Source organism: Melospiza georgiana, chromosome 5, assembly GCF_028018845.1.
Source record: "Melospiza georgiana isolate bMelGeo1 chromosome 5, bMelGeo1.pri, whole genome shotgun sequence".
In the NCBI taxonomy this organism is placed as follows: domain Eukaryota; kingdom Metazoa; phylum Chordata; class Aves; order Passeriformes; family Passerellidae; genus Melospiza; species Melospiza georgiana.
This window is the reverse complement of record NC_080434.1, coordinates 43,405,453-43,693,810: the sequence shown is the minus strand read 5'-3', so window position 1 is coordinate 43,693,810 and position 288,358 is coordinate 43,405,453. Positions and strand designations below refer to the sequence as shown.

At 42.2% G+C, this 288,358-nt stretch overlaps 1 protein-coding gene across 8 annotated transcripts; it reads left to right on the top strand.

Moving 5' to 3' along the window:
- Positions 1-69,378: 69,378 nt before the first annotated feature.
- LOC131083953 (bifunctional heparan sulfate N-deacetylase/N-sulfotransferase 4-like) lies at positions 69,379-209,239 on the top strand. 8 transcript variants are annotated; one of them, XM_058024968.1, is made up of 5 exons: positions 69,379-70,019; positions 83,175-84,412; positions 110,992-111,079; positions 133,499-133,610; positions 155,293-155,547. In XM_058024968.1, the coding sequence occupies exons 2-5, from the start codon at positions 83,432-83,434 to the stop codon at positions 155,345-155,347; spliced, it is 1,236 nt and encodes a 411-aa protein (XP_057880951.1). In that variant the 5' UTR covers positions 69,379-70,019; positions 83,175-83,431; the 3' UTR covers positions 155,348-155,547. The 8 variants fall into 8 exon arrangements, with proteins under 8 accessions (XP_057880951.1, XP_057880952.1, XP_057880953.1 ...); XM_058024969.1 differs by lacking the exon at positions 155,293-155,547 and adding an exon at positions 155,637-155,688 and having other exon boundaries at positions 69,380-70,019; XM_058024970.1 differs by lacking the exon at positions 155,293-155,547 and adding an exon at positions 166,088-166,998 and having other exon boundaries at positions 69,381-70,019.
- The last annotated feature ends 79,119 nt before the right edge of the window (positions 209,240-288,358 follow it).

Here is a 288,358-nt window from a genome sequence, read left to right as displayed (position 1 = left end):
CACAGGACCAGCAGGGGACGCCCCAGAGCGGGATCCCTGGGTGGCCTTGGCCATGAGAATAGGGAAGGAGCCCCTGATGGTGTGGGGGACATGCCGCCTTTACGGCAGTCAGGATCCCCACGTCATAGGGTTTCAGTTCTGGGCAGACACGGGATCAGACTGCATGATTTTTCCCCAAGCACATTGGCCCAGGCATTTGCAATTCAAAGAAGTCCCTCCAGTGAACGGAGTGGGAGGGCAGTCCCGGGCGTGGAAAAGCACCCAGTTGGTGGCTTTAACACTTCACACAAAAAAGGGACCAGAGAGTGTCAACATCAGCAGCAGCCCTAATGCTGGAAGAAGCACTCTCCTCGCGACAGGGCACCGTGTCAGTCATTCGCATCAACAGCCACGACCCAGTCAAAGGCTGCTTCCAGATCGACAACGACAAAGCGGACGCCACAGCGAAAGGCATCTGGACATTGCAGGAAGCCCTGAAAAAGGCCCAGATCGAGGAGCAGAGAAAGGCAGAGCTGGAGGACGAGAGGGACCGCGGGAGAGACGTGGATGAGGAGCTGCAGCAGGGGAAGCAGAAGCTGCCACAGCGAGCGACAAGGATGAAGCTGGAGGAGGAGGAAGATGTGCGGGAACTGAACGCGCTGTTCCTCAGTGCCAAGTGCAACATGATCTGGGACAAGCAAGTCCTGGAGAAGCAGATGACCCTCGAGGAACTGACGGAGGAAGAGAAGCGCCTGAACAAGATGATGGAAATGGAGCGAGAGAAGGACATGGAGGTCCAGGAAGAGCTGGAGCGTCAGAAGAAGCCGGAGCTGATGAGAGCTCGGCAGGGCATTGTGAAACAGTTGGAGCAGAATGTAGAGGAGCGGGCATTGAGGGCTGAGGAGCTGCACCAGGAGGGCCAGAGGCAGCTGGAGCGACTGGAGCAGATGAAAAAGGGAGGATCAGAAGGCCTGGGAGCAGAAACAGGAGCAGGGGGCCCACAGGTGGTAATTAGAAACGAGCTAGGTGAATGGGAACGGGGCTGGAGGTTGACGCTCACGGGGAGAGGGTACGCAGCTGTCAAAAGGGACGGCAAATTAGGTGGTGTCTACTTAAGTCAATTAAGCCAGACCTCCATAGCGAGCAGAATGAGATTGATGAGAGTTGTGAGTTTCTGTTTACAGGACATGCTCGTGGGACGTCCTCGTGACGCGTACATCCCCGTTCCAGAGGAAAGTGACAGACCACCAAGCCGTCAGGCAGCGCCCAAGAGACCCGCACGGGTGAGACCCAAGCATCAATGGTGTTTCTGTGTGATCTTGCTGTTGGGGCTTGTCGCCAGAGGGCAAGCCAGCCCAGACCACAACCCCCATCGGCCATTCAGGTGGGTCATGCAGGGCCTTGGTGGTGACGGGGTGCTCGGAGAAATCACCGCACCGAGCGCCCTATCCTTCGTGCTCCGCATCACCGACCTGTTTCCAGGACAGCCAAAGGTAGACCTCTATTCCCCACACGCCACACACGTGTCCTTTCAGGTAGACCATTTAGCCGAGTCAGATTTAGATCCAATCCTTCGTATGTTAGAAGCTACCTTCCTATCCCTGAACGAATCTAACCCTAACCTAACCGAATCCTGCTGGCTCTGTTACAACGTCGAACCTCCCTTTTACAAAGGAGTCACTTTAAACACTCCCTTCAGTTACCCCACAGCAGATGCGCCCAACCAATGTAGATGGGACACCCCCCGCAAAGGAATCACCCTGAGTCAAGTCATGGGCCGAGACAGATGCTTTGGCAATGCAACCCTAGCTAGGCAGAAAGGCAACGTCTGCACCGAAGTTGTCAAACCCAACGGGAAAAACAATAAGTGGGCATTCCCATCCGCATCTGGGATGTGGGTTTGCCAGCGACCCAGAGTGAGTCCCCGTGTGTTCCTTGCCAAATTCAGTGACTCTAACGACTTTTGTGTCCAAGTCCATTGTTCCTAGGGCCCTGTGCTGCGCAGATGAAGAAGTGTATCGCCATTTCGAGGAGCCCAGCCGGCTCCACAAAAGATAAATAGTAACAGGTGTAGCTGTCGCAATGCTGCTGGGCCTAGGAGCAGAAGGAATGGCCACAGGAGTCTCAGCCCTAGCGACCCAACACCAAGGACTGTCACAGCTGCAGACAACAATTGACGAGGACCCGCAGAGGATCAAGAAACCCATCTCCCTTTTAGAGAAGTTGGTCTCCTCACTCTCAGAAGTGGTCTTGCAGAACAGGCGAGGACTGGACCTCCTGTTCATGCAGCAAGGGTGCCGCCTTGAAAGAGGAGTGTTGCTTCTATGCAGACCACATGGGAGTCGTGAGAGACTCCATGGCAGAACTCCGAAACAGACTGGCTCAGAGACAGAAAGACAGGGAAGCCCAACAGGGTTGGTTTGAGTCCTGGTTCAATTGATCAACATGGCTAACCACCCTAATTTCTACCCTAATAGGTCCATTGGCAATGCTACTTTTAGCTGTCACCTTCGGACCATGCCTGCTGAACAAGCTAGTCTCATTCATTCAGACCCGCCTAGAACGGGCCAACATCCTGTTCATAGGCCAGCAATTCACTGCTGTGAATTCGACCAGGGAACACTGCCAGTCACAACATTTTCTACCCAGGTTCACCAAACCCCTTTCTCTGTCGACAACCCCATGCCTCAGCTCAGTACCTATGTATATGACTACTTCGTTCATTTGTAAAAAAGGGGGGGAATGTGTAGTAGAATAGGGTCAGGCTCTTGGAAAATCTCGCGATGTTACGGAAAGCAGTAGAGCTCCTCTCCCCCTAACTCCTAGTGATAAAGGATCACCCAAGAATGTAGTCCCCCCTAACATTAGTAACTTTCTACTCCTTACTAACCAATTACAGTAAAGTAAGACCCCCTGACGTAGGGAAAAAACTTGCCCGGTATAAACCCCGACGAGACGGGACAATAAAGGTCTTGAACCGTCCACCATACTGGTGTCTGTGTGTGTTCTTGGCCCGAGTGACCCTGGAGAGTTTGGGTCGCCGTGCCGTTTCCTCGGAACCAGGTCGCCTCGCCTTGCATCAGAAGGCGACACTCCTCTGAGCCCCGGTGCCAGGAGCTGATTCAACTACACAGGGAAGGATAAAACACAAAGCAGAAAAAGGCAAATGAAATGACTGTGCAGGAGATGACTTTATGGAGCTGGAGCTGCTCTAGCTACTGCACAGGGGGTTTTGGAAACACAGAAGTGAAACAGATATTTTGGTGAGTACAACACAAAGGTTTGCAGTTTGATACAGAACAAGTATTCATTCTAATCACTGCAGGTGCAGGGACAACATTGCAGGTACCTATTCTGATGACTTAGCAGTTAAGACATGTTCTTTTGATTGCTTAATACATGTTTCCTTAAGAAAAAAAACCCAATAAGGTCACTCTTAATAGCCCTGGTCCATTCCATGATCAAAAGGCAGTTTGGTCCCAAGGCCCATTTGCTATTAGTAATTATATTTTTGTCATTTAATTAACACTTCATTAGTAAAATGAACAAACAATTATAATCTTGGACAGCGCATAATCCTAGATATAGATGGAGTGAAATAAGATGCAACTGATGCATTATTTGTCACTAAATATTCTTTGCTATGCTGGTACTCAATGCTCCTGCTGTGGTGATGAAGTTTCTTCCATTCCCTTCTAAAGACAGGGTACCCACAGCATAACAACAAAGAAACAGAGAGAAGAAAATGAAAAGGTCAAAAAAAAAAAAAAAAAGAGAAAAAAATTACTTGGTCTTGGTCACTCTGTCCCAAATGGAAAGCTTAATTAAGCAGCAGACTGATTCATACAGGAAAAACAAAAACAAACACACAAACCCCACAGGTTTTAACTGGATGTGTTCTTCCCTCCTTTTCCAGGCAGGCTGCACTTCAGCCAGGGCCAGCACCATGACCAGGGATGATCCAGAAGGAAGTGCCCAGGTGTGGTGGCCAAGGCTGCCTTGGGCAATGGCTGAACCCTGAGGTGCCCCCCTGGCCAGGGAGGGGCCTGGGGGCAGCCAAGGGCTGAGAGCTCTGCCGGCTGAGGGGTGAGGATGCCAATTTTGGGCAGTGCTTATAACCATGACCTCCTTGAATAAACCCAGAGGTATTTTCCAGCCCACACACTGCAGCACACCTTATCCTGTGCCCCCAAAGACAACCAGCTGCACTTGGTTTGCAGTGACAGCTGCCACTGAAACAGAGGCTTGAGAATGGATCTGGCAGCTTTTCCACCTAGGAAAGGTGAGGGATGGAAAGGGGATGGATGGAAAGTGGATGGACTGCTGCTTCAAACAGGTTCAGTTTATGTCAGACACAAACATACATACATAGATACGTACACACACATTTTAACATGACCTATGAAATGGTAACCTGCTGTTTTATCACCTCTACCAGCTGGGTGAGTCTGCCACAGGCATCCTCTGTGTTGGACCAAAAGGAAAGAAAGATGCTGGAATTCTTTATATTAATTGTGACCTCAGCAGCCTGACTGCCACTGATGTACTAAAGGAGAGAAGAGCTGGAGCAGCAATCAGAGGTAAACAAGAGGCAAAATGAAAATCTCTAAGATGTGAACACAGATGAAAAAGCTTTCAACGTGCATTTCTCAAAGTGATTGGTATCAAAATGTGCACAAAGAGAATCCTGCCTGCTGACATAAATCCAAGTGTAATATTCACCTGTGTTCCTGGAGCACATCTCTCTCTGGGTACCCCACATAGCAGGCTGGAAGCAGTTCCAATGCTATTTCTCAATATATTTCACAGCAATTTTTTTGTCTGTTGTTAATTACTTAAGTACCTCCAAGTTCTGTGAGTTTATAACATATTAATATTCTGATTTTGAAGATATATAAATTAGCTTCCCATGCCTAGGCCCCATATGATAAGAGCACCCAGGTACATTTTTTAAAAAACACTAACTCTCCAGCTCCAAGTAAGTTTGAAGAGTTTTGCTTCAGGCAACTCAAGGATTCTCAGACCTCAGGCACACGAGCCCCAGCCTCCAATCCATCAGTGTTTATGTTATATTCCAAACTGCCTTGTATTAAGCCACTTGACAGGTAGCCCTGATATAATAACTGTCTAATATTCTACCATTCAGCACTTTTTAAAAAATAGTTATTTTTATTTTAGATAGTGCTTGTCTGTGATCAAAAGGGAAATGTTCCTGCCCATGGCAGCACAACACCCTCAGCAAGGGCCAGCAGCAGCAGCAGAGCTCAGCAGCTGGCCCTGAACTTCAAGTGGCATCTGTGGAGCTCCCAATCAGTGGCACAGGCAATTGCTGTCCCTGCTCCAGGACAGATGTTTCCAAGTGGCCAGCTGCCAGTGGCACAGCACAGCTGAGGATCCTCTGCTCCCACTCCTGCCATAGGACAATCAGCACTCACTTGAAAGGGGGTGAAGCGTGGATGACAGTGGCTGGGCTGCCACACACACCTGGGAGCCCCTGGAATCACCTTTGGGATCTGAGGGTGGGCTTTCCTGCCAGAGAGGGCAGATATTGTCTTGGATAAAGTGATTTATCCCTAATCACCACCAAAGTCTCCATGGAAAAAAGGCTGATGGAAGCTGTAAGTGCATGTGGAAATTGTCAGCTAAGGCTGGGGAGTCTCAGTACAGAAAGGCAGCAGGAAGCAAAGCTCTGACAGGCACAGCCACTTCCCTCTTTTGTCCCTTTGCTGGGGAGCTGAAAAATGTTTCTGTTAGGGTGAGATTACCTTGTCCAAGTGATATATTTATTACCCAAGAGTTCATCCATAAGGACGGTACATAGATAAGGCCCCAGGATCAGTGGCAGCAGGGAAATAATGATTGGTTTCTATTTTTCTACAAGCTGTGGTGGCAGGTAGAGCTGTTGCATGCCTCTAACCTCTCACCAGCCTACATACACCTACTTCAAAAGGGCCCCATATTTCTTGTTTGTTTAAAAATAAGTGATAGAGTAGGCAAATTATTAGAATATTTAGCAGAAAATGTTGCTGACTCATTTACATGGAAGCAGAGAGGGAAAAGGGAGAGCTTTGGGGAGGACATAACGAATATGGAGACATAAAAGCATAAGGAGGGAAAGAAGGCTGGACTATAAAGCACCTCATGTACATTGGAGGAGAGCAAAGAACCCTTCATTTGGTGTTTGACTGTCAGTGAAACCATAAAAACTCAGAGAGCTATATAATCTAAAATAAGGTGGTTCATCTCTTGTTTTATGGCTTTGCTGACAGGTAGAGCAGATTCAAATCTTTCCTTACAACAAACTGGGGATAATTTTACAGCCACGCTCTTCTTCCTTCCTCCCTTTTCCCCGACACCCTTGGTTCAGTTGGTACTGACACTGAAACTAAAAATTACTCCCTTGTCTGATCAGCATCTCCTCAGCCATGGAAAAGGAGGGGCCAGAATCACTTCTCCCTTTGGAACTCCAGCCCTCCCACGTCACCCCCAGCCTTCCTCTGCCAAGGGACACCAGGCTTGAACTTCCCATCACCTTTTATTACTGCCTAGCCATGCGTGTCTCTAACACAGAGAACATTTCCTCCATGCTTTTCCTGCATGTCCAAATAACATAAAACAGTCACAACCAGAAATAACAGGCTGGTGACCTGTTATTTTCTTTGGTACCTCTATCCACATCCCTCCCAGCAGTCACTCAGCAATCTGTCAGAAATCCAGGTGCAGTGAGTGCCTGGATGCCAAAGGCTTCCTTGTGCAGGCTCAGGTTGCTCTGTCCCCCTCTCTTTCCAGACCAAGGCAGCCAGAATAAGGCAAGGCACGCTCTGGGCTGAACTGACCCAGTACCATGACTCCAGCCCATTCTCTAGGATTTCAGGCTTTGTCATGATGCTGGAAAGAGAATTGCTTTGCACTCCAAGGAGGGCTGCAGTGCAGGGAGTGCAGGAACAGGAACTGCCACACGTGAGCCACACCAGGACACACTTTTATCAGACTTTGTACCTTCAGCAGGACAGGGCACAAGAGTGCTTTTGGGAAAGATGACTGCAGGGAATCTGATACTGGAACAAGGAATGATGGCATTTACTATAAAACTTCTTAGCACTGCTAAACACCTACCTCATGAACACACACAGCCAGGAAAACAGGGATTCAGATTTACATTTTCTCAGGCTGTACCCATGGCCACAACTGGCCAGCAGCAGAGACAAACTCTCTCCAACATTTCAATAATGTTAAACCAAACTGAGAACCATATTACAAACCACACACACAGAGCAGGAGGTTTTCAATTATTTAGCAGTATGGTCATTATGTTTTGGTGTCAATCCCTGCACAAGTGGAAGTTAGGTTGAGGGCAGTTTAACCATCAAAGAGAAAGGCAGAATGTCATTTGTTACTTTTAAGTTCTGTCTTACTGTAAACTGTCAGAAACCGAAGGAAAGGAACAGAAAGATTTTTTTTCAAAAAATCCATTCTACACTGCTACTTCCTATGTTAGAGAGTGGCATGTACTTTATTATGGCTGACACATACAGGGATTACACATTTGTTCCTGACAAATAACAACTGGTGATCTAAGTTAGGGTGCAGTTAGTGAAAGCAGCTGGGAATGGTGACAGGGAAAGGGAGAGAAAGAAAAGGGGAGTGGAACACTTCCATCCAAATCCTACTCAGATCAACTTCAACAAAGTGTGTGTAGGGCTGCCTAGGTGACCAACATCATGCCTTTTCTTCCCAAGAGAGTCAGGAGAGGTGATTTTGAAATATAAAAGCCTGGAAACAGTTAATCTATGAAAGTGCTTCAGACAGGAGCAACACCACTGAAGAAAGCTGGAAAGGTACATATGGGACAAGGGGGCAGAGTGAATAGAAAAAAAATGCTGGAATTTCAAGAGGGAACAGTCAATACATGCCTCTACAGGTGAAAACTCCCTAAATATTTTTATGTTGAAACCTTACATTAAATACCTTAGAAAACAGTATCTAATATACAGAGCTGAAAGATTCCCAGTCAGCTTTATCTTTACTACATCAGTCATTATTCACTTTTTGATATTGTTTTAGACAAGCAAAGCCATTGTCGATAAATTCTAAAATTATAAAACATCAGTTACTTCAAAAAAGAAGTATCTGTAACTGCATATGTAAAAACTGACAACTACAAACACAAGATATGCAAGATGGGGCATGCATTAAAATGGGATCATTGACAAAAATTAAGAGTTCTCCACACCTGCAGCAATACTTTTTCTATTTGTTAGGTGGTGTTGTGCCCTTCACACAGGTGTAAACAAGGCAGTAGCTAATTACCACCTGTGCTCAATTCTCTTAGAACAAACACAGACTGTGGAGAGCACTGCTTGCAAGATTATTGTCACACCTCCAGAGCCCAGACTGAAGGAAACCCTAATTAATCTCACCATCACTTGGAGAACAAGTGCAAGAGTTGCAGAACAACCATGAAGGCATCAAAAAAAGCCACAGAAAAGTTAAAGCATAACCTCTCCCTAGAGAAGAGATTTAAGGTAACAGGCAGGCTGAATACACCTTTTCCTCTCCTTTTTATTTCCAGGAGTAAATAGTTTCTCCCTAGATGTCCACGTGGTAACACTTGGGAGGAGGGAATAAATCCTGTGTCTTCAGGCAAGTTGACAGGTTAGGGATTAGATTTCTGTGGGACTCTGCAGTTTGGGTGCTTTATCTATGATGGCAATTTCTAGGTTAAAGCCCAACTCCTTCCACACAACTGAAAGATGTTCTACAAGTAACAGATTGCCAGGTTTGTGTTGCAGCAAATACTGCAGTTGGGACAACCAGGACACACAGAGAAACATCACACAATTTCAGAAGGCTTTAAGCACTCCCCATACACAGTAACCCCACACCTCATCAGAAAGCTCCATGTTGGAGTCATATCAGGGTCACTGTTATGTCAGGATGACAGCAGAGGCACAACCAACACCAAAGAAGGCTTCAGGCCTCTCCCCACACAGAGGGACATCAGGTCACCTCAGAAGGCTGCAAGGATCTGCCCCTCTTGTTCCTCAGCCCAGCCTTTTATGCCCTCCTGTTGATGCACGGCACCTGTGTGCCCTCTGCTCCCCTGGGTGATTGGTCAGTGCCCCGGGTACTCCATGGCTCCTTACCCTCAGTGCTGCTCACCTGCCTGGCACAGCTGCAGCCCATTGGGGAAGAGGCTCCAGCCCCACTCCCAGTTACCACAAGCTGTGCTCCTACACAGCTATGGATGCGCTAGTAAAGGAAATTAAAGGAATACTTTTGGAAACATTTGAGACAATACTCAGCAAATGCACAAACTGACATGACCACACTCAGTGTAAGAGGGAAACAGTAATTGGAAGCAAAGAGCTCAGTCAGAGTGACTGACTTGGAGATACCCAGCAGAGAAGTGACCCAAGGAGCTGCACACGGGCACAGCTTCCCTGTTCCCCAGAACATGGTGCTGGAAGCTGTAAAGCTATTGCTGAGAGCAGCCTGGGCTCCATGAGCAGCAATCCCAGTGGCAAAATGACTTCTGACTTCAGCCAAGGGTTCTTCAGACATGAGCACAACCAGCAATTGAAAACCTGGTTTAACACCCCTAAATCAGGCACAGGCCGGTGCATGAGCAGTGCATTGCTATGACTGACACATGCCAAAGGTTGGCATTTACCAGCACCACAGGTCAGGGCATTCACAGCTTTTTACAGTCTGTGTTTGTTATCAGAGAAGCCCAATCACCCAAGCATGATTTTAACTCCTGTGTAAAGTACAAGCAATGTTCCTACCTGACAAAGACATGTCATCAATAAAATACTAGCCTGCCCTAAGTGGCACACCTAGGAGCAAAGACCTCATCACAGCAAACACCAAGACCTTCCCCCCGCCAGCTGAAAGAACACAAGATGGCCCTGAGGAGAGCTGATGCCACAGAAGGCTGGTGGAGCTGCCCAGTGAAGCAACCTGACCACAGCAGCACCTCTGCCTGCTGCAGAGGCGCCGGAGCACAGAGCCAGCAGACACAGCCCCAGGCAGGATGGGCACTCACAGACTGCCAGAGGGGCCTCTGGACCCGACCTCCTCTCACCAGAACGGCCAGGACAGGAACACTCTGCTAACCAACACTGCCTGTGCCAGTGGAAAGCTTGGCACCTTTATTCTGAGCTGCCTGCAGGGTTACCAGAAACCACTGTGCCATTATTCAGCTCCAAACCAGACTTCCTCACTGCTCTGACATTTGATGACAGCACTTCCCTTCTGCGAGGGCTTTATGGAGGTGCAATAGAAGCCACTTATCCAACCAAAGAATTCCTCTTCTGTTACTCAAATGTGATGTTGTTACAAGTTGTTGCAATGCCAGTTCACCTAGCAATAATAACTATGTAAAATTGCAATGCAATTGAATTAAATCAATCACTGGAGGGTTGCTTTGGGGCTTTTTATTGGTTTGAAGGAACATGGGGGGCATAAAGGCCCAGATGCTAAACAAAATAACTCAGAGAAAGAAATTATAAAGGCCATTACACAGTGATGTAGACTGTGAATCTGATTTTAAATTGTTAGAAGACTTATTCAATTATCAAACTGTTCAAAGTGAAGCTAAGAATAGCTGTAGAAAGATAATTACATTCTCATGGTTTAGTGCTGCCATTTGATTATTTGAAATGTCCTTTAGACTTTCCAAACTGATGCAATATAAGAACAAAAACACTTATCTCGTGCTCAAGTCAAAAGTGCTTTTCAAATATTACATGCTGTATAGTTTAGCATTTATGGAACAGTTAAAGATCTTATTGAGCTGGAAAATAAAGAGACTTTCCTTTTCCAATTTGTTCTTCAGTTATTTTCCAGTCGAGTAACATAATCCTACTTTAAAACTTACAGTCAGTAAAAAGCAGTTGACTGTTCACAAGTTTTCAGCAGGACAAATTGACAGTCACATTTGATAAAGTATGCGGCCCTCTGAAAAAAAGTTGTTTTGACAATTTTTAAAATATAAATTATGTAACTTCATGCATTTTATTGTATTATTTTCCTGTAACTGCCTTTTATGTCACAAACTAGTATGTTTATATATTTACATGTGTTTGTGTACCAGTAAAAATGGTACTGCTTTAAGTGGAGAAAGAAATAGCATGCACACAAAAATAAAAAAAGTTCACATGTTAAAAGAAATCTACACATAAAAGAAATTTGTGGCATAATTTTCATTTGCTTAATTGTAAATAAGCACGAAGCCTACACTGTGTATCGCTGATGCAGTCAGCACTTCTGTGGTAAATGGATTAATATATCATAAATAGTTTTAAATGTTATCCATTGTGTACATTATGGATAAACAGACACAGCAAATCACCTCCAAGCAGTGCAAGATCCACCTTTGCTGAAAGGTTTTGTTTCAAAAGCAGAACCCTCAGAAATGCATCAGTTTTGACAAAGCTCTGAACATGAAGCTGTCCAGGGTGAACATTCCCTGGTTACTCGTCACTCAGAGACTCCAGCTGAAAACTTGACCTTTCAGACTGGTAAGAGACATTTCAACAGTTCCATTTCACAAAAATAGATAAATTCCTCTGCTTCATTCTCACCAAGAGTGCTTGCCAAGGACAGCTGATGCTCTCTAAACATCAGCAGCCAGTCATTTTAACAAGGACCATGTCATATTCTTTACTTGTAACTTTCCAAAAAACTATCAAATGCTAAGATGATGGTATTTGAGTTTTGGGGTTTTTTTTGGGCAAGGGAGGGTTTTGGTGTGGGTTATCAGGTTAATTTTAAATGATTCCTGTCCTTTACCTTGTGGAGACATGCAGTCCTATAAACAGAAGAAACATCATCTCTCACCAGCTATCCAGGCAATTACAAAGGTGGGGAGACATAAATGAAATTTAAAATGTGAGCTGTTCCTCTCATTTGCAGTAGGAGTTTAAGCTAACCACATCACCTTCCCAGAGACCCAAATGCAGATTGCTGCAATGTGAGAACTCATGACAGCCTGGCACCAGGAAAACACCATGTAAAGTACTCTGGCTTTGACGGCTCCCCCAATTCCTCAGCCATTCCAGCTGCAATGTGCATTGTCCATTAGGTCCATGCAATACATTTTGGTGTCCATCCCTGGGCCCACCCACAGCCAGTCAGATGGATGTGGTCAGGGGTGCTGCACTCCTCCTGCACAGGCAGGGAGCAGCTGGCAGATATCCTCCATGGCATTTCCATCACTGCAGCCAGAACAGGCACAGCCCTCACACCCCCAGCCAGAACAAAGCACAAGCCAGCCTTTCATGTCAGAAAAACAAACACTTCTTTCCAACACCAGTAAGAAGTTTCTGGAACAGTAAGGGCCTGTTAAGTAACCCAGACCTGAGCTGTGCTGTGAGGCTTCCATGGAACAGCTACTCAACAAAGATGAGCCTGAACTTTGAAAACGGCAAAGCCTTCACCAGTGTTCAAAGGAGCTTCCAGGCAGAAGAAAACATTAATACCCTTTTCTTGAATACTACAAAGATCAGGCATATATATATGAGGTATATCATCATAAGCAATCTAGAAATTCTAGTATAGCTTCTTTTCTTCAGCAGAAAGGAAAATGTAAAGTCCTAAGGCAAAAGCCTCAGAACACATGATTCAGGCAAGATGTGCAAATATTTCTGGAGAAGAGCAGGCTGCTAGTAGAGATTAACCAAATGCACCAAATGTTCACGTAGAATGGCTAAAAGAGTTTGCAATTGCTGTCATGTCACATTCCTTGTTTTTGTCATGGGCCTCCATTGTCTTCTTTTAGGCCAACCAAACTTCAGTAGGAGTCTGTCACCACACTTGAACTCAGCTTCGATCTGTTAGATACATCCTTGCACAAGTGTAAGGTGAGACAGTTTTGAAAGCAGATATTTAATTGCAAATGGGATCCAAGCTACAGACCGCCCCCTAGCCATGACAGAAATATATACATGTGTATATCTATATATTACATATGCACAAATGCACATATATATTTGCACATATGCATATTTTTAATATTTTAATATATTATTACACATGCACACATGACTATAGCTGTTATGAAGTTCTAAGCAGAGAGATTTCACTGGATCAATAGTTATTATCAATTATTATCACAAGAACTGAGAAGAGAGAGTGGGACATGAGAAAACACCATTAACAGCCAGCCCCTGAATAATTCCCACAATTCAGGGGACATTCTTTGAAAGCAAACTCAAAGTGCCCTGCACTGAATTCACCTGAAATGAACACAAACCCCTTCAGACCACCCCAAGGGAAAGTCTGAGCAGAGAGGCCACAGCTGGTCAGGAACCCACCCCAGGCTCTGCTGCTGTTGCTTAAATGTCACCCTGTGACTGAGCCCAGACTCACCACAAGCCTGTTCTCCCCCTCTACAGAACAATAAATATGATCCCATTAGCAGCATCAATTAAGGCAGATCAAGTAATAGCCCAATTGAATGCTCCAGGAGGCCAATGGCTCTGCTCTCACTGATAATGGATTGCACTCCCTGCTCTGTACTATAGAGCCAGACATGGGATCAATACTTCCTTCTGCTTAGGAAGCCTGCTTGCCTGGAGCATAATAGATATCTAATTTAAGAGTCTTTGCTCAGGCTTTCTTCTCTTAATCAAGGAATAATATATCATTTCTTAAAAAGTACTTTTTTTTAGGGGTGTAATTTCCCCATCATTGCATTTTAAGGGAGTTTTAAGTAACATCTCCAGCTTTAATTCCATGGAAGCAAAAGGTCCATTTATCTTAGGACACATTCCAATGCTCCCTTGGTAAAGGAGATGCTGCTGACCAGCTCAGCTGCAGGAATGCATCCCTGTCTGCAGCCTCACTCTCCCAGAAGGGCTCTTGAGGGACTGCAGAATGCAGAGTTTGCATTTTTACAGTTAAATTGTGGGGGAAATCAGTTTGGATAATTCCATTGTTTTTCTTGTTCAAGGAAGCATATGGGGTTTTTCTTCCTCAAGGAAGGCTAAAGTGAAAAATTTTGTAGCATTCCAACCCTGAATCAATGCAAAGGAGAACTCTCAGCACCAAAATGCATCAGGAGACTGAATGCATCCCAGAAAAATGCAGCTACATCAATATAATTGAGAGCTCACATTTTCAAGGACAATAAATATATACTTGCTATTGATTGCTGGAGAAGTTTGTCATGAGCAACATGGAAAAACCTCTCAGGTTATTGTAGGATAGTGACCTTTGCTGCCTTTAACTGAAAAGATGCTTCTACTAACAGAGAGTAACCAAACAGACTAAATGGCTGTAAACGAGGTTTCAAAATACTAAACAAATAATGGCATAATAAGATTTGAATTTAGTACTGAAATCAGTGAGTAGCTTTAGCAAAGAACAGCTTTTTTAGGCTGCTGATTCTGCATTTACCCCAAAAATCAGAGCAATCATGCTCACAGGAGCCAAGGTGTGAAATTTGTTAAGGATAAGACAAATCCAAGGGGCTTTAGGACTCTGTCGATTCCTCAGGGTGACAATACTGTGGGTCTCTGGTGCCAGTGGCTGGTGGTGCCCAGCAGGGGATGATCACACTCAGTGAGAGCTGGAAGCAGAAGGAGGAACAGGCAAGAGCTGCTGCTGGTGCCAGGTGCAGGCTCCAAGATGTGCTAAGGAGGGCTCTCAGAGAAGCCCTGGATAAAACAGGAATCCCAGAGCACACCCCTCTGAGCAGAGACAAGCAACACCTCCAAGGAGCCACTGCCAAGGAGGGAGGCTGAGCTATTTGGGGACTGAGAGCAGTCACTGACTTCAGGCAGTGGTTACAGATACCCTAAATGGGTCACACAATGTCATTTACCCACTGCCACCATGGCAAAGGGGGACTGGAAACTGCCTCTGAGACTGACATGACCTGATCCAGAGACAGCTGGAAGCAGCACTGAATGAAGCAGATCAGGTACCTGGTCCCAGAGGGATTCCTAAAGACTCTTCAACCATGTGCCTTTTACAGGTGTGCCATGCAATAAACATTTCCAATCTCCATTATTTAAAGCAGCCCCTCCAAATGACTCCCTTTGCTACTCTGAACTGACCAGTCTGCATTATCAGTCATTCTCCTGAGGAATTCCCAAGCCCCTTCCACCACTGACTTGGGTCTGAAAAAGCTCCACCTCAGTGCTATCTGTATTAAATCAAGAGATTTAGCTCACAACTTCAATTACAGGAAATGCATATAAATAACTTCTAACACAGTAAGAAGTCAATTAATCCAGAAACTTCACTGTGAAGGCTTCCCCATATATAAAATTCTGCTTTTATTGCAGTACCTAGACAATTTTCTGAACAATGGTTAAGAAAAAGGTTTTAAGTGTCAATACAGAGGAGGTGGGCAACACTTTCTGAAATATAAAGAAGTATATATATATCTTTCTAATACAAACACAGTAATCCCAGGAAATGCACACTGCTTCTACTGCTGCTTTTTACTCATGGACAACCCAAGAACTCTTTAAAAGCCCTCTTAAACTGGAAAACAAGGTGCCTGTTCTTGGAAGGAAACTGCAGACAAAGCAGTCAGATATAGAACCTGGCCTCATGAGCTCAGACATCCCATTTCTGGTCTGCACATGCTGAGAATGGACACTTGCAGAGCTATATTCCATTCCTAAGGATGCTACAAATGCTCTCATGTCAGTACAGAGACCTCTGAGAATTAGAATGAGAGACAAGAGGTGTGAACAGAACTATTTTATTGCCATTTAGCTCTTCCCAGATGTGCCCAAGGCTTCGAGGCTTGTCTCCCCACAGCCAGTCTCTTGAAGTTCTTCAGCACATCAGGGTTTTTCAGTGAGCTCCCAAGGTTTACTTTACAAAGGACCTCTCTGATTTCTGCAGTCTTGCTCTAAATCCAGGATTATTTTGCTTTCACAGTTCCTCTCTGCTCATCCATGGCCCCCAGACACTTTGTGTTAAGCCCTTATAAATCAGAAGGGAGGGAGGTTTTGTTTTTCCTCTGCCACCATTCCACCATTCCTATCTGCACCCAGTCCAACAGCCCACAGGAAAACCACTCATCCTATCCAAGTGTGCATTTGTACTGCTCCTCCCTGAGGGAATTTCAGCTCCCTGCTCACTCTCTGCACACACATCATGAGAGGAGGCTGGGCTTGCTTCTGCACTCAGGCTGCCCTTCCAAACTGGAACCAGTTTCTAGGGACTGTCAGAGAGCAGCAAGGCACTCAGGACTGCCCAGGTGAGAAGGGAGGATGCTCAGTAGGAAGGAGGTAGAGCCAAATTCCTGACGTGCCCAAATGAGGTGTACAAGTGACAAATTGAGGTCAAATGAGAACAACATCACTATCAGAGCTTACCCCCTGAATATTTCTTCATAAAGACATATTGCAGAAAGCCTGGCTAAACACATCCTTTGCCTACTTTGAACTTAGCATTCTCAAGACACCAGCTGTATGTCATCCATGAAGCATCTTGTAATTCTAAAATTTAATTTGATAATCATTTCTGTCTCCTCTATTAACTCTAATGAAGCAGGCACATTAATTTTCCAACAGGTACTGCTTATTTCATCAAGATGATCTGTCAAAGCACAGCAGTGTGAGGAGGGCATTCCCTCCTTCTCCAGGCCTGCAGAAATTGCTCTGACAGGCAAAGTGCACACCCGGGGTTCAGTCTGGGGTCCCAGAACAGTCACACTTTGTAAAGCCTTGCACAGTTATTGCTGCTGGACTGGAGACAGCAGCACTTTGTGACACATGCAAGGACACCAAGGCAGTGCTGTTTTCCGTCCTACCCCTGACAGATGAGGAGCACTCAACAGAAAAAACCGAGTCCCTTCTGATGTCTTAGCACAAGGCACATTTAAATGCTTAGGAGAACACACCAGCTAGCTCTTTATCTCTGGGGAGTTAAAAACACACACATCAATTCTGTCACTTCATCTCAGGTAATAAAACTGCCGTGCACGAGTCACCCAAATCACAGCAATGGGGAGCAGCCAAAAAGCTGAAGGCCCCAAAATCTCAACTACTGGCAACACCTCTGACAAGGGAGGCTGAATTTCCAGGAGAGAGCAAACCATGGACTGTGGCTGCATGCTGAAACAAGACACATCTGTAAACCCCTGTAAATCAGAGCCTGCCAACAGCTTCAGAGGTTTTTATAGCAAGAAAAACCCCATGCTAAGTGGAGTTTTAAGCATCCAAAAAGGAGACTCAGAGAGCAGCATTCTGGAATTGGAAAGGCAAAAAAATCATCGTGTTTCGTATAACTAGTTCTGATTTCTCATTATACAAATGTGCCTTGAGGAGTCACATTACTGCAGGGTTATTACACCCAGTCACTGCTGACCCTAGGTCACAAATTAAAATCAACCAGATCTACAGCTCTATTTAAATTATAATACACCTCTCATTTCATGGAGAAAACTCATCATGAAGATCATAATTGCAAATTGCCCACCACACACATTAGGCAGAAACTGGATTTATTTTAAATTAAAAAGTAGCATTTCTTGTACCCCACCAGCATACTATAAGGGTCATTAAAACATTTTGGAAAACTCCAGTTTTAGCTTGCCTTCAGCTTTTCTGCAGTACAAAAATAAGTTCCTTATTTGAATTTACATTCTTGATCCATGATGTTAACTCTTTTCTGGCTTATCTTGTCTTGGGTTATCAGAAACAGTTAAACTCATCCTTCTACCATAGAACATCAGAAGAGTTTAGGACCCAACTGTCAAACATGGATTTAAAAAAAATATTTTGATCAGGTTAGGCTTTGTTCAAGTTTATGCTGCAAGGAAAGGAACATCTGCATCCAAACAGGCCATAAAAGATATTGATGGTACTGACCAAATGTAAACTGTTTGATAATCTGAAGTGTGTCAAGACAGGTAGAACTTTTCCACAAGACTTGGCAATAATACAAAATATTTCAGAGAAGAAAATATTTCAGTTGGAAGGGAACCATAACAATCCTCTGGTCCAACTGCAATGTGTATCACCTGTAACTTTTATCCCAAAGGAGCTTAAAATATTTGTCTGACTTTGTGCATAAGAATCACTTAATCCACTGAAATACAGCAGCTAAATTAATTAGGGCTGGGATTGAAGAATAGGGATAAAAATTTGAGAGAACATTGTCACTGTTTGGAGTCTATAATATTTGTTAAAGGACAAAAAATCCAACTATGGAAGAGCACTTTAAAAAAACAAGCAGGAAAATAAGCACTAAAATTAGATATGAAACTGAAGCTATGTACTCTGGAATTCAGTTTCAAAGCATTAGAAGTGAATCAGTGCTTAACATCTTCTGTGGATTATATGTTTAATTTTTAGCAACCCAATGAGACATTTTTCTAAGAATGCACATGAAATGAGCGGGGCAAAATCTTATTAACATTTAAATTTCCAGGAAATTTTTTTTCCATCTCTGTTTGGCCAAAACTGAAAAACATCTATGTGACACACAGTTTGACCCATCAGAGTGTGCAGGGTATGATCAATTTGTCTAAAAATTTTTCTTTTACATTATTGCTAAAAGTGTCAAGGAAACATCATATCCTTGTCTAAGCTCTCATGGTGTAAAATGAAATAAAGCACAAAAAATTGAACAGAAATCACAAATACCAAAACATCAGCCAAGTTTAACTCTAAAGGCAAAATTCTGTTCTCCAAGCACCAATTAATTCCAAACAAAGGCTAACGGAAAATGAACCACCATGAGCTGTCAGCTCAATCCCTTTCTGGACAGGGATTGTTTGTGAATTGTCTCTGTGCTGCCCTGGACAAAGGTAGGGCACAGATTTCTCACTTTGAGCAGTCAGCCTTTAAAGGGAAGGGCTCCCAACAGGAACAGAAACCAAACCCCTCTGCACAGAGCAAACAGCGCTGCCCAGAATGTCCCTGCAGTAGCCCTTGGGCAGCCAAGGCCAGGTTCCAGACTCACTGCACAAGAGGCAGCAGGGAAAGGCAGAGCCAGGCAGAGCTGATGAACAGGGACAAGCTGCAGTGGCACTGGGAAATGGAGGGACACGGATCATCACGATGGACAGCTGACATGTACACGGGAGAGTCACTGTCAGGATCAGTAGCGTTCAAAAAAGGTGTTGGAGATGATGAAGTACAGATGTTTCTAGAAACTTTGTCACATGCAATGTGGGGCCAATACACTGAAAAAGCACACAGAGGTGTATTTGAGGAAATGGACCCAGGCAGAATCCAACCTCTGGGTAAACACCAGTGCAAAAAGGGGAAAGGGAAGCAAGATCCTCTGAAGGCTGAGGTAGAATATTTGATGTGAAAGAAAATTGGGAGGCTGCAGAGGAATAAAAAGCAAAGTTAAAAATGATCAGAAGCATCAGCAGTACACAATCTTTTGGCAGCACTCTCCAATCATACACAAATTTGTTACAAAAATTGGGACATTAAGCTTTCAAAGTCTGTTCAGGGAGCAATAGAGCAAAGCAACATCTTCAAGATGCTTTGGAGAAAGAATCTGTAATGGTTAGAGGCTGAAAAGACTGAACTAAAGCAACCCAAGAACCTGATAATGGAGCCACAGAGCAGCAGAAAGGAAATCAGTACCAGTGTCCCTCAGAGCAAAGGGCAGAGGCACAGCAACCTGTCCTGCTCATCCTGAGCTGGATCTAATGGCAAAGGGACGGGCAGTGGGGTAGACAGATTGAGATGTGAGCTCAGAGAGAAAACAATTCTGAAAGGGAGCTGTATCCAAGGGGTGCTCACATGAAGGAAATTATGTGCACATGCTCACAGCAAGGCACGCCACTACACAGGCACAAACCACCCAAGTCACAGGAATAAAATTCCCTTTGAGACTTTCCTGGTGCCAAAGTTTAAAAACATCACAAAGCACACCACAATATTTAGCCTGTTTTGTCCCTAAGAACACCCATAAATCCTTTCTCACCAGATTTTGTTCCCATCTCAGCTGGAAGCATCCTTTTCCCTTTTTATTCTCCGCCAGTTTTATCACTGGATGACAACAGGATTACAGAAGGCTCTGATCTCTGCTCAAGTACCAGGCAGACAAACACTCAAAGTCTGCAGGTGAAATATAATTCTTACAGTGCTTGGGCTAGGGTTTATGTTTCTTTTTTACCCTTTTGGGGGGTTGCTGGGTTTTGGCATGAGTTTTAAAAAATTGTTTCATTTCTGCTTTTCTTTTTAAACCAAATTCTTCACATTCACGTGTTTGAGGCAGTGATTTTTAGGTAATTTCAGAGAGTTGTCTGAATTTTTCCAAAGTTAGTTAGCTAGGTAAGTCAGCACTCAAATGCAGGTTGCAGCAAGGGAAATGCTTTAGCTGAACACACAGACAAGATTTCCCAAGCATGTTTCCTGTGCAAACACCCAGCACAAGGAAGCTCACACAGACCGAGCTGGTTTCTCTGCCAGGCTTTATCCACACTCAGTGACTGAACTGTGGATAACTGAGTTGACCTTCAGGAGTACAAGATAATGCCCAGAATTATTCTTTTTTGCTGCATATTTGCTTTTCATCATTTCCATTGTGGAACCAGCTAGACTGCTAACCTAGAGACAGTCCTTGTTTGGCTGGATAGACCCAAATATTTGGGTTTTTGTTTTTATGCAGCAATGGTTTCCAGTTTACAACCAACACAGCAGGCAGGGGACTGGAGAGGCTCAATTAGTACAAATGTTCTGGCCAAAGATTATCCATAAAGCCAATGCTGCAAAGTGCTGCAGGTTTCTCTTGTTTGTGTCAATATTCTCTGTGCAACACAAAGTTCACAACAAGAACAAGTAAGAAAACTCGGCTATGAGGTATTCCACTGTTTATAACCCAGTCTAATGATTTAAATGAAACTTTAACTGTTTTCACGATGAAATGCCTTGTCAGTAACAACCAGGGCATCAAATTCAGTTTTATTTTCTCTAGAGGAGTGGCAGTGAGCTGTTTCAATTACAGTGAAATTGTTTTGTCAGCACACTGTTTAAAAGAGCAATAGGGCTGTGCTCTACAAAAATAGAGATGCTGCTTACTGTGACTTACTAAACAAGAGAAATGGCATAACCTACTCATCTCTTCAGAGGGCTCAGTACTAGAAATATGTAAAAACTCCTGAAATCTCCATATTCAAGTATTTGAGAAGGTAGAATGTGAGTAGAAGACATTCACTCAAAGACATTACCACAAAGAGCCTTTGGAGCTACTTTTTACAATGTCATTCAATGAAAAGCTAATAGAGATTTTTATCTTTCCTTGATTACTAGATCATTACATTTAATAAATGTAATGATGTTTAACCCTGTTGCAAATGAAATGTACTCTTCCAATGGCCTGAGTCATCTTGTGCCTTCAGCCTCCTCTTCAAAGCACCGCTTGCTTTGGACTGACCATTAAGTTCTGATTTCATCTATAAATAATTGAGAGGGAAAAAGCTCTGTTGCCACTCAAAAAGTAACCAAATTTTTTACACTGAAAAATGCAAACCTGTCCTGTAATGCTCCCATATCTATAAATAATTAGAATCTCAAGTGCTTTCTAAAGGTCAGTGATATTATCTTTTCCCTCCTGAGAGGCAAACCAAGGATGCAGCAGAGCAATGTGGCTTCTCCAGACCCACCCAGTGGCAGACAAAAACAAAACCAGGTCTCCAGAGGTCCAATAGGCTGCTCCGCTTTCAATCCTTGTCATACACAGATGCACCTCAGGTATGTCTGTGGCTTTAGAGATCGAAGGAGTCAGCTCTGACTCATGTAACTTGCAGATTAAATGGAGCGTGTGAATTAAATGGAATACCTAAAACATTTTCAACATGTAATATGAAGCAGTGACTTTAACCTCCTAGAGGTGGAAAAATGGCAGGTGAATTTTTGTGCTCACAGTTAGGCACGGATTTAGCTGAAGAAATTAAGTCTGTAATTGAACAAGGCACAAGGATGCATATTCTTAAACATCTCTTGAAAACATTTGATTTCATTTAAACCAACACTCTTTATTCCCCCAGTTTTTTGCCTGTTTTGATTATTCAGAAGCACACACCACCTTTCCAGTTCCTGGGCTTACCTTGATCCTCTCAAATCTGACTGGAAATGCCACTTCAGGCATCAGCAGGCCAGGTCCTCAGAGCATGCAGTTTCCACTCCCTGCTTGAATTTAACACCAGCCTTCTCACTTGCACATGTTAAATTAGATTAGCACTTTTTTTACCTTTGGACACAAAACTCTTAATTAATTAGCCTGGTTACAGCCTCCTCTACCAATTTAACCATTGCATCAGGGTGGGTGGAACTGGATGATCTTCATGGTTCCAAGACTCATCAAGTCCATTTCCCATCACCTTGTACCTTCTCTCCTCCAATCGCCACCTCAAGTGACACAAGGGGTCAAAAACAGATCTATGGCTCAGAGATCTTGGAACTCCTGAGAGAGTTTGAAAGAGAGCAAGCCTCAGAGAAAATAGGGATCAAAGGAAAACAAGGTCTGAAATCCACTGTCAAACAACAGGACAGAATTAAAAAAATTCCCAGCAGGTCATCTGCAGAAAATGTTGTATTGGTACCAGAATACCAGAATGTGCTGATTGAAATAAATTCTTTTTTTTAAACCAGGAAAATTCAAAATGCAGAACTCAGACTGTTTTTATCTCATCTTAAGCTTTCCTTTTTCTCATTTCAAATTCCCTTGTCCCATTTATCTTTAATCCTCCTGTATGCATTGATATGAATTATTCAATTGCAGTGAAAAATAATGTTTTCCAAAGTTCATTTGATTATTTTAGCCTTTCCTTGAAATATTTTGAGACTTTGATTTTTTGCTATACTTCAGAGTGAAACCACTAAATTGCTTGAAAATTTCCCTGTTATTTTTCCAGCTCATGAAGTAATAAAGTTATCATGGGGGAAAAAGCAAGAATATCCCCTCAACATGCTAAAAATCAAAGAAACAGTCTCCAACTAAAACCAACATGGTTTTCTAGCATGATGAAAACACCAGACTAGGAAGGTACAGCCCTCTGTGAGGTCATGGTACCTGAAGTTCAAATAAAAGCCAATAACATTTTGTGTTCATGCGTGATCTGCAGTACCCAATGGCCCCTCATGTTGTGTCAGGTTAGGAGGTTCACCCAAAAAGAATTGCTTGATAAAATACTGTGAGGAATTCTACTGTAGGGCAGAGCTGACCTCACACAGTCTAAGGGCAGGTGCCAGGGAAGCACTGTCACCACCTGAGGTGAAAATTCACCTCATTTCCTTAACAAACCAACCTGATTTACATCCTTTTTTTTTTCCTGGAGCTGTGTAAGAATGTCAGGACCTGACCTACTCTGAGGGACAGAGTGCCATTTTTTCTTACTGCAACTTTCATCTCTGAGATGAGGAACAAACCAGTAGGGATGTCAGTTTTATGGTGTGTCCTGGAATGATTTGAGACAGGAAGCTCCTTTTCTGACATGAAAAGGCAGTTTTCTACTGAGTGTCTGAGACCAGCAACAGGAAAAGGGTTATTAGCACAATAAAAACCATGAATGGTTCACAACCATATTCCAAAGCCAGAAACAGCATTTGGATTTATGAGTTATAATTGTTCTCAGAGTCAAAGGGAACCCAGCATCCTTTGGCTCTGTCCCTATCACTCCACCTTTTCTTCTGAGAAAATATGTAATAAAAATAAAATGCATAAATGGGTATGGAAAGGCTGGAGCTGCCCTTTCTTTTCCTGTACGGTATGCAGCTGGGTATCATGGACAAGCTTCCTCTTTAATTGTTATTATAAGCCAGTACAAGTGCCACCATATTCTGGCAATTCCTCACACCCCAAAGTCCATCTGTTCACCCCGAGCAAAGCTCCTGACAGAAAGCCCCAGTCCATGCTAACAGAATTGGCATTGCAGGCTCCGTTCCCTGGAATTCAGCTCAGGCTGCTTTAGGGCCACCTGGGCATCCTCTCAGACCCCTCCTGATGAGAATTGCCAAATGAAGCTCTTCCTATCAATTGTCACGAGTGCCTGATTCCAGCTGCAGCCTTGATTGCCCCTTCAAGTGCACCAGGGAAGCACTTGCTGTGCACATCAAGCAGGAAGATAGGAGAGTGCAAAACACAGATCTAGGGTGATTATCCAAAAACCACACTGCTGAGAGATGAAACATGGTATCAGTTCAAGTGTCACTGAAACAGAGTGATGAGCATAGTCAGGTAAAACACTTGATAATTGCTTGTGATTTTCAGTTTTTGGAAAACAATTTCCTGGCCAGGTGTTTTCACATTGTATCAGACGTTTCCCTCCCTGTCAAGTGTTGTGCATTTCTCTTAGTTTATGATTCAAGGTGTTAATCACATCCACTCTTTCAAGATGATTACCTGGTAGTATTAACATACAAATGTACAGTGATTCTCTCTGCTTTTCAAAATTCTTTGCATTTCGCAAAAGGAAAACAAATAATAAAAGAAATAAATCAGTCTCCTTCAAGTTGCATGATGCCTATTACAAAATGAAATTACTATGAATTCACAGTCTATGAAAATTAGGTATTCATCAACTTCAAAGTACAGAAAACTTTCACCTGAGCTTGAAGCAGCAACACAAAGTTAGAGTCTTTCAACAGGCTGGAGCTGACAGGCATTACTGCCTCATAAAACAAGCACATTCCTTACCTCCAGGAATCATCCAGTGCTTTCACATCCTGTTGATCACACTTACCTAGGGCTGAGTATCTGCAGCCATTCCTGAGAAATATACACCAATTTACAGTATAAATCATATAAAATCAGGACACTATTTTAGAATGTAAAATACTGTTGAATCTCCAGGCTTCTATCATGAAACAGTAAAAATTAATGTAGTTAAATTGGGTCATGTTCAACACAACCTGAATCTAAAAAAAAATAGAGGTTATGTACAAAGGAATTTGATGAAGGCAGTATGATGGGAATGCATCTCCAGTTTCCAGTGGTTTCACATGAAGTATCTAAATTTGTTCCTAGTGCATTAATACAGTCATTTTTCGGTGTCTGAATTCATTATGTGTTGCTGCTGAAAGCAAACAGGACAATCACAGCAACAGCTCTGTGTAGAGTCATTACCAGACACATTTATGCAAGATTTGCATTTTGAACCCTTGTCTTGTTAGATTTCTGAATGAGTTCATAAAATAAACTTTCATGTCCATAGCACAGTGTCCTGTAACTGTGAAATCACAGAATAACAGAATTTCTAGGTTGGAAGAGACCTTTAAGATCATCCAGTCCAACCCATGTTCTACTACCTCAACTAGATCATGGCACCAAGTGCCACATCCAGTCTTTTTTTAAACACATCGAGGGATGGTGACTCCACCACCTCCCTGCGTAGATGATTCCAGTATTTGACCACTCTTTCTGTAAAAAACTTCCTCCTTAATTCTAGCCTGTATCTCCCTTGGCGCAACTTGAGACTGTGTCCTCTTGTTCTATCCGTTGTTGCCCGGAGAAAGAGACCAACCCCCAGCTCACCACAGCCACCCTTCAGGAAGCTGAAGAGGGTGATAAGGTCACCTCTGAGTCTCCTTTTCTCCAGGCTGAACAACCCCAGCTCCCTCAGTCGTTCTTCACACAGCTTGTGTTCCAAGCCCTCACCAGCCTCGTTGCTCTCTTTTGGACTCGCTCAAGCATCTCAACGTCCCTCCTAAACTGAGGGGCCCAGAACTGGATGCAATACTCCAGGTGAGGCCTCACCAGTGCTGAGTACAGGGGAAGAATGACCTCCCTGCTCCTGCTGGCCACACCATTCCTGATACTGGCCAGGATGCCATTGGCCTTCTTGGCCACCTGGGCACACTGCTGGCTCATATTCAGCCGACTGTCAACCAGCACCTCCAGGTCCCTTTCCACCTGAGCACTGTCCAGCCACACCGTCCCCAGCTTATTATGTTGCAGGGGGTTATTGTGGCCAAAGTGCAGGACTCGGCACTTGGACTTCTTGAACTTCATCCCATTCGATTCTGCCCATCCATCCAACAGTTCCAAGTCCCTCTGCAAAGCCCTCTGTCCCTCTAACAGATCAACACACGTTCCCAGCTTAGTGTCATCTGCAAATTTGCTAATGAAAGACTCTAAACCCTCATCCATGTCATCAATAAAAACATTAAACAGAACTGGCCCCAGCACAGAGCCCTGAGGGACACCACTGGTGACTGGCCGCCAGCTGGATGCAGCACCATTCACCATCACTCTCTGAGCCCGGCCATCCAGCCAGTTCTTAACCCAGCAAAGAGTGCTCCTGTCCAAGCCATGGCCTGCCAGCTTGTCTAGGAGTATCCTGTGGGAGACAGTGTCAAAGGCCTTGCTGAAATCCAAATAAACAACATCTACAGCCTTCCCTGCATCCACTAGGCGGGTTACCTGGTCATAAAAGGTGACCAGGTTGGTTAAACATGACCTACCCCTCCTAAATCCATGCTGGCTGGGTCTGATACCCTATCCATCCTGTAAATTCTGTGTGATGGCACTTAATATAAACTGTTCCATTATTATGCCAGGTACTGGGGTCAGGCTGACTGGTCTATAATTACCAGGATCCTCCTTTGCACCCTTTTTTGTGAATGGGTATCACATTGGCCAGCTTCCAGTCATCCGGAACCTCACCAGCGAGCCAGGATTGTTGGTAAATGATGGAGAGTGGCTTTGCAAGCTCATTTGCCAGCTCTCTCATTACCCTGGGGTGGATCCCGTCTGGTCCCATAGATTTATGAACATCCAGGCATTTCAGGAGTTCTATGACAGCCTCCTCTTGGATAATGTGGGGACCATTCTGCTCCCTGACACCACCAACCAGCCCAGGAGGGCAGATGTCTTGAGGGCAAGTCATCTTTCCACTAAAAACTGAGGCAAAGTAGGCATTAAGCACTTCTGCCTTCTCCTCATCTGCAGATACTAAGTTCCCTCCCTTGTCCAATAAAGAACAAAGGCTGGTCTTACCCTTCCTTCTAGCATTAATGTGTTTATAAAAACATTTTTTATTATCCATTACAGAAGTTGCCATTCTAAGTTCAAACTGAGCTTTGACCTCCCTAATTTTTTTTCTGCATGCTCTAGCAGCCTTCTTGAATATTTCCTTAGAGACCTGACCCTCCTTCCAGCGCTGATACATCCTCTTTTCATTCCTGAGTTCCTCCAAAACCTCCCTGCCCAGCCAGGCTGGACGTTTACCCCGTTGACTGATCTTTCGGCACACAGGGATAGTCTGTTCCTGTGCCCTCAAGATCTCTGTTTTGAGGCATGCCCACCCTTCCTGAACTCCTTTGTTTTTAAGGGCTGCTTCCCAAGGGATGCTCTGAATAAGTCTCCTAAACAGGCCAAAGTCTGCCCTCCGGAAGTCCAGTGCAAGAGTTTTACTGGCGCTCTTCCTGAGATATCCAATGGCTCATGACAGGTGTTCAGAGGGACAGAGCACAAGTCTCCTTCACTCCCAGCAGCAATCAGGGCTGAGTCCAAGGGACCACAGCCCAGGCAGGAGCACTAAACCCAGATTTACACACACCCCCCACTAACATGGCCCAATGCCTTGGCTAACTCCTGCTGCTGTGCTCTGCCCACTGCTCTTGCTTCTGTTTTTCTGTTGGGCCTTTCATGCTACAGCATCAGGGCTGAGTGATTTAAAATGAAATAAATCCGATTAATCTTTCAGTCCCTTCAGTTCATTTTTATTCCTTTGCTCTCATGCTTGATACTCCCCCAGTCCTTTCGACCCCTCCACAGTTCACAGTTCTGGTACTGAAAGATATTATTTTCAAAGAATATGAGAGAAAAAGCCAGTGGGAAACATCAATGCATTCACATTTCCCTTTGTTTTTCCTCACTAAATTCATACATATTGGCACTGCAGATTAACAACCAGCTCCTCTTATCAGGCAGGAGCCAGGATCACCTATTCCAGAGTTTTTCACTATTATCTAAACACCTGGACTCAAAACCAGAACTGATAAATCATCAAAAGCAGCAAATTAAGGGAAATGCTTCCCTAGGTTCAGAGAAAAAACATAAATGGGAAAGTTTGGATCAAATCGATCACAAATGAGTTGCAGCATTTTGCCAATAATTGATTAGTCCTGATTTCACTATGATGAGAGTGCACCTGCTCCTGCTCATGTCTAGTGCTGGTAGACATTTGCTCCTTCACACTGAGTGCTCTCTTTCTTTGCAAGCAAAGCCAACTCACTGCCAAGCCAGACTCTGAGCTCCAGTGGCACTGATGGCTCCAGGATTTTTGGGGTGAGGTGCCACCAATGTTATCCACAAGTCCCAGAAAACCAAACCTGTGCCTAAACCACTCTCCTGATCTCTGTTCCAGGCTGGTTCTCAGAAGTTAAGGTAAATTCCTGGTACTTTTGGCCATTTGCTAGTAACTTGCATGAAAACAGGATGTCACTTTAAATTTTGCACCTCAGAGCCTCATTAAACATAGAATCTGCTACTGAAAGAAATGCCATAAAGACAGTAAGAGCCAGAAGAATGAATCCTGGCTTTTATTCAAGCCACAGGCAAAAGGATTACAAACTTCATGATGTGAAATGATGTCTGCACAGCATAGGAATGACAATTAAGAGCTGGGCAAGGGATTTATTTCCAACAGGCACGGTGATGATGTGCTCTGTCTAATGTGCTCAAGCCCACATTCTCAATACATCTCTGCATTTAATATTAATTTAACTTTTCTCTGTATCAATTCCATCATTTATCTATACACATCTGATTTTATTTTTCTTCAATTTTTAAAGTCTAGCTAAAAAATAAAGCCTATGCAGAAATTGCACCAAGCTTTGCCCCCAGTGACTCACCAAAATCCCTGAAGCATTTAAGAAAACCTGCTCAAATCTTATCAGCCCACAGCATGTTCTCTTCTTGACATTGGGCTTTTAAACTTCTTCTGGTGCACACCAGTGTGGTCTGCTGAGTTATTACCTTAGAGACTGCATTTCCAAATAGAGACTGCATTTCCAAAGAAGGAGACTGACTTTTGCTTGGCTATAAGGCTTGCTGATTGACAAGGGGAAAAAAATCCCCACAGTGCTTTAAGGGCACAAGCCCCCATCACCACCTTTCCTAAACCTTGTTTACTCTTCCTGTGAGAGTTCCTAGAGGTAAACCAGCATCCAAGGAAAAGATGGAAGGAGTTTTTTTTAAAAAGGTACTTCAAAAGAGGAACTATTGGCCCAGCAGATAGTCTTCATTCTCCACCTCATGTTCTGAATTATGCATCTTTTATTCCATATGATTGCTTTAGCTCTAAAAGCAGTAACATGTAATAAAACTGGAGGCAAACAACATTTACCTAGCTCCATTTTAAAAGAATAATTATTGTAACACAGAATATGACTTAGAATTTCAAGCACATTAATCTATATTGACACATGTTGGTACTCAAGATATTTTTCTGTTAAAACTTTATTGATTATTTAGAAACAAGGAGGCAAAGTGAGTGTTATTCCTGGAAAATGAGTCATCTTCCAACACTAGCTAAGAGAAAGTCCCAACAAATCTAACTGTTTGAGGAGTAATTAATGCACTTGATGTCTATTTCTATTGCAGGACTACATGATTAATGAGCTGTCATGTTCCTAAGGCATTCCCTGGCATGTTTCTGTGAGCCTGTTCAGATAATGAGCCTTAAGAGATGAATGAAGCATGTCCTGCCATCCTGCTGGGATGATTTCCTTGTACCATAACCAGGGGACATGAACTATCTCAGCTATTCCTAAAACAAATCTGTCTGCTCATTAATCACATCCTGTCTCACACTGTGAGAGCCACGATGAAGAGCAGAAGCACATGACAATAATGCACACACAGCATCCAACAACCTGGACTCCTCACTCAGCTGTGTGGCCTTCCCCAGCTGGAGGAAAGGTGCACATGAGGTGTTGTCAGTGTGCAGTGACCATCACCACAGATGACCTCAGACACAACCAACAAAACTTACCTCAACCTGATCAGCCATTTTCCAGCATCTTGGGAGCAGGACTTCAGTCAGGACACAGCACAGCCCTCCAGCCATTGTCCTTTCCTGTGGGCTTACCTCAGAGAGAGCAGGTGCACACAGGACACTGGGGCATCCCTGCTCCAGGAATGAGTTCTGCTCTGGAAAGCAGGATCAGGGTGGTCAGCTGGGTACTCCTGGCAGGTTCTTTTGCAGACACTAAGTCAAGAGGTCATTAGAAAGCATTTTTAAACAGAGGAATTCTACAGCAAACACAGGGTACTTTTAAAGCCTCTTTGTCTCATTTCTGGGTGGTGGTGCAGTGTTTTGGCTGCTTTTCTTGTTTGTCTTTCTTAAAAACATAATCTGAACTGTGACTTCCCTGACTCAAATATTGCACCTAAAGTCATGTGGACAGAAGGCATTGCCCAATAATCTTTGCTCACTCAAGTTATTTGGCAAACTCCTGAAATGCACCTGCTGATACCAGGAAATTATTTGGATGGCTTTAAACAAGCGTGGAGCTAGACACAGTGAGAGCTAAAACTTGTGCCCTGATGGTCCCTCTGTACCTACCAAGTGAAGGAGAGAGTGCAGCAGAAAAGCCACCCCTGCATCTACAATAGCAGCTCTGCCTATTCATCACTAACACGAGCTACAAATGCAAAATGACCAATTAGAAGTGAAGCCCTATCACCTCCTGCATTTCGTTTCCCTGCTGCCATGAGCAGAGCTTTAGACTGCCTGAACAAAAAGGAAAGCTTGTGAAACAAGCTGTAAAATTTCACATCACTGTCACATCCAATGAATTTAGAGAGAAGCATCTCGGCACTGCAGTGTGCTGTGAGAAAGTTGCCAGGAAACAAAGTATTCCTCCTGTTCTCTCTTATGTTTCTCTAACCTGCTTTTCCTTTCCCTGTTCCCATTCATCAGATGCAAGGATTGTCCACCTCATTTTGTACCATAATATTTTGACAGACTACAGGTTTTTGACAGTCAGATGGTAACTAGTTTTACTAGTTTTCAATTGCAAAAGAAAATAAATCCCAGAACAGCTGGCATTTCTTATAACTTGTGTCTTTTCCTTCTATTTCTTTTATTTGCCAAGCATAAAACAAGGACTGAAACTAGAGTAAGTAATTTTCACAGTTTGTTCCAGCAGAGCAACAGCAACTTATGATGCTTTCTCTCACTTCCTAAAGACCCAGGAGACAGGATTTGGGTTTTATGATTTGTTTGTTTTGTTTAGGGCTTTTTTTAAAGAAGAATTAAAATCTGAAGGATTAGTTTGAACAAAGAGGTTTTCAAAACAGAAACACTTATTGTAAGGTTAGCTGCAGAGAATCCTGATAAAGATCAGGGAAACTGGATGCAATGATTACAGCTCATCTCTTGACTGAAGTCTAGGCCAGAAACAGAAAACTGCAATCTTCTAACTAGACTGCTACTTTTGCGACACAATCATCCCATGCTGGTGCTCATTAAACAGCAAAATCTGTCCACACCAACTGAATGAAATAAATTTCTAATGCCTGAGGAAACAAATAGAGGACAGGGGAAATCTCTTCCTATTCTTTTCTCAGCTAATTGGGGGGATCAGCTTTACTAGCAGCATTTTTGCAGTAACAGGTATGGTTTAGTAAATGATTGATTGCGATGCAAGGGAATGCACATCTAAGTTTACACCAAGAATTAAGTCCAATATTATTGGATAATTAGTGTGACATTGACAGAGCAGCTTGATGTATGCACACATTACTTAGCAAGTCTCAAATACATTTGTCCTTTTCTGATAAGCAGCTGTGCAATAAATCACAGAAGCTTTTCTGTCTAATTCTGCAAACTACAACTTAAGGACTGACAGCATTAAATCAGGTCACTTCCAGCTCCATGCAGGATCCAAGCAGTTTCCTGAACTGGGCATGGCCCCTATTGGAATTTAACCATGGCAGGCACTCAGGCCTAAACTCAGCAAAACATGGAACCACACAGGATATCACAAGGGAAATTAAATTCCCTGTGTCCAGCCCAAAGCAGCACAACCCCACACACACAATGGCAATACCTGTCAAACTGGGGCTGTCTCAATTCTGAAACCTCAATAGCTGAGACCTCCCACAGCAAGAGAGACAGGCTCAAGAAAACCAACCTCTCCTGTACTCAAATGACAAACTCTGGGTGATTTTGTGTGTGTGTGTGGGAGAGAAACAATGCTCCGTAGTCTGAAAAAGAAAAATGAAAGCAAATACATAGAAACATTGCTTTCTTTTTGGAATTTACAGGTGACTTTTCAGTAGGCTGCCTTTCAGCATCAAATGCTTCATTAGACTGAAAAAGTATTGAGGTGCTGGAGACTTAGGAAGCTTTTAAAAGAATAAAAACCAACAAAACAAACTAAAACATTTGCTAGTAAATAAAACAAGCTGCATCAGTTCTAGAGGGTAAAATAAGACACACCTGTCTGGGGTGGACACTGTGAGAACACTGTTTCTGTCAGTCCTCAGAGCAGGGTTACTCAGGACCTGTCACCAGAATCACTTCTCAATCAGTACTAATGTGCCACGTGCAACACAGACCATGTGGAGGAGAAGGAACAAATGCTGGAGAACATCAGAGAGCTGCTGTGTCGAGCTGCCTGGAAGGCTCAGATCTTGTTTTGCTCTGAGCAAGACCACACAAAGTCTGTTCCTAAGCAAGCACAGGTTTTGGTGTGCTTGTGGTTGCTGTGCTCTGACCTACACAAACACACAGAGCAGAAGGTAAAGCTGAGTTTATCACACCTTGTACCTCCCCGAACTCCCCCAAAAAACCACTGCCAGTGCAGGCTGTGTTCCTGGTGCCGTCTGCCCGGGCGCAGGGGGCGCAGGGAGCGCAGGGGGCGCAGGGAGCGCAGGGGGCGCAGGGGGCGCAGGGCCGGGGCCCAGAGGAAGCAGGGCCCTGCCGCAGGCTCGGAGCCCCGCCGAGCCCCCGCCGAGCCGCGGGGGACTCAGGAGCCGGCAGGAATCGGGAACAGCCCCGCCGCTCCCGCTCTAAGTACCCGGCACTGCCCCCGATGAGCTGCAGCTGCTGACAGGTGACAGAATCATTTGTCTTTTATTCAGCTCCAGCGTTGAGTTACTGCGGGCTGGAGCTGTCTGGGGCCTAGAGGGAGGCATCGTGCTGGAGTTTCATTTGCTGCTATCGAAGGCAAGAGGTTTATAAAAGTTAATGAAATACAGCCAGCAAAGAGGCTGCAGAGGGTCTCTATCTCAGCAGCAGCAGCAGCACACAGATGCCTCTGGCTGTTACACAGGGCAGCAAAAAGGCACCAGCCTTTCCAGGCTCTGATGCCATAGAAAACATTTAACATTTTCACTGGAACTGCTGGTTTTCCATCATTTGACTAACTGCTAGAGCTGTTAATTTTCCTGATATTTTTTTATATTTTAAGTCAAGCACAGCAAGCTTATAGAACAGACACTGAAATGAAGACAAAATAGCCCAATGCTATTGAATATTTTCATGCCTTAAGAGAATCTCTCAAGCAGTCCATGGCTACAACTGGCACACTTCAAAATCTGCAGTTAAAGATGTGTCCTGCACCAGCCTGTTGTTAGGGAGATGCTCTTTACCTAAGGAACGAGTCTCATGTGGACTCTGACTACAAAAAGTGCAAATCATTTCCAAAAAACTTTCTGACAGTTCGAAATATAATCCTATATGAGGCACAGAAAGTCACATAATCCCAGTGTAAGATGAAAAGCAATTTGACAGAAAAAAAAATTAACATTGCTTTAGAGTCATCACCAAAGGACTTAACACCTGTTTACAAGGCTTGGTTGTGTGGGTTTAAAATAAATCTCACTAATACTTTGGGAGAAATCATGATGCTATTTGCTTTCTGGGATATAAAAAGAGATTAAAGTGTCAGGAAAAGCATCACGTTTTCTAAGATGCACTGTTTACTGATAATGGCTAAATAACCTTCTCTCATTACAAAGGAAAATGATTCTGTAGCAAAATATCCATGGATATCCAGTGTGAGGAACTCCATCTTTAAAGCAGCAATGCTCTTCCACTAGAATAACTTGGGCAGAAGAATTGCTCCCACTTTTCTCTTTCAAACGAAACAAGGGCAGAAAGGTTGACCTTGAGTGTCATTTTTACTACAGCAGCTCCTCCAGCTCTGTCACAAAGCCCCAAGGTCAGCAGGGCTCTGGAACCCAATTTCCCTGCACAGCAGCACCGGCGCTGCTCTGGCTGCTGAGCACGTCCTGAGCTGGGCAGGGGAACACCAGGAGGCTCCACAGGAGTTTCCCAGTGCCTCGCCTATCACAACTCCAAGCCTGTCTTCTGTGCCATCAGAGCTGCTGCCTGCACACCCGAGCAGTGTCCCAGGGAAGGTCCTGCCCCAAAGCGCACAACACTGAACTCCTTGTTCTTCACCCGAACTCTCTCTCCATAAATCTTCACACTCTGCCCCTTCCACAAGCACCACAGCAGAGCTCCTGCTGGAACACCACCCAACCCCTTCCCATCCCCTGCAGCTGATTTTCTGGGGAAGCTGAATGTTGCAGTAATTCCTGTTCTGTTTTTGACCGTCTCAGTCAGAGAGGCAAATTAACAAACAGAACAAAACAGTGAGAACACAGGGGCAGGTGTACAGGAGGCCAAAGGGGAGCACAGAAGACAAATTGCTCCAAAGAACCAAGAGAGGGGAGAGGAAGGGAGAGAGGGAAGGAAGTGGCTGAGCAGCACCTCAGGTGAGACTTTCCTGTTGCTTCTGATTTCTGCTATGAGCAAAGCTCCTCTCCAGTTAAAAATGAGCTTTTTCAAACTGCTGCAGAATAAAGCTGTACCCACACAACCCCCTGAACTTCTCATTTGTCCCTGGGTGAGCTCTTAATTCACTGCAGCCAAGCACTGCTGTACAGCACCCTCCAGCCAGAACCCCTTATTCATACACAGATACAAAAACACACCAACAGTCCCACACTTTCACATTTATTTACAGCTCCCTTCAGTTTTCCTTCAGCATTAACAGCAGCGAGATATCAAGCATTGTGGGTTTTACCTTGAAGGCTTCTGCATGTCTGAGCAGGCACACTCTTACCTGTAAAAACCTGGAGGCTGCTCCTCACCTGATAACATTCAGTGTTAGGCCAGGATGAAAACTTCCTTTGCAAAGAAGTCCTGAGGCAAACAAGCTTTATTTACTCACAGGAAGGTAACAGTGCATTCAGAGCTGAGAGAAGTGAAAGTTTTTCTACTGAAAACTGATGTAGGAACAAGTAAAACTTGAACAATGACTTCAAGGTTCTTTGATGCTCTATGAACTATTTTCTTTCACTATTATGCTGTGTTGCAGATTCATTTAGTACACACCAGCTACTCTTGGCTCTGTGGAAATGTAATCCTATTCCCTCCAAGTAAAACAGATTTTTTTTTTCCCAAGAATAAGCAGGATTGCACCCTTGCAATTACATCCCCCAGAGTTACCAATGTACATTAAGCACTCTTGCCAGAAGTACTTTTATCAGTCTGTCATTTCATAAAAGACCAAATGCTGTATAAATCCCTGGAAATGATTGTGCTGAACATTTTAATACCCTCTATACTCCATTTTCACTGCACTGAAGAATGCTGCCTGCATATTGGCCCACAGGGTTCTGCCTGAAGATACTCACTAGTTCTGCACTGGTGGAGAAACACACTCAGGTTTCTGAAAAAAATGCTTCTCCTTAAAGTTTAAAGCATTTTCTTCTTCATTCTTGTTCATTCTTTGATATATCATTTCTATAAAATACCTGCTTTTATGCTGCTCTCTAATCTTGTTCAAGCACTTGAACAAGTTGATTTTGGAGGAAGTTGAGGGGTTTTGTTTGGTTTCTTTCCTTGATCAGTTTGTTTATTTTTTTAGAAAATTTGTTTCGTTGGTTTGGGGGTTTTTTTGGTGTGTTTTTTTTTTAATTTGTTTTTCCTTCTATTATCCCAGATTCGGATTTTTTTATGCCAAACTATCTAGGTTCTCGTGTCTCACATTTTCCCCCTTTTTCCATCCATGGAACCAGACTGTCTTCAGGTTTTCCAAATGCCCCAGTAGAAGCTCTGAAATCACAGGAGACTCCTGTGGAAGCTTTTGTACATTTGTGCAGAATTGTGTTTGCCCTGAAGAATACATTGTTAAAAATTCTGAGGGTTAGAAAGTGCTCAAAGCTGATATGATGTTCAATTTTTTTTCTGCTAAGCCAAGCACAGAAACATTGAAATGCTTTTCAGATTATTGAGAAAACTGATAGTCTTCAACAAGCAGGACTCACCTTTCAGAACCTCACCATGAAAAAAGCTCCACAGGATTCCCACCTTTTTAGCTTGGCTTCAGAAGCAGGAAAGCCAAGTTTCTATAGCAGGAACACAGCTTCTCTTCTAAAAATGACACAGGAAAACACGATGTGCACACAAATCTGAATACATGTCATCAACCAGACACTCTACACTGAGGCAGCCATGCACAAGGAATAAGTTTAGTCCCATGTTCCTCATTTAATCTTATTCCAAAAACTTGGCTGATGTCTAACTGTGGACATCAATAGGAAAACCAGAAGAAACCTCACAGCATAGACGGCAGAACAGGTAATAAAACAAAATAATAAATCCAAGTTTTTATTTCATGACCCCAGGGTTTAGGGCTGCTGGCAGTGTGTCCACTCCCACCCTGCCTGTGCCTGAAGGAGCAGTTCCAGGCCCGTGGTGGCTGTGCTATCCCTGCACAGAGGATGGAGTGCAGGGTTTCAGCCAGAGCACTCCCTGCTCCCTTGGCTGGTGCTGATGGACACTCCTCAGTGCTCCCTGCTGCTGACAGGTCTGCAAACCCCACACTGCCTGCAGGGCCCCAGTCCATGCTCCACAAGTGCCTCGGGCCAGGACTGCAGCTGCAAGTTCCTGCTAGAGCAGCCTGTCATTTCCAAGAAACATTATCATGTTCTCTCTTCACCTTCTCTGTCCTTCTGCCCCCTGAAGACTTTGTTTCATCCATGCTGAAATAGGCTATTTTTAATCAGCTGTCATCAGATTTCCATACACCTGCTCAAGGCACTGGGGTTTGATGGTGATGCTAAAGGTCATCCAGCTGCACATGCAACTTGATTTTATGTCTGTGAGCATCCACCTAGACACAGAAATGCCAAGTGGGGTTTTTTTGTTTGATTAGAAGTTTGGAGTCTACTATCACGGATTTCCCAAAGCACTAAGCTTCTAAAAAAATTCACATGCACTGAACATACAACATCTTGAGGTTAACCAACATTATTTGCACTTAATTCTCCCTGGAAATGAGGGAGGGTCTTACAGAAAGAACTCCTGCATGACAACAGAACCAAGCAGAGCTGCACTTGCAGTGCACAGTGCCACATCAGCTCATAGCTCCAGCCTAGATGTGTGTCAGTGTTTCAGTCCCACCCCTGTTGGACTTGAGGAGCCCTGGAAAAACTCAGCTGTGGCTGCAGCCTGTGCAATGCTGCAGAGCAATGGCTGCTCACAGCTCTGTTCCTCTTCTCTCATTTCCTCCTTCTCTCTCCTTTCCCTGCCCTCACACCCCTGCTCATTTCCCCTCCCACACTGTACCCAAGCCCAGGAACAGACACACCTGATAATTCTGCACTGGGGACGTGCTGACTCCACACAGACTCCTCAGTGGCTCTCTGCCCCTTTTTGGGGCAATTTCAGGATCCCTGAAGGTGAAGAAGCTGAGAGCTAAGTCAGAAATCCAACAGCCAGCCTACTTTTCCTGTAGGATTGCTGTTCAGCCTGTGTGGGAGCTCCCTCACTGCACTGGGTTTGTGATTCTCCCACACCCACTGTCTGAAGCAGACTCCGGCCTTGAGAAATGAGGCTCTGCTGCAGCCCACACACGCATTAATTATGGGAAAGATTGCAGATTTTTATTATGTTTTCTCAGAGAAACTGAATGAAAAGTACCTGAGGAGTTCTATTAAAACCTTGCCACAAGCGAAAAAGCTTATATGCCAGCAGAAAATGTGCTGGATTTCTCCTTTGTGGCATGCAGAGAGAAATGACAGAATGGTTGGGTTGGAAGGGACCTTAAAGACCATCCAGTCTGGCCCTCTGCCAGGGGCAGGGACACCTCCCACCAGCCCTGCCTGCTCCCAGCTCCATCCAGCCTGGCCTCAAACACAGCCAGGGATGGGGCAGCCACAGCTCCTCGGAGCAACAAACTGGGGAGCACCAACAGCACTGCAGAGCCCTCCACACACATCTGCACAAAAGTCATGAGGAAAACTCTCCCCCCTTAAACCTTCCATCAAGTGCTACACCTGCTTTAACTGGAAGCCAGTCTCCCACACTATAATGGACATCGGATTCTCAGCTCCTGCAGCTTTCAGACTCCTTGTCACAGGAGGGAACTCTCCGGGCAGTCACTCTGTGTGGCCTTGTGTGCATTTATTGGTTACAGTCTGGCATTGACAAACACCAGCGTAAGAGTTTCTGAAGGGGAGGTCCCTGCACAAGACAAATTGTCATTTTGGCAATTCAGAAAAGTCTTGAGCTTCAGCCCTGTTTAGGATGGGAAGTACTCAGAATGACAGGCCATGCCTTTCTCTGTTATGGGAACTGCTCGGGGAATGTGGTCAAGGAGCTGTCAGCTCCCACCAGAGGAGCATTTCTGCTGCACTCTGGAGCGTCTCCTTTCAGCAGGAAAGAGAAAGGAAAGGGTCAGAAGCACCCACAGGTTTCCTCCAGCAGCTTTCCCAGGCTTTGGAGCATTTTGTCACCACCCATGACTGGTTGGGCTCGGTCAGTACTTTGTACTTGGGCTCTCCAAGCTGTACCCAAAGGGAGAAATGTGCTCTCTTTAGATAAAGATTCATTTGCTGTGTCACACCCGAGGCCCTGTCCTGCTGCGCACAGATCTGAGGCTCAGCACACAGGGGGGTTTGTAACCCGATCTGACCTCGGGCGAGGCCAGGCTGCCTCCACAGGGACCCTCGGATTTGGGAGGCTGCGAGCCCCAGCAGCCAAACTCTCAAAGGCTCCTTCCCAGCATCTTCTGAACTGCTTTACAGATCTGACTTGAAAAGTCCCCAGCACGCACTGACAAAGGCAGCAATGAGCCTTTATGGGATGTGAAATGGTGTCACAGCACCCAGGGCCCAGACACGCCAAGGCCCCAAGAGAGAGGCTGGCATAAAAGAAAATTTCTTGTCCAAAAAGCTTTAAAGGCTTTCAAAGCCTGCAGGAAATTTCTGCATTCGCTCCTTTTCCCCGTTACACACTGCAGTGACTGAGCCCCCTGCAGTTACCCTGCACTTTCAATACAACTCGTTTCAGAGAGAAACAGTTTCCCAGCCATCACAAAAACACTGTGTCTTCCTGCTACCGACACCAAAGCCTTGTCTGTGCTTACCCCTTCCATTTCCTTTTCTCCTCATTTGCTGTAGTTACAGCGTTGGACCTAATCCTTATCCCTTTGCTTGAGGCAACACTTAACATCGAGGTATTTCTAAGCAGATCTTTGCTAGTTTACAGAAAACACAGAACCTCCCGAAGAACTTACAAGTATTTGCTTCCATTAGAGATAGGACAAGGCAAAAATGTAACTCAGGTAAGATACATGCAATTAGGTAAGTTTGTGCTGAAAAAACAAACATGGATTTTATACAGAGTAACCTTGAAATCAGCTGGAAAAGTAACAGTCCAAAGCTGCTTCACAATTACCCAAAAGAATGGTAAGAGGTTAAAAGCAATAAAGCTGAAATGTCATTATTTATTTAACATGGTAAGCCTCTTTCAAGAACATTTTCGTTTTTACTTTAGGAACAAAAGGCTCTCTAAGAAAAGATGTCAATACCACCATGCAAGTTTATCTGATAAGAATCGAGACAATGGTAATCAAAAAGCCAGGGAAAAGGAATTCCTAATTAGCCCTGTGTCCTTACAGCTGGAATGGCAGCCTGAGTGAACACATGGGCCTGCTTTTCTCTTAGGTTCACCTGAAACACCTGCTGGGCACTTGAAAGCATTTCATCTCTCGCCTTCACAGCAGCCCAAGCATTTCAGCATTGAAGCTGAAGGAAGAGGCCAAACTTGGACATACACACCAGAATTTACATAGTACTGCCAACTTCAACTAACTCAAGACATAAACAATACTTTCTGTCGATGTTTTGAAATATACCTAACACATACAGTGACACATAACACATGTACTTCAGGGAGAACAGATATTTTGGAATAGGAGATGTCAGGCTGCCCCATGGCTGGAAGACACACCAGTGCCTGTGTTAGCTGGGAGCTGGAAGGAGAACCAACCAGGCTGTTCAAACACGTGAATCAATGGCATCCTCTCTATGCATTTTACATTGCATATTCCCACAGCCATATTTCTGACATAGCTATTCTGCCGCTAGGACGTATTAAAGTGGGAAAGAAGGAACCAAACTTTCAGTATGAAGCCAAAAATCTCACTTTAGCTGCCAGGGAAGGGGACAGAAACCATATCAGCCCAGACAACCACAAGAGACCTGTCCCCAGCAGCCTGGCAGCCCTGAGGGCCCCTGCCCTGCGGTACCACCAGGCTGTGCCCACCAGAGAGGCTCCCAAGCCCTCATGGCCTCCCCACAGCAACCTCCTTCCCTCAACACCGGCAGAACTCGCACACCAGGCTAATCAAACACACCTACCTACAGCATCGCACAAAGTCCCGTCCATCCTTGTCTCTCCTCTGATCAGCTCCCTTTCCCGGCCCAGAGAGCCCCGTGTCTCGATGGTGCCCGCCCCGAGGGCTCCGCCTCAGCGCCCGGTCCCGCCGCCTTCGCACCTCGCCCCGCCCTCAGCGCCCCTCACGCCGCCCGCCCTATGGAAGGCCAGAACTCGCCAAGACCTGGCGAAGCTCATTGGAGCGGTTTAATACGTGTCTGCCCCGAGCCGCCTCGTGTCCATCTCCTACCTCGGTGGCTCTTACAAATAAATAATTCGAATTTACACCGATCCTCCCGCTCGCCTCCCGCCCCGGCCCTCAGCCGCCCTCGCGCGCGAGCCGCCAATTGCCGCCCTCAGGCGCCGCGCGCGGGGGCTCCCCCTCAGGTGCTCCCGGCTCAGGCGCTCCCCTCAGGGGCACAGGCGGGCGGATCGGGCGGGCCCGGCTCTGCTCCCTCAGGGGCACAAGCAGGGAGATCGGGGGGGCCCGGCCTCGCTCCCCTCAGGGGCACAGGCGGGCGGATCGGGCGGGCCCGGCTCTGCTCCCTCAGGGGCACAGGCGGGCGGATCGGGCGGACCCGGCTCTGCTCCCTCAGGGGCACAAGCGGGCGGGTCGGTGACAGGAGCTGGGCAAAGGAGAGCGATCAAAGACCAGAGGCAGCAGCGCTGACCCGAGATGGAGGTGAGGGAGCCCCGTCCCTGAGCCCCCGCTGTCGGCTGTAGCCGAACTGGTCCCGCTTAGGCCGTACCTGGTGAGGAGCTGCTGGCTCAGGTTGATTTCCAAGAGCGCTGTCCCTGGGATTTAGCGGGTGTGGTGGGCAGGCTGCCACTAGGTCTTTGAGATCCTAATTGTAGATCACAGCAAATACCACCAAACTGTTTTATTAAATCCCAGATAGATTTAAAATCACATTTCCTAGACTGTTATACCATGTGGTAATTAGTAATAACAGTAATCTGAATCTTAGTACCTGTAACCTCACCCATATGACCTGGAAGTGTGAGCAATCTCTAACTAAAATTTGGTAAGTGGCAGCTGATTGCAAAAGAATTGATAACCCACAAAAATTAAAAAAGTCTACGTGCAGCAAAAGAGCTCATAGCTTTAGCAGAGAAAGTTTGGGGAACACAGAAGGGTTTTTGCACCAGTGCTAAACCCAGTATATTTTGTACTCTGTATTTCGCAAAGCACTGCAAAATACAGAGTACAAAACATTGGAGAGAAGCAAAATGTTTGCCAGTTTCCAAAAGCTCCATCTTGGAAATCAGTGGTGGAAAAGCTAAACAGGATTATGTAGGCCAAAATAAACCCAAGAGAAATGTGTTATGGAAAGATTAGAAAAATTAGGCCCAGTTTTGAAGGAAAGCTTTACCAAACCTTCCATTGATGCTTTTCATGGCCATTACCAGCACAGTTTTTGTGAACATCTTGAAGATTAACTTCCCTCAAAAGGCACATCCCATTTCTTTGGCAATAAAGCTGATGGGATTAAGAAAAAACCCATTACTGTGAATAATGCATGATATGAGGAGTTACATTGGCTGAGTCTGAGTACCCTCTCTGTCAGAGGTAAATTCAGCACAGAAACGCTGCCCACCCACTCTGCAGAACCCAGCTCAGCCACACTGAGCTGAATGTGTTACAGCAGAAGACACCGGGCACGGCTTTTCCAGCGGAACACCGTGCAGGAGGCTGCAGCTCATGAATGTTTCACACAGGTCAGGTTAATTGCAGCAGTAATAATCAGCTTTTTTTGTTGGTACGAGGCACCACAGTCAGATTCAGCCTGCCCTGCCCTGGCTGTGGGGACGTGCAAGGAAACATTCCATCAGTCAGCTCCCAGCAGGCCTCTGCCTTATCCTCTGCCTGCTCCTAAGCACAGCTTTCTCCCAGCCTTCAGAGCAATCCAAACTTGCAAGCAAAGCAGGACTTTAGGGGTCAACAGTAATCGGAGGAAAAGGTCACCCATTGTAGTTGTTAAATGTGGGTTTGTTTCACTCTAATCACCCATTAATGGTGAAACATTCTTTGTGTGCCTCTATATAATTTATAATATATAGCTCTATACTTAATGTCTCTATTTAGACATGTATAAAGTATATGCATTTATAATTCATACTATATAGTGATATAATCAAGTTTAACTTCTGAAATTAATAGTTCATTTACATTTTTACCAGGTACCTAATAGAAATTTGGGAATGCTTAGATTAGCCTGATCCACTCTGGCTCAGCTTGGTTATGGAATGAGTGGATGGCAGCAGGTATCCCCTGTGATGTGGAGTGCAAGGAAGGATCTAGCACACCTCAAAGTGATTTTGTTTAATTCATGCAAGTCCTCGGGTCTCAGGAATTGGTTTGAGGCTTTCCTGATCCAATTTTGTGTAGCTTCTTCCCCTTGTATGGTGTTAGTGTGCTCAAGGGGCCACAGCTCAGGGAAAAGTGGCTCTGTTCTGCTCCTGGCATTCCAGGCTTAAGGCCAAATAGAGCTGCACAGGTGTAAATAAAGAGCAGATTTCATTCCCAGTGTCCCTCGTGCAGGACTTGAAGCCTAACTCGAAAGAGAAAGGAACAAGTGGGCTGAGCTCCTGCCTTATTTAATTCCCCTAGTAACTACCCTGTTCTTTCATTACAGTTATGTAACTGCAGAACCCAGGAAAAGTCCCTGTGACTGGAGTTTTTGCTTTTGAATTTACATCACTGGCTAGTTAAATACATCCTGTAGTCGTACGGCCAGGAACTGAGTTAGTGTTGATCTGTTTGACATGATAATTACTGCTGTCACCGAGTTTACAGCTTCTCCTTGGAGCAGGGCACTCCAGAGCAATCCCTGCTCAGAGACCTTCCTGCCAGGCAGGGCTGTGGCTCAGCAGCTCTGCAGCACTGCTGATCCATGAACTGGCAATTAAGGGCTGGTAATTCAAGTACTGCAAGGCACGGGGTCCCTTCAGCAGCACAAGCACCCCAAGGTGTGAGTCTGTGCTGAACACACCTGATGGTCCTTGTTCATGGGTGGGCACAGGAGCAAATGTCCCTTTATTTTTCCCAAATGGAAAAAGGATCTCAGGAGAAACAGGCTCTTTTAGGGTTTGCCTCCCAACTATGTTTGACTTTTCAGTTTCGGAGAACTGATCCTGTTCTTACTGAGGAAAGGAAGTTTAAGAGCAATCATTCTACATCTCAGCGCAACTTATCCTTGTGCCAGGTTTTGGTTCCACTAAAGAGGGAAAATATCCTTCTATTTTAGATTTGCTCATTAACCAGAATTATGAGATAGGAGACTCTGAACCTGAGCTGTAGAGGAAGCAGAAATGGCTTTGACAACACCCACTGCAGCAATTTTGCTCTGTGGGTATTAATTAGACAACGTGAAAAAAATGCTGAAAAGTTCAGGGCCGAACTTTGCTTGCCCAAAGAAGGAATTTAACTGTGAGAGCAATTCCTCACATTTCCAAAACCAACTCCTGGTCTGCACAGTGGACGAACACCATCCATGTGTTCTCTGGCCAAAGGGATGTGCTCTGATTTTCTCAATGCAAACTCCTCCAGTCTCCATGCAGCAGGACCTGGACTGCCTGGCACGAGAGCATGTGGCCTGGCTGTAAGGCAAGACATCTTCATCCCCATGCACACTGCTAATGTTTAATTTAGGCGTGCCCAGTGAGCAAATACATCAGTGCATTCATTCCTTTGCAGTCTCCTGACGTGTACAGCAGCTCTGTGATTTGATTTGAATTGATTTTGCTGCTAACTCTGGTGACCTCCAACAAGAAATTGTTCCATTCCCCACAAAGTGATTTAGGATGGCAGAACTCTCTATTGTATAAATACTCTGCAATGCATTAGTCAGAAATTCACTATCTTACTTCATTAAACCAACAAATACAATCAATTCTTATCCAATTTACAGTTTTTATGCATGGAAAAATGATTTTACCTTTATGCCAAATGGAGTTGAAATGTAGCTCACACAATAAGAAATGTCTCTGCCTCAGCGTGTAAGTGCCACTAATCCCAGTCAGAGCCTGCAGCTCGGGACTGAGGCTCTGATCACTCTGGCTGGCACATGACAGCAGTGAAAAGCACATGCATGTTTTGGTAAACAGCGCTGAGCATTAGCACCGTGCCTGTTGGCAGCTAAACACCCACCTCGTTTTAATCACAATGGGAAATGAAAGGCATGGCTGGAATGCCAGCATGGGACAAATGGCATTAGGAGACCAAGTGTTTACCAGCAGAACATTATTAGTTACTGCCTCTCCTCTCAAACATCTCCCAGGTCTGTAACAGCTGTCCTGTGCATGCTGATATGTGAATCTTAAAAATATCATACACAGGAATCACTTCAGTCAGACTTGAAATGCAGAGCCAGGACTTGCTTGCTGTATGTATGCAAGCAGAATAACACATTTTCAGAAGTCATGCATCTTCTAACTTAGAAGGATGGATGTGCTGCTGAATCTATGGCTCCTTATTCCAACAGAGAGTCAGTGAAAAGAGCTCTCACCCAACTCCTCTGCAGTCCATCCCTAATTCTGCCAGAACCTCTAAACACTGCATTGCCCATGGAGTCCCTCTGTCCCAGTCATTTGCATCATGCTCCAGGTGCTGCTGATGCACAGCCCTCCCCTCTCTCCCATACTGATTGGGAAAGGGCCCTGCCCATGGCTGCTGCTGCTGGGAGGGCTCTGCTTTTCTGTGTCATCAGCTGCACCTCTGCAAAGGCACATGGCAGCTCCTGAAAGAACAATCCCACACAGATCCATTGCCTGATTCTTGCTCTTGGTGGGCACAGGTCAGACACCAGTGGGGCACTGTTAGCAGCACACTCAGCATCATGTCATTTGCTAGACAAATTATTTTTGAGCTTTTAGGACCCAACACTTCCAGTTCCACAGTAGGCTTTTTTCTGTAAGGAATGGCAGGACCCTGGACAGATGCCTGGAATGTCAGGGGACACTCACAGAGGAATCAATCTGTCTCTTTTTGAGCCCCTCAAGCTAGAGCAGTGACTCTGCTAGCTGTTAGAAAATCACAGCCCCCTCTCTCTCTCTGAAGCAAAACATCTGATCTTGATCATAAAGTCTGTGCCCTACATCATTAATAGGAAAAAAATAATAAAAAAACAGGAAACACTTGATAGCTGGGAAGGAACAGAACCACAAATCTTTGTGGTATCTAACAATGTTTTCTGTTCTCTCTTGATGCAAGAACAAGAGGGAAAGGATAAAAACCACTGGTATCAAAGGATTTTTCTTGTCAGAAAGGCTGCATTGTTGTCCTTATTAAAGGAATTCCAAGTGGCTTTGATTCATCTAGACAGTTCAGTGATATCTGTACCTGTCACACCTATGGACTTTTTCCAGCTCATACATTTTTTATCAGCAGGTAAAATGTTGCTATGTCTTCCAGGAGTTCCTAAACACTAAATTGCTGTTTCTGGAATCAGAGATTCTTTTGTACACGACCCAAGAGGTTGGATTTCCACTAGTTCTAAGAAACCTGCCCAATTACACTGCAATATACCATTAAACCATCTTCACAAAGATGGAATTAACAAAGATATCAGATGAATACATAGACAAAGCCTGACTTCCAGAACCAAAGTCCATTTAAGAAAATATTTCTCCCAGGAAAGGAGGTTTCTCAGCCTAATGCACTGTCAGAGCATTTTCCTGTAAGATTTTTATGGTAACTTCATGCACAACTGAGGGCACAATTCATAGGTCAAAACTTTTTGTTTCCTATTTTCTCACATGCTCCTTTTCCCTTTGCCCCTGTCACACCGTGGCACTGCAGATTGTGCCTGTGCAATGTCACAGGGGGTGTGCTGGGCTGGGACAAAGAACAGTGACACCCTCCTGGTTACAGGGGACCCCTGAGGAGTGGCCAGGTGTGAGTGCAGCTTTTTAAGGGCTGATCTTTGGAGAAAGGTCAAAACAGAAAACTTCTGATTTGGCATCCCCAGTTTGGCAACTGAGTCCTCTTGCTGAAAGGTGAGAATGAACAGCAGGGACAGAAATGGCCCCCAAGGCTCTTTAGGCTGGGCTGACCCGTGCTGAAAACACAGCTGCTCACAGGCACAAGGGAATGAAGAAAAGGAGTTTTATAAGTGCCACAAAAAAGCCTTGCTGGTTGTTCCTCTGCCTCCACTTCTCACTGGTGGAAATCTGTGCCTGGGAATGGCAAGTAGTGCCTGAGCCAAGGACCTGACACCTGCCTGTGGAATGGCACTGGTGGAGGGGAACTGCTTCACTGATGAATTCATGGACAGAGTGCTTTTCTGGCTGAGAATGTGCTCCAAAATGGAACCAGGAATAAATAAATGTTTGGAAGATCCTCTTGGTTATGAAAAAAATTGAGAGTTTGCATGTGTTTCCAATGAGATGAAGGTTTATTTCCTGCCCATTTCCCACTGAGAGCCCAGTTGGAGGGATGTCTGCCCCTGCCTAATCTTTCCAGAGTGGGAAAGCCACTTAGCTTGTGTACTTAAAACACCATAGCAAAATACTGGGGGGGAAAAAAAAAAAAAGGTATGAAATGAGTTTGATGTGAGCAGCAAAACCCCAAGTATTCATTCTGTGAGCAGCTGAGAAGCTCTCATTAGCAGGCGCAGTGCTCTTAGAGAGAAAAATGGCATTTGGAAATTACAGCCCACATGCTTTCTTCAAAGCAAACAGCCAAGGGCACAAAGACAACTCCTCAATGAATCATGAACTCCTGTTAGTGCAGCGTGCCTTGTGGTCAGAGGTTTGGCTGAAAGGGTGAAAAAATCACCTCCTTTGGTGGAGCTGTATTAGCACAGTGCCAGAAAAGTGAGACAGAAGCAACTTCTTGGTGGCCTCACAGCAGACAAGCCTTGCTTAAATGATATTCTGCCATGTGAAATGTGTGTTTTTAGCTATTACCTGTAGGTTTTCCTTTCAAAGGTGCTTTTCCTAGAAAGGATTTTGCCTTCAGAATGATGTGAGACAATTTATCCATGAGTTTCAGGCCTATCACATGAAATTAAGCACCAGAATGCTCAGTAATCAGAGACCTCACCCTGGAAAATGGATAATGACAGAGTCCTTGAAATCAATGAAGGTTAAAGCTGCCTGTTTATGACAACACCTCTATAAACCCAAAATAAGATGTTGATTAGGATATTGTATCAGCCACATAACAATTCTATTTAATGCTGTAGGGAGAGTTTATTTTGAGCATTGCATGACCTCACAGGTTTAGCCAGCAAACAACCCCCCTACTTTGCCAAGACACAAATATTGTGCCTTGTTCCAACTTGTCCCATGTGCATACACTTCTCCCAGATAATCACTTAGGGATATTAGTTAGGGGTTCATGAAAAGAAATGTCTGCAGCAAATCAACAAGTCCAACGTTGTTTTTCCCAAGAGGAATGTGTAAACGAGCCATAAGTCAGCCAAAGCTCAGGCAAAAGTTCCCTACAAAACAGCTACAAATTGTATTTAGGTCAGTTTGGAACCAGCTGATTGTTAAAGCAAATAGATGTGGTGCTCTCCTCTTGCCCTGCCTGCCTGAGAGGCTGCCTGGCAGGTGGCACATGTCCCACCCTGCAACCATTCCAGGCTGGGCAGAGTTCTGAGCACCCTGATGTGGCTGCAGATGTCCCTGCCCAGTGCAGGGAGCTGCTCCAGGTGCCCTTTAATGGTCCCTTCCACCCCAAACCATTCTGGGACTCTGTGACCTTCCCAAGGGACTGACATGGCTAAACAGAAACCATCCCTTGGCCTTTTCCTCATGGATTCTCATTATTGAGTAATTACAGCTTTTGGAAATATGTTGGTTTAAGTTATGCTTTTAAAACAAGTTTATAAATATTTTACGATTTTGCTTTCATACAACAATTTTAATCTCACAGGCAATAAGGTTCTCCAAAATGATCTGTACAACCTCACATCTACCCCTGAGCAAGGATTCTCACACAGGCAGTGCCTAATGCAAGGTAAGCCCACACTCTTCATTTCTCTGTTTGCATTATTCCTGCAGTTCACTCTTGAATGTACCCCTAAAGTGTTAGGAAAGATCAGACTTCCTTAAAATTTGATGCATGCTCTTCATAAAGAGTTAAAGATTTCAGGGGAGGTGGAATTGTTTTAGTACTCCTCAGGCCTTACAAGCATTTGGGTGTTTGCAACAAGATGTGTTTTGTTTTCCTGGTCAAGAACTGAAAAATAGGATTATGAGGGAGGAGGAAAGAATAGCTGACCTTCTCTAAACACTGCAATTTTTGTCACCTGAAATCAGATCTACCTTCCATTACATCCACACAGCCCTGTCAGCATGTACATGACTGGAAAGAGGAGCTCTAAATCCTTCTGAGAAGTTCAAGTCCACAGCTTTGCAATAGATCTTCCTTTGTGCTCTTTTGTCTCTAAGTTTGCTCTTACAAAGAATCCATGAACTACAGGATTTGATTTATTTCTCACTCCTGGCTGCATTCAGCTTTTAGAATCCAGGCCCTGATCTAATTTTGGTGGTTGTGAACAGTTTCTTTAACTGAAAAGAAAATCCCCAGAGAATTTCATTTCCCTATCTCCTAATGAACAAAGGCAGTGCTGCTCTAGAAAGTTCCAGATTTCAAAGGACAAGGTTTTGAGTTTTAGTAGTTCATATTGGCCAGTCAGAGATTTCCTTCTGGCAGTGTCAATAACCTTAAATGCTGCAGATCTCTGCACTGTGGAACCTGTCAGCTGAGAGCTTGCTCCACACTAACTGTGATTAAAGTGCTAGGTGATAAAACTTTCCAGCTCAGCCTAACTGTTATTAAGCCTTGTTTATGATTTCTGAGGCAAGGCTCATCTGGGATTCTGAAGTGAATGGAACTCAACACCTGCAGCTGGACAAGAGGCTGTCTACTGTGCCTTGTTTCTATGCCAGAGCCTAAGTAACCAAGGAATTCTTTCCCAAACATCCCTTTGTGAAAGGTTATGTTGTTTAAATAACAGCTTTAGGCCCAGACAGATAAAATAAAACACATCTGTTATTTCTTCCTCTTAGCCTTAGTATCTGGTAAAAATAAGATTCATTCTTTCAACTGACTCAAAGCAGCAGGTTTGTTTCTTGTGATTTTCCTGCTTTGCTGGAAGGTAAGTTAGCAGCATCAATTGTATTAGTGCTTCTGTCAACACCCACATTAAATATGTTTCTGTCTAGGAGACATCACATTCCAGCCTACTCTGGACATCTAAATTTATCAAACTTTCATCACATCCATATTGAAATCCAGCTACCACCTGGATTCCTGTAAGGTTTACTTCGTGAAATGTTCAGAATATTTCTGTTTCAAGTATCACATGAAAAATTAACTGAAGTTTATATTTAGGCAGCACAGCCAGTAAACCACAGACACTTTCTCTTCCATCTTTCTGCTTTTTTGTAGTGTCAGAGAAAACTCCCATAATCCAAATCAGAATTTGGTACATGCTGTGATTTTTTGGTATTCCTTTAACCTGCACTTATTTTCCATCATTTTCCAAGTTTAGAATGCCTTAGTGGCACAGCCACTCAGCCCTTTGCACTCTTGACTCCAAAACCAGCTCCAAAAGGGAAATATTCCTGCCTACACTTTTGTTTGCTGATTCCTTCCAGTTTTTTGCAAGACAAGACACTCTTGATTCAGGCCAGGGAAAGCCATGACAGGCTGTAAACAAAGGAGGAAATTCTATAAGCCTATTAAAATCCCAGCTGAATGCAAAATTTAGCCCAGGCTTAGCTGTAAACATTTAAGTGGCCTTGTTTTGCTGAACTGGGGTCTAAAGCTCCTTACTTATAATGGACAATATAATTTAACTTTACACTCAGGATCACTGTGAATGAGCTAATGCAGAAATCAATGGTAAAACCTAATGGAAAGTGAGAAGATTTGAAGTTTCACTTTTTCTTTTCTTTCCTTTAAAAAGAACTATGCCCTTCTTCCCTCAGTCCTCCCCACCTACCATGGCATACCCATAAATGCACATTTAAGAATGCTAATTAAGAACAAATTCAAAGCAAGAGCAGTAGAAAGGTGGACACAGAAAAAGGGTTCAAGCACCAAAGAGCAAATTAATACCCATAAAGAAGAAACAAAGACAGGAGAGAGAAAATGAGAAGGAGAGAAAATAAGAGAGTTTGCTCTGTGCCTGTAAATAAGCTGAAAATTACATTCCCAGATGGATACCAATAGCCTTTTCTGTCACCAGAGCACCAGGATTAGTGCCACATGATTGAACATTATATATATTTCTTGAAGTTTACAGGACTTTATGTGAGCATCTAGCAAAACAATTAAGGAGCCACTCCGATCTTCCCCCATAAAAGCGCTGTGAGGTCTGGTTTTGCAGAATAATAGGGTATTAGAGCATCCATGGGAATGCCCATTTACCTGCTAAATGGATGTGTGCAGCCCTAAGTGTGGATACAAATTCTCCAGGAGCAGCTTTTCAGCTGCCATTTCGGGTGATGCTTGGTAACAGCACCCTGGGGCTGGGCAGAAGCACAACTGCCTGAACAGATGTGGGGCACTGACTACAATTTTCCTTTTGGTAAGGTCAAGGACCAAAATTTCTGGTGTAAAAAAAATTATTGCAGGTAGCCAAAACATCTCAATCATTGTAAACAACACAGCTACTGCTCAGAAATTCTGATGACAAAAAGTAGTCTTTCAATTATCTTTGAACACTTGCTCTGAAATTTTGTTCATGCACACAGGTATTTGTATTCAGGGATGTTGATTTCCTGCCATGGGATGAGACTGCTGGATCCTGTGGTTATCAGCATTTGGTTAATGGAAATATAAAAATGTGGTGGGAAGAAAGCACAGCCCCATTGGATCCTATTTGATATCAACTATTTTTTGAGCAAGCCTGTCCACAAGAGTCATGTGCTGTGTCTTAGCCACCCATGTAATCCAAGGGATTTTATCTCCGTCTGTTTCACAGGAGATTTGGAGGTGGGAAGTGGCATTTTGTTATGAGTGCCTGGCAAAACACCTACAAGCAAAGGATAATATGTAGTGTACAAAGAGTGACTCCTTGTTCTTGCTCACCAGAGTCAGTAAGGGGCACTTATAAAACACCATTGTGACCTGAAATGCCTTGGTAGTCTGCAAAAAAATTCACAGTGCCCATCAAAAATTTATTAGCTAGAACAACATGAAATGGAAAGTTAGAAGTGCTTGCATTACCTATAACAGATTATGAGTATGACCAAGGTAATTTTTATCCACTTTTAGGGACCTATTCAGACTAATTATGAGAGGCACTGCTACCAGAAAACACATGAGCAGAAGAACAGGATGTTGTAACAGGTTTCAAATGTGTCCAAGAAAACACTGATGGTTTGGATTAGCATTTCCCTAATTGCTGGAGCTGTGAGCTGTCAGGAACCCCTCCCACCTAGCTCTGTGCTTCAAGCTGTTTAAAATACTGCTTCATCCAAAATAACAGCATTGGCTGAGTTGAAGCTGTGGCCTCAGCTGGAATTTAAGCTGGAGCTCCTCCTACACCAGAGAAGATTTACTGTAGTCCCAGTTTCTCCGGGAAAAATGGATGAGTTGACTGCCTTTGGGGCAAGGACACCTACAGGCTGAGCAGACCTGAGTGCATCCTACTGCAGCTAGCTGAGCCAGGAACGAGCTTCCCAAGGAGTGCCAGGCCAAAGGAGAGAGAACCTGCCAATGAAAGCACAGCCCTCCTTAGAGACACAGCATTTCCCCACTGCTGTGACACGTTCTGGCTCATTTTACAGAACTGACACTGCCTGCAGCAAGGGGTGGCTTGGAGTCCCACAGGTATTGATGCTGGGGAAGCCTTTCCCAAGTGCTGAGCGTTCATTTCTTGAAAACCAGCACTTGGAAAGTGCTCCAAGTTGAGAAGCCAAAACCACACCTGTCTTAACACATCAGGTTTGTCATGGAGAATGTCAAACACAAAGCTTTTTCTTTTTTCAAGGATTTTTTCCCTGTTATATTGTATACCAAGCTTTGGAGAGCCTGTAGAACACAGAAACCAGCTAAAAACCAAGCCCTGATTTACTCCATGTGTAAGCTGTGCTAAATCATACACTGAGAAAACACAGCATCTCTATATTTCCAGGCTCATTTCAAGTTAGATATTTAATATTCTGTCTTATTTCTTGGGTAAAGCTTTTAATTTCTTGGCTTCAGATTATTCCTGAGCAACCAACATTTGACATGAAGAACATTTTGATGGAACATTTGGTGCTCTCAATATAGGTTGCTTCTTGATTGTCTGCAAGCCCTTAGAAAATCAGAGCCATGGTGCTTTCATTCACAATTCCAAATTTAATTGCTGTAACTCTTCTGCAATTGTTGCTTTAAAGGCTCTGGTTTGACCAATGCTCATAGTCCCACAAATGAACTAACAAGTTCAAACACAAAAAACCTTGGTGATGGAGGATGGGGCACAAAAGCTCTCTCCATCCATTGTCTGATGACAGATTTCTACAATCAAAGTCCAAGGGTCACAGGCACCAGGGCTAGCACAGGAAATCCCCTCCCACAGCTCCAAGGACAGGCTCATCTCCCCTGCAGTGCACTCCCTGCACTTTGCCTAGCTCTGTTTCCCACTTGTGTTCACCTTTTGCTCAGACAGGGAAGGCACCCAGCTGATGTCCTTCTGCACTGGGAGCTGCTCTGTCTCATGGCTGGGACAGCAGCAGCTTCTCTGCTTAACAGCTTTTCAATTCTGTTTCTATCATTTTTCCATCTACCTTTCCTGCATTGTGAGATTTCCAGTATAACAGGACTTCTGTTGGCTACCAGAAAAGTCAAATCTCATTAAATAATTTTACTGGCTGGCAATCAACCACACTTCTCTCACCTGTCTCTCTTCAATCATGCAAGTAAAGCAGAAGTATTTGGAACAGAGATCCCTTGTTTTTATTTTCTTTTCCTCCCTTTCTCTTCATTGTGCTTTATTGATAGGTGAAAGGCGAATTCAGTCTCAAGAGTGCTCTGCATCCACCCCATCTATTTCGCTGCAATAAATGACCTTGCTGTGAATACATTTTAATTAATGATTTCATAGTTGGAATTGTGCAATTGGAATACAGTAGGCGTGAGGAGCTATTGAAATAGTATAAAAAGGCATAATTATTTTCAAAAGCTCTGTGGGAATAACACAGGTAAAAAAATCCCCTGCTGGCACCTGTTTTCTGTGTCCAATGTATCATTAGCACCTCACATTCTCTCTGTGTTCATCAAAGGCTAGATCACAGGTGCTGCAGGATGCTCCCACAGTGCTGGAGAGTTTTCCTTCTCTGTTTGCTGTTCCTTGCTGAGGTCATTATAATGAAGACCAGATTTTTACTTCATTTGACAATTTTGTTCAAATTGACTGAAAGATGTTACAAAGAAAAATGGGAACAAACCCCAGAGATTTTGAAGGATTTTCCTGACTCTCTGGACCTGGTCTGGGATTCTTTCATGCAATGTGGAGTAAGTTAAGCAGGGCCTAAGAATAAAAAAATCAAACCCTTGTCATACCTGTTACTGCTGAAGGTCGGCTGGCAAGGGCTCTGAGGAGTGAGCAAAAGAAAAATCTTTAAAGAAGCATCAGCTCATTTGAGATCTGAACTCGAACTTGCAAGCAAGATGCTGGGCTAGAGGAACTTGGTATAAAATGAAGGGTCATGACAATGCCTGGGATGGATTACATCAGGCACTGGTTACCTTTACTGGGATGCAGCTCAGTTAATTTGGCCATTGCTCTCAGGACACAGAAGAACAAGAGTGATAAAGGCCAGATGCATTTTTAAAACTGGCTGCATTTGATTTACATGTGCCCTTGAAGGCCCTTTTTGTATTTTACACAAAATTATCATGTTTAAGAAAACTGCCAGAACTTTGCTGGCGTGTCAGTGAAAACAAGAAAGTTGTTCTTAAAATGCAGCAATTTACACCTACTTAGAGTGACTACAGCTAAGGAACAGCACACATGAGCTGTCATGTCTGCTCCCTTCAACTCCCTCGCCTGTGCTGTGGCCATTCTGGCAAGATTCCTGCCCTGCACCGGCTGAGGGAGTGGCTGCCTTCAGCTCCAGTGTGCTGGCACCTGAGCCAGCTCTGCCAGCCTGGCCCGGGCAGCCTGGCAGCAGGGGCTCAGCAGCCCTCAGTCCCTCTGCAGAGCAGGGAGCCACGGGGTGTGCCCAGGCTGCTCCTCCTGTCTGGGATAGCCACCATGCTGGTAATTCCCACCCTACCTCTGTGCTCCCATCTCCCTTTGGTTCTGGACTGAAAATCCCAGAATTAAGAGAGGAAGTAGCTGCAAAGCTTGGATCCAGTCCCTGTCTGAGCTGAGCCCTGTCCCTGACACAGCCACCAGAGGCTCAATGGGCTCCTGGGCACGATGGCATTTCCAAGAGGAAGTTTGCTGCCCCTGCAGCCACATGTGCTTCTGCAGAGGGAGCGTGGCAGTCCTGAGCTCTGCTGTCTCCTGGGCCTGCAAGTGGCAGCTGCCACTGGCTGGGTGTGGCAGCACCGAGTTCAATGCAGTTGACTCCGATCCTGGCTCAGCCGTGCCGTGGCTGCTCTGTCAGAGATTCTGTGCTCACAGCCCTGCTCAGTACCTGACCATGGTTAATAGGGAGAGATAAGCTGACTGTCTCAAACCAAATTCCTTGGAAAGGCAGTGAAATGGGAGTGTTGATACTCCATTTGGAACTTGACTAATTCAGAAAAGAGACTTTTCAAATCCTGTAAAATGAACAGATTACAAAAGCAATTCACTGAACCTGCCATGCCTTTGAATGTGCATCTCACTGCAAAGGCTGACAGTGTCTCTGCTTCTCCTCTTGCAATGCAGACTTGGCCTCTGCCTTACTCATCCCTCTTTGGGGTTCAATTGTTCTACCATTTCTCCTGACTGGCTCTTAAATTTCTCCAATCCTCATCATCAGCTGAGAGGAGCAGGACTGACAGAGGAGGAGCTTGCTTGGGAGTGACCTTCTCAGCACAGCCCAGCAGCATCCCTCCCTGGCAGCAGACTGCTGGAATTAACTATCCGGGCATGGCTCTGAGCAGGAAGGTGCTGTCACCGAGAGCACCAAACAAACAGGAGTCCTGTTTGCAGAGAAACCTCAGGATAAATTATGTCCAGGTGTCATGGGATCACCTGCCTGAATCCATCAATACTAAGGGCTTTGGAAGAGGAAGAAGAGATTCAAAGATGGAGACTGGGAGTTCAGAAAGCAGCCAGGTCACCTGAAATGCAGCAGCCCTAAAACCTGGGGTCAAAAGCAGGGGAAAAGCCAAAAATCATAAAATAGTCCCCAGTATGAACACTTAGTCAGTGATGCAAGACATGAAGACTGAGCGTATTTGCCTGTGCTTTTCTATAGAATGTAGTAAAGCAACTCAGCAGCAGAGAGTTTAAAAACTAGAGGGGTGGATGAAGAGTTAAGATACAAAGGTCCCTGTGCAAGGACCTTGCCAACTCTGTATTGGGTGCTTTCTTGGCCATCAGTTCTAAAAGGGAAGAGAAGCATACTCAAGTTGCAAAGTGGAGTAGACTCCAGTCTGTTTTGTACAGACAAAGCTCCCAAAATATTGTATATCACTGAGGAAATCAAAACACAAAGCAAAGTTCTTCTGGGAAAAATTAAGACTGAAATCAAGTGATAAACAGAAAAAAAAAGTATCCCCACCTGCTGCCTTGCAGTTGGTGGAAATTGAACATCTTGGATGCATCTGTCTGCCCTGGACAAATAATTGCTGTTTACCATCCATGGGGAAAGCCAGGAAAGCAGGGGAGGGAGATCATAATCCTCAGAGCATTCCCCTCCTTTTCATGGAGTGTACTCAAAAAGCTGTGATCACTTAGAACCCCTGATGAGATGCCTCCCCTGGTGACCAAAGCTCAGCTTTTCCCAGACATGGCAATCTTAAAAAGAGGAGAGCAAGGAAATTGTCCACTCCATTTAATTGCTGAAGTCTGAGTGAGAACAGGTACCTCCAGCTGTTCAAGGAAAGGCAGAGGGATGGACCACGTGCTCTCCACCTCCCTCTCTGCTGCATTGGGCTCTCTGTGCACCTCAGTAAGAAAAGAGGCTGAGTTCTATTCCTTCCTGATGTTCCAGAGAGGAGCAAGCACCCAGGACTGCACAGCAGCCTTACAGATGTTTCACTCTGCTCCTACAGAACAAGAACCCCCTTCTCCCTGTACTTTCTGATGGAGGAATGAGATGTGGGTGCTGTGGAGTTGAACAGAGGGAAAACACTGCTGAGACACTCAATATTAGCACTACACTTTCTGGGTCTCCAAATTAGGATGCAAAAGAAGGATGCAGTCCCTGCCTTAGCCAATGTAAAGGGAACATTTTTGCATCTTTTTGATATGTGATCTTATCAGCAGACAGCTTTTTCTTTTCAGTAAAATAAATCCTTGTAATTCCACAATACAGAAATCTGACAGTACAGAAAGGAATCTTTATGATGGCTGAAAGTCTCTGCACAGCAAATATTGCAGCTTAGGATAATTACTGGTGCTACCATTCCTGAGCCTTTAATGCACTTGTGGCCAGTGGGCAGAAAATAAGCAATCCCTGGTGACAACAGCAGAAATGCACTTCTTCCCATGGCAAGTAACTTTTCCAAGTTCTTGTCAGGCTGCAATATTTTCCCCTCCATGCAAGAGTACTAAAATGAAAACCTTGGATATATAAATCAGAGTAGGGTGAGTTCACTCCTGTGCCAAGAGGGAGCCAAATGAATCCTGGGGATGTTAAAGCTGAGAGGGGCCTCCTAGATCATCTTGGTGTGCCTCCCTTCCCCTGGCCATGAACAGCTGCTGCTGCCACTGGAGCAGAACCCTAAACAGCCCAGGGATGGGGAAGGAATGCCAGGCTCTTCCCTCCAGCTGCTCATTAGTGCATTAACATTTTCTACAAGCTATTTACTACTACAAACTACTTTCTATTTACTTTTCTATGCCTCTCTGTTTTCTCCTGTACCTTATCAACTACTCACATCATCACCTCTACAGTCACAGTCAACTTTCTCTACCTAGGTTATTGTCAGGCTGACCTTCCCTCAAGAGGGCCTTTTTCTCCTAAGCATAGAAATTACTTTATTTGGTTTGGTTTCCATCCATTACATCTTTTAAATACTCAATAATTCCTCCGCATCTTTTGAGTCCCTACAGTGCAGGTATTTATAGACAAGCACATCCCTCCCTCTCTGCTCCAGTATGGAGGCACAGAAGTGACAGCCATGTGACAAACAGCCAAGCTGAGGAACCACGTGGGAGCCTTTCAGATCCATGAAGAGGAATTGCCAATCCCCAGTGCCAGCATGTGCACACACACAGGTGTGCCAAGGAAGAAGCAAAGAGAGCAGGGATTTGCTGCAGGACCAATATTCCTCCTCCAGGAATGGCTCTCTGAAGGTGCTTTCAGAGCAGTCAGATGGATCTCCTGGGATGCAATTTCATCTATTTCCACTTCACAGAAACAATCACTCTGGGGGTGAAATAGGTCACATGAGGGGATCCCATCCATCTCTTTGCCATTAGACTCTGCAGAATAAAGCCTCATGTTTCCTGAATTTAGCTGCCCAAGCCTTAAACAGGAGGCTCTCCTTGCTTGCCTGTATTAGCACCTGAGCTTTAGCCATGCCATGCTTCCTCACTGGCTGGACCAGGAGCAGAGACCTGCCAGTGCCCGGCAGGAGCTTCATCCCCTTTCCCTCTAGGTCTTCTCCAGCTGCAGCACCCAAGTTATCCACCACCACTTCCCTTAGGTGGAATTCATCATCCAAACGTGGCCCTGCTTCCTCCTGGTGTAATGGTACCTGTGTTTTCCCTAAAAGGGCTTTGCAGATGTCATCTTGAAAGAAATCTACCACAACGTTTTACACTCACAGCTGACTGCATTTCCTGGTTTTCCAAAGGGAAAACTTTCTTTGCCATGTTCCTTCTCTCAGCAATCTGCTTGTTACAGCTTTTGAATATCTTCAGACCCTTTACCTGGTATTACCTTTCTGCCTCCTGAACACCAGAGTACCTGCCTAGCAGTTTTCTGATGGATCATCTGAATGCAGGCTACTTTTTCCCATTATGGAAATACATTTTTTACTGAGATTTTGATCCATTTCCACGTACATTAAAGAGGGTAACAGCTGGTGCTCTTAGCAGTAGCTGCAAATTACACACATCCTGAAACTAACACTGTTAATGCTGGTAGTATAAGCTTAGTAACAGATAAAACTTACCAAAACGTGTTGGAAAACCAAAAAAAGTTCAGTAGGTTTGGAAGAAAAGGCTAGCTGAATCCTCATAGTAACCAATTTAAATAGTGCTAAATATAAAGCTTTATCCACTGTAAAAACTTCACAGGATGGTCTCACGTCCGATTTCAGTTTAGTTCAGGTCTGTCATTTTCAGAGACTTCTTTTGCTGTAGTTCAAAGCTCCATGAAGTAGTTGCAGAGCTGGTAGCATAGCAACCACCACAAAGTGAGTTTAAACACGGAGAAAATGAGCTTTTAGCTTTCTAATAGCAGAGCTTTCATATTCATATCTTCTTGCTGGCTTTGGAACACCTGTGCCTATTTCAGCTGACTAGGTTCATTCTATCAGTACAGAAAGCTGCATGGCATTACTGAACTGCAATTAAATGAACCTGGTTTATGTGAATATTCTTTGGCCATGGACAAACAGAAAACCGAATTGTCAATGGTGAGGAACTAATTTCATTTTTAAATTAAATTGTCATTTCCTTGAAGCAGAAGAAGGGTGTTTTTTTGCATGAAGCCGAATTGGTTCCCAGAGGGGGCACAACAATAAATCTGCTTTTTCCTGCTGACTCAGGAAAATCAAATAAACCCAAACATTCACCACTGTGATTTTAAAAATCAGTTTTGAGGTTATAGATGTGTCCTGTCTGCACAATTATGTGAAGTCTGTCAGAACAGCTGAGGGACAAAGAGTTCAGAGTTTTGGCACCTCGGCAACTTCTTCTGTTCACCTGAACTGACTTTAAAACTGTGACTGGTCTTGGCTTTGCACCTTTGTTTGAAAAGATCTTGGTGCCTGGAGAAGTGGATGTGAAATGCTGATTTAAAGAGCATCTCCAGCTGGTAACATCTGCATGCCCGTGCAGGCATGCAGCCAGAAAAGCAGTGGATAATAATCAATGAACACTTTTAAACTCCAATTCTGCATCTTTGTTAGGCTTGAAGCCTTTTGTCTTCTTCATTATTTTTTTAATGAGGTAGATTTTTCCTGCTGATGTATTAACTGCAATGGACACAGAAGATCCCATGGGAGGTATCTCACACCAGGCACATCCTCCAGCTTGGATTTATCCTGGAATGAAATGATTTCTACCCCACTGCAATCTCCCTATCCCCACACTGCAGTTACTGACAGAGGATCTTGGGTCAGTGCATTTTCACCTGGCTCTCCCTCCTGGGCAGTCAGCCCCACAGACACACAGGAAGACTCTAAACCTCTAATAGCCAAAATTGGTTCCAAACACACCAGTGCAGATTGTGCAGCTGGGTGTGATCCTCTGGGAATGCCAGAGGTGGCACAGAGGTGTCCAGGGCACCTGGGTCCTGTCAGTCCCACTGACAGGTGCCTGGGAAAGGCAAGGGTTGGATGGCAGGGCCACCAGGCAGGATGGAGAGCTGCTGGAGTGCCCTCAAACGAGCTTCCACCTCCAGGCTTGTGCACAATGAAATAATTCCCTACTCTTACACCCTGCATGCAAATCTTCACTCCCACTCCTGCCTGTTCTGTACCCAGTGCTCCACAAAAAGTCAAAGTGAGAAGTTCTTGAAGAGAACCCCACCACTGAGAAGCAGCAAGCTGCTACCACTTAGACATAAAACCTCAAAACTTGTAACTCCAGTCAAACTTTTGCATGACTAAACTTTTAGGATGCACTTTACTATGGAGTTTTCCATTTCTAACCCAAACACTAAGCTTTCCTCTTCCAACAATAACTCTGCTGACAGCATTTCAGTAGTTCTGGAAATGGTGTTATAATTCTTCTCACCAATGTGTGCAAAGCCTCTCAAATTACAGAGCTTACAAAGAACCTAAAATTCTTACATCCAGGTTACAGGGGATTATCCAAACCCCTGAGGTTATGCAAATTGGCTGTAGTTATGCAGAGCAGAGCTCTGGAGAACATACCCATGTCCTTACTCCACATCTCATTCCTGTTTGATGGGAGACAGATCCACTGCCATAATTAGTGCTCCTATTTATGACTGACATCAGCTTTCAATATATGCTGCTTACTCATCTTCATTTTCCATTAACATTCTGCATTGGAATGTCATTGCCAATGACTTATTAGCAGCAAAATAACAACAGCAACACAAAGAACAGCTGTGTTGGATAGTTATTGATTATTGAAAAATGTGTTATTAAAAATGTCAAGTGTCCATGTCATTCTAGAAAGCCTCAAATAGATTCATCAGAGCTCCCTTCTAACTGTTGTTTTGGGTCTAATCTAAGTATTCTTGTATTCACCAACATAGGGGTGGTGTTGGGAAGTGTTGCTTTTCCCTACTCTATGCTTGTACAGATTGATGGCTACAAATGCCATGAGGTGTCATCAACTCACTTTTAAATAACCCCTGAATGTGGGAATTAATGAGATGTAAACTGCACAGAAGTGCAGAGAAACCCACTCTGCCAAATCTCACATTAGTTAAGAGCTGGAAATTGTCCTTTACAGAGCACAGACCCCTGTATTAAATTTTAGTTGCCTGTAATTCTTCTCTTTCATTGCATCCACCTCTTTGGGACCCTGGCTAGTACAGCCAGCCACAACCTGCTCTTTCCCACTCTCTCCAGACTCCTGAAGTAGCAGAGAGCAGAAAATGAGACACATGGCCCCAGAGAGGAGGCCCTGGCTGCCAGCACAGACTGCCACATCAGCAACAGGAGAGCTCCTAGGGATGCATCTGGATGCCCAGGAGGGGACCTGGCTTCAGGTAAAAAACCTGGATGGAAAATTGAATTCAGAGTAAAAACCCAAACTCACTCATACACCCAACTGTTTATAGCCCATATTCATGTTCTGGACAAAAGCTTGGGGCTTTTTCTACTCCTTTTTGTATCTCTGGTTTCTGCTCCTGTTAGTTACTTTTCTTTCCTATTCTGTGAAGAATTCCAAGATGCCAGCAACAAGAAGCTGCTGTGAGGCTCCCTGGATCAGTTCTGCTGGGAAACAGTGAAACAAGGAGTGTCACGGATTTCAGCCTCACTGACTGAGCTCCAGGGCTGAGTACAACATTTACAGCGGGGCTTGTCCTTAGTGTCACTGCTGGAATAGAGATGTAATAAAAATAATTTAACCATCTCTGTACTTCCACAGCTTAGGCAGGATAACATAGCAGAGATTTCATGCAGTAAATAAGTATAGGAGAGAAATTTAGGGTATGAACTTGTTTTAAAGGGGCATGGACCTTTCAGTGTTCCAACTACCTAGGGGGTTGAGACAGATGGAAATCAGAGCCTTGTGCTGAACCACACATCAAAACCAGAGAAGCACAAAAGGAAAGCATAACTATAACTGTGCCCATGTGTCCCACAGGCAGGAAACAGGGGATACAATCAGAAATGCAGAGGATTCCATGCACCCCAGACACATCTCTACAAACCCTGTGTCCACAACAGACACCACCAACTTGGGTCCTTTTTCTTATGGGTTTGTCCAAGCACCTGTATTAAAGGAGGGCTCACACTTGCTGTGACCTGGTTACTGAACAGAACACTGTAAGCTAAAATGGGACTTTCCCCCTACAACCTACAATAGGTAATCTACAAAATTAATTTCCTTCACGACTAACGAGGCTCTGTGATGTGGTTTGGCGTGCATTACTGTGTGTTAGTCACAGCCTGGCTGAAGGGAAATGCACCATCAAATTTACTGTAACAGCAATTTTCCTTAAGGTACATCAGCACAGATGAATTGGCAGACCCCTAATCCAGGCCTTAAAACCATCTGTGATACAACATTGCCCTCTATGGGAGCCCAAGGTGTAACAGATTTACAACAGAAACATGGCGCTGCTGCTCTCTGGTCCCGTTCATTTTTTTAGCATAGTATCTACTTTCCTAAAACACTTCTCTTGAACATAAAAGCTTTATGCCACTAGGAGAAATCAACCTACTATCCTCTTATCATGTAATTTATTTCTTTCAAGCCTACCATTGAAATTGTAACAGATATCTCCATTACTGGCATTTAGTTTTTATGTGATAATTTCAGTTCACAGAAGCCCTGCTCCATATGTGTCAGCATTTCTGTCACACAAAGACAATGAATAAACAAAAATTAAACCCAAGTGCACACAAGGCAGTAGCCTCAGCACTGGTATGAACAGGCAAACAACATGTGGAATATTATTTCTAAAGTGCCCCAAACTCTTCGGGGAGCCAAGATGCAACTCCAGAATATCATTACAGATATTTTCAAATGTAACCTGCTGAACATTAGAGCCACAAGTAAAGCAGGAACGAGCATGATAAAGAAGTACAATGGTTAAGTATCAAGTTCTTATTCACTCGGAGTGCTCTCTGGATTATTCCATCCATATTTTCCTTTGCTTATTTTAATTAAGTCACCCTTGTTTTCTTTCCATGAGAAAAATGTATTTTAAAAAGAAACCTCAGTCAAAAGATGGCTGGAGAGCAATGATCACTGGGCTTGTTCACACTGAACTGTATTGCATACCCAAAACAAAAACCCAACCATTCCTTATGCTGCCATCCTGATATTTTAGGGTTGGTGCTGGAAGTCTGTAAGCAATTCCTACCTCCAGCAATGGGAAGCAATAGCAGTGAGACATTAAAAGTATTTCTTTAGCTTATTAACTCTGTTCTAGCAGATGTTGCAGAGACATTTCACATCTCTAGAGAAGGCCAGTTCAAAGTAAGTATAACATCATGATCTTGATTTCCCTTGTCAGACTAGAGCATTTTCAAGTCTTTAGCCTCCCTTTTGCTGAGCCCAGGTCTGTGTGGGTTTTTTAAATTTTATTTTCAAGCACAGCCTAGTCACATCAGTCTAAAAAGAGACCTTAGGGCACACTTCCATTTCCCATTTCAGGATTTCCCACCCTACTGGAGCATGAGCACGAGGCCTCCTCCTATAGCACCAGATAAAGCAGAAAACAAATTATAATAGGATTAACTAAAAAATTAAAAATTGCTAGGAGGTGAAACAAAACCCTGCACAACAGGATCATTTATTACAGCAATTCCTGAATACCAGTTTGAGAGTGTGTCAGTAATGGATTTTTCACTTTAAGTGTTTTATAAGTTTTAAATTGTGGGATATAAAAAGCTCTGCTTGTGTGAGCTAACCTAGAAAAGATTCATCCTTAGAATGCAATGGAAGCTTGATATCTAGATGGCAAGGACAGAAGAGCAAAAAGAGAAAGATAAATGTTCTTTGTAGTTCCTTCTTCGAAACTACCATTCCTGGTTTCACCTTTAATTCAGAGGTGGATTAGAGTATTAAAAGAGTCTCTGTAGGCAAGTTAAAGGGGACTCCCACTGGAGCTCTGGTCTAATTAAGCTACTTTAGGAATCATTCCAGTTTGACTAACTCAATTTCTTTTAAAAAGTAATCACTTAATACATCAAACAGAGTTCAAGCCCCTTTGTTTTTAATAATCAAAGAAGAGATGCTTGGGTTTGAGATTTGTAAGCCATCACTTCATGTTATGGATGACACTCCCTATGATAATTGCTGTGCCAGCAGCTGGCCTGCATTGCTGTCTGTCAGCAGCCCTGCCACAGCTCAGACATGGCAGCAGAGTGCTGCTGTCACACAGAGATCATTGTCCCAACCCATGGAGATCATCAGTCAGCTTTTGGTGCTGGCTTGGCTGGAGATCAGCGGGAGCTGGAAGGGCCCTGCTGAAGTTCCTGCAGGGAACAGCAGAGCCCTGCCCACCCTGTCAGGAGTCCCTTGCAGGTGCTGTGAGCAGAGCTGTACAAAATGCGTCGCCACCCAAACCAGCCCCTGGCCAGCCTGAACTGGGGCTGGGAGCAGCTGCACAACGGGGTGACCCCACTTCTGTCTGCAGCACTGGGGACCAGAGAAACCCTGTGGTGGTCTCTGGTGAAGCACAACCTTTGTGAGTCACACAGCAAAGGATTCCCTGAGCTTTCACAGGAAGGGGACATGGGGGTACAGCCAAAGTTCCTAAATCTGGTTTTGTGACAGTTTGCCATGCAGGGGGGCAGCAGCCAGCTTTTCTGGGTGAAGCAGTGAGGTGAATGGGACCTGCAGCTCCTTTTAATCCTGTTCTTGCAAGGATTTACAAAACCAGACGGACTTGCTTACCAGCAGGGAGGTCACAAAAGGAGTCATCATGGAAACAGAGCAAAGGGGACACAACTCTTAGAGAGTGTCACATGCTACAGGGACAAACAACAAACCCAAGGGGGCTGAGCAGAGCTTAACCCTGCTCACTGCTTTAGTCTCTCCTGCTATACTCAAGTGTGGCCTGGGAAAAAAGCTCTTCTCTCTCCAAGCTCCAGTCCTGCCCCCTTTCACTTCCCAGGAACTGTCAGCTGCTTCAGGCCAAAGCAGAACCTGGGAAGGATTCTGTAAGGAAATTGTGGGGCAGAGCCCAGAAGGGTCCATGGATACACACAGACATCCATCTCTCTCACACATCAGGAGCCCTTGGCTCAGTGTCACAAGTGGTGACAAAGGTCAGGCTGTGGATTAAGCACAAACCCAATTTTTTCTTTGATGGTATCTCAATTGGAGCACTTAAAACTGCAGTTTATATTTTCATAGCTGAGTAAGCACCTAAGACATAAAACAGTAATGTAATTAGAGATACGTGGAACAGCTCTAATGCTGGATGTAAATGAATGTCTGTTGGTTTAACAGATATTTCCACATCAGTTTCTATTAGCACCCTCTCTGAAATTAATACATCCAAAGCCATACAGGAAGAAAGCCACACTAGGATATGAAAGTAACCTTAGAGAGGAATAAAAGCATAAGATAAAGGTCATTACAGAACTGGTATGCACTGATTTGCCTTTATCATCTGTACAAGTGTGTCCAGACATAAAGAGGGGAAGCTGGAAAAGAGATTGTGTCCCTGGAAAAAGTCAGCAGTCAGGAAATCCAGCTATTTTTTACGTTCTTTAATTTTACTTGAGGACTGAGCAGCATTTTTGCTGTTGATGTTGTTGCAAATCAGCACTTCATGCTTAAGAGCACCACCAGCAGCATGTTCTCCCCTGACATCTGGGAAACAAGAACAGCCCAGGACAAGGCAGGCACAGCCAGTAGAAGACATGAATGCCTTAACTGAGTTCTAATGCACAAAACTCAGCTCCAAATGTATCCACATTTCATCCCTACATTTCTGCTTCTGTAAAACCTCTGACATGTTTTGAGACAGAGCCAAAATAGTCAGATGAAAAACCCCAATTTATTGAGACATCAAGACAACAAAATAGACTTTTCTTAATGAAATATATGAATACACAAAGAAACCCAAACCACATTCCACTATGCCTTTATGTTTCTCGTACTTTTGATGTTAATCAAGTTCTGCATATCTCAAACTGCTGCTAGAGAACTATGACTAATCTATAACTCTTATGAAGTTGTCATAGTTCCTCTGAAATCAAGGGAGGTTTTGACAATTTGCACCATCTGAGGAACTGCTCTGTGTGTCTAACAAGACACACTGCTGTTTAATTACAGGCACGTTCAGAAGGAATCTCCACAGCTCCAGAAAAAGCTGGTTCTGCCAGGAAGAGTCATTTTTTTGTTCTCTTAAACTTATTCTGAACTTCATTGTCAAAAGCCATCTTTCTTTCACAAAAGACCATAGATGTGTCTTGAGCTGAAAGAAAAGGTTCTGTGTCCTGCAGGCAGCTTTGAAGCGTGGCCTTGGTGCTGTGAGGGGGTTTTTGAGAGGAGAAGAAGGGAGTGCCCATTCCAGTGTCCTCAGGGCACTGGAATAACAGGTGGGGAGACTGGGAGCAGCCAGACCCCAGAAACTCAACATAGGAGCAACAGAACCTCAATCCAGACATTCCTGTGACAGTTTCCAGACAGTCTGGAGAGTGAACCAAGGAGATACCACGTGTTCACACACTGACTTCTGAGAGGATTTGCTCGCTCTGCAGCACATTTAGGAACATCATTTAGTGCTAGGCTGGGCGGTGCTGGGTTAATAGCTGGACTCCATAACCTTAAAGGTGTATTTCAACATAAATGTTCTAGGATCCTGTGTTTCCAACCACAGAACTGCAGGAATTGTGTTTTCCGCATCTGCTAGTGTGAAGATGAATACTTTAAAATGTGTACAGACATTGCAGTGAGAGGTGTGTAAACTGCAAGAAGATTTGGATAGAACACAGCAACGCTCACTTTCACCTGACCAACAAAGCACAACAACAAACAACCAACCACCTAAAAAAACCCCACCAAAACTCAAAAAACCCAACGACTGTCAAACCTACAGTTCAGAACCAGAAAGTCATGTTTTCCACAAATTTTTGGGCAAAGCAGTGGTAGGTTCCATCTCTAGGTTTTGTGCTACCAAAATAAGTAGAATAAGCTGTTGTGATTGCCTGCCTGTACAGGGAGGAAACAAACCACATGAGGATTAACAGCTACAGAATAATGTACAGCACCCAATGCAAAATCTGTGCTGCAGGGTAAGAGCCAGAAAAACTTATATCCTGGGGCAAGGATCTCAGCATAAGTGTGCTGCCTCATTAATAGACTGTTTTATTACTAGGATTTCTCTTATTTTCTTGTTTCTCTCCATCCACACTCAATTTCTGTTTCTTGCTGTCCTGTTTTCTTTCTTGTCTATTTTCCTCTCAAGCAGAGCTTGAGGATTATGTCATGACCAGAAGGACATTCCAAGTACCTCAAGTGCATCTGTGACTGAGCTGGAAGAGTTCAATTCTCTCTACTACCCAAAGGAGAGGGAAGTGAAAATTCAAACTGCACTCTCGTCTCCCAAGGGTTGGTGTGCTCTTTCTGCTACACAGAGTTGGAGCAATTCTGCCAGCAGATTCCCACATATTTCTCATGAGGGCAGACCCTGGCACAGTCATTGTCCTGATCCCACACTTGCAATGAATCACCAGCAGAGCAAACAGCTCCAGAGGCAGCCCTGTGAATCCACAGCCCTGCTCCTTCATGTTGAATTCACCCAGTACAACAGGGCTTAAGCCAAGGATTTCAGTTCAAAGAGTGACTTTAGCATCTGAATTAAAACACTCTCAACAGTTTGTGCAAGCACTTGGCCACTGGCCCACCCAGGAACATCCACAGCGCAGCGGTGGCTTCCAGGGGGCAGAGCGCTGCTCCCCCCACACCTGGAGCAGCACAGCTGTCCCTCAGCCAAACCCTCCTGCTCACAGGCACCTCTGCAGTGCTCCAAGTGCAGCCAGGAGCCAAGGACAGCAGTACCAAGAGCAACAAACTGGACTTTTCACCCCATCAGATAAGCAATGGAACCTCTGGCACTTTTCAGACAAAATGCACCAGAAGATTTCCTTGTGTTGGGAGAGACTCTGTAACTCAGTTTGGCTGTTTTAGTTTGCAGCCTGACCAAAGCTCTGATCTTCACACAGAATGCAAGGAGGCACTTGCTTACCACCCAGCTGCAATGGGATCTCCATGGCCAGCATTCCCAACAGTCTCTGGAAAACAAATCCCAAATCTAGAGCCAGGCAATAGGTGTAAGGCATTTTTTAAAGATCTCTCAGCAAGTGCTTTGTAATTAGGAATTGCAGGAAATTACTCAGTGGTTTGAATCTTACTTTTCCCTCAGTTTCTAATTTAGCCAGAAGGAATCAATAAGTCCCCAGTTCAGAATCTCTACCTGAAACTAGTCTCTGAAACTTGGATATTCACAGAGAGCAAACAGCTCTTCATGTAGAAGGTCCCAGCTGAAGGATGTAAATGCTGAACTGCATGGAACACCATTTATTCACGCTGCTTTGGAAACACAAAAGGTTGAGCTGACCCTCCTATGATTCAAATCTGAGTTTACAGTGTCATTCATCATCTCAGACCGGGTCTGTTCCAGTCTCCTTGAACAAAACTATTTTCTCCTCACATTTGCTGCACAGAACTGGCTGAATTTCAATTCCAAGGTGCATTGTACAAAGAACAGTTTTGGAGTGAAAGATGTCAAGCTGGCAAAAACTGAAAATTAGATTGGAATGAAATCTAATTCTTTTAATATACAAAGTGTTTAGTTTTGCCTCTGTAATATAATTTGAAATCACGTAGCTAGCAATCATGTTTCTTGGCTGTGGAGGCTGGTTTTGTATCCAGCTGGATGAAATGAAGGATTTTAATAAGAAATTATGCAACAAATAGGTGGAACTTGTGTCACGTACAGCAAGAAAATACTTTTCACCTCCGAGCACCAAATATTTGCTGGTGCCAGGGAATGTTTGCTGGGTGACTCCTCCTTGATTTTGGTCATGCACTAAAACCCACCTTTTATTGTATCAGATGATCTTATCAGTGACCTAACAAGAGAAGGAACCAAAAACCTTCCAGCCCTGGGATTTTGTTAAGCCTCCTTTTTTAGCACCTGGAGACAGTGAGAAGTGATGGGGGGCACTGGGGGCACAAGCATCCTCCTGCCAGAGAAATGATTCTGCCAACTTTGCCTTGCTCCAAGGCTTTCCGCTGCAGGCTCCAGGTGTAACACCGGGAGCTGGAAAAGGGACTTCCCTCCCGCATTTGGGGCGGGCAGGAGGGGAGGTGGTCCAGCCGCGCGGTGACAGATGATGCAAATCCTCGCGGAGCGCGGAATCCATCGGGGCGGCGGGAGAGGAACGCGGCTCATCTCCGAACCAGCCCCCGCCGCGGCGTCCTCGCCGAGCATCCCCCCTCGGCCGGAATGACATCAGGGCAGCTCCGAGTCCCTGCAAGCCTGCGGGCTGAGTAGCGGCGGGATCGGCCGCTGCTGCCAAGCGCAGCCCCGTGAAGCCGCCGCGCTGCTGCCGGAGGTCCGCGGGAGCCGGAGCCTGACTCCGGCACTCGGAGCGCGGCGCCGGCGCCAGGACCGCGAGCAGCGGCTCCTGGGCTGATCCCAGAGTTCTCGCAGCCTTTCTGCCGGAGCCCAGCGTCATCCCCGTGCCCAGGAAGGAAGCTGCATTTGGAACGCTGTGCTGAGCAGAGGTTTGAATCGTTCCAGCTGGCTGCTCGCTCTGAAAGGACAGGCTGGGTACAAATGAGATGTGACTGCGCCGGTGGAGTTCAGTGACTGGGGCCGGAGCAAGAGGAGCCTCCCTGGGATGTTGCTGAGAGCTGCTGGCAGCTGAGAACTCTGCCTGGTTCACCTGGAGCCCTGTGAAGAGCTTTAAATAGCAGGAGTCTCTTTGCTGCACACCAGGAAAGAAATTCTTCTCTAGGTAAGCTGTTCAGCTTCTCAACCTCTGCTTGTGGGCACACATTCATACATTCATACCAGCACACAGACAGTGCCTACACTCAGAGCAGGTACAAATACCCAGAACGTGCCCAATGATCTGCCTGGAACCTCTGCACAGTAAGTGCTTCCAAAAGCTGCCCGGGGCCTGCCATCCCAAGGATTGTTTGAAAGTTTGAGATGAGATAGTCTTTGCCACATGCCCCTGATGCCAAGGGATGTTGCTCCCAAGGGAAGCAGCTGTCTGCCTACATGTATGAAAGATCACAGAAGGGAGAGCATGGGAAACTAGGTGAGGAGGAAAAGAGGATACAATTACTTCTTTAGTCTTCTCCACATCCTTTGCCTTTTTTTGCTACCATCCAGCAAAGTTCAGTAGTACTACTGCACTGAAATGACTTGGTAGAAGCTTTCCACGGAGATACATTAATTGTGCAGCAAAGGAAGAGTAATTGTACTGTGAGGAAGCCAAAACCTACAGATCTGCTCTCTTCCAGCACTTTGATAGCAAACTACATCTGTCAGAAACTTTTTTTTTAAACAGCATGATCATTTATAGAGTGAAAGCAAGGATTGTTCGAGGCAGTAAGACCTAAACTGAAGAAATCAGTGTGGGCTCTTCAGATGCTCCAGAGCCCAGTCCAGCAGCAGCCCAGGGGTTTTATTCCGCAGCTGGCACAGGGGCTCCAAGTCACTGCTGCTGGGAATGAACACTCACAGGAAAATGCTCAGAGGTGAAGAAGTCTCTTCCCACAAGCCCTGCACTGTCCTAACCACACATACCAACAAAACTCCAAGCTCAGGAAATTCGCTTTTCCCCAGGGAATTTACCACATCATTTTTTACTAACTCCTGTTAGTAAAACATTAGTTTTCCACATTCTCATTCATATTGCCTGAAGCCTCCCTCCTTCCCTCTGTGTGAATCAATGCTGCAGAGTCTGGCCTACCCCCTGTAGCAGGTTACTCCACCTCTCCTAGCTTTGAATGCCCTCAGAGAACAAGATAAAAAGAGAAGTAACTCATTTTCACCCCATTTCTTCAGTAGCTTGAATCATGATCCTCCTGCTCTAAATGTTCAGCCTGGAAGGACAGCAGGATCTTCTTGTTCACAAAGTTCCAATAGCTGGCCATGTTTCCAGGTGCTCCCTCTCTTGCCCCATCCTGTCTGTGCACTCTCCCCATGCACTTTTTCCCCTCCCTAAAGCTGTACTGCCTGCATTGCTTTTGGGAATGCTGCCCTAAAGGAGGGGCTGGGGTGGGCTCTGAACTACCAATCCATTTAACTAAAGAAATTCTTGGCTTTGAGTTCCCTCTAGAATCTTATCAACCAGACCCTATGATCTGCTCAGTTGGGTTGGATGTTCTCATGCCATTGCTCTGTGCACAAGTTTACAGCTGTCTGTCAGCTTTTGTGCCATTTCCCCAGAACATGGCCTTTTTTGGATTCATAATAGATGCCTAATGTCTGAAAGCTTCAGAATTGAAAGCAGAGTATCTTCATGTCTTGATGACACCACTCTCTTCTGCAAGGCTGGGGAAATGCTCCTCTAACTTGCCTTTTATCAGAGTAAATCAAATTCAAAGGGTTACGTTTCAGCAGAGAGCAGGATGCTTCAGTGACTGACCACTTGTACACACACACCCCCCACATACAAATCCTTTTCAGCCTGAACACCCTATTAACCCACACCATCAAGTTCTGCAAGTCCTATTAAAACTTTATGGGTGTTTAGAGGCTGTGATATCTGCTGTATCACTCCCTGTAATGCCCATGATCAGCCTTAGCACCATGCAGGAATCATGAGCTGCTCTAGAGTTCAACTGCCATACTCACTATGAGCAGGATAAAAATACGCTAAAAGTAAAGATGGGCTTTTTTAAGGTTGCAGTACAGGAATTATCCCAGCAGTACAATGAGATACTTTAAGGAAAATGTGACCATATATTCCAAACCCACGGCAATACTGAGCACAGAAAATGCTTATAAGTTCCTATTAGTTCTGACTATGAGTTTTCAGTTAGATAAACAAAAAATTGCATTTAACTCTATGTCCCCAGAAAAAGATTCATCATTTCTCTACAAGCAGTAAAGGAAGCCATATAATGAACTTCTACCAAATAAAAAGTATCATTTCTGTTCCAAATAATTCTGATTTGTCCACAAACAATTTTGCTTTGACTGCCTCTATGACTATAGGGCTGGCTGAGCTTCAGCTGCATGAATATTCTGCTGTTTGCTTTCATCAAGCGTTTGCCTTGCAAAGCTTCCATAATCCCAGAATCTAAGAATGGTTTGGCTTGGGAGGGACCTTAAAGAGCACCCAATCCCAACCCTCTTTCTGCAGGTCCATAGGTGCATCCAAGAAACTGCTTTCCATACCCACACAATTGGCTTTTCTGAACAAAGCAACCCCTGGGCTAAGAGCAGCATTGCAAGCTGGGGCCTGGATGGCTGAAGGAAAGGTTACCTTGGAATTGTGCAGGAAGCTGCACTTGGCCCAGCCTGGGGAGTCATTTCAGGAGCAGGGCATTGAGCTTAGGGTGAGCCAAGGGCTCTCCACGCTTCCCAAAGGGAGGGGAGCCTGGGTTGAAACCATTTGCACATGTAAAGGAGCACAGTGTAAGGGGGCAGCCCATCACATCCCTTGTTCTCAGGCCTGGGATGCAGTTGAGAATCATCAGAGGAGGTAGAAGGGCTGGACTCTTAGGGAGAAGGAGGGTCTCTGCTGGAAATTGGGTAGAACATCAGAGTGCTGCCTCCCACGTTGAGATAGGCTGAAGAAGGCACAGCTCACAGCAACAAGTCTCTCTCTCCTATTGAGATGCTAAAGCAATGCCCCCCACCAAGGTAAGCCACCCAGAAGAGTGCTAGATAGAAATTCAGCATCAATTCTCCATCTATGTCAACATTCAAATTAGAAAAAAATTGAGCCATTAAAAGTATCAGGTGCTGGAAGAAAATTAAAATCATGCACATCAATCCTAAACATTTATTACAACTACGGTCTCTAATAATTACAATGGAATTGGAATTCCTACTGAAACTACAGTTGCTACAGAAAAATAATAATATTTTACCTAAACAGCAATGCCACCAGAATTACATGGCAACAGCACATCAGTACAGAAACCATATCAGTATTTGATGAGGAAAACACATTGGCACCACAAGTCATGGATGGCCATTTGAACTCAATTCAAAAGGAAGAGAGAAATATTAAAACCTATTCCCTTCCCTCTGGCTACAGAAGGGGTCACAGCTGCTCTCCCCAAGTGGAGGCAAAGGAAGCAAATTCATCCTCCCTCCTCTGCTGCAAGGATGGGTTTTACAGAGCCAGAGCAAACACAGAAGGAGAAGCCAGGGCAGTGTGTGCTTCCTTCATGAGGAAGGAAGCACAAGGGAAGTGATTCCCTCTTCCTCCTTGGATGCTGGTGGCATAAGAACTCCCCTTACTAAACCTGGCCAAGGGAGATCAGGCTGATGCCCCACAGCTCCAGACTCTTACTAATGTCTGGGTTTTCATCTCCCACATGTAAATATCAGTACCAGGCACAAACAGCAGAGAGAATCATGTGGACAGGCTCTGCACGAAACCTCCCCTCCTGAAGGACTATCCACAGCTACTTATTCCAGCCCACTCTCTGCCAGGCTCCACTGAAAGGATTGCATTTAGCTTTTAGTGTACAAATAAGTGTTCTGATAAATAATTAATAGTAGCTGCTGGCCGTAGAAGAGGTGGCTGTTTGGAAAGTTAAAGCAGTCTGTCATGAAATATGCACCCACCTCCTCTGTGCTCTACTTCCAGGGGCTGTTCCAGCCAACATCTTGTCCTTTTCCATAGGACCATAAGGTTCAAGGAGGAGGCCAGGGTTCAAGTTTCAGACCCTCAGAGTATTCTTGAATTTAATCTCTCTCACTGGGGTATAGATTACCCCCTAAAGCACCAGAAGGGAGGGCAGGTGGTCAGTAATTCACAGAGAAATGTTTGGAAATGAGAGGAAAGGGCACTCTTCTAGGCTTCTAGGTAAGATACAGAAATTAGACTTATTGATCACATTTGATTTTAAAGCCCTCAGAGCTTCTCAGGGTTTTTTAATTTAAACAACAAAAAAAAAATCAGGGCCCACTGCCTTGATATTTTGCCAGACTACCTGCACTCCACCCCCTCTAAATAGCTGGTGTAACTATAGGGCATTTTTAGTTATTACTACTCTATAGACCCTATTTGGGGTGCTATTTTAAATGGCTCCACTACTCTGCCCCTTTGAGTCCTGCTGTTTAGAGCGGAACAGCATCAGCGTCCTGGTGAATTAATCACCTGCAGAAGGGCATGGTACCATTGTTTGTACCTCAAAAATCACAGTTAAAGACTAAGAGAATTTTGTGATATCCAGTGTGCACACAGCAAGCAAAGAGAGCCACGCATGCCTCCAAACACCTGACAGGCTCCCATCAGACTAACTCCCCATCAGCCTTGGTGCAAGATCCATGTGCCTGCATCAACCACAGGCAATCATTCTGCACACTTAGATTTTTAACTGAAGGACCTCCCATAAGGTGTTCTCCCCCGGGAAAAAAAAATATTTGGCAGAAAATAAAGTCTCTATGTATATAGAGTTACCTAAAACTGAGCTTTATGGATTACAAGATATTGTGTCAAATGACTAAACACAATTTTGTCAGCCCCTTCCATAACCCAGAAAGTCAGGCTGGATTTCCTTGTCCATGATACACCCTGGAGATTGTTTTTGAAAACCAAGTGGAGTTCTACATTCAGCCTCCAGGAGAGGAGGACAGGGATGTAAAGACAATTCCAGCCTGATTCAGGAGCACTATGTTCAGAAAGACTGACAACCATTTGGATTTTTTTTTTTTATTCCACACTCTCCCCCTTCAACAATCAGTTAATGCCTCAGTAGTTCAATAAACAGAGATTTTTCAAGCAAGCAAGAGGTTAATCAAAGCCTCTCTATTCCATCACAGAGCTCTAATGGCATTAGTTCTAGTTCCAGTCTCTGAGCTGAGCATGACTCAACAAAAAAATCCCTTGAATTCCCAAGCAGGACCCTTATCCTACTAGTGGCATTTCCAAATTGAACTGTATCTAGACAAAACAAAGAATAGATCTTTCAAAAGGAAACATTTGTTTGTATTTTGAACCAAGAGCAAAACAGTATCTATAGGTCACAGATGACACACCAGAAATCTCTACAGAGATCTTTCATGTGGCTGACAAAGTGGCTCCTCTCAGAGAAACCCCATAAAGCAGTGGCAGGAATAAACACAAAGGAATTTAACCAGGGTACAACAAAAAAGAAGAAATAGGAAGCAAGCACAGCAAACACATTTGCCTGCACACAAAAGCATGAATTTTGCACTGGCTTTCCCAAAAGCACACTTCGCAATATCCCTGCTATACACATCCGAACCAAACAAATAATTTTAGAGCATTTTACAGCTAATGTCCATGTAAATGTAGAAAAGACCAGTATTCCCTCAACAAAGACAGGGAAAATGAAATACTGAAAAAAAAAAAATCATTGGCCTCCAGAGGGCAAAGCATGACAGTGGCAGAGACAGAAATTAAAGGTTCTACTCCCTGCCTTATCTTTTCACCATAAAGCATTTTTCCTCTTGATAGGCAAACAGTACCCCTCCAGTCATTTCAAGGTAAGAATTTCAATTTGTGTTAATCATCTTGCATAAAACTTCCTCTGACTGTCTTGTCTGCAACACTTAAGTACATTAAAGGGAAAGTCTCTTGGATACTGTAGTATTTTTGTTACATGACCACATTTCTCTGTCTAGATTAGGTTTACTGATGGCAGTCATGCCTGCAGCCCTAAGTGGTCCCCACAAAAAGCTGATCTTGTCTGTAAAGAACTGGTACTAAGACTCAACATTTTCTTGGAGGACTGCCTAGGACCTAGTGTAGAACTAAAACTAGAAAGAGACAGGAGAGATACTACAAACTTAACTTGCTGCTCCGCAACTGCCATGCAACAGAAGCAGTGCTAAATGCAAGTATTTATGAGGAAGGTGGAAGAGACTGAATTTTGCCCTTTAGAAGGTGTTTGGAAGTCCAAGAAGCATACACACACACAAAAAAAAAAAAAAAAAAAAAAAAAAAAAAAAAAAAAGGAGGCACACGTGGAGGGTCACCCCGGCTTCATCCACTCTCCTTGCTTCATTTTGCTTGGAAGCCACTACTTGCCAAGCCCTGCCAGGTTGACACCAGGACTGGTGGCTTGGGTAATGCCCCAGCCCTCACATCTGCTCTGATCAGAGATTGGTGGGACCAAACTCTGAGTCTTCTCCCTCTTTTTCTACCAAATCCTCTCAACAATAACCAAATCCTTGAGCCAGTGAGGACAAAGGTAGAGATAGGGGATTCTGGCAGAAATTACTCAAAGAATAAATAAAGAGAAGCTGTTATAATGAGAATCAATGTACACAGAGCTTGAAAACTGTGTCTGACTGGCTGGAACTGGGCTTGAGCAAACTCAGCATAAAGCCCTGTTTAAATTTCATGTGGCAAATGTGCTGTATGAGAGACTAAAGTACAAAGTCTTTGTTATCTGGGTTTAAATAGACTTCCTCTGCAGTAGCAATAGATCACTACTATGTGACAGCAGTAGTCCCTCTGAAATAAGTTAGTGGCCTCCTTTTAATTCCTAGCACAAATGTGACCACATCTGACTTGCTCACAAACAGTCCCTGTGACAGGATACAGACACCACAAAACATGTTATTCAGTGAAATATATTGGCATTGGTAAAAGAGTGGACACATTTTAATTATCTCACATGGTGGCAAACATTTTTAGCTCCCAGAAAAGCAATAGGACAACAGAAAGTGTGGGAAACAATTAACTACAAAAAAAAAAAATCATAAAGACCAAATACTTCAGCTTCTAACAGGCTGTTCCAGAGTCTGGGAATGTATCTCTTTTTTTTTTGTAAAAGTAAAGTTTTAGTAATAACCCATAAACCTGTAATCCTTGGTAAATTGTCAAAATCAATATAGAAAATCTGCAGCTACTTGGTTCTAATAGAACCATAAGAAAGGCTTTTAGCCATTTTTTTTTTGTTTAAGTCTTAGCTTTTCTACCCGTTCAGGCAACACGTACAGAGTTTGGCTATTACATTGATTGACTTTTAGGAGTCCTAGTTAGGCAGCCATTCTACTGCACAAATGTTGTGTCTCAGCTGAGTTCACAGCACAAATCATTCTGTTGGAACTGGAGAGCTAATTGACAGCCTTAGGAAAGGGGAAAACACTACCAGAATAGATGGACTCTATTAAAACATCTGATAGAGCATCTCACAAAAGTTTTATTTGAAGAGTTAAATGAATTCAAATTGGCTTCCATTGGAGCATTAAACTATGAATTGAAAAGTGATGAAGAGCCATTAACCAAGCGAGAGCAGGAGATTTGCTGCATCAAGTCAGGGAAATGTTTTGTGGGCTGCCTCAGAGCACCATGCAAAGTCTGTTTATATTCACCTCCATTCCCCTGGGCTGGGGCACTGAAAGCATGGTGATTCCACTTGCCCTCTCCAGTAATCCCACCAGGAAAGCAAAGCAAGGACTCAATCCTGCAGGGCACACACTTCTGTGACTGCAGCCCCAACTCCCTGCCCTGACATTTTGGTTCTGTCATCGTGGCTTTGGCACTAAGCTGCTGCCCTTCAGATCATCTCTCAACACCACCTTCTCAGCCTTTTGCTGTCCTACACACACCAAGAAACAGCTGCTGAAGGCCATTATGCAAGGGGCTGCTGTTTCCAGCTCAGCCACGGGGTGTCTGAGTGACCTTGGAAAAGCCAGGCTTGATCCCTTTAATGCTGTTTAGCTTTTTGAATTTTTGGTGAGTTACTGGTGAGAAGTGGTGGATCTTAACACCATCAGTCACGCTAGAGAGACACATTTATTAGAAACTGCACTGAGAAAGTATATTTAAAATAATCATTAAATTAAGTCTGCCCTGAGAGTTAAGCTGTTTTGCCTGTGACATCAAAATATCATGTGTATTGTGATAATTGTGGTATCACCACACAACATCTGGAGCTGCTCAGATGGTGAGTGTGGTCACTAACACTTATCTGTTGTGATGATCACTAGAGCCGCTCTGTCATGAAACAGGAAATACATGTATAGGTTCTCTCTTCATGCATGGCTCTCCTCAGACTATACCTTAATTACTGATTGCTGGGAGCTTCCACTCCTGACACTCCAGAGAGAGCACGAGTCAGAAATTCCTGAGAAAATGTTGCAACTACTCATTATGTTCAGAAGTACCAATGCATTAGAGACCCATAAATGGTGCCATTTGGAGGAAGCCTCACTGAAACATCCCAGATGGGATATTTATGGAATTTCTGGGTGGTCCAAATGACCGTGGGACTGCTGGAAGTTAATGGGTCACAAGAAGGAAGCGGTGAGGCTGAACATCAGGCAACATTCACCACAAGGGTGGTCTGGCTAAGTCTTAAAACACATTTCTACAAGGAGCTAAGCCACATGAAATGTCACATTTGGGCTGGGGAACCAAAGGATGTGCACAGGTGTGAGAAGATCCCTATGGGCAAAACTCATCTGCAAATCACCCTCCAACCACTGCTCCACCAGGGAGCCTTCTCACCACCTTCTGAAATCATCTGGAAAAGCTCAAAGTCAAAGAGAAATAGAAGTCAGAAGGGTCAAACAGCTCCCTTCCAAGTATTGTTTCATGCTAAAAATCACACCAGCTTTCATCAAGTGCACCAGTTGAGGTATTTCAAACTCTTTGCTTTATATTCATTGATTATTGACTTCACCCTCTGGCATCATTTAGCTTTCTGAAATCACACAAGATTATATGTACAATATAGACTTGATCAAACAGCTGAAAATACTGAAAAAATGGGTGTTCAACTTACACATGATTATGCATATAAAAGAAACAAAAGAGGTGAAAGTACTGAGCAGCCTCTCCACTCAAAAATAATAAAATAGAAGTCAGAAGCTCTCCAGCCCTTATCAGCTCAGAAGCTGGCCTTATGCTAGGTAAAAAGAGTTTTCTAATACTTTGTGATGAGCTATGAGAAGCTGGTATTGAGACCTCTCTCATCAAAGCCACATTTACAAACATAAAACACATTGCAGCTTAGTTAAGTTTGAAAAAGAAATTACTTTCAAAGAGGATGTAAGCTTTGTGAGCTCAGCCAAAAAATCTCCTGGAAACTTTTCTGAGGGAAAGAAAAGAAAAATGCTCTTTTTCTCCTTCCTCAGCGAACAGAAACCCTGAATTTTTGCAAATGGTCACCAGGAGTCATTTATCACTCAAATCAGGCTGCTTGTTTCTGTAATGAATGAGGAGTCTCATGCAAGGAGCAGCAAGGCAGCTGTCATAATTCATTGGGCTGGCAGTAAATGACAGGAGTCATACAAGCTTAGAAAGAAAAGAAGGAAAGGCTTTACATTAGGTTTTTAGCCTAAAGGGAAGTTTTATATATAGACAATAAAGACATTCTGACTTCTGATTTATGACAGAATAAGGAAGGGGAAGCTCTGGTCTGCCTCCAGGTGAATTGCTCCCAGCAGTGCACTGTGGTGCAGACAGGAGATTGGGAATGGCCACAGTGCTGTGGAACAACCAGGGTCCTGCTCTGCTGGGCAGTGCCAGCACTGCCACGCTCTGAACCCACTGCAGATGTCAAGCCCATTAGCTCCATCCTCAGGGTGAGCCAGCACAGCTGATGGCTTCATATCAATATTTCTACTTCCCACAAGCTCAAGGAGTTCAGAGATCCTCTGCCTACCACGATCAGAGGCAAGAGGAGCTCCCCCAGCCCACACACACACACACAAAGTGTGCTGGCTCAGGCACCGAGCCCTGGGGGAAGCTGTCCCCGTGGGAGCTGGCCCATGAGAAGCCAGCCTGAATTCCTGCTGCACAGCTACCACATGGCATTACCAGGGGGCTGCTTCTCCTGGCTGTCGTGCCATCAGTTTTAAATAGTCAAATCCAAATCTCCCATCAAATCATCTTCAGAAGTAGCACACTTTAGTCATCCATCAAACGCCTTTCTGCGGGCAAGCAGGAAGTGTTATTTAGCAAGGAGGCAGCAATTTTTAAACCTCCATTTTTCTTCAGCTGCCTGAATTAAAGAAAAATTAGAGTCCCTGCAGATGTGTCTGACATCACAACAGAGCTGTACTGCAGCATTCTGCTCTTGCTGGCCCAAGGCCCCACATGGAGGAAATCAGCTCAATGGACAAGACCTACTGAAGGACCAACCCTGGATGAGTGCAGCCTTGATTCCTCAACCAAATGCGCTCAGCTTTGGCCTTTACCTCTCTGAAGAGTCAGTGAGTGCTCATCAGTGACCACAGGAGCACAGGACCTCAAATACCAGTTACCAAGAAGCTCCATAAGTAATACTAATTATGAAGTATGGCCTATTTTCATGTTGCTCAAATACATCTAGCACAGGAACTCTACGAAGATAGTTGAATTCTGGAGTGAATGCAAAGCTGTTGAACTTAAAGGAGGAGAGTTTCAAAGCATAAATGGCACTTAACTTCCAATTATGCCTTGGAGAAAGTTCCACTAATGGCTAATTTAGCTGATTTATTTTCATAACCTTTAATTACTTCACACCATTTTTTTTTATTTACAGCTCAACAGAGCAGTTGAAAAACAATGGGCAGACTAAAAAAGGTCCTCTCCAATGCCAGGTTTCCTTATGCAAGTTTAAATCCTTTATCAATTTTAGGTAATTATGCATCTCAATAAGTGGGAATACTCGCACTTAATTACAACGTCTACATACAACAGATAGTAGCTAATATGAAATCTGATTATTCATATTTTGTCTCAATGAGATTTTACCAGTGTTATTGGGAGGAAATAATTAGGGATGAAGACCATACTTTTGTTTTGACTAGTATAAAGTCAGGGGCTTCTCCTGTTTTAGTAACACAAGCTATAATATTGGCCAAGTGGATTGTTTTGACAGCTTGCAATACCAGTACCCAGGAGATCCAGCAGGGCCAAATGCTGAAGAAAAACTGTGCCATTTTAGGTCTTCTCACAAGCTATTCCCTTGTGTCACAAGTGGAGGCTGAAACATTTGCAAACCATCCAGGGTGATCCAGCGGCACATTTTTTCGAGGAGAACTCCTGCCTTTTATTTAATTTTAAGCATCGGAGTCTTAATTAAGGTGTTTTACGTGCCCTGGGGATTTGCGACGCCTTCTGGCGGGAGCGTGGCCGGAGGCAGGGCAGTGTGCTGCGGAGCGAGGGGAGAGCCGGCGCTGCCTCGCAAAAGCAAGAAGCGATTGCCCTCTAGTGCCCAAAGCAAGCCGAGGATGCACAGCCCGGAGAGCGGGAGTTCAAGATTCTTTCCCAGTCACCTGCCTGTCTGGTGCTGACCGAACAGGCTTTTTGCAGTCAGCTCTTTGCTGGGGGGACACATGACCCAGCCGTGGAGGCTGCCCCTCCCACGGAGAGCAGGAGTCCTGATCTGATAAAGTCCTGAGGGAGTCCTCAATGCCACCCAAACTCCAGCACCATCTTGCAGAGGATGCTTCACTTGATCCGGTGTTATCTTTTGAAGGAATCTTAATTGGAGGTTTAATAAGAAGTGAAATCCCAGCAGGCAGACAATTGTAGAACAAGGGAAGCACCAAAGCAGGGCAAATGCTTTTAAGATCATCAGGTTGACTTCAATTTCCTAACGGTACCTGTGATTCCTCTTACATTTGTTCTCTCACACATAAGAAATGAGTAAATGCATAAAAGGTTTCCTATTTCTGTCCCTACCTCACTCCCCTCTTGGCCAGTTATGTGACAGAGCAGGGTCACTACTGGAACAGCCCAGAATCCAGGGGTCTCAATATCTCCTTCCAAACTTCCAACTGAGGAAGGTAAATCAGATAAGAGCTTCAACCCACCAGCGTCACAAATGGTCTCAGAAAACAAACTCCTTCTTTCTAAATGCTTCTTACAAGCATTTTCCAGTTTTAGGTGCAAACCTTAAGATGAATGAATAGTTTTCAGAACACAAGTCAAAAATGTAATCTGAGTTAATGGAAGAGGACACATCAACTGGGAAGGATCTGCCTGGAAAAAGCATTTCTTCCCAGCAGTTCCAAAATAGTTCATTGTTTACTGTCTCACATTGTTCCAATAAACAAACAATATCAATAATTCACAAAGATGTTAATTCCTGCCTAAATTCATAGAGTAGCAAAGGCTATTTATTTAGTTAGCTTTAACTGCCTCTGAATCATGGGATTTATTGTTACCAGTGGCAATTTCTCATGAACTTAGGCAGAACTGCCAGGAATTGCACAAGGGCTTCAGAGCAATGAGGTTTAAGCACCCTGTCCTTGATGCGTACAGGAACAGACCAGAGGCTGAGGGCTTCAGCCAGAGGTGCCATGGACCAGCACACACACCACCTACTTGCCCACCCAGCACTAAAAAAGCTTCCTTGAGGTACTTCTCCTTCTACACAGCACCTCCCACTGATCGCTGAGGGAGGCAGAGCCAAGCACAGCTGTACCCCACATTAGTAGCAGCCTGCTCATTCATTTGGAAAATCCCCACAGAATCTTTATAGTTCCTAAACCGGACCATGAACTCTGATTGCTCTAAGAGCAGAATGGAAACTGGAGAGAAAGCCCTACAAATCTCTCCTCAAACTCCTGTCATATCTTTCACTTTGGTAACATTAGTTTTTCAACCCAACACAGAATTTATACCTTATGCACTTTGAATTTGATGCAGAATATGGTCCCAGATTTAACAAATATTCACTTGGTCCAAACGTTGCCCCTAAAATCTTCCATTGTTCCATCTGCAATAGTAACGACACATTTTAGATAAGACAAGCAGATAAGGAGATGCACATCCTCAACTAGTTTTCTTCAGAGTTCATTTCTGTATCCTAAGAACACGGGGGAGCTGTTTAATGCAGTTTATCTTAATGCACCAAGAAAGCAAGTGACACTGAGTGCTCCTTGAACTACTCAGAACTTTCCTCTTTACTCACATTACCAGTATCAATCACTGGCCTTTTTAATGTGTGGTTTTAATTGCTTTATGGATTTTTTTTACTTACTCTTCTTTTACTTCTTGTTGCAGATAATGTTAAGAGTCCTCTTCATTGATTATTGGCAGCTGCTGCTCTGTGAGAAAACCTCTTCCAATTTGTCTTTCCCAATCCTTTGACTTCCCGCTCTGACAGCCTTACAGCCTCCCCAAACGCCTCATAAATGCACTGCAATGGTCACATGAACACCTCGGAAAGGGAACTTCTGCAACTCCTCATTCCCATGGCACATTAGGAGGAGCACCTGGAAGAGTGCTAAGTCCAGCAGGAACTGGAAGCCCTGCCAAAGATGAATCTCATCTGGAAGCTCCACAGAAGCTTCCGAATGCTGGTCATTCTCCTGGCCACCTTCTGCTTGGCAAGTATTGTCATCTCCGCCTATTTCCTCTACACTGGCTACAAGCAGGAAATGGCCCTCGTGGAAACCACTGGGCAAGCAGAGTGCGAGGACCTCAAACTTCTGCCCTACAGGTCTGTGGAGCTGAGAACACCTAAGCCAATTGATCCCTCTAGGACTGATCCCACTGTGCTCCTGTTCATGGAAAGCCAGTACTCCCAGCTGGGGCAAGACATCGTAGCCATCCTCGAGTCCAGCAAGTTTCAGTACCACATGGTCATTGCACCAGCCAAGGGGGACATTCCCCCTCTCACAGACAACGGGAGAGGGAAGTACACCATCGTTATATACGAGAATATTTTAAAGTATGTGTCCATGGACTCGTGGAATAGAGAGCTTCTGGAAAAATACTGTATGGAATACAGTGCTAGCATAATTGGTTTTCATAAAGCCAACGAGAACAGCTCCCCCAGCAGCAGGCTGAAAGGGCTGCCCTTGCAGCTGTACAACAACGTGGCCCTGCGAGACTGCGTGGTGAACCCTCGCTCACCCCTGCTGCGCATCACCAAAGTGCCCAGGCTGGAGCAGGGCCCCCTGCCCGGCCAGGACTGGACGGTGTTCCAGTTCAACCACTCCACCTACCAGCCCGTGCTGCTGGGCGAGCTGCAGCCTGCCAGGCCCACCCCGGCCTCGCTGCCCCGCGCTGCTCTCCATGCAACCGTCATCCAGGACCTGGGCCTGCACGACGGCATCCAGAGAGTCCTCTTTGGGAACAACCTGACCTTCTGGCTCCACAAGCTCATCTTCATCGACGCCATCTCCTTCCTGTCGGGGAAGAAGCTGACGCTCTCCTTGGAGAGGTACATTCTGGTGGATATCGACGACATCTTCGTGGGGAAGGAGGGGACGAGGATGAACATCAACGATGTGAAGGTAAGGCAAGAACTGGGGGATACCATCCCAGACACGGGTGCATGCTAATAGGAGTTTAAAAGGAGGCAAAGCTTGTACAAGCTGAGCAGCCCTTTTTCCTGGTAAGGGCTGGAAGTGCACAAGTGCAGCCAGCAGATGCATAAACCACAGCCTGAGATGAAAAGGCATTTTTCCCACAAACATACAGAGATGCACTTATGGATGTGTCTACGTAGGGGCATACACATGTTGCACATACTTAATATCTTCTAGAGGCCTGTTCTGTATTATTTCTCTCACTATTGCTGTCAAGTAGCCAGAACACTACAAGATGGTTGCCTTTTTAAACCTCACCATCACTGCATTTAAAAAAAACAAAGAGCAAAAGGAAAAAAAGAGCCTGAAGAAGTCACAGCCCCAGCATGACTCCTAAGAGTTATCAGGATAATTCTCATTACAGACTAGCAGGTAAGCATTTAAAGTTACCAGTGACAGGGTGGAAGCACATCATGCACTTGAGCAAGTGACATAACCATCTGACAGAGTGAAAGGCCCACAGACTACTCACTGGGGGCTCTTCCACACTTATTTTCCTGATTTGTTGTATCCAGGGACACCATTAAATTTGGTCAGAGTAATTCTCAAAGATGTGTGCAGCTCGGAAAGAATAGACAGAGCTCAACAGCAAGACAGTTATTTCTTGTAATTTTCCACATGTGGGAATCATAGAGACTGATTGAATCCCTAAGCATGCAATATCACAATCTGCAGCATTTATTCTAGAGGGTTTTTCCTGTAAATACCCAATGCTTTCAGGAACAATAAGCAAGCCTTTTGTTTTCAAAAGCACATTTCTATTTCATTTCTAAACCCTTACTTCCATTTCTACAATTTCTATGTTCCTCAGCCTCCTCTCCAGACCTTTGGGGTAGCCAAACACCCAGCAAGAGCAGTAGTCACATACAATTGAAACAATTTTGCACATCAGAACAGCCATTAGCCACATCAGGTGTATGAATGCTCATCAGGGCTGATTCTGAGCACCAAGCACTCGGAGTGCCTGGTGCCTTTGAGATCTGAGCACTGTGCATCAAGTGCTTTATCTCTGGAAATACATGGGGAAATGCTCTGAGCAAGGGCTCGTACACAAGAGGAAACTCACTCCAAAGGCACTTGTGAAACAAGTTTTTCAGCAATAGCTTCCTGCCTGCACCTTTTTGAGTGCACCTTTCTGATGTGGTTTGCTGCGCTAAGGAAGCCTTAATGTTACTGTCCCACAGCAGTTCAAGAGCCCCCACTGCCAGCAGAGCAGTGTCCACACAGGGACACCTGGAGATTCAGAGCTGAGCTCTCACTGGAATCACCTCATTATGCAGGAAAAAACCCAAGTCACCCCCATTACTGTCCAGCAGTCAACAACATTGCCAGGCAAACCTTTCCAGCTGTGCTTGGCACAGCAGCCACACTTCTGCACTCGTTATAGGAGACACGGCAGAAAACTCCACATCCAGGGGCTGCAGTAAGAGCTGGATGCTGTTAAAAGCATTCAGAATTATATTTATGTGCTGCTTGCCTTTATCCATCTGAAAACCAACCAGTCCACGCTGCTGAACAACTAAACAATAACAAGGAAAAACATCTGCCTGGGATTCAGACATTTTTAATTTTTTTTCCAAGCAATGCATGGTGAGCCTTCTTTCATTCATTATGTTTGAGTCAGGGTACAAAGGGAAGTTTTCATTTTCCCCACATTTCTCAATGTCAAATTAGCAGCCCACCTTCCTCACAAAAACACCAGAAATGCCACTCATAGGATAAATCCCCTCCTCACCTCACACAAGTAATCACACCACAAACACTAACCACAAGGAGAAATCTCCTGCAGGCACAAGCTCAGAACGAACCTTCCCCTCAAACTCTCTTTTGGGGACAATAAAATGTTTATCTCCCATTTTTAGGTGAATGTTTCACACATAAATCCACCCTGCAGCTTGAGCACCCACAGATACTCTGTCCTCAACATTATGGATTTCATTTCAAACCTGGCAGAGGTTTGTTCCTCAGGGTAACTCACAAACACTTGCTACACAAATCAGTCTGCTCCTACAGACTGGACATTCCCAGCATCCATTAACCCACATAAGAGAATCCTGTTAATGAGCATAACACTGAAAGCAGAGTGCACTTTGGTTAGTTTACAGAAAAGGGTAATTACAGCCAGTTAGAGAACAATCTCCCAAGTCACTGGGGAAGGAGGCAATTAAGAACCAGCAGACCTGCCTTCACCCTGTAAGGCACAGCAGCTTTGCTTGAACGGCAAAAATAACTACTTAGGAGGCTGATATTTCAGTGATGGCAAGGCCTTGCCCTGCCTTTGGGAGGAGGGGCTGTGGCTGCTCACAGAGAGCAGAGATTTAGGGACTCTCCGCTAGGCTCTCTAAAGGTGCCATCCCCACCCAAACCCCTCAGGAATGCTTTAATACCCAGCCAGTCCCTTGATAGCAATATTGGCATGTAACAGTAATCAAACAAGTCAACCTGTGCCTGTGTAATGACTTCCTGCAACCCAAATGTTCTTATTCCCTCACAAAGCCATTTGTCAATTAGGTGCCTCAGGGAGATAAACATATATATAGACACACACACACACACTTTTATTAAGGGTGGCATCAGCTACAGAAACAGAGATTAGAGAACAGGGTTATTATGGGCTCTGTTTACCACAGAAGATCTCCTAGTCCCTGGTGTTGAAGAAGTTGTGCAAGGTCATGTCTGGCTAAGTAATTAACAGGAACTCAGCAGAGCCACAGAAAGCTGTTTTTCCAAGCTTTGTGGAGTTCTATCTTGAGCCTAGTGAGCCTCTGCAACTGAATTTCTCCCTTTCCTGCCTGCCAATACATTATCTCAGTGCTTGATTTTCAAAGGCAAAAGAATTCTCCAGTTAGTTTGCAGAAACAGTGAATCTGTGTTCTTGTAAATGACACTGGGTCCCAGCCACATGAGTCCAATATCACTGGCATGAGTGATTTGGCAAAAAACCCTTGGAAAAGTCTTTTTATGCTGTCTCTGGGAGAAAAAACACAAAGCTTTCACCCTTAAAGATTGCTTTTAACTGAGCACAAAGAGGGCTGCATTTCCCAAACAAGGAGTAAGAGCTTGCTGAAGTATTGCTATTTTTCCTGTTGCCATAGTATGAGCCAGTACAATATTTACTCACCCAGGAAGAGCTCCATGCAGCCACCAGGGTTTTCCAGCACCTTTCACAAATACACCCTCTATTGTTAACTCAAAAGCCCTGCAAGAGCTCAGTGCAAGCTAAGGCATTTACCCTTCAACAAATAAAACAAACAAAAACCTACTCCAAATGAAACAAAAAGCTTTAGCTTTTCACTTGATACCCTCCTCTCAGCCCCAGGATTTAGACTGCAACAAACCTCCTTCTGGGTGGAGTCAGAACCATCTAGTCCCCTCTCTTATCCCACTCTCCCAGCTGGAGCTGATGAGATAATCGAGGAGAAATTGCCTGTCCCAGTGTTTTGCAGAGAAAAGAAGAAACCTCACAACTTTATAAAAGTTGTAAAGCCCGGTATGCTTTCATTACAAGGTGCGCCGGACACAAGTCCCCCAACAAGGCATGCGTACCTCTGAAGACCTCGGGTCTTCTTTTATCCCCCTTCCAAATGCATATGCATACAGTTTCACAATAAGTTCATACATATTCATTCCGCGTGACATTTAGCACCAGTTCTTCTTTATCAAAGGAATTTCTAAGTCGGGGCCAAATTGACCTTGTGGTCTTTTCTGTTTTTCTTTCTCTGTCTCCTCACTGTCTCGGCATGCAAGTTTTTCCTTCAACTTTGGCCTTTTCACCTTTCTTAGACACTTCACCTAATTCAGAATGGATCTTTACTCTGTCTCATTCCCCCCTTTCCTAGGAAATAAGTAAATTCTTTTACTTAATGAAAACCCTCACGACAATAAGTGTCTTTTAACGCTTCACCATGTACGTTTGACAAAGAGGTTAGTACAGCTATTTGTTGTAGCATTCTCCAGTTCCAAATTAACAATATAATAGATAATCCTAAGCTTATCCCAACTAATATTAGTAAAACTACAATGGGGTGGCACAACTTATTAAAGAATCCATTCGCAGTTGGTGACCACCCAAAGATCACATCCCACCAGTGATGATCCATATTTTGTTTTGTTCTTTGTAGAACTCTGGTTATCTCCTTTGTATCATGTTGGACAGTAATTAAGGTTTCCTTTCCGCTTCCTTGGATTCCTTTCAAGCCTTCCAATAGGTCTTGGTGCTTAATTACTTGTTTTACCAATGTAAGGTTCATCCCACTAGGGGTAGGTGGTAGTCTGTGATACATTGTGTAATTGGCTTAAATCAGCTGGTGGGATGTTACTGGTACTAAATACGAAAAATCACACCCAATAATCTTAACACAATTACAAATACAGAGATTAGAATGGTTTCTACTAGACAGAATAACATCATTGCTATCAATTTGTACAGCAGCACAGGCAGTTCTCAAGCATACACCCTTTTCCAGTATATACAAGCACAGTTTTCTGGTCAGTGACTGGATGAATTTCAAAGTGACGAATACTCTGCTCAGTGTCCAAACACACATCCTGACCATTAATAGTATTGCTTTCACAAATGAATCCCATCTGTTCTCTAGTAATGCAGGATTCCAAGTTTACTGTCTGCCACTTTCCATTCATCTTTCAGGCCCACACTCTATGTTCTGAAGGATAGAGTATTGTTTTTTCATGGTTTAATCCTAGAGCAACAATGGGATGGATAACATAAATAGTGGCATTATGTATGGTACAAAGGCAGTTGCCACATTAGAAACAGGATCATAGGTGAAATTCACCATAGTCCACCAAGACTGAAACTTCCTTTTAAAATCAATTGCCTTATCCCACACAATTTCTTGAATTTCAGCTGGAAAATTACCTTCACCCCTTTCCCATATGATCAGAGCTGCTGTTGCTTGTATCCATAACTGTGCTTGTATACAACTGAAAGCTAAAGACACATTATCTTGAACTATACTAAGTGCTTCTACTATCAACTTGTGGTCTTGGTCCCCGGCCTTTTCATACTTCCTTACTTTGGCAGTACTTTTGAAATCTGTCACTGGCTAGTTTCTAATGCCAATAGAGATTACTATAAAGGCTGCTTCAATTTTGTTAGGCTACCTGCTGCAGTGGCCAGTTTATTCACCAGTATTTCTGAATCAATTCCATTTAAAACTCCTAATCTTGTCCCCAATATGCCAGTTAGATGTTTGTTATGGGGAACAGGAACTGCTTTCTGTCCATGACCATCCCTCCCTGCCAGAGGGATGTGCTGGGCTCACACTGCAAATTCAGACACACTTCACAAGTGTATCTGACAGAGGTTTAGGTCATATTTGAGGCAGATGTTTGTTCTGAAATGTAGAGACCTCAGGGAATCTCCTTTCCCCTCCAGAGCACCTGATTTCCCAGATGTGTGGCAAGCAGGAATGTCTCTCCTGGTCTACGAAACCTCACCCACCTTGCCCTTAGCTTCAGGTCCAAGCCTCAAGTAAATAATGAAGGGGAAGTCTGAGAGAAGAGCCTAAATTCATTGCAGTGCCTCAGAAGAAACTGGGATCAGGTTTCTGCTACTTGAAACACTCAGCACAAAAGTGATGCTCAAAATCCTACAGCCTGCTGCTGAGCTCTGAGGGGGGGGTCTCTCTCTCTACCTCTTTTAAGCAGAATCCAACCACCTCAGACTGGGACAATCACTGATCCAGATCTCAGTAGGAAAAGGGATAGCTATAAATAAAGAAAATCACCTCCCTTGCTTGGGTTAGTTCACCACCTGCAGTTCAGCACCCTTTACCAGCCATTGCCTGAGTGTTCAGCCCACCAGCTTGGAAAATGACCTAAGGAGCTGTTGTTCAGTCACATTCTTTACTACGTTAGGTTCAAGCTTGGAGTTTGGGTAGAGTCTGAACTAGTATGGGGTGTATAAGGCCCTGCTGCGGTAAAAAGTGCAGTGTCCACTTTGAATTCAAATGAAAGTCTGATAGTAATTCGAGCTCAAAGGCAGGTCACTTCTACAGGCTGTATCAAGGTGAAATTACACCAACAGTCTGATTCACTTAGGTTATCACAGACTTCCTGGTGTTCATATACACCGGGGGAGGTTCAGACACTGGTTTCTCATAAGCTACCCTATTGATGACCTGGCACCCTACTTTGATTTCTTCTCCTCTGATTCCTTGAAGTGTCCACAGTTCCTGTTCCTGCCATTCTTGCTCCTCATATACCTGATTCTCGTGGATTACTACAGTAGATATGTTTAAATCTTTTATCTCAGAAGGTTTTCCTATGGATCCAGTATACTGATTAAATGCCAGGGACCAAGGCCATTCAGCATTGCTTTGAATAGAGGTACTCTCAAGTTCTAAAACTTCAGTTATGATTACACACAAAACAATTCTACAAACTAAAATATGAGCTACTCCCATCGCAATGTACTCATTTTGCCCGAGTAAATTTTAATCTCAGTTCATTGTCTCCTGGCGTCACTTCTCAAGGGGTTTCTGGGCCTTCTTCACCCGAGAGTGATGAATCCAGGCGTCCTGCTCCTTGATTTTGATTGCAGTGAAGGTGGTGAGAAGTACTTGCAGTGGTCTCTCCCACTGTGGTTCCGAAATCTTCTCTGTAAGAAACTTAACATATACATCATCCCCAGGCTAACTCCCTGCTCTGAGTTCCAGCCACATGTACTCTGAGCTGGTTGCTTAATGCCACCATGTAGGTGGACATTCTGGACATTCCCTTTGCATTCTATATGGTCTTCTATAAGGCATTCCAAAAGGACTCAGCATTCCTTTAGCTCAAGGTTTAGTTTGAATTTGCAATATTGCTAGTGGAAGAGCTTGGGCTAGGGTAGATTAACTTCTTGCCCCAGTCTTATTCATTCTCTCCACCTGGCCACTTGATTGGGGGTGATATGGGGTGTGAAGTTCCTAATCTGTGCCCAGATGGCTACTAATCTGTTGCACTATTTTGGAAATGAAATGTGATTCTTTATCTGAGGATATTGTGGCTGGAACTCTGAAGCATGGTATTATTTCTTGTAAAAATAATCTGGTCACCTCTTGAGCTTTGACAGTTCTGGTGGGGAATGTTTCTGGCCACCCTGAAAATGTATCTATCAATACCAGTAAATACTGATACCCCCCTTTCGTTGGGAGTTCTGAAAAGTTAATTTGCCACTGCTGTACAGGCCCATGGCCTCTCCCAGTCTGACCGAGTTTTGGCTGGGGCGTATTTTGGGGTTAGTCTGGAGGCAAGGATCACATTGTCGGCTTACCTGAGTGATAGTGGCATATAAATTCCTGACAACGATACAACGATTGTTTCAATCAGATGTGTGTTCTAGAAAGCCTGTGGAAATTACTGCTTCAAAGTCAACACTTCATTTCAATGCACTCTGTATCACTCGCAGCCTTGGTCATTTTGAGAAAGGAGCCACACTCTATAAAAGGCTTTTAAGTAGTTAGGCCCTAGTGTGTTTTCTAGTGCCCTTCCTTCACTAGTAACCACGAAAATGGGAGCTAGCTCTCTTTCAATGGTAGCCCACCCCTTGCAGTTGTACGTCTCTTTTGGTTAGTATTATTGTCTTATGGCTTACCTTCGAGGAAAATCTGTACCTCACCCTTTGCTGCTTTCTTTGCCTCTCCATCCGCCAGCTCATTTCTTTCCTCCAATTTTAAGCTCACTCTCTAGTGTGCCTTAATATGCCTTTTCAGGTAGCTGAACCGCTTCCAGCAGCTGGATTGTCTCTTCTTTCCCTGTGAGGTCAGCAGTCCCCTCTCTTTCCAGATGGCTCCATGTGCATGTATGACTCCAAATGCATTCCTTGGGTCTGTGTAGATGGTTATTCTCCTCCCTTTTGCCCTTTCCAGGGCATGGGTCAGGGCAATTATCTCAGCCTTCTGCGCAGAGGTACCTGTTGGTAAGGGTCCAGACTCGATTACCTCTCTGCAGGTAGTCACCATGAACTTTGCAATGTCGCTTTCCTGTCAGTGAACCAGGTCTCTGCATCGTCCGGAGGAGCGTCCCTTAAGTCTGGGCGGCGGGAGTAGGTAGCTTCGGTGGTCTCTAGGCAACTATGGTGTCCACTGGGAAAAGAAGCTGGGTTGACAATATTAGTCACCACTATCTCTACATCGTCTTGCTCTACCATGATGGCCTGGCATTTCAGAAACCTCTGTGGTGAGAGCCAGTGGCCACCCTTTACTTCCAGTGCTGCGGACACTGTGTGGGACACTAGCACAGTCATTTTTGTCCCAGGGTAAACTTGCATGCCTCTTGAATATTCAGCACGACTGCTGCTACAGCTCTGAGGCAACCTGGCCATCCTTTGGCTGTTGCATCTAGTTGCTTAGAGAAGTAAGCAACTGCCCTTCAGTATGGGCCCAAGTCCTGAGCCAGTATGCCCTGGGCAATTCCTTGCGTGGGAAAAAGAGAAAGAATGGTTTACTTACATCTGGAAGTTTCAAAGCTGGAGCCGACATGAGGGCACTCTCTAGCTGGCGAAAGGCCCATGTGGTGTCTTGTGTCCACTGGAGATCTCTGTTTCCATTGGCAATAAGAGCATAGAGGGGTCTGGTGAGCAGTCCATAATTATAAACCCACAGCTGGCACTACCCTGCCATGCCTAAGAAGGTTCTGAGTTCTTTCGTTGTCTGGGGTTTCAGGGTTTGGCGTATGGCTTCCCTGCCTTAAAGTCTGCTGCTCCGCACTCACTTCTTACCCCAGGCAGATTACTTTTTGTTTCACTACCTGTGCCTTTTTCTTTGAGACTCTGCGTCCTTGGAGTCCTAGGAAATTCGAAAGGCTTACCGTCCAGGCTTCTCCTGCTTCCCTCGTCTGAGTGGCTACTAGAAGATCGTCCACGTACTGCAACAGCCTCCTTTCCTCTTGTGGAGCTTCCCGGGACTCTGGGTCTTTGCAAGCTGTTCTCCAATCGGAGTGGGGAATCTTGAAGCCTTCAGGTACATGGACTATGTGAGCTTGAGTTTGAATGCAAAAATTTTCTGGTTGGCTTCGTGGATAGGGAGGCAAAAGAAGGCATCTCTTAGGCCTAAAACAGTGAACCAGGTTAGCTCAGGTGTTAAACAAGTCAGTAAAGTATATGGATTTGCTACCACAGGGTATAAATTCTGTGTTATCTTATTGACAGCCCTTAATCCAGTACTATCAGTTATTGGGCTGATTCCTTCCTTATCTCCCTTTTGAGGGTACTACTCAGTTCTCACTAGTTGTGTTCTTTCCTTAAGCTTGATGCTCATGGGGGAGCATCTTTCACTCTCCCTGGTACAGCAGAGGCCCATACCCTTGAAAACACTTATTTACTTATTCTAATATCTCCTTACTAATGTCTTTAATTTCAGTGTCTGTTAATGTTAAGCCTAACCTCTTTATATCATTTGCCTCCAGAGTAACTTTTCTCATTTGAGAATGTTTAGCAAATTGAGCGAATTCTACAAAAGCTTTTAGGTACACATAGTACACATGTTACTTTAAAGGTTTGCACAAGTATGCCTTCTCAGACTGGCCAGTTGTTCATTCCCCACACTACAACATAAACATTCTCCACAGGTACTAAAGCTTTATTTAAAACTGAATATATGGCCCTTGTGTCAACAAAAATTCTTCCCTTTTGGGGAGGTCATCTTTACCCTTCCTCCCTTACCTTGGGAGGAGCTTTTATCAAATCATATGTACTCATTTTGCGAACTGTGATTGCTTTGGATTTCAGCATGATAATCCTTGCCTGATTTCATACGTTGCTATCTTATGCTGCATGCTGAACAACATGTTTGATTTGCTTTCTCTTTGCCTTGTTTTCCTTTTTCAAGGGCCAAGACCAGAGGGCGGTCTGATCTTACAGTCTCTTTGCCATTCTGGGTGATTTCTTAAAACACAAAGACATTTCAGTATACAAAAAACTCTATCCCATTTATCTTCCTATTTTAAAACAGTACTAACAGCAATGAAGTACTATAAATCTTTTTATTTTCTGAGCTGCTCCTACCGGCAGCCTTCTCCCAGTGAGCCCCTCCCAAAAGGGGCTAATTTAGGAACCTCTTTGCTCTGGTCAGTTCTTATTACCTCTTTCTCCCTGCCCACAGGTCATTCCCGTGTTCCCTGGGGAGACAGGGCAGCCAGAGCTGTCCCTGTGCCCAGGGGACAGCCACTGTCACCTCATGCAGCGTGCCAGCCTCTCGATACACCAAAGGCTCCCCGAAATTGCCTGCAAAGGCAGGCTATTCTGTTTGTTACAGAGAACTTTAAATCCCTACAGATTGTTTCCAGTCGAGACTTACTGCAGTACCAGCTGAAGTCTCATAAATCTCCTAAGTCTCATTAACTAAGTTCATCTCATTCATCTCTTCTATATAAACTCTGTTTTACAAAATATCAGTCTTTTCTAGTTCTCTTCTTGCACAATCTAATTAAGCTCTGTGTCTACTTACACTTGTTTTACTGCTTTGCAAAAAGGCTCTGCTAGTCACAGCTGAAGCTCTGATATGCCCACAGACATCGACACACGCACCCGCACCCCCCCCCCCTTTATCTCAAATTCACTAGAGCCAAGGCTTGAATTGCTGTGAGTGGGAGAATTCTTGGAATTCCTTTAACTCGCTTTATCGTAATTAAGCATAAATCACTGTACTATAGTTCTCCTATGTAAAATGCTACTCTTGTTGCAACAAAATCAAAAATTCTCCACAAACACTACTATACAATCTGAGAATCAAATTACCACAATGCAGCGGAAGAAAATCACCACACAAATTCACTGGGAAAGGGCATATTTCTCAAAGTGCTCGCTTTTCTCAACACAACACAGCATACCATAATTTGGCATTTACTCACATCAATTTTTCCTGGACACAATCAAAATAACAGCACACAGTCTAGAGATCAAATCCAAACACCCAAGGCAAAGGAACTCTCTGAGCTCATACTCACGGTTAAAATGTACCAAATCTACACAAATCACTACATTTAAACACGATAAATACCATCACTGACATTCCTCCACTCGCTTCTCTGCAGGGCACTTCTCTCCCTGCCCCCACAGCCTGCTGCAGCCGGTGCCTCAGGCCTCACTCGGCTGCTTCAAACATGGGTAGTACTGACCCCCCTCTCACTGTAGGGCCCTGTAGATCTACTCTCTTTCATACGCCATACACTTATACACTTGCACGATTAGAAACACAGTGCACTGACCACACAATGCATTGACCATACAGCGACACAGTGTCTGGACATCACACACACACACACAAACAAAACACACACGGGCTCAGCAGTTCTGCTCTATCAGAACTATGAACCCCCAACACACACATACACGGGTTCACCCGGCTCACCCCCAGAACCGCTTGCGATGAACCCCGTCTCTAATACAGCTGCTCTATCAGCTGAACCCAGACGTCTCTGGGTGGTTTACTCCCTTGCTCTCCTTTCCTTCCCCCAGGGGCCCCTCAGTACATACCGTATCTTCCTCCGCAGGCCAGCAGGTCCTTGTCTGTCCTCGCAGGTGGCAAGTTGAGACGAGCAGAGCCCCACCAGGAAAAAAAATCCTAGGACGTGCCTTGGAGGTCCGTCTATCCCCCCTGCCCCTGCGGGGACAGAGAACTCCTGCCTGGCTCGCCATAATGTTTTGCAGAGAAAAGAAGAAACCTCACAACTTTATAAAAGTTGTAAAGCCCGGTATGCTTTCATTACAAGGTGCGCCGGACACAAGTCCCCCAACAAGGCATGCGTACCTCTGAAGACCTCGGGTCTTCTTTTATCCCCCTTCCAAATGCATATGCATACAGTTTCACAATAAGTTCATACATATTCATTCCACGTGACATTTAGCACCGGTTCTTCTTTATGAAATGAATTTCTAAGTCAGGGCCAAATCGACCTTGTGGTCTTTTCTGTTTTTCTTTCTCTGTCTCCTTGCTGTCTCGGCATGCAAGTTTTTCCTTCAGCTTTGGCCTCACAGACTTTTCACCTTTCTTAGTGTGTAGTTAAACACCACAATTCCCTTGGCACCAGCAGAACCCGTATCCTTCTCCTTGGCAGCCTGATGGATTGACTGTCCTGATGGACAGTGAAGGATGCTCCTGAATTCTAATAGATTTGGGGTTTTCTCATCTGCTATCTTCCCACTCAAAATTAGGTGGTCTTCAGAGTGTTTTATAGAGTCTTGTCAGAAAACACATTCTGGTGGCTCAAATTTTCTACCTCTTGAATTTATTGAACAATTATGTCCCTAGCAAGATTTTCCTCAATGTTTGAAAACTCACTTGGTATTCTTGTGTCCCAGGGAACACACTGGTGTTTGGTCTGTAGGGTTCAATTTGGTATTGTTTGTACAAGCAATTCACCTCAGAATAATCTCTGTTAAACACAGAATTAATCTCAGATGTTTGGGTTATTTCCCCCAAGGAAAAAAGTCTAACAATGCACAAAACAACAAATGATTTATTTTAAAAAGTGAGAGAAATCATCCTTCATTCTGGCTATAAGAACTCAAGAGAACTTCATTTTGAAAAGCATTTTAAAATTTGATGTTTTAAAAAATGTCACAATACATTTTATAATATAGAAATGGCAGGTCTTCCAGGTGAAATTCAGGTTTCTGGTGCTCAAATATCTGGTGCTCACAAGCTGACTTGTGTCGCATTGCTCTTCTACACTTGCACTGATTTCCTGGATTTGTACTTATTTCTTGAATCCTTTCTCCAAACTAATCCTGAAGTCATAGGTTATAGCAAAATGGAATATATTTTCAGGGTACACGTGGTACTCTATTTAATTTAGCCTCACTTAGGAATCCATAGGAGCCAAAAAACACATCTGCTTAATATCAACCCCTCCAGAGACCTGCATTAACCTGAGCTTTAAAACAACACATATTAGTTAAAAAGGAGCCCTAGCAGCTGCTTCCTGCACAGAAAACAACACTCTGGAATGATGGAATGGCCTTGTAGAAGGGCCAGGCAGTGCAGACTGCAAGAGCAGTCATAATTATTGCCTTAAAAGCACTTGAAGCAGCAATAAACACATTAGCAGGAGCCCATCCATAATGCAGCTCCTTCAGCGGGTGTTACTTAAGTGACTTTAAATAAGCCTTTGTCATCCAAATGGGAGCATGAGGAACACTTGGAGCAAAAGCTCAATTTAGCACTCTTGGCATTATTCAAATGATGTGCAAGTGGCAGTGCCCAGGAAAAGGGTGGGGACAGGGAGGGATGGACAAACAGGTGCGAAACTGAGAAAATCTCCCTGAAAAAATGAGAAATTTGAGACTTACCTACTTAGCAATAATTAACTAGGAGTTTTCTGCCAACCTCAGTGTCACAATGAAGTATAAAACCAAATATTTAACTATGTCTGGCTTCAAATCCTTAGCCATATCCATCCACCCCTATACTTTACATACATATGCTCACAGAAATTAAGTCTTAAAGTCTTTGTCTTTTCTGTGAATATGGCCAAAGATCCTTTCAGTTACTGCTGTTACTCCCAGTATTCTACACCTCCACCTGCCTTCTTTCCATCAAGGCAGAAAAAAACCCCAACAAAGTACTACAGAGTTTTTTTCACCTCATGGGAAATTCTAATATAACACTATTTAGGAATTTAACTTTGTCATTTTGTGTCAACAAAATTTCTAATGTTAAATACAGTAATTTATAACTTAAATAGTCACACACATTTTCTAGATAATAACTTAAGATATTAAGTTAAGTTAGTTCACAATTTCTCTCCAGAAATGTCAGGGAGAAAACAAAACTATTTTTATTCAATTCCATTAAGAATTTCATTTTCAGTATTTTCCAGAAAATTAAAGGACAAGCTAATAAGAATTTCCTGCAAAGCAGCGTATTAGTTAAAACACTTCATAGCTTTCTTTAGGAAACAAAGCCATGGATCAAGTATTTTTTCCCCTTCAGAAGCACAAATTTTACATGTCCTTTACCAAGCCATGACAATTTCTCTAGGTATTTGTAAGTCTTACCCTTGTCTATGTTTCTGTTCTTTCTGCGAATTGCCAGCACTCTCTTAGTCTGCTGTTCCCATTTTCCATCCAGACAACACCCAAACACAAGTGGGATCTGTGGTGTGGGACACACTCAGCTTCTCTGGCACATCACATCCCTGTTATTTTTAACATTTCTGATCAGAAAAGGATGAATCTCTTATCTCAGAGTTTAATTTTTTAATTGATGCCATCATTTAATTGGAATTTTAACATTTATTTTAAAAAACCCCACAAACTAAATCTATTAAAGCTAATACCACCCTCCCAATACTTTCTGACAAAGGTATGGAAATATTCAAAGAGTGAGAGGTTAGGATTTTAATTTTCCTTCCATCCTACTTGTTTAGCCATTTATCCTTATACTTATAGATGGGTAGAAAATCCTTCTAAAATGGCATAGTGACAAGGCAGAGGAAAATGCAGTTTATACTCCAGTTACTTTATCAACCTGGATTGCTCCACTGAAACAGCTTTCTGTGCAAAATGTTGATTTATGAAATGCACAATGTTTCACTGGAATATGATTCAAACAAAATTGTGTTCTGCCAGCTCATCTGCTCTGGCAGACTAAAGGAAAAGGGGGCAGTTTGAAGAATATAAAAAAAAAATTCCAAAGATCATAATTAAATGTAGCCTTGGAATTGCTGATCTTCCAGAAATTAAAAAATGCAAGTAATTCACAATTTGCTGAGACATTCCTTTAATACAAGAATTTCAAGGAAATGGATATTTCAGGTTTTTGCTGCCTCTTCATTTTACTTAAGAGACAGAATTATTCACGTAGCTTTTACATTACACATTAAACCTAAAATACCAACTCTGAGGCAATTCCTTAAAGTTGTCTCAATATTCCACTTGAACTGCTGGGATTGAATCAGAATCAATTAAATCCATTGGCTTCAGCACCTGTGTGTTTTTCACCCCAAAACATTAGCCCTTCAAGTAAAAAATGGTATTAAAAAATGATGGAATTCACATTTTTGACAGCAGACTCTATTTGCCTGCCTGGCCCAGACCTGATGAAGTATTAGCTCTTCAAGCTGTCAGTGATTCTTGATAGCACAAGTGCTTTTTTTGGTGGAGACCCAATTGTTTTTAGAGGGCAGCAAGTTGTACCTGGGGAAAAGCAGCCTGGTGAAGAGCAGGACAAGGGAGACAGGCTCAGGGGATGAGGATCAAAGTACTTTGTCCATTTCCCAGTAATATTTAATCCCTGAGGGCCACAAGACTGGAGACCTCCTTTGTAATAATATTTACTGTAGGTTTTTCAACAAATTAGCACAAATGTTTGGGAACTGAATATACATACATAAATAAGCATTAATCTCCATGAATCTCCATAATTAATAGAGATTAAATACTCTGTAATCTTATTACTTTAGGAGTTACAGGGACAAGTGTGAACTGTTGAGGCTATGCTCTTCATGGTTAATAGCAACAATAATAACAACAATAATGCATTACATTTAAAAAATAGGTTCATCTGCAGAATGTGAATTCTTTAATGAAAAAGCTCTGCATGTCTCTTCCTAGCAAGATATCCCTAGATTTATGTGCATCATAAACAAACATGTCTGTGGTATTATCAAGTGTAATTCCTCTGTATTTGTTATTAGGAAAGGGAATATGGTTTCCCATATGCTTTCCCTTTTATTTCTGCTGTAACTGGGCACAGGCTCCCAGTACATTATCAGGAAACAAAACCCACCATCCCTGCTGTAAATATTGCAAGGTGAGTGTTCAAGACCAGAGGGAATTTTGGGCAGGAAACCTGTGCCTGGAAAGAGCCCACTGCAGGATGGCTAAAGCCACCTTTCTGCTCTTCAACTGCTCAAAGCCATCTGAGATTGCAGGCAAAGAAATATTCTGGATTATTCATTTCACTGGTGACCTAACACATAGGGTGTGCTGAACCCCAGCGGGGCAGAGAGAGGGCAAACAAGGGGGAACGCACAGCTCAAAGGAGAGCTTGAGGTGTAAGGAAGGATTTCCATAATGGAAAAAAACACCCAGCTTTTAGCACTTCCTCATCTTACAGCTGCAAATTATTTCCAGGATTTGGATACACCTCGCCAAACAATCCTGTTGGGCTAGCAGAGCAATACCCAAGCAAAGCCTGTCACAGCAATTCAGTATTTGTCATTTCTAAACAGCTATTCCCATATAAAATAAAATTATGGCATTACCCTTCAGCTGTGAGAGTAATAGAATCTCTCACTTCAGAAATGATTGGAATTTAGTGTAACAGCTATAATTAAAAGCTCGATAGTTTGCTGAACATATTTTTCCCAGTTTAATGATCCTGTGTTACATGAAATCATACTTTACACTGCAAGTAGCTACAGAGTTTTGAATGGGAATATTTAGAGGGAAAAGTGCTGCCTTTAATGATTAAGATCAAAAACAGGTAGATTTAAAAGTTAACTGCCTCAGTAATGCCACTTTCTGGCTGCCACCAAAATCCCTATGAATGGCTCTGAAATAGCAATCTGTTTTAAGCAAAAACCAAACCTTCCTCTCCAACTTTTCTGTCTCAATTCAGCACTCTTGGCATTATTCAAATGATGTGAATTGTCTTTTTTAAGACGATGCCATGCAAGTATTCCATGTGCTGGTGAGATCAGCTCTCCTCCCTGTTCCCAAGTTCTGGAGACCTATCACCACAAGGGCTCACAACCAGGGTGCTCCTGGATGTGAGAACAGAGGAAAGCCAGGAGATCCAACAGTTAGGAGACTTAGGAAAGGATGGCACACTCTGATTTTTCACTGGGCCATTATTGCCATCAGCCATTATTACTCTTGGAAGATATACTGCTCCTCTAGGGTGTGCTCAGGGAGCTTGGGAGCAGCTGGCTGGCTGTGGGCACTCACACAGAATCATAGAATAATGAAGTTGGAAGAGACCTCTAAGATGAGAGTCCAACCTATGCCCTAGGTATAGGTTAATTGAGGTTGAACACCTCAACTGCACTATAGCACCAAGTGACATGTCCAGTCTTTTTTTAAACACATCCAGGGATAGTGATTGTACCACCTCCCTGGGAAGAGCATTCCAGAACACAAGGAAAAAGGCTGGAAAAGCCATGTAGAACATGTTAGCACAAGTTTCCTTCCTAGGAAGTTACTGCAAGGACTGAAAGACTTCATCACTTTTCCACAATTACCTTGGACCACTTGAATTTCTCAAGGTGCAGGTTTGAGTTTTTTGCCAGGTTCTATTCCAGAGTGATCTGAGGAGCAGCAGTACTTCAGTTTTGCTCTGAGTGTAATTTTCCCACATATGGGAAAGGTGTGGTGATACTTTTGAACCTGAAACATTTCCTTTGACTGTTAAAGATCTTTGTTCTCAATTTTATCTGAAATCACCTAGTTTTATGAAGAAGCAGCCTACTGAAACTTCTGCAATTGTTCATTTCAAATGTGCCAGCCTCAGTTGGTGGTCTGGGTTGATTTTGTTGGACAACATACTAGCCTTTCATGTTTCTGTTCAAGAGAACTGAGTGGAAATGTAAGATGGGCATTGCCATTTAACTTTGGATCTTCAGCTGCCTCCTCTGGACAGCTCACTATGTTGTCTTCATGCTGGGAAGGATTTTCTGGCATGGAGGGATTTTAAACCTATCCTGGAGGACAACAAAGGCTTTAGCTCTCTCTGCACTGAACCTGATGGAACAGGGGGTGGCAGAAGCACTCTGATCTCTGGTGAAAGAAATGCAGTGCAAAGCAAGAACATTTACCTTGAAATTCCCTTTTTGTTCCACAGAAACATCCAATTCTAGTTATCAAAACACTGAAGCCAGCTCCCTGGATAATGGAAGGCAGCATCACAAAGAAGGGAGGAAGGTCAGAGAAGTTAAGCTCTGCCAGACAAGTATCAAGCATCTCAGAAATATTAAAAAGCAACACTTAATCCTAGTGGTTTTTAAAGCACACCCTTACTCATCAAGATTCTGCAAAATCAAAGTTTGACAATAACCAAGGAAAACAGTTCTCTAGACTTCCCTGGTTGCTGATTTTTATGGAGAGGGTGGGCAATGGGCAGACTCACACAGGGAAAAGCCCCAAACGTGGAGGCACTCAATGCCACAGGACAGATCCATCCTTGTGCCAACATGCCCATTCTGAGCCCTGAAGGACACACCTCAGCTCAGGATGTATCACCTGCTCCAATCTCTCCTCTATGATTGAATGTGTGCAGAAAAAAACCCTTAATTCCTCACCACACAGCATATACAGCAGGTAGTTTTTAAGCAGTAAATTTAAGGCAGGGATTTGACACTGCTGGTCGGTGCTCAGAATTTTGAGATGAATGTACATGATGAGAACTTGAAGGAAGTTTGATTTCTGTGACAAGTTATCCAAGTGAATGATTTCCAAGGGCAGTGAAGGAACAGAAAACCACTCTGATTAAACCTTAGTAGATGCAAGTCCATAAATTAAAGAAGATAAATAAGGTAGCCTCCATTAGTCTAGTCTTTAAATAATTCATAGCAACTGAGTACCCACCTGTAACAGACTGTAGAGTTTATTTGTAATTCTTTCTTTTTTTTGCTTAAGAAAACAAGTCTGAAGCACCAAAACACAAGAAAAAGAAAGAATATACAACTCAACCAACATGTAGTTGTTGCTGTTACTTGTCTTTTACCCTATATTTGTATTGTGCCAATGAGAGAGAGAGACTTTGGGGCATGGCCTAGTCATGACCTGAGCTAACTAATGAGCAGTGTGGGTTTTATGTGGGTGACATGCAGCACAGTGACTGACACCAGCACAGTTTCCTGCCACAAGACCACAATGGCTCAACAACCATTTTTTATTAACATACTACTTTAGACCTTGATGCTGTCCCTGAAAAGCCTTGAGACAGTTTTGCCATTCAATTTCTATTTTAGGGATTAATTTTATGATTGATCAGAGCTGACATGAGGACTCTGTCCCTGCCTTTTGGGCCTCTTCCTTGGGGGCTCTACAGTGGAATTAGAGAGACAAACCCCACCTGCCTTGTGCAGATTGGATATGGGGAAATAGAGCATCTCTTCTTTATTTCATGGAGCTGTTGTGCTGGCCACAGGGAGCAGAGCCACTGAAATCAAAACAAGCATTCCTGATCATGTTGTTTCAAAAACTGGACCAATAATCCTTGATCTCCCACTAGCAGATTGCCTTTCCTGATTCTCCTGCCTGAAAAGCCTTTCTTCAAGAGATTTCTTTTGCTGGAAATGGTTAAGCTTCTCAAAAGTCAGAACTGATAAGAAATAATCTCTAAGCCCCTTTGCTGCTCTGCTCCAAGTGCCACCAGCTCCTATCCCTGCTGCATGGACCTGCAGGGAGGGATCCTGCTCAGCCCTGGGCTTGTGCCAGCAGCTCCCCACAGCCCAGGAGATTCCTCCTGCTCTCAACTTGGGCACAGGCTGGCTTTTCCCCTCCCAGCACTTGGCAGCACATTTGGTTAGTATTCCTAGAAAATCCTTCAGCATCAGCAGTGATTGATACTGGAGACCGTCAGCTCTGGCCCAAACAGGCTGTAAATCATCTCTCTTCTGACACACAGCAGCAATCACTGCTGGCAGGGAGCCACTGCAGCCACTCCCTGCTCCTGCAGCTTCAGCAGCAGCTCCTGTGGATGCTCCCAGCCAGGCCTAATGCCTTTGATCCTCCCCAGAATGGGAGCAATTGCCTTAACTCACCTGTGTGGCCCTGTTAAAATAAACCCCGCTTCTTATTCATGCTCCCTATTTTCCATTCATACTTTCTGCCCTGTTACACTCTCCCCTTGCTCTTCATTTGAGCTTTTTGCTGCTAGGGGCTCTAACAGGGCCAGGAATTCCTTTTTCCAACAAGAGACTGAATGATTGCCATGGATATTTTTATGTATCTGTGCACCCACACTTGAGCAGTTGGTCAAGGTGCTCTCACTGCCAGGCTGTGTCACACTCATCATCATCTCTCTTCTAATACTGAATCAAGAGCCACCTCCTGAGTTCTCAGGGATGTTATTCACCACTTAGTCATCAGCGAGATGTCAATTTGCTGCAGGATCTCCTTCAGCTGGAACTGGCTGAAGCTCTACTGGGACAGATGCACTCCTCTAGGTCCAATTAAATGCAGGTAGACTCCTGACAGTTTTCTGACTTTAGGACAGAGTTACAACATAGCCACAGAAATGGATCTGATAAAGTGGGTATTCCATTCAAGAAATAAAAAGATTTTTTTTTCCTGTTTCCAATAAACATACTACACAAATATTTGCAGATCATCACCTGTTTCTTGCTTCTAAGAAACCCACCTATCCTGTCAGACCTTACACAAAGGCAGCCAACTCCAGGGAAATGCTGAACAGGCTCAAGTAATAGCTCTACAATGAAAAATAGATCTGCAGCCAGAGCTGGCTGTGTTCAGCCCCAGCTGAGAGCTCCCTGTTAATTATTTATAGGGCACTACGGATTAGCAGACTGCTTCACAGCAATAAAAGCACCAGGAAATGCAGTCCCAGCCCTAGGGAAGGCAGGGCCAAAGCCCTGGCTGTGCCCAGTGCTCTGCAGCCAGCACTGGGAGTGGCACCATTTGCAGGAAGGACTGGATGAGACGTGCCTCCAGGTCTGTGAGGTTTGGCAGTTTCCCTCTGATCCAGGCCCTGCTATTCCAGCCAGGATTGGCATAGGGTATAGAGCAAGTGATTTCAAAATCCCATTAAAGATTTTACTGACACCAACCCCTAAACTGCTTTCAAACTCTAGCCACTAAGTCAACAATGTGGATTCTTGCTAATTCCTACACTCTGGTATTATCTGCTATAAGCATGGGAAGTTGGCTAAAATCCTCACCACACAGAAATCATCATCTCAGTTTCCCTGGGCTTAAAAATTCCTCAGCAAGTTGAGTTTTAACAAGTGCAGACACAGGTGAGTTGATTGTCCCCCTTATGACAGAAATTTATGCTCCAATCTGAAAGCTGAAAATAAGGAACTTAAAATCCCAGTCTTGCAGTGACCCCATCAGTAATGTCAGGCTAGACATCACTTTTTTACTGACGGCTTTCCTGTCAGAAAATAGCAGTGGCTAGTTATTTCACACCTTCCTTACAGTCATTACTATGATTTTAAGTGCTTTGTGGTATTCCTATCAATTCCAATTCCACCAGCTTTGAAAATTGCCAAGACCACAGCAGGCTTAGTCAGATTTTTTATCCTAGCATAGATTTCAGGGAGGGAGCAAGAGCAGGAAGAGGCAATCAAAAAATCACATCCTGACAGCAGCTGCCTGCAGTGCAGAGAAACATTGCGGGAAGTACTCTTTGCTTTCTCTTTTTTCCTTCCAAAAATTTTCAGCTGGAAATTTAGAGTAAAAACTATTACTTTGTAGCCCTCCAACTTTGCACAGACCAGCAGCAAATTGCAGCACAGAACAGCTTGGGAATGAACCTCAGGGCTACGTAGCTGCACAAGCACTGAGGACAGATGTTAGGGACAAAAATTAATAAATGCATTAAAAATTGTTATTAATACCATGTTCTTGGTATTAATAACAACTATGTACCATAGAAGCCTGAGAAAACTGTCTGGAAGTGAAAAACAATTTTGGTTGGAAGTATTTTCTGGAGGTGAGCTAATCTAAGCCCCAGCTCAAAGCAGAGGTAATGTTAAAGTTACGTATGTGCAAATATTTGCATGTATTTTCTGCCCACAGTATAGATAAATAAAAAGTATTGTGTATATGGTGAGCATATCCATATTTTATACACACAGACCAGAGCAGAAACCTGCAGCAGTGCAATCACTGTCCAGCACTAGGATCTGTCCCCAAATGAATCATGACTTTGAGTAATGGCAAGTGAGCCCATTTTTAACAAGACTCTCAGTCATACCCTCAGAAGGTGATACGACAGTGCAACCTTGGCCAGCACCCCTGGGAAGCCAGGCACTGGCACATCCTCCTGTACCAGAAGCACTTCCTCAAACCAGTCTGTGCAAGTCAACTCAGGATGACAGCAAATTACAGATCCACTGCAAAGCAGGGATATCCAACTTCCCCTCCTTGCCTAGATCTCCTTCCAGACTGGGTGAAGAACTTCCTCACCTGCCCCACCCACTGAGCATCCTCACCAGCAGGCTCTGCAGTAAATTGGGATGTGGTTTCCTTGGGCAGCTCTCCCTTATGGAATGCCCCAGAGCACCCCAACCACACAGACCCTGCCATGGACCTCCAAGACCTGGAGATTTTGCTGCTTGCCAAAATTCACATTCACAGCATTGCCTCTGGAACGGCACATGTATGAGCAGGAGCCCTAATGAAATGCCAGGCTGGCTGCTCCACACTGGGGAAATGTTCAGTCCTGCAAACCTTGTGTCCCTCCTGTGCTTTTCCTGATGCTCTCAGTTTCTGGCAATGTCCCTGAGACACCTCTGAGTGTCAGGAGTTGGGTTCTGCTTTGCAGAAATAATGTTTAGAAGTGTCATAAAGATGTTCTGACAACTGCAGTTTTCAAGCTAAACAATGTCTACATCTCAGAGACTTTCAGGATTTTTCCTCCAAAACTAGACTAAGTTTTCGCCAGCTGATCTCACAGGCACTGATCCTTTCTTTCCCAAGAGCCTTTCTTGTCTCTAATGCTGTTACCTGCTGTGGGAACAGAATGAAGGGCACAACAAACAACACTGGCTAATAGAATACTAGAAAAAGGACGAGGATCTGTGCATCAATTCCCATAATGAATCCATTTTTGGTTTAACTGAAGTTTCAGGGATCACCAGTCCCTGTCTGTGCACTTGCACACACACCAACCCACAGCTGCACATACATCTGTCTCCTTACAGACAGCCCCAACATGGAGCCCCAATATTTGCCTCACTTTCCCCAATAAAAAGATGGGATTCCATTGTGCTGGCTCAATCCATGTGTCATCTGCCCCCCTCCCCCCAAACACCACTGCCCATGCAAGGGAGGGCTCGTGCTTTACCAGCTCTATTGATCCACTCAGACCTTTGGGTGGGAGGAAAGCCTCTTTAATTACTTTGGCTGATTTTCAAGTTCTGTTTTGCCTTAACAATGTCTTCAGAAATCCAGTACTGCATTTTAGCATTGTTATCGCCTAACTCAGATTTGGAGTATTGCTCCCCAGAGAGGCACCTTCTACCTCAGCCTGGCCAGCCCATGCTTGGCATCAAAATCACACCAAGTCATTCATTTGCCTTCTCTAAGGATTTGATAACCTCTACACTTCCCTCAGCCACAGGTGTTTTGACCTTTAATTAAAAGGAAAATTTGTTGTCTTCCACTCAGAAGGCAGCAAATAATGAACTCATTAAAATGAGGTTACTGTTCAGGCCTTAGAGCGATAAGAGCCAAAGTCTCATTAGCAGCTAACAATCCAGAACATAGCACATAAATAAACCTAATATGGCAGGGCAAAATACCTTGGTGCATTAAATTTGAGCAGAATCAAATGTTTACAATGAATGATGTCTGGGGCATGAAGTCTTAATGTACTTAATGAAGGAAAGCAAAGTTCTTATTAGGCATGAAATGTTCCTGCAGAAATCGCCCCAAAAAGTTTATTATGTAAATGAGGGAGTTAGAATTAACAAGGACATAGCAGGGAAATATCAACTTCTTCCTAATAAATGCACCAATTATGAAGAATAAAGACACAGCAACTTCAAATCTAGAAAACGTAATTATATGGATTAATGTAGAAAGCTACTGAATGCAATATAATGAAGAAACTGTATCTTGTGAGTGTCAGAGAGAAGCTTCGCTGACAAAGCAAAGAATCAATTAATAAAGTTAAATCCATGAGTTTTGAAAGATTCCAGGCAATTAAGGGCTTACCTTAAAAAAAGCCCTGCCTTTGCTTAGCCAGGCATAGAGATGTGCCTGTTTGTCCCTGCACAGTGTGCTCCATGGCTCTTTCCTTGGAAAGTGATAATCACTAAGCATGATCTGTTCAGCCGTCCAAAAATAACCACCTGTGGTTCAACAGGGAATGCTGGTTTTACTTCCACAGGCATGCAGTGGGGACAGGGGTGGGATGGAGATCACTGAGCCCCCGGGGAAGGGGGGATGCCTGTGAAGCCAGGGACAGCAGGCAGAGTGGGAATAGCTGTGTGGCACCTGGCCTTGGAAAGGGATCAGCTTTCCAGCTGTTAAAATTCAACAGAGCTTCTCCACCTTGCAGAGCCTTCAGAATCAAATCAAATAAATACCTTCTGCCTCCCATGGAGCCTGTGCAAATCCTAGGAAGGTTTCTGGCCCTGGGTGCCAGGGATATGCAGCTTCTCCACTCTTTCATTAAAAATAGGGAAAGCAGACCCTAATCACCTAAAAAGTTGTTCCATATTAAGGGTGTGGAAGACATGCGTGGCCTTCCTCCAAACAGACAAGCAGTGACAAAATGAGTTTGGACTGCCTTAGCTGACAATATCTTCTTAGCATTAAATAGAGGGGAGGTCATGACAACAAAATTGAGCTGCCTATTATATGAATTATATGAATTAATATGCATATATGGAAATTGAAATGGCAAGAAAAAAGCCTTTAGGACCAAGCCAAAGCCAGTTCGAGTGACAGATTTGCCCTTTAGACAGAGAAAATGCTTGACACGCTGCAGGTTCCAGGATTCACATCTTAATCCTCGCTCTGTGTTTTTAATGAGGCCAGGCTGGGCTGGGCGGCTCCTGCCTATCCTGCAGCTCTGTCATCTTGCTGAGATGTGAGCAGAGCAGGAGAGGAGCCCCGGTGATGAAATGATGTTTGTTCCCTGCCCCTTCTCCTACTGCACCTTAAGTGATGATGATTTCTCAAGAAGTTCTTCCCTCATAGGAAAATTCAATTGATTTTTCTCAGCCCATCAGTCTTTCTCAACATATCTAAAATGCTCTAGATAGCTTGGAAAATTATCTTCTAAAATATAACGACTCTGATTCTACGCTTCTGACTTTAATGGTGTCAATTTAGTGGGGATTTTTACCAGCTGGGGATTTTCCTCAATGTCTCAGCTAACAGTGGTGTTCATCTCTGAGGTTTTGCATTTTAGTGAACGTTTACTTGTTATATATTATGTAAATATAGTCCCACATGTGAGATTGTCACAGGATTGAAATAATCAACTTAAAAATGTCTGGCAAGATAGGCTGGAAACCATACAACCACCTTAATATTTACTGTTAAATCACAAGATTTACTGACATAAGATTGCTTTATTTCCTTCAGCAAGGAGAGGAATTTGCTTGGTGACTGTTGCAGCTGATAAACACTATCTCAATTTTACATCTTCCTTGCAACCCTAAGCATGTTTCTATTTTAAAAACTCAAGGCAGATGCACCCTGCCTGGAAGTCTGTTGTATTACACTCACCCACCTCAGCTGCTTAAACCCTGCTTTTGTGGTTTATCCTGCACTGGAGATACTTCTGGTTTCTGGTCCTTGCTTAAATTAGACCAAAAAACTATTTTCCTATGAATTTCAGGGAAATTATGACCATACAGAATGTAATTTTTTCAAATGAAGGACATTAGCTGGACTGGGGTAGGGTGTAAACCACTGCAATCATTTTATCTTTGAACTCTGCAAGAACATGAAGGTCCAATCAATAGGAGTGTTATTGATAGATAATAGGAAAAGTTCTCAAGGGCCACATAATGGAGGCACAGAAAATGGATGAAAACAGAGTTTATAACCTATTCAGCATTGGCAAGGCCAACAGGAAGAGAAATGCACTCCCCATCTCACATGCAGCACCACCAAATTCTAGGGGCTGGGGACCCAAAGCAGATCTGTGCACAAGGAGAAGCTCCAGGAGCAGTGCAGAGCTAACAACCAGTAGTAAACATCAAGTAAAGCTCACATGGGTTTAATCATGTTCTCCCTTTCCCTAGGAGCTGGAAATACGTCCAGAACAAAAACTGGACCAGTGGCCAAGACTATTTCTTCCATAAGCAGCACCCTTTGCTTCCTTTCATTTCCAGTGGACTTACCTTAGCTTGGAGGAGAGAATATAAATAAACATTAATTAAATTAAAAATGCATTTATGACATGGACACAGCTTCTACTACAGGCCAAACCTGAAGCTTTGCTCATTCACACTTAAGCCTGAATTTGCTATTCAGACACAGCCCAAAATGGTCCTGCAGGTAAGCAATCCCAACACCTTCATGCCTAGATGATGAGCAGTATTCCTAATTTTATTTTGGGGTTTAAGCACATTTTATCAAGCTTCACTAATGAAGTGAGCCAGTATATTGCTGCCTCTGAGTGGCAGGGTTTGAGTCCTGCTATGGATCAGTGCCCCAGGGGAAAATGTCCTGGGCCAAGGCACAGAACCATCACCTCCTTGGACACTCAGGCACTCCCACTACCTTTTTTAGCCCATCAAACTCTTATGGAACAAATTAAGCTCTCTGTAATAGTCCTATAAAAAAAAGATGAGCCCAAAATAATATTATTTTTTCTAAATCCATGTTAATTTCTTATTTATTTCAGGCTTTACTAGAGACTCAAAATTTACTGCGCACTCAGGTTGCAAATTTTACCTTCAACCTTGGATTTTCAGGAAAATTTTACCACACAGGTAAGAAGGAACTTCATGCAGTTAAATAGGTGACAGAATTTTATATCTACCGTTAAACATTCCCTTTCTAAATAATCAGAGGCTCTGAGACATCATTTTCCCAATCTTTTATATTTCATCATACCTATCACACCTGAAAAACCTTACTCTGTCTCCTGAGGAAATAGAGAGATCTCTGCAACCACTTTGCCTCCTTTATAACACTAATATTTACCACCACACATCTTTCAGGAAAACACCAAGGGCATCCTTGTGTACCTGAGCAGTTCATCCATAGTGTGTCTTTACCCCTTTGGACACTGAAATGGTGGAACATCTATTTATTCTTCTTTAAAACAGAAAGGATTATGCTTCATCTTGGTTGGGTTTTGTTATAGTAAAAGTGCAAAGTCAGTGTTTCCAAGAATATTCCCACCCTTTCCCCTAAAGTGTGTTGGAAAATGTAGAGAGGTAAAGAGCTGCTCTGAAGTGACAGAATGGCAAAAGCCTGAAGGACAACAGATGCCTGATTTACTTTTAAAACCATTGTAAGGTTTTTGTGTACTTTTAGCATAGAGATTTCTTCCTCCTTCCCTGTCCCTCAGATGTAAATAGAGTAACTGAGTGTAGCAGGAATAGTTTTGAGCCCAGGATAATGGAATGAATGTGAGAGAGGAAGAAAACTCCACAGACTCCTAAGAAATGGTAATGTACCAAGGCAGATATTAATATTTTAGAAAAAGGATAACAGTATTTAGTACAAACTAAAACAAAATATATCGTTGTGAGAAAAGAACTGAGTTCTTACTAAACGCTGATGCACACAACTCTGAACAGCCCCAGGCAGGTTCAGAGGCTTCATGTTTAGTTTAAGTTAAAACTTTAGATCCACTAGCAAGTTTTGAATTCCCAGCTTCTGAGTAAGTACCAGAAATCTACAGACAGCCCAGATCACTCCCACAGGAAAAGCCCACAGAGCATCACTAAGGGTGGCAGGACCCAGCCCTGTCTGACTGTGCCAGCATCAGACAAATCACTGATGTTCCAGAGGAAAAGCTCAAGGGCTGGGGCTTTCTGGGGTCTTGCTGCAAAGACCGTGCCATGGGAAGGGCACTGAAAATGTAGAGTTATCTGGTTTTGATTTTTTATACTACGATGTGATGACACAGGGTTACAGAAAACCTCTTACATTTCTTGGTTGGGATCTCACAGCAAACATTGCTCTGGACTGCTGAGATAGACATAGAATATTTCCAGTGCTTTGCATGAGGCACAGGCTGGATCCAGAGCCTGACCTACAGAGAATCTCTACACAGACTGTAACAGCTCTGCTCATTTCTTAATAAAAGATACCGACTACAAACCCTTCATTCCTACACCCGGTACTCCAGAAAAATTCTTATGTTATGTCTAAGTCCCTATACTCATGCTTTTGGGAGATGCAGCTCCAAAATCCACCAGAGTCAGCAACACAAGAGCAGTGCTAGGAAAAGCACAGCTGAGTTGTGGGAGTCTCCTCAAGCACCAGCTCCTCCAAGCATGCCAGTAACTGCAGAAACTAAAATCATGCATGAATAAAGATCAAATCTCCCCTGCTACAAACACCTCCCCCTTTGCAGCACAACGCTGTTAGAAAATTTCCTCGTTGATGTTTAGTCTGTTGTCTCAGACTTTCTGGTACCTTTCTTGTGAGCGGCATTAGGAACTGCGTTGTTTTGGTTTTTTTTTTTATTTTTCATTTGAATGGAGGGCAGCAGAATATATAGATGAAAATTGAATCGGGTGTTTGCCAAGAGTTAAGTATTTTTCATGTTCTTCCTCTCCCTTTTGGACTATAAAGCAGAGCAGTAGGGACAGGAGTGCCAGACTCATTTTTACATGTGATCTACGGTGTAAGTGAACACCTGTCTGCACAAGTGGAAAGCCAGTTTATTATTCTGTCACACCACCTAACCCCTGATGTGATGTCAATGAAAGCATCACAAAACCATTCTACCAAAATTGGGAACGTTTTTGTAAAAATAGCATTGATTTTATTCCATGCACGGAATACTGATAAAGTAAGAACAGGAAACATCCAGCCTCTTTTACAAAAAAGCTCAAGTTTTTTATGAACTGCTTCTTAAAGGAACAAAAAGCAGCTGGTTTTAGAAGGATCACTCTCCCTCTCCAACCCTTCTATCTTCCAGATAAATCCTCCTGGCTCTTTCCCAGTGCCTTGCCTAGAGACACAATAATGGGGATTGCACTCAATCACTCACTGCAGGGACTCCCTTATCCCTTTTCCTTCTGAGGGACTGGAAGGATGGTCACTGGATCTGCTGCTAATTTAGAAAAATTAACCACTCCTTAAAAGAAGCAGGTGCTAAATCCCACATAAAGCAGCAGCTTACACACTCTCCAGTATGAGCTCTCCTGCTCATCTTCTGGCCCTTGTGCTGAACACAGCAAGGCCTGTACTGAAAGAAATAAAAGCTTCTCTGCAGAATTCTACTGGCAAAATTAGGCCAGATAAAGCAACAAATATATTGGAAGCTACCCACTGGGTATATTTCTCATTAGCTTTGTGTTAAACCAGTATCGCAGAGAAGAAAACTCCCTAAAATTTGTATATAATTTCAACCAAAACCAACTTCAAATTGGAGCTGGAATGACAGAGGGACTGCCACAGGAACTTTTCTAACAAATCTCATAACCAGATTAAAAAAAAGCTTTCAAGCTGTAACACATGTAAACAAAGAATGCAAATGAAATCAGACACTAATATTGAGGCACTAAATTGAGTATCACACACAAGCACCATTCATGTGTGGCATGCAGTGCTTATGTTTTTGAAACAAGGTACTGAAGAATACAGCCTCAAAAACCATTGATCCTCTTTGTTTCCTTAAGTGCTAAATTCACTGCATTCAGGCTCAAATAATTTCTAATACATTTGTCCTGCCTTCATGCCGTTAATGCAGATGTGAATTACAGCTTCTTTGATGCTTAGAACCTCTAGCTTAATTCTGCTCTTCTATCACAAAGCACATCTGAACAGGCAAACAGGGGATAAAAAATACCTTAAAAACCCTACCCATTCTGTCCCAGCCCGAAAAAATTCTCCTCAAAGGCTTCTGAGCAGGACCCCGCAGAGCAGAGCACAGCGTATGTTACTGTGAGAAGGAGGAAGCGACAGATGTTGCTGGCACTTTGGAACAACACAACTGGGTCCATAGATAGACACAACTGTATCTGATTAGGTAGACAGCTCCATTCATCTCTCTGTACACCAGCCAGGAGGTCTCTAATTGTTTTGCAGATCACTTAGCAGTTAATGATGCTGTTGCCCTTGGACAGATCATGCTACAGACTGATATTTTCTGTCCAAGTCAAAGCACTGAGGAGATATAGGGATACCAAAGTTACTCCATTAATATAGCCCACAGCAAAGATTTGAGGGGGGGCAACTTCTCAGGTAAGAATTTATTTCTGTCACAAACATGAATTTTCTCTCTCAAGTTCTCATGTCAAATAACCACAACTCTTTACAAATTCAATTTCACAAAATAAAGCCCACACAAAATTTTGCACCAAGTCAGATGCAAAGTTGGAAAAAGAAGAGGCTGAAGAGTGAACAGAAGTGGGAGTCTTAAAAGTGGGCTGGAATGATCCTACAGGGATCAAAAGCAGAAGGGCTACAGAGGGTAAGAGAGATATTGACTTATCTCTACTGACAAAGCAGGTCTGCACAAAGCACTCTGGAGCTAAAGCAACCAGCCTAGTTGCCCACAGTAAGCTCATGAGAGCCAGGGCTGATATTTTTTCCCTCACTCTCAGGTGAAATCTCAGGTATAGGGCACTGGATAAGACTGAATGTCATCCAAGCCAATGGTAAAAGTTAGAGCTGATGACACACAGTGGGGCTCTTTATCCATTTTTCCCCCAGTAAGAAAAAATGCCTCCAATTTCCTGACTGGAACATATTTGAAAATCAAATCAAGATCAATCTTAATCCAATAAAATAATAAAGTTAGAAAACTTACTATAAAAGGGATAGTTTTTTACAGCTCACGTGGCTCAAAATGGTTATTGAATCTAAAATATCAAGTGAGGACTTGCTTGTATTTCTATTACAACTTTAAATTATAGCTTTTGAGTGCCTCAGGATAATTTTAATTGAGAAAGAACTGTAGTTTAAAAATCAATTATTTTCAGTAATCATCTGTTTCAGTTCTTCATTAATGACCCATACAGCTATCTATGTAAAACAAATCTTATTAGTCTGGTATCAACTACTTGAGAGCAATGAACAACCCAGTGTCTCCCAAACTTGGTACTACACACGTAGCCACAAATTCTCCAGTGGTGGGAGTATATTAAATAATTAGTATTATTCCAACAATGTGGCCATGAGAACCTGTCTGGGGGGACAAGTGTGGTCTGCTCTTGACTTCAGCCACGGTGTCTGGTCTGTGACAGCAGTCTGGACTGAACAAGGTGCTGCAAGCCAAGAGCAGGGAGCCAGAGGAGGAGCTCTAGGTCCTCCCTGCCACCCTTTCTGCTGCTTAAGCTCACAAAGGCATTCCTCGAAGTAAGGGCTGGAGAAGGGGAAGTCAGGTGCAGACCCCTGGTTTTTTCAGCCAAAGAATTTGCCTGGTGTGGACACCAAAAAGAAGCCGATTTGCTGTTTCCATGATTTTACCACTGCTCAGTTTTATTATTTAGAATGGCTTGTTTTCATTTCAACTCCACCTTGTTCCAATGTTTAATTAACCTCTCCATTAGGAAGTTTTCCTAATGTACAAGATAAATTTAATTGTGTCTTAAGTGTGTTTTTCTTCCTATCCATAATGCATATCATAGTTTCTCCCTTGCCATGCTGAAACTACCTTTCATTACCATCCCTTTATCTTCTTTCTGTGAAGCAGCTCCAGAAGTCTTTCCCCAGAGGGCTGATTTCGGAGCTCTTTGTTCTTGCTGGTCTCCTATACCTTCCCTTCATTCTGCACAGACTTGGCCTTGCAGTGCAGTGTCCTGACTCTGCCCAGGGACTCTGGATGAGATCCTGCCCACGCTGAGCAGAGCAAAGGGATTAGTGCACACCTTTTCTGAGAGGCATTGCCTACCAGGTAATTCCCCCTGCAACAGCCTGCTCTGGCTCCTTAGGAGGGCTCAAACTCCCACATCCTATTCTAATGAAGGAATTCCCAGAAATTTGGCTCTTTTATTTCAGGGCAGACTTCATACAACCTGCAGATAAAGTCTTAAACTGAAGATTCAGAACAAAAAGTCTTCATGTTATCATTTTGATTGCTTAACTTTTATTTTTGCTTGTTTGGTAATTTGTAGATTATAAGAGCTTTCTTTTAAACTTTTCATTATTTTCATGCTACAATTGCTGATATTAGTTGGCATGAAAACTACAAACCATTTTATACTTCTAAGGTATTTTATGCATTATGGGAAAATGATATAGTACATTATATGATTATACACATTCAGATACTTGTGTATTTGCAGAAAGAGGCAGCTAGCTGGCTTGCCCATATTTGTCCTTCAGAAGTCTGCACATATAGAATTATGCAAATGAATTCAAAGTTTTCCGTGTACTAAATTATAGTTCTCTTCCACATTCACTTTCTATAAAGAACATTAAAGAACAAGAGAATGCAGAAATACAAATTATGTTCAGGAAAGACCGTAAGGTCAGCATAATTTTTTTCTGTGGTTCACTGTTTTTACATGTACATTTTCTACTCTACAACTGGTTTTGGCAAGAATTATTTGGAAGCAGTTAAACAGGTAGGCAAAATGGAGAATTCTGTATAAGTAAGCAAAACCTTAAAGAGGTTTTGATCAATCAAATTTCTCTCAAATCTCTCCTTAAGCATGACAAAGACACATTCCTAAAAACACTGATTTCTATGGATTTTTATGGATCTGGTCCTGATTTTTCCACAGAGTTAAGAAGTTTCTCTAGGAGGACATGGACACATGACATCAGTGAAAATCCTGAGCTGGAATGCATGTAACTCTTGAAGGGCATGCAACAGGGAAGAGTGCAGGTCACACACTTAAAATGAGAAAAATGAAATGGTCTCTATGAAAAGGTAGCTGCTCGAGCCACTCTTGACTCCTGCTGGACACACACAACCTTTCCCAGGCACTCTGTCAAAGCAAACACCCAAGGCTGCTGTGGAAGATCAACATCTTGCCAAAGCACATGGTGAACCAGCAGGCTCCAGCTCCTGAGAACTCTGTTTATTACAGGCTTGACCAAATCACTAGAGAGTTGAGAGCTCAACTTGAGGTTCAGGCAGGAGCAAAACAATCTAGGTAGGATTGATGTCCACATGCTGAAAGTGGGAACAGCACCCCATCTTCCTCCATGCTAAAGAAAAATTAGGAGTGGGAAATTTGTACTGGGCATAACAGCAAAATTGACAACAGCAAGAAACCACAGATCTAATCCAAATGTTGGAATGAATCCAAGAAAAATCTGCAAAGGAAACTTGCAATAACTCTCAAAACACTCTTCAATATGTCTCAAGTGTTTGATCAAAAGCATTACAGTCATTACTGTTTCTCATTTGGAGAAAAAAATGAGAGACCTTGCAAGCAGGAAAAATTGAAAACTTTCCCTCATATAAATAGGGCTAAGGAACTCAGGAAGCTTATTTTTTAGCAGGGGTTTTAGGCAGGAAGATGAAAATGTATCTGTTTTCTATTAATAATCAATGTTTCATTGGTTTACCTGCTGCCTGTATGGGTCATGCTGGGTCAACAGCTCTTCAAAGAGGGTTTAGCTCTGACTCATAAGGTGAGACAGATTCTTGCATTTGCAAGTCTCCTGCGTACAACATCCAGGTTGCTGATGAATTAAAAAAATCCCTTTCCAATGAATATATGACACTAATTCTCAACTGACAAGGATTTATATTACATAAATAAAACCCATCCAAATTGGGTTGGCAAAGTCTCTGGCAGTTTCAAATGAAAGCCAAGAATTAATTGGACACAGAGACAAACAATTTTTCCATTCCAAAGATGAATTCCTGCAAGTCAAGGTTGAGTTACATTTAACATTTCCTAGAGGATTTTCATTTCTGGGAGTGTTTGCCTGGGACTTATAATAAAGACAAGGAAGAGTATCCTAGGGTTCTATTTTACTGAGATTTTATCACAATGTCCATCACCATGGTAGCTTGTTGATATATGGGTGTGAGAATCTGTCCAAATTTTCCCTCATCTGCCTCACAATCATCCTTGGGAGACCACTGAAGAGAAGATCCCCCCTGTCTGGAATATCTGTCTCTGAAGGAGAAAAGTCACACGCCACAGGCCCTGAGACCTGAAAACACAGTGTTAAGCTATTGTTTTCACAAGTGTGTTTGCTGTATGCTAAGAAGGGGGCACCATGCCCCGTTTGCAACAATAGCAGCTCTGGAAGCTGTCCCACCTCTCGGCCTGGCTGGACTTCTCCTGAGTTTCAGGTGGTCTCCCACAGAAAATCCTCATCTGCTTTACAACCACCGTGACAGACCGACTGAGATGTAAGGAACCTGTCCACCAAGGACTGAGATATGAAATTCCTAAAAGGCCCCTCTGCTCCTTCCAAGGACTGGGACTGAAACCCCCAGCCCGGGGGAGGTGTGTGGGGGAGGCAAGCTGACCGAAGCGAGATGTTTGCCTGCAGATTGTGACCACTGGAGCAAGAAAACAATGGCTCTCATGTACTGCTGAGAACATAGACTACCTGTTACATCTGTTCCCTATTGTATCTGTTTCCCCCCCTCACAATTTTCAGTAATAAAAACCTCTGAGTTAGCTAGAGCCTTTGAGATCTCCCCAGCGTACCAGGCAGACCCTCTGCTGGACTGGACCAAAGGACTTCTTCTCTGCTTTGGTAGCTATATCCCCTTTCTCTCTCTCTTTCTCTCTCTCTCTCTCTTTTTCTATCTTTTTCTCTCCCTTAATCCCTCTATCGCATTTTTGCTGTGGTTATTTCAATAAAACTGCATTTGTTTTGATTATCACTGCAAACCCCCTTGTACCATGTTGGTTTTGCACTCAGATCATTCCTACGAACCATCAGGATATCTGTTCACTAGGACGGATCCTGACAATGGGAGCCACGGGGCTCTTCCAATTCAGATGGCTTGTTATTCATAACAATGGCTCCCAGATTACATGCACAGAGGAGGAATTCTTGCTCCCCTTCTTAGAGCAAAACATCTTTTCCAGAATTTGGCCCAGTCTAAATCACATCTTTCTTTTACTGTCTGGCAATTCTGTGGAGAGATCTACCTAAACACCACTAGTCATTTGTCGGGCATTTTTAAAGGAAGAAAACTGGTGCTTTATTTAGAGGGTAAGTTCATCTCAACACACCTCTGGTTTACAATTTTGTCCTTCCAAGTAACTAAGAGTTAAGTTGCACTGAGATATCCATTTATTTATCCCAAAACCATGTAATTAAATTCAGGCTGTTTGAGATCAGTGAGGGAGTGCATTCCACAGCCAAGGAACCCTCAGAGAACAATCTCTGCAAACAGCAGGCTCTCCGGTAAACTGGCTCGATTTTGCAAACCTCCTTTGCCTTTGAAGGCAGACCCAGCAGAAGAAGGTGTTCAGCAGGCACACAAGTGAGAGAAGGATGAGCTAATGCACACTCAACATTGCTAAGTGACGATATCTCCAGAAATTCAGCATGGAAACATAGAAATGTGGCTTTAACAACCTTTTGAAGCAGACAGGAGGAGGACTTTGGTTTTGTCTGCTTTCATGGAAGCCTTGACAAGAGGAGCTTAAGGAGAAACAGGGCAGCTGCAAGGGATGGGCTTTATGTGAATCACTGAGGCCCACTAAAGTGGACTGTGGCCTCCAGAATATCTCAAGAGATCTGCAATATGCCTGTATTTGTAGAATGCTTCTCATTTGCAGATTTTTTATTGACTTAAAAACCCCCAGAAATCCAAAGTCAGTGAAAATTATTATATACAGACAGGAGAAAAGTAAAAGGGAGGTCTGAAGAGCTCCCTTTGTATCAAGCTTTCCAGCACCACAGCAGTGTGTGCTGTTCCTCTGCCCCCCTCCACCTACAACCTGCATTTTAAAATCTGCAACAGTAGGGGCATAGAATATACATGAATGAAAAATTAGAAATAAAGCAGAAACAGACAACTAACATCTGAACTTAACTTGTGAAATTATGGGAATTATCTGTATGAAAAAAATCCCCTTCATTATTTCACAGGAGTGTAACTGTTGGAAAACCCAGACAGCATGCTAAAATCTACAGGGTCAAGGATATCATGACAGTAAAAATTTTAGTAAAATATCTAAATACAGAATTACTCAGTGCTGTGTACTCCTGGAATTGCCCTTGATAATATTACATTACTTTCTATGTTGTGTTCAAGTTTCAAAGCTGTGCATCTTTTCTCCAGCGTCACTGACTCCCTCTGCCTCTAGAATCACTGTGTCCCAAACTCCCCGACTGCTGCCCTTTTCTGCCATAATAGGCCATTACCATAATGCCATGCACAAATTCAGCACTTGTACCACTGCTAGGCTGGAACCACTGCTCTTTTCTAAAAAATTCAGTTGCTAAAAATTCAGATGCTCACCTGTCTCTTGCATCCACCTGTTCTCTTTCCAAAAAGTGTTACCTTTAAATAAATGAAAACCAGTAATTTCATTCTTATCTCCCTGCATTCACTATGAGTCTGAAAGTATTGACCTGATATAGAAGCTTCAATTGCCTCTCAAAGGACAGAGAAAATCCTCAAATTGACTGGTGTAGGGGCGTCTGTAGGAGTGTCTGTAGGAGTGACGGGGGTCACGCACGGTCGGGACGGACGGAGATGAGAGATCTCTGCAGCTAAGTCATGAAACTATCGGTTTATTACAAAGGGCGTGGGTGCAGGGCCCTGTTGTGAGCTGCCAGCCGCAGCTCGGAGCAGGGCCGAGAGAAGAGAGGTTTAAAGTGTAAGAGAGTCAACGGCAAAGGTTTAAGAGCGGAGAGCATGTAGAAAGGAGGGGTGAAGAAGTGCAGAGGTGGCCGCGAGAAGAGAAGAGAAGAGAAGAGAAGAGAAGAGAAGAGAAGAGAAGAGAAGAGAAGAGAAGAGAAGAGAAGAGAAGAGAAGAGAAGAGAAAGAGCGGAGGAAGAGCAGTGGAAGAGCGAGGAAAGAGAAGAGAAAGAGAAGTGGAAGAGAGCGAAGTTTCCGTTACAATACAATAAATCATCTTTAGTGTTGAATATTCAGATTCTCATCAACCAATCTACTACAGCATGCATATCCTATAACATTTCCATACAACCTATAAGAATCACTACATTGCCATACTGTGTTACATTTTAAACCCTAAATCTTACTCTTTGGGCCCCATCTGCTAAGCTGCAGGGTCTGCTCTGACCCTTGGACCTGCCTGCTTGCAGAGGGTATTGTTTCATCAAGAGGGGATTACCTTCAGCTGGCCACACCATTGTTTTCTAGTTGTTCAGTAACTAAGGGATCTCAAAACTTGCTTTCATTTCAATCTCGCTTATAGTTTCTATATTCTCAAAATCTTTTGCCAGGCAATCATATTTAAAAGGCTTTCCTGTTTCATCCTCACCAACAGACTGGAAATGGGAAAGCATCCAATACTCTCCAGAACAGAGCAGCATCTTGTATCCATGGAGGGCAGCAGCAAGGTTATTTATAAGCCAATTCTACTGAAAGAAAATGAGGGCTACAGCCATGTTTAATACATTATGTAGGAGGTCAAGACTCAGGTGTGTTCCTCCTTTTCTGATACTAAAGTCTATGATTAATTTCAGAGATTGGAGCAAGGAAACAACTTGTTACAAACTGAACATGGATTTTTCCCTTTCAAAACACAGACTGACAGGAGATGCAAAACCAGGAATGAAATTACTAAATGGCTTTATAGCATTCCCCTACAAAAAACAAAACAAAACAAAACAAAACAAAACAAAAAAACCAACCAAAAACAAACCAGAGTACCGAAAACTAAAACACAGACAGCTAAACAGAAAATAGGATACAACTTGAAAATAAATGTATCTCTTCACAACATATCCATCAACAGAGCCAGCAGATATTATGAGCTGATTAGGAGTCTGCAGACTCATTATAGCACAGGTTAACAAAGACTACCAAAAAGAGCTCCAGGTCTGCATCTTTACATCAACTAATAATTCAAACAATCCAACTACTTTATTAAAGCTTCTTCATTGGCAAGGCTGCAGTTTCTAGTAATGAGGATAGAAGGCAAAACTGAGAAAATTATCTGGAGAGAAATGAAAGTCATGGGCAAAGAGGAAGGAGAAGGAAAGGAAAGCAAAATGCTCGTTAAGTGCATAAGGCAAAAATCTACCATGAAGTGAAATGAAACTCCTGCCTGGCAGAAAAGCAATTTAGCTTTATGAACAGCTGCCTCACAGAGAGTCAGGCACACCAGCAATTAAAATGAAACAAGTTGATTTTAATACACCTTAGTAACTGTGATTGATCTCACAGAGCTGCTGTTGACTGTACACCAAGAAACAATTTAGGATCCAGGTTAAAATGAAGTTTATAGTCCTCCTTTAATGGATTTTAGTACCTGAGGCAGTACAGTGTTCCAAAAATTATTAAAATGTACCCTGTCTCTGTGTAACCAATAAGCTTCCCACTGTAAGGCTGGTGCAGTTCCACGCACTCCTCAGCATGCCTGGAATTCCAAATAAGCCATCTCTATGCACAGGACTCATTAAACACCTCATCCTTCAGCTTATTAGCATTCAAGTTTGCCAGACAACCAAAACAAAAGGTCACATTTTATCAAAAGCAGACTTTGCCCAAAACATATACCAAATCCCTGACAGATTTATGTACAAATACAACAGGGATGGATAAGTGAATGATGCAAACACTCAAGATGGAACTGCAAAGTCCCGATAAATGGAAATTAGGATAATTCACTCTGGTTTCCCAGGTAAAGTATAAACTGTGAGGGTAAGCAACAGGTTACACATCAGATGGGAAAAGGAAACCCCACCTCTCTGACCATTCAGACTCTTACACTCCTGAAAGCTCATTTGTTATTTTTACAATCTGCTTGTCTTGGTGTCAAAAATTGAGACACGGATCTGGAATCAGATTTGGAGCTTTCTATAAGGAAAAAGCAACAGGTGAGCGCTTAAATATTAAATAGCCTATTACATGGATAAAGAGCAAATGATATCATGCTAGTGACATCAGATTAAATGCAAACGTGAAACATGAATTTTGAAGAAATCTGAAGAAGTGTTGTCACTGCCTGAACTTCTACACAATGAAAACTCACATAAAGCAAGATCACATCTTCTCTGTATCACTTATTTTGTTCTACCACTAAATGTCCTGTCTTTTTGGTTTTAACAGAGAAATAAATACAAACCCTTCATGTGTGACAAAGAAAAATACCTTTTCTTGGACAAAAGCTTGTTCTGCTTTCCAATCAACCTAAATGTCCCTTCCACAGCTTTTATATCTCAAAATAAACAGCACACCTGTGTCTCCTTCCTATTTTGTCTGCTTTGAAAATGGTGTGATTTTTCATTACGTAAAGCAAAGTTTCTGATATGAAGATGAAATACCTTTTAAATCAAGCAATTCAGAAACTAATTATCTCCTTGTGCATCTTTTGGCATTGCCAACACACTGATGTTCTTAGGTTTAATCTGATTCTTTGCTTCATCTGGTATTTGGCACAGAGCAAGTTATTATTCTAACCAAAATATTGAAAGCCACAATTTTTGTTTTTCATAGCTGCAGACTTTGCTTTACCAGCCTTAGCTCCCTGTTCTTTTACCAGAGTATTCATCACATATTATTGTCTGGAGTCATGGGCAAAAAGCTGTGGTTTCCTGCAATAATTTCATAATGATGAAACGGATCCTGCTGAGAAACATCACAAGGAGATGTTTCCAAGACCTTGCGTCTCTAGCCTGTGGGAGATCTGGTTTGGTATTTCTCTATAATTACTGTAATCGATATACAGAAAGGCACAAAAAACAATGATAAGGCAGAAAACACAGGGAAAAAAGATTAAGATATGAAGAAGTGGCTGGCCTAGAGAAGCAACTGTTCTCATGCTTGCCAAACTAACAGTAAATGAGGTGTTTGAGGGGCAGAAGGGAAAACTAAAGTTCATAGTAAAGTGAAAGGTTCTCCCGAAAAATCCAGCTGGAGGCATGAATTTTTCCTTCAATTACCTATTTATTCTTTATTCCCTTACTCAGAGTTGTAGCTGCCATCATCACACAGAGTTTAAGGGGTAACTGAGATTTCAGCAACCCTTGAATGATAGCCCCCTGTGAGAATAAGAGTAATTTCTGACGTCACCCAAAATCACTGTGTTCTATGGGCCAGCTCCATCTCAGCTCATGAAAGGGTAACAGGTGTGGCAGAGGCCACAGAATTGCTATGCCAGGGCTCATCAAAGGACAGTAAATCTTTAGAGATGATGATGATTTATGCTTTCCTCAGATGCTGTCCTGAGTATGCACCTCGCATGTAAAGCCATGTGAGAAATCCTCTCATCCTCACAATATCCAAAAAAGTACTCTGACATAAGGAAGTTTTTCCAGGAGTCCCTGATACCATCTCATTGTGCTTTTTCTCTGTCCTCATCTCTTAAACGCCATGTACCTCTTCCTCCCTACTCCTTCTAATTGTAATAATTATACACAAAGAAAAGACATTACAATGTTCTGCTCATGCAAAATCATTGTTATATTCTAAATGTAAAGGTAATTAAAGTCGACAATTTCATTTCCTTTAGCATAATCATGGAAATTGAGTCATGGATTAAGATTTTAACAGTTCTTTACTCCCCATTACAGCTTTTTCCTGATTAAACATTGCTACCAACATCTTAAAAAGTTTTTTTGAAGGGGGTTCTTTTGGTTATATTACTGCTCTGGAAAAAGAAGAGGGAATGTTACATAACATTTAGGTGAACATTGGCCAACCAGAGATTTAAAACATACAAATGAAATGAAAAAAGCACAGAACACTATTTTCAGCCTGATCCTGCACTTTCTCCCATTACATGCAGTAGGAGCAGAAGCCTATTGGAAGGGAAAAGCATCTATACAAATTGCAGGGTTGTTTCCTTTAATTAAATATATCTTTTCAAGCAATTAGCCCTAGATGTAGGCAATATTAATTGGTGCTTATGTACCAAAACAACCAGTGATAACAGGTTGCATTACACCAGCACCTTCCAATTGCAATTGGTTAGCTGTCGTTAATTAAAATAATTAGTAATCATTCATATAACCTAAGGGACATAAACATTTTTCTTTATCTTTATATCTACAAGATTCCATGCTAATAGTCTTACCTACATAAAATTTCATTTGTTTTCAGAAATAAGCATTTCCTGTGTGCAAAAAACCCCTACCTAAATACAGTCATAAAAAAAAACCTTTAAACTGAAAAAAACCAAAAAACTTTTGGATTTCTGACATCCAAGTCCACCTCCCGTAGATACTTCTCCAGCATGCAGGCCTTATCCTTTGTAAGGGCATTAACAATAGAAACTGGCCACCAGCCACTTATAATCAATTAAAGTGGGTTTTCCAGTATGATAAATGCTAATCTTTTGGGAGCAATTCCACAAATGGACAATATAGAATTCTCTGAGGAATTAAGACAAAATTAAATAAAAAATGTGCTTCAGCTAATTAAGAATTTAATTATGCTCATTTTACTTGGAAAATAATGGGTAACAAATAACACCAAGTTCTTATATGAAAGATATGAAGGGCATAGCTTGGTATTCAATTACATTTCAGAGTAAAAAGAGGCTTTTTTTACAGACCAAGACCAAATCTACTGAACAATTCAATCAGCTAATTTACAAAGCCACTAAATGTAAGAACAATGGCTAGTATGGTCGTGAAATCCCAACAGCCAACAGCTTTCAACTCCAGGTCTATTTCTGGCCTAAGAGAAAATTAGAGAAATGACTGGAACAACAAGAAAGATAAACAAGGCCACTCCAATGTATCTGTCCAGTACTAACTTGACATTTTTCATGTGCATCAGTAATGACTGGTTTCTTCTCTTCAAGTGGTAAAATCTCTGGTTTTTTTCAGTTTGTTCCAGTGCTTAACTGTGCCCTTTTCCCAGAGCAGGGGCAGAGCTGTGGCCTGGAGATGGCCAGGTCACTTCTCATGGCAGAGAAGAGTTCCTGAAGCCCCGGCCCTGCCAGCAGGCACCATGAAGCACATGTTTTACCAGTTACCAGGCTTCTCAGTGATTCCAGAGAAATGCTCTTGTCATTCCATTCCTTCTGCTGGGGCCAGTCAAGAGGCCATGGAAGCAATGCTGAAACACACAAAGCTTAGAGTGACTTTTCAGCACTTAAATGAGATCATTTGAGTCTTTTATGAATGAGCAGAGTCCAAGGAAGGTTTTGTGGATCCTAATTTGCATAATTAACAGTGAAAAAGCCTCAGCCGTTCACCCTCTGAGCCTAGACAATCCAGTGAGTTGGCAGGAAATTAAAGGCCTTGCTGGAGAGGAGGGTTAGATATTTCTGGGAAGGTTTCTGAGTAGCCTGGGGCTCAGGGACACAACCTGAGCTAGAACCTTGACCTCAAGACTGGAAACAATTTTGGAGCAACTGGTGCTTGCACAGTTGCTGAAAGCTAAAGAATGACGGTGCTGGAGAAGTACCCTGGATTTCTGCCAACAGAGGGAATTCTTGGTAGCACCAATTTATTAGTACTTCCAGTAAGTTCTGAAAGAAATCTTTCATGATGATAGGCAGCAAAACATTCTCCACCAGCAAACAAGGGCTGGCATCTGAGCTAACTTCCAAGAGCAGGAAGCAGGCAAAGCTTCCAGCCCAACCACTTCTGCTTGTTAGCCTTCAGAGCAGCAGGGCAGCCTGAACCATGCATGACACTGGCCTTTAGCAGACACAGAAGTCTGCAATATGAAGAAGAAAAGATTCTTGAAACTGGGACCATTCCATCATCAGCTCAAACTCTTACTCAATGACTAGAATGTCATTTCAGCAGCCAAACTCTTTAAACCTAAAGCTTTATGAAGTAAACTTTTCACACATAGGGCCAAGACTATTAGACTGCAGGAGTTTCATTTCACTGATTATCTGCTGTAGAGCCTCAGAAAATATATTTTGTGGTGTGAATGGTAGTGGCATTTTTATCAAGGAAAGAAACCTACATTGGGAGGAAGTGAGGCTTCGTCAGAAAAAGAAATACATTAAATGCATTAAACAAATATTTGTACTACAAACCTGCATGCCCAGCCTTTAAGTGCCATACGTTTTAAGTTCAGCTGACTTTTCAATTTGCTTTCTCAGTCCCCAAATACAGAGCAGACCATACACCTTGCGTGCTGTCCAGTTATTAGCTCAGAAATGTACTTTTAATTCCACTAAATGAGTTATTTTACATAGTAAGTCCCATGGTTACAACTAAACTGCCTCTAGAGAATTGAAGCCAAGCAGCAGCAGACCAACTGAGCAGTCATGCAGCAAGAGGCACAAGTCTGGTGTAACACTTAGCATCAGAAGGAGCCACTTACACGTTTCTTTAGGTGAAGGAAACTTTCATTCTGAACAACATAAATCACCAATTAGATGGCAAGGCTATACAGTGTCTACAGAGACTACAAACTGCAGAGTTTGCTTATATGTAGCAAGAGACTCATTGTATCACAGTTACAGCATGACATCCAGTTGTCCTGGAATTTTACAGAATTTCAAGTTTATATGAGGTGAAATCCTCATTTTTCCCTGGGCTGTTTTGGTTGCTTTGTGGGTTGCGCTGTTGTTTTTGTTTGCTTGGTTTTTGTTTCTTTTCCTTTTTGAATTTGGTGCTGATTAATGTAATAAAAACTGATTCAGGTAATGGTTTTAAACAACCGTTAGGAAATACTCCAGAGATTCCAGTTCTCAGTTTCAATATCCAGCACCTAAGAAGCTTTATTTTGAGAACAAAATGTGCTTTAATCAAACTGATAGAAGCTCTGTGAATTTCAAATTCTATCGTACAGCATTATGTAGCAGGAACAAAATTACTTACTGTTCACTGTTTCATTAGTTCTCATTATGGAGTTCTATCATAACTGGAAGAATCTTATTTAATCCTTACTAAATACGACAAAGACCTCGAGTGAACCGCTTTAAGTTTACATCTTCTTAGCAGAAGCCTTCATGTTAAAGGGACAGAGGGCTTTGATTCTAAAGAAACTATCTGTGCACGAACACTTACATAATAAATAAGATTATTTCTACCCCAGAACTCAACATCACCAGAAATCTTTTTGCAAACTAAATTCTCAGATGTCTCATAAAATATAAAGGAATCTGTGCCTTCAAAGCGGCTCTGACCTAATGTTACAGAACTAAACTAGACTGCTATTAAGTGACACGTTCACTTCTATATCAGTTCCACATCTCTGAAAAAGCACTGAGCTGGTTTTAGACTGTGAGTGAAGCAGGAATTTGGTTTTTCCAGCTGCAGCCAGGTGAAGTGGCTCAGCAGGGTGCAACAATCCCAGAGCCAGCACAAAGAAGGGAGTCAGGAGTCAGCCTGAGGATCGGGAGCAGGAATACTCCTTTCAGAGCCAGGGAACAATGCCATTGGCTCAGCCACAGCGCCTGGTTTTAGCCAAGGATAAAAGATCCCAGGTCAGTTTTGTCTGAGCTCACTGGAGTTGTGTGCATTTACACTGGGGACTTACCTTCAGAAATTCATACTTCTAAGAACATACAACCCAAGGGCATATACTGTGACAAGAGGAGATGTCTCTCATTCCTCGAAGTAGTCACAGGCCTTTGCTCAACAACAGCTTTTGTCAACAGCTACTTGTCCTATTCAATAATCTAACCATTCTGAAAGGCTGGTGGAAAAGCTTCCCCAAAAAAGCATCTCCATTCTCCTCTCTTCTCTGCCATTCTGCCTCCTTCCCTTTTGCTTCTTGACCCTATGCTTTGATGATCCCATCCTGCTCCTTATATCCAACCTCCTTCCCCCTTGCACCAGCTCTGGGGCTTCTGGCATCCCTCACTGACTTGTTTCAATTTCCAAAGGGCAGGAAAAAAACTCCCAGGAAATTTTTTTACACACACAATGCTTTATCTTCCTGCCAGCTCAATGAGTTGCACAGGGTCCCAGAGGGGTGTGCAGAAAGGCAAAACTCGTGCAATGAAGTGCCCAGAGCACATGGGCAGCAACTGGGAGGGGAGCATGTATATGGAGACAGCAAATGCAGGGCTGGGAATGCTCCTCTTGGCAAAGTGAGGTAATAATGGGCTCAGAAACACAGAGAACCTGTACTTTAAAGCCAGCAGATATTTGGAATGCTGTTTGGACCAGTCTACAGCAGCACCAGACATCAATCATTTGGCCTTGACATCTCTGCCTAACAATTCCATGTTAGGCACCTCTTTACCATGTAACCAGAAGACAAGAACACCTAAGTCCATCATGAATGAGGAAAGGGGCAGCATAAATGTTTTTTTCACTTTCAACACAGGGCTTTCTTCAAATAAAAGACACCAAACAGCACTCACTGGACTTCAGGCGTGTAATGACTCCAGTAAACGTTAGGAAGATAAAAATCAAAGCACTTATTTTACTGGTTTCAACATAGTATGTTCCAAAATGACTCCTCAAGGATGCACAGAAGCAGCAGATCATGTAGTGTTAAAAATGAGAAAGCAGAGAGAACTCTGTATCTCCCATTTTCTGAGTAGCTTCAAGCAGGCAGGCTCTCTGCACAGCTTTTTACAACATTCAATGGCTACAAAAGCAACCTGATTCTGCTGCACCTTTTGTTCTACTCTCCTGTGTGGCTACCTCAGCTTCACATTTGTCTTCCTGCATTTCCAGTGCCTCCTACACACACAAGCTGATAGAATGGCTCCCTGTAGCTCTGACCTGCTATCCAGCAGAATATCAGAATGAGCAACAGGGTATGACACGACAAGATGGTATGGCAGAAGATCCTTCACAGCCCAAAAGTTGCCAGGACCTATCCTCATTGCAGTCCAGGTCTGAACCCTCCGACGCACTTACAGGCATGGGCTCTGTCAGTGTTAGCAGGGAAATCCCACTGATGTCACTGGGGTTGCACCACACATCCTGAGCCAGGGCACAGACAGACCAGGCTCCCCCTGAAGAATCTCCTCAGCTTTAGACAATTGAAAAGTGATAATTCCAGGTTCTTTTCTAGGTGAGTTTTCCTGCTTGTCTTGGTTTGTTTGGTTTCTCTTTTTACTTAGTTATCGGCTGCAGCCCTCTTTGTTGGTCATAGGCTTTTAAAATTCTCCGTCTACCCTCTATGTGCCAATCAATGAAAGGGAAGTTGGAATGAGAGTAAGTATTCAACCCCTTGTGTCTTGTCTTGTTGGGGTTTTTTATCATTGTTCATAAAATACACGGACAGACTTCCTAATCAATGAAAAGGTATAATTCCCTTTTCTATTTGCAGTTAGATATGCACAAGAGATATTAAGACACAGCAATCCTCCAGGACAAGATTCCAATCTGCTGAATGCACATGTTGCAAATCAGGTCAGGGACCTCTGGGAGAGCTGGTCACAGTTCCCACAAGCTCTGACCAAACTCCAGTGCTAACAAAGTCTGTCATGTGAAATAGCAAAGGCAGCACAGCACCAACCCTTTAAGACTGCTCCCTGCTGAGCCCCAAAGGTTGCAAAAAGGAAAAGGACGGTGGAGAAGTTCAATACCACAGAAAAAACTCCTCTTTATACACCAACTTTTAAATAGTGTGTCTGGGACAATGAAATTAGTTTCAACATTAATGACTCTTGATTTCCAGCTTTCTGGAAATCAATATAGCTTTCTATGCTATACCAATCTATCGGGCTTATGTGGCTATCATGATACTTATCCTCAGAGACAGAACTCAGATTTGTCACCCTAACCCTTATTATGTAAGGTATTTTCTGTGAGAATTTAGTGCCCTAACACACTTTTATAGATTTCTCCAGTATCCTATCCTGGAGCTTATTGTTGAAGGCAGTGTGTGCAAAAACCCCGGCTGAATTGTGGAGGCTATGTTGCTGGGATAAACAACACACTGATCACTTGTTATTCCATCTGTTCTAAGAAGCAGAATCAAGTGCACTTGCAAGAAAACAAGACTTTTAACAATCCTCCTTACTTACTCCTTTATGACCCCAGTGTGGGGGTAGAACAACTTGCTAACAAGGCTTAATGAAAAGCTACAAAACTCGACCCCAAATGACTAATGTGACATCCAGAAGCCGCTGCCATTGAAAAACTCCTCTGGTGTATCTGAACTTCAGTCGATTAAAATAAGAATTTTGATGTAAAGAGTCAGTTGCAAACCTTCTGAGTGTTTTTGTAAAATGTTATCATGGATGCACACAGAAAGGCCTAAATCTCTGATTCAGTGTTAGCAAATGGTACATGAGATGGCTCTAGCTGGCATATTACAATAAGGGATTTTAAGACCTCAAATTCATATGGAAAAGGCTACTGATGTTAATGCAAGAGGTTAGAAGCCTAATCTAATAAATGAGATTAATTAATGTGGTATTAAGGACAGAATTCAGAGAGTTGTTTGTAAAGCGTCTATGTGAGCTTTGTTCAGTTAGTGAAGAAGCAAACACTGGAAGGACTCTGCTTCATAGACAGAGGCTTCCCTATCGGAGGCCATTAACTACAGCATAAAACTGCTTCTTTTCCTTCATTTACTATAAAAGGAACGTAGATGACAAGCTCAGATATTGATATAATACATGCCTACACTTGGGCAGCTGAATCCTGTCTTAATGTCGCAAAAAGTTTTGGAAAAAGAGTGTATAATCAAGATTTTTTGCCTTAACATTTATACCACTGAGATTTCATGGTTTGTCTTGATATAAAATCAGAATTGGTTGTTGAAGGGATAACTTTCATATATTCAAAGAATTCTAATTATAAAAAAAAAATGTTAGCATGGATTTGGATTAAAAACAGGTTGAAGGCCATAAATTAAGACTGTGGCTGAACACCAGGCATGGAGCAAGAAGGGACATGGAATTTGGAGCAGGCCACATACCTGGTTGTGATTAATTTTGTCACTTGGCAGCCAGAAATAAGCAGCAAGACTATGTCAACCAATCTGCTCATAATATTAAGTTTCAATGAAATTGAAAGTCTAAAGTGGATTAAAGAAAACATTTTTAGGGAAACTAAAGAAAATAGGCAAAAGTTGCCCCAGGAAAATATGATTTAGACTGGAATACATGCAAGCTAATAGCTGGAGAATGAAAATCCAATATAAGGGTAATTCAAGAGATGCGAAAACTTGGAAATCAGTAATTTTGAAATAAAGCTAAGGGTGACAGTGGAAAGATAATTAGGGCTCTATTTGTCGTGGGGTGTGTAAGTCTGAAAGGTTAATGCAATTTTATGCTGCAGAGACATACACATTATACAAACCACAAAGAGCTAACAGTCAGCTCTCCATAGGCTGACTACACCTGACACCTTGGTTCTAAGGTGCCTTGGGTTCTAAGGAAGTTGTTACTATGATTTAGAAGAGCAACTTGTGACACTTAATCTCAATGTTTTTTTAACAGCTATGTTTGGATGACATTTCTCAGCAGTTTTATGAGGATTTTGTCAACTTTAATAAGCTGCACACTAGATAAAAGAGAATGACTACATAATGCATAATGACTAACCATGTTTTCCATCTGATTTTAGTCTATTTTGAAAGTTTTCCAGGCCTAATTCAAACTTTGCCAATTAACAGCTCCATAAGCAATGAATTCTAGACACTGCATCATCTCTACTTCTAAAGACATTGCTTAGGTACTGGTCACATGCATCTGGGATACTGGTGACTGACCAGTAGGCTGTGATGTTACAAATTTCAAAGGTTTTTTTTTAAAGTATGCAGACATTCAGTCCATCGGTTAAGCAGAGCCCACTGTGTTATTATTTCCTCATTGCTCTATCTGTGCCAGCAATCCAACTACTGTAGTCAGTTCTTCAAAAGTCCTTGCTCCTATCACTGGGAATTTCAGAAATTGCTATTATCACTTGGGAATTCAATAGTAAAATTTGAAACCATTTTTCAAAATAATTTGGAGTTAGACTCGCCAAGTTCATAAGCTCAGGTTGCTTGTTTGTAAGAATTTGAATCCCTGGAGCTAGGCTGGCTGTGAATTTCAACATGTCATTGATTTTTCTCTCTGCAGAAAGGAAGCTTCAGTTTGGGTCTGCAGCCTCTACCCACACACATTTGAAAAGTAGATGATTGTAATTTTCTAGCTTAAAAGGAGTTCTATAAATTCAGTTCTACTAAAGATGATGTGTCTGGAAGAGCTATATGCACAAGTGTTCTGCTACTGTGAGTGAGTCTTGCTGAGAAAATGGCACCAAAACTCATATTTCTTCCACAGATTGCCCATGTGTCATCAGAAGCCATTTCAGCAAAGAATTGTTCCATGAAAAACGAATGTGCCACACAATCAAGCTCAAAAGAAATTGTGAAATCAGCAGATTATTTGTGAGGTAAGCCAATGGTGATGTAAAGTGAGACAGGGATTTTTTTATCTCTGCTACTTCCATTGAAGCAGAGTATTACACGGCACTAGGAGAGGGGGCCGAAGCAGCACTCCCCACAACACTGCCCACCGTGTGGCCAGCACAAACCTCCTCCTGTACCAGCACCTCACAGACACATTTCTGTGTCCCACAGAGCAGCACAGCTCCAGTGAACACAACCTACCAGCTAAAATCCTAACTGCAATCAGTGACACAAAAAAATACCCTGCTGGTGAAAAAGAAAACCTAAACCCACTTCCTTACCCAGGAAATATCAGCTCTAATAAACATGTGTTTAACGTTGCATTTATTTGAGGAAACTGAGCTGGCTAATTGCACAAAATGTAAGGGATGATATTTAGTGAAGAAGACCATAAGTAAAGTAAAACCCTTTAATCAAATTTACTTTCCTTCCTCCATATTTTGAGGAGAAAAATCAGTCAGGGTTTTTTTTTTCTTTACTTTTCTGCCTTTAAAAAACTCCGGTAGAATCTAAGAAGAGGTTTCCTCCAGTATTCAGAGACACACTTTGTCAGCTAACTCCACATAATGGATATTTCAAGGCATTTTCTAAATAGAATTCAACAGTCAGGGCTCCTGTTCATCTCCATCAATGTTGAAAGACTCTTCTATTTCAAAATGGTTACAATCTTTCAATTTAATGTCTTTGTGCCATGAAGTGATTCAGATGAAAACGTGAAAATTCAGAAGTGATGAAATATGATGACTGCATAACTAGTGCTGCTATAGATGAATGCCAGCCAAGAGGCACTTCCCTAGACTTTTCTATTGTGCCATCCTGGCTGGCAACCTCTCCTGATGGGGAAAACAATAACATTAAAAGGGCAAAAAGTCCTCAAGTATTTCCAGCCTGATTACCTGACACTGCAGATTACAGCACACTAGTCGGACAGCTAGCATAAGCTTGTTTGAAAGTAAGAAAACTTTTACAGACCACTAAGGCTTTCTCTTTGCCTCCAGCACATTGTTTCATTTGATCCAGTTAAATAAATAAGTACACTTGATCAAGAGCTCTTTTGTTGCCGCTTCCCAAAAGCAGCTGAGACGAGGCAGAAGTGCCCATTTCCATACGCAGAATATGGCAGGGTGGCTGCACAAGCCCATGCCCCTGAATGCCCCAGAGCCCAGGGAAAAGCAGAGCCAGGCTCATCAGCATGCAGGTGTCACTTCAGGCATGCCCGGCTCTCTGTGCCTGCCAGCACCACTGGTAACTGAGCTGCAAAGGGCCCCACTGCTCCAGGCAGGGAATCAGCAGCCCCTAATGCTTGGCAAATATGCTGGAGAGGAATATTTTCAAGCCAATTATCGACTAAGATCTCTTCAGATGGTTTTTGGCAATGATTTATTTAAAATTTTGGTGTTCATCTCTAGCAGGATGTTTCCAAGCAAAATTTTGTGTCTAACTGAAAACAGATGCTTCATAGGAATGTTTCAGGAGAAAGCTCTCTTTGTTTTTATTTCATGGAACAAATTCCGGGCTTGTTGAGTGGAACAGAGACAGTTTCTTAAAAGATATCTGGGAAATAAAAACATCCAGATTTGCCAATTCCCAAAGTGGGTTTCTGCTTGGCATATCCTTTCCCTGACAGGGGGAGCAGTCCTTGCAGGATAGCTGGGCTGCTGCCACAGCCTCCCTGCCTGACCTGTTCCTATTCATCACTTGCAAATTAACACAAAATCCCACAAGCAGTGATCAACAACACACAATCCATTTTTTTCCTCCACTATCTGAACCTTTCACCAAGTCCCCTCAAAGTCAGGACAATGGCTGGCAAGGCTTTCACTGTGTGTGGAAATAACTTGGCCAAGAGCTCAGCTAAACAGGTTATGTCTGCCTTAAAAATGTTTCTCCAGTGCTAGAGAAGCTCTAACTGGTGACATCCACCATCTTTATACTACCAAGATGCTCTTCACCTCTGTCTTTCAGCATTTCTACACCTTTTATTCACATACACACACTCACAATATGCACAACACAGTGCAAGTGGAGGCAAGGTTGCTCCTTTCACTCTCTGAGATGAGAAGAAAATCTCGGCTCAAAAGAAAAATATGCAACAGCCTAAGTGATACAACCTTTCCATTTATTATCTTGTGTTAGCATTGAAAAGAAAGCTGATGCATGCCCAAGCCACACTTCAAAATTGTTTGGGTAGGTGTTAGTCAGGTCTAAACCAGGCTGAGTCTTTTTGTCAATTTAACAGCAGAGGTGAATCAGATGCAGATATAGCAGTGTTTGAATCATCACAAAAGTCCAGCACAGCAAATACATTCAGGAAAACAACAGAAACTCACCAGAATTCACTTCAATCTCTTTTCTTCCCAGCTGGACAAAGGACACAGAGATCCCACTTGTGGTGTCCAGTTTCACTGCCTTAGTATGCAAAGGTAAATTGCAAATGACTGGAACAAAAGGCTATGCCAGGTGCACCCCCTTCTCCCAGCTCCTGAGCCTCATTTAATCTCTTCTCTGTCTTCATTTTACAACAGCAAATTGAGAAACAAAGCTCTGCTGCATGAGACGGACCTCAGTTTGTAAATCCTTTTCACATAAGCACAAGCATTTCTTTGATATTTCTAATAGTGTTGTCCTGCCTGATGTCTCAGAGAAAAAAAACAAAGTTTCCTTTGTACCTTTTTATTTTTGCTTCATTGCATCTCTACCAGAACATACTCTGTCCTCCAGTGCATCAGATGAGATGCATACAGAGCCTGAAATGCACAGAGAGCCTCAGGGTCCATGCTGTATTTTACACTCCCTTATAGCGTGAAAGTAAGTACACACAAACCTACATTTCCTAAGCAGTCTTCTGGCTAACAGAGCCTGTCCTGAAACAAGACATTATGGCCTGCATATAAAAAGATTATTCACTACGGGAACTGAGGAGAAACTTCTCTGTGTAGAGCAGGAAACCAGCCAGTGGAACTGAGTGACAAACACAGCAAGAGAGGTTCAATCTGTGAGAGATTTTCAGAAATTAGTGACACAAAAAGGAAAAAGTAATTGCATAAAAGAAGGGAGTGCAAACAACAGAGTAGCAAATGGGCATACAAAGCATGGAAAGGCTCTGCTGCCTTTCAGTTCCCAAGATATTCCACATAATAATTTACTATTAGCTCTAATTGACTTCATTGCAACAAAAGCACAAGGCATTTCTGGACATGCAAAATACACAGGCACTGCTGGGTAGCAGCACAAAAGAAGTGTAGCTACTTCAGGGAAGTCATGGCTTGGCAGCTGATGAAATGAAAGGAGGTAAGAGTTATTCTCTGCATATTTTTCTTATGCCTATATAGTTAACAACTACCTCACACAAACAATACCGCCTACCTTACATGACCATCCTAGGAAAAAGGTAATTAAGTTACCTTGCAGAGATTGGTGCTTAATTCAAGGTCAAACTAAATTGTACTTTGAAACCTCAGCAACATGCTCATGTTTATTCCTGTGCCAGAAAGTTGCTATTGAATGTGGCTCCCATTGCAGGCTTTACCACTTCTCATAATCTTCACCTGCTGCTGACCATTTAATCATCACATTTGTCAGCTGAATTTGACATTATTGACGCACCTTCTTCCACCACCAGCCTTTAATAACACAACTCAAAAAGTGAATTTTTATTGTTAGCCTAGCGATGCAATAGAAAAGGAGAATAGGAAAAGACTGCAGTTCTTGCAAAACGAACCATGGTACGTATGTTTGCTTATACATCGCTCACTGTACTGTATGGACACTTACTAGTAGATATCCTTGTACTAAATTATGTTGCTGTTGCTGACATGCAAGAATGATTTAGCTTTTGTGTTACATGTGCTAAATATTGTGCATTCTTTGTACTAGAGCCTAAAGAAATACATGTCACTACAAAAGCAAAAGCCTCAAAAAGTAACCCTTGAATAAGTCCTGTATCAGCATGAACTCTGAGTATGAATGCTAGGTACTGATGTTGACAGTAGTGAAATTAATAAACAAGTTTATCAATAACAGACAAGAGTGCAAATTACCTATCACTGAAGTGCATAAACACATGAGATTTCAGCATTTCTACAATTTAAAGCCAGGCATATATTTTGGAAACAGCATTTTAACATTTAAAAACAAACCAACATTCATCCCTTTTCTCTCCATTTTACATTTCAACTGCCAACACTTTGAAAGGGATATTAATGCAGACAAGTCTACAACTGTATGCAAATACTTCCAAAAGAAGTATTCTCTTAAAGAAAAAAGAACTTTGACAAAGGCATTTTAAAGTTGGATCATAAACACTTTTTGACAGCTAAAAATGCCTCTGCTACAGTTTAAAAGGTGCACAAATGCATTACTGTGCATTTATACAGAAATCTCTGAGGATTAAATCTATATCACAGAGCTGAGATTCAACTGTGAGCAGTAGGACAAGTAACTGAATAAGAAAATTGGATCGCAAAGAACTCCCCGCAAGACAAAACTGTCTCTAAGTACTCGGTTTTGGCTGCTGCGCCTTCTCTGTCAGTCACTGACTGCAGCACTGCTGCTGCACCTATATGCAGCATGCCCAGGTGCAAGAGGAATAAACATGGAATCTTCCCAAAGTGGGGATAAAGTGGTGCAGCTGGAGAAGGACAAACAAAGGCCTGGATGCAGTCCCTCCTATTACAGCAGCCCAGGGAAGCACAGCTGGGCTGCAACACCACATCCTCTGTCACTCGCTGGTGTTGAATAGGACCTGCTGTTGCACAGAGTAACATCCAGGCTCTCGGAATGACAAACAGGATAGAAGACAGGCCACAGCAATCTGGAAATGCCAGTGCTACACTGGGTTTGTATTACTTACAGCTTGAATTCTCTGAGGTTTGAAAATGCCTCATGTCATGGTCTGGCTGTGCCTCAGCAGACCCAAAGCACAGGGTGGCCCAAGGCATACAACAACCAGATCTCAGTGTCACAGTCAGACAGACAGGTATAGAATGCAATCCTCAACATCAGAAATCAATACTGTTCAACTGCACCAACACCCAGGGTAATGAATATCTTTATCATTCCCAACTGATACTTCTAACTTTAGCCTGCTTTACCTTTTTAAACAAAGAAGAAACCTGCTTGTTCAGGAGTCTTTGGTAATTTAGATACAGCACTTTTTAAACAATTACAGACAACCTGTGCACCCATAGCCACACAATGTGTTGGGGGATGTGTGTGTCCATCAAAACAGAAAATTATGAAGAATTATGTCACTTGCAGTCACTTATGGGAATCACTTGCTGTAGGTGAATCGGTAAGTGAACTCTCACAGTTCAACAAGTGGGATTCTGTAGTACTATATTAGAAAAGAAAATACCTATCTTTAAAAATGCCTTTAAAAATTATTTTGACCTGCTTAAAGTGTTACTTCAGCAGAGCTCATTTAGAGAAACATATTGGGAAGAATTGGCAGTACATTTATTTCACCAGCCTCTCTATACAACATAGATTAACTATTAACAAGGTACAGAAAAAACAAAATACGCAAAATGTCTGGTGCTTGGGAAACTGCTCCAGCAAGCTGAGATGCATCTCCTTTCCTGTCCTGCCCCATGGCACACACTTCAATGTATCATTTCACACCACTCCAGTGCATCTTATATGATTTTTTAAATTGCTGTCAATAAAAGGCCTTTCTGGAAAGCAACTCAGTTATTCACATTGCTGAACAATTCTGGAGAAGACACTGAGGGGGACAGGAGAACCAGAGTACACTGGCCTTCAAAAGACCAGGCCAAGGATCTTTATCTGCTACCTCCTTGTAGTGAAATGAGGGAGCAGTGTCTAATTTCTTACACAAATGAACGGGGAATTTAGATGCTGAGTATTTCTAAATGGGCTGGGTAAAGTCAAGCTGATGTGAGGGACCAAACTTTCACTAACTTCAACAGCAGTACAGTTATTCCTCTGCATCTGCCTGCACACTTATATCATTTACCCATAACCACACTTTTAAGTATTCTTGTCCCTCAGACGATAAACACATGGCCAAAATATACATGTACTTAAGTATTAATATGCATTAATTTTTCTTTTAACCTAATTTCCTTCCCTCTCAGTCATTCAGTAACTCTAAATTACTTTAAAATTTGTCATACACCTCTGCAGACACATTACCAGACTTTTATCTTTGCCATGTTCAGCTCATGCCATAGACCCTTTTCTAACTCAATTTAATTCCATTGTTTGGGACAATGATGTGTAGGAGTAACACCACCCCTAGAGTGTCTTCCCTCTGCTTTCAGGAAGTGAACCTTTTCACACAAGGATCATCTTCCTGTTGCATAAAAAAAAATAATTTGTAAGGATATGTAAATCAGGAAGAAGTGGCCACTGTGGTATTTTAAATATAAAACTTCCACATATGCATTAGAAATTAGACTTAACAACCATTCAGACTCATTTAAGATCATAATATCCCACTGAACATTGCAGTAAGGATTCAACAGAGAACACAGGAATTTCCTCAGTAAATGTGATGATTTCTGGCACGTTGCTTGAATAGAATTGTCCCAGGACAAGGAGCAGGAAAGCATCAGCAAAGTGTAAGGGCAAAGAGAAAGAGAGGGAAACAGGTACACACAGAAAGAACTTTAGAGATAATGCTGTAGCGGCATTCCCACTTCTATAAGCATCATTCTTGCTAACATTCAATCCCCATTCTAAACTTGGTAGAGGACAATGACAACATGTCTCTCCCAGCGCCCCAGGGCTGGGCATGCAGCACAAGGGAAGCCTTCACGCCTCCTGCCCTTCCCCACATCTGGTGCTTTGGCAGAAGAATCCTCTTCCTGACATCCTGCAAAGCCCTTTCAAGCGCAGGTCAGAAGTGCAGGCATCTATTTCTAAAACTGTATCTATCTCACCTCTTCATACCCAATTCAAATGCCATAAAACTGTTGCACGCTCAGGTGAAAATTACATTGGAGCTCTGGCCCCAGAGGTCAGCAGCATTTCTGAAGGCAACACATATATAGAGGATACACAGGATTTTTCATTTCAGAAGCTGAAACATCCAAGTCAATTATATTAAGTCATAAAAACAAAACTCAGTTAAACATAGGCAAAATAGAACGTGTTTAGAAGTGAAGGACCTGTAGAGAGCTTTACAACACAAAAAGCTGAGGCTAGCTGACTGCCTTCATATCATGTCATGATATGTTATCTTTTACACACATTAATTCTGCTAACCAGTGCCAAGGGATTTTCACAGCCATTTCAGCACCTCCAAGGTGACACCTAAGGGGAATTACATTTCACATCAATAACTAAGTGTAAAAGCATATAAAAACATGTGTGGATATGTGCTAAAACTCACTGTCACAGGATCCCTTAAAGTCCTTTAAATATGGTCCTTGCTCTTCATCTACCTAATACACTAGTAATTTATACCTTTTTATCAAGGTTCTCCACTCTATAGAATGAAAAAAGGAAAAAAAATAATCAGCATGGAAATAAAGTAGAAAATTATGCACAAAGGACTAAGTTGTCCTTGCAAAGATTATACTATGGCTGTGCATTGTATAGCTTTCTATAATGTGGGTTAAAATGTGGTTCTCCAAGTACTTTCGGATTTCCCATTGACAAATGATGCCGGTTTTATGAATCTGAACAGATCTTACCCAGTTTCCCAGATCCTTTTCTTTGTTTTCTGTTTTTTCGACCATACTGCTGCAGTGGTGACCTACTTGTAGTCCAGAGAGAAAGGAGGTGGCCCTTGGAGACCAGGTGTCAGCACCATGATGAGAGCAATGGGAGGGCTTGCAGAGACACAATGGGTTCACACCAACACCCTGGAGAGACTCTTCACCTCAGTTAAAGATGACTTAACACTAAGCAGTTAGAAATATTTATTGCAAGTTATATATATGTCCTAATAGCATTTCTATGTACTTTATATCATATTAAAACACCATGACTTATTTTAATAATTGGGTTATAACAAATTGAAGCTACTGAACTGCATGATGTTTATAAGTAATAATTACAGTTGTTTTTTTCTGGTGTGCCTTTTAAAAGAAAATTGATTATCAATTGCTTAGCATTCTGCAAGCTTTGAACAGCTTGGGCAACAGTCCACAAAAACTGGTTTAGGAAGTTGAAAAAAATAAAAGGCTCAGCTTTTTCCAAAAACAAAACCAGAGAAAATATCTAAGTTTAACAATTAAAAACAAGCAAACAAACTTACAAGTGCTTAGTTAAGAAGCTTTCCAGCATTCATACTTTTGGAATGTGCAGCGGATTACTTTTTATTGCTAAATTACTGGCAAAGATTCAGGAATTATGGATGCTTATTGACATCCAACAAATCTGCCCAATTTTCACTGAATTGCAGTGTCTGAAGCTGCCATTTGCAAACATTCAGTGAAAAATAATTAAAGACTGGCAAGGAAATTCTCAGAGGAGCCCGTAACGATACCAGCACTCAGAATGAGTTGTGAAGATAAACCCGTTAATGTTTGTGAAACCCTCCAGTGCCGCGATAATGAATTGCACAGAAAGCCCCTGAGCCGGATTAAATCTGTAATTAAGGTGATACTAGGGCACTGCGTAGTAAATAGAACTGCGCACCTCACAGCAAACACTAAAAAATGACTGGATTTCCCCACATTCACTGGAAGGTATCTGTGGGCTGTCTAGAAGGAGCACCACAGAAAGAAGAGGTACATACTGATATAGGAGACAAATAAAGGTTTGGTAAATTTCATACACAGAAGTGCCAGACTAAATTCAGAGATTCACAACTGTGATTCTGTACTTCAGCTTTTGAGGGCTTGCCTTTGCCAACCCAGTCCCTGAGTGTTATTGAACCACAGGGGTTTTTTCTCTCTGATGGAGCAGTGTCATCACAGCACCTGAGCAGCCCAGAACAGCAGCCTGCCAATGCATTGTGCCAGCTTGCTCAAGACAGTAAATTCTTTTTGTCCATACAGGTAGCACATGGAAATAAATGCAGTCCAGTCTAACAACCTGTGTCCTGAAAGTAGTCACAATTTCTTAAAATGTCATCCTTACGCTAAGGCTGGGGCCACTGCTGCACTTACAGCTGTGGCTGAGCTTCCTGCATGTTTGTACAGATTTATTGACTGCACATTCTGTTGCCTACCAGATCCTTGACCTATTGTACACTACAAATTAATTTTTCCTGGCAGTCAAAAGGGAATGATCAAACCAGGTGAAGGGATTACAATAATATATTCACATATTAAAAAATAGCTTAAATACTTCTATCTTGGATGCCTCCCAATGTATATATTCATACCTTTATCTGTGTTATTTCATTTTTATTTTGTGCTGAGATACCAAGTCCAGCCAAACAGAAGATGTCCAATTGTAAAGGCTTTTTTACTTTAGCCCAAATTGAACTCCTTAAGCAGTACACGTAGATATGAGCCAATATTTCTCCAAACTTACATCTCCTTTCTTTATATAAACATCCATTGATTCAATTACAAATGTCTCAAGTAGGTTTCTTCAGCTATCAGCCAGACATGCAAACATGATAGAAAAAAATCCATTTGCCTTTGAGGAAGAGCATCGCAGCATATACAGAAATCCACACTTCTGGACCTACTCCATGCACACCTCAAGAGGGTCTTCCACTGGAAAAATAGTGTAAGAATCAGATGCTTCCTGAGAAAGCTGCAGGTAGAGTCAAAGCATGCATTCTCTGAGCAGGGAAAGAAAGCTCTCTGTCTGCATCTTCAATATAGGGATGGTGCTGAAGTGTAAAACGTATATCTTAACCTTAAACCCATTAATTTTAGACAAAGACGAAAAACAAAAGCAGTATTTTATGTATGTACCTTTGTAATTTGTTATAATTCTGGGCAGCCTTTTTGATTCTCTTACTAGGCAGTTAAAGAAGAAAGGGCTTTCAAAACTTTTCATTAAAAGAAACTTCTGTGATGGAAATTATTCAATATGTGTGCTGTTCCATAGAAGAGAAACCAGTTAATGGAAGACACAATTTGTTTAGTTTACTGTCTGGAAGAAGAGAATAAACAAAACTAACACAGATCAGCTAGGACTTGCATGTGCCTTCAGATTTCCTTCTTCTGGAGAGAATATTCCTCTGAAGATATTTACTATGTTTGCCTGATGAGTTAGGGTAAACAGACGAGGACTGGCCTAAATGAAAACAGCGCTGCAGAAATGACAGAGCAGCTCCCAAGCTAGCAAAGCATCTAGCAGATGCTCACTGCTCTCCAGAAGCTAAAGGCTGCCCTTGACAATTTGTGTTTCTGTGCATTTTCCCAGCTATTGGTACCCTCCTCTTGCCTCCTGGCCTTTGGTTGTGGGATCTTGAAACTGGAGCTGATCTCCAGGGCCTTCATGGCAGGTACCACCCAGAGCTCACCAGCAGAGGTGACAGCATCACTTCATCTCCTTCAAACCCTTGAACACGACACGTGCTGCAGTACCTCAGCCGCTCCCTGGCTCCTTCCCTCACATCTCTGCTGGGACAGTAACCTACTTTCCAACCCATCCTTTTTTCCCACAGATTCTCAGCTTTCACTCATCCCCTACCACATTTCTCATCCCTCTCTTCATTTCTTCTGTATGATAAAAATAAAAGAGAACTATTTGAAAAGTAGAAAGGCTACTCTCACAACCTTGATTGCCTCAATAAGGTCACATAATTTCTCTCAGGTACAAATTCACCTCAATCCCGCCATACCAAATTCACACTTAACACGGTGCACAGTTCCCAGATCTTTATGGAGGCCACGATACAATAAAGTAAGGATGACACCGGTCTTCATCTCATTGCTTTCTCTGAATATTCCCTGTATTTGGCCCACAGTAACCAGAAGGGAAGTACTCTAGATGACAGTATTGCCACAGTTCTTTTAGCAGAGGATATTTAATTTGTTGTAGTCAGAAACCTCCAAGACAGTAACAGCTCTCTGTTGAGAAGGAATTCCACAGAACAGCAACTATGCAAGTTTTTGCACATTATGCCATGTTTCAGAAACGTATTTAATTATAGACCCACAAAGCCTGTGACTAAGATTCTATTTGACCTGTCCCAGATCTCTCAGAGACACATTTCAATTTCTGAATTGTGAAGGACGCGTGTTAAAAGTCAAGATGTTAGCAAGAAAAGTCAAGTGGGAATTACTAGTTAATTTAACACCATCGACCTACTGGACTCCTTACTCTGATTAGCATGCAGTATCAACTGAAGAAGCCCAAATATCACTTACCTGGGAAACAACTAACAGTTTTAGAGAAACTTTATAATTTATGATCATTATTAAACTGATGAAATACTGCTTTTCACAACAATATACAATTAGGTGTGAGATCTGAGTCTAAGTGGCTTGAACTACTTCATTAGCAGTATTTACTGAGCACTAAGAGCTCAGTTCAATTTTGTTTCTCCCTAGAAAATGTCTTCCAAGGCCCTTTATGCTCTGGGATAATTTTGCTTAGCCTTCCAATAGCATTTTAAGATAGTCTTAGTTTCCTGTACTTTTGACCACTGTACTGTAGAAGGTCTTGGGGAAAGAGCTATAGAGCTCTTGACCAGTGTGACTCCAAGCTCCCATGTGCCTCCAGAGAACAAGCCATTGCCTGTGAAAGCAGGGGTAAAGCAATCCCCATTGCTGTGACACTGCCATGGACAGACAGAACTTCAATGCTGCTGCTGCACCAGTGGATTTGTGGTGGGATGTGATACCGATCTTGCTGCAAATCCAGCTCACACCTTAATGCAGGGACAAACTGCCTCTGCTCCTGGGAATTTACCTTCCTTAAGAGTCTGCCTTTCTCAGTCAAAGTATAATCTCCAGTTAAAAGATTTCTTAACTTAAGCACAAAGCATTGGCTTAACTCTTCCCTCTTTGACTGCAGATAGAGGCTTCTGTAACTTCAGGATGTCAGATCAATACTGAAAGCTTTTAAAAATTCCACAGCACGTTTACCATCTTCTCTGTCTCCCTTTCCTTTGCACTGGCCTTTTAAGCAAGAGAAAATAAACCAGAGAAAAGCTGCTGATTTACTTCCCAGTCCAGAGTCCCTCACTCACTCACTCTGCCAATACCCATTTACTGGTGCCAGCACTAGTGTGTGAAACAAGCTGCTCCTTCTGCTGCATTCAGGATTTCTGCCACAGCTTCTGTGCCCTCTGTGCCCTCAAAAGGACTTAGAAAAAAGACCAATCTGCCATTAAAAGCTTGGTTCAAAAAAGCCTTTGAATAAACACAAAAGCCACAGTGCCTCACCATTTTTGTGCTCCCAGCCTTTCCACATTAGACGTGGAGAAGGGGGAATATGTTCTGTGCAAGGTAATCCCTGGGAAGGTGGCATTGATAATCACCATTTAATTTCTGTTCATAAAACCTGCAAGTGTTGCTAAATCAGCAGCAGCAGTGTTATCCACTATGGGAGAAAATGGAAGATGGTCAAAGCAAAAGCTAAAGTAAAATGAAGCACTGCCCTTCCTAAGGTGCAGAAACTGGCCTGCTAAGAATCAATGGACAGAGCTGCCTGATAAATCTCCCCCTTCAGTCATCTCCTCAGTGCCTAAGTTGCAGATGTCAGCAGCGCTGATGAAGGAGATTAAATGGGTTTAGAGGGACTTTGTGGAACAAATGTAATGGATTCCAAAGATTGCTGCTTAGGGCCTCGCGTGCTGGAGTCACTGCATACCAAACAGCACTCTGGGAACAACTGCTGTGATCTGCACTTTGTATTTCCCCAAGTTGGCTTCCCAAAAGGCCAGGACAGTCTCCTGCTCTCCACAAGTACAGAATTCACAATTGGCTATATTATAACTTATTTACTTTCTACCTATTTCTACTTTCTGTATATTAAAAACAAAATTAAAAAGGCTCTCAGCTCAAATATGCTGTCCCCCTTCTTTCCCCTTCCCATACCCCCATCACAAAAACATGCATCACATTTTCCCTGTGCTAAACAAGGACTGTAACTGAGAGATACGGGTAAGAACTTCAGGCATTCTTTTACTCAACAAAGTATTTACCAGATCCATGCCTGAACAGCAGTATTACCAGGATTCAATTCATTCAAGTCTGATTCAGCACCGAAATCACTGATAGAACTCACATTTGCTTTGCTGATGCAGCACGAAGCAGAAGAAAGACCAAAGCAAGCCTTCAGCTCTTAAACACCAAGCTTGGAAGAGCGTTGAGAGAAGCCCCACCTGAGCCTGGCTAGATGCCACATGCACAGAAAGGCACTCCCAGGCTGTCCCAGCAGGCACAGAACTGCCCAGGCACCAACCACTGCTGCCAGCTGGCTGAACCCAAACTGAAGCACCAGAGCCTTGGAGCCACGAACCAGCTCAGTGTGCTGGGTGTGCCCTGCAAGTGCAACACACCTGATGCACTGCAGCTCGGGGCTGAAGGAGCCCAGGAGCAAACCCAGCTCAGCTCAGGTACCAACCTCCCGCCCAGAGCACTGTGCAGGATGTGGGAGATGTGCTCTGCACACCAAAACCTGCAGGAGCCCTTTAGGAAGTTCTCAGCCTCTGGTTCTCTGGAGAACCCTTCGCAGTTGGTGGATTTTGGGCACTTTCTGTGGTTATCTGGCCACCAGACAACTCAAGATCTGAAATAAAAGGGAACCAAACCCTTTACCCTAGCAGGCAGAACCACCTATTGGTAAGGAAGATGTCCTAGAATTTTAATAATTTTTCCTGAACTGTGAAGGCTCTGTGAAGAGTTCATACAAAATACGCACGCTGTGCTTTCTACATAAATGAATTACAAAATTAGCACTGATTTATGAGTAGTAAATGTAACAAATGGATGGACTCATCCATCAAACTCTAATTGCTCCTAAGAATTCAGTATAAGCACCAAAGCTTCTGCAGTAGGCAGCCAAAATTGTTCTTGGGCTTCACAGAAAGTGGCTTGACAGAAAGTTCCCAGCCCTAAATCCTGCCCCACAAATAATCCCAAGCCAGTGCTCTCCCCCCCAGAAAAAAACCAAACCCCTTAAATAAACAGATGAAACCATAGAAGTATCTTCATCACTCAGAACTGTTAGCTCTGTGTTACAACCTTGCCTGAAGTGAGAAAGCAACTACTCCCAAGACAGTGATTCCAGAACTGGATATACCTACCCACACACCCCCAAACTCATGCTCTTGCTGGGAAATGTGAATGAGAAACCCAAGACTCAGGCTACAGCTGGCATTTTTCCCCTTCTACCTTACACAATCAAGTCTGAAAAAATCCAAGGAGCTGCAGCACGGGAGCACTGTGCCAGATCCTACTTCCATGTTCTGTGAAAGCAACAAAGCCTCAGCTCCCTGCCTTGGCCATGCCAGCACCTCTCTATGAAGTTACAGACACAAGGACAGATGGCCAACTCAAACGTGCCTTTCTGTGCTTCCTTTCAAACGGCTCTGGCACCACCAGATGGCATTCTCTGCCTGCCTGGTATAAATTACAACTTACAAGTAGCTGTAGCAGCGCCAAAAGCAATCACTTCCGCATCCTTTCTGGCACACTCTTTTCCAAACCTGGGATGCCCCTTTCCAGATGATGGATATCTGCTTGAAATCTACTAGAGAGGAAAAGAATCCCATGGAAAACGTAACTATGCAAATAATTCCAGTGAGGGAGTAAGAACAGTGATGTAGTCACGTGGAGTGCTGATAAGGCACTGGCAAGGACAGAACAAGAAAAATTTAAGTGTTTGTCACTGTGAATGTACATTTGTGACCATGGAGTCCAGATCCTCCTCTATCAGTGGTCTCTTCATGCAACTCCCCAACAATTTCAGTAATTGTTACTAAAATGTCAGAATTGTTAAAGAATCTGAAAGCACTAAAAATCTCAGGGCCAAACTTAAATGTTGAGATAACAGAGTTGTTCCTCACTGGATTTTCCTTCTGCCTCTATCCCTAAGGTATGCTTCTATTTTTCCCTTCACTGATGTCAATTTTCCTTAATCACTTGTGACTCTGTTTTAGATGGTTTTCACTACAGAAAAAAAAGCAGCAATCAAATATTGAGGTTTTATTTGTCTTGGTTGAGAAATTTAGCATCTTTGAAAGTAACATCAATAATTCCTATTAATTTTTCCCATGTAATTCTGTAATTTTGCCAGCCAACTCTTAATAACAGCAATCTTGTTATACTAATCACCAGTGTCCCTGAAAGATCCCATCACTGCTGACAAAATCCTATCATGTCTTATAAACTCATCCAAATCTGCCAGGAACATTTCTTGGAAGATGAATCTGTTTCTTCCTGGTGAACAGTGGAACCAAAAGCACCTACAGGGATGACAGAGGTGTTTCCTCTGCTGTCCTTCCCCTTCCTTCTGAGCTCACCAATTGCTCCAAGCCACAGGGCTGTAGCAGTGTGTGTGCACTGAGAACACCACCAGGGCTCCCGCTGCCCCAGAGCCGCGCTGCGAGTTTGCCAAGGAGAGACAAAGAAGCACCAGCAGCTGTAATGAGCTGGGAGCCTTCATCTACTTCCTCCTCTGCTTCTTTTTATTAGCTCATCCCTCCTCCTGCTACTGACTCCTCTATGTCACTGGCATCATGGATGTTATTGTTTCTCTTCTACTCTGCTCCCAGTTCATTTGATTTTGCTTCTTTTCCTCACTTACAAATTACTGCCTTAGGGGAAAGAAATGTTCTGACCCTCTGAGCCAGTCTGATCTATTTCAGTGCAGTGGTTGTTCATTTATTAAATCAAGTTCTCTCCTTGCTGCGACTGCTCCTCCTAAGTTTTTGATTTCCACAAAGCTGTTGTTTACTCCTGTGAGTAGTACAGACCATGATGGCAGTCGGCAGCAGTGGATCAAACAGCTGACAAGCCTTTGCTCTCAAGCGCTGGTCAGCTGGAGGCCCAATTCAGTACCACAGTGGCAGGCACAGAGCAGGATCTGGACCAGAGAATGGGAGCACTTGACAGGGAAAGTCACTGCAGGTTACCTTTCATGGACAGAGGTAGGAAAAATCCAAAGCATAGCAGCTTCCTTAGATCAGCAAATCTCTAACACTTTTTCACATGAGGGCTCCCTAAACCACCCCTGAGGCAGCCTAACTCAGATTTCACTTCCCACCCTAGGGGATGGGAACCTTCTCTGCCTCTCCAGGAACCACAGCACCAATGGCCTGAGTTTTCACCTTTGACAGCTCCTTGGTTAGCATTTTTTTCCTTCTAGACCTAACTTTTCCACTGATTTCACTTCTTGTCAGGTTATTTCTGCTTTCATCAATGAATTAAACAAAATAGACTAATCTGATATAAAAAGTAAGCACTCACAAAATGTGAGATTTGAAGAGGAATCTCATCAAAATTTATTTTCATCCCTTAAGCTTTAAAAATCTCTTCTTCCTCACACAAACAAATACATTTTCTAGAAAAACTAATGTAATGGGTTCTCTATACAACACAAACCTGTTGATCAACAGTTCAAAGATTTTCTAAGGAACAACAAGGTGCAGGATATGGCATGCATCCATCATCACCTAAAATTCAGAAAACAAGAATCAAAAGCCAAACTAAAAATGATAATAATTATGAATTAATCTGATTCTGTCCAAGTTCTGTAAAGTGCAGCAAACCCCAATAGCATGTTTTTTCCAGCAGAAATGCACTGGCAGGCTGCTAATTTTTCCAGGCATCAGAGGAATACTAAGGAACAGAAATTTTAATTATAAATGCAAACACATTAAAACACTGTGGACGTTTAACAAACATGAGGGCATCCGTATTCCCTCCTATGTGCCACATAAGAGATGAAGACAGCCCCCAAGAACTCAGCCTCAGAGGTGCAGCAGGAATTTTCTTATTGATGCTGCTAACTGTGCATCCCTGAGATACATTCCTATCCCCACAGGAGTCAACAGCACACAGCCCAGTTTACTTACTCAGCTTTTTAAGACACTGAATGTACTCACTGGCCTTCACAGAAACAAGTCACATTGAATTTTAGTGCCTTGCACTTTTCTGTACACACATAGCAACACATTTTAACTTGCCCCCTTTGCTCCTCTCTACCAACACCTCTCTGTAAATGTGCAATCCAACAGCAACCAAGAGCCCTAGGATCTCATGACAAGTCAGATGGTGCTTGTAAATGCTTCAGTGCCTTTGAAGAAATGGTCTGTGGACAAGGCCAGTGGTAAAACTGTAACAGGCACAGGAGTAATTTTGCTACCAATAATTAATTAGCTTAACTAACATGATCAGCAAACAGCAGCACCAAGTAAGGAAACACAGACTGGTTGATTTGCCTGCTGGAAAGGCACAGGGGCTGGGAGGGAAGCAGCACAGCTCACTGACTCCTCCATCCCTGCCATCACTGCAGCTGCTCTTGCACACTGGGTAAGGCTGGAGCTGTGTGAGCTCTGTGTCTGTACACACTGCACCGGCCACACGCCGCTGGCGGCAAACTCTGCACAACTGGTGCGGGGGCAGAAAGGCAGCGTGATGCTCATCGCTGATCCAGAAACACACGACAAATGCCCCCGCCCTTGGCCTCCCTTCTGAAAATGGAAAGAGCAAGAGAAAGGAGATGTCTCTTGCCCATCTGCAGCACACCACAGTACACTCAATGAAAAGGTCAGCATGTTGCTCTAGAGGCAGAAATAACCCAACTCGTTATAATGCCATCAATACTTTGTAGGTGCTCTAGAGTAAAGAGAAGAGATCCACACAGGCTCTTGTTTCTCCCACAAACTGCAAACATCACTTTTGCACTGGATCATATTTGAGCTGCTGAAACGGTCCCTAGTCTGGATTTAAGTTTTTCATGTACTGTACTTCAGGTGGGAGTTCAGCAGACACTCTGTCCACAGTATACAGTCTTATTTGAAATCCAGAACACTGTAATTCCCTCCTAGCTGATCTACAGTTAGGAGAAAACAGAATGTAGTTTGGGTGTTTCAAACTTCACCTCCATTTCAAGTGGCACTTGACATTTTCTACAAGAACAATGGAATAAAGCAAATGCTGAAGGACTTTCTTAGGCTTGATAAGCACTACTTGAATTTTGACTACTTGGCCAGGTTTTGGCTGGAATCAAGTTAGTTTTCCTCCTAGTAGCTGGTGCAGTGCTGTGTTTTGCATTCAGGACTATGATTAGCCAAATTCCATGTGGTATATACCAACACTGTTTGCCTTTTCTATGGAAAAAAACCCTAGAGCTCTCACTTCTTAGGATCAACTGACTGGTTCTTGATTCAGTATTCCAGTCTTATTAGAGTAGCTCTACTAAGCCTTCCAAACACTACAACTGCCTGCTGCAGTATTTAGATACAGCAAGTTGTACGTCTATTTCTTTGCATTAAGTACTCTATTACATTTTGTTTTAAACACTTCTAATAACTGAAAAATGTTACACAGCAAGTTCTTTCCCTATATGCAATATGAAGTTGCTATAGCATTCCTGTAACCAAAATTGCCTAAGAGTACAAAGCAAGGTCAGGCTTTGGTTTAGCACTTGGGAACTTGTGAGCAGGTTGTTCTGGACGCTCCCTCTCCCACAGGCAGGAGTAGCAGAACACAATGAGCTTCTTCTGGCTCCACCAAACTCCTTTCTGACTGGTTTTAAGACTAAAAAGAGGCTTCATGCTGGCATTCTCACTTGGAGCCAAAGTTTAATACCGAGTGAATAAGGACTTTGTTTTAGAAGGTGCTCCTGCTTTGTGTTTTGCTGAGAGACTGAAACACTTTGCAAAAACTGCTGTATGGGTATTGTCTGATTTCAATACTTCTGAAACCAAGGGAAAAAAGAGCAAGAACATTGTTTCTTTTCCACACAGAGAACTTGTGTCCGTGTAAGCTTCTCCCCACTATCTTATTTCACATCTGCTATAATTTGGAGGTTCTGTCCTTACTTATGCTATTAAATGATTATATTGATCTATCCTAAGCTAAGTAACCCAAAGGAGAGTTCAGATCCCACTTTGAAATCTGACTGAAACATTACAGGTGTGGATTATACCTGAGGATTGAGAAAAGCAAACCCAGTACAAGAAATACTTCCTTCTCCCTTTTCCCACCAAAAAGAAGTCATAAATTTTAAGACTCCAAGATGCCAGGGCCTGAACTTAGGTTCAGTGACTTTTAAAATTTCTCTAATATGCTGTGACTTTCAGGAGATTGCTCTCGGAAAAGCCTTTTTATGACCTGGCTTTTATTTCAGCTCTCTGCATAAAGTTTCTATTTAGAAAAGTTTCAAATGTATTTAGGTGCAAGAGGCAGTTTCTCCTCTCTGGTTTTTTTTTTTTGGACTGAGTGGGATTGAAGAAGGGCTGTGTTGCTCAGGGCATTCCTTCTCCTTCACTGCCTCATCCAGACAGACAACGATACGCTGTATTTGTTCTAATACATCTTTGTCGGCCACACAGAGTAGTTTAAGAGTGCTGTTTGTGAAGAATGCTTTGGTCTGCATTACTGCAGGCTAGGAAAGCTGTGCTTACAAATTCTAATGGAGAAGGATATAGAGCTATTTTTAGTTTATATATTGCAAGGTTTTGGATAGGCAGTAATACAGTCATGTAAGAGCTTTAAATACTGGTGATAGAATCATAGAAATGTATGGCTGGAAGCTCTAAGACAAGATTAATTACATATGTTTATATGTGCTTCTGAATATAGTTACATTTAGACATTCTCCCTAATTTTCCTAAATACTCCTTGTCATGCTCCAAGGGGCACCAAAATCTGACTGTCCCCTCTGAAGGACCCCCGCTTTGTTTTCCCCAACATTATGGCATTTGACCTTTTCAAGGAAACTGCTGAATAGCACTGGATTGAGAGGTTTATTTAGTCTCAAGATTAGAAAATTCAACTCTTTGAGAAATTTCAGTACGCTTCCTAATTCAAAACACATGGCCTTCTTCCTCATTATCTTTTCTGCTGCCTTTTTGATCTAAAGAAGAAACTAGATTTGTTTAATGTGGTTTGTGCTCAGCAAATCTGCGCTGATCATTCTTCACAACCTTATTCTGGTTGTTGAGGCACAGAAACCAAATGTTGTCAAATGTAACATGGTACCTGTCTGAATTACCCAGTTATTCACACCTAGACTTGACTCTTCAGGTCCTCATCCTTCATCTTTGATCTCTGCCAGCCTGGTAGGCCCTAAACTGTTCCCTCCACAAGTTCTTTACAGTAAATGCTATCGAGCTCAGAAATAGCTTGGACACAAACTCCTTAATAATACAAAGAAATTCACATGGCTGAAAATCAAGCTTGAGTTAATGTACCCCAAAAGACTTGAAACTTATTTTCAAGTCACCAACTTGGTTCTCTATTACTCTTCTTATAATTGTTCTATCCAACTGACAAATTTCACAGTAACAAACAGAATATTAGGCCAACTAGAAATGCCTGTGAGAAGAAAATCCACAAGTCACACACAGAGAATTTTGCTGGATGCAGCTGCCCCAACAGCATCAACATGCTTCATGTGACAAAAACCTGACAGACAAACCACAGAAGGAGGAAACTAAATCATGAGCTGAAAAAAGAAAGGCAGAAATGGTGAAAGACAGAATCCCAGATGATTTCTAAATGTTTAGAGTCCACATATATTTCCAAAAAAAGCACAAACTGTAATTATAATACACAATCTATGATAATGTATTATTTATATATTTTAGGTTTTGGCTTGCTATTTTATTCAGTTTATAAAATGTATTCATACATTAAATCAATCAGCACTTAATATAGGCTAAGCTGCATAGATTACTAAATACTTTCTCAGTCTTCAGGGATAATTTGATACAATCACAAATGTTAGATTTTCATTAGCCTGAAGCTGAAATGCATAATTGAATACAGCATAATTCTAGATAGAATTTCTTAAAAAAAGAAGAGCTTGGTTTAATGAAAATGAAAATGGTACCACTCTGCCTAGAAGATGCTTTTCTATGGCTCTTGAAACTATTTTTCCCTATTTTGTATTTAGAAAAATGAGACAAGTTTACAATACGAGCAGAGATTTTACAGTGTCAGGTGGCTCTTCAAGAGAGCTTCACTTCCCTCCACCTTTGAAAGGCTTGTTTTTCTTTTAAGAAAAAACCAAACAAGAAACCTTTCAGTGAAACAAAGTTTGAGAGACGGGGCATCTAAAATTTAACAGAAACCAGAGCCAATCTGCTTTTGGTTACAAGACTGTATTGACTGCAAAGTGGGAGGTACATGACATGAGCCTCTACATAATGAAACAGATGGGGACCTAATATTCATCCCAAGTTATAGTCTGACTCATGCACTGATGCAGCCATTTAACATCTATGAATTGGAGCCCAACTGCATTAGGTGCTCCTGCAACTCTGTCTGGATGGGACTGGTCAAAAGCTGTGTGGACCCTGACTCAGACGCACAGTGGCATCCCATGGCAACGTCCTAGTCTGCATGTCCTGTCCCCAGCAACCAGGATGGAAAATGAGACCCTGAAATGCCAGGTATCCTCAATGCTGAAAGTGAAACGTGACATATTTCATGTAGTGTGGTCAAAGAGCTCAGGTGCTTCATTTTAAGTCCTGCTAATTTCTAGAAAAACTCAGTAAATACCATTAAGAATTCAGTATATATGACAATAATGCACAGTTCATTAAGTGGCCACAGAAAATGTTTGCCATGTGATTGTTGAAGATTCTATGCTTCTCTTTTTCAGGGAAAGTTCCAATGTGGCACCCAGTTTCACTAAACCACTTCTACTCATTGCCTAATAATTACAAAACTAATTACCAAGTTATTAAAATGCTGCTTCATAGAGGCCTGCAAAATCCAACGTATTCTTATGAAGACTGTTAACAATGTTTTCTTTAGGATAAACATCTCAAACGAATGTCAAAGGACTAATGATGTCTGAACATATCCCAACTTACTATTTTGTTGCAGGTGATTACATCAAAGACAGTTTTTTCACTTTGAGCAGATTTCTGAAAACATGCCAATAGAAAAATAAACTTTAAAAATCTACATTCTGGAGTTCATTCAATTTCTTTGATATCTTAGATCTACAAGAAGACTAAAATGCTGAAAGGAAACTAAAAGGGAATAAGGCATCAGTATCCCAGCAGGTAAATCTCCTACCATCATCAATCCTCTACAGGTCAATGTTTTTAGCAGTCCCTAAGTGTTCTTGCATGTGTGACTAAATTTATAATGTGCATGCTATACCTGGAACTGACTCCATCCCCATGGACCTGGAGCAGCCTGATGGAGCAGCCTGGTGGGCATCAAAACAGATGCCCACACGCTTGTCTCCCACTAAGTCCAATCAAACATGCAGATACCTTTCCCACCTGCAAAATACACACCCAAATCAAAAGCACAGCCCTTGAGTACTCCCTTTCCCAAGTGCATAAAGCACCTGTAGTGAAGCCACACTGTTCTCTTTGATCCAAAAGCACTGAAATTAGGATGTCTTAACTGATTGCTTCACACACCCAAATGTGAATTGCCTTGGCCTGAGGGAGATACTGTCCACACTTCTGCTGCAAGAGAGGCCTTTCTGGGTCCCTATTTAAAAGGAATCCTTCCTTGAAGCAATATGTGAGAGCACAGGTGGGCCTCACACTGCAGCCCAGTGATCGCACAGGTAACCCAATGGAGAGGAGATCTGAACTACAGCTCAGCTTGGCCCTGCTCCTAAGGACTGACAGCACATTTCATACTCACCAGTTACTATATGAAATGCACCCAACTGCAAATTCTGGTCTGACATCAGAATTCTGGGCTCCTTTTCCTACCATCAAGTTACTAACCTCTGGAGAAGGAAAGGATTAATACATGTCCTTCTTAGCCCATTCCTTTTATGTTAAGGAAGTGCTCTACAGCTGCTGAGCTGCCCTGCTGTGACCCTCCTCCCCAGTACAGGATTACAGCCGCTGGGAGGACCAAAGGAAACAAAAGTTCAAGATGCCTTTGTTGTTTCCAGCCGTTGCCACCTTGGTCTCTGCCGCTGCCATCATCTGGTCTTTCTACAGCCCTGTGATGTTTTGCAAAGGCCATTGTCCAACTGTGTCTTCAAAGGAGGAACAGGCAATGTCAGCGGCATAACACTGTACAGTGCACTAATATACATGAATGAATGATTGAAATAATTTTCTACTACCATGACAGTTCAGTTCTAAATAGCAGCTAATCAAAGTTCAGATTTCCTGACAGGATTTTATTGCATAAAGGTAGTTGTTTATTGATCCCCTTCATTAAAAAAAAAAAAAAAAAAAAAAAAAAAAAAAAAAAAAAAATTTACTTCAAATTTCTCCAAATAGTCTAGAGGGTACAATGCTGAAGTATGCTGGTTATGTACTTAGAAGTAGCATGTGAAAAATAAAACACAAAGGTTTTTTAATACAGAATATTTTTAATAGGGAAAGATATAAATTGAAAGCCCTACAAAATCTGCAGTAGTATTTTCTTGTCAAGCTACTTAAAACAATCCCTAAACAGACAACATTTCTGTCAAGTCCAATCTTACTGATAGCAGTGGGCCCTTCTGAAAGAAAAAGGAAAACTGAGTTACTAATGTCTATATTTAAGTGTAAAACTATCCATGAGTTATAATTTCACTATCTTTTCTGGGAACCAAATGAAGTAAAACCTTTCCTTGTAACTGACAACGTTGAAATAACATTCCTCACAGCAAACCAGCAATGTGCAGGCACTCCAGATCAAACCCTCTGACCAGGAGCCATCCCATTTGAATCACAAAGCATAAAAGCAGTGAGAGAGTCCTCAAACCTGCCCAAACACCTCCAGCAGGTGCCACACCGTGTCATTTATTCATCCATTGTGCTTCTCACAATGCCAAACACCTCCCAGCACACTCAGTTACTACCTGAATTAAAAGAAAGAACACAGCCTCATGCTGTGAGACAAGTTGACTAAAGCAACTACAAACCACTGAAAAGAGCTGTGTAAAATCCTTACCAATGAAAACAGGATTGGCTGATATGCCTCCTCATTATTTATCACTGCTGCTGGAGTGTCTTAAAATAAGCCATTTAAACTAACCTGGCGTTGAATTTGTAATGAATTGCAGACTAGACTCAAACCAGTCCTAAACAATTGTCCCTGCAGGAAGCTCTTGTGACCACTGAAATAGTCTCAAGATGGAGGTGTTCTGTCTTGGAGGGAGGAACAAGCTCAAAAAGTAAAAAAATATAGGTTAGAGAGGTAGGAAGAAAGCAAACTGCTTTTCTAATTATCTCTGTCAAGGCTAGTTAATGCAAAAAAGGCTCCTCTTAAAGATAGAAAGCATGTGGGAAGTAGAAAAGTGTAAGGTTTTAGTAAGTCTGAAGGTTGCACAATTGAATTTGATAAACTGACATTTTCCTAGGAAGTTTAAAATTTCAGAAGATAAACACATAATAAAAATAAACCTAGTTCAGCAGCTTTTGCTCTGCAAAATTTTATGCCTTTGCTCCAGAAAGAAAAACCATACTCATGTCTCATGCCTTGCAGAGCACAGTCAGTACTCCCTTTCCTGTTTATACTCTTCCTCAATACTTTCAAAAGCTACGTGAGAAATACAAGGCAATGTTAGACTATGGAAAATACCTCTTCATGTAATTTATGGTTCTGCTGACAGAAAAGAAATGTAGTGACTGGTCAATGGGGAAATGGCTTCCAACTGACAGAGGCAAGTGAGTGTAAGATTAGATATTAGTGAGAATTGTTCCCTGTGAGGCTGGTGAGGTCCTGGCACAGGCTGCCCAGAGAAGCTGCGGCTGTCCCATCCCTGCAAGCGGCCACAGGCTGGTTGGATGGGGCTCTGAGCAACGTGGTCTAGAGGAAGGTGTCCCTGCCCAGGGCAGGGAGTACAATGAGATCATCTTTAAGATGCCTTCCAAACCAAACTGTTCTACAAAGTCACATGAATTTCATGAATCTAGTGTGATTCTATGAAGTCCCACCAGAAACATGTTTTTCTACAAGCTTCAAGTCTACCTTATCAATCAGGAACAGTAGAGACAAGTACTGCACACCAAGAAACCAAAGGACACTTTCTGCAGTAGCTGGATGGCTTCAGTCATCTCCCCCCTTTCTGACTCTTTAAACCATGACATTATCCCATTTCCACAACAAAAGTTCTGAGAACTTCCAGCTTATCAGTTTCTATTTATTCAGGTTGTTTCCTTTTTTTTTTAAATCTTGAATAAACTGATAGATTACTAATTTCTGACTCTTAAGTATCTGCTGGTAAAAGCAGAAATAGACTTAGATCTATGTTTCTCTATTCTTCATGTCATTGCTGCCACTTGGAACAATCCTGGATGCCAACTTTTAAGGAAATTGCTGGATCAGAGCCAGAACTGAACTGTGCACAGCTATTTCTGTTGTCAACGTTTTGATCCTCAAATGGCAAAGACAGCCGCAGTCCTGTGATCTGGGTACACCTAAACTGCAGACCAGATCTCCCATCTAGCCTGGCCCTGAGATAGCTCAGTTGCCTCCTAAGAGTGAATTGACCAGCCCAGAGGCTGGTCAGAGCAAAGACAGATTCACTTTTCACTGTTCACGCAGCAGTCTGGACACAAACACAAATTTCCATCAAATATCACTTTTCCGGTGACAGCACAAGCCTACATAGAGGAAATTATGATGAGTAGCTAGAAACGGAAAAGTATTAATTTGAAAGTAAAAACCGTACTTTTCTGCATTACAAATGCAGATGAGCTTTTCAAATCAGTACAGAAGCTTTAAATTCCAAAGCTGAAATTTCAAAAGGAGTTGGTTGGGAAATGAGCACTAAACCTCAGAACCTCAATTAGTGTTTAGTCACACAACTCCCTATGAAGCCAACAAAAATCCTACCCTGAAAGTTGGTTTTATTTCTCACCTCGACAGAAATAGTCTATTCACAATGACACAGATTGAATAATTAGTCAAAGCTACAGAATTCAGAGCTGTTGGCTCTCATGGATGGGTTACATCACATACTTGGTCTGCAGGCTGCCTTAGGCAACATGCAGAACTTTTTGTCCACTCTGAATAAATAAGCAGCACAGTATCTGGAAAAAATGTGGCCTTACCAGTGGTGTACCTCAGAACCAATTTGCTCATCAGAGACTCAAGGCTGTCCCCTCTATAATCTCAGTTCACAAAATGTCATGTGAAATCATGACTGACTATACCAGCACCAAGCACCACAGGTAAACACAGGTGACTTTTTCAAAGAACAAAAGACACTAAGGAAAAAACTGGAACCACGGTACCCATTTGTCTTACAGACAAGGACAATGAAGCCGCGGTGTTGGGCCATTTAAGCACGAGCATCTTGAGGACACAGCCCAGGACTTTGAAGCTGCCCAAACTATCACTTGGCAGAAGAGTGAACAAAGCAAAAATTGCAGTCATCTGCAATCTAAACCAAGCCTCATCAGATCTCTTACACACAAATATTTTTGTGTCTGGCTTATTCATTCACCAGGACTTTAAAGCATACAGGAGCCATCCCATCTGCATTTAGCCACCCGTGCCTATGTAAGCCACTCATCTTTGTCTCCTTAGGTCTGTAGGGGCTAGAAATGGTCATGGGGCAGCTCAGATAATCACTAACTGTAAAACTAGAACTGAACAGCTTTTACCTCTAGTTAAGTGGTCAAATTAGCAGACATAAATGTTTACAGTTAAGCAAAAGCAGGCTGACAGTTCCAGGGAATTTTCCAGCTTGACAGAGCATCTGAGCTACAGTGATATAAATGAAATCCATTCCAATTTGATAGATCGTGCCCATATTTTTTCCCTGCTACAGCTAAGAATAAAGCTGTTCTTTTCTACCCACAAATGCATCTGACCTCTAGAAACTATTACCCACTGTACAAAAACAGCCATATGTGTGACTTCTCTCAGTGCTGTCAGTTTGATTTCTTAGAGAAGCACATTTCCACCTAAAGAAAGAAGGAAGGATCCAAGCAGTTTTGCAGTCTCTCTAGCAGTCTCCCTACTTAGCTGCCAGTTTTCCTTGGTTATGTTCCCTGCTTTATCTCTGGGCAAAATCAAAATCACATTAATAAGCCACAACAATGATAGCTGCAAACCCTTACAGACTGCAACAGGTTAGCTACAGAGATGGGAGCTCTTTGTAGTGCTAATGAAGGGCTTTGGGTGGTTACATTCCTTGAATGCAAACTCCCATTTCTCTCCCGACTATCCTGAACAAGAAACTAAAGAAGAATCAACCTGCCCATACTGGGCCTAGAGTCAGCCTTTCATCTCTCTTATCACTCATGTTCAGCATTGGTGCTAATGTAGTTACTTCAGAGTCACAACACACTAAGTATTAGACTCCAGCCTCATGATTTTCAATTTAAATGATGCCAAGGGAGAAAAGAGGAAAAAAAAGAAAAGAGAACCATCTAGTTGAGTATTTTCATGACCATGATGGTGTTTGCTTCGTATGTTTTAATGGGGAAAAAGACGGCACACAGAACAATTTCTGACATCAACCGGCACCACTCAGTATGTCTCTAAAATGGAGCAGAGTTGGAAATCTTTCCATATTCTACTCTCCTCCAACAACAACAGGTTGGCTCAGTAAGGATTTTAGCACCTCTGCTCTCTGAAAAGATCCTATACTAATTCCTGTTACACAGCTGGTGTCAAAAAGGGCAGTTAAGTAAAACATCTCCTCATGAGTCCATGTTGGTCACAACATGCAGGTGCAGCATTAAAAACATGTTCCTAATGCCCCTCTCATGGTGTGCTGGCACTCTCAGAAGACAAGGGGGAACCTCCCAGGGTAACACAACTATTCCTCATCTTTTACTTGACAAAGTTGAAGTTGACAACTTGGCACTTTTGATTTCTCCTATCTGCAGGCTACAGAACATGCATGAAGCACCCCATGCCTGCCTTTGCACCTCCTAAAGATCTGGCAGCCACAAGGGTAGGGTGTCTGCCCGTAGTTCTCCCACATCTCCTGTGATCGCGGTAGCACAGTGCAAACCGGAGCACTGCTGAACAGACCCAGAGCAACTGCACTAAATTAGGGAGCCACTTTTGTATTTCTGGAGATGACTGTTTCCTTCTTGCCTCTTGCTGAGGCTTACTGCAGAGCAGGTTACCTGGTGGCCATACAGTGGTAAAAAACACTCAGCAGGAGTGAAATACTCAACTAACCTCAGCACCAGGCATAAGGGTAAGGGGCCAAGAAAGACAAAGGCTTGAATTTTGAAAAGCTTGAAAGGGAAAATTTTAAACCAACTGACTTGTGTGGTAGAATTACAAGCAACTAAAACTACCTTTTAGGCACAAAAGTCCCTAGGTTTTAGTTTGGGGTTTTGGGTTTTTTCAGTAGGAGAAAATACACTACAAACCCTGCCCACAATGTCTGCACAGGGAGACACAGGCTATTCAGAATTATTATTATATTGTTTTCAATTTAATGTTTTCCTAATTGCTTTCTTTCTAGCAATTTAGCCAGACCTCCAAACAGTGGCTGGAAAGCCTAGGCAAGGACCTGGACAAGCTGGAAACAACTCTTAAGACACATAGAACAGTCCAATGACAGCCACAGAACTCTCCCATCAGAGCTGGATTTTCATTTTCAAGGTTGTTTTACACATTAGATCATGCATCATCCACTGAATCAATGTCTCGGAAATATATCTGCAATCTCAGACACTTAACAAGAAATTCTTCTTTAAGAAGCACATCATCTGAAGCTAAAACATCTCAAAGGTGATGCAGTAAACTATTACAGTATGGGATATGAGGCAGAAAATACTAATTTTCATTTTATTTTAGAGGAGAACACAGCCACAAATATGAAGTTATTTCTTATGCTATGGGCAAAAACCCAGTAAAGGAAAAAAACCCACCAAATTCAGAATTCAGGTCCTTTTGGATTTCAACTATACTAAGAGCAAACATACCTTTTCCGCCAGGTTAAAAGAAAAAAATAACATCCCCAGGTCATACAAACAGCACTACAAAACAATGACAAGCTCTTCTGTGAGTGCATTACGAAGACAACACAAGGCAGAGGCTCTTCAGTGATGAACTGAACTCCAGAGATATAATCTAGTAAATACATTTAATGTGCAGTTATTTACCTGAGTAGCTTCTACTGTGAGCTTTGCACGTTTCTACTCACACTTATCTATTCCACAGTGGTATCATTGAGCCAAAAGGAAAACAAAAACCCACGAAGGACTGTTTCCCATGGTTATACTCAAATCCGTGTGAACCAAGTAACAGCACAAGTAGATTTGGGTCTCCAATGTTCCTCAAGGAAGAACATGATTTAAAAAACCACATGATCTGAAAGTCCTTCATGACAAGTGGAAAGAGGGACGCTTCCCAATGCCCAATTATAATGCGCCCCTTGATAACTGCAATGTTAAATCCTCTTTGTTACCATCTTTATTGGGCTACAAACAGTGACAGCAGTGTCCCACTGACACATGTGGGGTTCATCCTCCTATGGCAGTCAGCAGTACTGGAGGTGGATCCTGTCCTTCACCCAGATTCTGCCATGTCTCTAACCAAACCCAACAAGTCACCCCAACGTGATCCTGAGCAAGTCCTTTCAGGATGTGAGAACAGCAAGCTTCAAATATATTCTTTCTGCAAAGGAACAAGACCACGGGGCAAGAAAATCTTTTTGCTGTTCATGTGTTTTCAAAGCATTTTGAAATAGAATTGGTACAGAATCCCTTTCAAAATTATTTGAAAATAAGTCAGATAGGTTCAAAAATAGAACAAAACTTTAAACTTCCAATGTTCTTTTTTTTCCAGCAGTGAGGATATCACAAGGCAGATCTCTCCTGGAGCTTACAACACCGGCTCCCATCCCAGCTTGGTCACCTGCTGATAAGACTACAAAGAACTCTGATCCTTCTTTTTTCTAACTACGATAATCCAAAGCACTAAATTCCCAAGCACAGTGAAACCCATTCCAAGGCATTCCAAGGCATCAGTAACTGCAGGATTTATTGAAGTTGCACACAGATATTGCCTCTTCACCTCTTCTTCCCTTCCCTGCAATTCTACGCAAATTCCAGGTAGCACATGCTTCCTGGAATATAGAAAGTGTTAAAGAATAAAGGGAGGAAAAAGAGTTTAAAAACCCCCACCTTTCCAAAAATCATGAGAGGGAGTTGAATTAAGAAAACCTGTCAGGGCTAAATATCAGTACTGTTAAGACAGTTACACTAAGATAAAAACTGTGTTTGTAGCACTTGGATTCTCAGCACAGTTTACATTCATACAATTTCTCTTTCAGTTGGTAAGAATGGTTCAGATGGCAATGCTTAAGAAGTTTTTGGCTTATCATCTCCTTATGTCTTCCCCATACATCCAACTCCAAGGCGTGTGTGCGGGATGTCAGTTGGCTCTACTGCAGCCTTGAGTAAAATCTGAATTACGGCTCTGTAGCGATGGTTAAGGGGTAGCTGCTGCTCACTGCTGCCACAGCGTGGGAGCAGCACAACCCAAACACTGCAAAACCCAAAGGAATTTCCTTATTTTCTAATTTGACAGGTGTTCGTTGGCTTGTAAAGCTGGGTTTCTCACCCACATGTAAGCTTCCATTCTAAAAATTTATTAAAAATAAAGGCATATGAAGATTAGATCAAGTGTCAGGGATTTTTCCACTTTTTTCTTCCCACAGAAGCTTAATGTTTGGCAAGCACAAAGACAAGTTCTTGAAAATAACTGAATACCCACAAAATACCTTGTAATAGCCCTAAGAGCAAAGCTTGCTCTTGGTTTTCACATCTCTGAACATTAAGGGAATTGTCCCTTTGGGAGATGGCTCAGCACACGTCAAGAAACTGTGACACGGAAAACAAGAAATTCATTGAGGGAGCCCATTTAATATTAACATAAGGAAAAGAGACATGCCAGGACTTGAATATTGCTTATTTAAACAAATGTTTCTTTGAGAAATCCAAACAAAGTGACAATGTTTTCAGAGCAAAGCTTTTCTGCAAATTCCTTTCCAGTTTTCACTCACTGCAAACCTGAACTTGGTGAGCTCCAGCCCAGATCCCCACAGTAAAGCAAAACATATACATTGTTGTAGTGTGTTGCAATTTCCTGTTTTACTTCCTAGTCACTTCCCAGGTGTGGCAATACCTCTCTCCCTTCCCCCTCGCCCCCTTGCTGAGTGAGTTCTGTCAATCAGGCTTGACATTCCAGCAAGGCCTCGTGTAGTTGGTCACTTTCAAAGGATGCCCTTCAGGCCTGGGGTCATTGGCCTGTCTAGGTGTCCCTTGTCCCCTGGGACCCTGCCCCTCCCACCTGGTTGGTGCTCACCTGTCCCTTCTCCTCCCCCTGTCCTGGAGCTTAAATTGAGCCAGGACCATGCAGTCTCCATTCTGTTGGAGCTGTTACCAAGATTCAGACGTCTATGACCATGGAATAAAACTCTGGATATAAACCCTCCAACAGAATCCGCTCCTTTTGTCTTCACCATCGTCTGAAGCCTTGCCACCTGAGGGAAACTGAGTTTCTAACCTTGGCCAGACTTGTGCCAGTGCCTGCTGCCACACCCAGCCAGCTAAAGGTGTCTCTAAGGTGAAATACCAGAGTTGCTGCCTTTGGCCCAGCAGCAAGGGTCAGATGAGCCCAGGCACGTTCTATCTGGTAATATTGGGATCTTATTGCAATAATACTTGAACAGAAGGACCCAAAGACAGAGTAAGCAGCAAAGGAAGTGACTGAAGAACAACCTTGGGTTGTTTTCCTTCAGAAAAGCAAACTGCAAGGTCACAGTAGGGGAATCTGATTCAAACAGCCTGAAATGCATTGGCAAGATCACCCATGTATTTGAGCAGAGACAAGGACAAGGTCTGAGAAAGATCTGAATTAAGTAAAAAAAAGATCTTGAAAATTACCTGGACACAGGCAGACAGCCCTAGGAAGACAAGCAGCAAACAAGTGTGGTCCTTCACAGCAGGGAGTCCATTTGCTGCTGCACTCTAGGTCAGCTGCAGCTATGGGCAGACACAAATTACTGCCTTGTTAAGAATTAATATTCAGGAGCTAGCTTTAAGTGCACAGAATGGGCACTGTCGCTCAGCAGATGCCACAGATTCTATGAAAAATGGTGCCGTATCTGACATTTTCTGTAGGCAGAATCGTGAGTAATGCCACTTCCTGCACATTATTGACTCAAGCCAACTGCATGGTGCCACATTTTGGGGCTCCCAGTGCAGTTTGCTGAGGTGCACAATCCCCTCACATCACCGATGTCATCTCCACGTACAAACAAGAACAGCTTTGTCCCCGAACAGAAAAACCAGGAGCAGCAATTCCAGCACTACCTAAAACAGAACTGCACAACACACATCACAGCTCCATCGAAGAATTAATCGTTTGCTCCTCAATTTGTGACTGTCACGTAAAGCTAGCTGGTAAAGAGGTAATTATTTGTGTATTACTGCCTTTAAGACACCGAATATTTGTCACTTACTAAGTTATTCTCCTACTCCTTTCGCTCTTCCTTCTAGATGATGAACAGCTCTGGAGCTTCCTGCAAGCCAGGCTCCCCAGACTGCACCATCTCAGCAGCTGCTGCTGCCAGATCCGCTTCCTGGATCCATTAGAACATGACCATGGCACGATGATTGGGTTCCTGCAGGATAACCTCCCTCTGATTTAGTGAGTCAGGCTGGCAGCTCACATGTTCAGCTTCCTATATTAGCTGAGGTGCAATTATGCAACAGATAAAGTCCCCTTTAATGCAAATGTCATCTCTTTATGATGCTATATGTGTGTTCATTAGAACTCTTGGTGTCTGTAATATTTTATGAGTGTTATATTTCCAGGTTCTCAATGAGAAGTGATAAAGTCATAAAAACTCTGGTATTTGATTCCTTCTTCTCACCTTTCATCTTCTATTTACATGAGGTTGCACTAATGCCATCAATTATCCAAGTATCATTTGGTTTTGGGAAGATGTACTTTTCCTACTTAGTGTTTAGATAAGAGAAATGCTCTGAACTGTATCATTTCAATTCTTTACAGCATGCGTGCAAAGAGAGAGAGGTTATTGCTAAATTTTAGGACAGTCCTGATTTTATTTATGACTTCAGTACTGCTTTCCATTGTCATTTTTATTGATAACAACTTGCTATCTTTGACAGGAATTCTCAAGGTCCTTTGTGAACTCTTCCTTGCTATGGTCTCTTGGACAAATTAAAAAACTCAAACCTCTCAATGCTTTACAAACAAAGCTACTAATTAAAGTCTCATACAAGCTTGGAAAGGAGCTTATTTCAACTAAACCACTGGGAATATAAGCACTGGACAAAACATAAGGAGGCTGTGCTTTTTCAGTTGCAGAAATTTCCTTCCCAGTGGCGCCCTGCTGTGATGCACGGTCACCTGGGCCAGCGCAGAGCTTTGACTACAGACCAGCACTGATTCAACCACTGCTACCACACCAGGAGGCATCAATGAAAACACAAGTGCCCGAATTATTTCACAGCAAAGACCCCACCAATGCATTTCATGCAATTTTCAGATTACCAACAAAACTGCTTTCTGTAAAAGTAACTCAAGTTCTTGTTTATATGTAAGTATATCCGTGTTTTGGGCACAGGCTGTGATATTCTCATTCGCCAAACATCCGGCAATATGTTCACAGCCTCTGACCCAATAAATAATGTTTCCATATAATTTTACTACCATTATAAAGTATTTCAACTTTTAATAAATTTAAGACTCACTGAACTGTAAACAACCTATCCTTTACTTGGATACAAGTATCTTTTCCTGCTGCAGTTAAAATTATTAAAATTCCACAGGGACTAAATTCAATACACAATAAAATGAGAAAAAAATTTGTCTATAAAAACTGCCTTAACTGGCTCTTGTCAAAAGTGTTGTAAAAAGTTCATGATATATTGTCAATGGGACTCAAATGTTGTACAGGGGCAAATTATAATAATGCTTCATCTGGACTCTCCAAAGAAAAGGCAGATTTTTAGTTGCTATTGTTGCTAGCGGTTGGTTTCTTCAATGTTAATACACCTAGTGCTTTGAGACAACAAAGCCAGAACCAGTAGTAATCCTCCTCAGTATGAAATGCTATCATCCTGGATTAAACCAAGTAGAAACAAGAGCTCCAAGAGCTTCTTTCTACGAAGACAATTACCAAAATAGCTGAAATCTGGTACTTACTTATGAAACAGCCATCTCATATAATAAAAGCGTAATTTGCTTCCAAGAGAGTCCAAGTTAGGCAGGACTCCAAAGACAATAGTCTTTGGACTATGATGCTTACAAGCAACCAGGGAAAGAACACCAGGGAAGGATTCCAATTCCTCGGAGCATGGTGCCAACTGAACACATTTTGGGACTGCTGTCCCCAGGGGGAATCCCAGGGGCCTGAGCTCAGGATCCGCACTCAACGCACAAGAGCAAGAAGAGGCCCCCTGACCTCAGGGATCAGTCAGTGCTGGGAGCAGTTTGCCCTCCCACCCCTGGCCCAGGATCCCCCTGCCCTCTGTTCAGAGCCCATCCCTGCCCTGCAGCACTCAGCCATCCCTCCAGCAAACCCCGCTGGGCTCCGGCGGGAGGAACCCCTGCTTTGTGCTCAGAGATGCCCGAGGGCTCAACTGCTCACACTTCCCAAGCCAGCAGGAACCCAGACATCCACGCACTGGGAGTGCATCCCTGAGTGACAGGTACACGCCACACAGACAAAAGCTGAAACAAACTCATGTCTAAAACTAGCAATAAGCAGCTACTAGGATTTTAAGAAGTCACCAAAAGTATCAGTCAGATAATTCCAGATATTTCCACTAAGAAATAATGATGCAGCTTTTGTTAGGCACTCTAAAAAAAAAATCTTAGCATTATTAAGCACCTACCTTACCACATTTAAAAACTCTTACTCAAAGTTAGTAAATCCCTTTATGAAATAGGAATAACCACCAGTTCTATATTCCAACCCAGACTGATGCAATTAGTGTAGGACTTCAGTAGTTTGCATTACCCCTGTAATCATAAATTATGTACCTATCTTTTATTACACTTACTATGGTGAGGAGGTTACAGGAATTACTACAAAAGAAAACAACAAAACCCCTCCAAGCCAGAGCTTGATATTTTGTCTCACTATCTGTGTTTCTCTCATCCATACTGAAAAACACTTTAGAAAATGAACTCATTACCTCTCCTTTCCAAAGCAGTAAGTATGAGGTACACACAGGAAGAACAAATTTTATTATATATTTATGTGCCAACTCACCTGGAAACATCAATGATCTTTGTGTTGTGTTTCCTCCACCCTCCCCAGCCATCAGGGGAGGGTGGAAGATTCTGTGTTTTTTGACACAGAATCTAAACCTTAGAAAACAGCATAAAACCTAACAGTTACTATGATAATAAACCAGGCCAAACTGCAGAGGGAGCAGCTCAGACTTCTTAGTTTGTGTTCCTTTTTCACATTATTAGGTTCATCACCTTCAGGATCTCCACATAAGCAGGCAACAAAAAAGAAGCTGAGGAAAACCAAGGTGTTTCCTCAGGGAGAGCTCAGGGCACCCTCCTCACCTGTGTTTCTTTCTCCCCTGGGTGAGAACTTTTCTGAAAGGAAGTGAGTGCCAGCAGCTGCTGCTGCCAAGGCAGAAAACAGCAACAGGGGAGAGCTGAGAGAACACAGGACCAGCTCATGGCCAGGAATACACCCTAAAAATCTGTGGGGCACCAAAAGGATACAAGAGCCCGCTGTGGGTGCTTTTGGTTTGCATCATGGGGTGATCTTGAAATGAAAACTGAAATGCAGGAACATCCTTGTGACTGCAAGTACTTCCTGCACCAGTACTAAGCTTTTTATATCCTCAATATTCTTGACTTAAGCCCACAAAAAAAGACACAAAACTGTACTGAAACCTATCAGAATATATACCATCCATATTATATTCTAACTACAGTTGTTGAGGCTGAGTATTTGTTATAATTAATTTTGCTTATTAAGCACCACTGTATCTTCAAGCCAAGTTTGGTCAGTGACCAGCCAAAACCCATTTTTAATGCTGACTCCATTTCCCACAGTACCTCCATGTCTGCCCTCTCCCCAGTGATGGCTTTCGGGGACACTGAGGGCTCTGGTTTAAATAAGACCAAACAGATCAGAGCAGTAGATGGATAAATTAGATAAAGAGATTCCCAAACAGATTCCCTCCCTGTACCAGGGCCTGCATGTAAAAGGCTGTTTTTGGGGGTCTGTGGAGGTGGAGTTTTTTTGGTCTTTTTTTTCGTGAGGCAGATTTTTAATTAAATGTCAAATCCAGCTTGGCACTGGAAACATACTGTATGACTCTTATTTGAGGAAAAGCTGTCAGCTTGTCTCTTCCCCAGTCAAACTCCATCTGCTCTACAGAGATCAGTCTGGGCTATGGATCACCATTTGGCAGCGTTTTGTTCTGTTCATGGCTCTATAACACACAATGCAGGGCACAAAAAAAGACCACCTATGTTTTGGAGTTACAGTTCCCAAAGTATTGAGGGTATTTCAGCCATTTTCTATGCCACTAAATAACAATAAATGTAAAATATTGCCTAGCTTTAGAGCAAAGGCACAAAGAGCAAATCCATTCACATCTGCCACTCTTCAACCAATTTTCACTATGAGTTGAGCTGAATTACAACCAAACCCTGCTCTTCCTGGAAGGGACACCTCTATACTCCAGTGGCCTAATAGACAGAACAAGGTTTTAAAAGCTGGTCTTCCTGGTTTTCTTGAAAACTACTGACTTCACACTGCACAGCCTCAAGGACATTACTTGACTTCATGAACTCTCAGTTTTCATTCTGCTAATTTGTTATTGCTTTGCACCAACACCTCACCTGCTACTTAAATTCATTCCTACCCGCACGCATGCACTGCATTTGATTAGTTCTGCTACTAGGTTTTTTAAGACCTAATTATCTGCCTGAACTTTTCTCTTTATCTAATTTATCCATCTACTGCTCTGATCAGCTCTGCATCCTCTCCCACAGTGCCTACAGAAATCATATAACTAACTTGGGGACCAGAAGAAAACTTGGTCCCAGCTCTGAACTGCAGTAACAGGAGTTAGCCTGAATGGATTATTGAAATAGCTGCATGTTGTATCAGTATCAGTACAGCTTGTCTCCACTGGGCTATGGATCTTTCTGCCAGAACACATTAAGGTTTAGCACCTCTCTTTGATCCGCTGGCTGTTTCCCCCCTCAAAGACCAGAAGCCAGGATCAAGCGAAGACCCTTGGATAATTTCACATCACAGCTCGTGGCTCAGGGAAGGCATCTTTGAAGGGTTTAACAGGAATAAGAGAAACACAACAGGGACAGGTCATGTGAGAGGAGAATAGAGTCCAATTCGCTGCAAGATTCTTCACCTGTGCCAAGCTAATTAAGACCACTAAGCACAGTCAATTTACCCTGAAGAGAAGAATCCTGCATTAGGCACAGGAGTCTGTCAGAGCACATTCTGCATGCCATGGAAGAGCACAAATAACCTAAGATAAGCTGGCTTTAAGATCCAGTTGTAACTAGGCCATACAAATTGCTCCTTAAACTCCAGCTTTGATCAGAGGGGTTCACCAAAGTCAGGATAAACCCCAATGTAACTGATACAGAAGTGGAGCTCATAGCAATTGCAAGTTGTTACTGGAACTTTCCCCTATTAAGATGTGGGCATGCTACCTCAAAAGGAGCATTGACAAATATTCAAAATAGCAGTTTTATTCTTAAACTTTTATTGGGAAGTGGAAATAACTCAGCAGTATTAATACTGCAGTAATGCATTCTTTAAAGAATAAATTAAAGTAGTATATTAATTATATTTTACAATCCAAAGTAATATTCAAGAAACCAATTTCAGATAAACCACAGGACAGGAAAACTTAAGCAAATGTGAAAAGCACTTCTAAAGTGTGCTAAGTATATAGAGATGCATATATTTACTCAATATTTAAAAGCCAAGAAAAAGCATGCATCTCTGCCTCAGAAAATGGACTGAAACTGCCCATTCCAGAACCTACTGTGAATGAGGGTTGAGATCCAGAGTTCAATTCCATGCCTGGCACAGTAACACCCATTTTAATGTAGGAACTACTTCACGTAGGTGTAACTTACAGAGTACCATGAGTAGCCAGTCCTGCCGAAGGATGTTTACTGTGCTCAGGATGAACACAAAGGTGAGATAGCTTCTAATTAGTCTCCAAAGTTCAATTCAAACTTCATTTGAACATCTAACTTCTCCAGCACTGAGTGGACATAACACCACAATATGCAACATATCTTGCAACAGCAGAGTTCTACCTTAGGGCCAATACTCTATTGTTTTCAAATATTTACTCCAGTTTTGTGTGTTCTGCAGACCATCAGCCATGTGTTGAAAAAACAAAGCAGCTCACATGCTTTTTCATTTACATTCACACTAACTTGTTTTCTTTCCAAATTCAGAGTGACAATAAAGTAAACATAAAAGACAGCTGCTTATTCTTTGCATTAGATGTGCACTTCTCCAATCTTCTACCTCTTTGTCCCTCTAACAAACACCAGGTTTTATACTCTGATAAAGTTGGCAAAAATTAAGATGTAGATATTGCCAAATTGTATTCTCCCTGTAATTAATCTGCCCTCTTAAATCTCCTTAAGGTGTGAGACAACACACATACATGAAAAATATGTGAAAATTATTTCAGAAAGTGTCCACGTGTAAATAGTCAATTAATTAGTTTTTCATGTCTGAGAAGTCACCAAACATGAAAAACTCCAGCTAGCTCACCACACCAATCACTCCCGTACATTTACTGAGGAAGACTCAAACTTGTGAAGGAATGCAGATCTCTTCATTAAGACTTGGTATTTCTCAAAATATCCAGTGAGCTCTGAAGTAAGGGAAAGCTTCCATGCTCTCTGCCACTAAAATCATGCCTGCAAGGCATTTACATATGCTGAGCAGGAGAGTAGTAGCTAGTAAAAGCCTGAAAAAACTCCAGCGGCACACTGGGCATCCCATTGATTGTGCTGGACATATTTTTAAAAAGAGGGCAAAACGTGAAAAGCAGAGGAAATCATCTGCCACCAATACTGCACCTCACAGTGCAGTCCACATTCAGGTCAAATGTATTCGGTTGTGAGGGCACACATCACCCTGAGCATTTCCAGCAGTCACTCTCATATTATTAAAATAAATAAAAATAAATAAATAAAAATACCCAAGCTCCACTTAGCACACTGGTGAGGAGATGCTCCCTGCAGTTACACCAGTGGTAAGGGTGAGGACAAAGCCGTCTTTTCTTTAAGCAAGCACACTGCCCCGAGGTGTGGGTGCCGCCCAGGAGTGAGAACCTGGTGTTCTGGGGCAGCTCTTTGCACCCCTCACGTCCTCTCAGCAGAGCTGAAATTCTGCAGGGGCCCGAGGTACTGAAACGCCCTACACAAACACCAGCTCCTTCAAAAAACCCATTACAGCAACCCAGCTCCTGTGTGCTGCTTCAGATGCAATTCAAGGATTTACCTGCCACCTAGATTTGAGCCTTTTTGCATCCTTACACACAGGAGTTACCAGCTAAAGATGCCTCTCCCAGATTTCAATTGAAATAAATTTAATTTCTGTATTTATCAATACAGAAAAAAGGAGGTAAAGCAGCCTGGCAATGCACAGCCATGCATCTAATCTACAAAGTTGAGCACTTTCAACTCTTATTTCCAATTTCATGACAAAGAAAAGGTCTTTTCCTTATACCAATACCATATTGCCTCTTCCCCTTTCATTTTAAATTTTCTGTGTAAAAGGTATTTTCCAGATCTGAATAAGTCCTATTCTATTTCTCCATCCACACTTGTTTTACTCCTGTTTTGTACAGGGAATTTCTTACTCCTAGCTCAAACAGAAGGAGATAATGGGGAACTTGTACAGTAAAATATAATGACATTTTTAATTTTGAGTTTAGATTTTTTTTGGTTGGTTGGTTTTTGCTACAGGCTTAACAAAAACTGTTGGATTTCTTGAGGTTTAATCTCAGACCCTGGTAGTATTAAGTCAGAGGAGTTTTTTAAAAAGTACTTTTGCACCCAGAATGGATTTAGCACACCATAATGAAAATGGCTGGCTGGCTATTTGTAGGTGCTTGTTTTGAGTTCAATAAAAATACCTGTACTGAGACAAAACCTGAAACTCCTTGAAGGACTGGGTACAAAGGTTTTTTTTCCAGGATTTCAGAAAGAACCTTAAACTCTACACGGGTTTTGTAGCTATTAAGCTGCGATCATGCACCCACTCTTCTCCAGCCACTGCAGGACAGCACCTGGTTAATTTCTGCTGAGTGACCTGCAGAGTCACGGCTGCTAACCAGATGGCTCTTGCATTCCCCTTTTTAAATAAGTGTTTCCAAGCAATTCCCATGGCAAAGAGAGAATGAGGACCAAGGCTAAAGCAACAATAGTTTCTTTACTGTCTGTGAGCAGTGGAAGACAGAAAACTTTCAGCCTTGTCACCACATTTCTTGTGCTTCCAAACACTGCCCTGATCCGTTCTGAAGCACACTGCCCGAACTGAGAAGCAAAGCCTGCGTTTTCAGGAGCAGAAAGGAGAGGTTTGCCATGTCTGAGAGAAGGTTTCAAACACTGCACAAAGGATGAGTGAAGGAAAGCAAAGGCTCCAGAAGACATCAGAGCTCTCCTCCCCACCAAAGCCAACAGTACTTGAAAGAGCATTCCCATTTCAGTGGAGACTTACAACATGGGCTATGACTCTTTTTACGGGACCACTGCTGTTTTCAACAGACTTCTCATGGCAGCAAAGGATTTTTCCTGAAGGGCTTATTCTTTCTAGGAGGATAATTATTTTCTGTGACCCTCTCAGTTCCTGTATCAGGACTCATTTCTAGAAGAGTGATAGACCATTTCTGGGATTATTCCAGAGGTGTTATGCTTTGGTGGTGGTAAATCTGCCCTCTAACAGAAACAGGTCTTTATTTTGCAAGTGAGCTTTGTCTACTATGGGTAACTGACTGGAAGTCAATTTGGACAAGAGAAGAAATAATTAAAATTGCAAATTTTAGACAAAGCTTTGCGCTCCTAATTTGTATTTGCAGGGTGGCACTCAAGAGAAATTTCTCTTATCCTCCAAGCTGTCAGGTTCTTTTCAGCATTTCTTCAAACTCCCGGTGAAACCAAATCTTAGAGTGTTAATACTGACATCAACTCTTTTATTTTTACTTTTATTAAATATAAGTGACTGTGGAATTTTACAAAACATTTTACTAGAGTTTCACACAAGGTTCTTAAGTCTCTTGAACCTTAGGAAGAGATTCTCAGGTGAGGACAATACACCAGGTATCATGTCCAGCTGGATTTATTAGCAAGCTCATTATCTTTAGACTTGGAATAAAATACTAAATAGTCATGTTTGATTGCTGACCATGAGATGCTAATGTAGGCAGATGAACTGCACATTCACTCACTCTCCTTTCCTGCTCACCTCAGGCCTTCCCTGTGGCTTTAACACATGATCTGATCTCATAGAAAAAGAATTGCCTGTGAGCCTTGTTTTAATCAACTAAATAATAGAATATCCTGACTTTGATGATCCTTGTGGGTCTTTTCTAAGTCCAATTCCATGAAACAGATTATGTTTAAAAAATTAAAGATCACAAGCCATGATGTACAAGGATGATGAAGCCATCCCACAGAAGAAGTGCGGCTGCACATCAGTAGCCTCTACCTTTAAGCAAACACCAGAAAAAGGAGCCAAAGGGTAGAGGTGTTCCTGCATGAGGCTAAAAGCACAACTTGAACCACCTTTGTCCCTGGACCCAGTATAACAGCTCTGCTCATAAGAGAGCCAAGAACATTTAAAGTAGCAATTTTTGCACGTAAAGCACCAAGTGTTTTCATGTAAGCTGACTGTCAGTAAGATGCATTCCTAGCACACTGTGTCATTCCATCTCTCAAACCTTTCAATAGGAGACTGCTCACCCTAGGCCACCCAATGCAGATCTGTACCTGGCCTGGCAGACTGTCACAAACACTCCCTGACCTTCAGGGATGATCTAATGGTCCCTGTCTTCCCACACAGAAATAAAATATTACTCCACTGCCATTAGAACAGGGGCATATTTGGCAAATGATGGCTAAGCAGAAGGAAAACATGAGTCTGAAAATGCACAGAGAGATGAAGATAAAGTATTTAGTGTTCTATATGCAGTAATAGCAAAAGTAAGAAAAGGAACACAGCGTGTCACATCAAAGAAAAATATTTCAACAGACCGTGCAGAAATTTTTCCAGAGAGATTTCCAATTTAAATGTCACTGCTTTTAAAGTGAGCATAGGAAAGCATTAGGAGACAGTCTGAAAATGTAAAAACTGACTCTATGTGAATGGCCAGCCACTCCCAAATTCTGGAGTTGAGAGTGAAGCACACACACCAGAACAAACCCACAAAGGCACCTCTGCACCCCACCCTCCTGAGCCCCCCTCATGCTTACAGCAAAGGAAAGGAAAACTGGCATTCTCGCAGATCTGAAACAGCTCTTTGAGAGCTTGCTTAACATATCCCACTGCCTCATTGTCAATTCCTCTAAGGATAGAACACCGATGCAACAGAAAACAGTCCAAAAATACCAAAACTTGACGAGCTTTCATCGTAACATTCTAACAGAAATGCTCCCTTGCATGTGTGAGCACACACAAATGCTCAAGTGTGAGCACAATGCACTCCTGAGACTTTCATTCCCATTAGCTGTTTTATTCTACAGAAGGGAACTATCAAATTGTATCAAGATATTAAATTCCTTCCTGGTACAACTTGCACTGGTAGAATTATCTCAGGATATTTCTGAGCAGTTTTGCTGAACTGACCTTAAGGAAGGACCCTCCCTGCTTAGCACAAATCCAAAATAATTACTTGAAATAATGACTTGCTCTTCCTCCCTAACTAGTACTATTCAATTTCAGATTGGAGTGTAGTACCTTGTCATGGTGGATACAAACAGAAATAAGCAATACAGGTCATAGCAAAACTTTGCTGTGCACTTAGACTATGTAGGAATACACTTACAAAATCACATATAGAAATATGAAAACACATGCAATCAGGTTTTGGTTTATATGAAGCTATTGCTATGTTTTCAAAGATAAATGTCTCCCTCAACTACACAGCCTACAATTTATAAGCCTACAATTTATATGGGACTACTTCCCATAAAAGTTTGAGTATCTACCATCATTTTACCAAACTGCAGTCCACCATCCCAGTATTTTGATTCTCTACCAAACAAGTAACTACAACAGAACCGAGTTTCAGGGAGACAAAGCTTCTCTGCCTGCCATTGGTGTGTCTGTGCTGCACAGCCCTGAGAAATCAGGATGTCTGGTGATCCACCGGATGTCAACTTCTGGGCTGCCACCCCATTTACCTGTGCTACCAATAACATCCCTGAGATCTCCTCTCCAGGATTTCCCAAAAGCATCACAATCTGTCACGCTCTGCGCACAATTAAGAGCACAATTAGGACACAGAGAACAGACAGAGGGTGAAAATTTCTCATGGATTTCTTCTAACTATTCCCAAGTCTGTCCCTACCCTTGATCAGAACTGCGATTCCAGGAGAAAGAGACTAACAGAAGAATTGGCTGCAAAATCTGGGTAAGACAGATTGATGGAGAATATGTACACCCAAAAATGTGTTTTCAAGCCTGTGACAAGGATGGGTCCCTCTTGATCCTTTATCAAGAGACTTTAAAGGCTTGTAAACAACTTCATGAATAAATCTCTTCAATCCAGTACATTGATACTTCCAGGATTATACCAGAACAAATGTCCATAAACATTACAGGCTCAAGTTTTCCATCTCTATATGCCATGTGTAAGTGCATTTCCTCTTTGAAAAGTCTAACATACTGCCTTCCATTATCTCATCTGCAGTAACAAAATCTGTGTAAAACCAGAGTGACCTGGTGGTTTTCTTCCAGATACTGTTCAGGTTTTCTTCCAGATACTGTGAAGAAGTTGCTTTAAAATTCCAAGTACTCATACATATATGTTGGCAAAGCGTGCCTATTCATCTGGGTTTGCTTTATTTTACATCAAGCAATGGTTGTCATTACTGTAAAAATTATGACATATAAGGAGGTTTTCCAAGGCAGCTAGAAGAATGAGTCAATAAAATCCACTAATGGCAAAAGGAGTAAGACATACAAGAATGTCATAAAAACATCTGAAATGAAATAACAAAAGGAAACATGTTACTTTAAGAAGAAAAAAATCCCACCCAGAATTTAAATATACTGCTGTCTTCAACCAAGTTTTACAGTTATAACAACACATCAAGACTAATAAAACACATCCCCAAATCTAATGTATCCAATGCACAGCTGACAGGAGTAAATCCCACAGTACAATAAAAGCGTTAGTCTTGACAATTTGTCATTCCTTCCCTGCTGTAACTTCTGCAAGTTTCAGGCCACACATATAACACATAACACATTTGTGAACTGTAAATTCCAACTCACAACTGACTTGGTTTAATCTCTGTTACTCTTAAAGATTAATGAGTCTAAAAAAGCTTGTAAGAATAGGAAAACACAAATCCTCCATTACAATAGAAGCAAAACCCAGGCCTGAAAACTTTGGTTGTGTGTGGGTGATTTATCCTGGAAAAGCCAGAGAAGTCTTTCCAACGAATCCCTTGACACAGCTAAATATCATGGCACAAGCTGCAGTAATATATGTCCCCTCACTCGGTTCCCAAGGCTCACATTGCTATTCAACTCTGCCACTTGGCACGCTAATAGGAGTCCAGAAAATGATAATTACCCTTAGGGGCTACATTCAAAAGCTGCCCTTCCCATTAAAGAGGCTCGTTCATAGCCCAGGTTAGTTCACATTTGAAAGGAAACCTCATGCCATTTGCCAGACTCCTGAGACTTCCAAAATAGCATTATTTGATTAACAACCTTGACTTTTTATTGCTGTTGATTCTTGAATCCAGAGTAAATAAAATAACAAAATATCAACAGTGTAATTCCAAAAATAATGCAATTAAAGGAACAACTGCTATCTGTTCTGAGGAAGACTGGAATGCTAAATATATTTTAAATATATAAACAAATATGAACAGTGGATAGCTGCCAACTCAGATTCTATAAATATGGTCCAGGCAAGGCCAACCTTTGATTGGCTCTCTCTAATCCGGCCACATCCCCACCAAAAACAGCAATAACAACCAAAGCAAAGTTACTTTTAACATAAAAACCCAGGAGATGATTGCCAAAAGCACTCTGAAGAAGCAACATAGTCAACCCCCATCGACTTGTTAGCATCCACGAGACTTAACAAGTCAGGTTAAACAATCTCATAAGCTGTAAATCCCTTGTATTTGTGAGACAAGCTCCATGTGGGGATTTCTTTCCAGGACAAACATAACCAAGGAAAGTTGCAGCCATCTTAAATTTAGTCTTAATGATAAAATTACAGTTACTTCTCCCATGTAATTCTCAGCCTTTTGATCCTGACACTGGCAAATTTCTAATTCTGCACAGTCACCACAGAAATGTGACATCACAAACACACGCTCAAAATTTTATGAAAAAAATTAGTATCTGTGCTTAAACTTAAAAAGCTTTGGAAATTCACTATTATTCCCCAAAATACCTCTTGTTATCAAAATTACCAAATTAAATGTAATTTGAAATCAAAGTAGACATAAAGCAGTGTTTTTTAATTAAAAAACTTATAAATCAGGTTTGCAGTACTCATTTGTAGATGATGAAGCACCGTGATGATCACACAGGTGACTAATGATTACTGAGCACGTTAGCTTGGCCAGGTACCTTATTCAGCTGCTTCATCTATCATCCTCTATCTCCCTCAAAATAACATGACTTCATCTTGCATCTCTCATAGCCTCCCCTTAAGTAAATCACATGTAGTCAAAATGCAGACCATAAAACCCAACTGACTAAAAATCAAATCAAGGCTCACATTTCTCCCCAAGTAAAATATGCTGTTAAGAACACCTTGTCTCCTTCTAATCTGATTTTCTCCAGAAGCACAGGCAAAACGTACTAAATGACAAATAGAGAGTAAAGGTGCTTCATGGGGAAAGTCTGTAAGACGTTGTCTTGGGGAAGCAAGCTGCCATGAAAAACCAGTAAAATTTCTAAAATAACATCCAGAAAGCAGTTTATTTACTTAGCGGTGAAGCAGAAATTCAATTACTGATAGGGTCTGTTTATGCATTTTGAATAATTTGCTATTTTCATGAAATCTACCTGTAAACAAACGTGCTACTGTAGAGGGGCACAGGACAATGACCTTTATTACCAAACTCAGCAACGCCAATGTCCAACCTCCCACAGGACAGACCCTTGGCTTGTTCCGTAATCAACTCTCCCCTTGTTTGTCAAATCCCTCCCTGTCCTCACTTCTGCCCTTCGGTCGCTTCATGGACTTCCTAGGCTTCTCTTTGTCAATGCTTCATTCTCTTAAACCACTGAGAACATGCACAACTGAAGAAAAAGAACCTTCTCATTTACAAAAGGGATCTTTTTTCCTGCATTCTTACCTAATTTCTTCAAGAGGCCACATATCCTCTGAGGTATTAGACCAAGCTCAGCAGGAAGTCACACCAGAAAGAAGAACCTGTTCTTATCTAAGGCTGTGCAAAACCCAAAGGTTAATTTTTTATGATACTTGTCCTGAATTAAACCCACAGGGCAGAGAGGCAGATACCACCTCTAGGAGAATCACTTCCATCTGAATGACCATCCAAACTGCATCCTTACTGTAAAACCTGCCCTTATAACTCCATTTTGGTTCTGGTTTCTGCATCTAAACAACATCCTGGTCCACAGCAAGAGTTAGGAATTTTGCTGCCGGCTTTACTGAACTATGCTGGTCAACCTCAGAAGTAGGATGCTAGGCTTGAATTCTATGCTAGTGTCTAACTAAAACTGTATTCCTTGGCTTCTGATAGCACTTGGCTGTAATGCTTCTAATGAGTTCATCATTCTAAAGCATGTCCACTTTGGGACTGCTTCCAATGGCAGTAAAGAATGGTCACAGGGGGTTAATACTGTTCTTGGTTGAGCTAAATGCCAAACCAGCACTTAACTACAGAGCACAAGAATGTAACTGTACAAGATCACATCAGTGCTTGTGGTCTTACACAAAAGCTTGGAGGATCCTGAACTAAACAGTTCTGACTCAGCTCATTCATACTTCACATATTTATTTCTGTCCTAAATTCATCCTGCTTTTTCCTGCTTTCATCTTTTTCTATGTTTTTGTAGAACTATCTTGCCGCACTTCTTGTTTATTATAATTACAGCAACATTATGGCCATGTCACAAGCAAGTAAGGAAAATACAAATCAAAGTCGAATCTAAAGTACAAGAGTAAGGCCCTAACCTATGCTGGGCCAAATGCCACTGATATTAATTAAACTCTCCGTGTTTGAGCTACAGTGCTCTGTCCTTCTTGGAATGGATCTTTTCCAGCTCATTCGCTGCTGACTGAGCGGACAGCACACCAACCCTCCCCTGCTGCAGCACTCATCACCTTCTCATCAGCAGCCATTAAACAACTGGTATGCAACGTACTGGGCATCTCTCAATATTGAATTTATTCAACTCCTCTACTTCTGTTTTACACCATATCCTCTCCAAATTCACCATACACTCCCCTGTTTCACTGTGATTACCATTCATTATAATACAGCGCTTGGGTTTTGTTAACATGACAGCCCTGTAGTTCTACATCATTGTTGTGATCCATGACCTTATTATTTAGTCCCTAATCTCAAACTCAGCTTTAATACAAGAAACAAGCAGCCTGAAATGTCAGTAATTTGCAAAGTGAACAAAGATCAGATCCATCAAGTACAACATGTGCAAAACAAACTGTGACATTTAGGTGTGTGAACTAAATAGCAACCATAATACACAAATGTAATTTAATAATCCATCTCAAAACTAGAAGTCTAGAACAACACTCCAAAGCCCTCTCCCAACCATCCTCCGTCATTTGTACTGTCTTATTCCCTCTTCCCTTTATCTGCCACCATCTGTCTCCTTTGCTCCATTTTCTCCGTGTCCTACCTACACTTAAGAATTAGACCAGACTAAGGTAATTTGTCAGCCCACTGAATTCCTGCTGCCCACGTCAGCGGGCTGTCTCACTCTTGAGCTGTGCTCCATGTGTTGCAAAGGAACACTGTAAATAACAGTGCTGCCTGCAGGCAGAGCTGTCCAGGGGCTGGAACAGAGCCTTGCTGGGGCAGCTGCAGCCTTTTCCTTACACCCCATTCCCGTCTGTTCTGTGCTGCACTGTCTGCAGCTCATCCAGAGTGGGATTCTGCTCTTTCCAGTGAAAATCTCAACTACACAGATGTTCTTGAACTTCAGAGAGAAACACACATTTCTAAAAGACCATTTTCTTTAAAGCAGAAAAAGAAAATAATTTGGATAAATTGTATCCCAGAAGAATCTAGTCCTTCCTCCCAAACACAAAGCTCATAATTACTGCTTTTTATGTAGGCAATTAAATGTTACAAGAGGTGGGAAGATGAAACTGAATTTTATCACTGGTTTCTCATGAAAAAAAAACTGGAAAACTTCATGTGCTTTGGTATAAGATTTTCTAGATTTTGTTTTGCATGTAGCATGTCTAATAAGCACAATTCCATATGTTTCAAGTAGTCTGTGACAGAACAGTTTTCTTAGAGATGAAAATTTTTTTTTTATTCTGATTGAATGAAAAATAAACCTTGACATGTTTGAAAGCTCTCTTTTAATTGAACTGGGATAAAAACGAAGATAAAGAACTGAAGGAGGTACAAAAGGTAATGAAAACCTACACCACACTGCAAAAAACAACCACATCTGCAATACACCAACCAACCAGGGAGCACTTAAGTGATACAGAGGATTTATCATAGAGCTCCAACACAAACATTATTTCTCAATATATTCTTCTACACTTGCTGTCAACAGCTTCCAAAACTATAACTTTTAACTCTACTGCAGCTTTTCCAAAAACACCAGAACTGTCTGGCAACTAAAGCTAACAGTAACTACTCTTTCCCATGTTAAATGAAAAAAGAAAACTCTACAATTTTCCGTAATTATTCAACTATTTAATCAATAGAACAAAAGAGTTAACAATTTTAACACCGTTCACCAGGTCTTGCTCCTACTTGTTATACTTTACCCACTTAACACCTATGGTGGACTGAATGTAAATTATGTTTCACTTGCATAATTCTAGCCCCATTTCTGACAAAAACTTATTTCTCCTAAAGTAAAATATATGCTGAAAACAACAGGAATTTTTCTAAAATTCTGAAGAAACAGTAGCAGTTTTACGACTCTGAAATGACCAGGCTATCACCTCTTGATAGGCTGAAAGATTAAGAATGCTTTTCAGGTATGTAATGCAATTTACAGAGGTCTTGTTACTTTTCATTAGGTTAATCATCATTTTTGTGTTGGTTGATCTATCAGTTGCCAAAAAAATGAAAGAGCAACAACAAAACTAACTGGACAGCAATTCTACCATTACTTGGCTTATCCCATAGTATGACACCCAAGTACTGCCATGGAGGTAAGTGCTTTACACTCTATTAAAGAACACCAATTTCAATGCCATTGATGGAATGAAGCAAAGAACTAAGCCTACTGAAACTAAAACAAAAAAGTACAGAAAACACAGGAGCAGCACAACACACAACAGTCCAAAAGCCCCCGCTCAAAACCATGTCTTACTATGGAAAAATACAGGACTTGCTTGGCAGTAATAATACTGTGTTTTCTTGTGTACTAAGATGTGTATGAATGACAAGTACTCTAAGAAAAGGAAAAAAATGGAGGAATTGCAGCAAATTACTGCAAGCAAGAGAACTGATCAAATTTGTGCCATATGGAAACTAAGCTACCTAGCTGCACCTCAGGTAAACTAAAAAAGAACATTTCATAATGCTGAGAAGTCTGTACAAGTCTCCACTCAAAACTTTTTGAAATCAACCCAATTAGTTTAAATTACACTTGATGTAAATCCTCTTTCCTAAAACTCTTCAAATTAACTTCTCTGTTTTACTAAATCACACACAGATACTGTGCTCTGCATATGAATCACTTCATATGATGAGCTGTCTGCATTAATTTTATTTCACCAGATTAATACTAATACTCTGTTTTGACAATTAAACAAGCTTACTCAAAGACAGAAAATACAATACACTAAAATGTGTTAGGTTATCCTGGCATCTCCAAACTTCATGAAGACTACCGTTCGTTTAGGGCATAGAAAATGAGCATTAAAAATATTTAGCCTCAATAATATAAAACCACATTATAGCTCATAAGAACCAGTTTTGATTTGTACAAACTGTTGATTGACTCTCAGACCAGCAAGATACCATTCAAGTATTTTTCTGAGAATGCCTACAATTCTTCAAATTGAGCAGTTATATGTACTTCAGAAGGTACATTTTAACTTAAAATGTAAGGATCCAGTGGCTGCTAAGCAGAAAATAATTCATTTGGACTTTGCCTGCAGATGTTCCAGTGTTGCAGGGTCTAACTCAAACACAGTATTTACGCAGGTTTTAATTTGCACAACCAGTTCACATCTTCAAGCTTTCAAAGCCAACTGGGCACTTGAAATATTTTGACACTAATGATTTGAAATGTGCTTTCTTAGTGGCTAATTAATGAACTAAGTATCAGCTTAGGCAGAATTGTGACATAGGATATGGACCAGTGGTCTCCCCATCCAGGGGTTTCTTAAAAGATGTTACAGAACCAAGGCAGATTGGTTAAAAACAGACAACTACATGCAGATACGGCTCCAGTCAGCATCAGCTGCAACTCCATTTACTACTGAAGGATAGTTATTCTGTACAGTCATTGTAGTTAGACAACCTTTAACTGCACTTAGTTAGATTTTAGAAAGGGCTATTAATACCATAGTAAAGGTACTTGCAATGGCAAATCAGGCTCAATGAGCCTGAAACCCAAGTTTTAAAACAGATATAAAAGGTGCCACCAAAAAAAAAATCTAGTGCCTAGTAACATTTCATCTTCCCCTATTTAAGTAAGGCCTAATCTTTACAGACGAGCCCCTCTGATCTCCTGTTTATTCAAAGGCCAAAGCTCCCAGGACTTCACTTCTCTAGTTCACTCAAGCACATGGAGAAATGTCAATGAAAACACCCCCAAAACTCAATGTTTATTTTCAACTACTGATAACCTGAGCAACACATTATGCACATTTAAAATGGTAATAATCTTGGACTTTGGTCAATTTATCTGTGTTTCAGAGACTGTGCCATCTGACCATCTCCCAAAATCCTGCACTCCCAGCATCACAGCACAGAACACCATTACTGATAACCACATCTCTCTACTGGAGAGAAGGAGAAGTTACCTTGTTTCCCTCAGTCTGGCTGGGGGGGGGCAGTTTATTTTCTTTTCCCTCTGAACCGAAAGCAAGTACAACAAGTGGAGTAAGAGCAAAATTTTCCAGTTTCCATCCTTTTGAATCCTGGAATGAAGTTTCAGGTGCTCACAGGACTGTTAACATGTGAGCAACAAAGGGCCTCACTCCAACAATACTCCCCGGTTTAGCTTTTTTATATGGTAGGAAAGCACAGAAGGATTTTTCACACTAATGAACATTTATTAGCTAGCACAGGAAAGCATCATAGCTCCATTACAAGAAAGGTGGCAACGAATTGCAAGATTTTTGGAACAGAATGCTTTGTTTAAAAATAACGCTCCTATTCCTGCATTTAAACTTACTGCAATGTTTTCCTAATCAAAGCTATCAAGTGTTTTTAAAAGGTGTTATGGAAAACTAATAAAAGCTTAATGAATATACAAATTCAGGAAATTTTAACCTCACAGCCAATATCGCAATGAATAATATTAATCTACAATTGCTTAGCCCCATATTATTGCCAGTTAATTTAAGTTCAACACTTTTCTTGGTGCTGTGGCTGAATAAATCATCTTCCACCAGCTTGGTTCTTATCTCAGTTTTTAGCCTTTACAGCACTGTACTTGCCTCAGACCAGGGAGGCAGCTGCGTGCTGAAGGAGTCCCCGTCTGTTGGCTCCTTATTGTGCTGCAGTTACACAACCTCAGAGACACCTGTGATTCCTTCCTAGAAATCCAAACAGCCCTAGATGACTCTCTAACTTCCCTCATTGACAGCATCATGATCCTTACAGAGTCTGCTGCTTAACTGGAATAGCACAGGGTTTAATTCATGCCCTCAACTATTTCTCTCCTGATGAGTCTCACCTGGAAGGAATTGTTGTGGATTAAACACAACTGAATGAAAAGTCCCCACCTGCCTTCACAGCAACTAACTTCACACTCAGTAGCAATCTTTCTGAAAAAGCTGTGAGAGGAAAAGATCCTAAGGGGTCTTTCTAGGAGACTTAGTTCAAACTTGAATCATTGGCTCTGATACATGGGGGCTGCCAGATAGCTTAAAGCACAAAAAAACAAAAATATCATTGTTTGCTTGCTCTGGTGGATCAACTGTGGGGTAATTTGGCTTAAATCCAAATTTAAAGTAGATCAGGATAACAAATGCAAGGAAAGCATCAGTGAACATCTTACAATACCTGTATTTTAAACCTATGACACTCAACAGAAGACATAAAAACTTGATGTGCAGGCAGCTAATGTTCCACAAATTTCTACAACAGCCCAGTTTCAAAAATACCTAGAAATAAAATTTCATCAGGTTAATGGTAAATATCAAAGAAAAATTTAGGAACGTGACCGTGTTTAAGCAGATACATGTAAAGAAAAGAAGAAAAGGTAGACAACAGCAAGCTTATTACTTTGAGGCTGAGGGATTTATTACATCTGAAAGGAAGGAAAGCAGAATTTGCCAGCAGAATATTTGGACAGCGGGTCAGCATTGATGGAAAGTACAAAGACTTCAGAGGAAAGGAGAGTCAATCCCCTTAGAGAATGCAGAGGCACCTGTTGGTACTTAAGCAAGTAAACTAATCCACAGCTGGGAGTCACTCTTGTCTGATGAAACATTACCACCTGTCTCCTCAAAATAGGGAAAAAAAGGACACAGAAAAACAGCTTGGTGATATGGAAACAAAGGGAAAATTGGGAAGAGAGTGAAATGTGGTATGAGGGTACTAAATGGAAGAAAAAATTCAAGTTGCAGACCAGCGCTGACAAAATTCCACTAGGGTTTATGTCCAAGATTGCACACGGTGGAAATGGAAGAAAACACTTCTCTATACTTTCAAAAAGCCCATCACCTATTGAATAGTACAACTTTCTGCATTGACAGTAACTATAGCAACTAGGAATAAATGTAGGAAAATCATCTGTACCCACAGCAATAAGAGAACATCTGTGCATCAAGCTTTCAAATTACCAAATTGTCAGTTCTGAAGACAACTGGATCATTAAAAGACTTATGACACAAAGAACACCATCAGAACCTGGAAGTTTTCAGATGACATCTAAAACACTGCATGATGCTTTGAGAATTAGCACCACTCTTCCTACCAGAACAAACTATAATCTTATAAACTATAATCTTCTAGAAGAAACTATACATTTGTGAATGCACCTCAAAGCATGTCAACCAGTAGTATTTCATCTACAACACCTCTTCGTAATGACAAATTTACTGTGGTCAGGCTAAACAGTAAACACAGCAGCAAAAAAAGGGTCTAGGCAAAGAACCTTTACAGGAGACAGCCAAAAGAGAAATATATCTTTTCTATACTGAGGTTTTCAGTATGGAGCAGGAGTATGTCCCCCTCACATCCTGACAACCTAAAAATATAGCATATGGCAAAGCAGCCAGAAGAAAAGATTAACTGGAGACCTCCACAGAAATCAAGTATGTGAATATTCACCATCCTTGAATTCCCAAGAAATACTCTAAATTACTCTGCAGTTCATAGGAGAGAGAATATTTGTTACCAGGCATCCTAAGCGTTCAGCAATTAGGTGGCAGCACTCCACTGCAGTTGCTTCCAGCAGATCTGTTCATTGTCTTAACAGCCACTTTAAGCCTAAATGATGTCACTTCTCTGCCCAAAAGGAGAGACTCATGACAAGTTTTCCTAAAATCCCTTTGGAAACAGATGTGTAACACTTTCTCATGAGGTAAAAGTTCTATAAATTAGAGGCATAACATCACTGAAATTCTATTGTGCCTACACTATCATGATAGAGAGATTTTAAATTACATAGTTATCCCATTCCTCCTCTGCCATTAAGGGATGGACTCGGGGCAAATTACAAGCTTCTGTCTCTGCCATCTTGTTCACTGACAGGTCAATCTCTGCACAGTACAGAGGAACACTGGCAGATGTGGCCACAGCTCTTGTAAAGCACATTGATCAATAAAGCAACCTTTGGACTACTTGAGTGGAGAAGGATTATTTTCCCCCACAAGTGCTGTACTTAAAATTCTGAAAATACAGCAATCCCTTGTCAAAGCATTGGGACTCACAGACCAACCCTGTTTCCATCCCACTCTCTTTGCTTTATTTCTGGGATCAGTGCATTCCTCTATATGCATCACCCTTCAAAACTGCTCCAGTCTTCCTGCAGAGCGTCAATAACAAAGTGTTTGGGAAATCAAAGCCAGCTGTTATGTTCACAGGCTTTCAAAAGTCAATAAGTACCTCATGTTTTTAAAAGCATTATTGATACAATTAGAATCCCTTTACAGAGATTCTGATGAAACATTTTGTTTCATTTTTTTTCCTATTGCCTGGCAATATGACCTGTATATTCCCTGGGTGAGCAACACGAAAAACTGTTTTTCCAGTGAAACAAAGTGTCTGATATTGGCTCTCCAGGATTCATATCAAGGACTACAAAAACTTGTTTCAAACTAGTCTTTGCTTGTTAGTGAAATTGTCACCGCACTGACCATTTTACTCTACAGACCACATTTAAAAGACTGCACTGACAGCACAGGGCATTTCCAACACCCTAAGCACCACGACTGCCACCTAAGTAGCAGCTGATTCTGCCTAAAAATGATCAGGGTTACTCACAATGAAGAAAGAGCAGCAATTTTGAGTATGACCTTGATGTTTTTTCCTTGTGGCATATTACAGTTGATAAAATAAAGGTCAGGCTGGAAATACATATCTACTTCTAAATGGCTAAAACATTACTTCATTCTGCCAAGTACAACTCACCCATAAAATACAAATGCCTCCTTTAAACCAGTCATGTACCTTATGAACTATTATTGAGGACTGCTCTGTGGTCTTCTCAGTTAAGGTTATTCATCACATCCCAATTTAAGGCCTTGAGCCTATGCAGAAAGGACACGTACTGTAGCAACCCACATCAGTTGAACCCTGGTGCCACCGGTGCCCTGGATTTGGTTGCTTCTTGCCCTCAAATGACTTAAAAACCAGCAGGACTTTTGCATCTATGGAGGGGTTAACTGTTCCTGAAGCTAACTTAACACAAAATGAAAGCTTGACACAAAGATGAACCAGTCTGGTTTGCTATAACATCTGTTCAACTCTAAAGCAAGTAAAGGACAATGCAGCAGCTACAACCTATGCATAATCCTATCAAAGGTTCATCATGTCAAAAATCAGACTAACAATAATGAGTTAATAAGTTCTCAGTTTAAAATTTACAGTGAGCATAATAATGATATTTCACAATCTTGTTATAAGCAAAAACAATTATGCCTTTTGGAATAATGGCCTCAATTCTCCATTTGGTTACTGCTCAACCTCTTCAACTTTCTGAGCCTAAGTCATACCCTCTTAGACAACAAGAAGACAGGTACAGCTGGGACCTGCAGGTGTATCAAGGCCTCGTTCATTTTTAAAAGAAAGTACAAGCTGTGATCTGTGAAAGGCACGTTCTTTCACTATTCTGCTACCCAGTATCCATGTACCTTCAATGCAGAAGTTAGCACTGAACTAGCTGTTCATGCCTTCTGTAAGCTTTTAACACCCCAAGCAGGAATCAAGACATCACATGCAGTCTCCAGGAGAAATATAAATACATCATGTTTCAAAAACTCCAGGCTCTAAATTATCCATATAAACTGAGGTGATTTAATCAATTAAAGCAAAACACACCAAAGAGCATGGTCCAAAAGAATGACAGATCAGCACAGAACACTAGCACACATCAGCACAGACACACAAAACCACCATGCTTGTAAGCGTATCCAAAAACTCAAGATCCTAAAAAGCAGCACCAAAGAGACCAGCAAGCAGATATGTTTGTGCACAGTAAACTGCACAGACCTCTCTCATTCAGACAAGAGCATTTCAAACCATGAAATCTGAAGCAGAGTCAGACACACATTCCACAACTGCAGGGCACAGGTGGGGCTCTAATGCACACTGAACATCAAGCTGCTCCATCAGGAACAGACACTGCAATGTGGCACCAGCAGCTTGTGCGAGAATTTCAGTCTCCCTGGTGCCAGATGCTTGCTTAATGACTTGAAATTTCTTTCTTACAGGTGAGTAGGGAAGCTACATTTGTGAAGGTTCTAATCCAGAGTAACATGTGGCAATTCAACAAATTTGCTCACAGAAACTTTTTTGCTGATGCTCAACTTGGAATTATAGACTGAGCATTCTTGATTTAAAATATTAGGAAAATAAACTAGATTATTACTGCCCAGCTCTTCCTTTTTTATATGCAATATGTGTGTGTTTGTACAGTACACTAAGCTAACACTAGTGCAGTCACAGTATGCATCAGGATATTACACATCATTACACAGACACTGTGCAGTCTCTACATGTGCATGGCTATCCTCACAAGCAGCTTCTGTTTGCTTTCAAATGGGAGCTGGAAGCTGAGGCAGCTGGCTGCAAAAACGCACTCTGCTCTTGTGATGCTTCCCTTTGGGCCACCTCCCCACCTGCCTTTGGCACAGAGGCATCCCTGCCTGGTGCCTCCTGAAGACCAGGTGACCTCAGCTTGGTGCTGTGCTGGAACGGGAAGTGGCCACACGTGCTCTGCTTTTTGCCATCACTCAAGCAAGACTCACACTTGGCATGAATTTGAGTCCCTCTCTACAGCTTCCCCCAGAACTCCTTTCATCAGCAGACTTTGATGTCATTCTTTTTAAAAATTATTGCATTAATGCTCTGAGCAAAAAGACCTTGGCTGGGAATAAAACTAGTTCCAAGGTTCCCCTGTGCTCATTAGCTTCTTTCTAAATATTTCCCATTATCTTGTGATTTCATTAAGTACAAACCCTAACACTGCACATAACTACTTTATACCATCCCTTGCCTACTAATAGGATTATAATTATTATGAAGAACTAAACCACGGACTATCAGTTAGACAATGGCAAAGAGAAGCAAAACAGACTCTTCTTTCTTTTACATTTAAAAAGAGACAACTACCATGGACAATGAAACCTACTACAGGCTTTAAAGCCTTTCTACATAAACATATATGGGGCCAGACACCGCATGAAAATCCAAACTGTTCCATGACACTGTTATACACACAATACAGTTTTTCTGGCCAAAAATGTCCCAACTTCCATTAAATAAACAACTCAGGCTCACAAAAGCTTGAGGGTGAGGCTTTTCTGCCCTGAATTCAAAAGCAGCCAGCCAGCTCTGGCATTAACTACTCCAAAACCCAAGGCACCCAGTAAATAACAAGACTGTGCTTAAAAATTGATGTAATCTGACACGCTCCTCCACCCAGTTGACTGTAAGATGCTGCTTTGGTTTCCACAAGTAACACCTGCCAATATTTCAACAGTTTGTCATTTTGACTATCTTTCAATGAAAAAACAGGAATTAGAAGTACTATGTGTTTTCCTGAACCAAATGACAATTTTAAAGACTTGATACTGTTGAAACTTAAGTTTAGGAAACAGGAAACCTCCTGTTTAGGTTTCCAAATGTGCTGTCTCTGTATGTTTAACTACATTCTTTCAGAAATAACCCCTATTACACACCAGCCCTGTTGTTCCAAAATAATATAACAGTATGTTATTCAGAGGCACAAAGACAAAAAGTTAAAACTATTTACTGCTTAAGGGCAGTGACAGTAGAGCAGGGTTAAAACTCAGCAAAACACTCCTCTCACAGTCATTTCTGCCAAACTTATCCTTCTGCTCAAATGCCCACATGACAAAAAAATTCAGTGAACAAATTATCATAACAGTGACAAGTGAATGACTTGCAGCTGATGTCCTCTCTCTGCTGTGGTTACCTCTAAGTCTTCGAGTCTTGGTATTGGATGGCCCCAAAAATGGAACAAGTAAAGGCACTCGGCAGCTTAGGGGTCAAGTCTACATTTTGCTGTTTTTCTGGTGAAGAATAGCCAAGGTTATGGAGGCAGCACTTCCCAGTCCTCCTGCTTTTCTAACAGCGTACCAGGACCTACCTCAGCAGCTCATCTACACAGAGGAACGCAACATGATACAAATGAGTCCTTTTGGCTGGATTTATTTCTGACCCATATTAAGCTCTGTACCACGACAGTTCCAAAACCATAATTGTCACCTGTGAGGCTCACAGAACAGGATACAAATTCTGGCTGGCCAGAGTAATCCAGCTAAGCTTACTTTCCACCTACAAGGCCTCCCTCCCTGCTTCTCACCTCCTCCAAAAAACTGGCCTGCAGAGACACTTGAAGTCAAGTTCAGAGCTTGCAGACAAAACTTTCTCTGGTTGTGAGGAACTCTGCGTGCAGGGCTCTCTGCCATCTCATCTGAAATGAGACCCAGCAAGGCAAAGAACAACATCGAGATCAGGGTGCTATTCCTAAGCGCTGACAGCTCTATCAGAGCTCTCAACCTCATGGTCATCAGCACAGCAGATGTTCGAGATTTTTAATGCAGGTCCCTGCAGTTTTATTTTTGCTACAGCTTGAAGAAATTAATGTCCAAATGCAACTTGTCAAAAACTAACTGAAAAAAGCCAAGTTGAGTGAAACTGCATTTGCTGAGAATAAACTTATTGCTAATATTAGATTTGGGTAAATATTTCTCTCTTGTACAGATAATCAATTCTCCACATATATATACACTAAAATTTTAAGATATACTAGAATCCAAAACTGATAAAGACTCCAAGCCAGCAACAGCTGACCATGTTGCATAAATAAGAACAATACAATAGGTAGCTTATAGCACATTACTTTGTGCCACCATCAGCCATCTCAGACAACTCACAGGTAATGGTCACTGAGAGCAATTGGAGGTGTTTTTATCACAGCTTGGCTTCTCCCTCTATGCAGAAAACATGTGATTACACTAAAATTTATTTCTACATGCATTACTAAACCCACCAAAGCACAAAGGATTTTTTTTAGTAGAGCATTCTCCAAGCCATCCAGATGAAACTCAAGGGTAACACACAACTTGCATCTTGAGCTTCACTGTAAGATTTAGTTGAGAGCACATCAACACTCCAAATCACATTATTTTTATGTGCTCTTTTCTGATACTACTTCTACAGTCTCAATTGAATCACTAATTTCTTCAAGATTAAGTACTCTTAAAGGCTAAACTAATAAAAGGGAATTGGTCACTGGGTAGATGCAAAAGCTAAGCCTCAGAGAAAGGGCAGAGGGGCAGTTTGACAGTAAGAGTTAAACAGGGATGAGGAATAACCTAGAAAGAGACTGTAATGCCATGCACTTGGAACTACATCACAAAGCACGAGCAATCTCATACCCAAAGAGCCCACAGAATGAAGGTGACCAAGCCTACTGCAAACACGCTAATGCCATCTGATAACCTGTAACAACTGAAAACCCACTGAAAAGCTCATTTCCCCTTGTGTGCAGCTGAGCAGCTGGCCTAGACAGCCATCACCAGGTTCCTGCATTGGCTCACTGAGCTGCCAGCAGCTCAGAGTGGCTGCAGCTGCACTTCACTCTGATACCCAGACTTGACACCCTTGTGGTGGCCTCATGACTTTTTAAGGAATGAAAACTTGTCCTCATGCTCAGTAGAGTCTGGAAGTGCACTAGCATGTTGGTTAAAAATGCAGATGCTTGAATAAGAACAAAGAACAGTAAGACTTAAGGAATAGCCCTGTTTGGTATAAATCCATACATTTTTTGCTTACATTCTCTTATCCTGATTTGTATGGTACCACACAACTAACCAGAGTATTAGAACTTACATTCTGCTGTTTAAGAGGTTACTTTAATAAAATTAATTCCCTCCTTACATTGTCAATATGGCTGGACGGGAAGAAGCAGTATCTGTCTCTAAGACAGCATCTTGAAAGACAGGAGAGAGCTTTTCTGTGTCTCTCAAGATCTATCTCAGATAGGAATATGATATGCAAACACAAACCATCCTTAAACCAATTGGCTCTGCCCCATCCAACACTTACTGGAAAAGGACAGTTTTAGCAATTAGTAGAATCCAAATCCCATATTTAGAGGAGCAACTGTTCAAGAAAAGACAACACAGCCTTCCACCTGCTATCTCTGTCCTGCCTCTGTATGGTCACAGTTATAGAGCACCCACAGCTGTGAATGATGCTGGCACAGACACTGCCTTCATCACATCAGCAGAGATGGCACATACATTGTGATACCCAATACACTGTAACTCTGATGCACAACTATCAGGCAACAAACTCTCTTGGTCGTATCAAGCATCACTGGCAATGAAGAGCAATAAAAACTTGTTTATCTTTGCTTCACAGTCATAGGACAAAGCTATTTAGCACATCCATGGAAAATAATGAGGTTCTCGGCTAGGAGCCTATCACTGGGATGAGACCTCACCAAGAAGGAAGTATTGGAGTAAAGGGACTGCGAAGGAGAGAAGGGGAGCTGTGCTCATCTACATCCACTGCTCACACCCATCCTTAGACAATCTGCTTGTGATCAGCAACGTCCTTTAAGCTTCTCAAGGGACACTTCCAATACAGAGATGCTGAACAGAGTTTGGGCAGGCTTGGGTATTAAGAAAACACAGCACCAAACTTCAGAAGAAACACATCCATATCGAATACAGAAACACAAACACAAAACAGATTAAATAGAACTACTCCTCAAGCCGCAGTTTGTCCTCTGTTGAAAAGCGAGTCTCTGAGGTAATTTGCTGTCACCTCAAACCCACTGCATAGCCACTACTATTGTGCCTACAACAAATATCTTAAGAGAACAACAGAAAGTCATCTCACTCAGCAGCGAACTCATGAGCTTCTTAAGAAAAGAATTCTGAAGTCTTTTTACTGTAATAAGAAAATATACATTGCTGTAATTGCTGGGCTGTTCATTTTAGTCCCCTGTTGGCATTTACTAAAATACCATCAATTCCAATTCTCATAAACTCTGCAGTCTGGGATATGGAAACAACATCCTCTTCCTAGTATTCCTTTTCTAATAAACAGTGAATTAATTAATTCATTCATTCATTAATAAATATATGATGAACAGAAAAAGCAAAACAAACTATTTATCCATCTCATTTGTTCCAAGACAATTGATACCAACCATTACACAAACTGCACCTATTAAGGTCTGAAATATACATGAACATGATACAAAGTAATGTATTTACCACACAAACAGCATCATATAAAACCAAACCAGTTTGCAAAAGGTATCTACCAAGTAACTCCATCCTGGAAAAAAACACCCCTGTAAAGCCTTTTTCTCTCGAAACAAAACGCAACACCAAACCCCAAAATAAGAAGGAACAGACTCCACAGAAAATCCTCCCCAGCTCCTCCCTAGTTTTTTCATTTGAGGAACACAAACCAAAAGCCACAGACCCCTAATTTCATTCAGAAGATCACCAGTAACCACTGTTAACATTTTAGCCTGCTGCATTTGAGTTTCACCATCCAGCTTGGTTTTCTATTTTATTTCTCACATGTTTCATGTCACAAGGAGCACCCTTTTTACTTGCCTACACCAGTAACATGGAAGACAACTGGGTTTGATTACAAGAACCAGAGACTACCAAACGCTGACAAGGCCACAGAACACCACACAGTATTTACTGCTGACAACAAGCATGACTTCCATGTCCCTCTGCCACCTTCCCCACAAATTCCTTTCCACCAAGGCAATTAATCAATATGTGTCACTGACATGGCAGAAGCTGTCACCCCTCCTGGTTGTTACTGCTGCAGCAATCAGCCAGTGCAGCTTCACCCAGAACTGACACCTGAGCTAACTCTAGGAACACTGCAGCACTTGTCAGTGGAGACAGGATTGAAACCCACCTGCTTTGCAACGCCTTCCCCTTCATGCAGGACAAGACATTTCCAGTGATCCATTACAAATATGGGTGGTTTTTCAAATTTTAGTTCCCTGTCGCTTAAAGAGATTTTCCTTACTTCCAAAAACCACTTATTTCTCTCTCCAAGAATGATTCAGTGGGTCAGAAGAGGTGCTTGAAGATCAGTCAAGCTGTGTGTTGTGATTATTTCCTACAGCATTGGGCATACAAAATCTCGGGTTTGTTTACTGATACCATGATTCCCCAAGCATTTCTGACTCCATTTCTTCCACTGAGTCATAAACAAAACAGAACATCATTATCATCTTCCTCTTTGGAAGACTGATCAAAAACATACCAGATGACTTGCTACAATTGCATCAGAAAATTATGGCACTCTCTACAATAAAACTGAAATTTAACTAATTTCAAACTTATATCTTAATATTAGGTCTGCTTCCCTCACCTGCTGTTCTTACTCCCTAGCTCAATGATCCAAACTGAACAAGCCAGAAGTCATCTCAAACCACATCCTGAAACTCCAGTTCACACATGGGCAGGCAGGCCAAAAGTGTCACAGAACAATAGGTATTTTAAAACTGCACAACAGACTAATGTTCTTAGTGCAAACTTCACTTATGTAGAAAGAGATTATAAAGCCACAGTAGGAAACTTTGGAAACATATACTACCTCAACAAAAGATTCTTGAATCAGAGAAGTAAATTCAAGAATGAGAAAAGTCTAACTTCAACTGCAATTAAAAACTGCCAGCTCAGCCTCACCTCCTTTCCTTGGTTCTACTGGTAGGGCCATTTGGCTGCAACAAAGAAATGCACAGCCAAGTGAACAAGGTGTCAAGAGGTTTTCAGCTTCCCTGCAACACTGCAAACTTTTTTTTCAACTCAGAGTAATAATCATTACCTTTTCAAAGAAAAAACACAGCACTGACAGGAAACAGAATTGTTATACTGCATTTCCACTTGCCTAACTTAAATGCAAGCCTGTGTTCCTGGATGTAAATACAGGCCTCATCCCAATCTATTTTCCAAGCTACATCACTGAGCTATTTTTCCTAATGCCTTGAAAACAACTCAATCTCAGAACAGTGTCGGGTCTGTCCCACCCTCCAGACCTCCAGCCTAACATCCAAATGCATTCCAGTCCTCAGTCCCTCTCATAGTGTACCAAGACAGCTGAATGAGAAAGCTGCAATGGTAAACAACAGCAGCATTTGCCATTATTATAATCAAATACAAGGCATTATTACAACACAGGCTATCAATAAGTGAGCTGGAAGCTACAGAGGGGGAAAAAAACATAAAACAGTAACTGGTAGCTGATGAAGACAGCTCCTAGTGAGCTTGTTGTCTATAACCAAATTCAATAAACTTTCTTTAGAAAGCTCTAAGATTTTTCATTTACTCCCCACTATGGTCTCACAAAAAAAATACACTTCTCTTCCTGCAAAATCCACCTGTTGGCACACAGAAAATACAACACCTTCTATCAGTTTAGAGGCCTGTCAATCACACCATACAGCAGATAGACAACTGAATTCTGCCTTTTTCCTCACTCCTCCTAACAGAGGAATAACTTACAAGTAACAAGAGTATTGCTTGACTCTGATATGCAACAAACTCCAAATGGTAACAGTTCCATTCCAAGCATTATTCACAAAAATGCTCTAACCACAAGAACTCGCAGGCTGTCAACGGGAATGACAAATTCAAGTCCTTGACATTCACCATTCTTCAGTCAGTCCCTTGTGGTTGCGGCTTACATGTGGGTAAACACAGAGCTATTCCCTTGGAGCAAGTCTAGAAGAATACTGCTGATCACTTGATTATTCTAATTGAGAAAAAGCAAGACCCCAAGTCAACATTACTACACTGATGTAATGTCTTAGCTCAACAGCATGGAGCTCTCAAAAAACAGCAGAGCCTGACCAAGTTATGATCCACAAAATTTGGTCTGGTAGCAGACAGCTGGAAAACCTAAATTTGAGAAAAGCCTAGCTGCATTTCATTAAGGGACTGGCACTATGAACTTCTTACACATCACTGCATCATGAAGTGCTATGTAAAAGTTGGGGGATGAGAACCACTACACGTGTCAAGTGAAAAGCTTAGTGGTGACAGCTGTTTAAACACATACAGGACAGTTTGCCAGTCCACTAGTGAAGGACACGACCAGAACTCAGCCACACAAACTGTCCTACAGCAGCACAGCTCCACACACTGGAACATTTTAAACCACATCTTGGACATTCCTGTACATATTCTAGCCCTAAGAGTGCGCATTTTATTTGATATAATTACTAAGAGCAAACTAAACACAAACGAGTATTTACTGTGCACATGAAAACTTCTGTTAATTATGACAAACTGCCACTACCTGTTAAGACCAAAAACCCCCCCAAAGTGTTTGCTGCTTTGCTTTTCACTGAGGATACCATCTCTATTGCCTGTTCATCATTGCATTAAACTGTGAAACATCTGGCAAGAAGAAAGGTCTTTAGACAAGGCAAAAGAGATTGAAGCAGAGGAGAATACACAGACACAGGAGGGTTCCCTTACCAATCCTCTACTGCTGTTTTTATTATGTGGTTATTGTTTCTCACCCCACCTCAGCCTGCTCCATTAATATTGACCAGGTGCTTGCTCTATCTTTGTTTCTGCAACACCTCCTGGGCTACAGCCTGAACTGCACCAAGTTCAGAGAACTGCTCCAAACAAACACTGACCGCCAAGGGGGCCTTGGCCCGGTTCCTCAGTTCCTACCAGACCCAACACCAACAGAAACCATTTCCTTTTCTCCCAGGCAGACAGCAGGAGCTGCAGCCCAAGTTATGTAGCCTGAAGCAGTTCTGGAGTCTGGTCCTTACCCACCATGCTACAGAACCTCTGCCTAAGTTAGAAATAAAGTGGCTATTTCTAAGCTACTTTTCTCCACAGTTTGCAAGGTTACATTCAGTTTGAAATTGTTTTTCATACTTACTAAGAGGGACTAGGGAAAAACTTGGGAAAAACCCCACTGTCCACTGCTACTCTTAAAATACTTGCCCACATTTATTACCCTGTAAATATCATTAGCAATACTTGATTAACAACATCTTCAACCAAGTACATCAAAGTTAGTTAACAACACTCAAACATCATACTTTGTCTACAGACACGCTTTCTAATTAAAAACAAGGTAATTGCCCCTGGCTTGCCCCCTCTGTTAATAGGGCAGACGCAGAGCTCTTCAGTAAGCAGCCATCTTTACACCCACACAGTTCACCTAAAACAAAGCAAGCGACGCTCATGCATGCCAAGCTCAGGAATCACATGCATGAAATCTGTGCAAGCCAAATATTTAAGGATGAATTCCAATACTGATTTACACAGCATACTTATTCTGGCTCTGATTTATATGAATTTGGCAGGCATGTAGGCTGTACCATTACTTTAAAATTTTTTTATCAAACTGCAGTAAAAAATTTTTAGCATGTAAAAACACCAGTTGTGGCCCCTCTCCAGCATCCTGGGGGAGTGAACTCAAGGCTGCTTACACATTATGCATAATGAAAAAACAAATACAGCTCCCTGGAAGACAAATTAAAGCCCTTCAAAAAACTGTATGACAAGCCCCTTGGCATTCAACTACTAGAAAAGGATTTCCTTTTTTTCTCTCACTAAAGATTAAGGCAAGACAAAAGGCTGTGAATACTTGTTGCTTGGCTGGTGTCCTCTCAGAAATGTGTTCCTCAGCACACAAACTGTACTCCCATGTCATAAGTAGTTTAACTTGCAATTATTTAAACACGACCTTTTTGTGAGCTCATTTCCTAAGCTATTCAACTAAATCATTTCCTAGAAGTTGGCTTCATAGTCAAAAAAGAAGCAGCAATGGATTTTTCATTATTGCCTTCCTATATTCAGATTATTTGCTTAAAGACAGCTGTCTCCCATCACTGCTTCCCTCAGTCTCACATCCAAGTGATGAACTCCCACGATTTGCTATCTCACATTTCCCTGATTTCACAGATCAGCTCAGGATGGTACCACTCTGACACCCAATTCAGCTGTGTCCTAGTTACCTTTCCCTCTCATTTAGCAATGGGTTATTAAGCCTATCTCTTAGACAAAGAGATAAATAATAGCTGTTGAGTTTACTGCATTTGAAGGTCATTTTTCACTCCACCTTCAGCAATGTCTGTTCACAAGCTGACCAACATCTGTTGTGCAGAAACCATGAATTCTTTATGGGGAACTAATTGAATCACTAGACAAAAGAATACCAATATGAAATACATTGCCATTAATTCCCTTCTCCACTTCCAAAGTTCACAAACTGCTGGGAAAGGTTTGTTACAATGATGTATGCATTTAATTTAATCCAAATGGGAAATATAATGTGTTCCAAAACGGTAAGCACACTATGGCCATTATTACCACATATTAGCTGTGATCCACCATATGATATCATATTTTCCCAATAATATATGGATTTCTCTTTCTCCATAATGTATTATTTCTCTTCTCCCACCTTAATTCACACATAGCTGCCTATATCTTCATTATACAACATGCAGAAGAGAACACCTTGTTCTCTATCCTGGTAGCCCCTATGACTGCTTTCACACAGGCAAACATTGGAGATCAGCACAGCAAACAAAGTTCATCACTGCTGTAAAACTCCACCCCTCGAGAACAGAGCTGCTTCTTTTTCTTGGGCTGCTGGATAGTGATGAGAAAGTAAAGAACTCTGGCATCCTTTTGTAATTAAATGAGCTGGGCAGAAACAATTCATTAAGCTCCCTCACACACTACACAACCAACAATATCCTAAGGCTGCCCACGCCACAGTTCAAGACCAGTTATTGCTTTGCAACTCAGGCACAGAATGCATCAGCAGGTGGTGAAGTCACAGAAAACATCAGCAAACATCTTAAGTGTTCATACAGACAGCTCCTGTTCTAAACTGCAACCCAAAACAACTGACAGCAAACAGTAGGTTTCAAGGTAAACATCACTGCAAATTGTGAAGGAAAAAGTACAGGAAGGATGGATGACCAGTGGATTACAAACACTTCTCAAGAATCTGGGATTAGTTTCTGGGATTAGTTTCTCCTTGCCAGATGTAGTGGAAAAGCTTTTTGCTAAGATGTAGACGACAAGAGAGGCTAAGGACTGGTAAGCAAATGACACCCATCTTCAAAAAAGGCAATTAGGAGGACTCGCAATAGTACAAACCAGCCAGCCTCGTTTTTATCCCCAGGAAGTTGATGAAGCAGCTCTTCCTGGAAATCCTTGCCAGGCACATGAAAGACGACAAAATAATGTAGTTAGCATTAGTTAGAAAGTAAAGCCCATGCTAAAATTAATACTGAAGATATTGGTCTATATTTTACTGATTAGTATGATAACAGAAATGCAAATGATGACTTTTTAAAATGAACTTGCACAAATGCTTTAGATCCAGATTACCATAGTTTCTAAAATTAGCTTTAGAGCCTGGAGGGACTTAGATACACATCAGCTGCATCAGGATCCTGTCAAACACTTCTGGATTGTATTGAGTGAAAAAACAAAGAGCCTAGAATACTGACTGCCAGAATGCTGAGAAATACCTGATGGGGATTTTGGCTCAGGAAGTACGGACAGAGGACACAGCAAGGTTATCGAACCATCTGTCAGTTCCCAAAAATATTCAAAGGAACTCAAATATCAAGCTCCTTATGCTGAGGGGCAGGGGAAACCAAAAAAGGAAATATTTACTAAAACTAAAACACAATAGGCTCAGAAAATATTGTTCACCTCGTGCCTAACAGAACTAATCAATAAACAGTGTCCCATGGATAAAATGCTGAGGACAATCTATGGATGCTTTGGGAAAACACAAGTAAAAAATGAACTAAGTTACATAGCTGGAAGAGACTTGGACAAAAGAACCCCTGCAAGGATCTTCGATAGCACCGCAGACACCGAAAATGCTCTGGGCTAAACTGCTCCACGCTTGCAGGAATGAACACAGAACCAGCGCTCCCTCCATGTGCACAGCCAGGACATGAATGAGTGACCTCCTGCTTTCACAGGGAATTTATCCAGCTGAGAGGCAACAGCACGAGGAAAGAACACCCTTCATACAAACACAGTGCCTCCCTCTGCTCAAGTCAAGAGTGATTCAAAGGCACAGCATTTCAGAGCCCACAGCGCCCCACATAACTAGACACTTGCTGTGCCAGAAGGAAGCCAGCTAACAGGATTTTGGTCTCTTTCTATGATGACATAATAGAACCATTCAAAAATATGCCATTTCATGTGGTGTCTTCTCTTTGACACCACTGCAACTGCTGTGTGATCAATTGCTTTGAATTTATGGGTACCCGATCTGGCTTACTCAGCCCAGACTCAAAACACAATGCTTGTGCATGAAAAAGGCAAAAATCTCTGGAGGGAGCTCAGAAAATTCTGTGTAGTCTATATAATTCATCTCTTAACCAATTTATTCTCTTTCAGATGGTACTATGGTCTCAGTAAGACTCAAGTTAAAAAAATCTGATGTTAAACAGACAGTCTGAAGTTGTAACTGTCCAATACCATGAGAATCTGGCCATTTTCCTCTGAAAACAAGCCAAAGAAGCAAAATTTTGCCTTCCTCGTTCTCTCCAGAAATATTATTGTAACAGATTATCAGTAACCTTTTTTAAGATGAAAAATAAATCCTTTCCCTTCAAAGTGGTGTTTGATGTTAACTTTTTTCTAAAACTTTATTCAAAGTGAATTTGATTCAGAGTGGGGGTTTTTGCTATTCATATTAATTCAATTTGGACTAAGAGTCACATATTTCTAAATAAAACAGGCTATATGTGAAGATGGACCATTATAATCAAGTTTAATAAGGAACTAGAGCATTGTTCAAACAATTTGGTTTAATGCGCCTTGCTCACAGGGATTTACTGATGAATCCTTGTTTTCATGTAAAAAGCAGAGGCACAAGCAGAAGTCACCACATTTAAAACCACACAGATGAGCCTGACTGCAGGCAGCATTACAACCCCCTCACCCCAAGCTCTCCAATCCCTGTCCATCCCTACTTTAAACCACAGCTCTGCTTTCAGCTACTCCATCACTCTTCCACAGGAGGAGAAATGAGAAGTGTCAAGAGCCACTGAACACCATTTTCACAGCTGGTCAGCACATCAGGGCTCAAAACAGCTGTTCTTATAATTGTGGTGCCCTGAAAAAGTACATTCATTAGCCTCTAACTCTTTTAGGCCGTTATCATGTTAGACATAGCTCTTAAGCATCTAAAATTCAGAGCTTTAATTTCTTACCACTACGGCACCATATAAGCCCCAACATTTCCAAGGACAGACTCTTAACACAATTTCTGTTGCCAAAGTCAGAGAACCTCACCATTTATGAAAACAGGTAAGATTTTTGAGAATTAGAACGCAGGAACGAGATTCAAAACCAACCAACCAATTAGAGCTTACATCTACTCTAATACTTCTGAAGGCATGAAGTTGCTGTGGTTTGCCCATCCCTCACTATTATAATCATCATAGTCACCTTTCTCCTATGAAAAGTGGGAACCTTTTCTTTCCAGTGTACATCTAGACCACAAGAAATACCACAGGGGGACAAACTTCCAGTACACTGAAGGCATCCACTCCTAAAGAGCAGGGCCATGGAGGAAGTCTAACTCTGTACTCCAATCAACCCAAACTGGTCTCAAGACCCAGAGCCTCTGAAGGAGAACCTGAGTTACAAGTGGCTGGAACACTATGCTTCCCCAGAGTTCCCTGTCTGCTGACACAAGCTTTCCCTACTTCATGTCATAAAACAAACACTGCTCCACACAACATTATTTCTAAGACAATCCTGCCCACATTTTCACCCCTTTTGTTTAACCACATTTCTAAAAGAGGGAAAAAACTTAAATAACCTAACAATCTTGAATCTCTTCAGCATTGCGCACACTATCCAACTGGTTTCAGTTCAGGTTAAAAAAATATAATTATAAAACAAAGCAAAACCCCACAAAACACAACGAATTCCAGAAACTATGAAAGTGATATCAAAGGTGGGATATCTGTGCATGACAGATCAACAGCAGCTACATGGCTCAACAGGAGCGGATGACCAACTCTTCCTCTACCTCGACAGAGTGACACCTGCAGAACTGTCCCTGGCACTCCACTGCCACAGCAGCTCCACTCTTCAGCAGCTCCTGCAGGAACAGACATTAGGAGCTCATTTTGTGTGTACTGGTCATAAAAAATACCAGATGTTTCAGAAGGAGGAAGAACAACTTGGACAGAATGCATTTCAACAAGGACAGTGTTTGAGGCAGTGAGCATCGAGGACATACCAAAACATTGTGTGGGTCTCAGCTGGTGTGACATTTAATGCTGCAGCAAGGCCAGCACTGTGCAGAGCAGCTGGCCCACACATCCTGCAGCAGGACAGCCTGCCAGTCCTTCCCTTGCAGACTCCTTTTTGCTCCAAAATCCATCACAGAAGCAAACACCTGCCAAGTATGTTTCTATTTTGTGCTCTGCTCACTCCTGTCAGTACTGACACATTGTGATTGGGCTTGTTGTTTTTATGACCAGTCAAGAACGTCACTAGTAACCTCACAGCTCAGCATAGGGAAAACCATCAGGATTTCAGGAACAAAGACACAGGACAGCACCCTAAACAATTACTCTAGGTGACAACTCCCAAGATATGACAGTCGGATGACAGCGCAGTGCCATTCAAAAACTGCTCAACTGCTGCAAGTGAGCTGGGTCAGACACTTGAACAGCCCAGGCTGCAGCAGGGATGCCACTGGTTGGACAGGGAAACCCAGGATGCACTGGAAAGCTGCCCCCATGTAACACCACCTGCCCGACAGACTGAGATGGGATTTCCTCCAGCCACAGATACAATGTAGTCACTTATAACTTCATTGTAATACTGCTTGTCATGTTGAAAATACTAGAATAAAATTTCCTTATCCTAGTGAGCAGGAAAAAGGCTCTTGATCAATGCATTTGGCTCAGTCTTCTAAGCTTGACCAACAGTAAAAGCTCTACACTCCTGAGAAAGAGAACATGCTGCTAAGAGACAACAGCTGCACACACTATTCCAGCTCCACTCAAAGGAACCTGGACAAAGCCCAGCCTTTGCCCGACCAAAACAAACCAGGACCAACACTGAACTTGATGCATTTTGCAGCATCAACTCAATTTCTTTCAGAGCTATCAACCTATGAAGAACCACCTGTCACTTAGGTTTCAGTTTACTCTTCTCAGTTTATGATAAACCCCCATAAAACAAGAAGCTTAATGTTATCCATCATTTATCTTTTAAAATTTCAACTCCAATTATGATTAGAAACCACTGATTTTCAATTTAAAAAGCAGATATGCATTTTATTGCACATCATGTAAAAATAGAGGAAAATAAAGTGGAAGAGAAAAAGAGAACAGCCTGCAACCATCACTGACAAAAGGGAAGTTCTCTCCCCTGCTATTTGTATGCCTCCCAAACTGTTTCCCACCTCCTTCACTGGAAAAACATTTGGCAAAAAAAAACCCCAAAAACATTTCCACTGCATTTTTCAGAAGACAAGAGGAGTATTCCTTTCACAGTCTCTCAACCAACATCAGCAGGGACTACCACTAGTAGAAACATCTGAATTCACAGTGAAGAGATTGTCTCTCACTTCTGTTGTTACTTCTAAGAGATCTTGAGACTGAAGTTTTGGATGCAGCTTTGCTGGTTTGTTTAGAAATGCATTTAGAATCTGTTTTCAACACTGCTGCCCACTTTTCCTTCTCTTTGATACAACAAGCAAACGTAATCTGAAAGGATCCAAGCCGTGCACTATTGACATTTTCTCCAGTAGCTGCCATTGCTTTTTTGGTGTTTCACCTACTACTCTTAAATCCCCTGTTCCCTTTATGACCTTTTCAGTTCCCCTCAGTGTGTCACTGTGCACGCAACAAGATGGGCTCAGGGATTCTGGGTGCAAGGAGAAACATTCCAAACCCTTGACTGCTCACCGAGGTCACAGCAGGCAGCCACTGCGCTGTAACAGGGGGGAGGGAACACCACCTTCCAAATCATCACCACAGCACACAGCTCAAACTGCACTAACTGAAAAAAAAACAAACTAAGATTTTCCACTGGGTCTAGGTAAAAGTCCTTTCTGCCCACTTGTCTGTGTCAGACAAACTGCTTAGACAGAACTGACACCTGAGTTTCCTCAAGATATAAAGCAAAGTGCCTTCAAATGATTACTTGTGCAGCAAAGGCATGCCGCTTGATCAATAATTAGATAAACATGCATGAGAGACACTAAAGGTGCACGTTACCCATTTTAACAAACACCAGCCTGTCAGAGGTGCTGGTAAGGTACATCTGCAGAAAGCTGGCAGTAAACACTTAAATAAGACATAACAACCAGGCATTTATCCCTATGTGCCTAACGTTATAATAAAAAATAAAACCGTTCTTCCCCAAACTGGGAAAACCAGGAAAAAGTAATTCAGGGTTGCACCTTTTTTCTCTGTATTGTTTAAATGGAAGCCATCTTACATTGATGAAATACTAATTCTAAAGCACACAGTACTCTTCATCCTCCCACTCTCCAAGGAAAGAGCTCTGGCACTAAAACTTCAGAGGTGAGCGCCCAGCAAGTGATGATTACAGTGGCACAAAATGCGCAAACCACAATATTAAATTGTGAGCCATGTTCATCACCTTACGAAATAAAAAGCCCCTCACAAACCACACAACTAAAAGTACAAACTATACCAAATAAAGTTTTTGTCTGAGCAGAAGAAATGCTCTCAACACCTTTCCAGCAGATACCCATGACTCACTGAAGGAAAGCAGCCTCCTCCCATTCCCTGACAGTGCAATTCAGGGTCAGCTGTGCATGGGAACCACCAAATGATCATAAACCTTTTGCTAAAAATATAAATTAATGAATTTATATAAACGTGTTCATTTGATAGTCCAGTCAGGCCCTTGCTACTAAGAGGTCAGGAAACTCACACTGTGCTTCCTGCTCTCCTCACCTGATCCTCACCAAACCCAGCAATAATCACTATAGAAACACATGAGTTTTATCAAGTAAAATAATGCTGTGTAAAATACACACATAAGTAAAAAAATATAGTCATTCAGTTAAAGATTTTATCATCTTAGCTGCAACCAATTTTTTAAAAGTCTCCAACTCCTGTGAAACACAATTTGTCCTGAAAAACAAAAAACAAACTTCCATTGTTCAGGGTCTGGGCCACAGCTTAAAGTCTGCTTGAGTCAAAATACTCATATGCCTACTTATACTCACCTTCAGAGAGCGATACCTTCTGTGACACCCCTGCAGGATTCTGCAATACTTACCTGTTGTGGTGTGTTGTAATGTCCTGTTTTAGACTTCCAGGTCACCTCCCAGGTGTGGCAATACCTCTCTTCCCCTTCCCCCTTGCCCCCTTGCTGAGTGAGTCCTGTCAATCAGGCTTAACATTCCAGGAAGGTCATTGTGTGGTTTTTCAAGTTCAAAAGATGTCCCTATGCCCAGAGGTCATTGGCCTGTCTGGGTGTCATCCTCCCCTGAGACCCTGCCCCTCCCACCTGGTTGGTGGCTCACCTGCCCCTCCCCTCCCCCTGTCCCGGAGCTTAAAAGGTGAATCAGACCATGTGCTCAGATTCTGTTGGAGCTGTTACTATGATTCAGACCTCTGTGACCATGGAATAAAGCTCTGGATATTTACCCTCCGACAGGATCTGTCTGCTTTCTCTTCACCTTCGCCTGAAGCCTTCTCTCCTAAGGTAAACGGAGTTCCTACCAAGCCTGGACTTGTTCAGCTGCCCAGCTGCAACCACCAGCAAGCTAAAGGTGTCTCTGGGGTGATACGCCACAGTTGCTGCCTTTGGCCCAGCAGCAAGGGTCAGACTGGCCCAGGCACAATCTACCTGGTAATATTGGGCTTACCCATAAACACTTACCATACAATGCCTCCAGCTACCTGACCTTTGTTTCGCCTCCGTTTTCCCCTCTGTACACACCTGACAAATTTTGTCCAAACCAAAAGGCACAACACAAGTAAAAAAACCACACAGTTTGCTGAAGAAATATTTATTGCATGTTTACAGCATGTTGACCTTCACAAGTATTCAGCTGACTGAATTCATCTTCTTTCTTCCTGTTGTTTATAGGTTGTAAGCATGTTCCCATAATTATTTTTAAGTGTTCTTGAACACTGATGACAATCTCAATCACATTTCTCAGTGTTTAAATTAATATAATTAAAAACAGGAGCGACTGCACATGGTGTGCCTCATGGGCTGCCTTAGTAAACAGTGGTAGTGCATACAGAATCACAGAAATTCTAGGTTGGAAGAGACCTTTAAGATCATCGAGTCCAACCCATGTTCTAACACCTCAACTAGATCATGGCACCAAGTGCCACATCCAGTCTTTTTTTAAACACATCAAGGGATGGTGTTAGAACATGGGTTGGACTCGATGATCTTAAAGGTCTCTTCCAACCTAGAATTTCTGTGATTCTGTATGCACTACCACTGTTTACTAAGGCAGCCCATGAGGCACACCATGTGCAGTCGCTCCTGTTTTTAATTATATTAATTTAAACACTGAGAAATACCTTACTAGAGATTGCCACGCACAAACAGAAAACTCCACTAAAAATTCATGTTATTTGCTCTTCAAAAGATGTTAAACATTTTTCTTCTTGCAATATTTTGTCAAAATAACTGCCAGAGCACTTAGCTCACAGTAAGTATTTCTGCTACTCTGCCTCAAATATTTGGGCTACCCAGTGCAGTACTCTAGCACATCTAGGTCTAGAATTTGTTCGCATTCTCCTTTACAACTACAATAAATTTCAAGTCAGAACAAAATTCTTTGTTTTTGCTGCCCCAAAGGGAAAGCAACACAAAATTCCTGACTTTAATTCTTAATTGAACAATGAAGACCATTCATGCTTTATAAAACCCCAGACAATGAACAGGGACAAAAAAAACCTTACTTGATACTCCAAAGGAAAACCAAAACCATCTCTCCCTGGTTACAAATCTGGCTGAGTTCCACAGCATTCACCAGAGTTACAGGTGAGAAGCTTTTTCTCTCGCAAACATTTTCTGTATTCTCATAAACTAGCAAAAAGTCTCAGCTTGTCTCTTTGGGTTTTTTTCAAAGTTTTCCTTGTCTTAATACACTCTTATGTAGTAAAACTCATAGAACTAACCAAACATATTTGTTATGCAGCCATGGTGGTGCGGAGGCAACAAACCCCTCAGTAATGTGTCAGTCATTGTTACTAACCCCCCTTTTTTTCCACAGGAAAGCGTTTGGGATCTGCTCACCGCACTGCTGCCTCCATTGGCACCTCCTGTTCTGCCCTATCCTGTCCTTCCACAGCCCTCGGAGTGGGAAAAGCAGCTCCATTTTCTCCTCAGAAGCAACACAACCAGAGTTAGCATATTTTATTGCCTTCCCTTAATCACAAAGTCCCCAAAACCTGTTTCTCCCTCTGCAGCCCTCATGGCCTTTATGTCCCTTTCGGTCCCCTCAGGAGCAGTTTTTATTAAACAAACAGGCACCTCTTGCCTCCTCCCAGTGAAATAAACAGGGCAGGAAACTTTTTCTCCTTTTAATGCCTTTATTAAAAGTGATCAGCTCAGGATGGGGCAGCTTGGTGGGTCTGCAGCTCCCCGTTGTCTCTCCCAGGGCAATGAGGAGGAGGAGGATATGCACAGCTTTGTCCACCAGGGGCAGAGCTGGGGGTCCACTCCTCGTGGGAACCTTTAGGGCGTGGTGACCCCTCAGATGTTGCTGTTCGTCGCTTCGCCCTGTCCGCTCCCAGTTTCGGGACGACTCCCATGCTCAGGGTGAGAGGGACGACGAAGGTGTTCAGCATCTCTGCAGGCTCAGCACTCTGTTCCATCACTCCAATCTCTCAACTCTTGGTTGGCTTGTTGTTTGGGGTTCTTTTTTAGCAAGCTAGAAGCAGTAGCTTCTCATGGCATGCTGGTCTTGGGGTTATTTTGCATATCTCGCCCCTCTCCTAAGTCTCTTCTCCTCACTGTTTGGGGAGGTCCCCACCCTTCACTGTCCCAGAGGAGAGCCATTAACTCGGCCCCAGCTAGGCTTTTACTGGTACAAAAAAAAATATTAATGACAACAACCCGTAATTACCATAACACACAAGGAGCATCCCAGCGGCAACACTGGTAACCTTATTCTCACAAAAAAATTGTTTATAACAGGTTTTTGTTTATAACACCAGCATTCACACTAAGTTTTTTCAGGAACAGCACAGTTCACCAGCCATAGCTTTCCGAAATGGCAAAAGCCCACCCCGTTGCTGCAGCCTCCCCTCACAGGTCAGGTGCGGCATGGAAAACTCACCATCTCCTCTCAGCTCTCCCCTGGCCAACCAATACCTACCCTCCTAGCTATTTCTTCCCTTTTTGCAAAGCCAAGATTACACATGAATCGTCCCCCGAGCTGCAGCGCCTTTTCCTGCCCCCTCTCAGCACACGGAGGACCCCGCGTGTCCCTGGCCCCTCCGGAGCCCGTTCTGCCATCGCGCCACCTCGCGCCTTGCTGCCACAAAATGGTGCCGGCGTCAATGTCGCCCCTCATGGCGGCAGCTGCAGCGCCCCCTGGCGGAGGGACGAGGAGCAGCAGCTCCGGTTTGGTGCCAATCCCACCCGGCGCGAGAGCGGGAAAAGCCTGAAATGGCCCAACAGCGGCCTCAGGGCCGAAGGCACTGGAGAAAAGCGGCTTCCCCCTCATGGCACCGCTCTGACAGCCGAGTAGCTCAACTCCTGGAGACCCTTTTCTATCTAAATAACCGATAAACACACCTCTGATAATAAATAGCCATCAACAAATCTTTGACATAGTGAGAACACATAGAACCAATGAAGAGAAGCCACAATATTAGTCTTCTTCCATGAATTGACTTCAAAAGAAACAAACAAAAAAGGCAGCTGACACATAGGCCACAAGTTAATCCAAGTGACCAGCGATGCCGCTGCTTTACATCCCAAGGAGGCTGCTATGTAACAAAAAAACACCCCAAAAAACCCACAAAACAAACAAAAAAGATAAAGGCATTGAGGTTTTTCAAAGGACCATTTCAGCTACAAAATACACACTCCTATTGGGAAAAGACCACTCTGTCTGTTAGCCTCGGGGGGATTGCCACCATGGCAGTACCACAGTTTTGCTCTTCTGTACCCAAGCACATCCATCGCTTTTTAAAGCCGTGACAAACCACTCAGGGCCAGTCTCCCTCCTTGCAGACACAGCTGGGTCAGCCTGGGGAGGTAAACAACATGTTGACAGTGCAGTATTCATCTCAACACCAAGAGGAAAGGACAGATGGACTCACTTTTCCACTGAAGGACAAGTGTGAGGTTGTACCAGGCAGCTTAAATCACACAAAGAAAAAAGCAACAGAGAAGAGGGAAGGAGAACAAGTAAAATAGACAAGGTAACTTACTATCTACTCTTTGTGTTTCAGGTAACACACCTCATCACTCTAATAAAGCTTTCAAAGTTTCCCAGATGCTCTCCAATGGAATCCTGGAATCAAGGGATTTTTATCCATGAACACATTACTTTCTCTTGGTCTGCCATATATTAAGGACAAACTGAAACATGCTCTACCAAAGCTCCTACCTCCTCTCCTGGGCACAGATGAGACAACGCAAAGTAACACTCTACAACAGCAACAGCCTTCAAGAGACAAGAAGTAGCAGAGCAATACTAAAAGCACCCAGTTCCTTTCTCCTTGGATTAGGTAGATTCATCTGCCAGCTGAAATACTGTTGCCTGTAGTACCCCACATTCTGGCTTGAATGCTGCAGCTTCTATTTTTAGTCCTACCAGGACAGATAAAAATGAAGGAAAACTGGACTTTCTACTTCAGCAGATGGCATCTTCCATCCTGACTCTGGGGCTGAACCAGGGCTGCCAGGCTGTGGTTCAGGGAATTTGGGCACCAGGACTCGCCAGCTCTCAAACAGCCTGAACAAGGACAAAGTGTCTCAGCCACTTGTGTCCTTGGAAATGTCCATGGTTTTTTTTTTTATAAGACAAGCAAGAGAAATATTGCCTCATCTTGGGAGTTGCCCAGATGGGGCAGATGGAATCCTGTCACTTGGCTTGCACAGTTATTCACATCCCCTCCTTGGATTCAGCTCCTCTTTCCTTTAAGCACAGACTGCAAAGTCCTGTCCTTCAGAAGATTCACCTCACACAGTGACACATTCACTGAGCTTTATGTTGATGCTTTGTCCAGCTCCTCAGGGGCCTAACACAAGACCTCATCAATATTTCTTTAGTAAAAATATGGGTTTCTAACCATAAATCTGAAAGCTTATCCAAGGAGTATAACAGTGTCATTTTCTTTTGGCCAAAGCACACGACTCCAGGGAGATTTATCTGCAGAAGAGGTCATATGTGTAACGTGTGCAAATTCAACAGTTCAACAGTTTTTTTGTGCAATTTCATTTTCCAAAGGAGACAGCAAAAAACTGATACCCCAAGTAGTTTCAAATTTGAAAGCATATTGACTGCAGTAAAATCTTCACACAGCAGAACAAAAGATAAAACATATTTTATGTGTCTGACAGCATGTCAGGCAAAGATCACAAATACAAGGAGACTGATTGCAACAAAGAGAGGACAGACCCCAGAAGCCTGCACTGTTCACTAAGCAAAACCAAAAGATCTCCCCCAAGGTGCAGGAAATCCCCTAGGACAGTGACTTGACCTTTCACAGGTGCTGTCACAAAGCCAGTGGACACCTAGTTTCTTGCATACTTTTTTTTTTCCATGAGTTTTTCTGCTCCAGGAATATTTGGGCACCTCAGTAAACAGAGAGTCACTGTACTGGCATCTTCTGATACTGGGGCAGCCACCAGCAAAGTGAAATGGACAACTAGCAGATTCTAAGACTTTGTTGTTCTATCATCTGTTCAAGGTCATATTTAAGAAACTAAGACCTCAGGAGATGCCATTGGGACCATTCAAGCATGCCCTGAGCAGAAGACAGCACTTGGAATTAATGTAACGCTCTGAGAAGACAGCCCTCTAATAAAACAAATCAACAAACAGCTACAACATTTTAAAATGGGGAACAAGTACTCTGAGTAGAGCCAAGTTTTAAAATTTCCAGTGTGCATCTCTGCTCAGGGACAAGGACACTTTAATAGAAATGTGGCAGTGTTTCTGCAAAGATCAGAACTAGAGGCTGCAGTTACTTCAGATGCTCTGCCCACAAAGAACCTTTTCATTTTTTGCTTTATTGCATGTGAATATGAAGTGACTTTTAAAAAAAAGGAAATCATTAAGAATTCTGTTTGAAGTTCTACTTGGAAATAATCATACATTATAGCACTTCTGATGGAGTAATCATTGACTACATATTAATGTATTAAGATAGATATGTTAACAAGATTTTGACACAAAATTGTTAAGAGTATAGAGCTTGCCATTCCCTATTGATTTCCACCAAGTACATTCAAAGCAGTACTTTCTCTATAGCTAAAGCTTCCTTTTTGTTACACTAACTTTAACTTCTTGATTAAATTTCAGATGGGTGCACTGCAATCTCTCTCTCCAGCCTTCTCTGCCGATAGAGCTCAGAATCTTTGTGGAAACAAAACCTTATTTTAAAAGCTACACCACCTACTGGGACTTGTTCTTAAGTACCTGCCTTCTGCCAGCCAACAGGTCACACTTTAGACACAGCTGGGATCTCATTAAACACCCCTGCTCTGCCTCACTTCAGCCAGGAAAGCACTGAAGGGATAAACACCATAGAAATCTTCTTTAAAAATCATGTCATTTTTAACTATTGATGGATTCTCCAGGAAGTATCCATCAATAGTTAATATTAACTGCAAGATCCTGCTCTACATGCTGGAGCTGTTGAAGATTTGTTGGCCTCAACCTGGTTGATGATGACTGAAGTATCTCTATAGGTTCTCTTCACTGCAGTTACTTGGCTGCACCCCTGACACCACTTGCACATCAGGCTCTAAGGGCACTCTGGCTGTGCTGGCTGCTGGCAGTCACTGCAGAGCAGCAATAACAAAGACCAGCAGTGTCTCAGAGCACCAGTGAGGTTGAGATGGGCCGGAAATAAAAAAATTAAACTTAATAAATTTCAACTGGACAAATAGCCTAAACATGTACTGGTGTTGGGGAAGGCAGAAGTGCTGACCAATTCAATTGGGGAGAAAGCAGATAAACCTGGGAATGAGCTCCAAGGAAAAAGGTACAATGATGATTTCAAATCATGGAACAAACAAATTGGAAATACCGCTAACACATGCAGAGCAGAGGGGGATGCCATCATACCCTGGTCCTGGCAACTTGTGGCTCAGTACTCTTCCTGTCACTTCAGTGTAATCCAGATAACACACACACAGCTGGCTGTTAGGCTGTTCTCCTCCCACAGCATCAAGGAATGGGTTAATTGGAACCTTCCAACAGGGGAAGGTGACAACATTACCTGAAGAAAACTATTTTAGCTACCTTGGGGACTAATAATACATTTTATTCTGCTTTTAGAGAAACTGACTGAAGCTCCAGTGCCACTCAGCATCATCTTTCACAGACAAGCCATTGTCCTGGACCATTAAACACCTGCAATACAGAGCCTGGTAACAGTCCCTTCACTGCCATGTATCTCTTTCACCGAGCACACAACATGTTGAAGGGTGGAAAACACAAAACTTCTTGGCTTAGAAGAGCCCTGTGTGAGAGTCTGTCCAAATTTTCCCTCATCTGCCTCACGATCGTCCTTGGGAGACCACTGAAGAGAAGATCCCCCCTGTCTGGAATATCTGTCTCTGAAGGAGAAAAGTCACACGCCACAGGCCCTGAGACCTGAAAACACAGTGTTAAGCTATTGTTTTCACAAGTGTGTTTGCTGTATGCTAAGAAGGGGGCACCATGCCCCGTTTGCAACAATAGCAGCTCTGGAAGCTGTCCCACCTCTCGGCCTGGCTGGACTTCTCCTGAGTTTCAGGTGGTCTCCCACAGAAAATCCTCACCTGTTTTACAACCACCGTGACAGACCGACTGAGATGTAAGGAACCTGTCCACCAAGGACTGAGATATGAAATTCCTAAAAGGCCCCTCTGCTCCTTCCAAGGACTAGGACTGAAACCCCCAGCCCGGGGGAGGTGTGTGGGGGAGGCAAGCTGACCGAAGCGAGATGTTTGCCTGCAGATTGTGACCACTGGAGCAAGAAAACAATGGCTCTCATTTGCTGCTGAGAACATGGACTACCTGTTACATCTGTTCCCTATTGTATCTGTTTCCCCCGTCCCTCACAATTTTCAGTAATAAAAACCTCTGAGTTAGCTAGAGCCTTTGAGATCTCCCCAGCGTAGCAGGCGGACCCTCTGCTGGACCAAAGGACTTCGTCTCTGCGTTGGTAGCTATATCCTCTCTCTCTCTTTCTCTTTTTCTCTCCCTTAATCCCTCTATCGCATTTTTGCTGTAGTTATTTCAATAAAACCACATTTGGTTTGATTATCACTGCAAACCCCCTTGCACCATGTTGGTTTTGCACTCTGAGATCATTCCTACGAACCATAAGGGTATTTGCTCACTAGGACGGACCCTGACATTAAATTGGCATCATGGACAGGATTCTGGTAGACAGAGGGATTTGCAGGCAAATCTCATGCTCAGTTGAGTGCTCTGTCTCCGGAATTGGTACAAAAGATCTCTCAGTGCAAAAACAGGGGAAACTGTTACTGTCATTACTGTTGCTGATCTGATACCGGCACTGACACCTACACTGATACTGCTCCTGATCCTGATATTGATGCTGTTACTGTTGTATTTGAGTTGAATCTGAACCTGTTACTGCTGTATTTGTGTACCTGGGCTGTCTAAAAGGGAAGGGACAGACCTGAAGAAATTAAGCTGTACCTTTTAGACAGATATTGTCCCTTCACCTACACAGGAGAGTGAGGGGCAGCCCAGCAAAGGCTGAGAGGTTTTCCTCCTGTTCTAGGTTCTGGTCCCCTCACAAAGAAAACATTTGTGTGCGTGTGAGTGCGTATCTGTACTGTCTGGGAAAGAAGAGACAAATTTGAAGCAACCAAACGGCGCCTCCCAGACTGATTCTGTCTCTTCAACTACCCAGGGAAGCAAGGGGACAGTGGAAAGGCTGTGTGATTTGTGTAACTTAACTCCCTGGTGTAGCTTTGGTCCCCTCACAAAATGACTAAAAACTTCAGTGCAAAAGGTAAAGCTGAATTTTATGCTCTGCTTGCTAAATACAATGCCACACCTTCTCCAGGGGGAGAAGAATCGGCAAACTGCAATTGGTTTAACTTAGAAAATGTTATTGATTGTTATTTGCAACATGAAACAAAATTCAAACTGGGCACAAATAAAACCATCCTCTGCTCAGTCTTGGCAGCCTGCCTCACAGCAGCCATAGAAACTCGCTTTAAGCAAAAAAGTGAGGAAAATGCTATCATAGACTCCCTCCAAAACCTAATTGAAGTTTTGCAAAAACAATTGGATGAAGAAAGAAATGTAAATAATTTGTTATGGGCTGCCCTGAGAGAGGAACATGTTAAAAATTCACAGAACTCTGATTCCTCAAAAGAAACAGAGGAGAAAGAAACTCCTCACATTAGTCAAAATTGTTCTCAAACAGAATCAGCCCTGATGAAAAATTGCAGGAAACACTGTTGTAATAGCATAAAACCTCTAACTAAAACAGAATGCAACTATATCAAAAATGAAGATCTTGACCTGCACAAAACCACTAAAGAAATCCCGTACACTGCTACTGAATTAACAAAACTTGCAAAGCAGTATGGGCTTCGCCCCCAAAAATCTGAAACAGAACACATTTGCCAAGTGTCTCTCACTGGGGGAGATCAGATTCTTTTGTCAGAACAAGGAGCTGGTGGGTGCTGGGGACATGGGGTGTTCCTAACAACAGCAGACAGACGCATCCCATGGTCCCTAACTCAGCATGCAGCTCAGGGGCAGAGGGGCTTAACCCCTTGGAAAAAGGAAACCCTTTGGTTGGTACCCCCGACCAACTCCTGGAAAACATTCACAAAGACAGCTGCCTGCAATCGATTCATGAAAGTAAATTAATTCCTGGTTTTGAGTCGCCAATCCAATCACCTGTAAAGCCTGAAATTATGACCTCTTTAATTCAAGGGCTTCCAGGAACACTTCAATCTACAGCAATTATTCTTCAGAAAACCATAGTAGCTATGTCTCCTTGTCCTGGTTTAGGGCAAATTTGTGAAAGAATCTGCAAAGGAGGGCCCCTCCAGAAAGCAAACCCACACGGCCCCTCTCCACAACTGGTTTGGGAAGAATTCCTCGGAGATAAGTGGAAAGAACCTGTTTATTTGACTGGCACAGTACCCCCCAGCACACAAAATGAACAATACCAGATGACACTGCTCTGAGAAAGATGACAAAATCAGAAAGTCTCTTTCGGGGGTGGTCGCTCTGTTCTCAGTGCCTCCGGTGCTGGGGCAGCTGCTGCAGCCAAACGGTGCAAACTCTCGGTGTTCCCAGGTCCCAGTCTGGAGCAGGTTCGAGATGGTCGAAGAAAAGGAGAGGAAAAACAGTCCAGGGAGGAATTTGGACTGTTTAGCTAGAGCTAGCTAATAAGCAGAAGCCAAAGCAGAGCAGAAGCAAGAGCAGAAAAGAGAGCAAGCAAAGCAGCAAGCCGAAAGCAAGAAGCGAGAACAGCCCTATGTACTGCTCCTCTCTGTGTCCCTGATAAGAGAAACCCAAACAAACTTCCACTCTTCAGAGCCGGTCTTAAAGGCACAGGACATATGAATGGGGATACAAGCATCATAACGTCACCCCAGGACACTCCTACAGAAAGACCAGATAAACTTCTTAGTAACCAGAATGACCCCTTTGTTCCCCTTTATGACTTGCTGAGAAAAAGAATAAAATGGGATTGGACTTCTTCTCAGAAGGAAACATTGCAATCGCTGATTCTTGAAGTGACAGCACACCAAGCACTGGACCCTATCCATCCCACAGACCCCTTTCAGGTGGAGTGGGGATTTGCCTCCTCACAGCTTTCAGTACGCATTTGGCAGCAGGGTCCTGAGGGTCTGACAAAGCCTGTTGGTTTTTATTCCCATGGTTTTAAAGATGCTGAGAAAAGGTACGCTACCTGGGAAGGGGTGTTTCTGGTTGGCTTGGCTCCCAGAGAGGTGGAGGAGAACTGGGCAATCCAAGGAATTGGGAGCTTGGGTAGCAGCCAAAATAAACCTGCCTCTAAAGCAACCCCTCCTCTCTCCCCTGCTTCTGCTAACAGAAAAGAAGACAATGCCTAGGCTGGGGAACTGTTAACTGTTTGGAGTATTTTCCAAAGTGAGGGACAGAATTGCTTTCTTGTCTGTATTAACACCAAGTCCTATGCTATATTTATATTTGGGTTGCTCCAGGCTGATGCTTTTAAAAGAGCTGCAGGAGATAATACAGTTAAAGCAATGCAAGGATGGTTTGGGATTTTCCTAAAACCACAAGAAATTCAATCTGATAATGTTTCGCACTTTACTTTCAAAGGTGTGCAGGATTGGACAGAAGGTGAAAAAGATCAAATGGACTTCTCATATCTCTTACTTCAGATGGGAGGTAAATGAGTGTTCCAAAATCATTGCGTTTTGTGTGACAGCTCCAAGCACAATTCCTTCACTACAGGGAGCAGATGATTTCAAGAACCCAGCACATTACCCTGGACAACCTGTTTTTGGTGGACCCTCTGCTGCTGTAGGGGAAATACCACTGCTGTTCAAAACCTCTCTGACAATTCCATCGTTCTAACTTTTCCTGCCTCTTTCGTGGCAGAGTCTGTTGTGTTTACTTTTTCAGAAGAACTCCGAGGGACATGAAGACCTGATAAACCATGATAACACTAGTGATGGACAACAGAAATAATATTTTCCCTTCCCTTTATGGTAACACCAGGTGATGATATTATACCTAACATACAAATTACTTGAACTTGAATAAATTGCTGTCACAATTAGAGATTTGATCAAATTACAGCAACCACTGTAGTCATTCTTATTGGCTTTTGTGAACCCACCAATGGCTGCTATCAAACATATTACCAAATTGGGAAAAGGTAAATGTAAATGATCGCAAATTGATAATTGATACACTTAGTGCTACACAGAACAATGTTTCCTTAGCCCTCAGCTGTATCGAGGCACAATTGTGGATGCAGTTGGTCTCTGCTGCAATTATAAGAGAGGGCGAGCAAGGCACCTTCCCCACAGAAATTCGGAAAATAATCTGGGACAGTGCCACTGAATTTGAAAGAGAATTCCAATCCTGGTGGAACCTGGTGAATTTACCTATGATCCCATTTCAAACACAGCCACTGCTTTTGTTTTAACCATACGCAATGCTTCTGTACATTTGGTCTTCCCGGTTATTGCATTAGGATTAAACCATGACGGAGCTGTTCTCCATCCTACTGAACATAGGGGATGGGCCCGTCAGGTCGATGACAAATGGCAAACTGTTAATCTGGAATCTTGTATTGTCCGAGAACAACAATGGTTCATCTGTGAAAGCAATGCAATCATAGCTCAAGACATTTGTTAAGACATAGAGCAAAATATCTGTCACTTTGAAATTTGTCCTAACGAGACTTCTGAAACAGTTCTTATACACATAGGCAATAGATGGGCATGCTTTAGAACCATTTGTGATTTTGTTCTCATATAAAATGTTATAGTAGGTACTAAAAATCATTCAAATTTCTGTGCTTGTAAACTTTACTAAAATTTCAGGATGTGTTTTTTTTTTCTTGTGAAGCTCCAGTCACTTCTCACTACCTATTGCAATACAACTACACACTGATTCACATACTGACGCCTACTCCTATTGAGATGGATCTTACTTTGGTAAGACAACTGCTGCTTCATCAGAACTTGGTTGAGATCCTCGAGAAAATCAAGGAAAGCGGACAGGAGACCCTGGTGACTGTTCATCACAATGTAAGACAGATACACTGTGTCATGGAAAGAGTGAAAAAAGATGCTGAGCACAGGTGGTGGGATACACTTTTTAGGTGGTCTCCTATTGTCATGAGTGTCTTGAACAGTGTGTGTTATCCCATTGTTATCCTTTTGATTTTAATTCTGTTTGGTTTTATTTTATCAGTAATCCTAGTCGTTATGAATTAGAAGATGGTGAAACAGCTGACAAGATTGACGTCCATAGTTAATGCACATAATTTGGCTGATGTCCCCTGCACTGTGGAAATCCCCAAGACATTTGATACAAAGCAATTATGAATCAATCATATGTGTTTTAGAGTAATCCTGATTTTCTTTTATGATTTTGTGAAAATTACTTTGGATTTTTAGTGTATTGTTTTAGAAAATTATTTTAAAGATAATGCTAATATTATGATTTGTTTATTGCTTTTACTTTGATTATTTGTGATTTGTTTCACCCATTTTTTGGAATTGTTATACAAATAATATTGTTTTAATTAATTAACAAGTTCTTTGAAATTGTTATAAAAAGAATATTGTTTTAATTAATAAACCATTTGTGAAAGTTGTTATGATATTCAATATTAATTATGTTTGTTTATTGTCTCCCTTTTCCCCCTTCTTTTTCCTATCCTTTCTTTTCCTCCTTTTCTCTTTTCTCTCTCTCTAACATCCTGTATCTGCTTTTCTGGGTATGCTACCAACATATGGCAAGACTGATCAGCAACAATCCAGAGCCCTGCTGATGAAGATCCCTTCAAGGCAATCGTGAGTCACGGGGTCCTGTGTGAGAGTCTGTCAGAATTTTCCCTCATCTGCCTCACGATTGTCCTTGGGAGACCACTGTAGAGAAGAGAGAGATGTTTGCCTGCAGATTGTGACCACTGGAGCAAGAAAACAATGGCTCTCATTTGCTGCTGAGAACATGGACTACCTGTTACATCTGTTCCCTATTGTGTCTGTTCCCCCCCCCCCTCACAATTTTCAGTAATAAAAACCTCTGAGTTAGCTAGAGCCTTTGAGATCTCCCCAGTGTAGCAGGCGGACCCTCTGCTGGACTGGACCAAAGGACTTCGTCTCTGCGTTGGTAGCTATATCCCCTCTCTCTCTCTCTCTATCTTTTTCTCTCCCTTAATCCCTCTATCGCATTTTTGCTGTAGTTATTTCAATAAAATTGCATTTGATTTGATTGTCACTGCAAACCCCCTTGTACCGTGCTGGTTTTTGCACTCTGAGATCATTCCTACGAACCATCAGGGTATCTGTCCACTAGGACGGACCCTGACACCCTGCAAGTCTCTTCCTTTTCTTTCCTTCCCTTTCACAGCTTGTTGGTACTCTGAAGAAGGTATTGGCAGGTGTCTGGATAGAAACGCCTTTGTTCTCATCAGTGGTAAATATTCTATCATCATCTGCAAGATACTTGCCCTAAACTCTATTGGAAACCTTCACAGAGGAGAGAACCAGAATCCTGGTCAGACACAAAGAGCCATAAGCCATCTATTTCCATGCAGATCTGAAACTTTCCATCAGCACTGAGCAGTAAAAATACATATCCCTTTCTGATAAAAGATGTGACAAAAATTCCTGTCTTTTACCCCAAGCCAAAAATTGACTTGCCGTGATTTTTCTCAAATTTGTGCTCCTAATGAGACATTTAAAAAAGTGATTAACCTGAAGGACTATGTCTCTAATTATAATAACCTTTCCTATCCTTTCAGAATAAATTTTGTTGAACACTTTTCACGTGATTTGCTTCATTACCTTTTCATTTCCATCATCTTTGATGACACACCATTTAATTAGGTTTATTGTGCAGGTATGGATGGTTAAACTTGTGCATTCAGCACATGCATTCCATTTGACTAATGTAACATATCGTATTCATGTCACTGTCACCATCCATTGCAAAAAATAACAAGGCATCTTCCAGTTAAACTAAGTTTGCAAAAGGTTGTTTATGAAGAATTTTTATTTCACAATATTATAGAACCCCTATTGAATGATTTTGCTGCTGTTCTGTGATCTTAGTCATAAATATTTACTTGTCAACACAAACTGTGAAATTTTACTTTCCAGGGAGTCTGCCAGTGTTCTCCTCTAGTCATAAATATGACTCCCTCTGTTGTAGTATTATTAATGTTGCATTTTTTCCTGTTAAGAGTTTTTACAGCCAGGAAGAGAAAGCAAATTGTCTCATAGTTAATGACAATCATTTTATACATGCATAACCAAAATCTCACATAAGTTACACATTTACTTTGGCCTGCAGCAAGAGGTGTATATTCACATCTTGTTAAATCTGCAAATAAATATGTACTTCTGTGCACAAACTTCTTATTGTCAAGATATATTGTTCAAAAGCTTAAAAAAAAAACTATTGGCAGAATAACTCAAAGCATTTGGCTGTGACCATTAAGGGTCCTACAAAATCCCTTCTGCTCCCAGTATTTTTAACAGCTGCTTGTCCAACTGAAACAAGATCTGCAGGGAAGAGTCATTGCTTTCTTAGCCCAGCTGATACAATTGTCAGACAGCACAAAGTCAGCCATGGCAGGGCGTTTGGTGAGCACCACTGAACTACTGAGGCTGCTGCTGAGCCCCTTTCTAGGCCCATCTGCTCAGAGAGGGCACAAGGCACTAACGCTGAGGAGCATCACAGGACAAAACCCTCCTGGGCTGACATCCCAACCAGAGCAGCAGTTGCTCGCACCTGGAGGTGAGCTCCCTGGAGTGCCAACAGCCTCCCCCAGGACAAGGAGCTGCTGTGCTACTCCTGCAGCAGATTCCAGTCCAGGATTCTGAGATGGCTCAGATGGTTTCCCAGAACTAAAAACTATCTAGTCATTAGTATAAACCAGTTCAGCCACAACACTTCTTTCCCCAGAAAAGTGCTTCCACCACTGCTCTGTGCTTCACTTCCAGGGTTTTTTTCCTATAAGCTGCTACACTCAAAGAAAAGCAAAACTTCTGCACAGCAATAAAGAACAGCCCTGTTCATGGTGGATCTCCTCTCCAAGGACCATGCATTCCATGCCTGTTTCATCAGGGAATATCAGGCAGGTGTCCCTAGTCAGGTCAGAAATGCATGGCCCAGATGAGAACAACACTAGGCATAGAAGATCTTTTAAATTCCTGCAGAACATCTGAGGGAAAATAAATAAGAAGGGCCAAGGGTTGGATATTCCTTCAGAATAACAAACATAACAAATAACAACAATAACAAAGAACTCTTCTCAGGCTTTGTGACAGTAGCCAGGACTGTCATGCTGAGGCATCAGCAAATGAGAGGGTGCAAATGCTTTGAAAGAGGGTGTCAGTCACAGACAATGTCAGTAAAGCTGGAGCAGCTCCAAAGGAAAAAAAACAGCCACCACTAAATCTAAAAATCATGGGGAGATTCCAGATTAGCGATGATAGCTAGAGAAGAACAAGTAGATCAGCTGGGTATTAAATCCATAAAAATGTTAATGATGCCTTTTCCTGAGTGCTCTGTTTTGTACAGTACCTGAATGCATCTGTGGTTGAAATACATAAATACATACTTAAACAGAAAAGGTGTTTCATAGTCATGCCCTATTTTTCTCTTTTGCTTTGCTGCTCTGATGGTAGCTTGATCTCTGAAATCTATACATGGACAGTCAGCTAAAATTCTAATTAAACTCATGCATTTTTAACATTTAAAATGATAAAGACCCAACAGGAACAGATAGATGAAGAAAGAACACAAACTCTCTGAGATGGTGAATTTCATAATTCACGTCTTTTCAGCACTTCATTAGGCAAATCATGCAGCATGTGCCCCATGACCAGCACAGCTTCCTCAATGGAATGTATCTTTCTGCTATTAAATTCATTTTCTGTGTCTACTTCCTTTATACTCTCATTTTACTTGCTGTCCTCAGCATAAAACATGAAAATTTAGGGTCAAACTAGAAATACATATATATAGACTTAAGTCTTGTGCTCAGAGAAAGAAGGAAAAATAACATGCAATGTAAAGTTTATGCCCAATGTAAACAAGCAACTATTATCTGTCATCATGAAAGCTCTCAAAGACAAAAGCACAATTCTATTTTTTTAACCTCTGTATTTTACTGCAGGTTGAGAAAAGATAAAAAAATCTCCTGTCTGTGGTAAAAACCAACATTTGGAGGTCATACTTTATAAATGGAAATAAAATGCCTAACTTTCAAGTTTTTAGTGTTTTTTTTCCCCTTTACCTAGATTTTCATGCAGTGTTATTCTCCCTCAGGCTAACTACTTTTTTCTTGGTTGGTCTCCCTCTCACTCCAATATATTTGGTTACTTCATGGAGAGTGTACTTCACCCAGCTGTTTTTATTCTAACAGCAGCAACAGCAAAGAGACATGAGCTTACACTTTTTTTTAAGACTGAAAATGATAATCAACCTCTGTAGCAATTGTTCTATTTGCAGCAGAACCTAGGCTGTACAGAGAAGGTGAAAGATTTCCTGTTTACCCTCCCATTATACATTATCCAACTATATACAGCTTGTATATAGTTGGATCAAAAGAGACAAATCCAATGCTACTGGTCCCGATATTTTCCTGAACAAGGATTTGAGGTTCAACTTCAGTTTTGGCCAGCCAGGTAACCAACCAAAAATAGCTAGAATGGTTAATGTCATCTGCGCTGTTATAACTATGAGAAAAGACAGCAGATAGCAGTGGAAAAAATAAGAAATAGCTAAAATAAAAAACTATACTTCATATTTAATGGTATAGTGAAAGGGTAGATGTTATCAGTGTCCAAAAATCACTTAAAGCTCAGACTGAAGTCTCTCCAATGTGTTTTCTCTAAATGTTACCTGTGTGCCATTTACAAAACATGCTTGAAAACATCTTTTCTATTTTTTGGGGGGCTATTTAAAATATATTGTTGTTAAAGTGTTGAAATACTTGGTTCTTGGGGAATTTTATTTTGACACACTTGTTTAAAAAATTTGCTGTAATAAAAAGGAGCATGACAAAAGACACAATATTCAGATAAAGCCAAAAAAACCAGGGTGAAAATGGAAATCATCCATGTCCTCAATCCTTGTCTGGGTTCATACAACAAGGAACACTGACCTCTGGACCGATAAAAAGAAGTCTGACCCTGATATCAGCCACAATCTTATCGTTATTATTTCTGCGACATCCCTGTTATTATCTCAGTGGAAATAAGTTTTACACACTCCCATTCAGTTTGCCCTGTGCCCCCCTCCTGTCTCAGAGAAGGTTGTTCCCATTTCCTCCCACGCACATCACCCTTGGCTGGTTCTGACAGCAGTTCAGTCTGTGGGAATCCACTTAAAACTCCACCTTAAAAACTCTTACCTTAAAAATCCCTTTCCTGTTACTTCATCTGATATTTTTGGGGACGGATACTCCACAGAGGACCTAAGCTATCCAATTACTGCTCAAGGATGGAGTCAAAATGAGGAAAATGCACACAGATACAAATGACTAGATTGCTGTAAGAGCACCTTCAAAAGGGAGTTTTGTGTTACCTCATGTCAGGAGCAGGAAATGAACACAACCCTTATTCAGCGGCATCTACAGAGTTGGTCTGTGGGTTTTGCTAGAGCACAGCAGTACAGTTTTGTTAACAAGGGTATGTAAGCTGTCCATGTGTAAGGAGAGAGCTGAAATAAAAGGCTAAAACAAATTGAAGATATGGGCTAGAGTGCTTCTGTTAGGGTGAAATTATTAAAATGAATTCTTTCAAAAATTCAATAAATCAACTGGATTATGAATCTTTTTTTATGTGTGTCTCTGCTCACCTAAAGCTCCACAGGGCAGCCATGAAGAGCATTTAAGGACACCCATAGAAAAGTCCACTGTAAGGCTTCAATTCCTTTCAGTCCCTATTGAAAGAATTCCAGCTGGCCTTTCTGTCCCATTTAATCCCTATTGGGTTTTCATCCAGAACACTTCCCTAATACTTAAGTTATACATAAGGGAATCTCAGCAGATTGCAGCCACTTGCCTCCTTGCTGCTGTAATACATGAATTTCTCACCTCCCTCTTTGTCCACAGTACATTCCTCCCAGTTTCCATCATCCCAAAGATTCCAGCTGAGATGGATTTTTGCTTGGTCACACACCAAGGCTTACTGAGCTATCAATGAGCAGGGCTTGGCTATGCCCCCCAAAAGCAGGCATTTAACATTTGAGTGCTGCCAGCACTGCCCATGGAACAACTCCCAGGAGTCCAGAAGTGTATCCTGGCAAAGCACTGTGCATCAGCACACTGACATATGCCTCTGTTCCCCACATTCTTCCCCACAGAAAAGTTGGGAACAAGAGCGAGCTGCCCCTGTGCTGCAGTGCCCCGGAGCTTCCACGGCTTTGCTGCTCTCTCTGCAGTGGAACTGCACTGCAGGATTTGTCCTCAGGCATTTCAAATGACACTACAGCCTTCAGTGCCCCTGCAGGGGACAGACTGTTTGCCACTGCAGAGTTCAAACAGCCACAAAAAAGCCAAATAACCTTCACAGTAAGGCTCAGCCATTTAATCATAAAGTCTATAATCAAGCAGGCTACTCAAGTGAGAATGCACATGGAGCCAGCTGGGAATAGAGGAGAAAAACAACCTAAGCCTTGCTCAAGACTGTCAAGGCACAGTGCAACCTCCAGTTCCACCCCCCTTCCCAGAATCTGCCCAACATTAACCTAGAGCTGAAATTACTTGGGCAAAGAGTTTAACATGTCATGGATACCACAAAGCCTGGGCAAACACATGGCTATTTCTCCAGGATGCTCCATGGACATTGCTGAATCCCCTTTGTGCTGCCTTTTTCTTATTGTAAACCAAGCTCTGATAGAATGCAGGGGTAAGCAAGGGCATCCAGGGTATCTGTAACTGGTGAGGCTGTTTCCTTCTGCTTCCTAACTATGCCTCTTCCTTCTCAACTTGCTCTTGAGGCACTCGTTTAAATGTAATTAAGCAGGATTTAATGGATGCCTGCTACATGTAGATACGTACTTTGAACAGCATCTCACTGCGTTTTTCCATAGCTGGCAGCAATGGATGGACACCTGTCTGCCTCATCTTCCAGCAATTTAGTAATGATAATTCTGAGCAGACATTTTACTCATCAAAAGTACCTCTGTTCAAACCTACCCTTCCAAAAAGCCCAGAATGAACACTTGAAAATAGCTCACTATATTCTTTGCACCTGTTTTGAAGGATGTCACCATAAAAGACAATGCACTATATTTGCACCACAAAGGAGATGATGGTGCATTGCTGCATGAATTAGCCTTGAGACCTCTGATTTTAAGGAAATATGAGCACAGATGCATCCTTTCCTTATGTCTCCAAAGCAGCGAGAGGAAGAAAGAACCATACAAATCTCATATGCAGAACAAATTTCTATTCTACCAATATAAGTTAGCTTATTTCTTCTGTGATTTAAGGGCCAGATTTCCCAGTCACAGCATAGCACAAGAACCCTTACAGCAGTTTTACAGCAACACAAATAGGTCTATTAAAAATGAGCAAAGAGGGATCCTGAGAACACCACAGCAGTGACCCAGGTGGAAATGCAGGGTACCCCAGTTACCAGTCCTCATACAAAATTCCTTGCTGTACATCCCACTTGCAATAAACACATTCAGTACATAACAGATTTTTTATGCCCTTAACCCTCATGGACCATGAGTTAGAGCTCTGACCCAGTTTTGCCCTCAGGTGCAACATTCTCCTGTTCAACCTCAGGTTATTCTGCCTATGTTTCACACAGTTAATCTTTATACTCCTGTGGTACGCCTTAGAACCTTCAAAAAGTCCCTGGAATACTGCCAGTAAGTTAAAGACAGGACCATCATCATCTGGTGAGAGGTGAAGTAGCTCCAGAGCTGTTCTGTGCTTTAAATGCATTTCATTTGAGACTGCTATTTTTCTAAAGGGAAATAAACTCCTGCTGCTTTTCACTCTATGATACAGATATTGAGGAGTGGTGGGTTTTGTATGCATGTGCTTGCTTCTTTTTAAGCTGCATCTCTTCCAATGCCTCAATAAAAGCAAAGTATGTATTCCCAAAAGGAGAGAAATCAGCTGCTTACTAAGAACATGGAATTGCAGAACAAAAGTTAGTATTGGAAGAGACCTTGAACACCATCTTGTTGCACTCCCCTGCCATGGACCAGGACACCTTCTACTGGACCAGGTTGCTCCAAGGCCCCTCCAACCTTGGACCCTTCCAGGGATGGGGCAGCCACAAGTTCTCTGGGCAACCTGTAATAGTGCCTGGATAACTTAGGAGGCAATCCTCCTGTAGTTCTTTAGATTCCCCCCAAAATCTTTTACAGGAACACTTCAAAACATGCAAAATATGTCATTTTGACAGCTGCAACATTTGTACTGTAACACAGACTCAAATCTTCTACAAGGTTTGTCATTCAGGACTTTTTATTTGCCTCCATAAATCCAGATGATTTTACTATGTTTTATAATACCATTTCTAACCCAATGCTTCCCTCCGCATTATTCCTTTCATTCTGGGGTGATTTGGAAGTGTTGATTGTCAATAGCTCTTCTCAGTAAAACAATCCCTTGTCCTTGACCACACTGATCATTGAGTGCCAACAAGGAAACCCCATCCCTTTGAACTGAAGGCCACATTAGAAAACCACTCATTTTTCACAAGGTCAGCTGCTAGTTAAGCTAAGATTCCATTTGAGATTTTACAGAAACTATTGTGACCTTTGTTTGGTGTTCTTATTTGTGGGCCAAGTGCTATGATTATCTTTCCCTATCTTTCAGCCAGAGAAGGAATGCTGGTTGTCTCTGCAAGCAATTAAAAAAACCAATTTAAAGAATATCAGTCTGTAAAATCAATTTCAGTATTATGCTGATCAAATTTGCACCTTTGAACAGCTGTGAAGGTGGTGCCAAGGGTGAATGGTGATGCTGTGTTTAAAAACCAAACCAAAACAGGTAAATAGCATTAACTGCTGAATTTTAAAAATCATCCCAAAACACTAAGCAAATTATTTATTTAGAGACAATCTTTCGCCAGCCATTTCAGATGACCATACATGTGTGCATTACCTTGTAGGCACATGCAATTTGTGTTACCTTGATTCCTGGTCCTGTGAGGTAACTTGAAAACCATGAAAAAGCAGGCAGGCAATCCAAATTAAATATCTATACAGCGACATACTTGGAAAACATTCAGGGTAATAGCATTTGGCTAAGTTTCACTTTCCAGCCGAGAAAAAAAAAATGCAAGAGCTCCAAAAATTTATGATCATTCTTTTGACTCACAGAAGCAATCATCTAAAACACCACTCTGAATAGAGATGCATAAAACATCTTTTCATACAAGCAAATCAACATGTTATGCGTTATTGCAAGGACAGCAGCTGAGATGACCTGAACTTTGTGTCACTAAGAGCGGCTACACAAAGAAAGCACTAAAGGAACACTATTACCCACTAAAGGAACAAATTTCCTCTATTTGTTCTAAGTGCACTCTATTACATAAACCACAAAAAATGTCAATATGACTCAGAAAACAACAAGTGTGTCACTTGATATTTGGAATGATCACTACAGCAGTTTTTGAAGGACCAACCTAACTTTAGGCATCCATACCCACATTTAAGATATTTTAAGTATTTTCCTGTGGATCACTAAGGAGTGTGGCAGAATGTGTTAACAAAGACGATTAAAATTGTTTGAGCAAATATTTCTCTCATAGTCCAGAAAACTATGCCTCCATTCAGTCTTTGTTGTTAGAATGACTTTAGACAGGAATGATTATTCCTTTTTACCACACAGACCATTGCTTCCTGCATTACATTGCTTCCCACATTTGAATTCTACCCAAGGAAATCATTGAGCTGTATTGATTTATTGATACAAGAACCTGATCTAATTTGCATGTGTAAATTAGCAGCAAGAACATTTCCCATTACTTTGCTATATGGCTGCAATGACTGTTGACTTAATTTCCTGTGGCACAGCTCTGGTTTTGCAAAATGCATTTGCAACCAGGGTGTCAGCTCAGATTTAGTTACATGTTACATATGCTTCATAAAAAGGTGAAGCAGTGCAAACACAAATAGCTGGGAATTACCATTTGCTACCAGGCATAAGACTCTCAAAACAGAACCCATCCATCCTTTGGAGCATGAGTTTTTCCTCTGTACAAATACTAGAGAAAGCTTGAGTCTTGAATTTTCTTAAGATGAAAGGGTTTTCATTGTTTTTGATATAATTACCTTTAAATTGTCCTGTACACATCTAGGTTCTAATAGCTTGTTTATTCTTGTAGAAGGAGAGAGATTAAACTTGCTTGAATATGAAATAGCACATCTGTTTTAGAGCCTTTTTCATTTAAAATAATGGATATTTGGACACTGTGTTACTTGGTTGCTCTAATTCAGTTGGACTCTGTTGAGTCCAAATGCAAAGTTACCATCTCACAGTATATCTCTCCAACAGCTGCTGAGGATTCAGGTGTTTGAACGGCTGTAGTTCCACCACCAGAACTCCAGAAAGGACAAACCAGGGAAGCCCATTTCACTGAGGATTCAGAGCAGTGCATTTTCAGTGCTGTGCAGCGGGAGCTGACCCAAAGGCTGCATCATATTCCAAAGGCTTTGCTGCTTCAAAAATGTGGCAAAATACAGTAAGGCAACAGGCTCCTGTCAGAAATTAACTTCCAAGAAGTGACTCTGTTTTTTAATCAGACACATAGCTGCATAACTCTTTATTTATGGATAACCTGGAAAGGAGGAACAAGAAAGTGAGATAGTTCTAGTGGTGTGACTTCATATTTTATCTCCCCAGAAGGCTGTCGTGAAAACGAATGACTGAGGACACTGTGGATGTTACTGATCTGTCCAAAACCCAGCAAGGTCCCACCTGCTCTGAAGTGGAAACAGAACAGGATTTGGGTTTTTCTGTACTGAGCAGCTTGGAATGCTTTGTTTTCTTTCAAGAAAAGTTTGCTCAGGAGTCACGACAGAGAAGAAACACTCCCAGAAGACAAAGCTCTCTTCCACAGGCTGTCTGTCATGAGATCTGCAGCACAAAGTGCCACATCCAAGGTCCATGGCAGCATGAACAGCAATCAGGACACCAAATTCAGGGGGCTTGCATTTAGGGATTGAAAATCAAGTAATCATTATTTATGCATGGTATGCAATATCACACTAAACCACTTTGCTGGCAGAACACTAGGAGATGACTAGAAAGACTTTTAAGCATAACTCAAGGGAAAATTTCTCCAAAATTATTATCATTATTTTTTATTGATAATATTTCACCCAGCTATTCTAAAATCTGGTCCAAGGAAATCATTAGAAACTAATAAAAAAAAATGCCAAATTAGCAAAGCCACAACAAATAGGATCTATTACATAGCAATCAGCACAGCTTATATAAATGCGAGGCATGTATCAACAACATATTGATTACCTGTGTAGCCAAGAACAACATGTCTAAGAGGTGAGGTTAATACACATACATGGATTGCTACAAGAATCCTTCAAAGTGCTTCCAAACTGGCTGAGCAGTCACTCATGAGAAAGAAGGTTCTCACATGAATAAAAATGCTGATTAAAAAAGGAAGACATTGCAGGTCAGTGTAAAAGCCATTTCTCTCTCCAAACAGAGCTACTCAGCAGAGTCTCCCAGGATTTAGGAGAGATCCTGGTGTTCAGCATGTTTTTAAGGTATCTGGAAAAAGGAGCTGAGAGTGTGATGACAAACTTTCAGGATTCTGCTGTTATTCATGATGGTAAAGAGAGGAATTGACTGAAGAAGTGCAAAAAAACCTTGCAGCCAAGGGATGGGGAGAGATAATGGCAGATGAAATTCAGGAAGGATTGTTGTAAAATGATGCACAAGGGAATACAAAATTAGCTCCACAGCGATAAGCCAGTCACTAATACGTAGGAACAGGGTGTTAAGGTCAGGGTAGGCAGTGTTGTGAAAACATAAATCCAGTACCCAGGAGTGCAAAACCAGACATGAATATCAGCAATTACTAAAAAGGAGCAAAAAAAACCAAACTGAAACATCATTAGCCCCTTGTGCAAATCCACCACACTGCTGCATCTTTAACTGGATGCAGTTTTGTCCTCCCCTTGCAGGGAGGCTAATTCAGGCTCCATCAAAGGAGCCACTGGCTACTTCAGCTCTTCCCAAACCTCAAGAAAATGGGTTGTCAACAACTGCCCTTTCACTGCTGCTGTAAAATAGAGGGAATTATGCAAAGTCTAGAACATCTTTCAGTGGTTTGAATGGTTTGCTGCAGTGTGGGGTCTTCTGATTTTGATAAGGAAAAATAAAATAAGCTTTCAGGCTTGAAGATGGTAACAAACAAGGAGAATGACTGTAGTTCACTGAACAGATACTGAAAAAACTAAAACCGACCACTGTGCATCATCTTTTTTTCTATGTAGTTGAAAGAAGAACATTTGAATTTATGGGAAATGGCATTTAGAAATTACTAGTAATCCAACATGTTATCTCTCTTACTTATTCTAATTAACCTATGAAGTTGGAGGAGAAATTATTCCTTTGACCTGCAGGAAATAGCTATAAAGAATTTAAGCAAGCATTCCAAAGAGTAGAGATCAGGAACTAGTTGGATTAATACTGCAGGAATCAATCCACCAGTGCAATACAGCAACACACAGGTATTCAGCCTCCAGAGCCCAAATGTCAGGGAATCAACCAAGTGAACAATCAGCTCGCAAAGGGAATTTTTTTTCTGTAGGAACCAGGAAGATGGGACAGAACAATGCAGATCACAATGTAACCTCATTTAGAGTGGGGCCTGCAGGAGCAGAAGTAACTGCCTTGCTGCACCTATTGTCTTCTTTCCATTCTGTCATCCCATTGGTTTTCCACACATGCCTCCCAAGTGTATCAAGTTCTGCCCAGTGAAAAAAAACACTACCAGAGATTCCAAGAAACTGGAAATTCATTTCCCTTTTAACATAAACAGCTATTCATCTAAAAAATAAAAGAATATATTTTGTAGAGATATCCTGTTGTTCCAAAGTGTTAATATAAATCAATTATTTCAATAAAAGCAAATAGCTATAGTAGCAATTTATTACAAAGAGACCTAATCAACTGAAATCCATGTGTAATACTGCTTTTTAATAAGACATTATATTAACAAAAGTAACAACCACTAAATGTCTTAATCAGAAAGGAGTGAAAGCAGCTACATACAATGTGGGAGGGAAGCAAAGCATGACTCAGCTCACCTAAGCTGGGTGCTTTAAGCTTCAACAGTCCATATCACCTTCATTACACTAATAAATATATTTCTGTATATATACATCCACACAAGCTCTGCAGCAAGTTACACAGGTAGTCTTCACCAGCTGACTTCTCCATCCCATTAAATGACTGCTTCCCTCTCGCCAGGTGTAATGGTGTTCCTGCCCTCTGGCTAGGTGATAATTGAATCTGCTAAACAAGTGGCAAGGAGATGGGAAAGAAATTATTTATGCTTCTCCAAAGAGGAAGGGCTCAATTAACACTTCATTTAGGAATTCAGCTATTTGAATTTAATCATAACTCAAATGTAATCTGAGCTCCAAGTTCCCTCCATCCCTCTCTCCTGGTTGCTTTGGTTCTTCCTCTCAGGTCCTAAGTCTCAAACAGGAATTCCTGCTTGGAAACAGGAAGGTCAAAGAGGAAAGCAAAGATCTGAGTAATGGTCTGTTCACGCCCAAAGGTCATAACACTAAAATACCTGGGAGAAAAAAGATGCAAGGGCTGCACAGGGTCTCTATCCAGGTAGCAGGGAGTGTTACCAGGAATGGAAATACAAATTCTACTGATACACCTCTACCTATTAAGAAACCCTGAGAGCATTTGAGGTTGCCTGCACTATAGGAAAAGTAACTCTAATGCACATTACCACTGATTTGCCTCTCCCCCTCCCACCCCCATGAAAATCAAATGAGGAAACAGGATTTGTAATTAAAATTGTTCTGATTGCTCTCCTCTATCCTTGGAATAAGTACAGAAAGTCCAACTTTTGTCAAGGAGATTAAGGCACATTTTACTTCCAAGTGTCTGAGAAGCATCATTGGGTTAAATATTCTGTCTACAACAGGGGAGAAAACCAGTTTTCAGTACAAAAGATAAGGTAATTAATTAAAACACACCCCAACCAGTTTCCAGTAGCATCATCAGGGATTTGCATGCATTAGCACTGAACAGGCACAGAAACACGCAAGCTGAAATGGAGGTTTATTGGTCTAGGCTGGGCTCAATCCAGCAACAATAAATTACTCTGGTCCTGATAAGAAGCAGGTATTAACCAAACAGCAAAACAGTTCTTGAAACTCCTAAATTATTCCAACTTGGCGACTTAAAAACATCATAAACAGGCAAGAACTATTCTTCAAATCTTAGTCATTAGAAATTACAGCAAACAGACCAATACTGCTATCAGAAATACTAAAAATGTGGATACCATGAAATTCCTAATCTCCTCAGGTTCCTTTCATCTGCTCAAGTTGTTGAAGGACAGACATGAAAGTGTGAATAAAATCTTCTCAAGAAAACCTGTCCTCTAAGTTGGAACAATTGTGGTTAATCCTCCCACGAGTAACACTAAAGATCCGAGGCACTTATCACAAACCTGAAACCTCACAAGTCCTTATCACGTTTCATAAAGGAGCTTTTGTAGTCAGGAAAAAAAAAAGGATGGAAAAAAAAAAGCCATTGATATTGTTCTACTCTTGGCTTGTGGTGTGGAAACCAAAGTCTCCAGCTGAACTCCGCTGGTTTGGAAAGCTGAATGGCGCCAGTTGAACTCCAGTGTCAATCACCCTTTCCCCAAGGACTGCCCAGATTGCCAGCCTGCCTCAGGCCAAGCTTCACTCCACTCCAGAGCTTTGAGCAAATCTCATCTGTTGTCAGGGATCCATTACCACCTGAAGCTCAGAGTCCATGAAACTTTCAACAATTCCCAGGAAGAACAAGTTCTGAAACACGGAGCTTCTAACAAATGGTGCATCCCTCCCTCCCGAGGGTGAATCTCACCATGTTCCAACAGGAATTTCTCACAGAGGGCAAGCAAAGGGTTACTGTAACCAAGAAAGAATTTCCTTTCCCTGCACCACCCCACCCGGAGCTGAAAACTCCCAGTCACTTCCAGGGCAGATCTCATTGTGCTGCACAGCAATCCAAGAGTGGCCTCCCCCACAATGCTCACACTATTCACAAGAATGGATTACAACCACTCCTGCAGCCTATCACATTCCAGTGCTCTGGCATTTATTGCCACAGCTTTTCCAACACTAATATACACCCACCTGCTCGCACAACCCCTGCGTTTGGTTTTCCAAAGACCCCTAATGGATCAAACCTCTAATTGGGGGTGCAGATTGCTGTTTTGAGTCATGAGACAGAAAGGGCAGGCAGTGTGCAGAGCGCTGATTCTCTCTGAGCCCCGCTGTCAGCGCAGGGGAGGGGTCTGGAAGCAGCTCCTGCCTGCCCCAGCACAGCCCATCTGTACCTACAGCAGGTTACCTGCTGCTGCAGCCCTGCACTCCCTTCACTGTGAGCTCTCACAGCTCTGCAGGGACCATCTGGAAACGAAAAAGTAATTTTACAGGTTTTGACACACCTAATTTAAAATACAGCAAATCAAACTAATTTAGACCTTTTGAGTATGCTTCTCAGTATCATATTCACTGGTTAAAAAAAAAAAAAAACCAACAAAACTACTAACAGTGGTTACTGCTAAGGAACAAGCTCCTGCTCTTCTGGTCCATTTAAACCAAAGTGTCATTAACTATAACTAGTTTTATCACCTGAAGCCTGACACTCCATCTTTGACCTGATACTCAGCATATTAAAGGCTTCTATAGCTATCCTAAACACGTTTGAAATTATGAGCATCAGGCACATCATATTTATTCCTGTTATCTTTAATCCATTGACATCATCCCTTGGAGACTGCCTTGGCCATTTTTCTAGTCAAGAATTCCACTGTCTTCCTCCAAATATTTATCTCAATGTTCTCAGTACATTCTCTCAAAAAAAAAAAAAGTTAACAAATACTGAAAACAAATTACACTAGCTTCTTCAAAACCATAAACTCTTGACTTCATCTGGTTACCCACGACCTGCATGGGTGGAAATGATTAGGGTCGACTGCCATGAAATGCAATTTTCAGATCAGAGACTAATCTCAATTTTAAACATGGTAAAGGACTTAGAAAATTTCAAGATGCACCTTGTCAGTCTGGTTCTTTATGTCAAAGAACAAAGATTTGCATAAAATTTAAAAACCCACTCATACCTAAAGCAGATGTGTAAAATCAACGCCATTGGAAGAAGTCAAGTCTATGTAATTGCTACAACAATAATATTTTTTAAAGACAAAACACCAACCGCACCAAGGACAATTAGGAGTGATCCATTAGTTTGTTATTAAGGCATGGAAACAACATGATTGTAGGCGTTATGTTTTATCTTCCTTCAACAAAGGAAAGCTAAATTGAATGCTATACGAGACAGTTTTAAAAAAATCCGCAGGTAAAACTAGACTGAGGCTAAAATATGTAAATTGCTGGAACGTGATTCCCAAATTGACAAAAGTGAAGGGAGACGAGCACACATCCGACTGATGAGCATCGATCTCAGATTTATTGATCCAGCTTACACACTTTTATAGTAGTGTTAATTAAGCTCATACATATTGCAAAACCCGAGCTCATCATTGGTTACAGATTACATGCCAACCCCTCCTTTGTTGTTAATACCTATGGTTTCTTGTTGAGGCTAATACTTGTTTTCCTCTTCCTGCTGTTGACTTGTTACTGAGCACCCTCAAGGACTCCATGTTTTCCACCATGTTTTTCTCATCACTTAGCCAAGGACACAGTGTTTATTGTTTTTAAGGAAAAAGCCTGAGAACTTGCTGCTTACAGCTGCCTTTTACTTCTTAACCAGCTGTATATGATCATGGCCTTTTTCTATAAGCCATGTCTGAACAAAGCTCTCTACACTTCCCCCGTTTTTTTCTTTTTGTGCAAGGAGGTTAGTCTGCCAAGTTCTATCATTCTACTGACCATATCTTGAATACAATTAAAAATACAAGGTAAAATAAGCAAAAGCATTAAAAGCACACCTAGTATCCCTATAGCATATGTCACAAGGTTCCTCAGCCACGGCCCAAGACCCAAACTTTTAAGCCATTCATCAATTCCCAGTCCTTCTTCTTCTTTGAGATTGTAAAGTCCCTGCTGCAACTCTTTTATCTTAGCATGAATAGATGCAGAGTGATCAGACAAATTCATGCAGCACATCCCTTCAAACTCTTCACACCCGTGGCTTTGTGCTAAAAGCAAAAAATCTATAGCGGCTCTATTTTGCAAAACAGCATGATTAACACTTTGTACATCTGCAGTTAACATATCTAAAATTTTTGACGTCTTGTTTAATTCACCCTTGGCCCAGCACCCCAGTTGTTTTGCTAAGTTCATAGCTATGTTTGCAGCACCTCCTGGCAAGACAGTTGAAACCACTAGTTTCAGCTCACTCCAGAACCGTGGGTCTCCTATCTGACTACAGTCTAAGTCATGTAGGCTGCGCCTCTGTCTGCTTGCATTTTGGCTTAGTTGCATTAATATAGATACATTGGGGTGAAATAATGACAATTTTCCCAAATAACAAGGTCCACCCTGTGGCCGGGCTGGTATACCATTCCAGGCTCTGTCTCCACAAATTAAAAATATCCCTGTGGGTAATTTCATCGCTGTCACAATGTTAGTGCCGTTACATTGGCTGTAAAGCTGCCGGGACACCGTGCCCAGACTCAGAGATTAATCTAAAGTAGCCCATGTTCCTCTATGCTGATTCAACTTCTGAAGACTTAAAGGATCAAAACTGAACCATCCACCATTTGAGGTGTTAGTCATACTGGTGTTTGCACTTCCGAAAAGATCCAATTCCTCTGGAGGAGAGTGCAAAGGAGTATTAAGTGATTGGATTATTAAGCATTGGCGGTAGCCGTCACTTTGACTTGCAGTATACCCTTGTTGTGCGGGTAGTCTAATGTTTGTCATATTATGCATGCATAGAGTTTGGTTATTGATCAGACTGCAAAATTCCCGAGGAGACCACACTGGGAGTCCCACCAAGCATGTTCAAAATGGGTTAGTAACCCCTCCAAGGCTGAGACAAAAAGATGATTGGTTAATTTGATTAACAAGCATTATCCATATATTATCTCTTAGCTGATTAAAGTGTGTTACCCCTACTACTCCAGCCACCACTACACTAAGCAGTATAACAAAAATAAGCCTCATTTCTCTGTTCTCTTTCTTGCTTTCTTTTCTTATCAGTCTTTAACTTTACCGCTCCTGACACTTGTAGTCTCCACCCCTGTAGTCTCTTAATGCAGTGATCTAATGCCTTATCAGGATCTCATTTAACGGGTCCTACAACAACGCTGTGTTAAGGGCACCAACTTTCTACACCTTGCAGAGGCTATGTATGACCTACTTTGAGCATTAACCCTTTTCAGAATATACTGTACCTCCCACCGATAGTAAGCCAAAATTTTCTGTTTGTGAGACTCATAAAGTTCTAAGGCTGAAGCTGTATTTAGCCCTGTCTGTCTCCATGGTTCCCATTCCCAATCATGGCCCCATGTGTGTTCATGGTCACAGGTGTTACACCACAAACACCAAAGCAATGACTGTTCCACCCAAAAGGTCCTACCACAACCCCCACAATATAGTGCTATCCAAGCGGCACAATTCGGGCTGCAGCACTCAAGGCAGTTCTCCCTTGCCGGTCCCCTTATGTGGAAAGATGATAATGATTTGACAGTGTCAATCAGTTCCTTGGCTGTCCGGCAGCGGCGTGTCACGGCCCTGTCGACCGCTTTCGAGTGTCCCTTCAGCTGTAGCAGTAGTGGTCGCAGGATCAGGGGCAGTTTCTTCTCCAGGCGTTCCTTGTCCCCTTCCGTGAGGTGGTCCACCAACCGCTGCATCAAGAACAGGTTTAGTCCACTTGGCAGGTACCCACAGTGCTCCTGCAGGGGTGGAAATACAGAGATATCCCCTTCCCCTGTATCTTACCCATATTTCTTTTTTCTGCTCAGTAACTTCTTGTGGCTTATAATGCAATTCCGCTGGGGGTTGCCCTGCATCCCCAAATACACACAAGTGATTGATCACATACAAACTTTATAGCAACCTCACCTGGGGGTCAGTTACTCCCTCATGCTTGGCTAAATACCTTTTCAAGGTACCATTTTCCCTTTCAATGATGGCTTGCCCTGTCGGGGAGTTTGGGATACCTTTAACATGTTCGATTCCCCAATTTCTTAAGAATCTCCCTATCCTCTGACTAATATAGGCAGAACCATTATCCGTTTTAATTCTTTTTGGTGTACCCATCACTGCAAAGCAACTGTACAAATGCCTTTCCACATGTATAGCTCTTTCTCCTGTCTGAGCTGTTGCCCAAATATATTTGCTATAGGTATCAATAGACACACATACATATTTTAGCCTGCCAAAACTAGGGACGTGTGTGACATCCATTTGCCATAACTCATTTGTTTGCAGGCCTCGTGGGTTTACTCCTAGGCCTAAACCAATACCCCCATTATGGTGACTACAAGTAGGACAGGCCCTCACGATGGCTTTTGCTTCCGCGAGTGTTACCTTAAATTCTCTACTTAAGCCTTTTGCATTTTGGTGAAACATTGAGTGAGCTTCTCGCGCCAATTGGTGATTTGACAGGGGTGTGTTTTGGGTTATAGTAACCAATTTATCCGCCCTATCATTCCCTTCTCCTAAACCAACATTCCATTTGTGGCTTCTAACATGAATTACGGCATAAGTGTGCTCCCTTGATCTTGTAGTCTTCTTCAGCTGCATTAACAGTTCATACAGTCTCTGATTTTGTACCTCCTTTATGGAGGCATCTTCAATTCTTGCTACAACTCCTGCAACATACAAAGAGTCTGTAACAACATTCAATGGTTCCTTAAGCTGTGCCATTGCCCATACCACTGCTAACAGTTCCATGGCTTGTAAGCTGTCCACTGTCTCTGCTTGCAGAATGTGATGTTTCCATACTCCCTTTTCTTGCCAAATTATTGCAGCAGTTCTTGACTTCCTGACAGTATCTGTAAATGCAGTAATAGCATCTGGTATAGGGGAGTTTTCTCGCTTTGGGCGAGTTATCCAGTCCCAGTCCCCAATCCACTGAACCAGAGCTGGGGTCGAAGCTTGTCTGTTTCAATGGGGCAACATGCACCTAAAAGAGCTTCCTGCAGTTCTTTTGAATTGTTCAGGTACCAATCCAAAGTGTCCTTTGTCATTGGCATCCTGATGATAGCTGGTTCTGCCCCAGCCACCTGTAACATCCTTTCTCTGCCTTTCTTTATTAGATCTGCTAACATTTCAACTTTTTGAAAATTAGTTTTATTTTGCTGTAGCGGAAGGGAGATCCATTCCAGTATCCGTGTCTCCCCCGTTTTCTTTTTAAATTGCCTTAGCGCTCCAAGAAGATATTTCGGACCATTCCAAATGGTCAAGTCTATGGGTAGTTCTGGATCCCTTCAATAAACCTGTCCATGTGTAACACAGTCCAGAATTTGCTGGATGACCCATTGTTGTTTGTCAGTGATTCGCACCGGGCAGGTTGGGTCAGTTCCTTTTAGCAGCGGGCGCAACTCATTTAAGTACTTCGTTGGGTATTCCCACTATTTGTTTTAACCACTGCAAATCACCCAAAAGTTTTTGAGCATCATTTAAAGTTGCCATCTTTGTTTTCAACTGCTATTTCTGAGGTTTTACGGTTTGCTCTGACATGGACCATCCCAGATATTTCCAGGGGGCTGTTGTTTGAATTTTCTCAGGAGCTATCACTAAAGAATACTGTGCCAGCATGGTCCTTATTTTCTGGATTTGTTGTTCTGTAAAAGGCACAGCCTGAGCAAACAAGACATCATCCATGTAGTGATATATCACTGTGCTCAGCCATTGTTTTCTTAATAGTTGTAATGCTGCATTAACATAAAGCTGACACAAGGTGGGGCTGTTGCGCATTCTTTGCGGAAGTACGGTCCACTCGAATCTTTGATCAGGCTCTTCCCTGTTAATTGCGGGCAATGTAAAGGCAAACCGTCACATATCCTGTGGATGAAGGGCAATAGTGAAAAAACAATCTTTCAGGTCAATGATTAGCAGAGGCCAATCCATTGGAATCATGGCAGGGTTAGGCAATCCAGGTTGTAATGCGCCCATAGGCTCCATTTGATCATTAACAGCACGCAAATCGTGGAGCAACCTGTACTTCGCAGATTTTTTCTTTATTACAAAAATTGTAGTATTCCAGGGGCTGGTAGATAACCGCAGGTGTCCTTGTTGAAATTGTTTCGATACCAGCTGATGTACGTGTTGAAGACTTTCCTCTTTTAAGGGCCATTGCTTAACCCATACCGGGGTGTTCACGGTCCAGGTGATGGGAATCGGGAAAGTCCAAGCAATGGCTTTTACTCCAAAGGGCGTTCATTAGTTAAGACCACCACCAACTGAGCCATAATGTCCCACCCTATAAGGCACTGCATGGTGGGTGGTAATTGGACTACTGAAAAAATAGCTGTTCGCTGTTTTCCATCTATGCAGACCCAGAGAGGAGGCGAATGGCTAGCCAGGGTAAATCCTCTGACTCCGGTCACTGCGGTAGCTGCTGGCTGGAAAGGCCAGTGTTGAGGCCAACAGCTAGGGCTAATGATGCTGGAATCTGCTCCAGTGTCCAGCAGGCCTGAAAAATGACCTTTTTTGTCCTTTGAATTCTACTTCCACCCTTTTCTTGGGTCTCTCAGAAAGGTTTAAAGTCAACAAGGTAAGTCCTCCAGTAGAACCAAAACCACTTTCCCCCCTCTCTAGTCCTTTTATAGGCTGCAATCCCTTAGTCATTTACTCAAGTGGTACCAGCTGAGCTCCTCTGTCCCTTATTGATTTGGAGTGGGGGAAAAGGGGTATACGCCATCACCATAATCTCTCCCATGTAATCTGCATCAATGACGCCGGGCAAAACAAATAATCCCAACACAGATGCAGATGATCTTCCGAAAAGCAAAGCACCCACCACTTTATCCTGTATAACAATAGGTCCATGAATCCCTGTCGGGATTTTTTGCGGGTGCAGGGTCATCAACATAACATCTACTGCAGCTGCCAGGTCCAGGCCGAGGCTCCCTGTTGTGGTGGGTTGGAGGAAGGAGGGGGTGCTGCTGCTGCTGCAGCGACGACTTGTGTCAGGGCGCGGTCGCTGCGGTGCGCACTCCTGGGGAAGTTTCTCGATTTCCGTCTGCAAGTGCCCGTATTGTGAGTGTCCGAGTGGCATTTATGGCACCAAGGTCCTGTGGCTTGGCATTCCCGGCGCATATGACCCATGCCTCCGCATCGATAACATTTCATGCGGTTCCCTTTACTTGTTGGTGCCAGTGCAGCTGACGCTTGAAGTGGTGCAAGAGCAGCTAACACCTGACTTTGAGAGGACTTTGCCTGTTCTTGTAAGCCTATTCCTAATTGTTTGATCGCATCTACTCCAAGGCTTTCAGTCCTGTTGGCATCAAAGCCATCCTCTCTAATGCTTCCTCTATAGTCCAATTGGCACCCAGAGTATTAAGCACACTCCTAGTAGAAAAATTACAATTTTGAAGAGCGCACTGCTTGAGTAATGCCCCCCTCATATATTCTGGTACCGTGGCCCTTTTGATTGCAGCAGCAGCTTTATCAATAAATGAGCCAAATGATTCTTCTCTCCCTTGCTTAACTCCCATATACATGGGTACCCCTCCTGGCTCTTTTACCCTCTCTATAGCGAGCCTGACCAACCTCATAGCCTCCCAGCACTTCTCTTGCCCCAGCAAAGCTTGTGCTTCAATACAAAGAAAAGGTCCCAAGCCCATAAGCTCGTTAACAGTTATACCATGGAGAGGGTCTCCCTGCTGCCTCTGTACCGCTACACATTCATTCACAAGCCCTTGCCAATGAGCATTAAATAACAACTGCTGGTGTTGAGTAAAGATCAATTTAGCTATACCCCGACAATCATTTACCAAGAGAAGACTGGTATCAAAAATATAGTCTAACATCTGTTTGGCTGGCTCACTTTTCACTCCAAATTGATTAACAGTAGAACTCAGCTGAGACAGCAATTTCCAATCAAGGGCTGTAATGGTAGCCTGCATGCCCCCTCCCTCCTGCGGACAGGACAAGCCAGCTGGGTAGCAGCGCTGATAACTTCCTTATCCCCCTTTTCCATAGCTTCTCTTGCAAGCGGAACACACGCCACTCTCCGCTCCCTCGCAATAGCCTCCACTAGGTCGTTTTCCGCCCCAGGGATCGGCTCATTGATTTGCGTGAGCTTATCGGGTGGTCTTGGCCACGGCTCCTGTTGTTCAGGGGGTGCGGAAGCCTCAGAAGCGTGCTCTATAGCCTGGCTTGCTGAAGCAGAGAAGGACGGCGAAGCAGGCAAGAAAACCGTCCTCACTGCAGGAGCAAGTGGTGTAGTCATCTCCTGATCACAATCTTTATTAGGGCCATGTGCAGCTGTTGCCTGCTCGGCAGCCTTTCTTTTGGCCTGGTGCTGCAATAACTCATTGTGAACAACCCTCCATAATTTACCTAACTTCTTGGCAGTTTTATCATCCTCTAAAATAGCCTCCCACAACAAATCACCGAATTTACGCCACTCCGTTAACTCATGAACCGTATGGGGGTAAATAAAATCTTCCTTAGCATAGCCATAAGCCAAAAGCCCTGGTAAATCCTTTTGCAAATCTATTCCCTTAACCTGCTGTTTTTGTAAAAAGGCAGTAAATAAATCATATGCTGCTTGCCTCTCCATACCTAAATCGTAAGCGCTTTTGCAGCTCCTCAAGTTCCGGCAGCATGTATCGGCCAGGCTCGCCTGTACGATCACCCAGAGCACAGCATGTCTCAGCTTCTTTTTTCTCCCCTTTTTTTTTTCTCTGCGCTTTTCTGCTGTCCCGGCTGCTTCAGGAGCCGATTCAGTTCTTCACGCCTCCATGGTGTGTCACTGTATCACGTCGGAGGTCCCAAATTGACAAAAGTGAAGGGAGACGAGCACACATCCGATTGATGAGCATCAATCTCAGATTTATTGATCCAGCTTACACACTTTTATAGTAGTGTTAATTAAGCTCATACATATTGCAAAACCCGAGCTCATCATTGGTTACAGATTACATGCCAACCCCTCCTTTGTTGTTAATACCTGTGGTTTCTTGTTGAGGCTAATACTTGTTTTCCTCATCCTGCTGTTGCCTTGTTATTGAGCACCCTCAAGGACTCCATGTTTTCCACCATGTTTTTCTCATCACTTAGCCAAGGACACAGTGTTTATTGTTTTTAAGGAAAAAGCCTGAGAACTTGCTGCTTACAGCTGCCTTTTACTTCTTAACCAGCTGTATATGATCATGGCCCTTTTTCTATAAGCCACATCTGAACAAAGCTTTCTACAGCAAATACCATGAAATATTTAAAACAAAGATTTGACACTACTTTTACTGACCAGTAAATCAGTTAAAACAATTTTTCCTGATCAATAAACCAGTTAAATGCACTGTTGGGTTTTTTCTGTTTAAATGAAGCTACTCATCATTGAGTGAACTCACACTTACCCAGTAATTCTTAGAAAAACTGATTTACTGCATGTTTAGCAAATGGGAGAGAATTCAGCCAGGCTGCAAACAGCACCAACAGGTCCTGAAGGAATTAATTCTGTCCCTAACCCCTCCCCACCCACCACATAAGAACAGCCATCATCAGTTCAAACAAACTACGAATACATCTCTAAAGCTCTTATTCTGCCAACTCTTTTTTTCTTTCACACTCTTAAACCTCATCCAGTAACAAATGGAAACAACTCATCCTGTAAGTCTCACACTCAACAAGGTTTTAGAAGCAGCAAATGTGACACAACAAAAATTGAAGGGATGAAGTAGACAAGAGCCAAACAAACAACTGCAGTGTTGGGCCATCTCTGTGCTCTGCAGAGCACATAACTGAGAGAACAGGCCAGCTGCTCAGATTAGCTGTTCTTCCAAGCTGCTGTTGATTATCCAGTCGGACCTTTTCAACCATGTCAGAGTTGCATACTCATTTCCACAAACACATGGCCAAGTAGCATTTTTTACTAAACACACAAAAATCCTCCTTTGCCTACATTGGATAAGGGGAGAAATGCTTTTGTCTGGAAGAGAACGACAAGGAAATGAAGGTGAAGTTTTGTACACCTGCCGGCAGACAGGATGCACCCTTGTTCTCACTCAGGGTTTTACTTGATCATCAGTTGCTTGATCGAGGCAAAAAAAAAATTACTTTTTTATCTATCTGGTCAAATTTTCTTTTATACTGAATTTTTAAAAAAATCCCACCACGTACAGCAACAAGAAAGGGGGGGGGGTAGGAGTAAAGAATCCAAATTACTCCATTGGGATCTTGAAAATTACTTTCTGAATAAAATAACTGGTTGTGCTTTTCTAGTTACCCTTCGGTAACACCACAGATGAAGGACGACAAAAAAATACATATGGTACTTAGAGAAATGAGCCACACTCCCACTATTGAAGGCTGTCCTCTTCTGGTTTAAGCAACTGGAAAATTTTGCTTGGTTTACTAAGACATTTCAACTCACTGCAAACTTTCACAAAGAATAACTTAGGAGCCCAGCACTTCACCCATCTAGCTCTCTTTCATTATCCTCAGTAGAGATCAAAAGCCATTTCCTCCATTACACTTGGAGCCCATCGCCTCTTGTCCTGTCCCTTGAAACCACTGAGACAAGCCAGGCTTGAGCTCTATACATTCACAAACATCCATATTTTGGCAATGCAACCACATCCCATTACTGTATGCCTCCTAAGATGTGCCATATGAACGCTCTGCCAACCAGATCTGTCCTCAGCCTTCTCCTCAGAAAGCTGAACAGCCCCAGTACTCTGGCTCCCCTTATTTCCCATTTGTTTCAGCCCCCCTATTGCTTTCTGGTAGCCCTCCACTCTAACCTGGGGAGAAACACCCAAGAAAATTCCCAGTAAATTCATTTCCTAGTACAGGCTAAAAGGAAAGAACTCTCCAGCCATGGAAAGAGCAGCAAGCAAACTTGATGGAAGTGCCCACGGAGGCGATGAATTAAACATCCAGGTTACCTCTGTTCAAGTACAGTCAAGTGGCATTTTAAGAAGACTGAATAGGAATGAGAACAACATGACTAAAAACCAAAGTCACAGAGAGAGCTTTTATGAATGGCTGAGTAACAGTACACAAAGAATCATCTTGTTTTGAGAACAAGGAAATATTCTGGCATGCAAACGAGCCCACAGAGCAGTGGGGGCACGAAAAACACTGGGGAAGGTTGCCTGGCTGGCACTTAGGGGCTCCAGGGTACAGAGGAACAAGCTCTGTGGGATTGTGCAGCTATTAAAGGCGAAATAATCTTGAGAAATAAAAGGAGATGAAAACAAGTCAAATGCAGAAGCCGTAACAGATATGCAAAATAGTCTTTGTAAAAATGATAACAGCATGAACTAAAATGAGTTCCAGGTTTTAAACGAATATTTTAGCATGGCTTTCCTTGTTATGGATGCGAGAGTAGGCAGGACTCTGGTCTAACACAATGCAGTGGGTGTTGGATTGTAAATAAAAGCCACCACTGGTCCAAAATCTTCCCAAGAGAGAAGGATTGCTTTGGCAGCCACAGCTATATGGTATTTCAGGTTGTGACTGCAAAAAGGCCACTTTTCAATAGTAATTATAAACCACCTTTCCAATATCTGTCTGTGAGAAAAGGAAGCCACAAATAAAATGTGTTAGAGCTTAACTTTGGACAACAGGAAGAGTTTAAACTTGAGGGAGACAAAGGAAATCAAAACCACAAGCAAAAAGATAAAGCAAGACATCACAGAATGTGTTGAAAATTGACCTAAAATAGCCCATTAGCACTTTGCAGAAGTTGAGCAAACAGACAGCTGTCAAATGAAATTATTGCCCTGCAATGCTAGAATTTTAGTGAGGAAATAAAGAGCTGGAAGTAATCCATAATTTGTATTTTACAGAGCTTGGTAGCTCCTATTAACTTGTACATAGCATTCAATGCCTGATACAGGCCATGTCAGTCCACCTCCATGATGACATCAAAGTTTAATAACACAAGCGCTACTAGTTTCAATTAAAATCATTCATCCTTGTGGCTTGCTGTTTTAACTTAGTATATTTACTTATTATTGCAATAAACTCATTATAATGACCCTCCCATGCCAATGACCAGGACTGGGATCAGGGTGTGATCAGGGATCAATCTCATGTACAGCAGCAAACTCCCACAAGGACCAGAAACTCTTTCAGTATTGATTGACCTCAGTGCATCTGGAAGCCAGATGCATTTGTTATCAAACCACAGTTCTTCGAAATCTTCCAATAAATTATCAGCTCAAGTATTTCTCACGCAAGAGTCACAATTATCAATTATAATACCCAGGAGCATTTTTAAATTAGGGAGAGAAGAAAACATGAATTTATAAGATAATAACTAATGAAGGCTAAGCAAAACCAAAGCAGAGGCAGGTTAGACAGAAAAGAGGGATTTGGAAATGAAGCACAAATCACACAGTTTAATATGACCAGGCAAAAAAAAACACAGAGGAGAAAACCCCCACAATCCAAAGACTGGCCAACCAGGGGAAAACTAACTGTAAATAGTAAAGAAAGAACCAAAACAACATGGTCTTATGACAAATAGCTGCTAACCAGTTTGTTCATGATCTTATCTGTTAAAACCTTCTCTTTTAGTAGCTTTAAGTAAACTATAGGCCCAGTAAACTTATCTGTGTCTCCAAACTGGAGAGGGGAAATTTTAATACAGAAAGACTGGTTTATTATAAAGAGCATTTTTGTTCTACTGCATAGAAGTTGCCACTGATCCATGCAGACAGATTGGCAGCAAATGAGCTAGTCTTCCAAAACTCACATTATTTTCAAGGGGAACAGCTGTAGGCATGAACATACAGACACAAGACAATGGCATATTTGCATTTATCTTAAATGTATTTTAGCTGAAGTCTGACTGCAGTGAAAAGCAAGGTGCCTCACAAAAAACTTCTGCAACTGTTGGCTCTAATCCAAGCTCAGAGCCAAGCAGAGCTGGCAGAGCTCTTTCCATCTGCTCACTCTCTTTTCCCCATCATGGATGGGATTAAGAAAAATTCACAGTGCAAAGAATAACAAAGTGGCTTCTTACATTTTTGTTACGTGGGTTATCCATCATATTTTCATGGCAGAAACTTCCTCTTCAATGGATGAGTCCCTTGGTTTATCAGCTAGCAATATGCAATTTATTTTTTCCTTACAGTGCAACTCTCATTTCTCTTTTTTTGAATGCCTCTGGGCCAAATTCACACAAGAAATGCTTGGGTTGCAGAGCTCCCTCCGAGAGCAAACCAACTGCAAGCCATTGGCACCCTGTCCCTGCAAGCATTGCAGCCTGGTTTCAGAAGGCAGCAGACCCCACACTGGCTTTATCCTCCCCTCCACTGATGTGTTTGGGTTGTCTGGTCAGGCATAAATGGATTTACCAGCCACAGGATCTACCTGAGCTTCCATGAACAGCCCCTCAAAGCTGCAAGGAAACAAAGCCCCTTTAGATAAATGTGCCAATGCACAGTGATTGGCAGGCCTTACTGGGGAACAAGTTTAGATAACTCCTTGCCTTCGAATAAAAAAAATATATCAAGGTTTAGAGTGCAGGTCAGTCATGAATGGTCTGGTAACAAAATAATTTTAAGGATAGTCCATAGCTTTCCTGTTCCCCCTTCACTCCAATCCTGTTTCCTACTGCTTAGGAGCCATCCCACATCTACTCTCAACATATTCACCTCTTCCTCTTCTATTATTTCATTCAAAAGCCAAGGAAAACATGCAGAGAAATTTCAGCTCATGGAGCTGTTGCCAGTGTGAAGACTTGAGACAATTAGCAACCATTTTAGATCCTCTATTCTGTGAGAACTTGGTCATGGGAAGAGCATTCACCTGTACCTGACCCCTTTGGCAGCAGCAAGTTGTGGGTGAGCAGCTCAGTCCCGCTGCTCCTTTCACAGCCATGAACAAAGCACTGGCCCTGCTAGAGGGAGGTGAAGGGTTAATTGGAAATTCAGGCAGTGCTGGACTGAGGCTTGAGGATAACTGGCTGCTCTGAATATGCATTTCCAGGGCTTATCAGGAAATGGAGTGGAAGATGCAGAGAAGGCAGCTGGAGGAGCTGCTGAGGAGGTGGGAGTTACCCAATTCATTTTCTGGTGTGTCTGCAGCAGTCTCACAGCTCTTGGAAAGTGGTTTGTACTTCCAGGGATATTGTTTAATTAAAGAAGAAACAATCTCTGAAAGGTTACCTAATTGCCGCCATGAAACTGTTGAGTTTAAAAAGCCAGGCTGGGGTAGAACAATAGGATTAAGCACTAAATGCTCACATTTAAGGCACCTACATTCCTGACGGCATGGAATAGAAATTATAACAATTAGACCAACAATGAAGATTGTCATTTAAGCCAAAACTAAAGACTGACAGGTCTATTCATTGGCTGTGCTGCTATAACAGATGTGTAACATGACTATCATCCTACATGGCCTGAGAAATCCTTAATTTAGGTTTCACTCTGACCCTTGCAACAATTCAAGTGCCCCTGTTCATGATCAGTCACTCACATTTCCAGCCATACAAGTCCAGATGCCATCACTGTCTGCAGTGTTTTACACTGGAATTTATGGTATTGCACTGCTGCTGGCAGTTTGCTCCTGGAGAAAAACTAGGTTAACAACAACAAAAAAACCAGTTCTATTTTTAGTTCAGCGAGTTTGGGCCCCTGTCACATCAGAGAGGTGGTGATGGGACATTGCCTGTTTTTCCTCTGGGCCAAAACACAAACTCCAGCTGAACACTCTCCCTTGTTCGCTCTTGTCTACATTTTTTCTAGTCCATATTTCTTGTCTACATTCTTTCTAGTCCAAAGGGAGAGGCCATATGCATGGATCAAACCCCCCAAAATCTGACAGTGAACCTATGGAAAAATGCTGAATTTGAGACCTGGGAAGCTCAAGACAGCCAGTATGAACCAACACAACTCCCCAGCCTCTACCAAAAAAGAGATCAAATCTCTTTAATATCAGTTATTCAAGAAAAAAGCTCCATAAATTATTCAATAAAGTGAATTTTCCCCCATAAATGAAATACATTTTGCTATGATACTTAACTCTCAGATATTAAGCAACACTCTTCCTAAAAACTTTGGCATATCTCTTCCTTGTAAATTACATTCAGATTTTGTTGAATGAATTTGTTCATAAGTTTAATTTTCTGCCTTGAGGTTACTTCCATCTTCAGATAACAAAACATATTCTGTGCAAATTTAAAATGTAGTTCAGTAGTATCCTGTGAACAAAACAGTCAGCTAGGCTAGAATTCTTTTATTTGCTATGATTTGGAAACAATCCCCACTTCCCATCAAGTTCAAACATGGATCAGTGATAAACAGTTGCACAGAATTTTTTTACCCCCATTTGAATCAGAACTGTGACTCAGCAGACAGAATTCTGAATTTGAAATGAAATCAAATGAAATACAAGGCACAAGAGACATCTGAAAGCTACTTGGAAGCTGGAGTTGTTCTGCAATTTCACAAAGACCAGGCTTATCTGGAAGATCTAGGAAGGTTTAAAGTCAGACACCTGAGAAGGCTGACAGCTGCTGTCCTTGGTTCTGATGACAATTGCCACGAGTTAGGTACAGAAATTCCATAAAGGTCACTGCCACGGGTAAATCAAAGACTGGGCAACATTTGCCAGTTTCATTTGGAAAGGTGCTGGAAAATTTTCACCCTTGGCATTTTTTAAAGCATCAGACAAGTGTCCTTTTCTCCTCCTAACTCTCTGAACACACAAGTCATGACAAATAATTTTTGGGTGTACCAATTGAATATAAACTCAGTAAGTCATGCATATTCTATGACTCAGATGGGGAATGCTCACTAATACTCCCTGCCTAGGCCTGGGGAGTTGTTAGAATCTATAAAGTTAAAAGATTTTTAAGAAATAGTTAAAAGAAGTATATAAGCTTTAGATTAGAGTTTTGTTAGCATTGCAGAAAAGTTTCTCATGCAAACAGAAAAGTTTCTCATGCAAGCAGAAAAGTTTCTTAAACAGTAGAGCATACGTGACAAATAACAATAAGCTTCTGTAGAATTAGCTTTAAGATAGCAACAAAGTTATTTAATGGATATCTTTAGAAAGTTAGCATGAATAGAACTTTGTTCTTTGTCTCTTATGAATTAGTCTTTATTTTAACTATCATTGCGTGTACTTTGTGAGATTAGATAGAATGCTTGTCAATACATGTTTTCTGTGTCTGATTAGCTAAATTCTAATCTGAGAATTTTATGTATTTCTGTACTAACCCTGCTAGAAGAGACATTTTTAGTGTAGATCAGTGAGCTGTCATGTCTCTATTTTGTATTTTGAGACTGATGTGCTAGAAATAAAAGCAAAAATCTCTTCACTAGTCTAGTTACAATGTTATCCATATTTAGATATTTTGCCGCAGCCTAGTGAGTTCCTTTTTAAAGATGTGAGTTCCTAACACAATTAAACTTATACTTACCCCGTCCCCCGCAGGGAGTTACTATCACACTTATTACTCTATAGCTCTTATTAATGCCTGTGCAAAGTGTTACAAAGGTATTAAATATTTTACTTACATTATTTGGCAAACAACTGCCAGAATCTTAAAATGCCTCGAGTTCTCCACATGAAAGAATATCAGAACAATTAGAGAATATTAAGTTTTGCTGAAAGCTATTTCCCTCTCATCCTGGCTCAACACTTCTGCTCAGCAAAATATTGCTAGAAATTTATTTTGTTTGTTTAAGCAAAAGTGCATTTAAGAATGGATTTATAATAGTATCACACAGTATGGGGGAGAGGTAGAGGACTGGGGTTATCAAGGACATAGCAGAGCTGCAGCTGGAGTGAGGCTACCAAAGGACTGCCAAAGTAAAACACAGCTCGAAGATGTAGCATAATCAATCTTTGATCTAAATTAAATTACTAATTTAAATATTTTTCAGTATATTGAAGACAAAATTGTAAAATGGGTTTCTTACTCTCAGGTGAGCTGCCAGAAAAAACCAGAACCCCCAAACTGTAGAACCCAGAGGAAATGAAAGAGCCTGATCCAAACTGTCCCCTATGGCACTACATCCACCAGTAAACTCCAGGGATTTCCAGCCCTTGGGGATATTCCCAGTTCTCTCCTCTGATGTGCCTGGATATATCACACAACCCAAACACAAGGATAAACACAATGACACAAGTAGAAATGCTGACTCTTAGGCTGAGCCAGTTGTTCCCATCTGAAACAGCTGAGGGCTGAGCAGAGGCAGAGCAGAGGATCTGCCATGTGCCAGCACAGCACCAACCCCATGGGCTCCTGGAGTTTCCCACCCAAACTCCACTCACAGCCTAAAGACCTGGAGCAAGAGACCTGCAATTCTTACAAGTGACACCTGAGAGCACATCAGTTAAAGAGACACTCCTTTGACTGAACATTAGATTGCAATAAAGAATTGAATGCAGTGACAGGAAGAAGAACCCCAGACTACTCTTTTGCTTGCAATCAAAGAAAAATCACCAGAGGCCAGCATCACTTCCCTGGCCACCTGGGCAGGCACAGGTATCCAGAGCTATGACAGTAAGGGGGACACACACAGGGACTCCCTGAGGTGCACTTGGCACAGGGGGAAATGCCAGCACAGCCCTGTCACCCAGTGTCCCACTGCAGCTCCATGCCCAGTGACACAGCAGCACTGAGGAAAGGCTTCCAGCTCCCAGAGCCATATGAGGAGAAGGAATCAATGATTTACTGAACAGAGGCAGAGGAAAAGGCTTTCATTACACTTGGGCAATATTCCTCAAAGCCTCTGCTGCAACGGCAGCTCCAAGAGTTGGGAAATGAAACACTTGCTCCATATCTCAAATTTTTCCACAGAACTACCATTTGTTGCTTAAATCTGATCTAAGGTTAACAAAAATCTGTCAATCATTTGCAACTGCATTTTGCAATTACCCTGCTACAGAAGAATGTATGCAATGTAATCTATGGCTTGTTTCTTTGATGTTCAGATTTTGGTAACAAAAAATGATTACTCCACAAAAGAAATTTCTAGTGCTGAGTTGAACTCCAAGTACAAACCTCCCAGATGTTCTGCATCCTACTTTCCTGGTTTAAATCCATGCAGTTTTGGCCTTCCAAAACCTATTAAACTAGTTTACATCTTTATTACATGTTAAGGTTATTGAGCACTTCCAGTCCTCAATGCAGCATGAAATCCTTCATTTAAAATACCTTGAAGATCAGTGCTCTCCAGGACAATACATTTCCTGCAGCTGAGATGTCCTTTGCATCTGACAAAGCTCCTGCCCAGGGAGGCTGCAGAGGCTTCACCCTCAGAGGTTACTGCAGTTACTGAGTGGGAAAAGCCCAGAAGAACCCTTGCTGATGTCAGAGTTTCCCCTGCTGTGAGCAGGGGGCCAGGCTAAAGATCTGCTCAGGTCTCTTCCACTTCAGATTAACCCAGATTTAGCAAAACAGATAATTCATTTCCACTTGACTATGGACTAAGAAACTTGGGACACCCAAGCAGTGCACCAAACCCTTTGAGAGCAGTAAGCAACAACTCTCTGGTGAATTCCAACCAGGAAAATACCCATGCCACAAACTAAAATAAACTTCACCAACAACTCCCAAAACAACTGGGAAACACAAACATTAAGATAGTTTCACCATCAATTAAAACACTACCTTGAAAGATTTCTATCAATTTTAACAACAAAACAAGGGGAGGAAATTGCAAGATAAGTATCCACAGGATGCAATTTCTAGACTGGCAAGAAGCCCCCAAACCAGAAATGTCAGGCTGTGTACAACACACCATGAACAAAGCAATGAAAGGAAAAAGGAGTTATTTTGTTTAAGCATTACCTTTTCTCACCTATATTTATTGTCGGTTTCTCGGCTGTTTAGGTGGCCTGGAAAGGCCCAGAGTGGCCTTGGACAGCCCGCGCTTCAAAGGACGAGGAGAGACTTCTGATCTTGTTTCGGTCTCGGTGTTTATTAATTGTTTATCTAAAAGATTTTCTTTCAGCCCGACAGAGGTCTGCACAGCAAGTCAGCCATGGGCACACTCCGCAACCCCTGGGGCGGTCACTTATCTTTATACCCGAAGTTACGTGTACAATATTTATAATTTTTCCCCTTCTACCCTTGTTAACCGGTGCTCTTCTAGTAATGACCAATCCCAAAGTGCCACCATCACCACAGAAGATGGAGGCCAAGAAGAAGAAGAAGGACAGGACACACCCCAATTCCTCCATCTTACTTCTTTAGACTCCCCTGTACAGAAATCCTAAACCCTGTGTTTTATACTCTAATTAACTTATCCCTTCACCATTCACCCCAGTGAAATCCTCCCAGTCCTCATACAGGTGTCATCTCCTGTGTAGGATCAAAGTCCTGCCACCAGACACTTCTGGCAACATTCCAGGACTCCCGAGCCCCCCAAGGGTGGTCTCGGTCACTCTGCACCTTCATCCTGAGGTGCTGAGATCCCACATCTCCCCCTTCTGTTTGCACCAGGAAAACTTCTTTTGCTATCCGATTCATAGTGTGTTTTAAACATGCAAATATGCATGGGATAACAAGTATGAGGACTAGTAGAATTATTAAAACATAGAATCCTACCCTTAAAATTCCTCTCCAAATGGGAGAGATGTCAAAGAGCTCTACCCTTAAAATTCCTCTCCAAATGGAAGAGATGTCAAAGAATTCTACCACACATTTTGCTTTTGCTGACTAATAGGTAAATTACCCCCATTGCTTACTGCAATGAATGAAAGAATGATGCACATAAGCATCATGAAACCCATAATTCCGCTTCTGCATGAAATCACTATTCGCTTTTCATTCAGGACCTTAACAGAGAATTCCCCCAAAGTCCTTAGTTTCTTTTTATTTCTCTTCCGAGTCGTCTTGTGCAGTCTGAGCCTCGACTCCTGTCTGAGTACTCGTCTCTTTGTTTCTTGGATCATTGTTTCTCGGATCCGCGTTTTCATGTTCTCGCACTCGAAATGGTTTTCACGTGTCGTGCCAACACCCACGTCAGACCTCGCTCTGTGGAGATACAAGCGAAAGCCCTGCCCCCCACTAGGTGGCGCTGTCACCGGCCTCCCAAGCTCAGCTGACAGCATGAGCTCGACTGCCCCTCATCCTGTCAACTGCCGTGTTCGTGATCTCGTTTGAGACCGTGTCTGCCTGGCTTTTAATTCAGCTGGAAATGGAGCTTGAACACCAGAACGTCTCCCTTGAAGGGAAGGGACTGATACTCCGAGGTTTTTCATCCAGAGGTACCAAGTCTGAAGAGGGTGTGGAGCCCCTCTAACATAGGATCCCGAGCACGGCCCCTCCTCGCCCGAGACGTCACAGGGGATCGGGCCCGCCCCCACCCGCGCTCTACTCTCTGCACATGGGTGCTCTCTGAGCCGCCCCCCCGTCTCTCCCGGGCTGACGTCACTCTCCCCCCCTTGTTCCACCTCTGAGGTCTCCTCCCTCGGTCTGCCCCTGACTCTGTCTCTGTGTCCATTCCTCCCGCCGGTGTGTATGGCCCACCCCCCGCCGGCACCCGGGCCCGCCCTGCCCCGCAATTCGAGCCGAATTTGTCCGCGGGTTTTTGCGAGTTCTGCCCACCGCGCGCGTCTCTGGGGCGGCCGCCACCCCCCGGCGCCGTGCTGACAAAAGCCGCACCGGGACATGTGTCTCCCGGTATCTCTTCATCCGCGCTCCCCGCCGGCTCCGCCGCTGGCGCGCCGTGCCCCCGCGAGGAAGCGTCCCCCCCGATCCCTTCTCTCCCTCCTGCACCCCCCCTTCCGATCCTGACTCCCCTGTACTCTCCGGAGTTTCAGGACGCTTTAGGAGCTTTCTGGGGTTTCTGGGTTTTGGGACCGGGGACTTTAATATTTTTTCCTGCTCTCTTTTCTCGAGAGCCCTTTCCCCCTGGCTTCTTGAGGCCAGAGCTAATTTTTTTCTGGAGTCTTGCTCCCCCACCCTTCTGCTGAGGGTGCCACAACTTTTCGTTTCTCTCCCAGTCTTTTCGACTGAACCGATATACTCTTTTCTAACATTACTCTTGCCAGCGAGAGCAGCTTTAACGCTGTCTCGTCTTTTTTTGTCGCTAAGAAATATCAGTGTCTTTTGATTTCCTGCCAAAACCCCACTTCGAATAGCAGGCATGTTTTGGCCAGTGGGTAATTAAGCCTTGCCCACAACAATAGCTGTTTTAATTCTTTCTTTGGGATCTCTTCTGTGTGTGCTTGAGCCACGCCTTGTAAGGCGGACAAAATTTCCCGTTGTTCTTGGGAGAGAGTGTGCAATTATGTTCTTATATTTTGACCTTCTCACCGAATCTGTCATCAGAGCTGTCCGAAGCCTCCCGTCTCTGTCCAGCAGGTCACAGGAGAAGAATCCAGAGGCGCCTTCCGGTTCCGATCCGGGCTGCTCTGCTACGAACTGTCTTCGGTAGAAGCTGAGAGATGTAATTCTCAGTGACTGCTGTTTTTTGCAGACTCTTCTGGCCGTTTGTTTTTTTTTTTTTTCTCTCTTCTTTCTCTTTTTTCTTCAGGCTTCTCTCCTCAGGAGCTATCAGTGCTCTCCTGGGAACTCGTCCTAGATTGGAGCTGCCCTCTTTGCTTTTCAGCTCTTCAGGGCTGATCCCCCCCTGAAAGGGTTGGTGGGGAGTAGCCCACGCAGTGAACGCCACTTGTAGATTTTCTGTTGTTTCTCTTTTTGCCGATTTATGCTGATTTATTACCGGTTTATGTCCGGAGATAGCTCAGGGATGCCACTTGCTTGGTTTCTCGGCTGTTTCAAAGACCTGGAAAGGCCCAGAGTGGCCTTGGACAGCCCGCGCTTCAAAGGACGAGGAGAGACTTCTGATCTTGTCTCGGTGTTTATTAATTGTTTATCTAAAAGATTTTCTTTCAGCCCGACAGAGGTCTGCACAGCAAGTCAGCCATGGGCACACTCCGCAACCCCTGGGGCGGTCACTTATCTTTATACCCGAAGTTACGTGTACAATATTTATAATTTTTCCCCAATACCTTCTACCCTTATTAACCGGTGCTCTTCTAGTAATGACCAATCCCAAAGTGCCACCATCACCACAGAAGATGGAGGCCAAGAAGAAGAAGAAGGACAGGACACACCCCAATTCCTCCATCTTACTTCTTTAGACTCCCCTGTACAGAAATCCTAAACCCTGTGTTTTATACTCTAATTAACTTATCCCTTCACCATTCCTCCCAGTCCTCATACAGGTGTCATCTCCTGTGTAGGATCAAAGTCCTGCCACCAGACACTTCTGGCAACATTCCAGGACTCCCGAGCCCCCCAAGGGTGGTCTCGGTCACTCTGCACCTTCATCCTGAGGTGCTGAGATCCCACAATTTATCTATAATCACCCACTACTGTTGTTTTCTAATTTTTTTTTTTACAAAAGGAAAATTGGCACCCAGTTCTTGACCTTCAGAGCAAACAGGACAGTAATTTGTTAAACACCAATTCTTCCTGGTTCTTCTTGCATAATGCCTATGGATAAATGTCAATCAAAGCAGCAAAACAGATAAAAATGCACTTTCCAGCTTCTAAGGTACATAAATTCTTAAATGCTTTATATGCTAAATAACAGCTTTTTCTTTTTATGTGTTTATTTCTTCTTGGCTTCCTTCCACAAGTGTATGCAAAGGTCCTCCCTAGCAGGAGAAAGGAATCCAGAGCCAGCAAAAATCTGGGGAGGCACAAAGCAATGGATTTTCCAACTCTGTGGGCAACAGAGGATATAAAAGCCTCTCTTTTACCTCTCTAGAATCCCAGCACTCTGAATGAGAAAGCCAGCCTTTTAAAAATTGCTTATTTGGGTACTGTAATGCAACACACTTTTGCCATCAGTTCCTCCTCTACATCTCCATTTGAAGGCTTAGAGATCCACCTTGCCCTTCCAAAACAATTGGTATTTAGTGCTCCCAAAGCTGAAGATTATTAAAGGCACGTGCTGGACCCTCTCATTAGGAATACCATAATTAAGCTAAGCTGGACCACTCACAGTAATTTAATTTACAAGCATGTCAGGGTGTATCCTGCTTGCCTCAGGCCAGTTCAATGGATTTGTGCTGAGCTCCTGAATCTCTGATTAGCTGGAGCCGTCATGAGAACCTTTGGGCTGGCAGAAAAGTCCTACACCAGACAAAGCAAGAGAAATCCAACAGAGACTTGGTGAAGGCACAAAAGGCTACAGTGCGTGAAAGCTGATGCATAAAATGTGTGGCATTTGGCCAGAAGAGAATTGCACAACACTGCTGCTTCTCATAGCAATCAGCCTTATTCCCAAACCTGAAATTGCCATTCTTATTACAGGCAGCACCCACGTTTCAAACCTGCATCATTGAATTTCAGAACCTAGTGAATTTTGACCACCTTAAATTTGCAAGAGCCACAGCTACAAGCAGCCTGAGAGGTGTGCACTCATCCATTTCAAGAGATGCATTTTTAATTGCCTCACTCCTCCTCAGGCATGGAAGGAGATTACAGGTGTTGATTTGGACTAAGTTGTTGCTTTTCCATGAAACAACAAGACACTGACAATCAAGTACTTCAGTACAAAATTAGGAGACAAAGTCAATCATGGGATGGACTAATGACTGGCAGTGAAGCAATGAGCTATTTAAGAATTATCCACCTCAATTCCAGCAAAGCTGAGAAATTCAGGACTACACTACAGCAGGAGTCCAGAAATTGAGAAAAGCAGAAATAAAGGGCAAAACCAGAGGACGAAAATAAGAGAACACAAACCCCAAAAATTACCTTTTCTGCCTCAAAGGACTACTCTATTCAAGTGTGTTTATTACTTAATACATTTCTCCCTTTCATACATTTTAGTGTGGCAGAAGCCCAGAGGGTTGCTTGCTCTGTTAATGAAGTTTTGCTACCATCCTCCCCACCCAAAAAAAATAAAGGAAGTGGGTGGACTGATCTTCTACAACAGCCTCGACAAGGACTTTTGGGCTCTCATCTAATTCAGGGGTTTGAAGCACTCCTGCCTTTGTTTGGTAAAAATAGACTATGACCTCCTGGACTGCAAGCAGAAGAAAATATTATCTTATCTGAAACAATGATAGAAAAGAATAATTTATTCCCCAATATTCTCTCAAGACCTTGTTATCTATTACGTATTTCTCCCTTTTTTAAGGAATTAAAGTAGCCTTTAGAAACAATTAGGACTTCCTGATTCTAACTGCTGTACAAGCAAAAGAAGAAATTTATGCTTGTGATTTCATAAGCTAGAGTTATTTAGCAGTGCTTATTATGAGGTGCTTCAGATGATCCACTTCCAGACAGAACCAGGATTGCCCAACAAGGATCAAGTCTCAATCATTGCAAAGTGTCTCCTTTCCATAATCTCATTCAAACCCTAGCCACAGAGAAGTGGAACTATCCTCCCTTTAAATAACTTTGTGACAGTTTGTGGAACAAAACATGAATTCTCTTTTGTCCCTTTCTCTCTGTATGTGAGCAGATAAAATCTACAAGAGTAATTAACTAGATTGAAAAGAAACATTACAGACTCCTCAAATAACTCAGCAGGGTAAATGATATATTTTGCTAGCAAAAAAAGACTTTGACAAATGTCAGTCACATACTGAAAACCACTTGAAAAGGAAGCCTGAAAGCTCTAGATACAAATGTCATCATAGTTAGGTACTTGGCATTTTCCTGTCACTCACGGATAAGCATTTCATTAGCACTTCTACAACCAAGCAGGCTGTAATCCAAACCATTCTCTGCATTTATTTTTAAGTATATATATAATATAGTCAGAGAATGACAGGGAAAACTCAGTTGTTATATGTTGCAAGTACTAATTCTATTTTTCTCTTTTCTTGTACAAGTCTTTCTTTTATAAACTAATCCTCAGATCACAAGTCTATTACAGTCTAAAGACATATTGAAGTTGTCATTGTAGGTTGAAGTAGCAGAACATGCAGGTTGCTATTTTTCAGGTGTATTAATTTTCCCCTCCTCTATCCCACATGGAGCCCAGCCCAGGGGGGCTGCTGCCACATGGCTCTACAGAAAAAGGCAATCAACTCTGAATATGTATCAACACAAACAACTGGATTTTCTGAAGGTGGTAAAAGCAGGAATGTGATTTTTAAGCATGACACAGTAATGAAATAATCTTATTAGATATGACATATACCCAAGACCACAATAAATTGCCTTGGAGACTTCCTCAAACCTACTGCTGTCCATTGACAGCCAACACAGCAGCAGCAGACTCTGCAGCCCAGCTAGATGATCACAAATCTGCAGTGTTCTGCACTTACCATGACTTGCACTGGCAGCCCAACAAAAGATCATTGGTGTATTCTCCAAACATCCTAAAGTAAAACACCTAATGGCAGCAGCAGGTTTCACACAGCTCTTGAACAGCTGCCAAGCCAATGTATACAGGAGACCACCACATATTTGCCTTTCAAAAACTGAGTCTTACTGAAGCCATAATATTTGATTTTCACAGTTTTGTCCTCTGTTTCATACAGTCCCCACAGACAGTGGCATTTCCCCAGTACAAGTAGAAAAAGATGAAGCAGGGCACCCTCAAAAATGCACATCCTCACAGACAACAAATCTGTGGCAGACACACAGCTAAAACAACATCTGAACTGATACAACCTGTTGGAGAATTTTGCTCAGACGTGGCTTGAAGGAAAAAAGGCCATGAACATATACAGCTGGTTAAAAAATAAAAGGCAGCTGTAAGCAGCAAGTTCTCAGGCTTTTCCCTTAACAACAGTAAACACCACATTCTTGAGGAAGTGGTGAGAAAGGCATGGTGGAAAACATGGAGGCCTTGAGAATGATAAATAACAAGTCAATAACAGGATGAGAAAACAAGTATTAGTCTCAACAAGAAACCACAGGTTTCGGCAACAAAGGAGGGGTTGGTGTGTAATCTGTGGCCAATGATGAGCTCGGGTTTAGTAATATGTATAAGCTTAATTAACACCACTATAAAAGGGTGTAAGTGGGATCAATAAATCGGAGCTCGATGCTGATCAATAAGGATGTGGTCGACTCCCTTTACTTCCTCAACAACCCCTCACCCTTTGACATCCTCAGAGGACAGACATCATCTTGGATTGAGCTCACAGACTGAAATTGAAGGAGAAGTTCACAGAGAATGTTCACAATTAATCTTCAACTCACTGCTCACAAAATGACTATTACACACATCTGTGGGGTAAAACTCAGCCCAGCACAGGATGAAAACTGGAAAGCAGTCCTGGCAAGGAAGATGCTAAAGAAAGATACAGAAAAATTCTGTTTAAAGAATTTGCACAGAAACTGAAGAAATCGCATGTAAATTGTGTTTCTGTAAAACTAAATGACCCAAGGACAAGGATTGAACCTGATTTAGTGCAGCTCAAGGAACAATCTCTTCTACTGTGCTCTTCTATCACTACAGACTGGTGGATTGATCACATCTTGAGCTGAGCTTCACTCACCAGTGAGCCCCCAGTCACCTGTCCAGTTGGTTTCTGTGGCACAGCCACTGAGCACTAACCAGGTGTGATCCATGTCCCCTGCAGTGCCCAGCTCCTGTGTTTAGCCTGCCCCAGACCTCAGGAGTGACAAATCCCTGTCAGCACCCCTTGGCACCAATGGCCTGAGCAGTGGCACAGCACCTCTGCCGAGGGTGGATCCCATGGCACAGCTCCATCATGGGGTACTGGGGAACTTCCTGGCACTTTGGCTCCAGCACAAGGAAAGGGTCTCTGCCAGAGGAGTCCTGCAAGGAAGGTGTTACTGGGATTCTCAAGTTTTGCAGGCCCAGCTTTTTTTGCCACTACTGCTGCCCTAAAAATACCTATTGTTATAAGTGTGGTTAATTGTACTGTATCTCAAACCCATACTCAGAATCACACCAGGGAAATGCCTCATTATCAGAATATTTCACAAAACAGCTAAATGGGAGCTACCAGGCTGCACTTTAGAACAGGTATGAAGTGGTGATGATCCGGAAAAGAGAGAGGAGCAGCAAAACAGAGACAATGAAGTTATCAAGCTGCCAAGCTGCTGCTTGGCATTTATCTGCAACGTCTCAAACTCAATCTGCTACAAGAACTGGATCTTCGATCTGCTACAACAGGACCTTGACGTGGCTTTTGCTTTGCCTGTGCTACTCAGAGGCTTGCAGTGGTTGTTATTTGGAGTTACAGAATGCAAGGGCAGGCAAGGCAGCATCTTTCCTCCAGCTACTGCTTGGAATCACAGTGGAGCTCCTGCTGCAGCTGAAGCAGCAGTGGGCTTGTGCAAAATGGGCTTTGGTGACCTAATATAAACATTTTCAATTAATAGAAATCTCAAAGCTGAGTGGCTCAGAGTGACAAAGCTGGATTGAGAAAGATTTTGTCAGGAACAAAAATTTTCTCATTTTTTCCCCCCTTTTCTATCCAAGAGTGGGATAAAACAATTCTTTCAAAATGCCAAGGCTTCAGTGCTCCATAACAAGTCCAGCTCAGCTGTAACACACTGGATGGCAAAACAATGGCATTACACAATCTTTGTCCCTCCTAATTTGTGTGATAAGAAATGAAATTAAACCCTACATACCATAAGCATATATTTATTTTTAATGAACTAAACAAAAATATTCCATAAGGATTCACACAGAACTGCTGATGGAGAGGACTACCAACCACCATACCATCAGCTCCTGCATCTTATGTTTGCAAATCAAACATGCTGTGTAGAAGTGATTGCTCTGGAAGTTACTGGTACATTTGAATGCAAACTACCAAACCATGAAAAATGAGGCATCCACTTGCTATAAAAATAAATTAGGAGGCAATGCTTTTCTGGCAAAGCCATTGGAGTACCACAGTTCATAACTATTCATGGTATCATTAACAGATGTCTTTGCTTGTACTGTGAGCAGCATTCTGATATTGTCATATTCAGCAGTACTTTATATTTAAAGTGAGTGCAAGCAACTTTGTTTTAGAATGTAATAAAACCTTGCCTGATGCAGAAATCCCCTGGGAAATTATACAATAATGTTACCTACATAACTAATTTTCTTCTTATGAAATCATGATTCCCATTACACTTTTAGAGCTATTCCAAGTATTGTTTAACATCATGATTTCCATGTTAATATCTCAATAAATGACAGAAATACAATACTTTATATGAAAGTGAGCTACACATTCGGGACCATAAGTTTTCCTTTCTAAATTAAAAGGGGAATTAAATTGATGCTGAATGTATTGGATGTTGCTCAAGGGTAGTAAAAGCACCCAAATGCTCCTAACAAAGCAAGGCTACTCACTGTGCACACACACTCACACCAGGTACAGTGGAACATTCCTGAACAATTTACCTCTGTGCCAGGAGAACTGGGGAGCTGGAAAAACAACCCCCATCCCTGGTCCTTCAGAGATCACTCAGAGCTAAAAGCAAATGGTTAACCCAACTGAACTTCCCACCTTGAAGAACTTGTGAGGCTGCTGTTTCATCTTTTGAGGAAGGATTATTTGGAATCAGTACTGGAGCAAATGCACACCAGGACTCTCACAAGTCTTAAAAAATACTCAAATAATGGTGAATTATTTCATATGTTGTGTTTCAACCACTGCCACAGTACATCAGTGACCTACTCCTCATCCCATGTCTGCATCCATCTGTGTTTAACTTTTATACCATTAAAGGACACTTTCAAGTGGAGGTTAATTGTCCCTCATCCCTTCAGACCCTCACTGGAATTCCCATTCACAGCATGCAGATTTGTAGTTAAAACTTCCTTTCTACCCTTTCTCTACAGCTCCTAATCAGTGTCCCACTCCCCAGTGCTGTTTCCCAGGCAGGATTCGCTCAGGGAAGGCTTCAAACAAATAGGCAAAGGAAAAAAGAGCTGCACATACGTAAAGAAGAGCTATACATACATCAGGGAAATTTATTGTCAACTTGTGGAAGAAGTTATCTATTCATTTAGGCTTTGTTTCTGTTCTGTTTAAAACACTTTCCAGCCCTGTATACTGTTGTCATCACATTGCAAAGCTCTCATACCTTCTCGTTGATTCCTCATGGGCACATCCTCACAGCACTGACTCCTTCTTCACAGCCAACAACTCCAACTCTCTTCACAGCACAGCCAACTAACTCCAGCTCTCCCGTCACCCAGCTAACCCATCCTTTTGTAGCACTCGTCTTCTTGCTGGACACAGCTGTGGCCTGTTAAGGGCAGGCCTGTTCCTGATCTTTGGTGATCGGTACAGCTGCAACTCCTCAGGGTGAGACTGCCTTCTGCACTATTCTTTTACATTGTATCTCTCCACAGTGTAACCCGCTGATCATCTCTGTGCTGAGTTACACAAACCCATCACAGCCACCTTGCTCCCTTGCAGTGGGACAGCATCCTTCCCTTCCTGGACTTGTAAATGACAACCAGAAGCCTAAGGAAGAGCTATTATTTCCACAGTAAGAAAGAAATGCTATTACTGCGCCTGAGTGGGTCGCAGCTGGTGAGAGAGAGATGGTGAATCTTGTATCTTGATCAGAAGGCTTGATTTATTAAGATATTATAGATAATACATTATGACTATACTAAATAGAATATAGAGAGAGGTTTGCAGAGCTGCTAGCTAAGCTAAGAATAGAAAGAAAAGAATCTCAAACAAAGTTGTGTCCAGGGACTCAGTCCCCTACCTTGCACTGGTGATTGGCCCTTAATTATAAACATAGAAAATGAGCCAATCAAGGTGAATCCTGTTGCATTCCACAGCAGCTGATAACAATTGTTTACCTTCCCCTCTGAGGCCTCTGCCTTCCAGAAGACACAGAAATCTGAAAGAAAGGATTTCTGTGGAAAAATGTCTGCGACAAAATGCTCCAAGCAGTATGATGATTATGCCTAAATGTTAGATGGGTGAATACTGCCATGGGCAGGGAGAAACACTGAGTCTTTAACCAAAGCATAATGCCTGTAGATAGTGCTCCCTGCTATTTCCATAACCCACCCTGTCTATCTCTCCACAGTGATCCCCCAAAACATCACACAAGTGGGAAAGCAGCCATGAAATCAGGTCTGTGGAAACAGGAATGGGCACAGCTGCGGCCCATCCCTGGAGCTTCCAACCCACAGGCAGATGATGTCTGGATGGGGGGGTCCCCAGTGAGGATTCTCAGGAAAATGATGGCATTGTCCCTGACAAGCCAAGGTATTTAGCATCCTTCTCCACAAAGAGCTCTTATCCCTTGGCTGCTTCCATTCCCAGTGGCAGTTTGGGGAGGAATCTTGTCCAAATGCTTTCTGGTTAACTGAGCAGGCTGCATCAGCTGGCACCAGGCTTGGCAGCTGCCTGAAAGAGCCCTGAAAGCATCACAAATTTCCCTTTTCATCAACTATTTTAAGAACTTTTCACCACACATATTTACCCCCGTGACTACTAATTAAATTACTGCATATTCTATTTGATGGCATACCAATTAGGGCATCAGGCAAAGGCATATTGATACACAGCAATGAGGGTGTCAGGCTTACTGGCTGCTTTTTTGAAGATTTGAGAGGTCTTGCTGTCATTCACACCACCTGAGGGATTTCTTGAAATCACAGCAGCTTTTCTTTGTGTGTGCTAAAACAATTTCTCACCTAGCTAAAGCATCACATCTTGTGAAAATGGCCGATTTAAGTTGGACACAGCAAAGTGGGGAACTGTGAGACCTTCAGCAACCTGCCAACATCCTGCACCAACCCAAGCCGTGTCCCTCTCCTCCCTCCCTGTATGCCTTTATTGTCTGCCTGGAATCAGGCTGGGTTAATTTAATGACATATATTGGCTCTCATTTGGTAAGAGAAAGCAGCACATTATAGACAGTTACAGAAGTGTCACAGAGCAAGATCAATGGCGCTCACTGAACCCAAAGCCATGGGACACAAGTAAAATGCCCTTAAAGCTCCCTAAACCTCATAAAAGGGACATTTAAATACACTTTTAACATCAAACTTAAAATACTCACAGTGTGAAATCTTAAACATATTGGTCTGGATCACTTATTATTTACACTTTAACAAACGTTTTAATGTAAAATAAAAATCTTCCCTGAAAATAAAAAAGCACAAATATGTTGTTTCTGCTTTACACCACAAGTGAAATTCAACCAGAAAAACCACACCCTGCCTCCAGTTTATTTTCATTTCCCATGGAAATTGTCTGAAACACTAAGACTACGCATCTGTGTCATCTAATTCATCAGAAGTAAACTTCCTTATAAAAAGAACTCCCTGATTAATATAACCCAATGAAAAAACATTACCTGAGAGGAAAAAAAAATAAAAAAAGCAGAACCTAGGTGAGCTTTTTTTACATTAACTTTCATCTTCTCACATGTTTCAAGACCACAAAAAATTCTACTCACTTCTAGGGACCAGCTATTATTTTTCCACTGGCTCTTTGCCCCACATGATTTCTGTTTTCCCTTCACCATTTCACCTACACTTGGGCAAGTCTGTCACTTCATAATGCCACAAGATTTCATCTTGCCTTCTCCAGTCCTTTCCTTTACACACATGTGAGGCCAGCAGTCACAAACCACACTTGCTGGTTTGTCAACTCAGTGGAATTATTTCACCTTGGTATCTTTTCACCCCCCTAACTGCACCATTTTCTGGTAGCTCTATGTCCCAAAACTCGCATATCATTTGCAAAACGTCCTTTGTTGATCATCTGAATTGAACGTGCAGATATTTTCACACTCAGAGCATTTGTTAACCACCTAAAAACCTCAAGAATTCACTGACCTCTTCCTGAAGCCAGAAAAAAAACACACTCCTTCAGACAAACCAAGCAGCCAAGGCAGTCCAAAGCCAACACTCCTCCTGAAGAGCATCTTGCAAGACTGTTCTTCCAAGCCAGAAAGAACCCAAATGAAGGCCCATAAACAGCTTTTATGCACCTGATACTTGTAGGAGTAGATTTTACACCTGATGCTTGTAGGAGTAGATTTTACACACCTGATGCTTGTATGAGTAGATTTTAAACACCTGATGCTTGTATGAGTCAGTGAAAAGCCACAGCTACCTCCAATTCTGTAGTGTTTAAGAAAATCAAAGCAAAATGAGAGACAGCAGAAAATAGTTTTAGAAACTGAGGGTAAAAGAAGGATTTCTGTGAAATAACCTTCACATGGGCTCACTGTGCTCCCTCTCACCTGGAAGAGGCGTTAATGATGTGTTACATGCACATCTGGCTTTGATGACCGCAGGGATTTGGAAGCTGTTCTGCCCACTAACTTTCTGCTGCTTTTTATTAGAACAAATTCACACTTGTGCCAAGCAGAAAGCTCTCACCTGTCCACCACCTTCTTCCAGGGTGAAATCTAAGCTGAACAGGAGAAAAATGTACAGTGAGAAACTGGGCCTTCTTCTGGAGCACTCCACCATAGAGAGAGAGCAAGAGAGACTGGAAAAGGGAAAAGCAAGGTAGAAAATGGAAGAGAAAGGTGATTTCCACTTCCCTTTCTATAGACATACCTTAGGTCTCTATTGAGACAAACTTTCCTGTAGCCCCTAGAGGAATGTCTCTTATAATTCTTCCCTACCAACAAACTCCAGAGCCCTGGCACATCATGTTGATAAATGTCTATGCAACAGAGAATTGAGGAGTAATTAATTGTAACACATGAATCTGGATCTAAGAGAAGACAGTAGAGTAAATCTGCTTGATAAACATAGCCTAGGACCAACTGCAACCTACCAAATTATTTTCAATTGCCATTTTGTAAACATAATTATCAGTCTTTATTTCAGTTGCTATCTTGGTTGAATAGGCAATGTTGGCAATTAATCATTGGTGTGCCATAATATTCTGGAAATCATTGCTACAGATTGCTCTTGGCTAGCTGCATAAGAAATCATTTACTCTGTGATCAACATGGAAGATTAACCAAAACACTTTCATCTACAATGTTCTGCATCCTGTAGGGGAAAATGTCTAACATCATGGCCCTTGACGTTGCTGTTCAGGTTTTAGCTGAGCTTCTAAATAAACTTCTCAACAGGGGTCAGAACATTTTGCTCTGATAAATCTGAGGTTACAGTCGTGCATGATCTGAAATCTCAGCATTCTACATTTAGCAGCTTGGAACTCCTTTCAATCATGATGCCCGTGGAAGAGGGTGATCCAAACTCTCTCTCTCTCTCTCTCTCTATATATATATATATATATTACTATAGCCATAGCGGTGTCTAGTTATGCTGGCACCAATTTTTGCTGTCTCTTAAACTTTCAAATTCTTTGAAGTCCTCTAAATCAGGGCTGCTGTTTGTTTTTTTTTTTTTTTTTTTTTTAATTAAGAACAAAAGAGATGTAAAGTTGTTGCAAATAATCTAAAACTTGATTCTATTGCTGTTGCATCCAGATCCTTCTGACGCTTAAAATTCATCAGTAGTAGCTGATTAAGCATTTATTACATCACTCAGGTCAGAATGCAGCATTTCAAGTTCTCTTGGTATTTCCTTGCTAAATCTTAGGTTTTAGGGGTTTATTGTTTCATTATCTTATATCTCACTAAACTCATTTATAATAATAGGGGATTATCCCTGAAACTTAAGGAGTTCCATTTTTATTGATAGCACTTACTAGCAAGCCTCCAGTTTCTACTCTGCAGCTGGTGGATAAAGAAAATAAAAAACACACTGTGAAATTCAAAGAGAAAACATTCTTAAAACAAAATTCTATCTAACAGCATAGAAAAATAATCAGAATACCCTTGAAAAGACCTGAAGTCTCTTTTTGGGGCAAAGATGCAAAGTGAAGCAGCGATTGCACATTCAGTGTGCTGATGGGGATCTCCAGAGCCTCTGGTAGGAGATTCCCAGCCGTCACTTGCTGGCAGAAAGCAGGATCAGTTCCTCTGGGGAAAGCAGGCACCACCTCCCAGGGGAGGTTCTGCACTGAGCCCACACCTGACATTGGTGAGTCTTGTAAGAGCCTGGATCCATCTGAGCCAAAGAAACTGACAGAGAAACAAATGTGCATTTGCTCTAAATGTAATGTTTTGCCTCTACATAAAACATGATAAATGCTAGATCCAAATAAATCCAAATGATCAGGCTGACACCTTGAAAATGTACAGTCTGCCATGTGAGCAGAGCTCTGAAGCCACAGGAGTGACTTCTTCCTTTTGGCAATGGAAACAGTTGTGCACATTGCCCATAAGTAGGGAGCACTTCCCCACTGCTACAGGGGCGTTTCAGCTCCTGTGTCAGCACTAAAGATCTGAATACTCTCCTGAAGGTGCTCTCAAAGCAAGGATCAGAAGAAAAATTCCCATTTCAGATGGGGAAGATGCACTTAGTGTTCAGAATTTCACCACACTTAGACCAATATTTCCTCTTGCAAGCTGATTAGCAAAGGCATAGAGAGAAAACAGCATTGTCTGTTGGATGAATAAGTTTATCAGGCAAGGGTATAATTCAACTTATGAAAAAAACCCCAAATATGGCTTAATGCCCATAGATACTGTACAACAGGCTGCGACTCTATTAGAGATGTGTAGGGGATTGCCTTAAAAATAAAATACTGGAGCAAACTACAGTTTATTAACTTATTTCAAATTAACTGCAACACAAGACATCTGAACAAGTCTATATACATGCCAATAACTTTTACTTTTTGGTACTGATGTAAAAATGGAGGGGAGAATTGCCTCATTCCCTTAATAAGGCTTCATGGATTTATGAATGCAGTGCTGAGGGAGAAAAACTGTGAGAGTCCCAAAAAATTTTAAGTCCTGCACTCAGTACAACAGAGCTTATGCAGAATAGTCATAAAGGTACTTTGTTGTGGTTTTCTACACTCTCACAAAGTATTTTCCTCTTTTGAATTTGTAAAATGACTCCTGTACATTTGCATAGGGAAGCACAAAGCCACTGTTATTCCCAAACTCAGCCCAGCTGCATATTTGGCCCTGCATTGCCACGCACTGCTCTTCCATCCCTGTGCCCTCTCATGACTCAGTACCTCCCTGCAAGCACCACGCTGCAGCCTTTGTCTATTCCCACTGATTTTACTACAAATACTTTCCTCAACAGCTACACAAATGATTTTGTACCACTCTCTGCTGAGGAGTTGGGAGTTTTCACAGACTCCAGCCTTCCCTGTGTCTTTTTTATTGCAGCATGGAAACACATGGCTCAGTTTCAAGTGTCTAATTGACAATATCTACAAGTGCTGCTGAGAGGTTCAATTGTATGTGTAACATCTGATAATCTGATTGTATTTTATTTAAGACTCGAGAGCACATCAGATGTCAACAGATGGCAGCAGATATTCTTTGGAGGAAAAACCCAGCCCAGCAAATCTGTTTCTTTTAGAGAGTTGTCTTGCCATTTATTGAGGTAGAGTTTGAATGTAGGGGCTGGAATGAAATGAAAAACAAAACTTAAGCAGTTGCAGAAGACTAAGAGTGGATGGATTTGCTTTCTCCATCAAGAAAGTTTTGGTTAATTACAGATGTGTTTCATGTGCTGGATATAGAAACAAAACTACTCTTCATACCCTATCCTGCAAAAATATTTGCCTTAATGAATGGGAAAGGCTTCACTTCCCCACTGCAGATGAGGTTATAATGCCATTGTGGGATTATACCTTGGAATACAGACTCCAAGTGATTTTGATTATTTAGATCTTAATTGGCCTCAAGAGAGTTTTGATGTCCATAAAAATAGTAAATCTTAATTGCTTCTTTTGGTTAAGAATACCTTGGATAACCAATGGATTCAGTTAGAGCAGAAGAGATTAGCTAATGTTTAAATGCAGGGCAAAAAACTTTTTCTTGTCTTATAATGGAAGAGCATTATTACTGATAAAAATATAAAGCAGTTCTGTTCTTACAGTTATATTAGTCCTTTTATCTGTGATTTTTTTCATAACCGCTCTAAACCAGAAGCCACTTCAGCTTTTAATATTAATGCTTTCACAGGAGTGGAAAGAGAATGAAACAGAACTTCTCATTGTTTAAGAGATGTGTTCCTCCACTCCTAGTTTCTTAATCTTAACAGAAAACACCTTTATTGAAAAGATGTGTTTCATTACAAGGAAAGAACAAATGAGAATGTTCTTTAAAATGATCCTGAAATTCAAGGTGTGCTGTGAGAAAAGTATTACATATATCCTCAGCTCCTGCATCCAATCCCAAATTGCCATCTGGTGTGCATACAGTGTGCACTTGTACAATAACATGCAGAGCTAGCATTGTTCTAAAATAGAAGTTATGAAGGTTCAGTAAAAATGATCATAGCTGCCGACTCATTTTTCCCTGCAGCTTTTGAACAGACATGTTTCCATTATCTTCATCTCAGATTGTAGTGTTCAAAAAGGAAGATGTACAGTGTGAAAATTAATTAAAGAATAATTATCTTCCAGCCCTTAGTACATGACTGGCAGGGATAAGATTCAAGTCGACTACAAAATGTTTTTGAAGCCTTCTCCCTCCTTCTGTTCTGCTGCTACCTGGTTTTATCAATGAATCAAGCGTTTGGTGGAGGTTTGGCCAATGGATGAATTTTGTCTGCAGGAAATCCATATGGATTTTGTGGATGCTTACAAGGGGTGCAAGGGGTTGATAATATGGTTAACATACTGTTATCCTTATAATAAAGATAACATATATTAAAAAGGCGGAAAACACAACCTGACTCAAATATGCCAATTTATATCAACTCACTAAACCTTGACTTGACTTAAGCAGTGAAGCCATTTCAATACTGGTGGGTTTTTTTTTTTTCTTTTAACTGTTTGGTGAAGGGGCAACAAAATTTATACTGCAAAGTGAACTGAATTCCTACTCCCAGGGAATTTAAAACAGTAGAAGGAATTACAGCTGCTTCAACAGTGCATGTTCACCATCATTCATTACACACACACAGGAGACACCAGGCTATGAGGTGCTTTTAACATTTTCTGAAGCAAATCTTCAATAGGAGAGCTATGTGTCTTGGTAGGTGCATAGAGATTACTGATAGTATTCAAAATTTCATACATACCCCTTTTTGTCTTCATTTAATTCCAGTACTCTAAAAAAAAAAAAAATAACAATTCAAGCATTTCACAGTATGAGCACTATGTTTGTTACTGCGCTTGCAAGGGTCTTTCAGGGGTGAAGAGATAGATGAGAATCTTGATCCATGAGTAGAAGGCTGGATTTATTAATTTATGATATATAATACATTGACTAATTTATGATATATAATACATAAGACTATGCTAATAGGAATAGAGAGACAAGGTCAGAAGCTGCTAAGCTAAGAATAGAATAAGAATGAATAACAAAGGAGCTCTCTCTGATCTGTCCCAGAGAGAGCTTGGTCTTTGATTGGCCCTTAATTGTAAACATGGAACATGGGCCAATCACAGGTGCACCTGTTGCATTCCACAGCAGCAGACAACCAGTGTTTATATGCTTTCTCTGGGGCCACAGCTTCCCACAGGAGGGAAAAATCCTAAAGAAAGGATTTTTCACAAAAGATGTCTGTGACACTATGTTCTCTTTGAGAATGTGCATATAAATGGAAGAGAGAAGAAAAAAAGTAAAAATTATTTATCTGGGGAAACAATAATGCATTTAGCAGTGGTTATTGTTCAAACACAGATTCTGCTGCATACCATTATGTAAAATAATAATATCATTTTCCTTTTAAAATTGCAAGAATTAGAAAGAGATTATAATTAATGCAATGCTTTGACTTCCCAGCTTTTCATGATCCAAACAAACCAAGGCAAAACAAAGATTCCCACATGAATTATAGCAGATCCATTCATGCATCAGCAGAAAGCAACTTCCACCAAATTCAGCATCTCAGCCCTTTCCCCTCAGCTTTTCTGCAGCTCTTTTCTGGGCATTAGAAGAGGGTCCCATGTTCTGTGCTGGCCTGACAAGGCAGGATCCCAGGATCTCAGGAACTTGCCAGCCATCTGTCATATGAGACCTTATGAAGTGCAAGTACACCTTGTGCCTGGGGGAAGGGGTTGCTCAGTGTTTGTACTTGGTGTGACAAGGAAATCTCAATTCATATAAATCTTGCACACTCTTCTGTAGGGGGATGCAATAAGAAAATAAAGGTAGTATAGAAAGTAATCTTAGCCCTTAAGGAGTTGCAGCTGTAGCCAATAAGAGGAGTGCTATAAAAGAGTGGATTGGTTGGTTGCTGTGAGAAGAGTCAGTGCTTTGAGGAACTGCCTATGAGAAACATCAAGGAGGCATGGAACTCCAGCAATATGGAACCTTTGCACTGTAATAACAATAGAACTCTTGCAATGTAATGACAACACTTTTCCATTCCTGGGGGGTGTGAGCAAGGGGCTGTGTGGCACTTACTTGCTGGGTGGGGTTAACCCACGACAGTTCACATTTAATAGTCTCCTTTCATACCCCTCATTTATTCTTTCCAGTTCTGAAACATATGTTTGGGGGAAAATGTAACTGTTTGGGGAGAAAATGGTGTCAGATCAGTATCAGTTGTCAACAAGTCATAAGAAAATATGAAATCCTTCTTCAATATGAAATATTTACTGAAGGCATCAAAGCTGAGCCTTGTATTTGTTTAGATTTGGATCTGCATTCGTGATATGATCCATGTGATAAAGAGATGCTACATCAATGCTGTGGCAGACACTAAATTATAGAAGGGGAAGTTGTCCAAAGCAGCCAGGTCAGTTTTAAACTTTCAATTTGGACCTGGAAGTGGGAATGGCTTGCACTCACTCAGACAAAGAAATGAATTCTGATTATGACTGGTCACAAGTGCTGTTGTACAATTCATTAGTTCATTAGTAGTTTCCTGGCTTGAATATTCACATCCAGTCAGTGATTTCCTATGCTTAGCCTGAGAGCAAGTGAACTACTGCCAGTTGCAGGTGTTTAACACTGTCCATCCACCCAACAGTCTCAGTTTCAGAAATGCTGCTCTAAGCCTGATAATTCAGGCCATGTGATGTTTTACATAATCAATTAATTTGCCAAAATAATTTGTGGACATTTTCTGTAAGCTCTGCTTTACTGTCCTGCAGAAGCTTCAGGTTCAGAGATGAACACTCAAGTATGCACGTGGACAACACCCAGCACTCCAGTTGGAAGAGCCAAATGCTCTGTGAATAACTAGTAATTCTATTAGTATGGAATCACACAGCCTATTCCTGAAGAAAATGATCAAGAAAGAGGAGATGCATCAGTGTCTGCACCTGGAACTCATCAATGCCAATGTTTCCAGGAACATTCCCACCCTTTCCCCTAAAGTGTGTTGGAAAATGTAGAGAGGTAAAGAGCTGCTCTGAAGCAACAGAATGGCAAAGTCCTGAAGGACAGCAGATGTCTGATTTAATTTTAGAACAATTTTCAAGTCTTTGTGTACTTTTAGCATAGAGATTTATTCCTCCTTCCCCATCCCTCAGATGTAAATAGAGTAACTGAGTGTAGCAGAAGTAGTTTTGAGCCCAGGATAATGGAATGAATGTGAGAGAGGAAGAAAACTCCACAGACTCCTAAGAAATGGTGAAGTACCAGGGCAGGTATTAGTATTTTTGAGAAAGGATAACAGTATTTAATATAAATTAAAATAAGAAATATCATTGTGACAGAAGAAATGAGGTCTTATGTTTCAGATTCCTTCATTTTTTTCTACTGAGGTGTCCTGTTAAAGGCAGGGAACCTTTCACAGCTCACTTATTTCATTGTTCTGTTAAGCTTATGGAATTTTTTTTAAGCAGAGATTCAAACAGCTTTTTAAACTTCCTTAAGTAGTGCATCAAGTACATTTCCTAAGATTAACAAGCATTCTCTGCTATGAATTAGGCACTTCTGATGGTTTATTTGCAATTTCACCATAAATTGTTATTTTGAAAATTTCAGACAAAAAGATTAAACAACACCTGTATGAAACCAAGCAGGAAGTGCTGTGGTGTCTCTATGCTGTGAAGTTATGTATGGCTCTGGAAATGAGAGACCATATTTAGCAGTGATCGAGGTGGTATTTGAGCAAGGAACAGCAGTTGTGAGAAATAAAGATCAGGCCTTCACGGGGGTAGAGAAAAGAGCATGGAGAATCCTGCATCTTTTTTTTCCCTATCACTGAGGAAAATATTGTAACAAAAAAAGAATGTGGTTATCTTGTTTCCTTAGAATAGGAGCTGGTACTTTAAAGTCTACATATATGTATTGGTTACCAGGTTGACTTCAATAGCTGAGGCAAATTTATCCATGTCAGAGTTCCAGTGAGGAGCACCAAGGAGAGGTATGTGCATAACAACAGCTGAAGATTTGCTGCTACATCCCTCTTACAAAAGAATCTCCCTGGAAACTTCCTCTTGGTAGGGAGAAAATTGTTTGTTCCACCTGAGCTGACTCTGGCACATTTTCGGGAGGGAGGACACAGCTAAGCAGGCCCTTGATCTGGCAGGCAGCCAGGAAAAGCACCTGCAGGATCTGTAGCATCAGTGTCTGTTCCTGTTTCATAGAACCCTTGGCAAATAATCCTGGAAAGGGCTTTATTTCTTCTGCTCCAAACCTCAACATTTCCTCATTCAAAAGCTTGCATTAGAGGACGGGTTTCAAGATGTAACAACTCCCAAGATTCTTTTCACAAAGTCATTTGCTACTAAAGCAGTGACTTCCAAATCAAGTCTATATCATGAACTCCATGTCGCGTTTATACAAACTACAGCCAAAATTCCCTCCCAGAGCTCAGAAATGTGTTAGAAATGGCTTGAATACTGTGGTCTGTGTGGACTGCTGTTGTCTTGTGCTTTTTCAAGAAGCTAATAGCATCCCATTCCTTCTTGTCCTGTGCTCTGATGGAATCTGCCATGATCTGTCTCCATTCACCATGGCTGACTTGGCTTCCTACCCTCACCAAGGTTACACAAACTCTGCCTTTGGTTTCAGCTTGGCTTGCCCTAGTTCAAAAGAGTGCAAAGCACTCCAAGGAGACCATGTTTCTGCATGCCGAAGAAGCTCCTGTGTACCAGCTCTGCCTTTCACACTCAGAGCCAACAATCCCTGTGAGATGCTCTCCTCTGAAGGGAAGGCACCAAAACTCCAACGCTGTGGTGGTGGAGCTCAGGGGAGCCCCTGGCACTGTGCTGCCCCAGGGAAGCTCCAGTGCATTTCCAGCCCAGCTCTGCTGGTTCTCTTTTCCACAGCTTTGCATTTTTATTGCTTTTCGCAGACTGATGACTCCATCTGACAAAATACAAGCATCCTGTTATGACTCACTTTGTGTATATTTCATTCTCATTGATTTTTATTTTGTCCTTCATCTTTCTCTTTCCAATGAACCTTCCTTTCAATATCCACTTATCTGTTTTCCTTTCATGACACATCTCTCTTTCATTCCTGACATCCATCATTTCTGGTACTTTGTTTTAGCACTGATTGCTTTTTCTTTCTGATTTTAGCGTTCCTAGGTATTGGCCTCGCTACACTTATGATGCCTCTGTGGTTCCATGGTTTCTAGTAGATCTTGGTAGTCTTTTATTTTTAAATGAAGCAAAATTCTCCAGAATGAAGAAAATTCTCCTGAATTTTCTTTCATTTTCTCTGATGAAGGCTGACCTGAATTCTTTCACCTGATTAAGAAATTTGTGCCCACCTTCACTCTAAGCACAGATGTATTTTTATGAGTAGCATACAATGCATGTTGTTTGGCTGTGTGGGAACTGTCATGAGAAGAAGGAAAATGGAATGAAAGTTCTTCCAGTTGAGTTCCAGTCATAATAAATCTCTATTTTAGCTGTGATTTGGAACTGAAATGTTCATCTGTATTAAGAATTTGCTCAGCTGCAAAAATCTGTAAGCCATGTTAGATATTTCTGTTTGGTGCTGAAATTGAGAACAACACTTGTGAGAGAATGACAGGAGGTGAAAAATCAAATTTGTGTGTGTTCCTAATCTTCCCTCTCTGAAAACAGGTCACAAGAGAAAAACAATACCAAAATAAAATGCTGACATATCCAATGTTAGCCATTTCTTCCTGATCTGCTTTCTGCTTTTCCGTGTTAAGCTGGTTTTGCTCTGTTCAGGTAAACCTGGATGCTTCAAATGTGTAAGAAAAGTGACTGCTCTGGGACACTCCAGGAAAACACAGCCGTGCTTGTGGTTTTGCTCTTCCCACAAATAGGAAATGCATTTTCATCTAAGTCAATAATGCCTTTCAGTTAACATTAAGTGGAGCCCTCAGGAGTAGCAGTAATATTCTATGTATCATGAAATTATGGAAAGAGAAATCCAGACCAGATGTGAACAGCACAGCTAAGGATAAAATTTTAAATGAACCTTTGTGTTCCACAATTTTAATTTCAAAGTAAAGTCTTCTAAAACTTTCCTTTGGATTTTCCTTTCAAATAAACACTGAAATCAATATGTGGTTTCTGAGAGTTTGGCATAAAAATTTGTTTTGGGGAAAACCATCCCCTCAGCTCAGCTTGAACAACTCATCGTTCTCCAGGAGGAGCAAATAAGGGTGAGGACAAGCAGAAAAATTTGGAAGCTCACGTTTGGATCTATTTTTAAGGAACTTTATGAATCCAGTATGGAACAGGGACATGATACTGAGCTGTTAGTTTGACACAACTTGAGATTTTGTGTTCAATAATGGATATTATTTACAATGCCCAAGGAAGCAGTTGGGATTAAAATTAATGGGTTCTTGCCAGACTCAGAAAGTACCTGGGGCTGAAGAAATACAGATAATGAGCATTTTGAGTATCCCAGATTTCTTCTTAGGTGCTTTCTGTTCAGAACTTCTCTTTGAGTCAAATAAACAATTTTAATTGCAAAATCAGTATTTATCTTTTATAAATTTCATTTGTGGGCTCCTGATGGGAAAGGCTGTCACATGAGGTTGTTGGAGATATGAAACAAGTGGCTGTCACATTTTTCAGCATCTGTTGGTGGAACTTTTCCTCATTAGGCCTCCTATGTGAGAAGTGTCTTTCTTTGTAGCTTCCCTACAACTTGTCTGATACTAACTGGTATTATAGCAGTAAGTGAAGAGAGTGTTCTACCAAGAGGCAAACATTGTCTGAAATCCACATTTTGTGAGCAGACTTAAATGGCCAAAGCAAAGATCCAAGAGAGGCAATGGCTTTTCCAGGTTACACAGCAGGTCAGTGCATTGTGAGAGCTCAGGCGTGCTGACAGCAGCAGTTGGAGTGTGCACCCCATGAGTTCTGCCTATCTCATCTTTATTAATTGGAGATTCAGTCCTGTAAGGCCTCCAGCTGATTTCCATACTTCTCCCAAATGAAGCTGAGTTGGAAAGTTGACCTTGTAATGGCTGATCATTTTTATGTGCCAGGCAGCATAAAGATATGCAGCATCATTCCTGCGTTTGCTCCTGCAACAGGCATTGATTCTCAGGCTGAGGGAAAGCTGGCAAACTCATTTATTTAGTATGACTGTTATGTGAGAGTATATATACTATCCCGTGTGTTTCTTTTTGTATGAAATCAGGCAGGGGGAGGAAGAAAAGGCAATCAGAGAGACTACTGTCCTTAGTGTGGGGATAATGCCATTTATTTCCCTTATCATTTTTTCACTGACAGGCTACTGTTTCCCAAAAGGTTTTATTAGGCTTTTAGTTAACTTGAGCTGGCAGTGATGTGACCTCTAATTAAGTTTATTTTGTTTCTTCTGGCAGTATAATAATGAATGTATTCAAATGAGACTTGCAGATCAACACACCCAAGCAAGTTAGCAGCTAACAATGAAGGTTGTCAGTAGATGTGAAAAGGGCTTTAAAAGCTAAGTTTTTAGCCTTAAAATTCATCTGGTTTTGTGAGCAGAAATTACTGAGGCGAGTTCCCTTCATGTCTGCATGGCAGTACTTGGCCCAAATCACTGCAACTCCCCAATTAATGTCAGCTCAGTGCCTAACGGACTGGCCAAGTTGGAGTGTTCACTAATGTGTGTCTTTGTGCCAATTATTTCTCTGGTAGTGATTATTACTGGTTTTATGAGAGCACCCAGGCATCCCAGATAATAGGATGTTCCCAGGATCCTGAGCACAGGATCTGATGGCAGAATTGATTACAAAGTTGTACCCAACAAGTTTAAAATCCAGCTGGATCTGGCTTCAGAAGGAGATTGGAAGGAATGATATCCTATTTTCATGGGTGATGAGGACTGACTTTTCCAGGACCACAAATGAAACCTGCAGCAGTTGCAGGAAGGAAAAGAACTTTGAAATGCCACAGGAACATAGGATTTCTGAAGTACAACATTATTCTTCCTTTTCTAATTTCTGTGTAACAAGTCTCTAAGTTGTATCAGGATGGAATAATGTTTTTAAAACGCATATACTACACTAAAATATAGATATTCCATAGCTGTCAATGTTGCCACAATAATTTTCTTGATGAATGTTATTTTAAGTGTGATGATTGAGGTGAATGAAATTGAAGAAATAAAATTTTGAAAGGTGGGCATTTTTCAGATTCTTTTAAAATTTAGTTTTTCTTTTTTCCCTGAAGAGCCTTACTTTTACTGACTTGAACAGACAAATGGTTTCTGTGGGAAAAGTATTGCAAAGGATTGGTGCTGTCACTGCAAAGTTCTACAAAATGTTCAGTAGAACAAGTTCATAGGTTTTATCTTCTTGTTGGTGAGGGGTTTTTAAACATTTTTTCCCCTCCAGATAAATTTGGAAAATTCTCTTCAGAGAAACTCTGTGGAGGGATAGAATGTGAAAAAATAAAGATAGTGCAGAAGATAGTCTCACGCTGAGGCGTTGCAGCTGTACCAATCACCAAAGATCAGGAACAGGCCACAGCTGTGTCCAGCAAGAAGACGAGTGCCAGAAAAGGGTGGGTTAGCTGGGTGGGGGGAGAGTTGGGATTTGTTGGCAGTGAAGGAGTCAGTGCAGTGAGGATCTGCCCATGAGGCATCACTGAGAAGAGATGGAGCTTTTGCAATAAGATGACAACAACAAAACTCTCACAGGAGTTACAGGGGCCATAGAAACGGGTTCAATTAGGTGGGAACAAACCATTAAGATTGGAAGTGCAGCACTACCAAGGCCGCTCCCTAGCTCTGTCCCAAGTGCCACATCCACACTTTTAAATCCCTCTGGGAGCACTGACTCCACCCCTGACCCCTGGGAAGCCTGTTCCAGGGTCTGACCAACCTCTCTTTGAAGAAATGTTTCCAAATAACCTAAACCTCCCCTGGCAGAACCTGAATCTTTCATCCTGAATCTGTTACTTGTGAGAGGACTCTATCAGGACAATCGCCTTCCTACAAGGTGGCTGTAAAGAAAAGAAAGGTGATTGGAACAGCACTCTGTAAAAAATGGCTGGAAGAAATTCTACAGTAAAGGAGAAAATAAAATCAGGAAGGGAGCCATGACAGGCTGAAATGGGAATGAGCAGATAGGTGAGGAAAAAGCAAAAACCTGTTTGTGAGGAAGTCAAAGATGGAAAGCAAATGGAGAGATGTTCCAAGGAGAGAGTAATCCAAATAGCAGCCCTTGTGAAGGAAGGCCTGAAAAATAGAAACCAATGCCACAGCTGGTGTCTGTGCAATTGAAGAGTGGAGACATATTATGGGATGAATTGGTATTTCTGCAGGTTTTTTTTTAGTGTTGTGTTTAGTTATCACTTGTTCTTACTTACCCTGAGTCCTGAAAGACTGACAGAAGAACATCAGTCCTTTGGGGCTCCCATATGTTGGGTCTGTTTCACCAATTTAACAACTGTTTAGCAAATGAGAAAACAATCTTGTTTTCAGCAGAATGAAGGAGTTGTTAATTCATATTGCCAGTGGAAAAAGAAATCATATTGATAAAGCTGGGCACATTTGCTTGATTTAATTTGAATTATGTATTTATGAACTTTTCTATTTTAAGCTACTTTTTAAAAAGTTAGTGAAACAAGAATGTTATTATGTCAATATCAATAATATTTTCTCTGCCTATCAAAACAAAATGCCAATTGCTAAAGCACAGCTTGTTGCGTAAAATATTAAGACTAACCTGATCATATTTATATAATGTTGGAATTCTGTTAATCATGCAAAAGCTTGAAAGCTTTTAACAATTACCCCACCATGCCAGGACACATAATTAAGCTAGGGCTACATTTTCTTGCTTCTATTAGATATTAAGTTTACTCCTCCACTGATTTTCTAAAAGCTTTTTACTGCAACATTTGGCTTCTGGTTTTTCAGGATAAACTATTGTGCTCTGAATTGTTTTTCTTTTTTTTTCTGGATGTCATCTAGGCACCTGCAATGTATATACCTGGATTGTGGAGAGAAAATGCAAATAGAATTCTTTCTGTCTTTTAACATAACTTCAGGGTTCAGGAACATGGGAAATGTTTTTCATTTAATGGAATTACACTGCTTGTGCCATGTCTCATTTTGCTTGCTGGAGTAGAACACTACTGAAAGTAGCACAAAGTATTTAAAATGTCACTTATTTGTAAGCTGACAGGTTATTTTAAAAGAAGCAGAAGTGGTATCTATTGGTACCTTTGATTAAACATTGCAGAAGGTGTTGGGGATAAATCTTGCAAAAACATTACCAAGTTTAGTGTTTTTCCATGGAAAGTGAAAGGGAAGTTTGATTTGTGGGAAGGAAACTTTAGCACACAAAAATAGAGGAAAAATTAATTTTGTGTTAAAGGATAACATGCATGGGCAGGGAATGAAAATTAAAGATTCATCTTAACTGTAATCATTTTAGAGTCAAGAAAATATAATTGCCTCCAAAATGGACCATATTATCAATTCATTAGTATTGAGTTTTTTGGCCTGGAGTTTGTGAAGTGCCTAAAATTCTTTGAAGCAACTTTTAGAAAAATAGATAAAATCAGGACGTGGTTCTTTGAAGAGACTTGCACATCATACCTTTGATTCCATTGAAAAACCAGCTATTAAAACCAAAATACACTTCCTCAAGCACACTGTGTTGCAAAGACATTGGCATAAAATATAAAACTTTGTGTTTTGTTTCTTACCAAACAAGAGGCATAAAGACAATTTTCAAGACCATGTCTTTCAACTTTGTATTTTGCAACAGTATTTTTTAGCAACTGTAGCTTTTGGATCAACAGTCTGGTGTAAGTTTCTGATTTTATAAATGAACATGAAAAATTGTTTGTGCAACTTGAATATTGGAAAATTTATTCCACTTCTTAAAAGTTAAAAAGAGCCTGGTCATCTCAAAATGCCAGGACATCTGAATTTTGGTGATGCTATATTAAATCAGGTAAATGTGTCTGTATTTAATGATTGAAAATAAAAACTAAAACAATTCAGGGAAATAATTGAAACAAGGAATTCTTTTCCAGCAGCTTCAGACAGGCACCTCATATCTTTAAAGCAATGGAGACCTATTTGCTGCCTCACACCAGGAATGTGGATCTATCTTTTTTCCCATTTAACTGAGAACATTCCAAGGCTCTCCTGAGAGCTGAGAGGGAAGGGAGAGAGCCCTGCTGAAGGTGATTCAGAATTTATGGTCTGCAGTGCTCTCTAGAGGTCCTTCTTTCCTCCACTGGCTATAGAGGGAGTCCAGAGGAAGCTGATTGAAATGCCTCAGCTTGGGGCTTCCAGTCATATGGGAAGAGAGGAAAAAACCTTAAGGGATAGAAATTGTGATACAACTATTATATAAATACATATATATATATAATTGTAAATATAATTACTTTTTAAATTAGTCTGTAGGGTTGTGTTTATTTTTTCCTCTTAAAAACATTGGGGAAAAAAGCCACCAAAGTTAAAGCATTGTTTCACCAGAACACTTGAGGTGAAACGGTAGACTATTCAATTTTTCTCAAAAATTAGATAGGTTTTCCTCTATATCCCATTCTTCCTCAGCATTCTGAAGACAGTAATTTAATTATTTCAGGTGTTATTCAGGTGTTATTGAACACTAAATTTTTTCTTTTTTTTTCCTTGCAACTGTGGGCTGTGAATGCAGGAAAGTTACAATTTTTGCCACAAGTCACACCCTGTAAACTCCCTATTTTTGTGCTCTTTCCTTGTGTTCATAACTTGCAGTGTCTTCCTAGCTTCTCATTGGTTTTGGCCAAGAAAAGATGAGTTTTTTTATGTGGGTTTTGGACATGCACTTGCATTCTGAGCTAACTTTCTAAAGGTCAAATGTTAATTCAGGTCTGCTCAGGAATTGGAGTCACAGGCTGGAGGAGGCTGGCAGGTGAGCCTGTGGTATGGAAATGAGGACAGACTTGTCAAGCAGTACACTTGAAATGAAAGATTAAGAAGCCTGTCTTTAGTCAATGAGAGCCCCTGGCCCAATAAATCCCCTTCTGTTAGTATCAAAACATGACTGTTGATTGTTTCTACTCAGATTTTGCTATGGCCACAGTGAGTTTGTGCTAAACTAAGGGGTCTATGGCAGCAGAGAAATTTTAGGTAGCCTGCAGATAATCAGCCCATGATAATATATACAATGTTAGCTTTACATGAGCCTTAATTTGTCATGACTGCATTAAATTCCATTCATTCCACCTGTCTCATCTAATTTCTGCAATTGTTATATTTATCTGAAAACTTTGAAGCATGGAAAGAATGAGATTTCTTACAGAAGCTGTAAGATGCCTGTAAGTGTTACTCATATCTCTGGATTTGCACACTTTACTACCTTGGAAAATTCCCCCAGCTGAGTGTAAAACAATCCAGCCTGCTGTGGCTCAACACCCACGCTGGAGTTTCAATGGATCTTCTCATGTTTGTGCAGTTTGGTTTCTAAATCTGTGTCTGCTGACATATCACAAAAATATGTTTTTTTACTAGTGGAAGTTATTTTTGCCTTTTCTTCTTGTCCGTCCAAATCTGGGGCCGTGCAGCTACTTGGCATCACACTGAGCCAGGGAAGGGAGGAACTGAGGAACTGCTGTTTAACAGCTGCCCCAGGCCCCTCAGACTTCACTCAAGCTGCTACTTCATCTACTTCATAGAGCAGGAAAGGCAGAGGGTTTTGTGTACATCACCTTTTTTTTTCTTTCATGTAAACTCTTTCATCTGGCTGAAAAACAAAAAAGCTTTCCCAGCAAAACAGATCATCCTCCATTTCATTGTCCAGAGTGAGCTGCTTTTTAAAACAGTCACCTGCACTGCTTTGTGTTTTAGCTTCTCCTTTGCATTCTTGAAGTGGCAATTTTTCTTCCTTTAAAAATGTTTATAACTCAGAAGGAAACACCTCAGGTTTTTAACATCCAGCTAATCTTACTGATAGTAGAATTTAGAACCATGACAGGAAAATCCATTTTGCATCACCATTTATTACTGGGAAATGCCTTCCTTCTCCTGATAATGACAATGAAAAATCCTCTTTCAAGGGCATTGTTTGACTTCTGATCTAATGTAAGTCTTTTTCTAAAAATCCACAGATCCTGCTTTGTTTACATAGTATCATCTATTTAACATCATTGCTCTTAACAGGTTGCTTTTTGATACATTGGACCAGATATTTAGCATTTGCTTTTGCTTGTTCCAGCTTCTCTACGTAATTGTATCATGTGATAGAAGGCTCCATGAAAAAAGAAAATGCCCCCTGGATAAGGACTATCATCACTTTCCCCCTCACTTATTCTGCTTCATTTTCAAGAGGAAGCAGAGCTGCTAGAAATTTCCTTCACCAGTGGCGCTGTTTTCCAGTCATGCTTCCTATTTGGAAAGGCAGTTCTTCATATTTGGAGCATTCACAGTGAGATTAAATAGAAGTCATGAACAAAGATCAATGCACAAGTGAAACTCCCAACTCTTCATGATTTCTGGTTTTACTTATAATTTATTTAGCATGGAGTCTGTGCTTGATGGAAATGTTTTAATGGATTAAGTTGGCTTTAGGTAACATCAATTCCATCCTTTTCCCACAAAGAAGAAAAGTAAACTAGCAATCAGTCTGCAGTGTAAATTTCTTTACCTTTTCTTATACAAAGCACTTGCTTTGAGACTTCATGAGGAAAATAACACATCTTCACTAGAAAGAGAACTGCTGTGTAGATGTGGAAAATCTGAGTGGAGGGGAAATGTTTGCATTTAGGTAAATCTGCACATTGCTGGTGAGTCTTTGGTTAAGCCACAAATTAAAAAACCAGTCTTTGTTGGGAGAACTGTTTCTTACACATGCATCTGCACACTCACAAACACGTAGGTCTGCTCCTGGGAATCCTTCAGAGACATCCAGGGAAACTTGAATTACTTGCACAGAAAGGAACAAAGTGTATCAGAAGCCTACTGAACTGGCATACAATAGGCACACAAGAATAACTGTGGAAATCTGTTGCAGGGAAAAATAGCTTGTGCTATGTTGGAATTTAGCTGGCTTTCAATAATTCTTTCTGCAAGGAGACTTCCCTTTTCTCTATTTATGTAATATACATGGGATATTATTTTCTGGATGGAAAACTTCTGGAGCATAAAAGCAAAGGCAATCCTCTCTTGTGGAATTTTTAAGAAGGGTTAGACCCCAAGGGAACAGAGACACATTGGATGATTAGTATATGTAGGAAAATTGCTATTTCATCTTAACCTTAATGGAGAGGTCTCCATTATTTTTTGGTCAGTTTAACTTGGGCTGAATTGTATTATTTACACACAATATTGACCTTTAAATGACTCTTCAGGACCCTAAGGAGTATGCCCACTTAAGCATGTCTAAACAGCAGATAAATGACAATCATCCTTCTTGTACTCCAGAGATTGTCATAATTTTTATGTAAGAAGAGGCAATTTGTGCATCTCCTTACTGTGTTAATGTGCTCTTTCAAAAGGAAAGTTATGGGGTAGGGAGCAGGTGAGACAATGGTGACTTTTAAGGTTAAGACTCAGGTAATAGAGAAGATGAAAGTAAAAGATAGCCCCTGCAATGTCTTTCATCTTCTCAAGATCAAGGGGATTTGCCAGATTAGCATGAAAAGAAGCCTGTACCTTGTACATTGTGTAGCAGCAAAGGCATTAGAACTTCAGAAAGGTTATTTCAACACAGTTCTACAGTGCACGCATGCTTTAAATATTTGAGTATATCTGCTAAGTTTTAAGACTTGTTTCTCTTTATGTATCTAATTTTTTTTTATCCATACAGGCAAAGTAAATTTTTGCTGATTAGCAAATTTCAACAATGAAAGGGAGTTTTTTACATTCCTAGATCAATGCTTAACTCTTTTTATCAGTTTCTCTGATCTGTGAATCCATTCAGTTCCATACCTGTTGATAAAACCTTTCCCCCCAAAATGATTACCTTAGTGTCAGGTAGTGGAAAACATCACATCTTCCTGGGACAGCCTACACAAGGGAAGTACTTGGTGTTAAGATAGGATGACTTTGTGAGACTCAGGAATTCCAAGCAGCCATGACCAATTCAGAGTTGTCTGAAAATAAAATTTTAGTTTTAAACTTATTATTTTAATTATTTTTATTATTTAAAGAAAAAAAACCAAAACCTAAACCCACAGGTCTGGAAGGTATCAGGTAATATTTATTTTCCTCAAACTGAGAACTCTGCTTTGACATAAGATCTTCACCTATCTGCCTAAGAGTGAGGCCCTGCAGTCAGTATTCCTCCTTAAATTTCCCTATCTGATTGAAACACTTGCTGAAATCCCAGCTTAAATCCTGCAGCTTGACAGTTGCACAGAGAGCTCCTAACCTGTGCCATTCATCTGCCAAGGCAGCCTTACAGCTCACAACTGTAACTCCATGAAACACAAACCCCTTTTTCAATATCCCAGTCAGCTTTGTATTTTTTTTTGTTCCATTATGTTCATGTTTCTTATTCTCTTTCTCCCTTGCCTTCTTTCAGACCTTTACAATTGCAGGTTCTCTTCGAAGTCACTTCTGTGCTCTCTCTTTGACAGAGTCTCATGACAGGAGAGGCTTTTTCCCACTTTATGACAGTTTAATAATACAAACTGTGAAGTCAGAAGAGCTTGTCTGTGTTTTCTGAAATACTCACTGGCATCCAATATGTTCAATATTTAAAATCTCATATCTCAGTTAAAACATTCCAAACAATCTGTGGTAGAGACAGAAAGTGTATAATAACCATCGTGTTTGAAATGCTTTTTATGAGATACTATAAAATTGCCTTTCCCACTTGAAGTGAATAATTCATTGGGCAATAAAAGCCAAAAGCAATTTACTATTTAGTACATGAAATAAAAGCAACAGGATTAGAAGAGCTGTTAATTTTTGGAAGACCCTATACCTGAATGCTCAATTCCTTTGAGCAGTATCAATGCAACCACTGAAGAAAACAAAGGATGATTTGGTGCCTGTTTTCAGCGGACACATGAGCTGCACCTACACCTGCACATCTGAAATCCTGATCAGCCCTGGAGCATTCCTGCTGGCTGTGTTTGCTGGAGAGCACTGGCAGGGTTTAGACAGTTTAGCTACAGAGGATCAGCCCAAGCAGGTGATAGAGGAGAACTCATGCATGGTGCCAGTTCAGTGTTGTATTGCCATTTAATGAGACACAATTAAAGACAAGGCTCTGTGAAAGAGAGACAAAGTGCTGCAAACTGCAGCTTGTCTTGTCTGCACGGTGAGATGTGAGAAAAAAGCAGGACATTTACTTGCCTCACTTAATTTTCACTTTTCCAGTCATAAAAAAGCAAATATATATGAGTTCCAGGTTTTCATGCAGGAGAAATAGTCTTAATGTCATACACCTACACTGTGCTTGTAGAAAAGTTGTTAATAATGTAAATACTATCCTTGGCTTTATCTTTCTTGCTTTTCAAGGAAAATACTGGCTTCACCAACTTCTGCAACGTTCTGCCCAGCACAAATTATTATTGGGTTATTTCCCATGGACTACTGTAATACTGTTAATATACTGTATAATTGCCACTATTTTCATTTAAACAGAGTCTATTAGATAGCATTCAACTGTAAAAAGTAAGGTAAATATTATGCAGTGCAAAGAAGCAGAATGAGATCTTCCCAGGCTGATCCATCATGTCTGTGTGAGATATTTCACTGGATTTTCACTTTTTCTGGAAGCAAATACATTGTGATCAAAACAACCTCACCTGTAATGCTGAAAGAGCAAGAGCTGCATCCTTTGATCACTAGGATGCACAGTGAATTATGGAGGTGTTGGCAGAATCCTTGGGCCACTCTGTTTTCTGAACCAGGGATACCATGAGCAAATGCATAAGGTTTGTTGTTTGTTTGCTTTAAATTTACATGATTTTGAGATACTGAAACTCTATTTAATGAATGTAGAGACATTCACTAGGAGAGG

What these genes read in the sequence shown, in the direction of transcription:
- LOC131083953 (XM_058024968.1), top strand. Translation starts at nt 83,432, where the DNA reads ATGAATCTCATCTGGAAGCTCCACAGAAGCTTCCGAATGCTGGTCATT. An exon ending in AGGAAAATTTTACCACACAG is followed by an intron (nt 111,080 to 133,498) that starts GTAAGAAGGAAC and finishes TTTCTTCCACAG; the next exon opens with ATTGCCCATGTGTCATCAGA. An exon ending in ATCAGCAGATTATTTGTGAG is followed by an intron (nt 133,611 to 155,292) that starts GTAAGCCAATGG and finishes TCTCTTTTTCAG; the next exon opens with GGAAAGTTCCAATGTGGCAC.